At 44.3% G+C, this 221674-nt stretch overlaps 11 protein-coding genes across 15 annotated transcripts; 3 read left to right on the top strand and 8 right to left on the bottom strand.

The window, feature by feature from the left end:
* Positions 1-6828: 6828 nt before the first annotated feature.
* Positions 6829-13394, bottom strand: asb1 (ankyrin repeat and SOCS box containing 1). Its single transcript, XM_076747744.1, has 5 exons — positions 13117-13394; positions 11687-11825; positions 10331-10633; positions 9413-9795; positions 6829-8673 (listed from the first exon to the last, which is right to left on the bottom strand). The coding sequence occupies exons 1-5, from the start codon at positions 13211-13213 to the stop codon at positions 8543-8545; spliced, it is 1053 nt and encodes a 350-aa protein (XP_076603859.1). The 5' UTR covers positions 13214-13394; the 3' UTR covers positions 6829-8542.
* Positions 13395-15406: 2012 nt separating this feature from the next.
* On the bottom strand, positions 15407-32259 carry traf3ip1 (TNF receptor-associated factor 3 interacting protein 1). 2 transcript variants are annotated; one of them, XM_076747460.1, is made up of 16 exons: positions 32008-32259; positions 30453-30521; positions 28943-29104; positions 28284-28412; positions 27663-28109; positions 27508-27582; positions 26999-27022; positions 26500-26575; positions 26045-26065; positions 25097-25184; positions 24280-24372; positions 23955-24090; positions 23834-23870; positions 23608-23684; positions 18031-18248; positions 15407-17692 (listed from the first exon to the last, which is right to left on the bottom strand). In XM_076747460.1, exons 1-16 carry the CDS (start codon positions 32128-32130, stop codon positions 17527-17529), a joined length of 1941 nt encoding a protein of 646 aa, XP_076603575.1. In that variant the 5' UTR covers positions 32131-32259; the 3' UTR covers positions 15407-17526. The 2 variants fall into 2 exon arrangements, with proteins under 2 accessions (XP_076603575.1, XP_076603576.1); XM_076747461.1 differs by lacking the exon at positions 26999-27022 and having other exon boundaries at positions 32008-32256.
* Positions 32260-42515: 10256 nt separating this feature from the next.
* adarb1b (adenosine deaminase RNA specific B1b) lies at positions 42516-143892 on the bottom strand. Of its 4 annotated transcripts, none has more exons than XM_076747333.1 (12): positions 143679-143892; positions 108297-108372; positions 81779-81814; positions 61562-61636; positions 57489-58414; positions 55152-55266; positions 54107-54275; positions 53784-53935; positions 52998-53166; positions 49125-49306; positions 46695-46873; positions 42516-45848 (listed from the first exon to the last, which is right to left on the bottom strand). In XM_076747333.1, exons 4-12 carry the CDS (start codon positions 61587-61589, stop codon positions 45672-45674), a joined length of 2097 nt encoding a protein of 698 aa, XP_076603448.1. In that variant the 5' UTR covers positions 61590-61636; positions 81779-81814; positions 108297-108372; positions 143679-143892; the 3' UTR covers positions 42516-45671. The 4 variants fall into 4 exon arrangements, with proteins under 4 accessions (XP_076603448.1, XP_076603450.1, XP_076603449.1 ...); XM_076747335.1 differs by having other exon boundaries at positions 57489-58460; positions 143679-143865; XM_076747334.1 differs by lacking the exon at positions 143679-143892 and adding an exon at positions 109538-110124.
* A 967-nt stretch (positions 143893-144859) lies between these two features.
* On the bottom strand, positions 144860-145786 carry LOC143330724 (olfactory receptor 52D1-like). The gene has a single exon (XM_076747462.1). It carries the CDS (start codon positions 145784-145786, stop codon positions 144860-144862), a length of 927 nt encoding a protein of 308 aa, XP_076603577.1.
* A 1293-nt stretch (positions 145787-147079) lies between these two features.
* Positions 147080-148006, bottom strand: LOC143330690 (olfactory receptor 2A7-like). Its single transcript, XM_076747417.1, has one exon. It carries the CDS (start codon positions 148004-148006, stop codon positions 147080-147082), a length of 927 nt encoding a protein of 308 aa, XP_076603532.1.
* A 3155-nt stretch (positions 148007-151161) lies between these two features.
* Positions 151162-152091, bottom strand: LOC143330618 (olfactory receptor 52D1-like). The gene has a single exon (XM_076747315.1). The coding sequence runs from the start codon at positions 152089-152091 to the stop codon at positions 151162-151164; it is 930 nt and encodes a 309-aa protein (XP_076603430.1).
* Positions 152092-154730: 2639 nt separating this feature from the next.
* Positions 154731-155663, bottom strand: LOC143330792 (olfactory receptor 1D2-like). The gene has a single exon (XM_076747552.1). It carries the CDS (start codon positions 155661-155663, stop codon positions 154731-154733), a length of 933 nt encoding a protein of 310 aa, XP_076603667.1.
* A 1687-nt stretch (positions 155664-157350) lies between these two features.
* On the bottom strand, positions 157351-158319 carry LOC143330791 (olfactory receptor 51I2-like). The gene has a single exon (XM_076747551.1). It carries the CDS (start codon positions 158317-158319, stop codon positions 157351-157353), a length of 969 nt encoding a protein of 322 aa, XP_076603666.1.
* A 3720-nt stretch (positions 158320-162039) lies between these two features.
* LOC143330819 (putative methyltransferase DDB_G0268948) lies at positions 162040-164047 on the top strand. The gene is made up of 6 exons (XM_076747579.1): positions 162040-162150; positions 162315-162475; positions 162561-162777; positions 163439-163539; positions 163654-163791; positions 163928-164047. Exons 1-6 carry the CDS (start codon positions 162040-162042, stop codon positions 164016-164018), a joined length of 819 nt encoding a protein of 272 aa, XP_076603694.1. The 3' UTR covers positions 164019-164047.
* Positions 164048-165103: 1056 nt separating this feature from the next.
* LOC143330022 (putative methyltransferase DDB_G0268948) lies at positions 165104-168752 on the top strand. Its single transcript, XM_076746164.1, has 6 exons — positions 165104-165396; positions 165516-165676; positions 166860-167076; positions 167658-167761; positions 167855-167992; positions 168123-168752. The coding sequence occupies exons 1-6, from the start codon at positions 165286-165288 to the stop codon at positions 168217-168219; spliced, it is 828 nt and encodes a 275-aa protein (XP_076602279.1). The 5' UTR covers positions 165104-165285; the 3' UTR covers positions 168220-168752.
* A 4755-nt stretch (positions 168753-173507) lies between these two features.
* Positions 173508-206340, top strand: ube2f (ubiquitin-conjugating enzyme E2F (putative)). Its single transcript, XM_076747690.1, has 10 exons — positions 173508-173725; positions 176526-176712; positions 181604-181633; positions 182447-182512; positions 189248-189315; positions 192834-192904; positions 193251-193308; positions 197747-197779; positions 198968-199030; positions 206082-206340. The coding sequence occupies exons 2-10, from the start codon at positions 176598-176600 to the stop codon at positions 206130-206132; spliced, it is 555 nt and encodes a 184-aa protein (XP_076603805.1). The 5' UTR covers positions 173508-173725; positions 176526-176597; the 3' UTR covers positions 206133-206340.
* Positions 206341-221674: the final 15334 nt, after the last annotated feature.

Raw genomic sequence — 221674 nt, 5'->3', positions numbered from 1 at the left:
AGAATCTTGAGCTACTGAATGGAGTTATGTGTGTGAGTTTGACTGTATATTACTCTTCATTGTTTCTGATATCACAGTAGACACACACACACACACACACACACACACACACACACACACACACGCTGCATTACAGAAGCAGCTCTTCCACTCGCTTGTCAAAAGTAACATATCCTTTTAAAATCAAGTGACAGATTATTCTACCTAAAAACGGTGGCCTGATCTGTCTACTTTTCAAGAGACAGTCATCTGATTCAGGGAAGTTCACAAAAACAGTGCTGTGTTCACTGCAGACAAGTGAAAATGTCTGACACCGTATGAAGAATGTTTCACTTATCTAAGTGAAACCAGATTTTACGTTTCAGCGACAGAGTGAAGGACTCATTTTCTGAAGTTGAGAAGAGCTCAGCTTTACTGTTGCCAAAACCATTTCCCTAAATGTCTTTTTTAATCCCTCCGTCTCGAGCAGATCTGGGAAGCTGCTTATCAGTGGAGGAAATGGTCGATTTGATGTGGTGTCCCACTGTGGCCTCGCAGCTGAACCTGTGTGGAGGGACAAACATGCACAGCAGCGCGTTGGCAGGCTTCTATTTAAGCATCAGTGCGTCATTCAGTATTCTTACTTATTTGAAATGATTCTTTCTCATTCAGTTTCATTCAAAGCTTTCACACTTTCATTCAGTGCTCTCCAGCATTCACTGATCCCAAATCAAATTTATCAGCTCATTTTTTTTTTTACTTGTTATTCACTCAGCGGTTGCACCGTGGTCAGTTCCTAAATTAGACAGTGAATCAGGAAGAATTAAACTGCAAGTCGAGGGTTGTGATCTAAAGCGTTACTGGTTGCTTTTCCTCAAACTATGATAGTCATTTTAGAAAACAATCATCACATTATGATAAATGCTTATTATCCAGAGTAATTCTGGTGATGTTCTTTGTGGTATCTGTCTTCCTTCCTCAGTGTAGTCAGGAGTACATCATGGTGAGGGACTGTGGGTAAAGAAGCACTCGTGACAGCAACACAATAAAACGTACTTGTACTTACATTATTATTACTCAAAATTCAGAGAATGAGAGCCCAAAGTGACGCCTTTACAGTGTTTGTTTTGTCCAACCAGCAGTCCAAACCTCAAAATTATTAAACATATATTAAAATTATTAAAACAATTAAACGGAAAAGCAGCAAATCTCCATATTTGTGAAGCTGGAACCATATCTTTTCAGATATGCTCCTAATGATGTTGGTAGTTTAACTTATAACAAAACATCATATTTCATAAGCACATCATGTATTTTTATTTGCAAAAATCTTCCTTTGTAAAGTAACTAAAGCTGTCAGAATGAAATCACACAGAATACGCACCAACCAGAATGACGGAGGTGACAGAAATGAAGAAGTTTGTGGGGAAACGTGGCTGAGTTGTGGCAGCGCAGATGGATGATCCAGGCTGACGACATTCCTCTGTTTACTCTCATACCCTTTTTCCATTTACAGCGTCGCAGTACGATTCATCGCGTGATCTCGCCACAAATTAATATTGCACAGACTTGATTACACCCAGTGTGACATGCAGTAAACTCCCACGACTGTTTTTCATGAAGGTCCTCAAAGAGAGACTGAAAGTGTCTGCCATTGTTCCCATTTGTATGAGATCATCTTGAGATCACCTTGAGATGACAAAGGGCCAAAAAAAAAAAAAACATACTGTAGTTCTTGGACAGAGTTGAAGGAGGCAGCCGGATGCAGCCATGAACAACCTTTTTGCCCTTACACCTGTGTTAAAACATTACCCTTAAATATGTGTCAGTTGTGGAAATTTAATCCAACACAAACATATTTAGTGTGAATGTGAAGCCTCCAAGGTCTTTGCGCAGTTGGTAATCCTGCTATGTGTCCAGCAGGGTTTAAGCAAACACAGGACTCTGATAGTAAATTAGAAATAATTACTTGTTGTCTTCGGTATTGTCATATAGATATTTCTGTTCTTTAAAAACTACCCCACCCCCACCGATGCACAGCAGAGAAAGTGCGTCACTGCCATCTCCCCGACACCAAGTGATCTCTGAATCTGACGTCTCGTCTCTTGGGGGAAGCAGGCCCCCGTTTTCCATGCCCGCAGGTTCCAGCTCTGGTGTGGGATTCCCAAGGCCTCAGGAAAGCACAGTTTACAACATTCCCACAGTGGTGGCCACCGAATGACTCTCTTCCTCTTCTCCCCTCTTCTGTTCAACTGGGTTTCTTTTTTGCCCATGTTGTTGTCAGGCGGCGGTTTGGGAAGCTGCCCAATGGTTCCTGATTCGTTTTTTTGAGGGGGACAAGAAGGAGGAAGAAGAGGAGGGGGCCCACAGGCCTCCAACCCTACCGTCCACGACAGCTCTACAGCTTTGTTCCCCATCCAAGACACCCCCTCCCACTCGTAACCGCGAGATCTTCTCAGTGGCGGAAAATCCTTCCCATGAGCAGTCCAGCTCTACGGAAGTAATTAAACATGGGTAGTTTGCTGTAATGGACATTGTCATGCTGCCATTTGCTAATCCCTGGGCTCACAAACTCAGATACACAGCATAATGTCAGGACTGATTATAAAAAGACTGTTCCTAAACTTTCTGTTTTGACATGTGCAACAATCAGTCAGTTTCTCTTTTCACTTGAACATAGAAAACAGCATTTAGATCGCTAGCAGGTTCATCACGTCACTGTTTTTCAGTGCTGGAGACGCAGACAGTCTTGCGTTTAGATCTTCAGACAAAAGAGTGAAGACTGACATGAAAACTTATTAATGCTAACACTGAACACGCAGCTTATTTTACACAGTCTGCAGCCGTGCTAGCAGTTCTACAAGACTGTACTGTGTTTAGAGCTAGTATCAGCATGCTAGCATGCTCACAATGACAGTGCTAACAGGCCAATGCTAGGCCACATTTTTCCTCAAGCTTCATGAAGCCTCAATACCTAAAGTAAAGTACTCGAACAGAGCAGCAAGAACACAATCAGACAATCAATCAACTCATTTCCCAACATCACTGCGAATGAATACGGCTAATATTAGCTTAATGCGATATGTCATTTTTCTGTACAAGACACCCCTGAAACTTTACACCAGCTACAACTTGTCCTCTCAGATTCCACGGCGTCATTGTTCTTGAACGTCAGACCGTCGGAGAAAAGCAAGACATGCAATAGTCAAACAAACAAATGAGAGGGAACTAATTAAGTTTGCTGTAAGAGCCAAGTTACAGACTGTGACAGTAATTACAGAAGCAATCGCTTTACATCCTTCCTGCTCTTGCCACATTTCACAACTACCGGGGCTCCTTTGGAAAACAGTCAAATTAAGACTCATTTAGCCCCTCTGAGGTTTCTAATTAAAACACGCTTTTATACGTTAAGATTCTTTCAATATTTCCAACCATATACTCCTTAATTATATCAATAAAGCTGAAGGAATTCCCTGTGTGTGTTGTGCTAAACACTGACTGAGTAGTTTATAGAGCAAGACGGCCTTAATAGAGGAAAAGTGCTTCCGGACTTGCAGTTGTAATCCACATGTGCTGTGTTACGGTATGACCCAAACATGAAAAATGATCAATACTTTCAGACCCAGGCCCTGATGGGAGCTGAAACGGACGGAAAAAGGCCGTTTTTCTTGGCCCATTGAACGACAAACTCATTTTCATGTCATCGCCGTGAGTCACGTTAAAACTGCATTACGTTCTGATAGATTTCGCTGCTCTGGCTGTGTGTTGAAGCTTAAAATCAATGGCTCTGGACCGCACTGGGTCAGAATACCTGTGTGCATGTGTGCGTGTGTGTGTGTGGCAGCAGTAAACACACAGTGATGTGGTCATTGGAGGAAACTAAGAGTTCCGGAGCGCCTGAGGAATGAGATCATTCGAATTAAAGCGCGTGGCAATTACCAACAACAGGCGACTCGCCAGTGCAAGTGCAGGAGAGCAGGCCTCCTGATAAAGAGGCAGATACAGAGTGATTGTGGTGGAGCTACTTAACAACTTACAGGTGAGTTTTGATCCAGCCAAACAGATCTCACTCTCTCTCCGTCACACAAACAGGGTCTGTATTTGTTAAGCAAACACCACTAACGTATTCATGTGCACACACACGCCAACAGCATTTTATATGAAAACACCAGATCCATGGAAACAAGCTTTAATCCATGTCTAAAAGCTGCGGTCGCCTCATGAAGCGAGCTGCGCTGCTTTTAACATCTCCTTGCATGCTGGTCCCCAGTTGAAGCGGAACACTGCGGTGATATTAGCAGAGGCTGCTGAGATTTTGATTGCAGTTTGCGGCGCAAATAAACTCAGGAATGAACAACATCATTCAGCTTTTCCAGGCTCGCAGTGATTTTCTGAAGGAATAAACCGTTTACCATCTCTGTTTCTCTTTTGTTGCAACAGCATGACCAAAGAAAATCGCTTTAGTGTTTAAATACTGTTAATGCTGATCATGATTTGAAGTTTTTTATGGACTAAGCAGTCACCAATAAAATATAATTTCCTGATGTTAAGCATTTAGCCTTCAAAAGAAGAGTGAGTGTAATGTGTGTTCATTTGTTCTTCAAGGGTCGGTTTGAAATTTCACTTTGGAGTAAATCTCTTGTCTAATGAATCCATCCATGCTGAACCGAGCGGGGTGCCTTCTTAAATAAACTGTAACATAAAATAAGTTTGACTTGAAAGAGAAGCCTCTCGCAATGGAAACTCCCCACAGGAAGATAGCGGTTTACCAAACTGTCCAATCTCTGCTTCACTCTGCACTGGTGCAAAGGGGCTCATTCTGCATCTGTGTGTGTGTGTGTGTGTGTGTGTGTGTGTGTGTGTGAGTTCTGTTAATGAAAGACTTGAGTTCTGAAAGGATGAGGCTCTTGAGGACACATGCTGAGGTCCACAGCTGAATCCTCTGCAGCAGACTCAGAAGAGGCTCACAGAGGATAGATGGAGAGGGAGAAAAGGAGAGGAGGTAAAGGAGGGAATGAGAGACAAAGGCAGAGATGGGAGAGAAAGAGGACAGAGAGACACTGGGCGACGTCGAGACGTCCGCCATGCTTGAAAGGAAGACAGTGCCATCTAGAGACCTCATGTGACAGTGGTGCATTTTTGTGCACAAGCATGCATATAAGCTTATCACTTCCAAGCACAGGTTAAAGAAGTATTCAAATCCTTTACTGAAGTAAAAGTACTGTGAAAATACTACACTGAAAGTACAAGGCATGTTAAAGCTCCTGTGTGTATTATCAGCAAAATTTCTTTTAAAAAGTCAAAGTCTTCATTTTGCAGTAAAGGAGTGTCTGTCAGTGTTTTACTATTAAATCTGGTGTTTTTGGATAAATATCACTGCTGCATTAATGTGCATTCTGCATTTTACTGCTGTGGATGTTTGAGATTTGAATTACTTTATATACTGCTGGTTCCAGCAATGCATCATACTCTACAAGATCATCTGTTTGTTTCCTGTGAGAACCGAGCATCTCTAAAAAATCAGCTTTTCATGAGCTCAGAGAAACAGGCTGTTTTGAGCTCTGTGAAGATACATTTTCCAGCTCAGCCAAGAGGCTTTTTAAGAGTTTATTAAGCTTAATAAGAAGGAGAATTTCACTTCATCCTTCAGTTTATCAGAAAAATTCAAATTCAGAGTCGCCAAATGTGAAGATACGTGGTTTTCACTGGCCAGAAAGAGTTTGAAAAACCGTTATCTGAAAAGTAACTAAAGCTGTCAGACAAATGTCGTGGAGTAAAAAGAACAACATTAGCCTCTGAGATGTGGAGCGGAAGTATGAAGTTGCATAAAATGGAAATGCTCAAATACAAGTACTTTGAATTTGTACTGAAGTACAGCACTTGAGTAAATGTATTCAGTTACATTTTGCATCGTTAGCATTTAATTGTCACAAATTTTTAAAAATAAATTAATGATCAAGCCTCATTCGTTTATCAGAGAATTTATCTGTCCAATGGGAGCCTGGACGCTGTTTCAGAGGCATGTTCGCAGGAAATCTTTAATTGCACTAAAGGCTTTTCCAGAGACCAGCCCAGCCCGTCGTCTCCAGTCTTGACCGGGGCTTTTTGGATCGAGAGCCCTCTTCTCCCCTGGCCCTTGTGCTCCCTGTCGCTTCCACATGGAGTTCCCAGGCTCTGCATTTTCCATGGGGCCAGTTGGGTTTTCACCAAATTGTGGTTTTCTCAAACATCATGACATTTTGAGTCATTTATCAGCTTCACAACAACAACAACAACAACAACAACAACGTCTCTGTGCAGCACTCTATCACCATACCTCTGGAGGACATCACGAATCCCAAGACGAGAGGGAGAATTAGACAACAACAAGGCTGCAGGCGTCCACGTATGAAAAGAAAGAGACTGGAGATCAATCAGGTGAGTGATCGGTTTAGTGTGCAGCACATTACGGCTGCTGGGTTAAAAAGATAATGTATTGTATATGAAGGGAATTTCCCCTAAGAGCTGATGAACTAATAGTGTGCTGAAGCTGTTCTGGATCAAAAGCCCACACCATTTGCGGGCTGTGCAGCTCTGATATTGACAGAAGGGTGATTTCCTTTCATTAGATTTAACCAAACCTAAACTCCAGAGATTCTGTCCATGGCATTGGCTCAGATAATTTGGACCAGAACAGATGTTGGAAGGGGTTGTGAGGAAAGCAGAAGGAATAATTCTCTCAAGGTCACTGAAGGAGATGGCTAACAGAACAGGAAGCATGGAAAATGATCTTACTTTTGAAGCTTTCTGGTGGCGTGGAAGCCCTCCTGTGTAGGATTAGATGATGAAAAACATACAGGAGAGAATATAGAATTATTGTACATTTACTGTATGCAAATTAAGACGGGACACACAAACCAAAACGCACTGGTTTTTCATGTTGATGTGCACGGTAGACAATAAGTGAAATGACTCACACAGAAGGCTGTTGTTTGGGTAATTACTATTCATCATAAATACATTTCATTCACAGACAGAGTACTCTTAAATATACTTAAACAGAGCATTTTCTACAAAGTCTTACTTTACTTTATGCACTTCAGTAATTAGGCCCAACCTTTAAACGATTCTCCTGCTTCCAGTGTTTCAGTTGAGATCCAGGCAGGGGCGTGTCCAGAAGGGGGGGGGGGGGTCTGGGGTGGCACTGGCCACCCCAAGTGCCATTCTGTTATCCTAAAGTATGATTGGCTATCAGCCCAGTCAGAGGCGGGACCTGAATGTGCATTGTTTTCTTTTGTAACCTATTTTTGGAGGTACAATTTCTTTTTGAGGACTAAAACAATAAAGTATGGAAGCTTTACGTTATTTTTGCGTGGTGCCACTCCACTGTGTTGTGATTGGTAGGGACTATTTATCTTCTATAGTGTTTTAAATGCACTTATTATGAGTCACTTTGGATAAAAGTGTCAGCTAAATGAATGCAATGCAAGAAAAATTTTAAAATGAACCACAGGAATGTAAGAAACCATAAGATCTTGTCACGTTAGGGATTAAAGTAGATATGAGAAATGCTGAATTAAAGCTATTCCAGCCTGTATGTGTGTGTGTGTGTGTGCACGTACATGTACACGTACTTCATGCCTTCCCTGAATAAGTCCATGTCCCCCTTAGACCACTGCAGTCAAAAAGTCTGGACACGCCACTGGATCCAGGACCATAAATTGCTCATTTTAAACTTCAGTTTTCCTCCTTAACAACTTGAATTTTATCATTCGTACTTTAGGTGTGAACAATCTTTGAGGCCATTTTCCAAAACTCCAAAACGTTAAGGCATACGGTTAAAAAAGGATTTACGGCTAAAAAAGAAATGTAAACACAGAACGACAGCGTTAGCAGTTTGCTAACCCACGGTCCAGCCCTTACATCGTCAGCCAAATGAAAGAGCTTAACACGTCAAAAGAAGCAGAATTAGAATACAAACACAATCGAGGGCACTTTTTTATCCTTCACTTCACACTAATGATCACTTACAATGAAGCGATGGACAGTAGACACTCAGGTCTGGGTCGCTGCACTCTGCACTCACTCCAGCTGAGAGTTGGTAAAAGGCCTAAAGTTTACATCAAACAGATAAATGAGCAATTCAGGGAGCCAGATCTGGCACCTCTGCCTCTGAGCAGGACATCGAACGCATGGCATGACTAAATCATTGCTTCAAACTTAATTCTCTCTGTGGTTGTTCAGCTGAAAAGTGCTACTGAAGCAGGACCAGAACATCCCGGCCATTTTGGGAAGACAAACATTAAGGATGCACACTAAGTTTCCACATGTCAGGACATATTAAGGCTTCTCTGATAAGTTAAGAAGCATTTCATTACATTATAACAGTAATAGGAAGATAGGAGTATTCTGTAACTTATAACTTCTTCAAAATCTTAAAATTATAATTAATTGTTTATTATTAGAAAATAATAAGCAATTAGCAAACTGGGTTGACAAACTGCTCCATCCTGGGGACTGGCTTTGGGACTGACTGAGGTTCGGGTTGGACGAGCTCTGCAGAAGTACAGAAGGTGGATGGTTGTCAGTTTTGGTGAAGCAGGAAGTTCTTGATGGGTTGTGGTAGCGGTAACGAGGGTATATGGTTTAGACGATGTTTGCCCATCACTCTGCGGATCCTGATGCGACACAGGTGTGTCAGCCTGCGAGGGCATCCTGAGAGGAGACAAAGCACCACAGATTCAGGCAAAGCATGAAAACAGGGTGCACGCTGTCTTCACTTAGAGACGACTTTTACAGAGGAGAACAGAGGACTGATGGTGCAACGACAACCACCTGAAGCTCAGTATCAGCAGAAACAATGAGCTTGTGGTGGACTACAATGCCGCAAATATGGATGTTGCTGCGGAGAAGCTACAAACTGTAACATGAACGCTGCGCACACATCTTCAACCCGGCAGCACAGAAGATCTGTAGATCAGCACAGTTTCATCTGATCCAAAGTAAAATATGCTCACAATCTGCCCTTCTGTTCTTGCAGAACATTGTGATGTCACGGTGAAGCTGACCTTTGACCTTTTGGCTACAAAGTGTCTTCACTACATCATTTTATCCTGTGAGACATTTGTGTGACATTTTGTCAGAGTTAGCACATGAATGAGTTATGCCAAAAAAGCTGTTTTGTGTGGTCACAGTGACCTTTGACCTTTGATAACAAAATTCTAAGTAGTTCACCCTTGAGTGCAAGTGAGCTTTCGAATTCCTGAGAGATCGTGTTCAAGAGAACGGAGCAGGCGCACAAGAGGAAAACAAAATGTCTCCGGCCACAGCTGTCACTGCTGCAGAGGCAGAAAATGTGCATATGAAGAGTAAATCTGTATAAAACCCTTAAACAACAGTCTGTTAGCAGTGTATCTGTCCTCACTCATGCCTGCATATTCACAGATTTACTCACTCCTCGCCTCCAGGAAGGTCTTCAGCGCCTCCGGATCCACCTTCCTCCGATTAGGAGCCTCCAGCTCCGACTCGTCCCAGGGCACGAGGGCCGGGTTGGCCCCGTGGTCCAGCAGCAGGTGGATGAAGGCCACCTCACACCCGTGCCGCAGCACAGCATCCAGCAGGCAGGAGGCCAGGCCGCGGGTCAGGGCCTCTTGGCAGACGGGCCCCGTGTAGTTGAAATCGGGCTGAGCGCCGGCCTGGAGCAGCAGCCGGAAACAGTGGAGGTGGTGGTAGGCGGCGCTGATGTAGAGGGGACACACCACCAGAGTGTTGAGGGTGCGAGCGCTTAGGAGGAGCCGGGGGCCCAGCTGGTGGTCCATATCTACATCAGCATTGAACCTGGACAGAGGGGACCATGGAGACAGTTAAAACACATACTGCACACTGGCCAACTGCAGAGAAAAGTGTGTGTCTGCATCAAACATCTGAGGGTAAAACTGCGGATTCTCAGTCTGCTCTCGTCAAATATTCATGTGTCTGTGTGACTGCTGTCGCACGTGGGCTGCTGCTGTTGACCTGCGGGACCCTGTGATTGAATGTCTGATGTGTTTTTGTGCATTCTGGAAGAGATGAAAGAAGCCGTTTTTATAAGTCAGGTAATAACCCAACTGCTGCTTGAAGCGCTGGCACACATTGCATCGCAAAGCTAGCAGCAGATCAAAATGCAGACCCTTAGACAATCTGCTGCATCAGCACAAAATAAATCCAATACTGTAAAAAAAAAAAAAAAAAAAAAAGTGATGTATATCAGATAAAAATGAGGCTGAAAGATGGACTGCTTCACCTGTCTCAGGAAGACCTGCCATCAGTTTTCAGTGGTGGGAGAGGAGGAAGGAGAAAAGCCAGGTCTTAGACTGATCCCGTCTGAGCTCACCTGATCAGCTCCTGCAGTATGTCCAGCCTTCCCACCCGAGCGGCGTGGTACAGCGGGGTGCTGCGGTGGTGCCGACTTCCGTTGGGATCGGCTCCGGCCTCAAGGAGGATCCGGACACATTCCAGGTGACCGTTGACCACAGCTACGTAGAGGGCCGTTTGACCTTTCACATCCACTAGGTCCACCTCGGCTCCCTGGCCAATCAGATAGGCCACGCAGGCGGCGTGTCCTGCTGTGGCGGCGATGCGCAGAGGGGTGCAGGGCAGACAGCCACAACACCACACGGACTTCTCATTGATCCGCCTGGAACCCGAAGAGAGGAAAGTGGTTATTACAGCAGCTGTGTCCCAGACACTAGTCACATCCAACATATTGGATTTGCACTTATTCTATTGCAGTTTTATTTGTGTTGCACAATCAGTACAAAAACAGTTCAAAGTGATTTACATAAATACAAAATAGACAGCAAGAAAGTGAAGCAGAAACACAAACATCCATGCACACTGTACAAATATAAAAACAATAAAGTTAAACCATTTTTTACATTTTTACTGCTGTGCTGTAATCACAAATTAAACCTGCTAAAATGCACTGCTTTCAACACTGCTGCCCCAGCCAAGTCAGGATACGCAGAGCAGGGGGAACCCAGTGACGTAAAAAGCATTTTATAGAAATAACAGCATGATGTAAACCATGCAGGACGGAGACGAACTGGCCCAAGTCTGTAATAAAGGACTGGGTTTGAAGACTGGGACCAAGTATGAGCGCTGCATGCAACCACTGTGGCATCGCCGGCCGCTCCACGATGCTCCGGCACGGCTCGGCTTCATCACCTGTGTGGACGGTATGACACTGACTGTGTCGTGCAGCTCGAAGTGCTTTACAGCAAAGAAATTACATGAAAAAAAGACAAGATGAAAACAGGGATAGAGACTGAATGCACAACATGTTTCTCAGCCTGCCACTCAGGAAACCCACACCGCACGCAAACCACAAACCACTCAGCGCCACACATGAACGTTCTGGACAAAAGCTGGCAGTTCTGCAGCAGGATGGAGGACACGGTGACCACTGCACCGAAGACTAACTCTGAAGGTCTACAACAACACCATAAATGGTGCAAAAGATTATTTTTGTGTCAGAAGTTCAGGCATGCTGCTGCTGATGTCATGGTGGATGAAAATCCCTTCCGTCTGTCTGACACACTGCACGGCCTCTTCAAGCAGGACATAGAGCAGAGAAGCTGAAACATAATCCTTCCGTGATCTACCTGCTGCCTCTCTCGCTGTCTTGCCTGTCCACCTACAATTCGATCAGATCAAATCTTATTGTTTTAATGACATTACTCCTTCCCACCGTTTGAAGCTGTCCTCCTGCAGCAGGTTCCTCAGGGTGTCCAGGTCTCCCACGTAGGCTGCGTTGTGGAGCCGCATGTCGTCCTGCTCCAGAGGTTTGTCGCAGAACTGCTCCTGGAGCCATTCCTTGAGGTTACGGCCTGGTGAGGACACACAGGTGATAAACTGCCAAACTGCAGCTTGTTATGTAATGAATCATAAAAAAAGAAGAAGCCCGCCTTCAGCACACATCTCCAAGCATTTATTTGAGACTCTTGCGTCGGAGAACGGCTTCCTCGCTGCTTATCATTTTGGTACATGACCGTGCGTCCCTGATAAATGTGGGAGTCTGTAGTCTGTAGAGTCTGTAATTCTGTCGTTTCTGAGGGGCTCCTGAATGTCTCGTGGACAGCTGGCGGCCCCTGGGCTCCGAGCGGGAGCCACAGACACTAACAAGAACACCATAGAACCAGATCAAGACCTCTCTTAACACACGCCTTTTCCTGCAGGGCTGTACTGTCCTCAGAACTTCACTTCAGAGGGAACTATTGTTCTTTTTACTTCCCTGCAGCTGTTTAACAGCTTCAGTTGTTTTACAAATTAAGACTTTTGCATACCAAACATGCACAGAGCTCATAAAATACGCTGCTTCAACTGCAACTGTTCTGACGACCATTTCATTCCGTTTTCATTAAAAACGGTTCAAAGCTCCAGCTTGTCGGATGTGAAGATCTGCTGTTTTTGCTCCTCTCTTTGCCTGACAAACCAAACCATTAGTAGAGAAAATAGGCAGCAGATTAATCCATAATGAAATTAATCATCAGTTCTAAATGAGCTCCACCTCGACCGACTACAACAGTAAAATCCTGCCTTTATAACTGCATGAGTAATAGTAATTTAATGACATAATCGTAGAACAGTCACAGGGACATTTTTCTACACTGAGTACTTTCAATACTACATACAAGTACATTTGCCTGATCACACTTACAGACAGACGTTTCTTGTATTTTATCATACAGTGGGATATTTGCACTGTTCCTTAAACAAAAGGCCAGAGTACTTCCTGCACAGCTGGTTTAATTGCTTTTCATTCTGCAGGTGTTCCTATTATTGTGTCCACCACTTGTGGTATTCGTGCATATGAGCTGTCATGACCAGCCTCGTGTCCAAATGCATCCCTCTCATTTGTGGGCCGTGACAGCAGAATGCAGATGCAGTGTTGGCAGGACCGTACCCGTTTCATACCTCTGTACTTCCAGACGGGCTGGAGATGTGTACTGAATCCACAGGCCACACCTTAATACCCTGGAGTCACTCTCAACAACCGCACGCCCCTGTCATTACTGTCACGCTCGCGGATGCCTGTTATTGAACGCGCTGTGCTCTCACACACACTGTCCACGGAGGAGACCTGCTCCCCTGACAGGACGGATCAATCACCACGGTTACCTGCAGCGGTGGCACCGGGCAGATCAGACACAGTGATGAGCGGGGGGAAATTCATACTGGGCGGCTCGTCCACATCAGCCTCTGGACCGTCGGCCATGCTCCTCAAGTGTCACACCGTCAACCTGAAACTAGGGCTTCGGCTCTTCGAGACCGATTCTGGTTTCCTCGAACACGGGAAACCCAGAGATGTCGGATCAGACAGCAGACATGAAAATAAACAAACGTGACCGTGTCGGTGACGCTGGGCTCACTGCGCTACTTCCTGACTGTGCTCAGCTGGACCGTTTAAAGGGGACGCGACGCTTTAAGAGCCTGGAGCTGCTCAGATGGCAGTTTCCTCTGGATGCAAACTGGTTTTACCAGCCTGTAAAAGGCAGAAAAGTTCATCAGAATATTCAAAGAAAAGGAAAAACATGGATAAGGATAACAATATATGTTTATTAATAGAAATACTTTCCTATAAAATATTTAAAAATGCATCAAACTAGGGCAAAAAGTAGGATTTTATAAATATTGATGTAGGAAAATGAAGATGACAGATTAACTTTTCCTGTATATATTTCCAGTAAGCATGAAGGTCCACATGTCCACTCTTGGGAAATACTCAGAAATACTATTTACTTAGTTTACACATTTATTTAACTGGTCTGAAACACGTCATATTTAAATATAGTGAGTCTAAAAATTGCCTAAACAGCCGATAAACTGCTCAATGTGTGTTAATTTTTAAACACCAGAATATCTTTTATAATTCTGAAGCATATTATGATGTGTTTTTACATGCATTGCTGAATGGAGCCCACCTCCTGGAGGGAAAGGACTGGAACAAAAGGACTTATGATCCAAGAAAAGGTCTTTGGCTTTTATAAGTCACACTGTATATCCATGTTTCTGTGGACAGAAGGATTAGAAATTGTGCTCTGCTGCTGGCTGCATGTAGCCAGTCTGGGTAATTGTAAAATGCATACCTACAGCAAAACATCTCTGGGTGGGTAAGGCACACCAGAGAGGCATGCAGCCGTGGCTCTGCGCTGCCTGATGACAGATGAACCTTCGACACCGAGGCCCTGGTGGTGCTCTAAAAATAAATGGACAGGTCAACAGTACCATGTGTCCCCATAAGTGGACAGGTTGCTTGCAGACTACCAGCTCTGCAAAGACAAGCAAAGCTAAAGAGAATTCTGAAATCCAGTGCAACACTATAAGCATTTAATAGCACTTCGATTAGAGCAGAATATAACCAAAGCCAGATTGGAGGTTGTTTGACTGCTCCAGACCCCGGCCATGTGTTTTATGCACATGAAGTGTAGCTAATGCTCAAATTAGAGTTAAAAAGGAAATTGGGCCTTTCAGTTGGGCCTAACTTCAGGATTAGTGGGTGCCTGCAGGCAACAAGAGTGAAAGGTTTACTCATTAGCAGCATGATCCATTGTGAAATTCAAAGGGCAAAAATCAATGGAGGCTTTTTTTTTTTTTTTGTCAGTGAAAAGGCAGCCATGACTTAAGTCACTTCGTCTGTGAGGAACCCCACAGTTAAAAGGGGCACACAGGTGGACAACGGAGCTGTCCTCTCCTTGGGCTGTGCTGGGTTTTAATCCACCTGTTGAGACAGGGGCCAGCGTCTCTGCTGAAAGCAGGTGTCCGTCCCTCCCGCAAGGGGCCTTCAGCTAAATCTCCGACCTGCATCACAGATGCTCCGTCCAAAGCTCGCTTAATAGCCGTTAAAGGGCTCCTTCCTGATAAGCTTTGTGCGTGTTGCAGCTGTTTCATGGCTTGCCAGAGAAAAGTTGTCGCTAATGTTACTCAAGGGTCTTAAAAAGAAAGTTTGAAACGTTTTACTCCCGTCATGTCGGACCAGGCGTCAAAAGAAACTAGTCTGGTTGAGTGACTGGCCGTGCCAGACGCCACAAGGACTTGATGGTCAAAATCACAAACCAGGCTCGTTTATCATCTCACTCATAATGTAGCTGGAGCAGTCAGAGCCCTCATTAGGCCTCCATTATAAGGCTAACTTGACTTTGAACCTTTAACTGCTCTCAGCGACAGTCACTACTCTGCTCTGACTCTCAAAAACAAGGAGACAAATATTTATTGCAATGTAACCATTTATTTCACTCCACTACAAAATTATAGAATTATTTGAACTATGATACAATCTCCACATATACATAATGTACAGTTTACAAAGAGACAGAGGATATGATACACATAGTTTACAGAGTGGTCCTTTCATGTAAGACACATGAACACGCAGGTTCATGCGTTTCCAGGAGTTTTTGCTTGAAAGTTATTATTTTTTTTAAATTGGACTTTAATAGGTTACAGCATGTTTGATGGTCTAAATATAACACTGGTGTGAAAATGGAGTGAAGTCAGGCTGAATGAGAGTACATCGTGACTGCTGAATCCTCAGAAACCATGGAAAGGATCAGTCAGATGAAAAGCATTCATAGATATTTCCCACTAAAGCAATGCAGTGTGCCTCTTTTCGAATGTGTTTGAGTGGTATTAATTTTTTCCTGTCAGTTACTCAGAAGCTATACAGTACATCTCTGCCCATTGGCTGTCTGCTCTACTAGATATACTGTTTCTAACTCTATTCACTTTTCACCGTTCAGAAAGGTAACTCATGCTCTTCACTCAGGTGTTGTACCACCTGTCCTATCGGTCTGCAGAGGTGATGGAAGCTGTGTTTCAAAGGTCTATGCAGAAGAGAGAGAGCAGCTACAGTGTGTTCATCGCATTCACATCTGGAAAAATAAGACTAGTTTAGATACAAATGGGAATAAGTCATTGATACATTCATCAATCCGACCAGGACGTCACAGTAAGTGTGTGTTTTTAATAATTTCCTGTAAACACTGGCAGTGTACAGTCTTAAATCTGTGCAGAGAGCTAACAGAGGTAGCAACCGCACTTGTAAAAGCAGTGTTACATTGGTACTATTAGGATGAGACAGGCCACTGTGCGAGGGACGGTGGAAAATAATTTCAGGAAAAGTGGGACAGTGCTTCCAGTCTCTACTATCCAATCATCAGCCTCGTATTGCTTCATGTTTCAGCTACATCTGTAAAGCACATTTCTTAAAAGTCTCAAAAAGGGCTAATAAAACATTGTCTTTCTACTTTTTTAATCTACAAAGACTCGAGAGTTCAAACAAAACGTTGCCATCTGACCAAACATTGTCTCCATCACAACAAAGAAACAGTTTGGCAAATCCTACAGAACGACGGGTGGAGGGAGCTCCGCGATGGCAGCCACCCTGCACGCCCACTGCAAGGACGAAGGACACACACGCACGTTTCCCTGAAAGTACATTCAATTGTGTGTGTGTGTTTCAGTCTATGTTATGTTTTATAAGAGATAGAAATAAGAAGTGTAACACTGCTTTGCTGTCTTTTCCAACCAACTTGAACCTTATGACTCTTATCAAAGTGCAGCAGTGCTTCAAAAACAGAACAGTGAAGTAACATGGAGATAAACTGTGTTTCCTTCTTTTCAAGATGGGATAAGCTTGTTGTGAGCACAGGAAAAGGGTGCTGAAAACAGTCTAAATATTATCATTATTTTTTTTATTATGTTTCTTGCCATCATTCTTTTAGGGAAGGTAGCTTGAAAGAGAAGGATTAGAAAAACAGAGAAGATCAGTATAACATGCAAAAGGTCCCAGAACAAACTCAAGTGACAATAAATCGATTAGGCCACTGGGACTCCTCACAGGAGTCACAGACTTCTTCATGCAAGCCCGAGAAGATGTGTTTGAACTTTCCTGCTGTTGTATAGCTCATCCAATAACACGACAGCAGATGTAATAATCGTTATGGAAAACAGCAAAAGAGCCAGATCACGAGTCTGCTCACGACTCCAATCAAAGTGCACCTCCTGTGCACAGTGTGTTCACTCAAAAACCAAAGAAAAAGGTTCAAATCACTCTCACTGTTTGGTCCGGTGAAGCTTCATGTGAATCACTGTTGGTTCTGGAATATGGAGGGCTTTTCATGAACCGGTCCAGCATTTAGTACAACTATCTATTCTAACTTCCAAGTCATGAGCTGTGAAGGGGCTCATTCCACGAAGGCACCGTTACAGAAGAAGGGTCAAAGTAAGCTTAGTGTGCAGAGCAGGAAGATATTTTTCATTTATTATTTATTGATCTGCTGGTCACAGCAGGTGTTAGAATAGTCAGACCTCCAAACCGTCACATGGAGCTTTTATTTACCAACATCTGACCGATGGTGTCTCGTGTCTTTGGCTCTGTCTCATTTTCTGACAGAAACCCTAAAAGTGCAGTGTTTGGTCCCGTCCCACATCACCTCCAAGGAAAATGGTCTTACCATCGTTCATCATTTGTCCCTTCGATCCTCAGTGCATTTTTAGGACAGTTTTTCACTCTGCGCCTTGTTTCTCATTTCAGGATCTGGAAGAGAAGCTGATTCCGGTCACCATCTTCTGGATCTTCTCCTCATTCTTCAGTATGTTGGACTTTACAGCACAGATCTTGTCCTGCTGGTCTCTGATCAGCTGTTCCAGCTCAGCTAGTTCTGCCTTCAGAGGCTCCACTGCCCTGTCTGTCGCTCTGCAGCACATACAAAAACACAGAGATGATTGCTTACATACAAACATATGAAAACAGGTGGAGATACTGTCCACAGTGACCAGAAATACAGATACAGAACACTTAGCTGTTGAGATAATTAATCTGTTCCAACGAAAAGAGAAAAAAGAAATCGTGTTGATAATCCTTTCTTTCATCATAGTAAGACCAATCAGAAGTAATGGTAGAAGTAACTCACTCAGTAAATGTAACAGAGAGACAGCACCCTTGCATGAGAGTCTGTATTTGAACTGGTGCGGTTAATAAAATATATTCAAGCACACATGAGTTAAAGCGTGCTGTGTATGTGCCAAGCCCACCTCTGCTCCTGCAGCAAGGCCTGTGCGTGCTCTTTGTTCTCCCGGCGCCAGGTGTTCAGTTCAGCCTGCATGGCGTCCATGTCCTCCTGAATGTAGTCCATGATCTTACCCAAAGGCAGGGTGCTGCGGCACACCATCTGGATGGACGAGCGCAGGCGCTCTATCTCGCGTGTCACCATTTCTCGCTCTTTCTTCTGCGCCGCTTCAGACACCACGTTCTGGAAGTGGAGGCGGTGAAAACCATGGGTGAGCTTTAGGGGATTCAACTTTTGGAGAGAATATGAGGATTAAATAAAATCTGAGGAGCGTACGTGTTGATTCGTAAGGAGAGATGAATTGAATTTCATTGGCAGGTTCTTCTAGATCAAAGTCTTAACGGGCACAAAAAGAAACTAAGATGTTTTCATTTGCACGACTTTAACTAAACACGTATCAGACAGCTGTACGAACACACACAAAAATCACTTGTGTGTCCCTAGACCAAAACATAATAAACCCTCTTTAGGAATTCTACCTTTGCCAGTAAAGTCTCAAATGCCCAGAACCAGAGCAAGGCTGCATTTAGTGGTTTAGGATTTCAAGGCTAAAAATGTTAGGCAGGAATTCTACCAACCTAGCTGTATATATAAAGATCAAACGTGCGGCTGAATTGTGTTGGCCAAAGCATGGGCACTGGTTGATGAAGGCCTCCAGTGTATGGTGGAGGAGGAGGGGTTCACTATACCCCAATTACACTCAGTCCCCCGTTGGCGAGAGGGAGGGGAAGGTATCAGGGAAGGACCTCCTTTGGCAGGGAGCAAACCCAAGGATGTTTGCTCAGCTGGGCTTCGCAAGGCCTCTGAGTGTGTGAGTGTGTGTGTGTGTGTGTGTGAGTGTGAGATGCGAAAGCACTCAGTACGGCAACCCCAAAGCCACACACACACACACAACATCAAGCAGAGGTTCAGGCAGAGCAGTGGACGCACTCACAGCCCCCGCCTGCACTCTTGTTCTTAAAGTCTTGTTTATTTTAGTAACAGGCTGTGGCAGTGGGGTTATTTTACTACAGTATTGAGTAACAACTACTACACTTATGCCTCCTTTCAAGTTCAACTCTTGGCCCAATTTCTGCTATTTGGCTCCACAGATGGGAGCACCTGCCCTCGTGAGGCAGCAGAAAGCTAATTTGCGACAGTGTGCAAACTAAATGACAGCTTCCTCTCCAAAACACACAGTCTGTCATGGAGCGCGCTCGGCGGGCCGGCCACATATGCTTGGCGTAGCTGGAATGTATAGCATTTGCCTTATCGAGACATCTCTTCAAACAAACCAAAGAGCCTGGTAATTGCAATTTGAAAAGGCAGCTTGACTAGACAAGACCACACTGCAGAAATGACATCAAGCCTCATTGTTTGCCATCAATTCTTTTCAGGAAGCGAGTACAAATTTCTGACAACCTCGCTCTTTGTCAGCCGTCTGTGGTGCTTCAGGAGTGTGAGGGTTGAAACGCCTTGGCCCAGCGGTCCCCTAACAAGGTGGGTGGCTTTCCACTGGGTGCTGTGAACCCTGCAGCTAGACAAACACTCTACGGCTCATTCGGCCTGCCTGACTGCGGTTTGGTCTGCACGGCCCAGACAGGACCCATGGCTTCATTCTATTTGCCGTCCCCTTGCCGCCTCGGCCGCCCCCCCCCTTCTCTGTTGGAAAATAAAAAACCTGGCGTGAAAACATGACCCCCGGTTCGTGTGCACTCTGTCCGGGTGGATATAAATCACAGCTTTATGGAGGTCTCTGTCGGGGTCTGCGAGACCTGTGTGCTCCTAGTTTTCCTTTTTCTCACCCAGATCACAGAACAATATTTAGACGCGGTGACCACAGAGGAGCAGGAGGTGAGAGACGGGGGGGGGGGGCAGGTTTTCCCATTATCTCAGACAGTGATGAAAGCCCCAGGCCATGGGGAGGACGCAGCCTCTGGCTGCTGGTGGAAAGGGCAGGTGGACTAATAAGAGGTAGACTGAGAGGTCTCTATCTCGTCAAAGAAAATAAATACTTCACTCTTGTTTTCATCAGAACTTCTGCTGTTGTTGGACAGCAGCACTCTTTTCCAGTTGAAATCTTTCATTTTAACTTCAAACCTTCTGCTTGGTTCTGCTTCAAAGAAAGAGAGAAGAGAGTGAACTTCTCATGGATGCATTGTAAGATATATAACAACATGAAATTCACCCAGTCATCACACGCCTAATCAGCTTAATTAGGAACCGCTTGCAAAAATGTAATTTATGGCCCGCTTATAGGGGTTTTCTGAGGCAAGAGCAAAACATTCTTCAAAGTATCCTCTGACAAGAAAAATGGTGTGCATGCATAGAACCTGTCAGCAGCGGATCAACCTCTAGGGTATCATTAGCAGGGAAAACATTAAATTAGACGCTAGTTTGACTTGTTGATGGCGAGAGATCAGCTTCCCTCATGAGGAGAGAAGCTCCATTCATTTATTCATTCATTACTGTTCATTAATTAGCTTCACTTTGGTCAGAGCAGGAGGATGAGAGAGCACAAACCTCTCATTAGAACCGCCTTGCCCGCGATCCAGTTGGAGTTATAGTGGTTGCAGTAGGTTTGTGGCACAGCAAGCTCAAATGTCAGTTGCTAATCACTCTTTTTGAACTCGAGTGAACTGCTCTTTCATCATCACTAACACAAATATGAAAAAAAAGGATTCGCCAAAGGGGCGTATAGATCATTGAAGACCACACAGAGCTACTTTGGAGCTTCTGGGAACAATTCTACTGGCTACTGGTGGCTGTTTGAAGACACTGATGCACATCCTGATGACTTTTATAAAGTGTTCCTGTTGATGATGTGAGGGGTGAGTCAGGGACTGAGGCATAGGATGAGAACCGGCTCTGGACGTTGTTTATGAGCTTCCTCGCCATTTTTCATAGAAGGCCAGTCAAAAGTCTAGCTAGATCATAAAAATAGCTTGGATTCAGTGAGGTGAAGAGAAAAGCTCACAGTCAAGGAGGTTACAGGATGTTGTTGCAAGGTCACTGGGGAGACAACTGAGATCACCTCCCTGCTACAGGCTGAACTGAGAGGAAACTTCCAAAGGAACCACTGGAAATGCTTCACTAACTGAAAATGGAAACTGGATTTTAATAAGGTGGTTCGTCACTCAAATGTTCTCCTTTAGACGAGAAGCAGCTCTGAAGAGTCTGAAGACATGATTTCTGATCGTGCTCAGGCTCTCAGGTGGGTACTCACCATAAACCTGACCAAATTCCAATATGACCTCTGCAAAAGTAATATGACTGATGGAATGCCACAGGGCCATTTCCTTATGTTTCCACAAAAAACGCTGGATGTTTATGAAGACACAGAGGTCTGCAGAGAGGAGTATTTATTTTCTTGACAATTCTGCAGAGAGTATTCTGGCCCTTCTCCTCCATGACTCTCACTCAACAGCCATCCATTTGTATGCCACAGGGTTTATTTATACATTACAAACCTTCATCAAGGCTAATTTGATGGGGGTAAAGAAAAGGGAGAAAGAGTACACAAAAAATCTTATGAAAACGCAGCTGCTGCAAGGGGCAGATTCTGTCTAAATAAAAAGAGAAGTATCTTGGAATAATATACAATACCGCCGAGGGGTCATGAGGAAGGTCATCCCCATAAATATACAGCAAATTCTTCAGTCACACACACTGTGGTGGGACATGGCAAAATACAATCATCTGACTGTTTAAGAATTCCCTTTATTTACATCAGCACCGCAATGAAGCAGCTCTGCGCTGGCATTAACAATAGCAAAATTAATTCAGAAATGACAAAGAACATAAATTACTACGGGGATAAGAACATATAGGCTGGACTTTCATAAAATATACAGAACGGTCCAAAGGCCAGTGTTTTCGAACGCGCCGTGATGTTGGATTTTAAATCAGGGTGCCTGGTGACTCATTCGGACACAGTGTTTTGATAAACTTTGGTGTTTAAGAAAATGAATTGCGACAGCTGAAATTTCAAACCCGTCATACCGCATAGAATGAGGAAGCTCAATATTTACATTTTTGACCCTGCGTGTTTTACCGTGATTACAAGGAAAAAAGAAAAAAAAAAAGACTCCATTAAGCTGACCTCTCCACCCTTTCATGTCTGGAAGGAAGTCATTATAGTTCTTTATACAGCTGACGAGGCAAGGCCAATAATGATGGAGGGGTGGACTGAACAGCTCCTATGTGCAGACATACCTGCTCTAAGCTGCCTGTGCAGACCAGGATATTCTGAAATGAAGGTTTGAAAACTGAGGAGGCTGCATTAGGAAAATTAGGATAAACTCTACGAGGCTTTGCTCACGTTACACAAAGAGCTCTGCTGTTTTGGATGTCGTGCCCGTGTATGTGTGTTCGGTTTAACTTCTTTGTTTAAAATTCTTTCCACAACATGTGCTGAGGTGGATAGAGATATGCAAGAAATACATTTAACACACAAAAGTAAAGCTGGTTAAACGCCGGGCCTACAAACAAACTCCTGGTTCAGGTGCGAGTTACGAGGGATGATATCTGAGGCTGCAGCTAGGAGGGGATGGATCGGGGGCCTTTCTGCATGAGTGACAGTCCAAAACAGAGCATCCATCAGAGTCAGGGTGGTCAGCTAGGAAGGGATGCCGGGAAGAGTATGCTTCAGTGAAGAGGACCACCCAAAGCAGACAGCGTACGCCACCTCACGCCATGGAGTACAGACCAAACTGTAAGCTTCACACTGATTCACACTCCAAATAATGACGAAAGACCTCTCTCTCTCCGGCTGATAAATAGGCTGACAGAGAGGAATGCCTGAGCACCAGCAGCAATGTGTCACCTTGAAAAAGATGGTTGATCACGTCTAATATGAAATCCAACTCAAACAGAAGACGAGGGGAAACGAGGAACTTCTAAAGAAAGCCTGATCCCTGTGTGCGCTGGAGTGTTAATGGAGGACGTTTAGAGACAAAATACAGCAGAACTGAAAACCTCAATGACTGAAAAACTGAATGCACATCGTCCATTTTCTGGAATCAGCTCCACAATAAGTGAAATAAGTCCACAAGCAGTGTGAACAGTCAAAACTAAGCGCTCTAAAAGTTCTAGTTACCAAGATGGCAGATACCCTCAAACTATACACAGAACAGAGAGGTCTGTAATCACAAAATATAAGCATACCTAAGATACTGAGCAGCCCCAGAAAGCAAGCTCATTTTGCTCCAGACATCTTGATATGTGTATCAAGTCTGTGTGGTCTGTTAAAGGCCATACTTGCTTGTCTGGCTATTAGCCCCTCAGCTTCACTGAAGGGGAACATTTTTGTGGTTTCAAGGCGGTGCAATTACACCTCTCTGCTCCATTTGTTTATATCTTTCTTTTGATAATAACCAGTGTTGCACTGGGCATTTCACTGTGGTTAAAACACTTGGGAGCACACTTTCTAAAAAGAACGGCTGATACAACTGAAGGCGAGGTTTAACTCAATCTCTGAGTCACTGAGAGAGATGAGCTGCAGAGAACTAGGCTGACACTGCCCTCTAGTGGTGACTACTGATGCTACTACAACTGTACATACCTGTTCTTTAGATTTGGGGGAGGATGGAGACAATTCATAGTCTTTCTTGGTCTCAAGGATCTTTTTCACGAGGCCACCTACAGCAAGAGAAACAACGAGAGAAGAGAGAGATGTGATTCCTCAAACCACCTGGTGGCATAATTCAGCAAGAAGAGAATCAAGAGAAAATGTGGCATTGCCGCTTCTCCAAGAACAACTAAAAAGCAAAACAAATATGACCGTGTACCATGTTTGTCTTCACTGTCCAGTTCTCGTGCACGCTCCTGCAATACAAAAAACAGGAGATAACTTAGCAAGGTTTATGTTTTCCAGTGGCATTTGAACGACTCGCTGTTCAAGTCACTTACCACCTCCATCTCAGCAGCATCTGAAGGCGGAGGAGCCGCCTCCTCCACGACAAACTGCTCGTCTTCGTCCTCCTCATCCTCAGACAGCCTCTTCCCATCCATGATGACTGGTGCTGAAGGCTTGGCACTGGACAGCCTGAGAGACGGGCAGAGAGCGTGACTCATTTCTACCTGAGATTTGGTTTAATGATCCGGAGAAGTGATCCATCTCTCCCGCTGGCAGCCATGACACTTGGGTTCAGAATAAGAATGCAGCCACAAATAAAAGGAGGCCTTGTTTTAACCAGTATGAATTAGACTTTGTGAATATGTGTGGTGAAGTCACCTCTCAGCTGGGGTCACATCGGCGTAACTTTCCTGTCTCTTGACTCGAGGGGGTGCTGGGCGAGCGCTGCTGGGCCGTGGTATTAGCCTGTTGCTGTAGATGAAAGGATTATACACAAATTATTTCAAGTACTTTCTACTCTGTTTCGCAAGCAATGTTGTTCTCGACTACTTTGACAAGCCAAATTCTCTGTTAACAGCTCTGCGATTTGCTGAATGTCCACTTTGTGACAGCCTCACTGAGTCATTCAGATTTTTGGATGATAACTGTTGCTCGGAACAATAAACATTCACAACATTAATGACAGTAAAACTGCTATAACACAGCTGCCCAGCCAATCGATTGTAACTGATTAGTCAGATAAAGACCAGAACATTCATAATTACCCAAATTAAAGGCAATTATTCAACTGTGCAACCTAGTGGAACTGATCCTGGATCAGGCCCAGGAACAAGCCAGTTTCAAAAGCAAAACTATCATAAATTTTAAATAAATAGCAATACAATATGAGGCAATAACACTCGTACTACACTCTAAAAACTGAATAAACATATTAACATTCTCAACCAAAACATCATTAGCCTCATAAATATATTACTGATTAAGTTGCGATTGTACAATAGAACATTATATTTTGTTCAGGTGCTGATGATACTGTGTCGAGCCTGGTGTACGGACAGACTGACAGATTAATGTGAGAGCAGCTTATGCAGTGTAAATTTTTGTAAGTGAAGAGTAATGTTTGATTTAGTAGCCTGTGCAGTGCCTCAGCAACACTTTACAAAATGAGTAAAGGTTTGGTGCTGACTGTACAGACCTGGAGGCCATGTCGGATGGCACTGAGGAGCCTGCAGCGTCTCCGCTTTCCTCGGGGGCAGACCTCTGGGCTAGCTGAGCATCTCCGTCTGTGAAAGGACAACAGTGACTTGTCGTTAGCTCAGTATATGGCAAGTATTACAGCTGTGCTTTGCATGGTGGATGCTGACACTTAAGCACACATCTTTATAACAAATACACTCCAATGTCCTTTTCTCTGGGTTTAAACACGACCACTCTGGCAAAGCTATTGGTACTTAATGGAGATCTGGGATTAACGTGAAGGCTGGCTTCTGGACCCCTAAGTGGATTTTATCCTTCTGGATTTACCCTTTCTGGGATTTCTATAAGCCATTTTAACTTTCTGTTTATTTCTGCTCTGTTAATTACTTTTTCCCACCTATGTGTGTTCTTGTTTTGTCTCTCCTGACATTTCTTGGTTTTCCTTTTTTATCTGTCTGTGCTAAGGGTTTCTTGAGGAGGTTTTCCTCCTCTGCTGCTATTGTAGGCCTATAAAGCTCATTGAGACATCACATCTGATACTGAACTTCATAAACAAACCTGACTGACTTGCTCAGATACGTTAACAAAGAATAACACTGAGTATGTCACTGAATGAGTGATTGCACCAACTCTGAGACTCGATGTGCAGCCTGAACACAAAGGAGCACTCTGGCATTTGGGGGAGACATTTCTCTGAGTCAGGCTAGAAGATCATTCATTTCATGCCCTCTACTTTCAGTACTGAAATATGGGTTATTTTGCTTATTTACAAGAGTGACTGATATGAGTGCTCTCCTTCTCCATTACTGAAAGTACCAAACTTACTTATCAAAATCCAGTGCACTACCTCTCCTGTCATGTTGACCCCATTTCCACATTAGAAACATTTATACTCTTTTTTTTTTGCATGCAGAGGCACAAGAGAGATGAGATAGAGAACAATTACCTCCATCACTGTCAGATTCATCTGTTGAGAGCAGAAGAAGACAAGGCATCATTAGTTTCCTTTTTATAAAACTAGGAGTATGATCATAGAGCAGTGTGACATGTAAAGTATGGAGAATGAAAAACAGATGGACCAACAGGCCGTGTATCTTCGTAATATTTTTAGGAAAATCCCTTTTGGAAAACTTTTTCTCAATGTCAGTTCTATGAAGTTTGTATTGCTTCTGCCAACAGAGATCCTGATGAGTCACTCCTACCTCCCACTGAAGGAAACCAGTCAGTGATTTTATAAGGTAATGGAGTGTAAAAGAAAAGCAGTGAACTGTAAAATCAATCTGGACATCCCAAAAACCCCTTCTGTCAATGATTAAAGTGAAGCTATTTAATACATCTGTATTAACTATGTACCTCATTGGTATACAGCAGGTGATTAAAATGGGAAAGGGGGGACATTACCTTGACCTCCAATTTTGGGTCTCCGCCTCTGCCCTTTGGCAGATGAAGGCCGAGGTATTCTAGCTGGACTATCAGACTGTGGAAGAGGAAAGACAAGCAGGAAAAAGATTAAAAAACTTTAGGACAGTAAGCGCTGAAAAGCAGCTCTCATGCACTAACCACCCATCATTTTCTTTGGTAAAGCTGAGGTACGCTGAGGTGTGGTACAGTGCTTTTCAGCACCAATAAATCTTGAAACTTACCACACCAAACTCACCACGCTTGAGAAGTCCAGTTATGCTTAACTGAACATCTCAAAGTCTCGCTACACACTGTCAAACTAACATTTCAACGTTGAAATGACTATCCCACATCTGAACAAGAAAGTCAGTCGACTGAATTGTTGAGTTATGGAGCTCAAACATATATCCTCTGTCATAAATAAGTCTCAGCATATTGGCTAGACTTTTAGGTTTAGCATTGCAAAAGTGACATCTGCAGAAACAGAGTAAGTTCTTACCTGGTTCTCAACTGCCTCTGCAGGCTGCACAGGCAAAGAACACAGTATTATGCTATATACTTGTTAGCCACATTTATCAATCATACATAGAAGAAACATGACCTGTCTGTTATACACTACAGCCCAAATAAGCACTAAACCAAGCAGCCTGCCACTCAAAGGCCATTGCGAAAGTCACTACATCTAACACTCCAATGTCTGTAATTCACAGGTCTAATTTTCTGCTAATTGTCTCTGCAGGGTTAAATACCTCTTCAGGTGGTTTAGGTTCCTTCCAAGAATAAGAGGCACAACATTAGAAAATAAATTTGAATTGAATTGAAAAAGGTGCAGAAAATGTCAAGTTTAATTGAACATGTAAAATCAGTGACCAACTCTATGTTTCTTGACTTGGCTGACTTGGCGTACAGGAAACTCTGCCACACCATAATTGCAGATGAGAAAATCAAATGGGCCTGACCACAGACACCATATTATGTGCAACTCTTCTGCCAAATGACAGAACTTACCGCTGGCACAGGTTTGGCTGTTTTGCTGGGCTCTTCAGGGCTGAGCTTGTGCTGTGGTTCCTCTGATACTCTGGCCTAAGCACAAGCATACACACAGAATGTAAACAAAGGCATTGTTGCTAACATTTAAGATGTGTGTGGGTTAAGTATCATACCTTGCTATTGCCACTCTCTCCACTTTTGTTCCTCTCTTCCCCGTCTTTGTGTCTCTCTTTCTCCCTCTCTCTGTCTCGGTCTCTTCGTTTGTCTCTTTCCCGATCTCTGTGAGAATCCCTGTCTCTCGCCTTTTCTCGGTCCTTGTCCCTCTCCTTGTCTTTTTCTCTGTCTCGATCCCGCTCTCTGTCCTTCTCCTTCTCCTTGTCCCTGTCTCTGTCTCTGTCCTTGGCTCGTCCTTTGTCTTTATCCTTGTCGCGCTCGCGGCTCTTGTCTTTGTCACGGTCTTTGGCGTGGGGGTCCTGTTCACTGCGGTGGTGCTTGTCAGAGCGCTCCCTGTCACGGTGGTGCTCTTTCTCCACATCTCTTCGTCGGCTGTCCTGCTCTTTGGGCTGGTGTGGGTCCTTCTGGTCCCGGCTGCCGCTGCGCTCTGTAATCTTTTTCTTCTCCTGGAACAGTTCAAACCAACACATAGGGTGAGGATTTCATGCCAACCGCAGTTATATACTGGGAAACTTGTCATTTGATCAGCTCATTGATTTTTCAAACAAAGCCTGCAAATGCTAAATGCTAACACGCTAAGAGCAGTGTGTAACAAATTCAATAATTTAAGTGACCTATACCTCTCTATCCAGATGACGTTCACGTCCCTCCCTATTCTCCTTGTCCTGGGACCTGGAGGTGCTGGCCTTCGTCTTTATGTCTACCTTTTCTCCTGCTAGAACTCGCTTCACTGCATCGTCACTGGACAGCTGCGGAAGAGTGCAATTTAGTGCATTCAACTAAATACGGAAAGCATTTTCTGCACTGAAATGGTAACAGTTAGAAAGGGTCCACTCTGTAGAAAGGACAAATAAAAGGGTTCAGTGAGAGTGCAGCACAACATAACACTGTTGTGTTGCACAAGATCGAAGAACACATTTAAATTGCCAAGAATCATCTTTATGACATGGTAGCAAGATGCTGTTTAAAGAACAACTACAACCCAGGCACCAGCTCATATGTTTACACTCCATCTCCAGGGTGCAATTAAAATATTTCAAAGGTTTCCCGGAGGCAGCTGGACAATTTTCCCAGGAGCATAATATTTTGACAGGAAAAATAACACACTGAATCCTATTTTATGTAGTGCCATCACTTTGCTTCTCCAGTATAGCATAGACAACATGATCAATGAGTGATACGGAGATACTGCAGAACTGGAGGGTGAATGTTTTCATTCACCTTTCGGCTTTTCAGAGTGTGTGCGTGTGTGTGTCTGTAATCTCCCAAGAACACAGACCTTGTTGAGGCAGCACTTGGCCAAGGCCTGCAGCAGCTCATTGGTTTTCTCAGGCTCATGGCCGGCAACAATGCGTGGTGGTTTTGCCGCCAGGGGCTCGCCACTGACCAGCATCACGACATCTATTGCTTTCTGTAGGAAGACTATCTTAGAGTCCTTATCCTAGAAAGAAGAAAGATGCTGTGTTGAGCAGGTGAGTTCACGGGAGAGAAAAGATAGGATGTGGTTTTGAAAGCAACAGAACTCCACCTGGAGTAATTTTCCAACAGTTTAGAATGATTAAACCCTTGAGATATGCATTTCCTTGCAGAGTCCAACACAAGTTACTCCTAACATGCTGCAATTCTACATAGTGTGCATAGTCATGCAGAGCTGTTGAGTAGCATATTCTGTCCAACTTAGTCCAATCTGTCCTGACACCCAATTTCTGACTATAATTGACCCAACAATTGCAACTTGTGTCCATTCTTTAACTCTGTTTCCTCTCCTTTGTTGACCAGGCTACCTAGACTAAAACATTTGGTTTTATCTTGCGATGTGTAAATCTTAAAAATAATTTTCTGCACATTACAAATGTGACTAACCTATTTCTCTGGTGTGAAGGAGGTGGCTTTCTGAACACAAAACCTAGCAAATCAAGGGCAAATCCCGAATCTTGGAGGGCCAATGAGTAACACATTGCCTTTTAAGGCAGCCGGAAAGGGGAAATGGAAAACATGGATTTATAACAAGAAAAACAAATATCCACCCCTCCTTTGATTTTTTTTTCTTGAATTCTTGTATGCATGTAAATAAAACAGTCTCTATGGCAGACAAATGACCCAGCTAAGCAGTGCTTCTAGTCTTATCAGCCTGCTGCATCTGAGAGGTCTGCCAACTGTGTAACATAAGGACTTGTAGCTTGTGCAACCACCTGGCCCTTCTGTGTAACAACTGATAATAGGCTGGCCTCAGCAGTGACGAATTTCACATCTGTTGATTCTGCTATAGCATCAAAGCATTAATATCAATGTGTTTAAGAAAGCAAAGCATTTGATATACAACCATTACAGAAATTACAGTAACTTGTACGGCACTGGGGTTTGAACATTGACATTTATCAAAGCCTAGCATATTCCTATTGAGTATTGATTTGGGGTCAGCTGTCAAACAGCAGACTTGAGTTCTGACACCTTGGCAGGCCCTCTTACTCATGTCCTGCCAGATCCTCTCACTCAGTGTGTCACACCAGCAGCGTGTAGGGTTACCCCCACACACAGACAACCTCAGACCGTCCCATGTAACGCACAGCTGACCTCATACAAAAGACAGGCTGCTGCTCAGGACATAAATACATATTCTGCACACAAACAAGCACATTAACAGAGACAAATGACTGAATATGAGATGGACACTATTAACCAAGGGATAGTGACATTAGTTTTGTATAGCAGGAGGCCAGAGGTTACTAAAAAAAAAAAAAACAATAGCTATGCAGTTTAACCTGGTGGGCAGAGTGTGGTCAACTTACCTTAACATTATCTGACTTCAGTTCATTTTCTCCATACAAGCCTTTCATGAAACCTGTGGTCCTTATGACCTGAAAGTGGTGAGAAATAAAAGGTTTCACACTCAGTTGCAAGATAATTTACAATATTAAGTGTTTCAAAGACCTACACATGATACATGCTGCAGACCACTATTAGGCAGCTATACCACAGCATCAGCTTTAAAGTGGCTATCTGTGGTGAAAAAGCAGTTGTTTGATAGACAAACCCTGCAGTCAAACACATAGAAATGAGTCGCACATGCTGTCACACTTGCCTTAATGCAAGATACATGAATCCAGTGAAATATTAGACTACTCAACAGGCGGAGAGTGGAAATAAGATTTCACATCCATTTAAAAAGGTGAAACAGATTTTACTGTGCACAGCACCACTTATCAAGGGGTTTTTGTGTGTGTCACAAGTTAGTTAGGAAAAATAAATAAAATGCAGTTGAGAAAAAGCCCATTCATAATTGATTAAGGCTAACCTTGAGGCTTCCTACCGTGCACATGACTATACAATCAGCATCAGATAGTTTTAAAAAAGGGAATATATGTTTTGTATACTCTATCTATACTGTCCATCTGTAAATAACAACTTTCTTCATACCATCTAATTCATCCAGTCCCCTCTATGATGTGCACCCAGTAGATGAAAACAAATGCTTTGTGATCAGTAGTTAGTGGCTGACCCCAGTTTGTACTTGACCGTCTTTTCACCTGAGAGTAAACGCTGCTGTCTCTTGTTAAACTGATCCCAGGTGCTAAGGAAACAGACACTTTCCTGTGGGGTTCACCAATAAGCTCCTCAGCCCCTGCCAAAAGCACCTAGAAAGGCTTCGAGTACCTCCACTGGTTTTGCAAGCAACTTTGAACTACACAAACAGAATCCAAAAATGGTAGCAATGTTTTACAAATACACAGCGATTAACTATAGCACGGCGTTACCCTTAGTGTTAGAAAACAGACAAGCTACATTAAGCTGCTCAGCAGCCGTGATCTCAACGTGACTGATTCGAAGAAGCGGACAAATTTAACCGACTTGGAAGTCACAATCGTTAATAGTGGATAAATTGGTTTGTTGATCCCTATGTGGCTCAAGTCGTGCCTAGCAACTAGACGACGCTGTAGACTTTGCTACCTAGCGGTTAGCTAACCCAGCAGCTCTATTAACTTCATGGACCGCCAAACTTTGAATTGCTAGTTAACGTTAGCAGCTGTTTCTGTGGCTGATGATTCACCTTAAGGGTTTTACTGCTTGACCGACCTTATTCGTACCACGACAAACACTTTGATGGCTTGAGAAACAGCTCAAACGTTACTGCGAAGTTCGTGTTAGCTAACTTACTTGGTTAGCTTACTTCATGCTAACGTTGGTGTGTTAGCCAGCTAACTGGCGCGTTTGTCTGAGCTTTAAAACGACATATGTCCACTTGTCGTTAGACTTTTCACAAATATGTCCAAAAGAAATTCATGGTAGCAATTTAACAAACACCAGCTTGCTAACGTTATCGTAGCGTTCGTGTAACAATCTCACCTCACTGAAGATATCGTGTAGGTACCGAAACGGCGGCTTGCTTAGCAGTTTATCCGTGAGAGGCGGTTTCTTTATCACTTTACCCAGCGTGTCCTGGGTCTTTTTCACCACTGTGCCATTCATGGCAGCAGGCGACAGTAAAGCGAAGAAGTTTAAACGCAGAAGAGACAGGAAAAACTAATGCGGAGTGAGGAAAACTTGGCGGCTCTGTCGCCTGGTTGCTATGTCAATATTCTGCAATCCCACAGTGCCTCATTAAGGAAGACTGCGCATGCGCGGAGGGTTTACGGTTGCTAAGCACTGCTTGCGCCCATAGCAACAGCTAACAATCTGCAGCAATGCTGTCGATAGATAGATAGATAGATAGATAGATAGATAGATAGATAGATAGATAGATAGATAGATAGACACTCCATCTGCTTCAGCAGACTGAAATATGTGAATTATACAATTACAATATTAATTTCATAGTCCAGATGCCTCCCACAGTTAAAAGCTTGTTACTGAAAATGCTGTGTATGATTAGGGATTTGAATTGGGGATTTCAATTGATTGTTCTAATCCTCCTTTATAATTACAGTAATCAGGTTCCAGTTTTTGTTGGAATAATACAAAGACTCCAAAACAGACATAATCAATATGTTCAGAATTACAGCTCACAAAATGGATAAACATGGCAGCAGCTGGAGCTTTTAATAACAGTGCAGATTTCAGATGACATTTAGGAGTTCTTTAAACTGCTGCATTCACATTACCACTGTATAAACAGCTGTTTGACTGTGCAGATATCTGTAAAATGTGCTGTTAGCGAACCCCCTTGATTGGCCACGGTGGGTCAAAAATCTATCTCATTCTGATCCAATCACCAACTGTCACTGCAGTCCTCTCAAAGGACAGGAAGTGATGCTGCGCTGGGTCTTGTTTGCTTTGTCCTTTGGTATCTGTGCCAGGAGAACAGGAGAGAAAGAAAGCAAAGCCTCAGTCCTTGTTGAGAGGTGCACAGCTCCAGTTTCCATCTCAAGAATGGGAGCTTGAGTTTGTGTCACAAGACGCACAAATAAAGTCGTGTATTTGAATTTTGCATGTCACTGAAATGATTTATGATGACAGAAACACAAAACAGTGTGCCATATTCATCACTGTTCTGTCCCACAGGATGGGGGGAATAGCATTAGTTGGGTGAAGAGGGGCCGTCAAAGATGGTCTAAAGGTAAGACTTAACACCTTGATAACAGTCTCGAATATTTGATGAGTTAGGACATGAGAACAAAATGTAAATGAAAAAGTGCAGTTAGTGCCCTTTAATTCATTGATATACAGTAGCTGCATCCTCACAGATGGTGTGCATATGAATTAATGTCGCCTGATTACACAGAAAGTAAGAGACAGCTCCTCAAAGTACCGCTTCCTAATCATGGATACCTCTGAAGGTTCTGTGCGAGATTTATAATTTGAATAGAAAAACATATCGTTCATATTGTTTTGTACAACTGTGAATGCCATATGAATATTTTTATTCAGTCTGGGAGTCTGCGAAACTTCCATCGTGATGTGTCCATGAGGATGATTGGGTGACTTACTGGTTCATGTTGGGGTTGAATACTGTATAATGCAGAATTCCATCTGTTATATTACTAATGGAGTAAAGCACCATTACTGTCCCATAAAAGCAAAAAAATAGCCTTTTATTTGTCATTATTCTTTTAAAATCTGACACGGGGACCTCGGTTTCTCAGGGATTATGATGTGCAAGACTGCATTCACACCCATCATTGTGCTTATTGTGTTGAGGGATGTGTTGAGCTGTTTCTCTGAGGCTTTGCTCTCACAGTCAGAAGCCTCTGATGGTCATCCATCATCGAGACAACTGCCAGTTCAGTCAAGGTAACGCAGTAACTCTGGTTTATTACTGCTGAAAAACACTGGATGTTAAAATACGGGCTCGCACATCCTGCGCTGTCCTTGTAAGCCAGAGTCGGGCCTGGTTTCAGGGGGAGCACAATGGTTCCTTAATACCTGCCAAGCAGGCAATGAAGAAAGGTTAGAATTATATTCATTAATCACACAGCTGGTTTCCTGGAAGGGAGCTGAATGGAGGTTTCTACTGGCGTTTCTTAACACACAAACAACAAAGACCACCTGCAGGGCAAAATCTGGCTCTTACTTTTGATTTTTGTCAGGTTTGAGGAAACGGCTGAATATTTTACAGGCTGCCTGAACGTTCCAGTACTTCATCTGATTGTTCATCATCATTACTCTGTTCACAACTCAATTATACAATTTTTAGGACAATTTAAATAAGATGGCCTTCATACTTTTATAGCTTGTTACGCTGCGTTATCACTGGCAAGCAAGTCCGACCTAAAGAACATCTCTAACTTGCCTGATACCCTGTGTGTCATGAACACTCCATAGTGAGGTGGCTGTACTGGGTGGAGTTCCTGCAGCGCACCTTCTTTTGACCCCTGATGGCCCCCATGTTCCCAGGATCCTCTTTGTCATTAATATTACATTATTCATCCCAGTATAGTAATAATCAATGTTTGGTCTAATAGGGTAGTCAATAGAAAAGATTTCTTCCCTCATATTCCTTTGAGATTCAATTAAATGACAAAACTTACTGACTATCCTCAGTTAAGAGTTTCTTAACTAACTTTGAAACACACTCAGAGTCTCACAGCAGTTTTTTAAGAGGAGGAATAACAGATGGCGCCGATGAGAAGGAGGAGAGGAACAAAGGCTAACTGACTCAGAGCTTCAGTATCCTTAATGATGGTGTGGGAAGTGTTGGGAAACTTGGACTGAAGATTCAGATTTTTCACTCAGTCCTAAATAAACAGTGATTCTGACTGAAAGCTGTCATCTGTTCGCTCTCACATGTCTTCACTTTCCCTCTTTGAGTGTCACTTTCACTGCTTGCTTTCCTTCTTTGTCGTTTGTTCTAAAAGTTGCTTTTCATGACTGCAGTTCACTTAATGAACGGTGGTAACGGCGCACCGGCAGCAGCGTTATCTAATTACTGCAAACAGATAAAGCTGCTTGTAGTCCTCAGCTGTCTGCGTGGGGCATGTCTGCAGGTCCATCCATGGCTGCGAGCACAGGAAAGTACAGCAGGCGCCACCACGCCCACGAGCCCGGTGACATACGACCAGACTGACCATCCACTGTCTAAGTTTGGGGGAGGAAGGAAGGAAGGAAGGGAGAGGAGAGTGCTGAAGACAGACTGAGGCCCCATCGTTTCTTTAACCCTCATCTTCCTCCCTCAATGTTTTGACAGATGAGACAATCTGCTGCTGTGAGACGCTCTGACGGATGTAACAGCGGGCTTCATGTGGATGTTAACGAGGAACCTCTGCAGGTTTCAGGCGTCAGCAGGAGGACAGTCGAGGTGTAGCTACTTTTAGAAATACTGCATCATCAGCCTCCAATGTGGAGACTGAAGTTTTAGTCCAGAAACAGACGGCAGGGTGATTTTAAGGTAATGATAAGCATTGATTAGTAAAATAGTGACAAATCACCTGAAAACAAGACAGTGAACTGTAGAACTTGTAGCTCTTTAAATAAACTTACATTAAAATCTATTTTCTGATTTAAAGACATGAAATGCAGACATTATATTTAATTTGTCATCCTTCACCTACAGCACATTAAAATACTCTTGTTTGTTATAGTATCATGCTAAGAGCTTTTAACACTTTGACAGATTGGGAAATAAACTTAACTATTCCTTTGAACAGACATTTTCAGAGTTGTTGAGGATTTAAAGGCTGTTGTTCTTCTTCTTTCTGTGGTCAGTTGTCTTCTTTATTGACGTTAGATTTCACTAAAAATGGCTGTTGTTTCCGTGTGATAAAAACAGAAATACATACAGTCTAGGTGGATATTGACCAGAAAAAGGAATGAGGTCTCACAGACAGGGGCACCTTCTAACCACTAGGTGGCAGTATACTGTAGATGTTATGGAGGTTTTCTGACTCTTTCCTCTGAAATCATATTTGTACTAATTATCATTTGTGCTCGGTGGTATATATTTAGGTTTGATTATGTGGATTATATGAAGTTTTTTTATATTTAGAGCAGGTATTACTGCACATCACACAGTAATCCTACTTGCATTGTACAGACAGTTCTTCATCATTTCAGTGGATGTTCTGCTGTGTGTTTGTCAGACATGTGTAACTTCTCTCCCTGAAGCTTGACAGCCATCACGCTGTTGCACATGTAGTCATTCCTTGATCTATTGCCCCCTACGAAGACGCATTCGCTCTCAGGCTGCGTCTCTGCTCCTTCTTTTAAATGGTCCACCATGACATCTGCAGAAATATCATTTCTAAACAACTCGACAGAATGGGACCGTGCTGCGTCGCCACAAATAGTCCAGCCATGATGCAGTTTTCTGCTGTCATAACTAGGATTAATGAGCTGTTTTTAATTGTTGTGGCTCCACCGCGGTGAGCATTCTTGTGCCTTCACCTTTAGAGGGAACAGTAAGCTGACTGGTACAGACACGTATCAGCAGGGGTGACGGTTCTGCAAACTTGCAACGTGTCAACAGCATACATTCAAATCCTTATTATAACTAATGAGATGCATCCCGAAAACCCAGTTTTTTCTTTGAATTCAGAGAAAACAGGAAACAGAGACTCTAAATGGGTCAGTAAGTTTCATTCCTCAATATTATTTTTCCTTAACATCAACTGAAGGAACTGATCACTGAGAAATGATTGAATTATTCACACTGCCGTTGTACTTTTTTTTTTCTGTTCACAGTCAGCACAGACATCTGAAGCAATTGTGTGCCTGCTTTTCTCTCATGGTTTTCAGATTTCTGTCTTTCAGATGGACCCAAGATGATTTTTCGGAAACTCCTGAGATTTTCAAACTATCTCCCCGCACTGCTTTCCTCGAGAACTAGGTTTTCGCAGGCTGACGCTCCTCAGTTCACAATAAATGTGGTTTCTACTCAGACTTTCCTTCATCCCAGACCTGACAATTCACTATCTGACTCATTGCATTGATGTTTCAGTGGCTCCAAAATCCTTTCCAACACTTCATGCCTCCAAACACCTGTCATATTATTTTAAGAATTAAACAATATGACAGTTCCAATATGAATAAAAGAAAACACCAATTACTGGATGTCAATGTAAATAAAACTGAAAGACCCCTATTTACAGATAATGCTGCTGTACATGTTTGGCATACATGCACATGTTTGTGTATTCCATACGGACATCACGCTCAAACTATGGACAAATGCAAGCCTGAAGGTTTCATTTTCATTTTCTCCTGATTTCATTTCTGGCCTTGAAGAAATGCCTCAGGGAGACTCTGTGTGGGACATCAGCGTCACAGTTTAAGATGTTTCTTTAGAGACACACACTCTCTGAAGGACAGTGTGACAGACAGATGTACTGTCTACAAGGTCTGCGACTTTAGGCTGCATTCATCATCATCAGCGATAAGGAGATGGCGCTCGCTGACGAACTGTGTTGTCATCTTGATCATAAATTCAATGTCTTATTTCGCTATAGTGACAATAAAAATCCATAAACTCCTAAATGGAAAGAGGTGAAAAGGGAGAGTTGAGGAGAAGATCAATACCTCTCCTGAGTCTGTCCACTAAATGTGAAGCTACAGCCAGGAGACGGCTACCTTAGCTTAGCATATACACTGAAAGCAGGGGGACATAGATAGCTGATATCTGTCTAAATTGAACAAAATCCTCCTACCAGCACCTCTACAGCTCATTAATTAACACCTTATTCCTTCAGTTTGTTTGTCTGTTTGGTTTGTTTGACACATGACTGCTCATGTCTCAAATTCAAGTTTAGCTTGATTGATGGTGTCCGTGAAGACAGCGACGCTCTGGCTAATGCTAAGCTAATTTAGTTTGACAGCTTTCCCAGGTCACTGCTTCAGGTCAGAGGTCATACCTGCAATGGGAGATATTATCCTGCTGAAAGTTTGACAGGTTGGGGTCCCATATCAGTTATTTCCCAAAAAGCTCAAAGAAAAGGGAAGTAGCATAATGCTAACGAAGTCATGCGAATAATTAACGCTCGCCATGGTGGGGCTAGAGTTAAGAACTAAATTAATAAAAATTGTCCTTTGACTACTTTCCAAAAGGAAGGAAGGATTATAAAAACAAAGCAGGAACACGTGATTTTACAGAAATACTGTTACTGAACATGCTGCCAAACACACACACACACACACACACACACACACACACACATACACACTTTAAGTTCTTCAGCCTGACTTTGGCGGTGGGGCCGCCTGTGACAAGGACACTGGGCTATTAGCCCTCGTTTGCACACTGCTTGGACAATTTAGCTATTCAAATAGATGCCGCTTACTGGAAAACAGCTCCTTAATGAAGAGCTGGCCGGGTAATGTGCCATAAATATATTCTTTTATTCATCCCACACACTCATAAATACACCCTGCCCGTACACATAGAGCCATTATGCACACCTACGCATGTGCACTCTTAAACACAAACATAACGCATAGTTACACACACACACACACACAAGGGCAGGCTGATATTATAATGTGCTCTGGAGGAAACTGGGAGCAATTTTCGCCACGTAAATCAAAAAGGTCAAAATGCAAATGTCAGCTTTTCCGTCCTCCTTCCTTTTTAATTATTCTGTCAGGTTCAAAGAGTCTTCATCAGAAAGGAGCCGCTCTGACAAAGGAAGGCCTGAGCTCACAGATAAGCTCAATCTGCGTCTCCTCTTGACACTTTCTTCTCCATACTTAGCCTATCTGCGCTCCTCTCTCTCTCACACACACACACACACACACACACACACACACACACACACACACACAGCCACACTTAGCGTTACCTCAAAGTAAATTAGAACGTATCAGTGGACCACGGTGCCAAAGAGATGGTTTAGCAGTTATATCTGCTGACTGCGGATGTCGAGTGGATTAATTTACATCGTGGGGTGGCTCCTTGTTAGAAGATTTTGAAAACTCAGGTGATACAAGATTAAAGTCCAGTAATACGGGTTCAGATCATGTATGGAGCGAGCACTCATAGATCTGCCCTCAAGTGTTCTGCACTGATAACTACAGGAGGACAGATCTTCAACTGCAACCTGGCTGCGAAATTGACTTTTTCTAGTTTTGGAAGTACAAAGAAATTTTAATCTGATGCTTCCAGATGAAGGCCTTTCTGAAACATCAACACTTTAAAGGCTAACGGTTACCTTGGATTTCCTTTTTCTTTCTTTCAAAATATTTTTCATTCGCGTGTCGTCAGCACAATCGAATTAGAAAACCATGGCACAAACATGTTCTTAAACACTCAACAAAACAACAATACAAAGGAGAGAAGAAGATTTTCTCCTCTTTCAAGACGCATCTTAAGGACAGAAAAACAGAATCTTCAAAACCTCCTCAGAGAAAAACTTAATTAAAAGAGGACAAAAAAAAAATCTGCCACCATCAATTCAATCATTTATTTTTGCAACCAAACTGTGTTTAAACTCCACTGAGGCTGTAATTGCCAGCTTATCTTTAATAAATAAAACTTTTCTTCTTCCTGTGATTATGAAATGTTCCAAAATGTCGATGTATTAAAGTGTAACGGCCCGTGTGTGCTGACGGAAAAACATATTTTCAACAGCCTGAAAAATTCTGTTTCATGTTGGCGGGATTGTCGGGGCGTCGGGCTGGAGGCTGCAGCCGTCTGTCCCTCTGCAGCTCATTATGTCCTCTCACTTTGTGGCAGGCAGGCAGCATCCATCTGTGTTCACACTACGTTATTCTGCATGCAATTTACATGCAGACTCCCATTTCACCGAGTGTTTCTGATTCTGTTTTCACTGGAAAACTTCCGGAGACGAGTTTATAATTGCAGAACTGTTGCAGTGAAACATGCCAGACCACAACTTTCTACTAAGTTACCCATCGCTGACTTTTTTTTGTAAGCGGAGCACATGTTTATCATGTTGTTTATCAGAATTTCTCTCTTTATACAGATGTGTCTTCTTTCTAGTTCAGCAAGTCGTGTAAGTTTTATCACGACACACACCTCAGTGGAAACACTGATTTTAGTTTTCTGTTTTTTAAACTCCTCTGCTTTGAGACTCTCCTCACTTGTCTCTTCGCCTTGGACTCAGTGACAATGGCTTTGATGCTATCAGTGTATAAAACACACACACACACACACACACACACACACACACACACACACACACAAGGTCACAGAGGTATTCTTGCCAGTGAATAACAGGAGGCTGGAGCCGGCCGAGGCAGAGAGCGGTCTTGCTGTGTGATTCGCCACATACATCAACTCTGTTGAGCAGAAAATTGAAATGGAAATGTGGGCCTTGAAAGAGTGTGGCTCCCATTTACCTCTGGACCAGAGCTAATGATTTGTCATTTCTCTCAGGGGCACAAGCTGCTGCCCTCGCTCTCACACTCACACTGCGCCAGAGGGCTCGCCATCCTCGCCATCCTCGACTGGACTGGACTGGACTGGACTGGACTCCATGCTTTTACTGTATATAGTTTCTGTCAAGCTCAAACGGCAGTTTTGTTTAAAGTGAGGCTCAAATCTAGTGCTGAATTATAGAAATCTGTCAGAAGGCTTCTAGTAAAACACTTTAAAAATTTATTGAAATATGCTCATTAAAACGTGTTTCAGCCTGACAGATCATCAACAAAACTGCACAGTCAAGTGCCTTCATCAAGTGCTTCAGACCAGGGTCTGCGTTCGTTCATCATTTGGGGGAGTCTGAGTCAAGGAAGCTGTTGCACACATTGATTTAAATATTTTCCTGTGGTTTTCACAAGTTTGATAAACTTGCTGTCAGACTCCACTCAGCTGACATTAAGCACAAAATCATAAGTGATAAAACATCCGACGCTGATGCTTCACCCGAGGCGTGTCGGCTGAGCGTGCCTGCTGGCCATTGTAACCGTGATCTGCTGTAACACGTAACACTTGTATCCTGATAGCTGTGCTGATATTAATGTTTATGTAAACAGCAGCGCGGCTGCTAACATCCAGCAGATGGCTTCTGAATTATTGAGGAAGGCAGAGTTCCTAACATGTTTTAGTCGGAGCTGCGTTCGCCTTTTATTACCGTTTGAATCTGCTTTTTCAGCCGCTTTCATCATGTCAATGGAGTTATGAGCACAGGGGCGTAGTGTTTAAAAGCAAAGCTTGATGTGTGATTTATTATTGATCTGATGGCAGTATCTGCTGGGATGCTGCACACACGCACACACACACACACACACACACACACACACACACACACACACGCTCGCACTGCACCCTATTGACTGGTTGCCCTCTATGATTTTTACTTTCCCTGTTCAGACTTCTTTCCTCAGATGTTAATTTATTCACTGAGGATTTCTTGAAGGTTGGTGTTCAGTGTGCTGCACGGTGAGAGCAGGCTGGTAAAATGACGAGAAGTCAACGTTATTCAGTAGAAAGAACAAATTTTGATGTCTCTCGGATTAACATTTAAAGATCTTAGTATTAAAAAAAAAAAAAAATCATTGGCCAAATATTTCATTTTTCACATCAAGTGTGAAACAGCCAGAAATGAAACAGGAGTATTGGAAAAGTATTCATCACATATATTTCAAACAATGATCGTTGGATAATTAATCTAGAAACAAATGTTTTACTCAGAAGATGCGAGATCCTGAAGTTCTTGTCAAAGCTTTTTGTTGATGCTATGTTACATTTCTTAACTTCCCCGACGTGTCAGTTCCATTTTATGCTACTTTATACTTCTACTACCCCACATTTCAGAGGGAAATATTCTTCTTTCACCCCGTTTTGACAGCTTTAGCTAACAGCAGTTTTCAGAATAAGATTTTACATACAAAACTCTGGATAAAATATAAAATACAACACATTATTAAGGATTAGAAAGGCAGTCTAGCTGGGCTTCTTGTCTTTTAAGACACTTCTCCACTCTGAAATTCTGGTTTTACTTAATAATCATTTAAGGTCCAAAGAAGCAAAAGGCTGCTTATCCACTGATGCATCAACATTAAGACTCTAATAAAGTATTAATAGTGATGTGTCACGCTGAAAGAGGCAGAATAAGCACTTTTCCTTTTATACTTCAAGTACATTTTCACTGATACTGCTTCTGTACGTGTAGGGTTTGAGTGTTTTTTCATTGTTGTGTTTGTACTTTGGACGCGTGACGCCGCTCACATCACCGTCCTCACAGCAACGGCTAGTTCAGCAGAGCAGTGTGACTGGAGAGAAAGGCATTTATTCTGTGTGATGCTTCTCATAAATGATTCATCTTACAATAAAATCTCTCTTGGTAATGCGGCCTGAGAGCATGATCAGACGATGATGCAATTAATTTCATCCTTTAAGCATTTAAAGCATCGTATATGAACCATTAAGTGTGCAAATTTCTATTTTTTTTTTCCATTCCTTGTAAGGACACAGAGACAGACACACTCACAACACGGTAAGAAAGAATGCCAACCATGTGCAAAAGTAAACTAAGAACTCTTTTATTCTTTTTTGTTCATTTTATATATCTATCTTTAGCTGTTTTTTTTTTTTTCTACTCGAGTCCTTTAAAAGTTTGTCATCATGCTAGGTGCAGCTTCAGTGTTTGGTAGTACATGCAAGGTCGTGGGTTCTGTTGGTGGCGGTTTTTCACACATCGGACAACTGGAGAGAGGGAGAACGGGAAAGCGCTGGCTCTGGAACCCCGAGTGGACCGACACTGACCACCCTGGGGTCGCCCCCGGCCAAAAGAACCAAAACAACGAAAAAGACCCTGCAGGTGCAGCTGCAGAGGGTGGGGGCACCGACCATCATCGAGGATTCACAAAGGGTTAAGCAGAAGCAGTTCAGTTCTTGCTGTGATAGTTGCCATCCAATCCGGGGACGGTTTTATATCATGACATCATCATTTGACATCTTTAGTGCAGTCAAAAGAAAAATAAAAGTCTAGAAGCAGGCAGTCTCTTTAGGGGGAAATATACAAAAAAAAAAAAAGAAAAGAAAAAAATCCTCAGACAGCTTTGGAGAGAGAGAAGAAGAAGACAGGAGAACAAAGAGCGGAGGAGCAGCGGGGGAGGGAAACCATTCAGACTCCTGTGTGTGATGGAGCAACATTAAAGGAGACATCAGGAGTATTGCTTGTGACTTTGGTCTGGGTCTATTCGTCTGCGGGTGGGGGCACTGGATCGCCACAGTTACTTATTTTTTTAGAACCAAATTTCAAGGTTTCTACCTTTAAGTCAACTCTGGCAGATTCCCTTTTCCTGCTTTTCTAATACTGACTCATAAAACAACCGACTAGAAGTAAAAAAGGTACATATATGACATCGCCCGTGCCAGCTGGTGGATGCCACTCGGAGCTGAGGCACCTTACAGTGCATATTCTTTTAGACGTTGGTGGCTACAATGGGGATGAATCATGTTAACCCCGGCAGTGTTAGTGCCATGCTTTATGGTGCCCGGTGAGTCACAGAGAACCACTGATACTTAGGAACATTAACATCGTCACAATCCCAGGAAGAGGGAGAGAGTTCAGTTTTTAGGATGGGATGAAATGATTGTACGTGGAACAGATTTAGTCATTTTTGTCGTTCCTTATATACACAGAACTACGATACTGCAGCGATAATGATTGCAGGTCACAATATACAAGTGGCCACCGACAGCTACAGGTGCACTAAAGAAGCCTGACAATTCAATTTCCCCCACACTGAATGGAATACATAGTTTTTTGTACAAATCAAAGGTACATTATTCAGTGGGTTTAGAAAAAAAAAAAAAACAGTAAAGGGTCGATTTTAAAAAAAGTGAGGATTTAAAAAGAAATCTCTGTAAGGAAAAAAGGAGGGCAGAAACACACATGGACATCATCATCTTTGGTGAAGATTCCACAGAGTATGCTAAAAGACGTCTGAGCACACACACAGCTCTCGCTCGCTCACACACACACACACACACTCAAACACACACACTTCCTACAGCTGGGAGGAGGAACTCGCTGCAGTTACTTGGAAACACATCCTCATTTACAGATTTTAAAACACGAGGACATTCATGCACGCGGGGTGCAAAAGATGGCAGGTCAGTTCACGGAGGTCGTCTACGCGGCTAACGTGTTTCTGTAGATGCAGAAGAGAGGACGACGGAAGTGACATCACACTGCGATGCGTTTGGGTGCGACCCACCGGTAGAGTTTGTCAGACATGAGCACAGAACATGACGGCATGTTGCTTCACGGTTCCTCAAACGGAGTCATGTGGAGGGATTACAGCTCGTTTGCACTTCAACTATGACTGCAGGCCGGCGTAATGTGACATGCAGTGAATGTAAATCACTGCACGTGGCACCGCAGCGCATCGACCACGTCTTCTATTAATAGTTCATCCATCATGGAGCCCTGCCACAAAGTTACAAGATCTGAGAGGTCTGTTGATGCCAACTCTGCTTTCACTGCAGGATTATCCCCCAATTCTCAAATGCCCAGTCTCACGAAAAACAACAACAACAACAACAACAACAAAAAGGTCCCTGTCCCTCCCCTTAAAACAAACAAACAATCACAAGAAATCTACAAAATAGAGACAAAGATTGAAAGCTGCCTGTGGAGGAAGATGCTGGCATTCATTCAAAATCATTCACTGACGGAAGCTCTCCACCACGTGTTCTGCTCTGTAGGCCTCCCACTTCAGTTCCCATGCAAAGCCATGGCTTAGATCAAGGAAAAATACAACGTGCAGCACCTCCCAAAGCTTGTCCCAAGACCCAGGCGAGGGGAGGAGTCGGGGGGTGTGACCGCGCCCCCCCCGCCCCCCATGGTTTAAATATGGAATGAGTGACAGAAAATAACTTACAGAACAGATGAATGAATGAATGTACAGGACATAAAGATCTACACAGCTGCGACTCCTGGCCTGATATTCTCTGCGCTCAGTGAATCAAACAGGACCACGACATTTAGTAACATTTTCATCTTTAATACAGGGGCTATGAACATGTAGTCTCATCTAAGGAACGGACCAAAGAACACACATTAAATGTTATAGAACTATCTTCTGTTCAGCACTAGATTTACATCCTGGAGATTTATGCAGTTTTAAATTAAAGTTCATCATAGTCATTCATTTTTTTTTTTTAGGTCCATACACATTGGTTTTAGTTATCAAAGATCCTGTGTTTCTAGGCTACATTTCACCCTACACTGGCTACACTCACTGACGGAGAAAACAGGCAGAGCTGTGTGATTTCACCTTCCACGTCTACGGCGTGAAAACATGACCTCTACGGGAAACATAAACAACTGAGCGGCGTAAAAACCGTGGATTCCAGTTTAAAAACAGAACAGACGAGCAGATGGAAAAACCCCATCCACTAAAATCAGAATAAAAGGACAAAAATCAACATGATGAGAGAAGACATGGTCTGGCTGAGGTCCTCTGAGGAATGAGAATGATGAGCGACGGATGGTTTGTGAAACTATGCACGTTTAATTTCCACGAGTACAAAGTGCACGTGCGTGCCGACACATGGGACGGAGGTAAGTGTCTCTGTGGGCTGGTTGTTTATAGGGGGCTCTCTTGCTTTCAGGCCTGGGTCAGGGGGGAAAGAGTGGGGGGTTTAGGAATCCCTTGGTCCCTTGACTCCCTCAGGAGCTGAGGGTGAACTGGTCTTGCTCGATGGGCTTTTTGACCCAGGCCCCGAGGCCGGCCTTGTGGAAGGCCTTGATGAGCGCCTGCTTGGCAGAGTGGTACTCTGTGGCTGCCTGCTTGGCTTCATGGTAGGAGCTGGGCTTGAGCATCTTGATCCACAAAATGGACGACAGCTGAAAGGGAGACAGAAAAACCCAAAAGGTGAATGAGCCATCATGTCCAGATAATAAAACCAGAAGGGCGCTCTGGAAGAGGACACCTCCGGAAACTGTCCGCTCCTTCGTGACATGCAAATCTGCAAGTGCAACCATCATGTAAATCTGGATTTATTTCCAAAAGTGACACAAGTGATGTTACAGATGTACCGCCTCTCCCATGAAAACACTGTCCGGAGTCTCACTGGTCCCCGTGGCTGTGTTTTGTCATTGTATATCTTTACTACCATCCACTGGATTTTAAGGTGTTTGACATTTATTCCGACAGGGCCAAATGTTCAAAAAATAATTTGAGTGTCTGCCTCGTGATTCGGATTCACTCCAGAATTTAACGGGTTCTTCCTTGGCCAAGCTGCACCCTTCCACCAAGTTTCATGAAAATCAAGCCAGGAGTGTTTCCAAAATCCTGCTGACAAACAGACAAACAAACCAAACTGGCGGAGGAAGAAATAAGAAAGCCAGCGTATAAATTCAACCAGCACGATTCTACTGGCTCTAATTTTAGGGTTTGTTTTCCCAGACGTGAGCGTCTGACCCGCAGTGCCAGTAATGAATGTTAACGACCATCATGCTGCTGCTGGGATTCAATGTCGAGTTTGACCTAAGTGATGCCAAACAGTAACTCCAACTCTGCTCCCCGTCCAGCTCTTCAAGGAGGCAACATTTTAAACTGAGCTGTTCTCCAGACGTATGACTGACTCAAACCAGTAAAATGGGAGGAAAACAACAGAAAGCAGCCCACAACGGTGAATAGAGTCAAGCATCAAACCACTTAATGGATACGCAGGTTTATGGTTTACTCACCTTGGAGTGGAGGCGCACCCAGCGGCTGTAGAGGGCGTTCTTGCAGAGGCGTGAAGGCCGACCCATGTCGTCCTTGCCTGTGGTTGCATTGATCACCTCCAGGGCCTGGTCACCCACCGTCCAGTTCACGCTGAAGCTGGGCGCCTTGCCTGGCTGCCTGGCCTCTGCGTTACTTATACCTGGAATCAAAACCAGCGCGGGTCAGAGACTCAGCAGGCCAAACATCATCGCTGTCCAGAGAAAACCAAGCGTCTCCTCATTCAGTGATTTTACATTTTTCAGGTGTTCCTTTGTGGAAGTACTGAATTAAACATTTTTAGAGCCCTTTGCCAACATTAAGACCCTCAAAACATAAAAAATGGCTTCGAGCCTCCAAGTGGAACAGTGTCAGTAATAAGATAATTATTTTCTTTCTCCTTCTTCCAAAGATTCTGTGGGAGACCCACAGGAACGTATCAAAGGTATCCAAAGCTGGCAGCCCATTCCTTCAAATGACAGCTGCTCCCACCGCTCGAACATCTTGAAATAGCAAGTTTCTTCTTTGCTGTTTTTTTTTTTTTTTTGTTGTTGTCCGACTGAGTGGAGACAAAATACCGTCCACTCAGGGGGACTCGGAGGTCTCAGCCAGCTCTCTCCCAGCACGCTACAGAGCATTGATCTCCACTGTATCTGAAGTATAAATGGCTGATATATGGATGCCATAAATCCTGGTGTCTCGCTCTGTGTGTGTGTGTGTGTGTGTGTGTGTGTGTGTGTGTGTGTGTGTGTGTGTGTGTGTGTGTGTGTATTAAGCTCCTTGGTTCCATTTGGCAGCACTTATGGCAGAAGATGATTTAAAGGGGATGAAATCCTCAGTGCTCTAACGCCACAGTGCTTCACCGCTAAAAACTCTCTAAAGCGGAAAAGGTTAATAACCCCCTACAATTATCTCCTTTACCCGCCATTTAGAGAGCAACCAGAGAGGAGGAGCAGGGGGAGCAGGGGGAGCTGCGAACAGCTCCAGGACATGTGATGTGATGTCTGTTCTCAAAGGAGTGACCACGGCGTCACTTCGCCCGTTTGGATCCGAGCGCTGAAGTAGTGTGAGGAATGGATTAAACGGTTTGTGCTCTAAATTAAGCTGCAAATGTTAGCATGTCCAGCTAATTAGCTTACTGACCACAGCAGTAACTGATACTTTCTTTGTAGTGTTACAGGTTATGTTAAAAAAGCGCCTTTTATAACTGGAACATCCACTGTGCAGCATTTCCTCACAGCGTGGAGGCCGATCCTGGAGGCTATCGGGGGGCACTAAGGGGGCATGACTTGAAGTGCAAACAGACTTTTCAACCTCCCAGTGTTTCCAAGTGGTATTACTGTTGGTGTCGCTCCTGAGAGCCCAAAAACTACCAAAAACAGAGGACACAGCGCACTTGCTTCCAGATTTCTGTTCAGAAACGATCAATATCACGATCATGAAGCACGTTCACTGAAGAGGTAACGTGAAGTTATCATAATTTTATATGGAGTAATGAAATAGTTTGAGTATTACTTTGTGTAAACTACAGCAGAGGCTGGTGTCGGGGTGGAGGAGGAGCAGAAGAAAACATTAGGAGGAAAAGCCTGAGTTCATTCATTCATTTAATCCATGATGGAGAAATGGAAGCAGAGAGAAACGGAGCCAGCCAGACTGGATCGCCTCCATTTCCCAGGAGATCGCACCTGGTGGCAGACAGCGAGGCTTATGGGGAACCAATCTGAACGCTGATGGTGTCGTTATTCTGTAGCCCTTCTGTTATCCAATCAACACTTAATAATAATTATACAGTAAAGAGGAAGAGGAAGAAGAGTGGGATAGAAATGAAAGGTCAGGAAGTGAGTGTCCATGACAGACGTTTAAATGATGAAGAGGAGCCGCATGTGTTTTATATGAAGACGTTTGGTAAACGCAGCATTCTGCTTGCAGGGAAACTGTTCATGCTCAAATTATTCGTCCTCCAAAGGACCAGGAGACAAAGACTGAATGCCGCGTCTAAAAAAGGAAAGTCAAAAAAAAAAAAGAAAAGAAATGTGGGTCTGGGTCTGCACGGCCTTTTGAAAAGGTCAAGCCAATGCTGAAAATTTACAAAAAATGATAAAGCTATTCAAATTCCACAGGAACTAGGTAAATGTCAGCTCAGATCAAACAGAGGAGAAAAGCAATAACTGTCTTCCTGCCGCGGACTGACCGGCGAGGTGGATGAATGTGTTTACTGTTTAAGATTACCGTCTGTCTGTTTGATATCCACACGGCAAGACAAACAAGACGGCCCCCTCGAGACGTGAAAATGTGAGCACGATCGCTGTATTCCTTCAGCCTGAGCTCTTATTAACTTAAAATTGCAGTGTCTTTCAGCACTTCTGTGTCTCCTCTTATTTCCCCAAACACTCCACATCAAAGCAGGCACTGACCGCTGAGCAGGGGCCTGTTGAGGGTGAACTGCTGGGGCAGGTCCTCGATGTCTGCGATGCGCTGGTACATGGCCCTGGAGAGGTGGTCGGCGTGGTAAAGGCTGCCGAGGATGATGCTGGAGAAGTAGATTGGCTCTGTGAAGTAGCTCATCAAAGAGCCCTGGATGCCCACCACGTTCCACCTGCAGAGGGAACGCACACACACACATCAGAGAGCGTGGAGGCGGAGCTCATTTGGCGGCAAAGTGTCATTTAAAACAGATATTTGTGGTAATTATAAATAATATTAAGCTCAAATCAAATCAGACCAAACCAAAAACTTTATTCACTTTTATAAATATCAGAAAACATCAATAAATTTCCCAAAAAGTTGGGACATAGTGTAAAATTTGTTTGCGACGTGTGACTCCACATGAACCATTAAAGCGCCACGATAAGCAAACGAAGCTCGGGAGCAGCTGATTACAACCACAGCAGACACCACCTTTCCTTCCCATATTTTCTCCTGTCAGCTCCTCATCGTGCTAATCACGAAAATATGACTTTCAAGGGAAGATGTGGTGAAATGATTGCAATCAGCCTAAAAAGTGCTCGCTGGATGGGCTTCAAACCAAACACCAGCGTTCACTAGAGACCGAATATATGAAGAAATATGATAATGTGGTACGAGCGTAAGTGAACATCCGACAGCATGAGGGAAATATATTCATCCATAACCAGCCAGTGCACAAATCTAGCACACACGAAAACCCACAATCCTACACTTGTGTACACTCTCGGGCATCCAATTTCATTTTCTACAAACTCGTGTGTGTTTCTATGCTGTGTCATTAGCCGTCGCTCCCCAGTCCCTTTCCCATTGACATGCTCTGTGAGGCATCTTCAGACAGAGAGAGGGGGAGAGACAGTGAGGGCTGAGAAAATGGGAGAGGAAAAGGAGGAAGATGAGAGAGACCGGGGAGGAAAACCAGAGTGAAGATGACGGGGGGATATTTCTTGTTGCCAACAAATTCCATGAAAAAAATAAAGCCCCAAACCACCTATGAGTTTTTCAGCGTCTCAAGCCGAAGCCCATCCGTTCCTGAGACGCAAATCTTTAAAAACAGGTCACGACTCCACGGCGTTGTTCGTTAAAACAGCCGAAATTGGACAACGACAGAGCTCCTGATACATGGATGACAATTTACACTTTGATACTTTATACTACTGCCATATGTGTACTGTACATACATTCTACTCCAATGGCTCCACCTGCTTACTCACATGGTTACTTACTATTTACAACCTGTTCACATCTCAGTGTATATATGTTCATCTGTTCATAAGCTGTTTGTCCGTGTATCAGTGTGTTCATGTGCACACGTGTCCACAGCCTCTTCTCATTATGTATATACATTCACCACAGTACTGCACAACCTGCTTACTTTACTGTGTATGCATCTAACTGTCATTCACCTTAAGACCACAGGTGTCAGCTGTTGACCACAGCATCATAGTTCATTTTGTAATTAGATTATATCCCTTTATTTTAGCAGCTGCACTATTTCAAGTCTTAGATTCTACTTTAGATTTTGTGATGTTTCTTCATACATTGGAGTGCTGAAGGAAGCCCGACATCGAAGAATTTCAATGCCAATGAAATGCTTCATTGAAACTGTAGAAACTTGGCTGTGTGAGGCTTCGTCTCCACTGGAAACATTAGCTGTTAGTAGATCGACTCATCGCTGGTTTTGGTCTTTTTATTGGATTTGTTGGTAGCAAGAAATATATTGATTATCACGAACTCTGTCCCCTAAAAAACTTCTCAAAAACAAGAAGCTGACTGTGATGATTCTCATTCTTCCTTTGACTTCAGGCAGTCTGTTTGAGAGTGTGTGAAATTACCAACACGGACCCAGAACAATGAGGAATATGCAAGCATGAGACCCCAGGCTATTACAGGGGACCATTGTTTCCATATGCAATATTCTCTGTGTGTATATGTGTGTGAGGGAGTGCGTGATGTTGTGTGTGAAACTGAGGTGGGTGGGGGTGGGGGGGCGCAAATGAAATCTCCGAACTCATGGCTGCGAGCAGTAAAGCACACATTCAGCACAGTCAAACAGCCTTATAATATTCTGTGCCGTGCAGGGTTACACAAACACATCCGAAAACACTCGAAAAGGACACACACGGCGTGTCAGAGGAACCGCGAAGACGCAAGCACACGATCCCCGTCATGTTTTCAGACGCATTCAATTTCATTCCCGTCAAACATCTCTGTGTTTCTTTGTGTTATCTTAGTCAATAACATGCTCTGCGTGCGCACACACACTCTCACACACACACACACACACACACACACACACACACACACACACACACAGGGGAACAGGGTCAGAAGAAGTCAGAAGGTCCGCTGTAATCAGCTGTTAAAGAAATAACAACATGAGGCAGCAGGACAAACAGAACTAAGCCATAATCGCTAGCTTTGCCTGTTTGCTAATGAGCTCATTCAATAGCCGGGCGCAGCAGACTCTCAGGCAGAGGACGGCCTGTTCTCCCTGAAGCCGTGGGGCTGGGCGTGTAATCAAAGCCAAAATGAGAGGAGAGGAAACAACGCGTGCGCAGGGAACATTACGGGCATGGTCAACGCGCGCCAGTCAGTTGCTGTATTAAATAGCAGCCCTGCGGCTAACAATCACTCACAAGAGGACAGAAGCAGGTGGGCAGCACATTTCTCACCTGGCTAATAGCTGTATCATGAGAGGGCAGAGTGAGAAGCCTTTCCAAGTCTTTTCTTCACAGCGGAAGAGACATAGTCATAACACAAATCCCTTATCTCAACTGTAAAGGGTTAATGTTCTGACGCTCTGCATCAACTCTGTGTCAACTTTAAAATATCTCCTGTTTTTCCTTGTTATCTAGTAAAGCTTGGGCAGAAATAACCCACATGACTAAGTGTACGCTCTCCAGCCTATTTTGCCCTCTACTGACTTGGATCGCTCCACTTTGGACAACCACACAAATTCTGAATCACTAGTGGCGGCAGTGACACGCCGAAGAGGCAACAAGACTTCTCACACGGCGCAAACAGCATTCGCCACACACTCGACATCTCGCTCATCAAACACACACTCGGCATTCAATCACTCTGTGCGATCAGGCAAGGTATTACGATCCTGGACGCGGGAGGAGGAAGAGGAGGAGGAGGAGGAGGCGGAGGAGAAAAAAAAAGCTGCTCATGAGAAGAGTTATGGAGAAGTTTTATCGTTCATCACAGGGGAGGCACAGTGTTGCCTTGAACATGGACAGAGACTAAGGATGCGATGATCCGCCAGTAAAAATGCCCCAGGGACAGAGGATCCATCAATTTAGATTGTCCCTGACACTCCCCGAAGAAAATGATGGACTTGAAATGACAAATCGAGGATATAATGCAATTCATCGCAGTATGAATAAATAAAATGCATAAAAAGAGCATCATGAAACAAGGCTAAATGTGCTTTCTGTATAAAATTACCACAAGAGTACGAAGCATGTTTAGTTGCTGTATATGAAGCAAACACACTTTTGGATGGATTAAACAAAACAAGATGCAAAATGTGTGAATTAACGAGTTTTGGAGGTGCTGGTGGGTGGATGTGCTTTCGCACAGCGCCAGGCTAGCTGTTTCCCCCTCTTTCCAGTCTTTATGCTAAGCTAAGCTAACGGGCTGCTGGCTTCATATTCAGCACACACAGACAAAAAAGTAGCATCAATCCTGTCATCTGACTCTCGACAAGAAAGTTAACAAACATATTTCACAAAAGGTATGTAGTTACATATAGACATACAGTTATAATGAATATGAAGTATAATATAAACCACAAACTGTCTGCGGTAACAAATTACCTTGCGATCTTGTCACTGCAGGACATGGTGAGTAACCTCTCCCCCTGCAGGACCCCGTCCCAGGTCTGGATGGTGTTGCTGGACCTGACAGGGATGGTGCCCTCGCCCGACTCAATTTTTGTCCGTAACTGTCCCCGTGCTTTCCGGTTGGGATGTCGGTCTCCTTGGTCTGAGCGAGACAGGAAAGAGCATAAAAGCATAAAAGTGAAGCAGGAATCACAAACTAATCCGACTGGTCTGTAAAACAATGTCACGTACAATCGGAACATGAGGAAACAGAGAAAGAAAAGGAAGCGAAAATGGCTTCCACAAAAGCATGACCTATTATTTATTATTATGTTATCAATGTTTTCTGCTGTTCCACCAGCAGGCGCCATCTATTCAGTGACTAATTGAATGTGGCTGCTTTCTATTCAGTCTGCCATGTGCAACGGAAAACACTTTGACAAGAGTAAGAGGGAGGTTAATCAGACAGACAGTGTGTGTAGGCCGGGTGGGAGAAAGACTGATAGAGACAGACAGCGAATGACAAAAAGCTCTAATTACTACAGTCTTGTTTAAATGTGTCTCTAATGCGTATTTGGACACCGGAGTAAAAATTCTAATTAAATGAAACCGAGCATGAGCGGGAGGAAAACCTACAAATTCAATTAAATAAAAAACACTGTTGCTGAAACTGAATCGTGAACTAAGATGAGGCCGCATTGAAAACGCGTCGGCTGAGCTGAGGAGGCCGGGCGCGAGGCGGCGAGGCCGGGCGCGAGGCGGCGAGGCGACGCTCGGTACCTTCCACTCCGGCCTCGTGCGGAGAGAAGATCCTGGCGTCTCCGCAGGGCGAGGTGCTGATGTAGAGGTGGAACTGCACGTTGTCCTTTAACCTGTAGCCTCCCTTCTCGCACTGCACAAATATCGACTTCTGGTGGTCCTCCTTGTTGTTGCTGCGATGACAGACAAATGGCAGATTTAACGCGGGGCTAACAGGCGGCACATTTTTCATTATAGCTCACTTAGCTGGACTTAAAATGAGTGGAATTAGATCCAGTAAAGGGCGACATATATGTGCGTCATTAGGTTGTCGATACAAGCACACACGTGCGCCGTCCACTGACCTGAGGAAGAACTCCAGCTGAGTGTAGAGGTACCTGATGAGCGAGCGTCGGGCGATTATCTCAGCGTGGCAGTCGTTGAGAGCGAGGCCGCGGTCGCTCATGTACTCACCGTTGATGCATTTGGTTCCCGTGGAGACGCAAATGACCTGTGCTTCCTTCACATCTGTCCCTGTGGAGGGCAGAGGGAACAAAGACATGTACATGTGCTCACGTCTCACCGCGGTCCTCGTCTGACCCTGCAGAGTCATATAACCTGGTAGGTTGCTGCAGCCTGTTCACTGTGCAGAGGAGAAGGCTGTTTTCACATCCATCTGCTGCAGGGGGAAAAGCTTCTCTGAGCTAATCTGAAATCCCAGTTTAACACGAGCACCTACAAGCATGATTTTGTCATATCACATCACTAAACTGAGCTCAGAAGCCAGATGTGGTCCAGTATGCTACTTACACGAGGGCCATGTGCAAACTTGAAGCCTCCAGAACGCAACATTTGAGGATTTATTTTTCAGTGAAAGCAGGAGACATCGCATGTCCAACAGTTTCATTTTTGAAAAATATTTGACTATTCAAAGCTTGTGGATTATTCAGCAGGCAAAAAGTGGATGATGTTATTTAAAGAGCAGACAAAAATGATTCTTCAAAGGGGAGTCTGGAGGAGATCTTCAACTACAGCATGAATCACAATTCATAAAAACACGTAAAATCTTAATTTAGTGTGTCAAGCAAAGAGTGAGGTATAAAATAGCAAAGGATGGAAATGCTCAAGAGTAAAATACCTAAAATTTGCACCTAAATACAGCATTTGAGTAAATGTTTTTAGTTAAATTCCCTGACTGATGAACAGAAAACAAAACTGTGTGTGTTGTTTGACTCATAAATGTTGAACATGCTGCAAAATAGGCCATTAATCTATGAGGAAACATCAACTCAACACTGAATCTTGTCAACTTTGCTCCACGAGTCTTGCAGCCTGAATTTTCCTGCGAATAACACTTGAAAATTGCTTGTCAGTGCGTCTGCTGCGAGCATAAAAGCAACCCGACTCTACCTGTTGTCATGACCACCCCTGCTAGGACTTTCCGTCGTGCATGGGGGGAGGTGAAGTTGTCTGTCAACTCACTGAACTTATCCACCACCAGGCGAGAGACGGCGTCAGCCAGAACCTGGAAACACACACACACACGCACACACACACACGCACACACACACACACACACACGCACACACATGCACGCAAGCACACAAACACAAGCTTGTGTCAGATATGTCAGCTTACAAAGCACGTCTGATGTTATCCTCCCCTAGAGCACCATGTACCTGTCACAGTGCTCGCATTCAGCTCCAAACAAGAGTCAGAGCGTTGAAACGGCAACAAGTGAAAGTAGGTTGACCCCCTGAGGTACACCTAACCGTCTTTCAAGCGTCGCTGTTTGAGTTTGGCATGACAGTTATAATTTACCGTCTCCCCTCTGACGGCGAATCACACGGAGCAAAAGCCGAACGAGTAAACCCGAGCAACAGACGCGAACAAAGGTTTGTCGACGCTCCACGAGGTTTAAAGCTGCAGCCTAAACTCTGGGGGGAAACCTCGAGTGAACTTCACACATCTTTTGTTCTTGGACAGCCATCTCCTCTCGCAGGCTCTTTATCCACCGCTAATGTGATGGAAAATGACGACGACCAAGAGGAGAGACGACGGCTGGATGACCACAAATTAAAGAGATTAGTCCTATATTACTTCCCTGCTACTCCGGAGTCACCCACTCGAAGCCACATCATTTGAATTTCGAATGTCAAGGTCGTCTATGGTGCAGAAATGACTGTTAATCTCCAGGAGAACAATGAAGTGGAAGATCTGATCGCTCGGACAAAAAGCACATACATCCAAAAAATGTTTCCACTGAGGAATGACTTAAAAGAAGACTTGCTTTCCTTGTTTAAACACGTTTTCGATGGTTTGAGCGTCAACAAAACCAGCTCAAACTACAAAATGGCAAAACTAAAGTTAACATGTTTTGCGCAACAGCAGTGGACTCCAACCATTTTCCCCCATTAGTTCCATGCCAGATGGAAACAGGCTGCAGAAATTAAATACCAAGACAGAGAATTGATAGAGCAATTAGTGGGGGCGCTATCATTAAAATGGGGTTCTTGTCGAATAAATCAGTTGACAAGAGGAGAGAGTGGGTACAGGAACAGAAAAGGCTTTGGGGAGGGGACTGTTGACAGTGTGTTGTGCTGATTAGCTTTGCAGGCGGCGTTATCTCTCGTCGCACACTGGCATGGCTCCGACAGTCACCTCTGCAGTGGCATCAAAAGCAACCACCTGCCCTTAGTCCCTGCACACCTGATGTGAGTGAGGTTTTGATGATAACCTGTGAGAACAGCACAGTTTGACAGGGGGAGCAGCTTGGAGTGGCAACCCAAAGGTCAAATCCAGGGGACGTCCGTACTAGACTATTAAAGACTACTAATTTACCAAATTATACTATGATATAATCTGAACATATTGGAATAAGTTCATTAGACAGAGGAGCGTATTTCATCCGAACACTTCTATCTAGAGAGATGTAAGATATGCATCAGGCACTGGCATCTTCATTATCTGCCATGACAGTGATTATCTGGATCCAGTGTTAGTGTTACAGCTCCACGCACTTCAAAAACCCCCTCCCAGTCTCAATCTTTGTGATTTTAAGTTCTGTCATGTTTGACTCTCCCCCTTAAATTCTAATTACAAGTCTACTGATGACTGAGAAGGTCAGTTAAATGAGCCACTGACAGCTTTAATGAAGGCAGAAATGACAAAATGACGTGTCTGATATGCCACTGCAGCCTTTTGAAAGGAAGGTAAAAAAGGTAGAGATAAAAAAAAAAGTGCTGTTACTGAACAAAATAAAAGTAAATCCTTCAACTTTGTTGCTTCCAGTGGTTAATGTTATGGTGTCTAGAATTTCCTAAAACCTGAAAGGTCATTCTATCTAAAATTCATTAACCCATATTCAAAAAAGTGAAGCAGGGTCGTGCACATTTTTAATTATAAGGGTACTCTGATGAGCTCAGTCTTTTTCAACTACTGCCAACAGATCTGTATTATGACTTTCACAGGCATGATGCATTCCATAAAACTTGATAGATGTTGTAACTCAAGAGCAAGAGAAAAGATTTATTTGGCTTATTAAATTAAAAATGATGAGGCCATTCAAAATAATTCACAGTTTCGTGGTCTGACGTTGAGTCAACCTGACAATTCCTGACAGAAAGCACGTGGGCGATGCAACTCGTGGTGGACATCTTGGCCAAATAAATTAGATGGGTGAGTTTCTGTTCTGGTCTGGTCAGATTCTCTGAGTATGACAATGGATGAAGAAAATAAATGTCTTACCTGGGGTAGGTGAAGCTGCAATCCCTCTCTTGGTATGGGTTGCCGGGATGGTGTCTGGTCTAGCTGCATGTTGAAGAGAGCTGAGAGGGCGGCCTGCGCTGCCCGAGCTTTAGCCAACTTCTTGTTGCGCCCTGAGCCTTCAAACGTCTGTGCATCCACCGTTACTGACATCACAAAATTCTTGGCATGACTCTCCCCGCTCTCTGAGACAAAGTCATATTTGAGGCCTGGCCTGAGCTCATTGAGGATCATGACTGGGTTTTTGCCACTGGAGGGCGAGCTGAATGCTGATGGAGGGGGCAATGGGGCCTGGGCAAGGTTGCTGCCAGGTGGTGTGGGCAGTGGGTACTCCCCTAGTGAGTTTAAGGAGCTGCTACCATTAGAGCCTAGATAGAAGGATTCTTCAGGTGCGGCTGGTGTCTCAAAGCCATTGAAGAGCATATCTGGGAAGTCAGCTTGGTCAGATGTAAAGTCTGTGTTGACGGTCAATGTTCGACCCATGGCCAGGTGTGCCTCAGAGGCATTGGGGAACTGGACGAAGGAACGCAGCGCTTTCTCAGCTGCGTTTAGTTTAGCCTTCTTCTTAGTCGGGCCCATGCCCTCAAACATCTGTCCATTGACCTCCACAGTCATGACAAAAACTGGCGCGTGGACCGGTCCCGTTTGAGACAGCAGTTTGTACTGAAGACCCGGTTTGATTTCGTTCAACTGCATCAGGGCATTCTTTGGCAGGACTGGCCCTGGTGTTTTCTTGCGCTTCTTGGCGCGGAACTTCGAGTGTGTGTGTCCATTGTTTCCCTCTTCTAGGGGACGCTTTCGACTGCCCAGGCCGCTTCCATTGGGGAGCTGTTCAGCCACTCCCACCCCGTCTTTGCAGGACACGTTGTCCAGGTTTCGGTTTTCCTTAACATCGGTGCTGCTCGAACCTGCGGTGCCCAGAAAGAGTAACTTACAACGCCTTCGTTGCAGGATCTTGTAAATGCAAAATTTATAGATTCCTTTATCACTCTTTGGAACTGAACCAATGATTTGTGTTCCTTTAAGAAAGCAAGAGAAGCAGACTTTTCATTTGATTGAACATACTCATCTAGAGTCTATTGGTATTAATAAAAATAGTAGAATAGCATCAGTACATCCACTGTCCGTAAAGATACGCCGAGTTCTTTTAGATGTACCTTTGTTAACATTCAAAACAGGAATTTTTTGGACTATATTTTTGCTAAATGGTATTTAACTTTGAAATTAACCTCTCAATGTACCTTCATAATAAAGCTATAGTTCTGGTGGCTTGTTATTCTTATGTTCAGAGTAAAGTGGGAGAAATATATTTTCAAGTAAAACAACAACTGTACGTTTTTCCGTTGCACAGTGTTATGGATCTCAAACATCAATGCACACAAATATGAGCTCACATATCAACACTCAACATAGACGCTTGCACGCACACAGAGCTGTTTCGCATCCACTCTATCAATTTCTAATCGCCTGAGTGCCTTCAAAGAAATTAGGTACATTTTAAGTGTTCAGTTTCAAACTGCAGGCTCTGAAATATACTGTACTGGGGAACACATATCACTGAATCCAGTTAGCAAAGTGGATGGAATATTGGCAAAAATTTTCATTTATAACATCCTTCAGCAAAGGCTTGATAGGTTACTCCTTGCGGTACTCAGGAGAAAGAGAGGCCGCAGTGTGCATGAGTGGGATTGTAGGTTGGGTTGAGGGAGTGCAGGGAGGAGTGCAGGGGGAGGAGCTGAGGACCAGGCAAACAGGAGAATACATCAAAGAGGCAGAAGGAGAAGACTCCACCTACTGCAGGATCCTAAAGGCTTGACTGGTGACACGGTGGGAGGTTAAAATGCTGTTTACCCGTTTTTTTTTGTTTTGTTTTTTTTTTACATGAGATTTTGAAAAGAATGACTGTCGTATTTGAAATGAGGAAAATCTGAATTCAGAATCTGTTTCTAATGAGGTGCCATTCATAAGACCCTGCGCCTCTGAGATCCCCCCCATGGAGCTTGTCAGAGAACACAGTGTTTCAGGTTGCAAAATGTACTGACATGCCGTCACCATCTGCATACTACAACTGACACGTCTAAAGGCAAGAAAAAAAGACACTTATTCCTAAGATCAAGAACACAAACTGCACATCCTTCTATTTATGAGCATATCTGCACTGAAAACATGCCATATCTTTTGGTGTATGCGTGCATTCTGCAAACTGCTGTTAGAGTTTTGCAAATGAACAAGGGAAAGGAGGGACAGCGTAAATGTGCACATTAGTAGCCAAGAAGAGCTTTTACCTATTAAAATGGTGTTGGTTAAACAACCTTTAACCACAACAGACACTGCAGCATTCGGCTGTGGTGGATAATGAGGACTTGGACTCTCATTCTGACTGAATTATCTACAAAATACACAGCACATAGCACTGCAGCTTCTTAGGTTTTGTGGTAATGGATAAAATGCATAGAACAATCTACTGGAAATGTGGGGATTGCCAGTGAATTTAATGCTTAATATCCTTAAATATACACATTTAGGTAGCAATCAGAGCCTCTCCTAAAACAGCTATACTGGTGGAGTATCCACTGAAAACTCATGCATGCTGCACAGACAAGTAAAGAGAATATCACGGCATACAGGAGAAAAAAAAACAAAAAACAAAAACTGGAGCTCTCTTTCTCCGTTTCAAAACGTCATTGTCAAAAATCATTCAACACATTTAAACTTCCTCTAAAGGGTTAAAATTGACACCATTCATTTTATGGTATAATAACTTTTTGCAGGATGATGGATATCCAGCAGCACTCCAGAGCCGAAGACCAGATCAGAGGACGAAAGCCGTAAAGCAGCAGCCATGACACCATGCACTGAAATATGGCACATGCATGCAGTTGTGGTCATTATCAAGCCGGCGTCTGTGTAATCAGCACCCATTAGTTATGCAAAGACAAAAGATCCGGTATGCTTGGATCTTTCAGAGCTTGGATCCCCTGTGAGGGCTGCATGAACCAAATAACTCAGACAAAAAAAAAAAAAAAAAAGTCTTTTATCTCGACTTCATTTTAAGTGCAACTTGTTTGTTGGACTTTTGATTCGGGATGATTCAAGGGATTAAAGAATTTCAAGAACTGCTAAGGTTGTCACATAAAAGTTAAAAATGATTTCATGTTTTCCTCTGGTGTTCCCCTGGTATTAAAGAAACGGGCTTGCGCGAGCTTGGACTCTGTTTTATCTTCAAATACATCTTCTGAGGCTTCGGAGGCTTTGAAAGACAACAAAGACTATTTTGCAACTGTGCTCATTTGACTTAACACAGAACAACATGCTTCTCCTCAGAGCAAAAACACTGAGTACGACACCCCGACGAGACGAGTTCATGTGTGTCGCAGGTTAGAGCGCCGCCACGATGACAGCTCTCTTTGAATGTGAGCTCAGAATTGTTAAGGTGTGAGGAAACACATTCAATCATGTCTTTCCGTGCCGTCTGAGGCTCACTTACTGAGTTCAAACCAAAATGTCTAATTAAAGTTCAATAAGCTGGAGTGGAGAGGATTTTCTAAAGAGAGAAATGGAGGTAGAGGGAATCTGTAATATGACCTGAAGCCTCTCAGATGTAATGATTAGTTCTTCCCTAAAAAGTTTCTGCAAAATCTGAGGCGTGTATTTGTGTGTATGCACTGCTCTGCGTCGTGGTTCAAGTGAGGACGAAAGCTCCCGTCATGCTCACGGAGGGGCAACTGAATGAGAATAAAACTGGCAACACAACAGATACCAACAGTGTTTTCTGGGTTTTCATACAGATTTTTTTTTTTTTTAGGTTGATCACGTTTTGCACGTTACATCATTTTATAAAATGTAGGTTAAGGATGCTGATACTTGCATAATATAAGTGAGTAAAATGTGTTCACACTGATTACACATCAGAGGACAGGAGGACATATGGGGGGGGGCATGCAGGCAGAACGGAGGGAAACAAAAATACAGGCAGACATTTATAAGTAAAGACCAGCTATTTCTCAGACTGGAAGACAGGCTGGAAAAACGGAGAAAAACCAGAGTCGACTCACTCATATTCTCCTCCTCATCCACATCCATGGTGACGGGTTTGTTCTGACCTGAGAGCGGCCTCGCCCCCACTGCACCTGGAGATCAGAAGACAAGAGGGAGGCCTGCGTAAGCGTGGACGGTCATACGCGTGCAGGGAAACAGACTTTAAGACCAAGAGTGGCTACAAGTGATGAAAAATTTCTTGATGCTCCAGGCAGCAAGTGCACACAGAGGAAAATGCACATATTGTACTGCCCATGATGTCGGAATATAAATATTCAGAGACTGAGAGATATCAAGGTGAGAGGGGAGGCCAGCGCTGACAGGCCTTAATAGCAGGAGCAGTCTATTGTGACTTTTATATCCCTCCGATTAGACCTCATTTCCCCCTGCCTGCTGAGAGATATACAGCTAGTGACATGGCCAAGTTACTCCACTGCACACACACGACTTATCCCAAGGTGGAAAGTGCGATTAAAGCTCCATTAAGCAATATTTTTCACACTAACACAGAATCAAATGATTTCATGCAATCTGAGATGCTCTCTGATGCTGCCAATTACGCTGACAGAGAACAACCAACTCTGAGGCGATACGCTTTTCTTCTCCTTTCTGCGACCGGCTCTGTTTTAACATTTCATACGGTGGAATCCAAAGCAGCAAATGAGCGGCTCGTTAAGGAAGCCAAACATGCAGTAAGACTTTCCCAGCCATCCTGGAACTTTTGGACAGTGTTTGATAGGATTAGCCAACAATGAATGTCAGCTTCATCTACGTGAAACGCCAAGGGGTCAAAACCAAAGACAAGCCCGATTCCAAAAAGCTGGGACACTGTGTGAAACACACATGAACCAGAATGTTAAATCATTACTGCTCATCCTTCTACACTCAGTTGAAAACAGTCCAAAGACCATATGTCTGATGTTTTACCTTGGGTTGGGAGAGGAGCAACAAGGAAAGAGAAAGTTGTGAAATGATCCAAAAACACCAGTTTGGAACATCCCACATGTTCCACAGCTAATTAATAACAAGTTTGGGCAGTTGGACAAAACTATTGCCTGTCTGTGATTGGCTGAGGCATCACCGAATGACGGAGGGCTGCGGGGGCTGCACACACACCTGCATGGATACATTAGCCATCACTGTTTGTTGGCCAGTTGGAAAATTTGACATATCATATCAATTCCTGGCCACAGAGATGAGGAGGGGGCTACAGTGAGGTCTGTCTCCACAACCCCCAGCTGCTTCCAAACTTGTAGTCTTCAGCCTCAATGGAGATTTTGTGGAGCTCCCTCTGGAGCCACAAAACACTTTACACAACCTTTAGTGCTCCCTACGACCTGTAAACACATTTTATGCATTAATTTGGTTTAATTTGGTTTAATTTGGTTCCCCGTGAGTCTCTTTCATTCACAGCGCAATAGTTGACGACACTACAACAAAATCAAAGCACGACATTCAACAAATTGTTCAAACCACATGATTTGCATCAACCGTAAGTTTTACTTTTGATAATCATCTCAGCCTACAGGTCATCGATTTAACAATCTCCAAAAATATCCTTTCATAGAGGGGGGAAAGTCGTACCACTGGCTCATACTAAGCTGCTAATTAGAGAGCTAAAAGTTCGAAGAAAGCTGTAACTGCGTGACTTCCCCCATCAGTCTCCCCACCAACCACTTGAAAAGTCATAGCGCGACAAAAAAAATAGTGCTGAGAGCAGAGCAGATGAGCGCAGCCTTGATGAAACAGACTAACAGAGTAAGTTCGATGAGAGAACGGCAGAGTTAAAGAGGGAGAGAGGGGAGCGACAGAGAGAGGAGGAGAGAGATGGCATCATGATATAGAACAGATTGTGCTGATTGTACTCTCTCTCCACCCGTCTTCCATCAGTGCCCCCATTCCTCAGCCAGACACTTTCTTAAGCTAAACTAAATGGGCTAATTAATCTGGGCTAATGGTGGGTGACAGCAAATATGCTAGCACAATTATCACCCTATTAAAGATTCATATTCCAACCCATAATTGAAAATGAAAAGGTGGGGTGAAGGGAGGAAGGTGGGAGTAGGTCCACCAGAGTGGAAGATGAGAGTCATTTTTCTCAGGAGCCCCCGGCCCCCCAGACTCAAAACCAGATCTATACGCACGACCAGTCGCACCACTAACAGGCTGTTGCTCCTGCAGTGCACGATGCTGCACGAGTTCATGTTTCCAGGACGACTGAGCTGAACCTGAAGAGTTTCAACATCTTAATTTACTGTTTTACTTAATAAAAGAAATGAATTCAGTATTTCTACGTGTAAAGCTAAATATTAAACGAGGCCGAGGTTTTACTCTCATCCGTCTTCTTCCTCCAACACACACTGCTGCGTAGTCTAAACAGCATGCAACGCAAATGTGCCTGTCAGCTCTGATTTTCACATGAGACCGCCTCGGCCATAAATCTGTGACTATTCCTGAAATCAGGTGCAATCACTGGGGAGAGCCGCACAAAGAATTCATAAAATGAGTGTGTGTTTGTGTGTGTGTGTGTGTGTGTTTTGAGGATGAATCTGGAGGTGCGCAGTCCTTCAGGGCTTCAGAAGAAGCTTCACTCTGCGGGGGTCAAAACAAAGCTTGTTTCTGATCCCGATTAAAATGACACCATTTGGTACAAACATGATCATCTCATGATCCACATTTAGCAATAATGGGATATATATGATGTTTACACCACAAGCCAAGAAAAGAGATCTTCAATGTTCTCTAAAGGTGCTTCAGCATTCTTCTTTTCAGGTCGGCCATTTTTGAACACTCAAGCCTGCAAAACTAATTTGGACATTTGCACGCCTGGAGATTTACAAGACACCGGTGAAAGCAAAGCCGGCTCCTTGATAGATTGTGGTATTGACCGTTTTTGAGCGCAAACAACCGAAAGAGCGGATTTAAAGTGAGTCACAAGCACCGACAGTGAGGGCCGCCGACTATCTCCCTCCATATGCATAAATGATACTGCGTCATCAAGTTGTGAGACGGCTTGGTTCCAGGTAATTCTGAGTGGACGCTAAGGGAGGCAGGGAAAAGAGAAAGATGAGAAAGAAGATGAAAAACCTCAAATTCAATCTGGCACGGTGAGAGGGACTGAGGGGAAATAAGGTGGTTTTGATTTGTCTCTCATCCCTCGCTTGCGCTGTGACAGAGCGATAGAGCTACGCCACCGTGGAGGGAGCACCAGCAGCGGCCAACTGATGGGAGGAGGTGGGGTGGAGCGAGGGGAAGAAAGGTAAAGGTGAGGGAAGAATAGAGGTTGAGGGAGATAGAAAATGCAATCCTATTCCAAGTAAAAGAGAATCATTATCTTCTCTAAAACAGAAGGCAATGGACAGATCTGCCCTTGGCAGGCTGCGGACGTCTCTAACAAACTGCCTATGAAGGCCAGCGGAGGAAGTCAGATTTTCCATCAAAAACATTTCAGAAAAAAACAAACTCTGAGGCCAGAGGCATAAATAATTAAAGAAATAATCTTGCTTGCATGAACAGATAACCTTTAATAGTTGAAAACATTTGAAAACGTTGACATCTACATTAGCAGCTTCTGTAGCTCTGCAGCCGGACGGTTACAAGCTCTACGGAAAAAACTTAGAATGTGACCTGTCATGCAAACAGAGCACAAAGCAAAAATTCACTGGAGTACAGAGCTGGAAGGATCATCGGTGCAGAGACGTAAAACGTGTTAGCGTTCGGGGCAGCATCGTCCTCTGATCTGCACGAGGCGCTGCATGTGACGTTTGCCCAAATTCACACAGCTGTTCAACCTGTCTCCGGCAAATGGTTCAAGTAATCAACAGGATGAATATCTTAAGAAACTTATGTGCAGAGCTACAGCCTCTAACCTCTTCTAGTTGCATGCTCTCTGCTGAGGCTGTGGTGCTCTTCAGCGTTTGGACGGGGCTGTCATTAGTCTCTGTAGTACCTTATCTACCTGACCTTTCACTGCAGGCGGTAAGGGACGGCTCTTAAAATGCTTCGGACACGGATCTGCTTCGATTGGGAGGGTAGCCTTTACAAAGTTCTTACCTGAACCCTGAACAACACTGAGTACCTCTTTTCAGTCTCCTGTGCTGCGTGAGAGTCCAGGTTTTTCTCTAAATTCAGCCTTTTTATTTGGGGGTTTTATTTGTGAAGCCAGTTTCATCCACATCACCTCCTGCTACTGTCACTGGCAGCTTCGCATTCTGGCTTTCATAAGACTGAATAGCTTTTTTTTTTTTACTTTGTAGTCTATAATGTGTTTTTCTGAGCAACTTGTTGTGTGGTGCAGGTTCCTCAGTATGAACGATCTTGGTTTATCTGTCTCAGTGGTAACAGACTGATTATCCTCTGGGACTGTGCTGTGCAGTATAACCCTCCTGATCTCATGCTGTGCACTGTGAACATCCCTCTGGCTCATGTCCACAGCACTGTTTATGCCTGTAGCCAGTAGCTTTTCCCCCTTTTGTTTCTGTTTATTCTTTGACCAGCCTGTCGACACACTGTGGTAGGATGCTGTAATTTTTCCCCCTTGCATCTCTAACGTGCCTTATCCCCTTTCTGCTGCACCATAGCTTTCATGTTTTATTCTTTGTCCACACCTTCTGCTTGTCCCTCCAATTTGCTCAGTTCCAATCTCATTTCCAAGAAGTGCCATCTCATTGTGTTTTGTATTTATGTAAATATTGAGAATTCAGCACATAATGCATCTGCCTTTACGTGGGCATCGACTGTTTATACGTTGACTTCCTGTGTACACCAGAACAACGGCGCTGGCACCACTGCAGTGCAAAAAGTTACAGAAGTCCACGTATTTCATTTAGAGGAGGCAACACCAACAAAAGGGACAGAAGTGGTGTAGTAGAAGTGTCATTTGTATCAGTGATAACATGGCAATTGGACCCCTGATGGAATGATGGCGTCTAATTGGTTCCTCGACAAGATGATAGCCTCTGATTGGTCAAACGGTAAACTCAAATTTCTGGTGTCATGACACGTAAAAGGTTTGCTCTTGGGTGTGATTATACAGACACTGGGGAGGGCACTCGGGCTTTGAAAACACTTATCTCCTTCACTTTTACTTTGGTCTTTCACCTTTCACTCAAGCTACGTGCTGTAATTGAAAACAAACATGTTTTTAAGAAAGCCTGCAAATGCACTGCATGCACTGACATTTAATGGTACCATCTGACAGTAAAATGCAATTTAACTCAGCTGTAATGAAAATCAACCATTAGCATCTTACTTTTTCTATGAAATTACTCAAGTGCAATTCATTCAGCACTATTTGCCTTCCATATTTTTTGTTTTTAGTCTGCAGTGTCAGAAAAGAGCATCAGTGACACCACCTAATGCTTGGGCCCAGTAAGGCAAACTACTACTGTCATACAGACTACATTAACAGCATATTAAAAGACAGAAAAACTCCTCCTTCAAACTTCCAGAAGCCTGACGTGCCGCTGTGTTGAAAGGACCAAGACAGGCTCTAAAAACAGCTCCACTTAGCTGCTGTCAAAAACAGACGGAGAGAGAAAAAGCACAGCATGCATCGGTGCACAGATACAGTCATGGACATACTTATCTCTGCGATCTAAATGTTCCTCTTCGTGCTGCTGAGGGGAACCCAAACATGATCTCCCTCGTTCCCAGGAAAGGCAGAGTGAGTCTCAGCTGTGATGATTTTCTTGTTTCTGTCGTGATTTATTTTGTTCTGTAAATCAGCTTTTTTACCATTTGAGTAAAACGATTGTGTTTTATCACATGCTCACATTACGATTACAGTGGCTTTTATTGTTTTAATATGTGCTAAAAGTCTGGATTTCAATGAAACCATTTTTACTTTTCGTTCTATATGTCTGAATAAGTATTGCCTGGATGCACAGCAACACAGCTGTAGTGTAGATATAATACCCTGCACAATATTGCAATAAAAATGTCCTAAATGTGCTAATTTTTCTTAAATCTTTAACATATTTTTTGTATATCTGACATCCAGCTTGACCTAAGATTATGCAACGCTAAAACTAAAGAAACAAATCAAAGTCACTCTGGGGTAAAACAAATCTTTTGGCCTTCTCAGATTCAGTGTCTGGCCTTACTTCCCTTTAAAGTTCTGGGTTCAACAAACTTTGTAATAATCCACCCAAAGCTGCAGGTTTGTCAACTATCTTAGCAAAGTCAAACAAACTAAAAAGCACAGAATTAGTGAACAGCCAACCTTTGTTGAAAGCCATGTTGAAAACTCATAATGTCAGAATAATAGAGTTGTACAGAGCGGCACTGCGAATGAGTAAATAATTCATATATTTACTGCTAATTTGCAATTCCTGAACCGCAGAGGGTTTTGAACAGAGCCAGTAACATTAGTCATTCCTAGTTCATGTCTGATGGCTGATTCTTCTTTGAGGATTTATGTTATTTATTTCCATTTAATCATATACAGTAAAGAGGCAAACAGGAAACGTGTGGATGGAGAGATTGGCGGACGATGCCAAATTTGAACCACAAATATCATAGTTTTGTGGTACCTGTCGTGGTCTCTGATGTTTCGGATACCGGCTGACAATGTTTGCCAATGGTAACTTCATCTAAACCTGTTTACCTCCATCAAGAAAGATTTTACATCCCCCTCCTGCAGATACCCATAAATGGAGGCTGAAAACGAACGGAAACACAGTAATAATAATAATAATAATACATGTCTAAATAGGAGCAGTAATTCGACTACATTATGGTGTGTAATAAATAATTTATTTAACATTTATGTCCTTATAAATGCTAAATAGGGGGAGTTGAAGTTAAGTGTTACACCATTTGTGACAAATTAATTACAGCTGTTGAAATGTGTATGGAAGCCTAATAGAGCTGAAACGACTAAATATACTAAACCTCCCGATTCCTGTTTGCATGTGCACAGTTTATGTTAGAATTATTAGAATAAAAGTTAGAAAAAAGCTGTGCAAAACTGATCAAGCTGGCTACTGTATCGGTAATATTGCCAAGGTGAAAACACTTGAGGACGGAAAGCGTCAGTCGTTATCACATCCACGGCATCACGTCCATCTGCAGCAGACGACTTGCTTGCTTAACTGAGCGCTCGGTCCGACAGGCTCTCCTGGGTGGTATCGTGGCTCACAGTGTGCCAGGACTGCCAGGACTTGCTGGGTAATGGACCAGTGCAGAGGCTCAGCTGGGAGTTAAGAGGGAAAAATGGGCACTGCCCTCGCACACACTATGACTTGAGCCCCTACGGCACAGTTAATTCAGAGGGGCGCTGCTTGGATTTAGCTGTGGTGTGTGTGGTTTATCTTAAATAAGCATCCTACAATGATATTTTTCTCTTTAGAAATATTAGAAAATAGTGGAAAAAAGCCGTTCAACCCAAGCTAATGTTTGTCTGATCAACAAATCAAAACCCAAAGTTAGTTCATTTTCTGTCATACGTGATATTAAAAACAGCAAATCTTCACATATGAGAAGCAGGAATCAGAGGATGTTTTGCTTGAAATATGACTTAAAATGATCATGATATGATATAGCCTCTGATTAATCATCATTAAATCAACTGATTGATGGTTTGAACTCTAATTGAGAATCACAGAATGGACATTAAACATGAAGGCAGGGGAGTTTAAGCTTGTTTTAAGCTTGGCTGAACGCCTCCAATGCAAAAGTAATGGACTCATATTTCACCAAAACAAGAAAATTAGTCAAAACTGAGAAAACAGAACTGCAGGGATGGAGAAGTGTGGAAAGAGGAGAGAATCGGTCTTTGACTGTGTTCCAGACTTTAATATCTGACAGCCGGTCGTTTATCATCATGGACCGCTGATGGTGAGGGAAGGGGAAGGTGGAGAAAGCAGAGGCAGAGAGTATCAATATGAATTTTTTATTTGATGGGTTTTATGGGAGATTGCATTTCAGAAGGCTGGCAGAGTCAAGGTTCATGGAGGAGCGAGAGGAGAGAGGGAGTGAGGGGCCGAGTCATAAAGGCCAGGCGGGAAGCAACGGCGTCCCCGCACATCCAGGACACACACTAACACACGAACACCACCGCTTTCAGCACGCTGCACACCAGCCCCGCCTACTGCGTGTGCATGAGAAGAGCCCAAAAACAAAGCGCCTCCGTTTTTGCTTATTGTGGCTTTAAGTCCACACACACACACACACACACACACACACACACACACACACACACACACACCTTTTCCCTGTCACACGTATTTTTCTCTCTCACACAAATACAGTACAGACTCGTCCTCGCTTTCTTTTTTTTCCCCTCCCTCCAACAGCTTCACACACACACACACACACACACACACACACACACACACACACACACACACACACACACACACACACACACTCGAACTTCTTTGGCTGGCTTCAGGTGTGGTCATAAATCATCAGAGTGAGTGGCTATGATTCCCCCAGCACCAGCAGAGCTGCGGGGGGGCGGGCGGGGGGGGGGGGGGGGTGCAGGGCTGGTGGGCCAGAACAGAGGCTGCGGCTAAATGGGCGCCCTCTCCTCCCGTGTCCATCGAGGCCAGAGCGAGCGACTGCTCAGCCTCTGGGTGCGACGCCTCGCAGGCCGCCAACGCCAGCGACACAAACGCACATACGTGTGTGAATAATCACTTTTAGATGGACTCACGCACACACATGAACACATAAAGAGGGAGCCAGACAAAGAAATAAACCAAAACCTGACGCAAAACACTTTTCTGATGCCGAAAAGGGTGAAATATAAATTGGTTCATCCCATTTTTCCCCCTTGATCTGATCTATAGGGTCAGTTCAGTTAATTTTAGCTACTCTCTCCCCTCTGCTGCTGTTTGATGTAGTTTTATTGCAATTTATTTCCATTTTAGCAGTTGTGTAGCATCTGTGCTGGCAGCATTTCAGCTTGTAGTCTCTTGACCACGATAATTACCTTCACCCTGCGAGTGTCTTTCTAAGAAGGCAGACAACATCAGAGGTTTGACTGAAAACCACAAAAAAAAAGATCCATTCACTTCCTGTTTTGACCTGACAGTCAGTGTTGGCGTTCTCACAGCACGGCCACGATCGATGCAGCCTAACCTGAACGAAGCAGCCAATCAAACCTAACCATGTCGTTTTTGTGCCTTAACAAAAACCATAAACCACAGCACTGCTGCGCCATAAAATCGATCATTTCTTTTTAACGGTGATTTGTAACCGCAGACGGTGATGATGTCATCCCGCCAACAGCGGCAGAAGACACTTCAGTGTGCCGTTCTTAAAGGGTGGACGAACGATGACCGTTATGGTTTTCACAGTTTGTATATGGAGTCCACAGGGTGATCAGCAGCATTTATGGACTTTCCTACACTTAATACATAAAAATAAATAGAGTATAAATTAGAATAATAATAAAAAAAGAAAACACACCACGCATGTACACACTCACATAAACAAACACACCTCCTCACTGAACTCCCTCCTTCGATAGACACTCACACGCCTCCCACCGACCACATGGACATCCACCAACGGAGCCCCTCATTATTCTATCAACCCCCACTTTATTCTACTCTATTTAAAATGAGAAACGCAGCATGAGGACAGACATAGCTCGAGGTGGAAAATGAGGTAGGACCAACAGCTTCCACCTCCAAGGAAACCAGCGGTAAACACCGACTTGTCATGGCTTTATATGGTCCGTAAGCTGTGCGCTCGCGAATGGTGTGGAGTTTGACACATAGTAAAGCGAATACCAGAAAGATTAGATAACTGTGTTTGTGCCTGGCCAAAGACTATCACAGGAAAATATTTGAAAGCTAGTTGAGTTAATGTGCTATTTCTCTGAAACCGACCCAAACTGTACGGTCTTCAAGCCCGAGTGCAGAGAGTACTGTACAACGTTTGTGACTTGGACCCGGACCTGGACCTGGACCCGGACACGTACAGCCCTCGCTCTGATTTACGGTAGCATATCTGACATAACTGGTTTATTTATCAGAGGATAAGCTTACACTTACTAAACTTACTACTTAGATTTTCTGGTCGGGGTGTTCGGCTAGTATGTGTGGAGTACAAAGGCGTTTGGGAGCTGCAAGGAGTCTGAAAGATGACCAAACGATTTCACACAGTCGCATCAGTGCTCATCCATGCTAGCAGCTCGAGGCTACATTAGCTGCTATTAGCATAACACACCTGGATTTCCAAACTGAGCTGTTGGAGGTTGTGTTGTGTTACAGGTAATGTGAGATTCAGGTTTGACGAAGAAGACGCTCTCTGTGCTGCGAAGATTTCCTTTTCTCTTAAACTAAACATTGTGACTTTGAGAAGCAATGGGAAATCAGTGGAGTGCTTCACATGTGGCTAACGTACACGCTACACCTATGAAATACAAAGTCTTAAATCAACATATTTCTTTGTAAAAAAGAAATCATCCTGGCAAGCACCACCGCTGACTGTCAGCTGGATCCGACACTTTCTGCTGATTGTTCAGGACAAATCAAAGACAAAATAATCAGGTAACATAAAAATGATGTCAGGCAGGAAACAAAACGGTGATTCAGTCTGATTATCAGGCTAATTTAATGAAAACAGACAAAGCCAAAGTGCTCTAAAACTGTTGTTAGCACAGTAATTACAGCAGTAATTTCAAAGCTGGCAATGATGGAAAAAAATGCTGCTTCATAAATCAAAACTAATGTCTAACAGTCACATAAGACACATATCAGGAAGCTTTATCAGAGCTCAACAGAACGTTTATTAAAGATTAGTACAGATTGAAGCTGCTAATGACCAGCAGCAGTGTTAGCTCTGGGCTTGAAGACGCAGCAGGGTTTAACATAAACTCAGTCACCAGGTTAATTAGTTTATTTAGGAAAATCAACTGACACCACAGCTTTGTGAAGAGATGCTGCAGCTTCTCTCATTCAGAGATAACAAATAACCAATCACAGCTGGGTGTTCAGCAGAATTATAAACAAACCCTAACAAACACAGTGGTTAATTAATGCTACCACTTCCCTTTGCCAGAGGAAAAACAACTCGCTCGCCAGGAGGAAAAGTTGGAAAAGAAGGAAAACAGGAGAGCCGGCGGTGGAGTTAAGAGAGGAGAAACAGATCGAACGGGACTGAGAGTCCAAAATGAGGAATCGAAGATGAGGGGGAGGAGGAGATGAAAGGAAAAAAAGAGGGGGCAAGGAAAGGGAAAGAAACTGGACAGAGACAAATGGCAGTGGGAAATGGCTGGTGCAGGAGAGCCCGCCTATGAGACAGCCCTCTCAGCAGCCCTAACACTGACTGATAGGCCCACCAGGCTGCGCCACCACTGCACTCTGTCCCATCCCTCCGTGATTCTTCCCTTATTCTAAAGAGAAAACACCATTTCAACACACACTGGGCCTCCCTAACTCACCAGAACGTGGTGTTAGAAGAACGCTGCAGGCCTGTTCCTCATTCAATGTGAATAGCTTCATTTTATCAGCTACGCCTGTATCTGAGAAGGAGCTGCTGGAGTACAGCAGTTTAAAGAATTAAAGAGTGACTTGGCTGCGTGATGTCATCTGCTGACCCCGGTGTGATACAGAACCGTGTCACTGGCAAATCACCAAGCAGCAAATAGGCTTTCAGCTTTCCCTCCCGCCTCTCGTGCCGTGATGTTTTGTGGCTTTAACAAAACGAGAGGCACGGGCAATAAACGTCGCCGCGTCCTTCTCCAGTCGCTCCTCCGCCTCGTCCCTCCACTCTGCTGACTCCACTCGCTGTTGTGATTTGCTCTGACAAAGTTCAGGACGTACTTTTATCCAACCCGGAAGCTGCGAGAGATTTGTTCTGCCCTTTATAAAACACCCAAAGCGCTAAAAAGAACATTTTGACCCCTTCCCCTGAGTCCTAAAAGTATGCACTTGATAATCCTGTGTGCGCCAGGACGGCGAGGACAATTTCAGATGTTAACTATGATCTGCAGTCATGCACAACAGCAACGAGTGCAGGAATCATCCTGTAAAAGACAAACAAGGAAAAGATGAAACCTGCAGGTCCAGCAATGAGACTTATGGTCCAGAAGGAAGGAGTGGAATAAAGACAGAGAGGGATACAAGGAGGAATACGGGGACCACTGTTAATGTCCGTGTACGCGGTTAGGTACGTGAGCGCTACTGTCACCCTCCCACAATCCCATTACTCTCCCCAATAAAGCTTTGGCAGTCCAGTGATTACCTCAAGAAAGTGAGCGAGAGGAAGAATCTTAATAGAAATGGAATCAGGGTTTTTCTTTTTTTCTTTTGCGAAGTCAGAGCCTTCCTCGTCTCTCGCTCCCTCCCTGCTGCTTCCTCAGGTGATGTCTCCAGGCACTGACCAGGTAATGCAGCGTAATGGAGTACACGTGTGGGCGCCGGCGGCCTAATGGAGAGGGGTCGTGGCAGAGAGGGGAGTGCCTGTCGTGCTGCCTGATTGAAACTGATGGGCCAAGGTAAGGAGGCCACAGAGCACGGCCACCCGACACGGCCCTCCCCGTCTCATCAAACAGACACACACGTGAACACGCACACACACACGCTTACCTCGGAGTCCATTATTCAATTTGGCCCTTCTAATGACCAGCGAATTAGGCTGCCAGAAGCGATTTGCCTTCTGAGCCCTGCTGCTGGATGTACATGCCTTCCTCCGCTCTGCATATTAAGAGGCAGCCATTCGAACGCTGACATCCAATAAGCCTCCTCCAATCAGTGAATTCAGCTGGACGAGCTTGAGTGAGGAGGCCATCTGAGACCATGAGCGCTTGATAAAAACAGGGTACGTGATTGTGAAGTACGGTCTCCCCTTTAGAACCATCAGTCCACATGCTTCCCCCTTCATTTTATCCAAACCCTAAATTTCACCTGGTGGGTAACGTCTGCGTTCTATTGGCCAACACATCAGACGGAGCTGATCGCTTCCAGACAATGCGCGCAATTCCCCCGGAAAATCATGTCCGTTTCACATAAAATTACGTATATGGTGACAGGAGATTTGGGCCGTGTCGCTCACCATAAAGACAAACGGCATTTCAAAAACAACACACAGAACAGAAAACACTTGTTCTTGGCTAAAACTAATGGCCACCACCGTTTGTGGTTAGTGCTGAAGCACGTCCAGCCACCTACTTAAACACGGGCCTAGCGCCTCAGATCAGTTTCCACAGGGCTAACCTCAGCGCCTGGTTGTAACGACACAGTATGCTCTGATTCAAGGCCAATTTGATTTCATCCCAACTCGGATTTAAATATTTTACTCTTTTACATAATATAAAACCGAAAATAAATCAATTATATCCTCAGTTTTTTCCATTCAAGTCCTGCTCGGTGGGTGTTGTTTGCCTCAGTTCTGCCATGTACACATACTGTGTTCAACGCTGCATCATATCTGACAGCAACAAAGCTTCACTGCATCCACATTAAACTGTATGCAGCACTGGATAATACACAAATGATGACAAGAGTAAAACACTGGTCTTACTCATGATGAAGACATATCGCCGTGCATGTAGTACTATTTTTAGGATGGCTGTTGACTCTATAGAAGTGTTAGGGAAGATAAATATTCCAAAATGTCTGTGCTCAGCGTGTTTTTGCACTTCCTCCTTTCTGTAGACTTCCTGCTGATTCAAAGCTGCTGACGCCGGCTTCTTTTTGCATTCCAAGAAAGAGACTGAAAAAAGGATGACCAAAAATCTGATCTTCCTCACTAACCAACGATCGTACAGACGGGCTCAGGTGTCTCTCGCTCTGTGCATTGGAAACAGTGTCCCTTCACACACTCCTTAGGTCCAGGTATCAGCTTTAACACTAATAAAACTCCTCTACTTTTGCTTTCTTCCATCTTTTCAAGGTTGTTGGGTGGCTGCCTCTCCTCTTTTCACTGGGAGCTGTAAAATCTATTTGACAGCTCTGATTTATGACACAGCATAGGCACCGGGCGCCTGTGGGGAAAAGCGAGTATGTTTGAGTGTGTTTGGAAGTGTGTGAATGTCTGAGTGTGGGTGTGTGAGCGTGCCCGGCTCACAGAGGACCACCGCTGCTGTGCTCAATGCTCAGGAGCCCAGCAGAGCGCACAGGTAGGAAGCCCTGAAAGCTCACATGTGCACACTGATATCCAGACACACCAGCGACATGCATCAACAGACGGAGCCTTAAGAGCTTTGTTCACCTGGAAGTCCAAACAGCCTAAAAGTTTGGACGCTGTGTAACACGTTTCAAAGGGATAAACAGTGTTGTCTCCATTACAGCTGTCACGTCGTGGAGAACCAGATAAAAGCTAATGCTGCTAATGTCTTACAGGAGCTGCAGAGAAGCTTTGGGTGTGCGTGCTCGGTGCCTTTTTTAGATGCAGCTGTTTACTTAGATTTGAAAGTGTTTTTGTCAGTTCTTCCCCTCTGCCATCCTCTGTCCATCCACCCCCCCTCCCCACACAGTCCCCTCCTCTGTCCTCCTGTTCTCCTCGCCTGGGTGCCCACAGCGCTCACGGCTAACACCGTTTGTCACATTCAAGGCCAGGTTAGATGCACTGGGATCCCGCTCCGCGATGAGAGGGACGCTCGCGCAGGCTCGAACCCGCCCGTGTGCGTATGAACGGGGGCAGACGTCTGAAAATAAACGTCGTGCAAAGACATGAACGCGTCCACGCAGGTTTGTGCGCCAGTGACACTGTCATGGAGGAGCTGAATTTCACACCTCGTGCCTTTGCTATTGTCAGGGAGAGAGGTACCGCTGATGGACAGCAGGGAGAGGACAGGAAGCTCCACCGGATGAAAAAGGTTGTGACAGCCGACAGAGGGAGGGAGAAAGTGTTCATACACCCCAAGAAGATGAATGTCAGAGGACGGGGGAGGAAGGATGAGCAGTCCCAGGCAGAGCAGAAGAACAGCGACGGCTGAGCTACATCGCAAACACGCCATATGAAGTGTGATGGAGCTCCTTCTGTGTTAAGACTCTAAAGTTTGAAGTGAATCTTTCCTCTGTCATCGCCGGCAAAGGTTTCCACGTGACACGTTTGGCTGAAAAAAAAAAAAAAAAATCATTTCCCTCTCCTGTTTCATCACCTCCAAAGAAATTCCTCTCCTCCGCTGACATGAAAGCAGCGGAATAACCAGCTGCAACAGCCAAACATTTCAACCTCCATATCCATTTGAATCTACACTGACTATGAATCTATACTAATGAGGTTTATCTGTGTGGTGATAAAGGGAGCCGACACAAATCCCTGCACACGTCTCCAGGGCCATGAAATGTCTCTCCGCCGGCTAAACACACCTCTGCGTTTTGTGCCTTCTCGCTACAATGGTTTTTTTCCCCTCTGTCAGTCTGTTACGGTCATTAGCAGCATGCTAATCAAGGCTAATTACACTGAGACAGGCAGACACAACTCATTTCTTATCAAGACAGAGTGCCGCTCTGTTTGTGGTGCCTGGAAATGTTGCACCACTAAATAAGGCCCCGCTCATCAGCAACAGCTTTTTTGTTAGGTAAATGAATGCGGCCGTGTTTTCTGTTTGATTGCCATTGCTACTGTTGTCAACTCTTAATCGGCCTGTCTGAGCTTTGTGCTGTAAATCTATTTTCTCTGACTACAAGCAGCAGCTCATGTTATTCTGCAGGGAAGGAAAACAGCAAAAATCAATTAAGAAACTGTATTAAATCAGAGAATATTCCACATGGAAATGATCATTTCTCAGTGGTGTGAATGTAAGTGAAATGAAGGGGGAAGAGGAGGGTTTGGAGGAGAAGAGGACAGAAGATGAGAAGTGAACGGGAGGATGTAGGAGGAGGGAAAAAAGACAAAAAACCACACACAAAGTCTTGTTTTAGGCGACGTCTCCTCCAGGGCGATGGATTGTAAGCGTCAGGCGGTGCAGATCCCCCCCCTCTCTGCCCCCCCGTTCAAGTTACAAAAGCTCATTTTGGAGATTTTGCTGGCATGGCAGAAAAGGCCTCTGTTTCCCATTTTCCATATTTCATATACGGCCCATTGGAAAGCGTCGTCTGCGAGTGTCATGGCTTGGCACATTTATGAGAGATGCACTGGAGAACTCATCACTTGGAAGATGTGCTTAAGTTCAGCATTTTGAAAGTCACTGTGTGCCGGATGGTAATTCTCTCTGAAGTTATGATCATCGATAAATACAAGTCCTACAGCATCGACAGTACACAGACCTTTTTGATGAGTTACAACAAAAATCATAGTAACACTTTTAATTTACACTGAACTACAGACATAAAAGCAAAGAGAGTGAACATTAGGACGAGGACGACACACATCACAGATGTCACTGATAACATGGACCATGTTCTGTTCAGGTGAGCCGTGACAGCGAGCCAGCATGCACGACACCGGGCCCCTGACACGGAAACAGCTGAATGGAATTCAGCCGTCATTCGTTTTATCATTTACGCCTGAGATTTTCTTACTGCGACGAGTCCAAATGTCTTCTGTGAAATACGTCTGTTTTTTGGGAAAATCAGTTCATTAAAATGAGGATTCAAAAATCAACTTACAGCCTGAAAAACATGTGTTCATTATACTACACTTAAGTACAATTTTGAGGTACCTGTACTGCTGCAAGGGTATTTCAATGTTATGCAACTTTGTGCATCTACTCCTTTACAGTAATAGAGGAATACTATGGTTTACCACATTTTTGACAGCTTTAGTTAGATTTTAAATTAAAAACATGTGATCAGTTTATAGGATACGATTCAAGTCCCAAACAGCATAAAACGCATTTCCTCACAGCTTCACCTCCACCGGCTACAACAGACACCGATCAGCCATTTCACAGAACGAGTACCCACTTCTGAAGTATTTTTTGCTGTTAATCCTCAGAGAGTTTTACTGAAGTAAGACTGTGAATGTGTACTTTATTTTCAAACTGTACTGAAGTAAAAATACCCAATACTTCCTCCACCATTGTGTAATATCACATGTCCGTCACAGGGAAAACTCCATCCCCTCATTTGAATCTGGACTTTACTGACAGTTAAAAAGATGACTGGACACGCTGACAGTAACATTATGAAGCTGAACAATAAACCGCCGACCAGGTTCAAGAAAGCACAAACCTGGAGGACACGAGCTGAACATTTGGAGGACATAAACAATGAGAAACTGGACTGTTGAGGTGGGCGATCGGGGGACGGCTGAACGTGAAACACTCCGAAACTCTTAGACACAAACATGTTGATCCGATTTACGCGTCGCATTCAGTTCAGCTGCACTAAAGTCAAAATATCCAAATCATGACTGTAAGTTTGACAGAAACGTTCGCCTGACACCACGATCCAAACGTCCTCTGAGCGTTCAGATGTGTCATTCAGCAGCAGACACGTTTCGCTCTCCAACTGCAGCTGAAGTAAAACTACATTTGATCAAACTGGACTTCGTCGAAGGCGTTAAACTAGTCCTTTAGCAGCACAAACACACCTGCGTTGTGCTCAGGGCCGCGGTGTGGATGAGCGGCCGACGCTCCACACACGGCTCACCCTGCTCGAGCCCTGCATCGACGTGCTGAAGAGTCCTTGAGGAGGACTCTGAACCACACTTCATGGTCTCTCCAGTCCAGCGGCGCTGCTCACCCTGAAATCTTCCCAGCCAGTGTCGCATGATTCTACCGATGCTTGTCTTAAGTAAGCAGTTGACCTCATCCTCACAGCTAGCGTTAGCTGCTAGCCCAGTGGGCGCTACAGCTAAAGTGCTCAGCAACTTATCAGGAGGCCTCCAGCGTGGGGCTTTAAAGCTGACTGAGAGCAAGCAGATCAACATTGGGCCAAAGTCCTGCTTAGTCAACGCTTCTCTCAGCGTGGTGAAAAAGTGCCACTTTCATTGCCATGGTGATAAGGGAGAGTGAAAAGGCCGGAAACCGACCTGTGTAATGCTGATGGACGTAGTCAGTCTCCGAGTGAGCGGGGCTCGAGCGCAGGTCGGGGGGTAGAAATGCAGCATCAGCAGCGGTGGATTTACTTGGATGAATGGACTCGGCTCGACGAGGAGGGGTGGGGGGTTTGGAGGGCAGTGGGTGTCAAAGCAAGTGGCTGAGACATGGCTAATACTGCCAGTGAGCTGTGGCCACCTAAGTAATTACTACCTTTGCAGTTAGGCTAATCCCCAGAGCAGAGCAGCAAACTCAGGAGAGAAAAGCTTAGAGCCCGTGTGGGGCCCCCGTCAGCCGACTTCAATTACACAGAGACACGGACCTGTCTCACTCAGACAGAGAGGGAGAGGACGAGGAGGGAGACGGCAAAGGAGACATCGCCTCATTTATGGGAGTCTTTACTCTGAGCCTTAAAAAAAAAAAAAAAACCTAAACGTCCTCAGAGGAGGGCAAAGCAGGACACGAGAACACACGAAAATGTGTTTAATCAAAACAGACTGAATAATTTAACTCTATTTCAAGAACTTTTGCTTCTTTCTGCACTTCCTTTAAGCATTAATGGAGAACAGAAACAGGACGACTCGTCTCACTAACCTGCTGGCTAAGGCAACTGTAACGTCTGCGCTGGGATTTCGGCTGAGGACCTTTTGTGTCTCCTCACGTTTTCCTCTCAGTTTAGGCTGAAATGCTGAAAAAATCCTCTTCAAAACAAAACAATAATGTTCTCTGAAACGGGTCTTTATTGTTATTTCGATTCACGAGAAAAACAAAATACTGAGTTCTTATTTAGTGATTGGATCTTTGCTAACAAACAGTTTAAAAATGAGAGAAATTTCCTTTCTTAGAACAAACACATAATATCAATATAAGAAATTTAAAGAGAGGAGATTTCTATGACAAACCATGAACATTTATGGAAAATTAATCAATAAAAAAAGAAAAAAACATCAAATTTAAACTGTATGCTGAGTTTTTGGTCGGCGGACATGCGCTTCAAGCACGACGTCCTCGGTCACAGCTGTGCGATAAAATGTTCAAATCATTTGGACGAGGCACCTTTTTGCAGGAGGTGCATGAAGAGGAGTTCATTTCTAACGTGTTGCACAGGTTTACTAAGCACAGAAACACTCACTGCAAAGGACTGAACGCGTCCTCAGTGTCTGAATAAAGACACGAGAGCAGACTCCTCAGCCGTCTGCTGAAACTACAACAACTTCAACTTAACAGACGGGTCATTACAGCTCGGTTCAGCTCCGCCAAACATGACGGAGGGTTCAAGAAGCCGGCTCAGCATCCCCGCATGTGTGTATGAAGTGCCTGCGTGGAGGTTACCTTTGCGTTCGGAGCGTTTCTTGCGCCTCCTCTTGAACCTGCGTCGGATCAGGCAGTAGTAGGAGCCCAGATTGGGTGCGCCGTTGGTCAGAAGGGCCATGGCTTGGCTTCAAAGCCAACTAAACAGCTCTCTAACAACACCAGACGAGCCTGGACCAAATGAAACTTCAGCTGCTGGGATCTCACGTGGTCCACCTGCCCTTCACCTCCAGCAGCCAGCGCTCTCACACCTCTCCGGTGTGCGCTGCGAAGCTAATGACATTCACAACTCCACACACCTGCAGCCTTTCTTTGTTTCCACTTTAGTCCTTCCCACGTATCCGAACTCTCTTCCCCTCCCTCCCTTTCCTCCTCCTCTCGCCGTTTCTCTCCTCTGTTGACTCCATCTCTGCCCTATCAGTAGTCAGAGAGGAGAGGCGATGGAGACGAGTGTGGAAAAGAAGGAGGGGACTAGCGGAGGAGAGAGACCCCTGTTTTCCTGTCCTTGTTGTCAATTAACACAGGGAGCAAACTGTCTAACTGTAATCTCCTCTCACAGCAACAGACGCCTCCAACGAGCAAAAAACACTCGAAACCCCACCACTGAAACACACGTGTGCTCCGAATATGACTGCAAAACGCTCACACACACGACACTCGAAGCTGCTATTGTGAAAAATCAACAACGCTTCAGCGTTTCAGCAGCAGCGTTTCCATATGCTGTGCTTGTATTCACCTCCTACCTGGAGACTCACCAGGAGCGTGAGGAGGCGAGGCGACCCAGAAAGAAACACTCTGCCCTCCTCTAGTGGCAATCTGCTGTAATTACATGTGTGAGGACGCCAAACATCATCCAAGCACCAGATTTAACACCACAGAGGACTCCTACTGCTTAAAATGATGTTATGGCTGATTGATGATCGCGTATAGCATTAAAAAAAAAGTCAGGTCAAAAGGTCAAAGACAGGAAAACAGAGGAAAAAGAAAAGTGAGCAAAACAACAGAAGTGGAAAAATAGGAGAAAAACAAAACTCACCTTTGGCTCTGCTGGGATGTCTGCAATCGGAAAAACCTGCCGGAGGGAAAGAAAAGATGTTCCAAGTAAGTAAACAGCAGCTGATCCGTCTGACTGCAGAGTTACTGACAGAGAGCAACGTTACCGACAGTAACAGCGACGTAAGCATGTGCTGCGACCAGGTTAGTGACAGACAGTAAAGGTACACCAACTAGATCCATGCTCCATTAGTGGTGGTGATTTAGCCAGGTTTCCACATCAGCTGGTGTGTCCATGTCACACACTGGCCGGACTGTTTCTGGCCAATCACGGTCATTGTTTGAAGTAATGGAATTCAGGCTTTTCCACTCAGTGAGACTGAGTCTATTAATTTAGCTGGAAACGGGCTATTTTTTTCTAATTAAGTCAAAACCTGTTTCCGTGTGAGCGTGACAGTCAGCGAGCACAAGGCTCTTCTTTAGAAGCTTCTCGTGGTGCTTTGTGAGGCCAGTTGCTGCGCAGAACATTGATCTGAAGCAGACCGACTTTCCAAAGAATAAATAAACATATTAGTGAAATGTATTCCCTGGAAAAGAAACAGCTTGGCTTTATTTCAGCACTCTGGATTTAATAACTCGTCCAAAGAGGTTGGGATGCTCTGTAAAACATGAAGAAATCAGAACTTATCAGTGGCTAATCTTTTTTTTTTTTTGACTTATACTCAGCACAAAGACAATAGATTTAATGTTTGACCTCATCAGCTTCATTCATTTTTGTAAATATCTGCTTATTCTGAATTTGATGCAGACATTTCACAGACTGAGGAAGATGTGGAACGCTCCACAAACACCTGTTTGGAACATTCCACAGGTAAACAGGCTCATTGGTAACAGGTGAGAGCATCATGATTGGATGATTGTCCCTAATTTTTTAGTTTAGTTTCATGACTGCTGCTATAATCAACACACCGACTTCAGATGCACCGATGACCTTGAACACATGAATAACTGAGGAAAAAGCTGAATCACACTGTGCCACATGTGGCAGTCTGCATGAGGGTAACACTCAATCTCTTTGTTTAGCTGTGCAACAAAGGTGTTTTACATTTATTAAACTTTACTATTATTATTATGATTTCCATATTGAAATTCAGATTCTGACTCTGTCACATGAATCCTCCAAGATACAACAGGTTGCATGTGAAAATGTACTTGAAGTCCACACAATGTCAACTAAAAATAACAATAAATCTACAGGCCAGTGTGAAAAAAACCCCTTAAAGCTCCACAGCAGCTGGGGACACAGATGATGGTAAAGGAATAAGAGGAGGAGGAGGAGAAAAACAGAGCCATAAAGGCTTGAGAGGAGTGAAAGAAACAGGAGGGGAGGATTCAGAGGAGAAACCTTGAGTGAGAACACCAGATAAAGAATAAGGCGACGCAGGGCCGAGACGAGGAAATGAAGAGCGGGAGGTGAAGCTGGATGAGGTGAGGAGCAGACAAAGAACCGAAGAGCTGCCCTGAAAGCAGGAGCTCGAACCTGAGGGGTCGTTTCAGATCAGCGAGCCTGTCTTCACTGCTGCCCGACTCCTCCACGGCTCTCTGCCAATTAAGAACATGAAGCTAAACTGAGCCGAGAGAGAGAGAGAAGGGCCGAAAGATGTTCCAACAAAACTGAGAGAAAAATAAACTGCAGCTTGTTGGGGCAAGAAAAGAACCAAAGGACCAGCCAGGAAGAGTCACGGAGCAGAGGAGCCGGCCCAACATGGGAGATGATGAACTTAAATATACTCCAGACGCAAACTCATTCATGCTTCTGCGTACAAGCCAACGACAACTCCGGCTGGCCAAGTCTCACCACAACTGCCTTGGCCGGCTGACTGTTTTTTGTTTTGCTTTGTTTCCTGAGAGGGAGACCGCTCAGTCCACTTCCCGTCGTCCTCTGATTTACAGAGACTGTTCAAGACATGGGAGAGCGGACTCGGCCCACGGCCCCACGGAGGCACATGCTGTTCTGCAGGCAGGGATTTCACCTCCCGCTCTCTCTCTTGGCATTTTCATCACATACTGAGTGGACGCGAGGAACGAGGGCTGCGGTTATCCGGCCTGAATTTAAAGGCCTTCCAGACTCCAAATAACAACTCAGCTCCTGGTGGCCTTTGCAGCGGTTTGACAGAGAAACACAACCATTGACAAAAACAAGCTCTCAGACAGTTTCGCAGGCCAGCGATCCAGGCGACTGTGGCGAGCCCATCTGTTGGTTCATACGGTAGATGTACTCACAGTCAACTAAAAAGCACAAAGCTCTAAAAATAGACTCAGTGGGAGCTGTATTTTCATTTTTTCAAGCCTTTCAAAAGCCTCTCATCCGAATTTACAAGCCCATTCCAGGGACGTGGACTTTTACGAGCTAAATCGTGCTTCACTAGTCGGGGCTTTGAGAGAATTCACTTATGATCGCCTACCGCATAAATATTGATAAGTACACATAAATATAGCGTAGTAATGCAGTACAGCTGAACACCAGCGAGGGGAGACACTTCAAAAAGGGGTGAGGTGTCAAATACGGCAGCATCATTAAAGCGATGTGTTCTCGCTTTCACAACGAGCAAACAAGAGCCTTCAGCTACACCAAAGTACGCTCATTAGTATTTATAAGCATCCCTCATTAAAAGGAGTGAGCACAGACTGAAAGCCATCCATCTAACAAGCTGCTTCGAAGCAAAAATAAACTGACAAGCTCGACATCTGGAGAAGAATGTACAAACACACGAACCTCGGATCGCTCCCTCGGATGAAATTTTGAGAAAAGGCCTCAAAAAACAGAAATTTGCCGGAGCGACTCAGCCTCATGTCACAGCAGTGATCTCTGGCCACCGCGCAGAGCCGAGCGCAAACCTAAAGAAGCCTGAATACCTGAACGTGAAGGCAGATGAAGAATGTCCAGGCAGGAGTGGAGTTTCATTGCCTTGTGAGGAAGTCACGTTCCTAAAGCAACACTCACTGAATCTCATCTTGTGCACAGAGTTTGGCAAGAGAGAGAGAGAGAGAGAGAGAGAGAGAGAGAGAGAGAGAGAGAGAGAGAGAGAGGGAGATTGTGTGTGAGAGATTAGCAGAGACAGAAGGGGAGAGCCTCTGAGAGCTTTTGGGAGTTGAGTCTGAGAGCAGTATGTGTGTGGTGGTCACATTAGCGTCTAATAGCCGCTGACCTCCTCTCAGGTCTGTGAAGACCGGAGCGGGGCGCAGAGCGTGGACGCAGAGAGACGCAGGGGCTTCGCTTAACTTGACGCAGCGGAGGAGCGAAAAGCCACTTGAGAGCGGGCCGGACAGAAATGAAGCCAGAGAGGTTGATTATGAAAGAAAAGGGATTATGAAAGAGAGACAGACATCCAGTCAACTGCGCATGATAAGAGCAGTGCGTGACTGTAACCCTCGACTCCCGCTCTTTAGCCAAAAACTAGGCCGATAGCTCGGTAACCAGTAGCCACACACACACACACACACACACACACACACACACACAAACAGGCTAGCTGGGGTCATAATAGCCATTAAACGCCACCCCTCCCTCTGACCTAGCTTTCTCTCACACATGCATAAACACACAGGGACACAATTTTAATTAATCCATCATTTAATTACATGTGAGATTGTTCTGTGATTTATTGTGTGTGTGTGTGTGTGTGTGTGTGTGTGTGTGTGTGTGTGTGTGCGTGTGTGAAAACGGGAGGTAGAGAGAAGCAGGATCACTCTGTGCTCTGCTCTGCTCTCCCCATGCAACCCTGTGCAAGTCTGCCAGTGTTTATGTTGTACCAACACACGTCCAGCAGAGGGCAGCACTGCTACAAGATAATTAAACATTACACAGTGTGTTCACAGAGGATGGGGAGTGTTTTTCATTTGCTCGCATATTTCAATCCAATTTTCAAGTATACTGCAGTAAGTGCTCACATGTGTTATCCTGCTCCATCCTCGAACCTGGAGTGAGTTCAAACCTGTGAACGGTGGAGAAACGTTCGTGTCCGCTGGAGTAAAGCTCTCCGTAGAGCTGGACGCACGGTCCAGGCTCCCGTGAGCGGATTTGTGAACGTGTAAAAATAATGACAAATTTGAGTTAAATGGGCACGAGCCAGAACAGGAGGTGGTGAAAACCAGAACACATCACATCAAGTACCCTCATCACATACCGTACGCAGTAAGATGAAAGCTAAAGGGTTTTAGAGCGGCTGCCAGAGCTCGAGAAATCTCACACTGTACAGGCAGATTTCACTTTGGAAAGGAGAAGCCAGAGAACGACCCACACGCTCAATGCAATGAAGTGAGTGAGTGACCGAGGAGATGTTTTATAACAGGTTATCAGGAAGGAAACTACGGTGGTTTTCGAAGGTATTTGGCTGGATTTCGAGCGTGAATCTGCGGTTTCCCTGCAGTACTTTTCCGTGTTCAGAGAGAAGAGATCCTGTGATGCTGAACCGACAAATCCTGAGAAGTCCGTGTTCGACTCCATATTTCACTGCTGACAGCACTGAGGTGGTGGCTAATGCATTGTTTAATCCATACAGCCGTGTTTCCATTGAAGTATTTTTCTGTGAATTCTGAAGTATTGCATGAGAAAAGGTTGATGGAAAGTGCAAAACTTGAGGCGGTTTTTGCCTTTTTTGAAAATAATGAACGTGCTTAATGGGAGATGGAAACTTTCACGAAGTTCTGACATAGAGAACATTTAACTCACACGACTGGTCAGCTGTTTCTGCTCCAGTGAAGAAGAAGAAGAAGAAGAAGAAGAAGGAGGAGGAGCTCATCACTCCACATCGATCTGATGTAAGCGTCCACACGCTAATGCACGACACAAACAGAAATGTATTATTTCCATCACGTTTTCTACCTTTTTTCCGCCGTTAGAGGTTCGACTGACGCTCTTTAAGTAACATCATCGCGTTGCAGGCTCTTCTTCTGCGATGGTATGATGGTTTTCCAACTGGAAAACTGGCGCCACCTACTGTTTATCTCGACGAACCAGCTCTAAGAATCGCACAGCGGTAATGGATGACTTTCTAAAAAATGTGGTAACAATTTAGCTGCACACCCAGCTGATGATAAATGTGGAGGTTAGGCATTACAGACAGCTGTGCTCACTCCCGGACGCAGATGCTGCCGGCTCGGCTGAAACACACTCCTGGGTGTGGGAAGCCGGTGAGGGATTGTGTCCTTGACAACGCAATAATGGTTGTTATGCGGACCCTGCAGGGGACAGTGAACCTTAATGTTTGTTGCGCCCTCCTGATGAAGCTTCCCACTGGCAGGTGAAGAAGCAGCTGGTGGCTCCATGTGTATCAGAGCAGCCACATGACCTCCAGACCAGTTAGCAATGACAGAAACCGCATCGCATGTGATACAGACTGTCCAAATCAGGGAAGAAAACAGGGGAAAATTCCAAAGAATAAATAAACTTGCGAGGTTCTTCTGCCAAAATGTGAGCACATACTATCCACAGACCATTTGCCAGACAGCACCAAGCTGCAGCGTCTTGTGTGTGGGGGTCAGTGAAGAACATAAATATTGCGAGGATGCGAACAGCATTGTCATCGAGAGCGAGACGGGTTGCCTTCACACTGACTGAACACACAGACTTATGTGAGCGAATACCCACAAAGCCAAACACACACATACACACACGCATCCAAGAACTATCTATAAACAAACCAGACTGCCAAAATAATCTTGTGACTTTTAGCAGCTTCCAAAAATCTGATCATCCACTTATTTTAGGAGCTCCATTGCTTATTTTACATCACTTATCAGCTGCCATGTTTTCCTGTTAGCCTCTCTAAACAGAAGCCTGCTTCTGTTCTAAATAAGACGGCCTGTAAATAGGAATGACTTAATTCTTCCTATGGGAGTTCCCTTCAGTTCCCAAGCCTACCATCAGCTCCCACTGCTGGGTGTGGTCCCCTCCTTAACCAGCCTCCAGCTCTCCGCCTGGGACAGATCTGCTCCACTGCTTGTGGCTTTGGGTTTTTGGCTGGGGCTTGACCAGCAGCAGTGTGTGTGTGTGTGCGTGCGTGCGTGACGTCATCATGAGGAGAACAATGGACGGCTCTGTGTTAGACCCTCTGGCAAGATATACACCTGAAGGGCAAAGCCAACAAGCGGTCATAAAGTAAGGGCGGGATAAGGGCAGCAGACTTCACGGCACGCGGTCTGAGTTCACACAGCAGGTCTTTATGATTGTTTATGAAGTGGTACACTCACTACTTCACTGGGTTTAACTTATACTGTATTTCATACTGGAAGAAACCACCGAGGACGTCATTAGACGCATGTCCAGAGCACCAGTAACAAACGGCGTCACATCCCGTCTGCTCCCCCGAGTACCCATCAAGGCGAGCCGTTTTGATTTTGCGTGAATTCGGCTGCCACGTTGTTCCTCGTGTCAACTCAGGCTCAAGTCCAAGCTGGGTTTTGGTGCTCCAGTTGCAGGTAGACTGAACGTGACGCGTACCTGGGCCAGAGCGTGGCATCACTTATTACCTGACATGTGATTCAGAGCGCCTGAAAACGAGCAGTGTTTTCCTTCAGGCGTGCTCCAGGATGTTTTAATGGAAACTTGACGTGATGATAAACGCAGCATCCCTGCATACTGTGTGTTAGCTGCTCCTAATCTACAACACAATTTCTAATCTGCTTCCCGTCACGCTGAACCACGGCACATTCATCCTCACCTTTAATAGTCCTCGCTCTCTTTATTATATACGTTACAACACAGATGTCAGCATTTTTTCTCGTGACGAATGAGCCTCTCCTCTCAGCCAATTTCTCTCTCGACCCGGCTGCGTGCCCTTGTTGATGGCACAACCTTCCTTTTCCTGTGTTACGGAGAAGAGGAGGAAGACTTCAGGTCACGGGGAAAGAAATGGATCTGGGCGCAGAAGGGAAAAGGACGGGAAAAAGGGGGTATTTAATTAACAGGGCGAGGACAGATGTCCTGAGGCAGACGGATAGGACGTAAAAATGTGTTTAAAGAAATATCAAAGAGGCTGCGAAACACAAACCCAGTAATCAGCTCACTTTTAATTTCAGTGCAACCATCAAATGGAGAAATACAAGCTGACGGAAGGCTGCCCTGAAACTGTTGGACTGACGGTAACACACACACACACTCACACACACACACTCAAAGGGTTTTTACTGCACTGCAATGCGGTGTGACATTGAGGATAACGACTGCACTCATGCACACACACATACACACGTGTGACTGCAGAAAAGCACCTTTGAATACACAAAGGAGCATCAAGGTGAGCGGGCATGGTCATCCACAGCATGAAAGGGAATTTCAGAGCCGACAGTTGAAATGGGGCGACTGCGGGGGGGGGGGGGGGGGGGTCACGACAGGTTAGGGACTGCAGTGGTCTTCGGCTGATGCTGCCCGTCAATTAGCAAAAGTACTCTGACCTAAAGGACAAGAGGGGTTGTTTGACATTAGCCCTAAACAGCGGATGCTAGGAGCATTTAACTTCGTGTTTTCCTCAATGATTTAAGAAAAACGCCAATTCAAGAGGTCAGATTTTTGTAAATTACAGCTAATACAGTCAATTTAATATGCAGCCATCAACTCATCACAATCTGTGTAGTTTAACTGATCTCATTCTGATCTTTCTGTTTGCTACCATTCATTGATTGGCTACGTAGCTTAGCTGTTTTCAATGGACACAATCAATGCTACCGACATTTGTTCCTCAGGTAGATCTAGTCGACTAAACCTGACAAGTGACCTCTCTCATTATTTCAGTCATACTCCTGCAGTGAACCTTTCTCAGCAGTAGGTCGACTGATTGAGGCCCAATTGTGAAAACAGCAGGTATGAAATGACGGTCGGCTGGTTCATCCTCTGTCGTGGTCCCGTCTGGTTCAGAGCCCAACACCCCACCAGAGTCCTGCTGAACCCACCAGCCCTTTTCCACTCCTGGGTGCACAATCCCACACACCCAACTACGCTGGCCTGGGACTGGGCACCGGCCAACCACTACCGTCTAACCCTGCATGCAGTATTTTCTGGACTTGATGCAATATGCAAGACTTAAAAGTCACTGAACAAACTGAAAATGTCCTATTACTGCTGTGTAGTACACCTTTTAACAGCAAAGAGCTACATCCTGATCAAAATGTGCTGCATCTGGAAAGTTTGAGGTCATCCCAAAAATAAAGCCATAAAAACTCTTACTTTCCTCCCTCACCTGCTCTGATGGGACTACACGAGCATCTCTGTGTGAAGGGTGCCCACGCAGGTGTACGTCAGAGAGTGCCTGTGCATCAAAGAGAGTGTGTGTGTGTGTGTGTTCCTCTCCTCTCTTGCTGTGTCTATCTGGGTCAACCATCTGGGGAGTTGCCAAGGCCTTGGTAAGTGGGCAGCTGGCCATCACAGCTGGCCGGCAAACACAAACACACACACACACACCCAAAGGAAGGCGTAGAGCCACCAGGTAACATCTGCATTGCCACCGCCCAAAGCGAGCGTCCAGCACCGCCACCTGAGCCCTCATTAGGTTCTCAGGGAGCCGAGGAGTGAGCGGGAGGACTTGTGCGTGTCTGTGTTAGCGCAGAACGCTTGAGAATTAGTCTGACTGCAATTACAGGGGAATGTGTGAACGCGTGTTTGTGTGTTTATGCATGTTTGCATAAATGGACGCGCTCCTCTGACTCTGGGCTCTCATTGGATAGGAATGCAGCGTTCAAGTTGATCAGCCACTCCCAAGATGGAGCCCGCAGAACCTCTCCGACCTCCTTTTCTTTCAGTAGTTCTGTCGCACAATGGCGGTTCAGGCTTTCCCACACCTCTTCAATTCACTGGTCGCAGATAGGATTACAACAGAGCTGCTGGAAAAGTAGGCCACGACATGTTTTGTTCACATATCTGAGAGAGTGCTGTACAGTGTGAGTGCATGAAACGACGCAACACCAAGTCAGAGTATCCAGTGACGTAGGCTCAAGCTTACACCTGGTAAAACGAGAGCCCGTATCAGGAAGGTGGGTTCATGGAGGACCAGCATATGCATACATGTCCACACATTTACACACAAAACACACGTTTTCCATTCAAATCCAAACCCAGTAAACGGTCTTCAGTCATTCTATTGGCTCTTTCGTGGGTTTCACCTTGTAAAACAACATGTCTTAGTGTGTCTGTAAAATCAATTAAAAGTGAAGGATTTCCAGGTAAGACTGGAAAAAGTGACTGAAGAAGGGCTGGATAACAGCAGACCTGCAGCACAAAGGGAAAATGTATTTTAACACTGACAACATAATCTTTTATTATAATCATGGCCTTCATCAGGTAATCCCAGACGAATTGCCTTGGACAGATGTAGCTTGGAAGAAGTGGGAGCTTAAGTCCAGTACAAGGACGTGGTTTTCACAGGTGCTGTAACTGACCTCTTCCTGGAAATATGGTGGTGTGATTTATGTCATGTGACGATAGAAAAATGAATGTTTCATATTACGTGCTACCAGTTATTTCACTGTGCTGCAAAGCTCACTCTTTACCACGATAAAAAAGCAAAGAAAATGCTAATTGGTCGGGTTTCCATAAATTGGTTTGGAGTGAATAAACTAGGCTGCACTAAGCGTTTCGTCAGAAGTTGGCAGTATAAGCTACGTTACAAGTGGCTTTAATAAACACAGTAGAAGAAGAAGAATGTCGAAAAGCAGAAATAACACGAGTCGCCTTCACAAACTGAGAGAAAAATGGAGAGAAGTCTGCAGGATTTAGTTTGTTAGGGGACATTATCATTGTACTTTCATGTTAGCTGGTATTGGCCATGTTCCATGCTGTCCAGAGATGAAGATTATGAAGATGAAGAGCGTTATGGGAACATCTGTCGAGATGAAAAAGGTAAAAACCACCTCAAACGAGCGTAAAAAAAGTTATTTTTTTTCCTAATTTTTCCATTTCCATCAAGCTTTTGAATGTGATTTTTCAAAATGCACATAAAGTCACCTTGATGGAAACACAGCCCCTGACTCAGGCCTATCGAACCGCCAAACTGCTCCAACGAGCCTGCCCAACACTTCTCCTCTGAGCACCGGACAGTTCCCTGGAGTTAACATGGAGCAGAGCGAGGAAACAAAACCAAAAATGTGAGAAATGCAAGCTGAAGGAGAAGCAATCCAGACTCTCACTCCTGAGAGAACGGTCCTGGGTGTCAATGCGCCAGGCCAGAAGACCACAGAGGGGGAGGCAGGGCAGGGGCAGATGTGCCTGTGGCGCTGCAGCCTCCCTCCCTCCCCCTGTCAGGCCTCCCTCCCCCCACTCCTTCATTTTCCACTCCTTGTTTCTTCCTCTCTGTCTTCTTCTATCTGCCTGACACATGCCAACTCAAACATGATTGTTTCCTTTTAGCGCTGTACGTTTAAGCCTTAAATTATTGACTGACTGACTTCGCTCCCTGCGACCGACAGCGGAGGACTACGGCTCCACCGGCCGTGAGTGTATGTAATGTATCAGGTGTGAGTGTGTGTAATTGTATCCTCAGTGAAGTCCAGACAAATGCAGGTTAGAGGACAGACGAGGCGGCCTGTAAAGAGGATGAATTATGCAGCTCCGTTAAAACACACACGCTGTAGGGAGTGAATCAGTGTCAACAGGACGGGATGGTGGGACGTGTTTCTGGGATCACCATGTGGCCACAGCTGCCTTAGGCCTGCCCTACTATGCACCAGTGAACAAAGCTGGTCTGCCTTGCTCACTGGATATTTGCTATTTGTGCACAACCCCGATTTCAGAAAAGCTGGGAAAGATGTGGAACGCTCCGAAAACACCTGTATGGAAGCTTCCACAGGTAAACAGGTTCACTGGTAACAGGTGAAAGCACCATGATTGGGTGTGAAAGGGGCGTCCTGGAAAGGCTCAAACTGGGATGGAGCGAGGTTCACCAGTTTGTGAACACATGAACGGATGAAGGATGTCACTACATGAGCTCAGGAACACTGTGAAATGGTTGTCAGTAAACACAGATTGTTTGTAAATAACTGCATTCTGCTTTTATTTACCTCTCACACAGCAGCCCGACTGACGAGGAATTGGGGTTGTACATGTCTGTATTTTAATTTATTTTTGTTGAAAACAGCAATTTCCATTATTCAAATTGGGGACGAGTTCTTGGACTCAAACTTGACACCACTTCAACATGTCAGACTCGGTCTCTCTTCATCGTACTCAGAGGATAATATTTTAAGAAATAAACAAGAGCGCTGCCAAAATGGCCCTCTTGCTCTCATTTTATATTCTCTGGTTGTTTAGTGGTTTGTTCTATGAGAGAGACTTTGAGCCAATACGCTGCAGAACTGCGTCTGACATCTCCTTTCACCAGGCAAAGGCCACGGTTACATAAGGGTTACTATTTTAGTTGGTAACGAACGTGCCTCTGATGGAAGGACCCAACAGACTTCTGCCGGTGCTGCATCCCTAACGGCCACTTTTAAAGTACACATTAAAAAAAACTGCTGAGACACAATATCCAAGTTTTATTATCCAACTGCTCTTATATTTATTGATTTCATCCCTCTTGATTTTGCCTGTGATGTGATTTCACCTGATTAACGGAGTTTTTATTGGTATTTTTGTTGTCTGTTTTATTGTTTTATCAGGCACGCCGCCTCACTCTGAAATGAATAACTGTAAGGCTTCTCCATCTGCTTTGGTGGAGAGCTGTTCAGCGGACCGCAGGACCAATGATTCAATGTGATACGAACACGCTGACTCAGGAGGGTTTCAATGTCATTTGTCCATTAGGTCATTCAAGGTAAAGCCGAGACAGAAACAGAGAGAAAGAGGGGGCAGACAAACACTGGAGACAATGAGCCACGCTGTTGACGATGGAGTGGAAATGGGACTATAGGAGCAAATGTAAATGTGAAACTGAGTGCTGAAAACTCATCAGTGAGCTCTTACTGCTGCGACCCTTCTGCCTCTGTTTACTATGGAAGAGCGGAGCTGGAAAGCAGCAGATCAGCAGGTACACTTTCATTATTAGACGACTTACAGACTCGACTGTTGGGTTCAATGACCAAACAAAGTGGCCACTTATGTAAGAGACAAAAAAAAAAAAAAAAAAAAAACACTCTCAAACATGGTCGCATAAAAACACTGAAACCTGATGGTTCCTAAAGCGGGGGGGGGGCTGGATTAAAGGTGCCCTGTGGGGCCACGTCCACATTCAGCAGTTACTCACCAAAACACATCGTCTCCTGGAGGGTGAACAAACACTGCCTTTGTTTCTCTATGAAACAGATTTTGTTAACATTTTAAACCATTCGTTGTTAACATCCACAGTATGTTTGCCGGCTTCCAGTCTCCTTCCCTGCCTCTGTTGGGGCATTACAGTGTTTCTTTGAGTTTTGCTGCCATACAAGAGTTTGTATGTATCGGGGTGGCCTTGCCCCCCCCCCGACGCCCACCCCTTGGTGGCGTCCCTGGGCGTATTTAATTATTAAACACGAATATCACACTAACCTCTGCGATGGCTGACGGCAGTGATGATGATGATGATGATGATGATGATGCTTTTGTTTATTTTTTATGCCCTGAACCCTCTCACCAAGTGCCTGAAGGAGTTTTCACACTCAGCAGCATATTCGGATGTCGTTTCGGGCTTGCAGAGCAGGAAATGCACAGTGTTTCCTCTTTCCAGTCGCCACAGCTTTAATTTCACTTCGAATGAGAGAAGCTGAGAAGCTGCTGGAGCCTGAGGTTCAGCTCTGAGAGGTGCTTGGAAACGTCCACCATGAAGGCCAAAGCACACAGACACCTGCGGTCATTGAGTTTCCACGTCAGGTTTTCCTTCATCTCTATGAATTATTCCAGACAAACTGACACTTTGGAATAACTGTACTTTCTGTGATGCTAACATCTCCACAGCAGGAACGAGGCTCTCCTTCTGAATGAGGTTTCAGCCTGTTAGCGATTAGCTCTCTGTCAGAATGTGGTCTGTGAAAGCTGCTTGTCGGGCATCCAAACTCCGCAGAGGAGCGTCAACTTTATCCCAGTACATTTGTCCCTGTCGTTCATCCAGTTTAGCAACAAAAAAACCTTTGTCCATTTCTCTTGGAGAGCACAACACACTACTTACGTGTCGTTAACCGGCGCCATGATGCATTGACGTGATATCAGCCTCTAAAAGTGTGTTGCGTTCAGGGAGCACTCCAAATCTACGATATAATGTTAATTTCCTTATTTGCTGAAGGAAAGTAATTACCTAAAGAGGGACATTAAAAATATTTTTATCTGCAAAATTCCAGTCCAGGTACCAAGTGAAACTGGACCTACAGTAACACTTACGTGTTGGCTGACCCACACTGAAACCCAACCCATCATCATCTTTAATGGAGCCTGCTCGACACAAACGTTTTGAAACTTGCAAATTGCGAACTAAAAGCCACATTAGAGCTGCGATGGAGAGGCTGGCCCTTCTTATCAGTGTGTCTGCTGATCCGCCCCATTTGCTCCAAATTCTTTTGCCAGGCATGGACGCTTCAGCACCCACAGGAAACAACACATTAGAAGTCCAGAGCAGAATGCAAACTGCTTCCTGAACAGCACCTAGCAAGTTTCTGGACTCGCCTACAGTCAAACCTTTGCCTCCTTCTTCTCTCGTCTGCTTGGGCTCACGGTGACGCGGCATCTCTTATCACATTACACGACTTCTGGTTACTGATACTTCAATAATTCAATTAGGTGTTTTTCAGTTGTTACTGTACATTTATCAGACGCGCCGTGTCCATCTTTCACAGCACGACAGCAGACTGACTCCAGCGGAAAATGTTGAAATTTTAGCTTGATTTGCATGCGAGCCAGATTCACTGGATTGACAGAATAATCACTTAGAGAAACTTCGTCCATCATCTCTGTTTAAGCACATCATCACTTCAATTATGAGTCTAATCAATTCAAACAGGCCGTCTCTTGGCTTTTGGTGCTCGTGTGTGTGTGAGTATAATATTGTGTGTGTGTGTGTGTGTGTGTGTGGTGTCGGGGTATTCCTGGCACAGAGCAGCAGCAGATGCGAGAGGTAATTTGGAGCCCAGAGAGACGCTCTCTGATGTGTTACAAGGCATTATGGGTAAATTTGCTGTCATTGAACTTGAGTGGACTTCAATGACACAATGTTCTGTTCTCTCCTGACACGGCCGGACAATTCTGTTTCAGCTAGCCTTGACCTTCTGGGTCACAGATTCACCTTTACTGAGGCAAAAGAGAAATCAAAATAAGTGCGTTTCGTGTGCACTCGTTCTTTAACTCGCACTCTGTTTCCCAAATTTGAATGAAAACTGACACAGAGGTTGCACTATCTGTACTTGCAGTGCGCTGTGAGGGGCCAGTCGCAGGCCGGCACTGGTGTGGTAAAATGCTCAAGGCCATGTTTATATAACTAGTTTCCTAACATGGGAGTGGGTCACACTCATGCTGCAATTATGACACAATAGAAAAAGGGACACGGAGGGAAAGAGAACCAGAAAACAAACAAAGTGCAGTTAAATGCTGGAATGTTGACCAGCTGAACAAGGTATGATGTGTATGAAATGTCCTCAGGCCAGGAGAGTGGGTATGATACACACACACACACACACACACACACACACACACACACACACACACACACACAAACAGCGCTTGTAATTACAACAGGGTGAGAGAGGGGTACGCAGCAGAGTTAAAATGAAATGACATAATGGGACAAACTAACATCCAAAAGGTGGGCAGTGCAGAAGCGAGCAGATGCAAACAGACCGTTGGCAGCAGCATTTTTGACATGAACAGACAATGAGGTCATGGGCTGCCAAGGCTGTTTTTTGTTGTTGTGGTGCTTGTTACCGCTCACCCAGGGCCTTTGACGGCACCCATCCGCAGCACAGCGTTTGCCTTAATGATAATGGCTTACTCAGGACGCCGATGCTTATTTTTAACCTCTCTCGATTCCTCTTTCGCCCAAAAAGGCACTGAGGTAATGATGTTCACTGCGTATAACACGGAGCAACGCACAGACAAAAACACACCAGCGCTGGCCTGCAGGGAGATGCAAAGAATGGGGGCAGGACAGAAGATGCAGTCATATGCACAGGGTTTGGGGGGGGGGGCAGAGGTGATTCCCTCCAAAGAAAAGAGGAGCACTGCAGTATGTCCACAAAAACCTTCCCGGCGAAGGTTTGAAAGGTCAAAGACAGAGGATGCACTCCAGCGTTGTGTACGTATTATGTTCATATTTACATCAACACTCAACCAATGGTGCATAATGTCATCTGACTGCTTCGAAGTGCACTAAAACATGCCAGCAAAAATGTCATTTCCCGCATGCAACATTCAAGAAGAGGCCATTTGTCATTCTATCACATCAATTTTTCATATATTGACTGAGCGGTCACAAATGGCTTGGCATTCAGCGACATCACGACATGCAGTAGAGTACAGTGCATACGTTTCACAGTGAGACATCAGAGTCTGTAATTACTACATAAAAAACAGCCACATGCTTCTCCAGCACAGAGAGGGTTAAGAAAACGCTCTTATTTAAGCTACTTAAGCTGTTTCCTCTCAAGGTCGATCTGCTCCTGACACTGAAATCTGGATAAAAGTGCTAATGTTTTCAAAGGGGCGTCTTGAGCCAGTCTGCAATATCACTATCCGGGCTGATGAAGGCATTTTTAATGAAGCCTGACTCATCCTGATCTTTGCTTATAGGAACCAAGTGGGCTGTGGGTAAAGATCCGCCCCACGGCCCCCTGTCCCCTGCACAATGTCCAAATGTGCAGCGCTGCAAGTGTGGAGTGACACGGACAAACCAGCTACAGGAGGAAGTTTCAATGAATGATAGCGGCGAGCGGCACGGCGAGCGGCACGGCGAGCGGCGCCGCTCTGAGGAACAGCACAGCCGTGCCGCCGTGTTTGCTTCCATTTCAGTGAAGCTTTGTGGATGCAGAAGGCTTCTGCTGCTGTTGTTTGAAATGCTGTCCAAACCTTCATGCAACACTTCCAGACTGACACTCCCAAGCAGAACAGCACAGCTGCCTGTGTTTTCTTTTCACTCAGCGCAAGTCAGCTGTATTACATCGTGTATAAACTAGAAATTGTCTCTAAAACCAACAAACAAACAGAAAAACCTCTTAACGCGAACTGGAAACAATCACACTTCTCCTGAAACCAGCAAGTTTATCAATATCTCTGCTTTCTTTTTGACAAACGGAGTAAACTTGACGTTGAGGGCTGAAAATAATCATGGCCGCACACCTTCTGTTCACCATGAAAACAAACCCAAATCTCACACATACATTTTCTTTGCTTACAGTATTTGCTTTCCTGTAAACAGAAGACCTGAGCAAGCAAAGCAGCCCACAACAAGCCATCTCCTGCCAACACGCACAAAGCTGATAATGAGTGACTCATCAGTGCTAATTTGCTGTGCTAATTTTATCGGCGAACTTCACAGGCCTGAAGAAACCTCGCACCGGCAGAACGGGCGAACAGCAGGAAGCTCAGCAGCGACGTGGTCACACTGTCAAAGAGATGCTGTGTTGTGTGTGCACTGACGTGTCGACCGCCAAGTGCGCAGTGGTTTTTTTTTTGTGATCACAACCCCACTGGAAGAATGCGACATGAGCATGGGAGGCTTTCATTCAGGTTAGCTTACTGTGGGAACAGCAATGACAGGAAACACACCACCATCAATAAAACACAGAAGAAGGTGACAAAAGGTGAAAGCTGGCGCTCACCTACTCCCTCCGCGGTCCATACTAATCATAAAATAATGAAATTTCCTCTTAGAAGCCTGACATATTGGTAACCGTCTTGTTGAAGCAGTATGGCTCTGGCTCCAGCGCCAGCCAACCAGCTGGAGCATTTGGAAATATGTGTGTGCATGTGCGCGGCAGTATGTCGATCTGGCACAGCTACGCCACTTATTTCTTATATAATGGAGATCATTTCAGAAAAATGTGACGGCAAACTCACGCCATGACGCAGTCATGTTGGAAGTGGCCACGGCTGCGGGGAGAGAGCAGCATCACTGCAGATCGCTGAATGGATCCAACCAAATGCACAAACAACCAACGGATCGTTAGGCCGGGCTGCAGACGGACCCCGACCTTTAAAAGCTTTCCTCAGCTGTGATACATCTGCGCTCCTCGTCCAGGCTTTCACTTTGATTGTTGCAGCCACAGATTGTTACTTTGCAAGCCTCAAGGTGAATTTTCACACTTCATCCGTCTGTGAAGCCTCAGGCTGTGATTCTTTGTTTTCAGTATCCATCCAGGTTTCTGTGATATGACGCGACCAAAGCACAGATTCAGAGTCATTAACTCTCAGCGAGGTGACGCAAACTCATTTCTGTGCTTCCATTCGATCTTCGATTGTTTGTTTTCTGTCTCCTCAAAAATGAAATGAAGTGTCACACTTCGCTTGCGTGTTTTGGCCATGATCACATCTGGCTCACTGCTCTATTTCGCCATCTCAATGATGAAGCCGTGCAGTGTGAAAGCATTACTGTGGAGAATCTGTTTTCAAACCCACAGCAGCAGCACTGCAGCAGGCAGTGTGTGTGTGTGTGTGTGTGTGTGTGTGTGTGTGTGTGTGTGTGTCAGGGAAACAGGGCGGACAGTGAATCATGTGGTTTGAGGCGCTGTATGTTTCAACATCACCTATGGAGAGCAATCTGCCGCGGTGTTAGGCCGGGCTTTTCCCTGCCAACCTAAATCTAAGGTGGCTGAATCTGAAAAAAACTGTTTTCATTTTCCTCATCTACCACATAAAACACTGAGCTGGACATTTGTGCAGCTGGACTTGACAGGAGACAGTTTTTCAAAGATAATCTAACATACTCTTCCTCTTTCAAAATAAAAGTCCAACTCATACACAATAAAATGCATCCTTTCCCACTTCGGTGCACTCCAGGTTTTGCAGCTACAGCACTTCTTGGACTGGTGCGACTATTAGCTTCTGGTGGCTAATGTCAGCTAATGTTAGCAAACTTCAGAGGATGTTTTGCTGTGTGTAAACACGTAAACATTATCTGAAGCAGGCAAACACATGCAGCAAAGCCCCCATCTCTGATACGTGATGAAACACAGGACTGGTTTAACCTCCACAGCCCTGAACCCGAGCTAGCTTTAGCTTCGATGTAATCTATTTCAGTCATCCGGCCCGCTCGCCGCTCGCCCGCTCCTCCGTTCTGCTTGGCTACTCTTGCTTACTGACTGAGAGGTTTGCTGCGTGGCGGTGGGAGGCGCTAAGGCTGCTCAAACCTGGAGTGCACACAAACAGCTCATGCATGCACAATGTCTGATATACAGTCCATCACTATTAATATTTGAAATCCTGCAGTTCAATCTCTTATCGCTCCCTTTCTCCCCTTCTTGTGCTTCTCTGAGAGCAGCTTCATACGATCCCTCCTGTTTGTATTGACTGCTCCCTCAGTGAGGCAGCGAGGAGCGCTCAGCGGTTCATTTACATGGAAAGTGGAAATCTCAGAATCTGTCATCATCAGTGATTGCAAACTGCTTTCCAAAGTCCAATTAGGCCAGAATTTATATTCCAGGGGTTTGTGGGTAGTAACAATGCCGCTCTGTACTCTAACTACATAACTAGGCTCTGGGTGTGAACCTGTAGTAAGTCATTTTCACTCCAGTCACGTGACCTCTTCAGGTTAAAGATGGATGAAAAGGTGCAAACAAGTCACTCGAGAGAATGAAACTGCTGCCGTTGGACAGCAAAGTCGCTCTGGAGCACGTGACGAATGACAGGCGGCACATCCTGATGACACCGTGCGTGAGAGCCGCATGTCCGTAGAAACACTTGTTCCCGTCAGGACCAACGTGTCGTCAACAACAAACGACAGCAAACATCTGGGAAAACAGTGACATTTGAAAGTGACGCTGCTGACAGAAGTTCATTCTCAGCTAAAGGAAAATACGAGCGTTGAAATCATTTTCCAGGACGACACAACACTTTCCAGGATGTTTGACTTTTTCTCTCATTTTCCACCATCAGTCAGATTTTTTCCAGGTTTTCCAGGACGCGTGGGAACCCTGACGTTCAAGTGTCACATGATTAATAACTTGTCTCTGCTTCTATTTCCAGCTGCTTGGACTGTTTCTATCGAACTACATTTCTGACTGTTTTTTCACCGTATGAACCCGAGCGGGCGCTCAGGTCAGCTGGCAGCTCTCTGCTAACTGTTCCCAGAGTCCAAAATAAACCCAGAGAAGCAGCACTTAGCTTCTATGCCTCATATATCTGAAGAAATCTTCCTTAAACGACTGCATTTAAAGCAGGGTTAAAAATATTCTTCTCTCCCTTTGGCTGAATCTCACCAGCACTCGACGTTACGCGCCTTGACCTTCCATCAATGTGTTTCTGTGTTTCTAATTTGACTGCAATTTAATTGAGCTATAACATGTAGAGTTATGCCAGCTGACTGTAATGCATGAGGACTGATTCAGAAGGTTTTCAGCCTGAGAAGTTAATAAGGCCGACGCTGAAGTTACTGCACACTGATGCGAGCTCAGGCCCAAATACACTCGTGTGAATCGTCTGAGTAAAGTTAATAAAAGAGCCAAATTTCAGAGTTTTTTGACAGCTTTCCAGCTCTTTCACTCTGGTGTGTGTGCGCCATTTTCTTCTGATGTTCAACGCTGATTCTCTGATGGTTTCAGTGATAATAAGTTGAGTGTTGTTATTTTCTAGGCCTGAGCCGCTAAAAACCATTCAGCCTCTGCTTTTCTATCGCTGTCGCCTACACACACACACACACACACACACACACACACACACACACACGAACGGGAGAGTTCACATGTACATCTACAATCACTTTTTCTTCATCACACACTTATAGTCTCCCTATATCCACAGAGCTAATTATAGCCTGCCCATTAATCAGCGACAGCTGTAATTATACTAATTGCAGTGTGTAATCTGATCAAGGTGAGGAAGATCAAATCACAGCCTTTCTGTCCTCCTCGGCTTTAAGGGGGCTCAGTAACGGTGGCGACAGCAGTGAGGTTGTAAAGAAAATTGATTTAGACCAAAATAATCTGATTTGACTTGGTATGGCGGCTGATTAAAGGGCCAAAGTACAAGCATGTGTGTAAATAAAGCTCTCTGTGCTGTCTGGAGGCGAAGCTGCTTCTGTTAATTCAACAATATTTCGATTGAATCGAAAACAGGCAACAAGGAATTTTTACCCCCAGCACCAAAGTGATGATGAAAAACTTTGATGCACGGAAGAATAAAACTCACTCATCCCAATTTGTCCACACACACACACACACACACACACACACACACACACACACACACAGAGCTGGTCATGAGTACATGAGTAAAGGCCCAAGAGGCTCCTCGTGTTACCTAACAATGATAATGCAAAGACCATTCATATCTTTATATAATATTACAGATCCTTTTACATAATGTTTTTTTTTTTTTTACTGTAGTTCTGTGTTTTCTGCCACACACACACACACACACACACACACTGACTGAATTATGTGTGTTTGACTGGGCTTCATGTGAATTTGTGTTTTGTGTGTTTTTCAAACCTGTTTTTATTTGCTTTCAGGACCAGAAGACTCCATGTTTTCTAAAGAAAAACACTGCATTTCAGGCATATTCAGTCAGATTGATTCTCATCTATTGTGCTTCTCTACTCAGAGACCCAAAAAATGACAATTAACAACATATTTCTACTACCAAAAGGGTTGACTGTAAGTTTGTGTTTTAAGTGATGTGCAAAGCTTCTCTTCTTTTCTACGTTTTGTGCGGGGCTTACATATGTGTTTAGATTCCAGGATACACTAAATGCAAGTGAATATCCTTCAATTTGTTTTAAACACATAAAACTAAAGTAGAATTACTGCCTCCCATCAGCGGTGATGACACTTCTCATATGGTCTGCGTTAGTTGAAAGGCTGTTTGCTATTATTCAGTGTCTGTATATGAATTTCCCTGTACTATTTTTAAAGGTGTGTGTGCAGCTCCGTTAGCATCTCTCTGTGTTCTGCGTGCACTTGCAAAGACAGACAACTAACGTGGACGTGTGAAGCATTTCGATGAACGTGTGCTGCTTCCATATGTGGCACTGTACCGCTTTATTCGTGCGCCTGTGAGTAATTATTGAGAGAATTGGGTGTCAGATGTGATCAGGGCTGATCTGAGGTGGACTCGTCTGCAGTCGTCTTGCCGCGCTGGTGTTAAATGGCAACAACACGTTCTGCTGCGAGTCAACATGTGAGCGTGTGTGTACGTGAGTGTGTGTGTTTGAGAAACATGATATCAGGCTAAAAGACTGAAGCTAAAGCTACGTCTCCTTGAGGTCAGCATCCTCACAGCCTGATGATGTATGTAAAAGGAAAAAAAAGGTTTAATTTTTGCTAAATGTAGTATTTGGCAAATAAAACACTGTGTGGTTTAATGAGTGTGGCTGGAGATGCTAACAGCCCTTAAAGTTCCACTGATCTCCGATATACATCCAGCATTCAGGGCTGGTTTTGATGCACTATGGGAATAATACAGTGGATGTTACAGGACTGAACTGGGCATTTTCTATCATAACCAGTAACCCCACAAAATAATCCACAGTAGTCAGCTACTGCTAAGTTCTTGGGTCTTCTAAGTACTATGTTAGCGTGACTACTGCAGCACGGCAGTTAGCCAGGGATGCTAATGGTTTGCTTACATTCAATAAACTGCTTGCAATTTAGCCGTAAGTTCTGCAAGCGCTTTACGTGCGGTTTTGGTTTTGGAGAGGTGATAAAAACGCCCTCCAAACTCTGTATTTAACAAGAAGCTTGGTTAGCACACCACGTCAGCGTGCGGAGACATCCACGGCTGAGCAGGCGTGCCGTGCCTCCTCACAGTTGTTCAGCTACGATCACACAGTCACTTGCTTCAGTATTCAAACTTTAAGGGATTCGGTTGAAAAAGGTTCTGCGTTTATGTTAAATATTAAATATGGAATATTGCTGACTTTACCTTGAAGCTGCTGGGCCACAGAAATCCAGTATCAGCTACATGTCAGGCACTACTGGGCGCTCTGCTCGTCACTTAATCAAAATACCACAAATGTATAATCCAACCACAGATTATGTACACAACCTGTCAGCACCAGACAATAACAGCTCGAGCAAAGCATTTATCCAGGTAATACACAGAAGCGATGCTGCAGCAAAGACACGTAAACAAAAGCCTGCCATTGAAGTAATATGAAGTTTAATCACTGTTCCAGATGCAGCAAGTCCCATCTGTAGTTTGTACAGTTTAAAACAGATGTCACCGAGACAGTAAGCAGACTGACTCTGCTGGGTCGAATCTACACTATCAGTGATAGCAGCCTCTGTCACGGCTTCGCCTCACTGACTACATTGTTTTCACATCTGTTCACCGCTTCCACTCACAGGTTCCAAAACAAATGGGGGCTTGGATACCAGATCCATCCGTCTCCTGCCCGGTCAAAGGCACGGATGGAAACCAGCGGACATGCGCCTATACTTTTCTACGACAGCTAGCGAGGGGAGCTGTGAGAGAAAGTGAGAAATAAATCAACAGAGTGTGAGAGACCGCAGGTACTCTCCAGATGGATTCTTCACATATAAATACATGCTAATCAGTGTGAAACAGTGCTGTGAGGCACTCTGACTACTGGACCATGCAGAACATATGGCGGTGAAGCATCTGAGGAGAGTGAAGACAAAACACGGGAACATAACTCTAAACATAACGCAGGACGGTGATGTTGAATTTCACATCAGACCGCGACCGCGCTCGAGAGAAAAGACTCAAAATCAGCAGCTTTCCAAAAGCAACATTACGGGGAAATGATTAATGAGGATGAGATTATGAGGAGAGGAGAGACGAAGCCAAATGAGGTCATTCGTGTCTCTTTTCTGTCAATAAAAGTCCATCGCTGCTTTGCTTTGAGCCTTGAATCTGTTGCTATCAGCTTCATCTGCTAACGCACGCCTCACCGCCGCTCTGACGGAGGGCACCAGCCGAAAATGTGAAAACATCCCATTTTCCTCTAACCTTGTTGGCACTGCTTGAACTCCTGGGGACATTTTCCAGAGTCCATCAATCTTATGAGCTAGCTGAACAATGGAGACCACACTCGCTTTCTGTTTGTAATTTGGGAACCTAAAAACACATGACCATCTGTTCCATCGAGCCAATGCCAGAAGGGTCAGAGCCCCTCTGGACTGGGGTGAGACAGAAGTTTGCAAACTGGAAGAGGGAGCGCTGTGAGGCGAACATACTGCGTGAGGTGAGAGGGACATGTGCATGCAGGTGTTCTGGAAATAATAATGGGAGGAAAAAAAACGTCCTGCTCCAATTTGCACCAAAAATCGGGCGCAGCGTCTCGACTTTGAAAGCCCCTCGTACGGGACATTAAGTGCAGGTCATCATTAATTGGCAAATATATAACAATTACGAAGCAGAGGGCGAAATCATTTGTCACTGAAAATTATTTCATTCCTTTAATCATTTCTGGGGGCTGGAGCTCAATAAAGGTTTCAGTAATGTGGAGAGCACTTTTAATGGTCCTTCACTAATGTGGGTCAGCCCAGCAGGTTTGCTATCAAAATTTTAACAGAATCTCTACATGACTGTCCAGAGGGTGAGTCGGGGTATTCAGTACATAAGCTGATGATTGCTCCGGTGCAGCGTCTTAAAAAACGCTTGGCTGAGGGGAGAGACTGACCTCAGCCTGAAATTTCAGCAAAGCTCCTGTTTGCTGCATAAAAGCTTCACGATACGTTCCTAACGTGCAGATACGAGCAGTAAAAAGAGAAAATCAGGATTCTGTGGCTTCATACCCGACCACGAGCCTTTCAGAAGCACAGCGTTTTCACTGTTGACTTGCTCTGAATTTGCTGATTTGCTCATTTCTCCTTGATGTTTGTGCTTCTACCGTGGGTAAGTAGGCTTCTTGTGTTGATATGTGATTGGGAGTCTGCATAGATATTTAATTTTTAAAAACTGTCCAGCTCCTCTCTGCCTCCCTGTGTCTCACTTCCTGCCCAGCTCCATCCGCTCTATGCAGCTTCCATCAAAAATAGACTAGCCGCGTATTTTCTGCAAAGGAGGGCGGAGAGCCGCTTCACACGATCCTGAATTATAAATCCCGGCTGTAGTACCGAAACACACCCTTCCGGCAGTTCCCACTTCATTTTATTGGCGCACTGCTTCGACGCACAAACAAACTGTAGAGCCCGTGACACTGAAGAAATATTGCTGGCCCAGTTCCTGCTGCTATGAAGGTTAAATCATGGAGGCAGACACCTTTGCAGCAACAAGTAGAGAAAAAATGACTAAAGAAGGTGTGTATAATTGCACAGAGCTCTCATCCTTCATCCCTCTGTGGGCGCCTGTTACTGCGTCATAGCTGCAAACATGATGCTTTACAGCGGATTTATGAAGTGTGGATATTTCTTAGAAACCTTGCAATCTGGTGTTCCCATAAAAGCCATAAAAACAAATTTAAAACACTATGAGAATCAGCAGCTCACTGAACTGTTTAAAAGGATGCACAAAGCCCATCGTACTCGACCACCCTGCAGCAGCACAGCACGCCGTGGCCGGATGGATACTGCCCATCTGCCAACACTGCGCTAAATATTCATTACAATAATGGAGGTGAGGTGGATGCAGGAGGGCAGGATGCCACAGGTTGTATTTCTAACCACACAGGCTACAGGAATGTTGCTGCCATAAACACGCTCAGAGAACAGGACACTGCCTGAAAATTCAGCATTACGACCGACAGAAATTAACAGCAGCTTTGGCCGCATGTGTGCATGCAGAGCGCCGTTCTGCAGTTTGACGATGTAAGCAAACAAATATGTGCTTACATGGCCAAATGCTAAATATGTGCTGTGTGTGTGTGTGTGTGTGTGTGTTTGGGGCTGATACAGAAGCTAATGCTGGTCACGCTGTCTGTGGTTTGAGTGTCTGCTTCCTACAGGAGTGGAAGATGTGGTAGCTAATACGATACAGAGACAGGCACAACATTGTTTTAGGCCTTTCTATAATTTTTCTCCACCTCTAAATGGGAGAAAAGAAAAAAAAAGTGATAACAAAGACGACATGGTGCGATCACCTGAGCGCCACTGAGCACAGGCCCCGTGCAGCAGCATGCAGTGATCAGCGTCCTCTGAAGACGGCCCTTCTTCTCTACCTGACAGCTCCTTCCCCTCAGCGCCCAGCAGGAAAATAGAGACTACTTAAGAGGAGTGCAAGGAGGGCGGTAAACGTCTCCTCTCGTCAGTAACACCACCAGCATCTGAGCTGTCCCTGGCTGTCTACAAACAACAACTGCTCCATGCCAGCAAGAAAGAGAGGAGAAAAACAGAGGAGGCGCCCGAGTGATGGAGCGCTGCACTTTCAGAAAGTTCAGGGACAAAATAAGAAAAGTCATGGTCAAAATTCAGAGATTTCCTCACTTTAAGCCTCCAGCTAGAGCTCCAAACACGAGGTCCTACACTTCCCATAATGCAACTCCGTGGGATCTTTCTTTAGATACAAAACTCACAGTTTGTAACAAAGGTTTTCAAGTCTCGACCTGATGACATCACTGAAGCATCATCCGAGTTATTGTTTTCAGACTTTCTCCTCTGGAGCCACAGAAAACATTATATAAGCATTTTCGCAGGCTGAGTAGTACTCCCAGTGATGAGTAAAGTGATCTTCATCTTGACTGAATGAGTCACCACAACATGAAGGGACAGAGGGACAGAGGTACACACTGTATTTCCTGTAGATAAATGTATTTAGATGGCCTGAAATAGATCATCCGTACACAGCAGAGCAGAGAGCTTCTGAGATTCAATCGAACGGGGGTAAGTGGAGGAGACAGGCAGAGAGAGGCGAACAGAGACCGAGGAAGAGCCGAGGATCCCCTGATATTTGAGCCATTCTAAAAATAGCCACACTGGAGCAGAGATACCAACTGCACCCCTCAAAGTCCTGGGAGAACAAAAGGAAGAACGAAAGAGAGCAAAAACCGAATGTATTCACGTCTGTGTAAAGGTGAACGCCGGCGCTGATGTGAGCTGGCGTCAGGTGCGTGTGTAAGTTACACCACTGTTTATGAACTCTGTCTCGCACGGAAGATGAACCCTCTTCATTTCTCAACGAGGTAACGTTAGTCCTCATTTGGCACATGGGTCACTGGAGTGACTCCAGGGTTGAAAGAGGCATGCAGTCAGCGCACTGCAGCTCAGACACAATGATGAATTTGTTTTGCATCATGGATATCAATGTCATGACAAGATTCTGTCAACAACCAGGAACAGACTGTCCCGCCGTCAGGTGTGCACAGCGCGTCTGCGAGAACTGGAAACTCTTCAGCGCACCGTCTCTGTTTGTCTTTGTTCTCTAACCTTCGCTCTCGTCCGATCGCACAGACGCATCAGCATGAGTCTGAAATGCTGCTCATGGAGGAATCCCGCTGTTGCGCCTGTAAGTCTCATTGTGTATGAGAGCCAGCGATATGCCAGAAATATCACAGATCTGGACTCACCGTTCCACTGAGTAGTCAAGGGGAAAGGAGTGCTTTTTTCCAATCCTGTGCAGTCCACAGAAGCCACACACCGTGCCTGCAGGAAAAAGAGGAGATCATTAATATCTGTGTGATGTGGCTCTGCACAGAAAGTCTTCTGGAGTAGCTCATACAGTGTAATGGACTCTGTTATGTAAATATGTAAAAAAATAGCTCAATATTAAAAAAAAAAAAACAGAGATATGAGGTTTTGGGACTTCTCATTAAATATTGAATGAATTAATGGGAGTCTGGTTTAGAGAGATCCTGCATAAAATCCTCTATAGGGACACCCCGCTTTTAACGACAGTGCTGAAAATAAGGTTTGACCCGTCGTCACGCAGCGGGTGTATTATTTCTTAAAAGGAGCTGACACGTGACTTTTTTGAGGAGATGCTGCACATTCGGCCCAAAGCAGAAATGGAAAGAAACAAGGCCAGGAATCTCTGCAGGCGGTCGGGCAAGACGTCACAGATCGCCACGACATAAGAAACCGCCGGTCAACACCCTCCTGACCCTGCCCCCAGCAACTTGACTCCAACCAGCACCAACCACAGCAAGACCACGACAAAGCAGCGCTTTACACAGAGTGGCAGTAAACAGCCAAGGCTTCCACAGGGGCGTCGGAAAAGGGAGCAGATGCTGCCCCATTGTCCAATCACATTAGTGACAGCGATTCCACTGTTACAGGCGAAAGGACAGACGGCTATCTGGAACACAAAACACGGAGGTGACACTGGCCAGGTTTAGCATTGGCTGAACCTGAGCTGCGGGCTTCCACATAAATTAAAATCAAGTGTCTGGTCTCACGCTGCCCAAACCAACAAACAGAGAGCAGAGCAAAAGTTCAGGCATCACAAGCGGTGCATCAGGAGCACATTTAACGCCGGCGCCGGGTAATACGCACAAGCAATGCGAGGTCATACAAACAAAATGTAAGTCTTCATGATCCTACTTAGACAAATCAAGTTCTGCAAGCTTAAACCCACAAACCTTAAACTCTACCGGAGCAGCTCCACACTGCCTGTCCCTGTGAAAAAAAGAGGGCGAGTGTTGCAGACCATATGGTTTCTGTTTGGGCATATGGGCGACTTGGCTGGAAAAAAAGACACTCCGTCTAACACATCCTCCAATGTCCTGTAGATAGTGTATACGTGTGTGTGCAGACATGAGTGTGTGTGTCCATCATCTGTATTCAAGACATCCGCCAAGGTGCTCCTCACCTCTCTGAGCTGCCACGAGGATTTCTTCCACAGGAGTCACCTTCCATAAAGTTAGCCTGCATTTGCATATTTTTCCATGCAACAGGTAGCTGTGCATGTCAGCGGGCATATATGACTTTCCATGTCAAACCAAGTTCAGACGCAGTGGCCAAATGCATATTAGCCTGACATATTGAAGCATACAGCGCACACGCCTCAGGTTATATAAAGCTAGCCCTAAATATCTAAATCCTGTAGGTCAGCACTGTTTCCATACCAACTGCATAACTCAACACATTCTTACAAATCATGAATTCAAACACCACCCCTGCATGGAGCTTCATCTTCTGCCTACTGAATGCAAGCCTAAAGTCAAATACACCATCCTACTGAAAGTACAACTTCTCTCGTCTGCTCTTCAGAGTCGCGCTGATGTGTATCTGAGCCGTATCTCCCAGCAGTCCCAGCGTTGACGCTATGAGGATAAATCTTCCTTTAACGTGATCAGCCTTGGACGGACGCTCGCAGTGAGCAAAGTGCGGCAATGCTGTGTAGACAAAAGAATGACAAGAAATCAGCAGTGAAACTGGAGCATCGGCGCGCTGCGTGAGCGAGGGCTCTGCTTGTTTATTGTTCACACAGCGTAAGATTTCTTACATAAGTCAGCTGTGAGCTGCCATGACTCACCTTGTGTTTTCTCCCTCTTGTGTCTTGTGACGAAGCAATGCAACAGAAGAGGTGGACAGGCTACGCTAGCACTTACGCAGCCTCGTCTCCGAAGGCACTGCTGCTAATTTAGCAGTAATGAACACATCAATTTGAGTTGAAAAACATTCAGCTGCAGCGATCTGCTGTGAGGACTCTGTCTTGCCACCTCCACTAACTTTGGAGAGCAGAGGGAAAAGCACTGAGGGCTAGTGGTGACAGCAGAGGTCCAAGGCTGCCTGCTCTGAAACTATGAGCCTGTCTGTGGTGAAACACAACCAAGTGCAATCTCATTATGACACTGCATCAAGACGCTCAGTTTTGCTGGAGTGGAGCGGAGTCACTTGTATCCCCGAGATGACCCTGGCTTGCCCCCAGCAGAAGCAGTGAATTTGCATTATGTGGCTCATGCTGTCGTTTTCACTGTGATGCTAAGTCTGTTAGAAAATCCTCAGCAGCTGCAAATCTTATTGAATACAGCTCCTGATTCAGTTGTTTTTGCACAGACTCTGCAATCTGAGCAACTGCCGCTGCAGTTCCACACGAGCAGCCAAACACGGTGGCAGATGTCAATCGTGATACATTAAAGACAACAACTGGTAGGCAATTCAATGTTAATGAAGCAGGAAGAAAACGCTGAGGCTGCTGATTCTTAAACGAGCTTCATGTCTCTTCTTCATTTGTGAAAACCTGAGAACAAAACCTTTTTCAAGTGCCAACCGCTGGTAATGGAGCCTGCCCTGAGCTAATCCAAACTTTCAACGCAGCGCAATTAACCCGGTTTCTGCAGCACGAGGAAAAGGTTCACTCGCATTTCTGACATTAAATTTCCCAGAGGCAGAAACCCAAAATGGTGTTCAATGATCTGTGTTTCTCTTTTTCGGTTAGTTAAGGAGAGATGCTGTTGTTGCCAGTAAGAAAACAAAACTGCAGCACTGGTTCATCAACGGGTTCATTATGCATCCTCAAATCATTAAGGCCGCACGGTTGAGCCTTTCACGTCTCTTTTTCTGTCATGTTGAGAAAACAGGACTGAGACCTTCTTATTTAATGTAGAGAAAAGTTTGCAGACCAGACTGATAAAAATGCACTGTTTCGCCGCTTTCTCCTGACTGTCACTCTGACAGTGCAAGTCAGTGAAGGAAGACTTGTGTTGTCCCTGAAGTATTCCCTCTATCTCATTCATATGTATCCAGAAACATCTGAAACTATGCTTTTTTCCCTTTTTACAAAGTTGCTGAGATTCAAAGAAACACGAACATGAGAAGCATTCGTCAGGCCTTGCAGAGAAACAGAGACGTTCTCCAAGGCTACACAGATCTCCACACATGTTCCAGAGCAAGAAACCTTCATCTGTCACCAGCTCACAAACTGAAAGACAAGCTCACATCCATGACAATAAATATGTTATGTGCTACTTCTAACTGATCCGCGTTGTAAAGCTGGATTTCCTCTGCTCACGGATCAGAAAGTGTCCTTTGTCAGAACAATGGGCCTCTTTTCTAATTGACGGTGTTATTGAGCAAGCGACTCGTGGGGTGCACAAGTAAACAAAAAGCTGCCTTCAATTACAATTAATGATGACTGACAGTGCAACTTTTAACTTCCTTTAATTTCCCATGACCTCTCTCAGTGACCTCCCAGACAATTATTCACCATTCGGATGCATTTGGAGTGATCCTCCTTTGAATGTGTGACATTTGTTTTATCTATTGCATTGCTTCGCTGTTCCAAATTGTTCTGCTTTCACATCTCTCTGACAGATGACGCTGACACCTTATTCTTCAGTCAATAAACCGCAAACTACACGGAGAAGCTGCGTCTAAATTAATGACCTTATCTTAAAATTCTGTTTGAAGAATGTGACGCATTCAGCAGGTGAAACTGGCAGGCCAGATGATGCCACGGCGGTAATAGATGACTGCAATAAACTTCAGCACGCGTCTGCATCATTACGCAGATGGCGTGACAGCTGATGGCTGTTTGAGCCTGTTGGCTGCCAAAAAGCCTTAACTTCTGAAAAGTGAAGTCAGGGATTAGGATGGAAGTCACACACTGTGAGAGTTTGTGAGGGAGAAGCCAATGACTCACTCGCACTTACTCAAAACGCCGCTGCAAAGGTATCTCTGGGGAATTATCATCTCGGCAATCCAACCGAGCTGCTCAGCGGCCAACAGCAGAAAGCTATGAAGTCACCGTGTGAGCGTGAGCTGCACAGGCAGCGCTGAGGATGAGCGTGCACGGTCAGCAAACTCAACCCGGTTCATAAAGTTTTTGAGAGAAATGAAGCAGGATAGACCCGTCGGTCCTTTGAATTAAGAGAATGTGATCAAAGGTGCCCTGTTAATGTCAAAATGTGACATGAACGCAACACTGATGCAACACCAGTTTGAAATTTGACGCGTCAAGCGAGATTCATAATGAAATACTTCAGGAACAACAAAGCACTGAGCCAAGCACTTGATTTTAACAAAAATGAAGCATCCTGAGGCGAAAGTAAACGAGGGATTAAAACCTCTTTTGCAGGTTCTTTAAAGACGTTTTGGGTGCGTTAGTAGCCGATGTAGTCGGCACTCAGTCCTATTTCTTTCTCCTTTCTGAGGAGAAACCACGTCCTTTCTCTTTTCCCATCTGCTTTTCTTGCTTGCTCACAAAAACTTTTGACTCTTTTGACACCTCTGTTGACAGCTTTGTGCATCTTGCCAGTGCACAAGACAGCAAAAGACACATTTCAGCCCAACTCCCACAAGGAGCTACAGCGGTTTCAGTTTCAGCTCATCCTTGACTACATGCCAAAAGAAGGCATTGACAACATTTAGAGCCAATAGTTAAAAGTATTGCTGAATAATTGTTGCAAATAAGATGAACCCTGGAGCACTATACAAATCACTGTATGGATTATAAGTGAAAACTACCAAAAACCTCCCTTTTCAAGGCTAATGTTAAAGAGTCACATGTTGAAATTAAGCCTGATTTAATTAAACTTTGGTTTGGCTTTTGAACTCAGAATCAATAGAAACCAGCCTTATCCAATTCAGTAGTAACAACAGAGGTTTGACCACCTTGGTCTGGTGTGACCATTAGCTTATGGCGGCTAACGTTAGCTAATGGTAAACTTTTCACGTTAGTTGTTGTGCAGTAATATTTATTGATGTTAGCTGCCTGCTGACTGTTACACGATGTTTACGCACCGACTATCATCCTGTAATTGCCACCTGTCGCCACAGCGTGCACTGTTCAGCAAAGATTACATGAGGTAGCTTTAAAATGAGTGGAAAAGTACAAGAAACCATAAAAAGATGCATTGTAGGTGGAAAACATGACACATCTGCTAAGTTTTTTTTATATAATTAAAAACAATAGGTACCCTGTCAACACATCACAACTAGCTATTCTAAACTCTGACCAAAGAAACAGCTACTGTTGTCACAGGACTATGAAAGTGCTGTCACAACAACAATAACGCCACAGCTGCTCTCTGAAGCACAACCGCCTATTACACCTCAAGATTAAAGAGCACCTCTTGACATCACTACAAAAGGCTAAATGTTGGTCGCCATGGGGAAACATATAGACTTCATAAATAATTGTCACCCAGTCAAGACAAATTATGTCTAAGAGCCACTTTGTGTAACTCAGTCTGACAAGAGCCACACATACCGTGCACGCAAACACACACCATCAGGCTGATCAGCCCTCCGGCTTCAGTGCGCGGTATAGATTATGAGTCACAACCACTCATTAGAAGGGGACTAAACAGAGCGGCTGCATTAAAAGAGGTCACCCACGGTTGACTGGCTCCATCACATACATTGTGATCCCAAGGTGTCACCGTGGGCAAAACAGTGTGTGTATGTGCGTGCGTGGATGTAACTATTAACTTTTAATGGCATGGACAAGACCCTTAAATAAATAAGTGGCTGAGATCTGCACTCCATCACTGTGTAACAATACAGCCGAGTTATTTTAAAGAACACCGCACATGAGCATAAAACATACGTAAATGTAAAAGTGGTCATTCTTTATTATTGCACCATTTGCAGAATAAGTTTGTTTTGGGTGCTGCTGCCAGTCCAGTCATGCCAATGTGATGGTGACATCAATGACTTTATCAGTATCAGAGTTTAATTTGGCTCTAGACTACAAGTTTGACCTGATGATGGCGTTTGGAATCACCAGAGTTTTGAGGATTCGTCCTCTGGGGCCACGAATGTCTGTTCAAAGTTTCATAGCAATCCATCCAACAGCTGGACGGATGAACTTTCCAATAATTGAGTGGATTGAATTTCAAGGCAATCCAGCTTTCACTCCCATCTCTCGAGCCATGCCGCTAAAATGACTAAACACAATACCGCTGTAATGAGCAGTGAGCTTGTACTCTCACTTCGAGACGTAAATATTGAAATTTGCTCAGCGAACAAGTGAACGAGTCTGATTAGCATTTTATACACTTGGCAAATACAACAGATGGGTTCAGTTAGCCAACATCCTCTGTGGCCTGGAGGGTTTAGCACTCGCTCTTCCTGCAACGGTACCACATGTAAACACAGGCAAATGAGGTCCTGACCTGAATCAAATGTAAAACAGACCAATCCGGTTCAAATCTGGGCTCAGTCTATTAGTGCGTCCAAGCAGACGTTAACTTCAACATTAACAAAACCAAAAATACTAAGAGAATAAGCTCATCCATCCACCTGTACGCATCGTCCGTGCATCAAACAACTTTGTTTGGAACGACTTGATGATTTACTTTAACCTTGTTTAGAGTCTGGCCGTTCATTCAGCACAACACAAACACGCCAAACGGCGAACAGCTGAAATCCCTTTAAACTGGCTTTTATTTGGACACATTTTATTCATAGTCATCATTTTTTCCAGATGACACAACCCTCCAGAGTGTATATTACTCATGCCATTATGACAACCAATCAAACTGTACTCATAATGTTGTGTGACAGCAGTGGACTGACTGCCTGGAGCCAGATATTTACTGAGGGGACTATGTGATGAACAGGTGAGCCAAACCTCAGAAAGAGTCAGAAAGATGTTATCCAGAGAGCGGCGGCAGGGTCACTTCTCAATTTGACAGGAAAGGATGGCACACGAGGACAGGTGTATCATCAGCGCTGAGGCTGCACAGTCATGTGCTGTAGATTGTGAGGAATAACCTTCCTGTAAGGCATTCAAGCGTCTCCTTGTCTTTCTTTACTTTCTCCTTTCTTTGTGTAGAACTGCACATGGTAAATGGACTGCATTTATACTGCACTTTCAGTCCATTTATGACCACTCAGAGCACTTTACAACACATCCTACATTCACAACTTCACAAGCAAGTTGGGGTTCGGTATCTTGCTAAAGGACGCTTCGACATGCAGGCCGGAGGGGCTGGGGTTCGAACCACTGACATGCTGATTGGTGGGCGACCCGCTCTACCTCCTGAACCACAGCCTTCAAGTGTCTATATTTGCACAAGTGTATGTACTTCCAAACATGTTTAAGAACTAGTGCATAAGAATATTTCAGTGCTGATACAGTATGAAGGGTTGACCGTGACCTCAGCAACCGCAACATTCACTTGAAAGAAGCAACAGCGGCTTTTAATATACTAACTCACAAACGCACAGTAGTTACTTTGATTGTCAATGGCTTTTCTAAATGCTCAATTTTGGGTGGCTGCCAAATGCCAAGAGCATCAGCTGGGATTGAAGCGTTGACTAAAGCTATAGGTCAGCACAAATGTCACCGAGAGGGCACAGAAGAGCACATCTTCTCCGACAATGGCAAGTCTGAAAATGTGTTTTCTAGTGACTGAACAAACTGAATGACTGAATCGTCGCGCTGCATAATAGGAGCTACTCCACAAGGCAGACGCAGACACAAATATGGACATTTTAAAGGTTGACGTAAACTGAATGGAAACCACATCATTGAAAATCTATAACCAGAGTAACACCACCCCAACCAAGACAAGCAGTGCTTTCCCACAAAAGACAGCGAAGCAGCTGAAGATGAGCGGCTCAGTCTGGCGTTTGACCAAACATAGCATCCTGCCTTTACTGGTTGAGGGTAAATCTGACCAATAGAGCGAGAGTCTACAGTCATGCTAGCACCTCACTGAGGCTGTAGTTAGGCACAGCGGTGATTTGAGCTAACTGCGGACGTCAGTGTGCTAATATGCTCACAATGACAACATGCTAATTTGAGTTGAGGCTTATGGGGATGTCATTAGCTGAGCAGGTATTTGGTCAGAAACCAAAGTATTGGACAAATCCATCCAATGGCTGTTGAGAAATATTTCAGTATGAACCAGAAAACCACGGAGCCATGCTAGCGACCGGTACCTTGAGAATAAAGAAAACATTTCAAGATGTTGTTAAAAACCGATCATGACACATCAAGTGATTGATCATTATGATTATGAAACATTGGTTCAGTCATTCCAGGCGCTGAGAGGTGATTTTTTTTGTCATCTGCATGCGAAACTGGGAGCTGTGTGACAGCGTGGAGCACGGTGCCAACTGAACATATGGAAACGAGTGTGGGAGAAGGAGCAGGAAGCTGTGTTGTGGCCTGGCTGTGGTGACGCATGTCTGGAAGACTGACTATTTTCAAACAGCTTCTATTTACAACCCGGCCCCACCCTTCACTTCCTTGCCAGCCACACTAGCCACCAGTTAGCGACACGGGCTCTCTTGACTAGGGACCCACACCCAGTCAACAACAGACCCTTTGTCATTATTAACAGCTTTACTGTGATTTCCCATCTGGCAGCTACAGAAATGTTACACCAAGATGTGTGAGGATACTGTAGAGAAAAAGCGAGAAGGTAAGATGTGCACGTTAGCCACCCATGAGGGATGCCACAGAGGAGACCGTGGCTAGTAATAAATAATGCACAAACATATTTACTAAAATAAAGCTGAATGTGCACTGTGGACGCAGGGGCTGAAGAGGAGGGTGGAAGAGTAGATACAACAACAGGAAGCACAAGGAACTACTACAAATGGGTGGAGCTGATCAGATCGATGGAGAGATCTCAGACTGGAGATATTTTGTGTGTGTGCGCTGGAGTCCACTCTCAGACCCTGCAGAATCCTCAGAGATAATTCCCTTAAAGCAAGTGTAATGCAGCGGGTTTTCCTGAGCCATCAGCTTTCTCCCCCCACCCCACCACCTCCTCTCCTCTCCTCTTTCTTCCTTTCTCATTCATTTGATGCGCTTCCTCCTAATCTTCCCTGGGCTGTCGACCTCACAGAGACAGAGGACACACTCAACCATTCAGCCGTAGCTGCTCATTCACGTAGCAGAGAAAGCTTTCCTTGTTCACTGTGCTTAAGTGTTTGCCTCTGTGTGTGTGTGTGTGTGTGTGTGTGTGTGTGTGCATTTTTAACAGTATAATTTGCTGCATGATATCAGAGTCACCAGCTGCTGAGGGAAGATTTTCTATATCTAATCCATTGTGGTAGCAAATTACAATTCTGTAACGGAGCGCGGTACTCAGCTACGGCACATTTTGCTACTCATGAATGGGAACGCAGTGATTCAGCAATGAGTTGTGATGATTCAATAGCTTTGAGGGAAATGTCACCAAATTTTTCAAAGCAAAATATGTTTTTCCAACCCCTCCAGGAGCAGGCCACAGGGCCTCTTACCTCGGATGCTTATGCGGCGCGCTCCACTTTCAATGCAGTATAAGATCAAATGGACGTATGAAGTCTCACAAAGTTCGACTGTTATGTTTTTGAAGTGCTTCGCTGCGATGCTGCATGCACGCTGACAAACAGACACCTCCTGCTTTCTCCAAGGTAGAGTTTATTTTTAGACTGCTTACCCCAAATTTTGCATCTTTTAGTGTCTGAACTCAGAAATCTGCTCGACGGAGCCCCTTCTGCCTGAGTCCTCAGCGTTTAGTCATTCCCTAGCAGCCACATTTTTGTTTGTTGTCATTGTTATGGTTGATGGACCATATGTGCACTCACTCTCATCCTCTGCCACGAAAAAGCAGAGTAAAATTGGTCTCAATGGTAACAATTTAAGTCATCTGGATCGAGATGCTCAAACTCTCAGTTTGTTGCGTTTTGCCGGGTTCATGTCTGTTTAAAAGGTGCATGGAAAATAGGAACGAAGGTGCATAAGCAGCTTAGGACGTGACACAACCAGACGTGTAATTCTGACTCTTGATGAATGATACAAACTTCTTACCTGTAATTACAACATCCTGCAAAGTTTAGTGAAAGAGTGAAACGCAATAAATGTAAGTAAAGCAGGCTCATAAGCAGTGATTAGAGTCTCAACACCAGCAGGGAAACTCCAGATTAGAAAGGTCAATCAGCAACACTGTGGTGCCCTTGAATCAAGCACTTCACACAGAGGAGCATCTGAAGGCAGAAGAAGTGGCTCTATATGACAGTAGAAGACGTATATGAAGGGAGTAGCTGAAAAAGAGCATGCACATGGTGTACGCATGTTTCAAACCTTCTCCTATTTTGGCCAAAGGCTTTCGTAAATCCCAACATGCAATGATAGAACGCATCATTCCTCCAAGTGCTTTCCACGTCCAGCCAGCCGTGTTGGAGAGATCACTTGTGACACGTGGACAAACAATGGAGAGCACCCTCGGGCCAACTGGTATAATTGTGAAAATGGCAGGACAGAGTGGTACAAATCAGCTCTGGTTCCCCACAGGTTTCATTAAAACATGATCAATAACATAACAAGTCAAAACAAATGAAAACAAAGGAACACAACGTGGCTCCATTTGTTCAAAAAATCATGACAGACTGTCATGGGGGAAAAAAATGCTGCGACGTGACTGTAATACAACCTCCTGGAAGACGGAAGATGAAAGTTTGAAACGCAGAAAGGGCAAGGAGAAGAGAGGCAAGTGAAACCGCAAGTGACTGAGCCCGGAGAGGAGAAACACATCAGTGCAGCGCCGAGCACGGCTTGTCATTTATGTCCAGAAACCATAATGAAGGCATGCTGCCCAGCTGCGGGGTCTGTGACACAGGGACGAGCCTTCAATCGCAATTACGATCCAACGATGTGAAGAGCCTTGAGTGTAAACACAAACATGATAATTAAATCAATTCATATCAATTAGTGAAACGCGCTGTTTACCCTCAGCCAGGAGCCAATCACGTATACAACTTTAATCTGTACCTCAAAGCAACATTTGTGCTCCGAGCGCCATGAAGGAGCGTGTTCAACATGGCCGTTAACACTATCAATACACTGTGGCTGTGTGGATTACGCTGCAGGGGAATTGTGAGCCAAGTCTATAGGCCATGTCTGAGTAAATGAGACCCTCAGAGGACAATTCAAAGCCAAGCTACACTCGGCTGCCTATTGTTTCTTGCTGAGCCATTACAAGCGGCACAGTTAAGAGGGTATTCCAACACAAAACACCAAACTGAGCTCTTGGATGTAAGCCTGCAACACAAACGCATGCAAAGTATGAGCACGAAAAGTTACTGTAAGATAATAACTGGATTGGTTCAAGGCCTCATGGACAATGCAGACATTTAGCCTTTGGTAGCTGTCGCAATACTGAGAGAGGCATTTGGGAAATTCCATGTGTTTTGGATCAGATCGTTAACCAAATAACAGCAAATCATCGGACATGTGGGAATTGTTGTTTTCTGAAGCAGCCATCATCCCAGACTCCTGCTTTCAAATGCCCTCGTGCGCTCTGTGCTCTGAATTTGTTTAAACCGGACGTGCTTGAACTTTCCTGAACTGACTGGAGTAAGAAAATTAAGCATAATCCTTCATTTTACACATCACATTGAGCCCACTGCAGCTGCCGTACACAGACTCCTTCCTCTGTCTGTATGATGCGTCCACAGTGTACTACGGGCATCACTTCGCGTGATTCAAATTACACGTCTCTCCACACTCAGGCCAGCGTGCGCCGCTCTTTACGTAATGGAAACAATAGTACAAAACACACAAGTTTATCTCTTTCTAGGTGCCCGAGGGTCACACTGAGGTTTTACTCAAGCACGCCGACACGTGCTGTGATGGTTCCTTCGCAAATACGAGGGAATGAAATCTTGCACAAATGGCCACTGGACCTGATTTCTAACTGCAGATTGACCACTGCAGTACGGGAAACTGCATCTGTGATTGAACATCTGGGAGAAGCAGGTGTGAAATTTGCCGCTCTGTTGAAGAAGCTTTATCGGGCACACGCAGAGGGACTGTGGGACACGGCGAGAGAGAGTCAGATTAGGCAACGCTGGCCTTTCATCCTGAATATTTTAGAAAAAACAAACCTACAACAATGACCGAAACAGAACACTGCAGCAAATGACCCGATGTGTGTGCAGGAGGACTGAAGCTCTGCGTTCAGCACGAAACATGACAAACATCCAGAAAATCAGCATTTCTTCTGTCATGATGTCACTGCTGCTCCTCCGCCGCCTTCCGCCCGTGTTTCTCCGACGTTTCAGCAGGTAAATTATGTAACAAAAGAAACATCTAAAATGATTCCTCAACTAATAATTTGAGCTCAGCGGTGGAAAACACGGCTCCTTTTGGGGACACACTTAATACAGTCCTGTATTAAGTCCTAATAAAGACTGCATACGAATGAAGTGAACTGCGGCTGTGCTTATTTACATCATCAGTCCTCCTCCTATAAATACCCCACTGAACTGAAAACATGGCAGCATAATATATTGCAGCTACGGCAGAGATTTGCAACTGCAGAATCCGCCGTCCTTGTGTTTTATTCAGAGACGAAGACGAGGCAAACGCAGATGTGAGGCGAACACACTGCGCGAGGTGAGACGGACAGGTGCAGGACGGCGCCTAAAAAACAACAGGAAGTTAGTTACTGTGGTTCGGCCTGTTGATTCGGACTGTTCATCATCACGGTGAGCAGCTGGTGCTGCATCACTTCAGCTCATGGAGGCAGTGAGGTATTTTAAGAGCGCTAAAACAATGGCGTCACGCTCTTCCTTGAAGTCATAACTCTGATCACACCCTCACACACATCGTTTTCAGAGTCGGTGTGACTTACACTTTCCGAGGATGTCGTTATGTTCAACGTCCAAACGTAAATCCCCTCAGACATCACAGTAAGAAAACACTCCCAGTCACTTCAGAACTTGCTTTACAGTCATCAAGTTTTTAAGTTTTTAAGAATCAGAGAAATTCAGAGATAGAAAGAGGAACTGCTGACAGCTCATTCGTCACACTTATAATGGTGAACGTTTGCTATAATGTAGGCTAAACAGCCCACGGCTAAGTAACCTCACAGACAGCTTTAGATGACTCCATGGTAACATTACACTTCTTGTTTATGTCCCCAAAGACCCCAAATTATGGGAACTGTAGCTTCGAAACGTAGAGCACGACTAACCCCCACCACGGAGAGTTCATCACACATAGAGGAAAAAAAAAAAGGCACAATGTTCTTTCTCTTTCGCCCTCACAGCAGCGGTAACTATCTGTGTTTCCTCTAAAGGTTGCCTCAAGGACACAAACTCACACCTCCCTCTCATGACCAGAGATGCTCGGCAACACCTCTCCGATTCATCGGCCGGCCAAAAAACAATCCATCAACGGGCCACAGCCGGCTCGCTGATGACAGAGGACATATAACTGTCACTAAGTAATCAATCAAAAGCTTTCGTCGTGCAGTTTATGATGGCTACACTGAAAGGGTCATGCTTAAGGGGGGGGGGGGGGGTGCATTCGTCCCGAAATGCAGACACACACGCAGAGCCCAGTTCATCGGCCGACTAACTGCAGTCCCATTTATCTCTGCCACAGAGCGATCAAACTTTGGCCTCATAAATCATAAGAGCTGTCATCACTGTCTGTGCTCGTGTTAGCTGCCCACGACTACAAACGGGCGGAAGGAAAATTAATATTATGAGAGCGATTGAGCTGTGGGCCCGAATCAGACCTCAGCCAGCGCCACGGAGATAAATATTTCATCCTCTGTGGTCTTTTCACCAATGCAGCGGAGCTCCACTCAGACATGTGTCAGAGGTCTGGAAAAACAATGCGAGCAACACGCCGAAGGCCTAAAGTCCACATGTGCTCTGACTTTATGGAGGGAAGGAAAATCCATCTTTATCGATCAGCAACTTCCAGCATTTGATAATGTTATGGCAGGAGCCTTTCATGATCTAATGAATCTGAGAGTTGGTCAGTGTGCCTCGTTCGTGACACATTCACAGGCACAGACACACTCACTCCTCCAGGCTCTCTGCGCCCAAAGTTTCCATGAAAAATTAGTAATTTAAAAAAACTACAGCAGGAGTTCATCCTCGTCATGTGCAGGAGCAGGGCGGCCAGCGCGACCTTTCCTCTGCAACATTTTCCAGCTTATCCCGCGGGATCGCTGCGACCTGCCTGATGTAATGCCTCCATCATAACGGGCTTTTTTCTACATCCTGATGTACAGTATACTTTGCACGAGTAATTAGTGTGCACACAGATTAAGGATAAAGATTGCTGCTCCTATACATACGTGATTCTTCGGCTGTTTCCTCCTGCGGATCACAGACTGCGGGGTGCATGCATCCAGAACAGAACGATCCTGATTCACACAAGGGTATAAACAAATCAGTGGACAGCACGACTCATGAATGAGACGTAGGTGCTCTTATGTCTCCTCCTTTTTCCTTTCCGCTGTTCAGTTTTAAGAAACAAATTTAAGAGAAAAACTATGAGGACACTCTTGGGTGAGGCTTGACGTTACTCTGGGCAGAACTTACTATGCTCATTTTCACGCATATGATTTAATGTTATGACTAAAACTGATGGTCAGATAAGTGTTCAATCAAAGCCAAGCAGACGAACAGACGCCCAGCTGTTGAAACGGCTCTTCAGATGACGGTGACAAAAAGTCCACGGTAACGATCGTCCAGTGTGGATGAAACGCTCCGCAGACATCGATGCATCTGTGGGGGTGTCCTCTGGAACTGCTGAAGCAGTGTCACATGGAGGAGGAAGGAACTGGATGAGTAAGGCCTGCCGGAGGCGCAGGTTAAGCTACAACGCTATGCCCTTGACATCTATATCAGGAGTCATCCTCCTTATAAGAAGGTCTCTCTAACCCCTCAGTTCAAACTGAGCAGTGACGACGGGGTCAAACGGACGACAAACGGCTGCAGTTCAGCTAAAACTTCAGCTGAACTGACTTTAAGACACGAGCGTCTGAATTACAGCACGTCACTCTCAAACAGACAGCACAGCCCTGAGGGCCGATGAGCGTACTTCCAATGAGTCAACACCAAATTTGATGAATGCCAAGGAATTCTCCCGTAAAGTCTAATTAAGTAGGTGGGGGAAGCGTGTGTTCGGGCTTGCCAAGCGGCATCAATGTTTCCCCTTTAAAAAAAAAAAAAATAAATCACATTAAAGAAATGGTAAAAGCATGCATGAACGGAAAACAAAAGTACACTTCAGGATTAACATTTCGTAGGGGATGAAGCAATAAATCAGTGAAAGCTGAAAAACTCACCGTTCAGCCAGCGGCAAAAACACAAGACGTGTTTCGTAATAGATAAGAAATTTCCCACCGTTAACGCAGCGTGCACACCTTCAGTGTTCAGTGTGAACCGCCTCTTATCCATCAGGTCATTTTCAAAACGCTTCCATCAAACCTCACAGAAGTGAACTTCAGTGAATGAACAATGGGAACTCAATAACAGGAAATGGAGCTATTCACACGTGAACTCAAACACGTCTATGAGGACGAGACTTTGATCAGCAGAAGACCAAAATGTAATTAGTACTTCTGACAAAGCAGTATTAGTATCAACAAGTAATTAATACTGGGCTCAGGGAGGAAAATCAAAAAGAGGGAAATTAAACACACGGCCTCCGTTAATCCCTCAAACAGCCCTGAATGGCTGCTCTGCTTCAGCTGGACGAAGGTGTTTGGAGCTCGCCACCTTCGTCAAGGCTTCTTCTCTAAAGGCCAACAGTTGAAAACAGCTCCAGTTAAAGAGTCTTTGTTTACTCTGCCCTGAACCGTCTCTCCTATACAGCCCAACAGCAGCCATTCAGCCTGCAGCAGGCACATATGAAACAACGCGCTGCAGCAGAAAGCCCAGCGGTGCCTGCGACAGTTAATCTTAAATTGGTAATTAATTAGCACTGAGATCTAAATAAATCTTCCCCCGGCACATGCTGCAACAGCACATCGTCGGGCAAAAGGCCCCTCTTGGAACAATCTGTCTTTGTTTTCCTGGGCTGGTTTTACCTGATCTGTTTCCACAGGGACGACGACGTCACAGCTGCAGGTGCTAGAAGACGCTGAAACGGCTTAGATGGTCGAAAAAATTGTGATTAATTAACAAACGGCTGTTCATTTAATCTGACGTTCGGACTGTGGAGCCCAGCTTTGGTGTTAACTTCATTAAATTATAAAGTTTAGAAACAGCCGATGAATATGTGGAGTAAGTAGGAAATAAATAAAAAACTCCATCACAAACTGCGGTGACGCCGTTTCTAAGAACATTAAACTCCAGGAGAACAGGGGCGGGAAATCAAAAGGGTTGGCCGCCATGAGATGCATATTTCATCCTTTATTCCTTGATAATAATAACCAGTGTGTTTTCTTGCCAGAACACCAAAACCATGTCTGCAGACTGCATGCTGGTCACGGCGCTCTCAGTCTGAACACCTCAGCTGGTTAACATGGATGCCGAGGGGAAGCCGACGGCGCTTTGTGGCACTTCCGCCGCCTCCGTGCATCCAGCACAAAACTTCCTCAAGCGTTCTAACTAGTCTAATCTAATCTAATCTAAGCAGGTGGCAGCGAAGCAGTGAAGGAGACACTGTGTACGAGGAGCCTCACTCTCAACATGAGCAGCAGATGAGCTGGATATCACCGACAGACTCCGTCCTCAGTCCAGCCAACTCCTCACATCCAAGCGTGCCGGGAGCGATGTGAGCAGGACGTCCTCTCAAAATGAACTGAACAACAGCTCCTCCATTATTATCAATTAATAATTGAGGTCCTGGTTCAAATCTTTGAGGTTAATGAGCTCAAAATATTGATTTGATATGCAGTAAAACTTTAATTCTCCTGTGGTTAACATGCCACGACCAGCTAAATTGCTTTTCTCGAGGAGTGCCACCACAAAAACTCGGCTCACTCGTGGCCAAACGGTGATGTTTCAGAGCTGTCTGTCATTTCGTGTACAAATTATCTTTGACAGAGTACAGTCAGCGGTTTGGAGACAGTCCATTAGCCTACAGACAAAAAAAGTTTCAGTGTAGCTGTTAGAGGATGAAGCAGCTACAGCTAATAAAACCTGAGAGAGTCATTAGCATCTTAGCTGCTTAAGGAATCCAGGTATTATCCTGACCGGGCAGCAGATCCGACGTCACAGCCCACCTCTGTCAGTAACAGACATTCAACCAAGCTCTCGTGAACGACACTTAATCCAAATCGCTGTTTGAAAACATCTCAAGTGCTTCTTTTGCCTCATGTGGTCTCTGAGCGCCGGAGCCAGCTCTGATTTACTTGTAGCCAGAGTCATAATTTGCAGTTCTTAAAGCCCTGAGAGACGCTGCTCAAGCAACATTTGATACTCCGCGTCCCCGGAAAATGTCATCCCCTTTTTTTCTGCACTTCAAAGGGCAAGTGGCCTTCAATCACTGAAAGGCTGCTGCTCACTCGTACAGCTGAATTAAACCAGCAGGTTTCAACGGCTCCGACAAACACCCCGAAAACACGTCTGACAGGACCCCGTAAATGAAGCACACGGTACATAAAACACGCTTGACGTTGTGAAACTTTGCTGATCTCGTCGCTGCAGCCAATGAACGAGCTTCTTTAACGAGCGTTGCGTTTTTTTTATGTGTTATCCTGTGATGTGCCGTTCTCCTCCAGCATGCAGATTATGTTTGCTGTCAGAAGACAAATGTTTACAGCGACCTCCAGGTTAGCTGACCCACAGAGGCAACTGGTTGAATGAGCCAGCGATAAAAAAGCCTTTACACAGAGTCACCCTGACTTCAGGCCTCCTGTGTTATGTGCTCAGAAGGGGCCTGTCTGCTAATTGGTCTGTGTTTTGCTGTATGCATACATGCTCCGTTCCACTTGAGGAAACGTCAGTGAAGTCACCCTTACGAGCTTGTTTTCAAGCAGCATACGCCGTCCGTTGTCTCGATCTGCAACCGTAGATGAGAAAATATTAAAGAAACTAAAGTCAAGGATATGTCGTCAAAGGAAAAAGAAGCATTATATCAAACAGAAATGTTGGTGGGGGGTCGTCTGTTATCATCCTTCCACAGCTACAATCTGGATCAAAGGCTTTTTCTAACCTTGAGAGGGGGATTTTTTTCTGCTGCCATCTCCTTATTATAGTTTCAGCATAAAGAAACTGTGCTGCATGTATGTAATAAGAGCGTCTCTGTACATGAAAAGCTCTGGGGGGGCCCTTCCAAACACACTGCTCCAACCTAAAAACATTTGGAAAGTCCTGCATTTATTACACCGAGCCGAGAAGAAGATGAGAGGCTTTGATCAAAACTCTACAACAAAGTCGTAAAAGGTTATAGCTGGTCTTTATTCTGCAGATGGCAGAATCCATTTCAGTCCGCAGCGCCGAAACCTTCCCCACATGTAACAGTGGCTCCATCATAACCCGTTCTTGTTTACGACATGAATGCTCCCATCAAGCAAGTTGCCTTTGGTAGCTCTTACTGTATCCATTTGTCTGGAGCCCTCCAGAATGCAATACATCTGACCTCAGAGCAGCTCCTTGTTTTGCAGCTCCTTTTCACGTACCCACATTAAACAGAACTGCACTCAAGCCATCTGTAAACCAGAGAGCCCGATTACGAAGGCATAACAGCCGCGGAGCTGGTGATCTGCAGAGCGAACGTGGGCATTTTACCTTCCACAGCCCTGAAAGGACGACACATGAAGCTTCAGTAAAAGCCAGAGGGTGTTTGATCTGTTATTAAGACGACATTTAGCTCACATGCAGGGAAAAAAGTTCATTCAAACATGCAGTTTTGAGCTCACCTGACAGCCTTTCTGTTAATGTAACATATGTATTGATGAAGCCAGGCTCAGCTGACTTATTCAGGTGATGAAGGTCGCCTTTATATGTGTTTGAAGAAATGATTGGATGCTGCCAAACTTCCAAAACTTGGTGTGTGGCCAATCTGTGCCTTTGTGTCTTAATTTCTGCCGCTAACTCAGGAGCTCTGATTCAAGTGTGGGCGACACATCATCGTCAGCCTGTCCGCTTCCACTGACTAAATCCATTTTTAGTGTCGCCATGCCACACCTTTGTCCTGCAGGAAAAACATTTCAAGTCTACGGGGGTTAAAAATAAGCCAGTGGCAGTTCTTTAATATGTGAATCCAGCCAGAAGCACACTTCACACTCAGAGCAGTCAGATCCATCCATCAGCTTCCTGTAAACCATCCTTCTGGCACACTGGCTTCACCCTTCACCTCGTACCCCGTGGAGGAGATTACACAATGCACAAAGTTTTAACTCTGAAGACACAGACGCTCTCTGGCATATGCATCAGCAGACCTGACAATATGATGGGGAGGACTCCGGATTCACAAGGTCACACCGGAGGACGCGGAGACGGATCGGGGAGCATCGCAGATCGAGCAGCGCAGGGGCAACAGGAATAGAGACTGACTGCAAAAGACGGGGGGACTAGTTGGAGAGGGGGAATGAATCAACAAAACCGTGCTGTCAGCATCCCCGGGGCCAGCAGGGAGCATTAAGTGAGTTGACGTGGGCCGCTGAGTCTCCTTCCTCCTCTCCTCCCTTCCATTTCTCCCTTTGTCTTTCTCTCTCATCCATATGGCAGATTCCACCTCTTCCCCTCCCCCCTGCCCTGCTACGCACTCTATTGAAATGGCCTCTCTCCCACACACAAACCCACGCTTGCTTGCACAAGCATCCCACATCCCCTGAGCCATGTCTTATTTACGGTTCGATTACGGCCGACCGCCCTCCAGGACGAGCGTCCTCCTCCGCCTCCTCTCTGCCTTGCGCCCAGATGTTGTTCAAATAATTAGGGGAAAACCTGTTTTGTCCACTGGGGTCATAACAACATCTGTGGCGAATGCACCAAGAAAGCTGCAGCAGCATCTTCACCGCACTGGTGTCGGAGGAGGAGGAGGAGGAGAGGAGAAGGAAGCCTGGCATGCATGTATCACCCGTGGCACACAAAGCTATTTAAGCAAAGCACACAGGGGCATTTTCAGAGGTTGACGCATACAAAAATGCACCTCAAACAGCACAAACACTGTCAACAGAAAAAAAATCCCAGTGCAATACATAAGTTAAGAGCAGAGAGCTCTGCAGCAAGTGCACACACACCTCCACAGAACAAGGTAATAAAGTGTGCGCCAGTGATTGAACAGAACCCCTGGGAGGCACAACGGCACTACTCCTGCTACAGAGGTGAGTAATAGGACTGCTACATCTCCCCTCCGAAAGCACGAGCGCTGCCTGCCTGCCTGCCTGCCCGCCCGCCCGCCCGCCCGCCCGCCCGCCTGCCTGCCTGCCCGCCCGCCCGCCTGCCTGCCTGCCTTCCTGCCTGCTGATGCATTCCAGCGGAGTCTGCAACGCTGTGCTCTGCAGCCTGTAGCAAACTGTGAGGATGCGAAGCTCCTCTGTGGGATACAAACACCTCCTTCATATGGGCTGGTGAACGCAGCAGTGAGACTTAATGTGACATGCTTTTAATGAAAAGTAAGAGGCCTCTTTACTGCACAGACTCTGAGCGTACCGCCGGGTTAGACATCACCGGGTGCTGAACATCCTTTTCAGACAACGGCTTGAACAAACCACACTGTGGCTGATGACCAGATAATGATCAGTGAGGAGTGTGATCGATGACATGAAGCTTGATTTAATAAAACTTCAGAAGGACGCCTTTCATCACTAAACCCATCTAAGACTCCATAACATGAGACCTCTGAGTGTGTCAAATTTCTCTAAAAACTGTCTGGAAATAGGTCAGACCTTACCTACACACTGGGTATACAACACATAATTATTAATGGAGTCATTAATCAATCGTTTTGGTCAACAGAATGAGTAAAAACCAACACTTAGTCACATCTGAGAAACTCAAACCAGTCAATTTCTGGCATTTCTTGCTTTTGAAAATGACTTCAGTGATTACTTCATTATCCACATTGTTGCCAGTAAACTGTATATTTATGGAAAAACAGACCAAACATGAAGTGCAGATGTCAGGGAATGTTTTTGTGTGTTAAAATACTTCCCGCTGATAAGGGAAAGAACCAAACCATCTCACTGTAAATAGAAATGTTTGGCATTTTTGCTTAAAAAAATGACTTAAGTGAGTGATCAGTTACCAAAACAGCTGCAGATACATGATCTGTAGATGGATTAATAGATCAACCAACCACTAACTGCACAGACAGTGGTGCCCTCACGCTAACCCCGCTGTGGTCGAACAGTTAAATTATGGAAAATCCAATGGCTGAAAAACGGGTTAAACATAAGAATAAAACGAGCCTTTGTCTGCGGAGGCGAGCAGACGGGGTCACATAGCTGTGGATGGAAGTGTACAGTGGCTGGTCGTCAAATCCAAACAAAAAGCTTTGTGTTCAGGAGGCGAAGGGAACAAGTCGCAACGAAAACCACTCAGCGCAGCGCAAAAACAACAAACACCACTGCCAAACAGCAAGTGGTACACATTCCTTAACTTGAGACTAAGTAGTCGTTTCTGAAGCGTCCCATTAGACGGGCAGATGTAATCATGCTGTATGTGAAGCCTGTGCAGTTTGACTCGGCCTCCCTCCTCAAGCAGCAGACGAATATTTGAGGAAAAAACTGACCCTGCTCACTTAAGTAATGTTGTTTATTTTACCGCTGCTGTCACTGTAAGTCTCTTCAGACAAGTGGATCAGCAAACTGCCAAAAATGTCATTTGAATGGCAGCGTGCAGAGGAGCAGCCATCTGCCCCGCGAATCCCAAACGAGCCAGCGTTACACAAAGTGTTGTTCCCACACTTCAGACGCCCCGTGCTGCGACGCTGCCATTTAAAGGCAAGACAACACTTCTTCTGTGTGTGTGTGTGTGTGTGTGGGGGGGGGGGGGGGGGGGGGGGGGGGGGTCAGTGTTTGGACCCCGTCTGCCTGACAGCTCTGTGTCTATTTAGGTCATCAGGTTGAGTTACGAAACGGATCAATCGTTTCACCGAACTGAAAGACAATCATCCATCCGTCTGCAGCGGACATTACAAAATATTATTTATGCCCTGCCAGACAAACCTCGAAGGCTTTCTGTGGTGCTGTTTCTGTCTGGCAAAGCAGAAATAACATGGGTAACTTTTAGAAAAGCTCACTTCAAAAAATGTGCGTCACAATATGTGAAAAACAAGTGTTGAAATGCCGTAAATCTTCGCTTAAAGCCAGAAAACCAGTCAACAACGTTAAGCTGCCGTCATTCAAATTCAACACTTTCTGCAGATGTTTCACATTAAAAGCTTACCAACAACACGAAGGCTGGAATATTTTTACGTGAAAAAGCAGCTTGTTGAGTTGCGTTCAGGGTCCCTGAGCGTCGATGGGGAAAAGCAAACAGTTACAGGGCCGGAACTGATCGGTGATTAAAAAGAAACTCTGTCAGAGGAGAGAAACAGAAAGCAGTGAAGACCACAGGTAGACATGGAGGAAGTACTGAGTCTGCATTAACGACTCTGATATAAACTCCAGCTAAATAAACCAACCTGAACTACAGAAGGTAGTTTGTCTTTACAGAGACACCTTCAGCTACGTCAACGCTGAAATCAAGTATCCAAATACTTATTGGAATCGGACCATCAGGATAAAAGCCGATATTTCTCACCATCAGTCTACAGTTCCACTTTGTGATGTCAATAAATTGACCAGTGACTCTATCAGGGTCTGAAGTAAGGACTCGCCAAAGGCAACCCGCAGGTAGGTTTTCTGTCTGCACGCTGAAAGATAATTATTCGTACTAAGATTGTCGCGTTGCAGCCCGAGTCTCAGGCCGGTGCCGTGTGCACTTTACGGCCACAACGAAGAGGTATGTGTTGCTTACAGTCTGCAGCCATATTTTCTCTGCTGCGTAAAACACTAAACGATGAACACGGAGGAACATGTTGGACTTTAAATGTTACCTGCTGAGGAATGAGTTTCAAGTCGACCTGTTGGTGGATTAAACGGGCTCATACCCAGCGGACCCTCGGCAGCTGAGTCAAAAACTTCATTCTGGACGCTTCACTCTCTGCTTCTTAGCCTGCGGGATAAGAGTTTCATTTAATATTCACTAATACTCCCCTGGAAACTCAGACTTTCACTTAAGAGAAACAAAAGCTTGGTGTAAGCGCACACAAAGGACACACTTGCAGACTTAATTACGCGCCGCATTTGGAGGTGTTGACGGAAACGTAAGCCTCTTAGAGAGAAAAAGCTGCTAATGGAAAGTTCAGCACAATGCAGCGCACATTTGAAAAGAGGAAGATTTAGGACAAGTGCTAAGACCTCACACCTGCCACCGTGACGGCAGAACGTCCCAATTTAGGTACATCTTTCATCACCGCTCGGTCTGAGAGTGGGAGCGCGCTGCCTGCAGAGAAAAATCCTCAACGCGGGGAACAACGAGGAAGACGAGCGTCTGGGAGCGTGTGCGCGTTCGTCCGTGGAGAGATGTCTCCGCGGCACACGAGCAGCTGAAAAACTGACAGCAGTAAAAACCCAAAGTGACACTACAGAAGCCTCCGAACAGAGAAACGAAACACAGATGATTCGCGTGTTTCACAAATAACAAACCGTATTTCATTTCTAACGACCGGCTCGGCTGAAGAAGCACCGGCGCGGGACGAGAAGAGGAGCCTCATCTGACTGCAAGTGCTGAACTTTGATGCGATCCTACTACTGACACGATTGTCAGATGAGCAGTCAGAGGCTGAGAGCCAGAGCCGAACTGACAACACAGCGAGCGCTCGCCCAAAACCACTCAGCAGCGAGGCCACACTGGGAGTCACACGCTGTAATTACAACTTTACCAAGACTCTTCTTCTATCACCAGTGGACGTGGATTCAGCAGTGATACGGCTATAAATATATTAGGAGGAGCATTTCAAATACTACGACGCGCTGTGTGTTTGTGGCTGCGGTTGTGAGTCTGAACAGAGGCTTACAGCACAGCAGCCCGGGAAAACAAAGCCTTTGCAGATTCCCTAATGCGTCCTGTGAGGACTCCTAAAAACGAAACCAGTAAATCAGCAAAGGATCAGCTGATTGCAAAGACAGTAAAACCAGCCATCAGCATCAGTTCTTATCAGGCTGATCATCTGGGAGCATCCGTACCCGCCGCTCGACTCTATTAATTAGACGAAAAGCAGTGACTGTGACCGTCAGTGACAGGAAGCAGCTCAGAAACTGTGTGCGGCCGAAGCTTCAAATACATTTCTGAAAGGAAAACAGACCGAATCCACGACGACTTCGCAGCTCTGTCGACCATCACGTGATCAACCCTGCATAAAATCACTGAAACGTCACTTCTCATTCCTCTGTTTCAAATGGATCTGCGGTATTGAGGAATGAAACTCAATATTCTGCTGTGGTCATTTTGCTCTTGCAGACCAAATGACCTGCAGCTTCAGGCACGTAGAGACAGAACACAGAACATTCCACTGCGGCCAACACGGCTTTTCCACCACTGAAGAAAAAAACAAAATGCTGTCATTATCTGGTGCCAATGCTCGCTGCACGCTGAAAGAGCACTCGAAGGACTTTAAAGTATGCTCAGAGCAGACTGATATCATAACCAGTCAAGCTGGATTTCTCCTGTATGACACGGCGTCCTTTCTGATTCTTCCAGGTCGTCTTCTTCTGCGTGATCTTATGCTGAACGAACGCGTGTTTTGACGACCGTCTGAAAACACGCGGCGCTGCGCCGCTCCTGCATCACGCCAGCGGTTTCTGTACAAGTGCTGACACAAACTGCCCAGGGGTAGAACAAACCCTGACCTGTTTTATAGAATCAAAGGGATCAAATTAAAATGTTCCCACTGAGCGAGCAGAGTACACAAATATGCCCCCACGGGCCAGCAGCACCTGTTACGCTCCGCTCCCGGAGACCGCCCCGTTTCTCTGAAGCATGTTTGGATCCACAGCATCTCTACGGGGTCCACAATCATCTGAGCAGAGAGAGAAACCACCTTCCTCATCCACAGATCAGCAGGGCAAGCAGGCTTCAAAACACCACTGAGGAGCAACACGTCTCAACAGGTGTGTCCACTGTGCAGGACTTCATCACGGCCTGGAGGCCAGTCATGGATGCTGTTTGAGTTTAGGCTAATGTGAACGTTAGCAGCTCCGTCATCAAGCTAAATGTCTCAAATGAGACTTTAAACCAAACGACTCTGTGCTTATTGGAGCTGGTAACACTCATATACAGGACAGGTGCTTCACTAGTGCTGTTCAGCCTTGAGGAAGTCCCCGTAGCCACAAAACACCACAAAGTCCTCGACTTATCGATATCAGCACTGAGCTCTTTAACACCACAGGTTCTGCTCAGTCCTGCAACTTCACAGTCAGAATTTCAAAGGCACCGGAGAGGCTGTTCTTCCACAAAGGGCATTTAGCCAGAAGGTGTTGTTGTTAATTGAGGAAGTCTATCTCAGACTGCCCAGGCTTGACCTGCTCACCCCGAGTCACTTCAGGACAGACAGAAACAATCCACACCCGAGCTTCATTAACCCTTTCAAACAGGACAATGAGGCAGGACGGCGCACTGAGAGGCACTCGCAGTTTTCTTAATCTTGCTCCTCCTTTTCCTTCTATATATAGCCATATCACCAAGGGCTCTGCGCAGAGCTCCATAGAATATGGAGGACGAGGAGGAAACAGAGAAAGATGATGAATATGAAAGGCAGAAGAAAGGGGAGGAGAGGTCTACTTGAGTCATTCATTCATCCAGCTGCAGACTCTCTTCACATTCAGAAGTTCACAGAACAATGTGCTGTTCACGGGCGGAGGATTCACCGTCTCAGTGTACCTTCTGTAACAGGCCAAGTCGCCGAGCAGAGCTTATAAAACAAGAAAAGAGTGTTTTCACCGTGACTCCATGTGGACTGCATTATTGATGGGCTTAGCCTAATCCGCTGTGAATACATGTACAGCCACACCACGACACAATCCATGTTTGCTGGGGTGATACGCACACGGCGAGCTGCCGTGACGTGAAGCTCTGAGTGGATATCTGCTCCTGTGCATATGTTCGCGAAGCCCGGGCTGGCCGAGGCGGCGCCGAACGACATGGCAGCCCACTATAGCCATACCCTCGGGCAACGTGGCTTCTTCTCCGGCGTGCTGGAGAGCTGCTGCGAGCTCATGTAAAGGCAGTGACAGGTACGCTTCTGTCCAAGTGCATCTGGGGGAGATGAAGGGGGAGGATGTCCTCCCACAGCTGGAGAGGGATGTACTGCATGCAGAGCTCTCCAACACTTTACTTTCAACTCGATCAGAGATGGATTCTGCAAAATGAAATAAAGGTGATCCAAAACAACACTGATATAACTGCGTGTGATGTACTTATTTTCCAAAGGACGGCTAATCGGACACAGGTTCCACTTACGTTGACCCTTATTTCTTAAATTTCACTTCCGTTTATCGATTTCCTCTGGTCTCCTTTAACACTTTAGTTATTTCTGAGTCGCTGTTTTCACATTAAGTTCAGCTCACTGTGCACAAAATGAAGAACAGGGGATGTAAAAACAGATATTAACTTTGGGAAAACAGTGCAACAATAATCTGAGATCTCTGTGGGACTCTCTGAGTTTCTGTGTCCCTAATGAGTTCAGCTAATAACCTTTAACCACTTCGTGCTCCGCGTTCAACGGCCCAGCTGTGGAAGGCTGCTCTCACTGCTTCATGACCAGACGTTGTCATGGATTTATTTCATTGTCCGTTGATTGATCTTACAATGAGAGCCGACGTCGACCATCATCCTCCGAATGGTGTCACGCGTAGGAGGGAATCAGGGTTTCCAGCGCCGCCTAAGTCCAAGCACGCTCAAGGAAATAACAACACGTCAACATGTCAATAACCAGCAGCAAAGCTCGCATTTACCAATATCAACCTTTATCATGACTAACAAAGCGCCAATTTGGTTCCCTACACCACTGCATTTAACCCCCGCCTCCTCCGGCGGAGCGGCGACGTGGCTGCAGAGTTGCGGTTGGAGCGGGAAGCCTGCAGTTATGAATGAGTGCAACCATTTAAATGTGCAGTACAGCTGAGAGCGGGCATGAATATTCAGCCAGACGTACCTCAACCAGCAGCTTACGCAACATAAACACACACTCTGACCCCAAAATACTCCATAATTCACATGATATTACTGCGTAACGTGGAACACTGAACACGCCGCGTTCAGCTGATTTAACTAGACCCTTTCATTCACGTCACCTACAAGCAGCGACGCCGCTCAGCGCTGCTTCAGGACGCCGTTCTCAAAAAGGGCAAATCAGCGACACATAAGCGGCACACACGTTATTTTCAGCCCAGCAGGAGCACCTCTAAAGTCAGAGCGGCTGAGGCTCTCTCTCACCGTGACATGTGGCTTTTCTTCCAACAGCATCAACCTACAACGCTGCTTTTTTTTTTTTTTTTTGCATTTAGTGAAATCATTTCATAAAAAGGCTCAAACACCGACGACACGCTGGCCTACCTGAAGCCTGCAGTCTGAGGAGCTTCCCTGCCGACGAGCGCTCCGGTCAGCTAAGCGTGGCCCTGGTGGCTTCGCGGAGGCCTGGTCCTGCCCTTTGTGGCGCTAGCACGCGAGTGACTGTTATGTCACATTCACGCTCTGACGCTAACCTCCTCTGGCGTGTGCATTAGCCCTTTCTTCTGTTTTCACAGAGAGCTCCTCTCCAGTGGGAGTGAAAAGAGCTCGCAAACTTCCCTGATCGATGACACACTCCTGTCCTTACATTCACGATGAAAGTTAAAGTTTCCCCCAAAGTAATGAGTGATACATTATGCATGCACGAGTCGGTCGCAATCTTAAAGTCTGCTGCGTGAATAATGGCCACGACCTGCGGCTCTCCAGCTCGCCACAATTTAGTGACGGGGGTGATGGGGCGGCATTGATGCGGGGGGGGTGCAGAATGTCTCAGTCAAGCAAGCCGGGGTCACGCTGCTTTATTTGAACAAGCCCCTGCCCCGCGCCGCCATCACTCCACCCTCCAAACCACCGCCTGTTGTCCCGTAGTGAAGCGTGTTCGTCACTCGTCCCGACAATCTGAGTCCTCTATCTTGGACTTTAGCAGAGAGTCAGCGTCCGTGTGGCAGATTGATGTAATCACACAGAGGTCTGATTCTCATGTGAGAGCACACAAGACTGCAAGGTGGAAATGTTACAGCATCTGCACATAAAAGGGCTTTTTTGGGGCTTTTTTTTTGGTCTTTTGTTGGTCTGAAATGCAAAGTGCACGCAGCACGGCGTGCCCCGCAGGTCACAGCCGGCTCAGAAGAAGAAATGAGTCGCACACTCTGTACTGACGAAGGGCACCGAAGATAGAAAACGAGTTTTGCTTTTGAGCAGATTCGGGCTAACTTCACCCTTTCCTCCAAACACACTCAACTTTCACTGACAGTGCTAATTAAAAAAAAAATATAGGTGCCAATTCTTTCATTATAAATCTTTTTGTAAAACTCTACTCGGATCTTCACCCCGACGCACAAACACCATCTCCTGGTGGTGTGTGCTGCGTCCCAGGTTGAAAAATACCTACTTACAAACACTAAATATGTACCAAATAAAGTGTTTCGGACTCACATTGAACAATTTCAAACGTCCTAAAAGCTAAAGCTAAAGCTAAAGGCTCCACAGCATGATGGGAGCATGAAGCCTCGGAGTCGGCTCTGTTCAAACCATCATTATATCTGTGCATCACACCATAAATAAATGTTTTACCCTTGACCCTTTGCTTTCCAGTGGTTCAGCAAAACAGTCATTCAAATCAATAAAGGCAACCAGGACAGTCGAATGGTAGCGTAGCGCCATGTTAATATGCTCTCTGTACACAGCTGAGTCTATGCAACACGCACAGACGGATGTTTGACATCACCCAGGTCGAGTCTCTCTGTGGGTGTCTTTGACACAGCTAGTTAGCAACAGCAGCCCTGAGCAAACATGTTCTACACAGTCTGCTGACTGAAACTGGCCACTCATGTAAAATTAAGCCAAAATTCAATTTCAGTTCTAACACGAACTGCGTGGGGAACGACGGCGTGGCAGGACGACTCTGGAAAGTGAAACAGCGAGGTCACCTGCAGCCTCGTTATTTGGAACGTGTGCCGTTCAAGGCACAGAGCCTCTCGATCCCCCACGCGTCCACACGCGTCACTGTCACTTCAGATTCACATGAAAGAACAATAACAAAGTGTGATCAAAGGAAAAGATTTAGTCATTTATTGATTTATTTATTTCCCGTCCGTCTTCCTCGCAGACACATCAGGGATCGTGGCTGCTGGACGCGCCAGGCGACGAGCACTTCCCAGTTTGACCACATCACGTACAGCCCACGAACATCAACATCTTCAGGCACTCATGAAGAATTTAACGCTAATTTAATCTACGTCATCAGGACTGTGGGTGTGACCCAACAAGCATCCATCTGCTGTTCATTAAACCTACATGTTTTACGCACTGTGCATCTCTCAGAGCTCCATCATGGTCACACTTACTACATTCGCTTCCATTATCACTTCCAGATTAGAGTTTTCGTCTCAAACTGGAGATTTGGTCGCAAACTTTTCTGGCACCGCCTGCTTCATCAGGCTCAGATGCGCAGCTGCAGCGACCAGCTTCACCACGAGCGTGACTCATCTGCGGCAGCCACAACAGAGCCGACACATCTTCTCCGGGACCGCTGCGAATATACCGTGGCGAGCACTATCATGCCTGTCACTGGCGCTAAAGGCGTTTTTAATCTCTAAACTGATGGCGGGTTATCAGCAACCCCTTCCCTTTCTGAATGAACTCAATGCAGCTCACGTCTATCCCCTAAAACTGAGTCTGACGACCAGAACTTTCCACATTTTTGGTTAAAAATTAAAAAAAAAAAGGAGAGACAGGAAGGAGCGGAGACTGCTGAGTGTCACACAGGACTGACTGGTTGACGCAATGCCATGAAATTCTAGCTGCTCTTTACTTAAAATCAATAACTAAGCGAGAGAGAGAGAAAAACACAGGATGCCTGGTGTGTTTCAGGACACAGGATGGATCGCAGCGAGCCCAAAGTGGCATGCAAGTGGCCACCGATGAGGAGGACAAGGGAAGTCAGAGAGAGCCTCTCTGTTGATGCATTAACAGGTTGTTTGCACATGACGTCACGTCACTCTTTTGTTGTTTTGCGTCGTTTACGGTTGCTCGGATCGATCAAACGGAGAAACCAGGAGGAGATTTTATTGAGTACCAAAAGTTGTTGCTCATAAGGGTGAAAAATACACGACATTGATTGAAAAACACCAGAAAAAACAGCTTGTTAACTGTCGGCGGTCGGGAGGCAGTTAATGGTAGAAATGGTGTAACATGAGAGTAAAAGCTACAAGCAGCACGACCAACACTTGTTAATGTGGGTTAACAGTTTCACATCAGGCAGGTGAACAGAAATATCGCACCCTGTCTTATTCTGTGACGCTCCACGTCTTTTAGTTTCACCGGACCTTCGCCTGTGGTTCACCCACAAACAACCGTGACATAACTTCAATTACATCTGAGCCGTTATATCTTCAAAATGTTGTGTTCAGCTGAAAAATCGCTCCTCTTCATAACATCCAGCATGTGTTGTGATTGTAATTTCATCTGAACTAGCCCAGTAAGACCTTTCCCTCGTCTCTTCCGCTGCAGTCTTCACTTCCTGCCCTCCGTCTGGGTTTAACATCACGTGACTGCAGACAACCTATTTCACACAGTTGAACTGTTCGAGCGTCCCTTCAAACAGCTCGTTTTCATCCACATCACTGTTTGCTGTTCTGTCTGTGACACCTTGTACGACCACCCTTCAGCTGAGGGACGTCAAATGAACTCGACTTGGCCCCGCCGACCTTGCTATAAGACCAGACTGACATTTGTTTTCGCAGCGCTAACACCGGCCTGCTGGGGAGAGCAAATATGCTCAGGAAGGCATCCGGACTGGAAGCAGCCACAGCAATTTCCTTCCATCCAACCTATACACACAAATATTTTGCTTGCAAACAATTGCTGGCCAGTCTAGCAGGTGCTCCTCTCGCCAAAGGGACAGTTTGCCCAAATCTGATGCTTGGCAGGTGTTCGTTTGCTCTGCAAACACGGGGAATGCCTGACAGTGTGACAGTCATTAAAACATCAGCTGCTGTAGACACTGAGAAGACAAACTGTCACACAAGAGACGCTCTTCCTCCGCTGGCTGATCAGCAGTTTTAGAGGTCGCGTGTCGGCCGCTGTGTGTTCAGTGAAGGTCAGAAGCTGCTGAGTGTCTCACAGTAACAACTGACTTCAAACGTGTGTCCTCATCAGTCAAATCCTGAGGAAACGCAATGTCATTTTATGCTGTCTTATCCCCATGATGCAGCAATGATGCATCCATCAGGGCTCAAACAGCAGCGTCCTCAGGGAGCCGGCGGATCGATGGCAGGAGCCGCCGCGTCCTCACGGGGCTGCGTGAAGGTGACTGCTACGGTTGGGGCCGCCTCTAGTTAAGCATCATAGGAGCATGACAGGAAAGGAGGAATTCCCTTCCTCAGACAGCCAGCAACAGTCTACGGACATGAGGAGCAGCTTCTCCTCTGCTGCTGCTGCTGCTGCTGCTGCATGAGTCGGCTAACACAGAGCCACGCAGCATCCCGGCTGCATGCAGCTTTCCTGAGATGGCACAATGCAGCAAGGCTGAGTGAACTTCCCTCAAACACACACACACACACACACACACACACACACACACACACACACACACACACACACACACACAGAGTCCGGCACGGTACCCTCAGCGCCTGGCCTAAGCTGTTTTCTCCTCTTTAAACTTGTCACCTCAGCAAGCGGAGCAGTACCGCAGCAGTTTTCTGGAGCACACAGGAAGGGCTGCTACAGGCCTCTCAGCTTGGTTTTGATCGGTGTTTGCTCAGGGTGCCCCCCAACACTGTTTTGTTTTAGCTGACTACTGCGACTGGGTTTCGCAAAACCTCAATTACTCCCTTTAACTCATCAAATCAGCAGAATTGCCTTCCCCACACAGTAGTAAATAGATTCAATCATTCTGCATAATTTCTTTTAAAGGAAAGCCAAGTGTTTGTCAGCAAAGCGCTTCTCCTGCTTTGCTTTTCTGCAACATAATGCGACTGTGCCGCGCTGTTTACATGGAAAATGTGAGTCTCTGCCACTTGTTTAGGCCAAATCTCACACCCACCACCATGAACTTGGACGGGAGGTCCCCTTTGGGAGTGGGGTGTCTTCAAAAGGAAACACCACTGGCACCGAAGCAAATGTTCATACCGTCACATTACACTCATTCATTATTTCAAACAGGCTTTCTTCAGGGCATTGGTGACACCAGAGGAACCACACACACACACACACACACACACACACACACACACACACACACACACACACACACACACACACTGTGCATTACCACACAGCACAGCACTTTTTTCCTGGCTCCTCTCCAGCTAATGTGACTCTAGTCCAGTTAGTTAATAAGTAAAATGCTGGTTAGCTACAATAATCAGCATGAGGAGAAGCTTTCAACCAAGCACGTCTCAGTCGTCCTCCAGGCTTTTCCAGGGACCCCCTCCTGTAAAGTTTACCCCCCCCACCCCGCAGTGCTGAAAATGAAGCACATCTCGCGGCACTTTGAGGAGTAAACACTGAAACTGTAGCATGTGGGAGCCTGTTTCAGCTGAGGCCAACATGCTATGTGTTAGTGTGTGTGACAGGGTACAGTCCTGTTTGAGTGTGTGTGTGTGTGTGTGTGTGTGTGTGTGTGTGTGTGTGTGTCCACCAGAGGCTCGCTGAGGTGGAGGAACACATTCTGAGGGCACTAAATTAGCAGTTACACTTAATTGCCATTTCGTCATTGCTCTTGACTTCAATAATACCTTTAATGCATTTTCCCTTTTTTTTAGGAAAAGTTTTCTAGTATCAAAATTCACGAATTCCTCTAAACTCATCGGCACTATGGAGCTACAGAATCCCAGCATAACACCAGGAGGACAGTTACGTTTGCCCCACCAGTTTATCAAGATTTGATATCTTCTGCTACGATGCACTGAACACATCTACTTCACTGCACATACTGTACATTTCTCTCTGGAAGAATTAAGTTCTACTCCACCTCATAAACTGGACTGACACTCCAAAACCTTCGGATGTTAAAGGTCCAGTGTGGAGGGTTTCAGTGGATCTATTGGCAGAGATTTAACATAACATTCAGCGAGTTTTCATTCATTTCATAATCACCTGAAAATATGACTGTTAAATTAAACGAGGCCTTGATTTCTACAGAGGGAGCAGGTGCTCTCACACAGAGTCCGCCATGTGTCTACAGGAGCCCAGATGGACAAACCAAACACCAACTCCAGAGAGGGCCTTGCATGTTTTCTGCAGCCATCACAGGACAGAGTGAGACAACCTCACCACCAGAAACCACTAAGTCCTAGCGTTTCCCACCGGACTGGATTCTGTCTGTGGTGGTCGATGACGGGGGGATCAGCTGATCCAGGAGCCGTCCTCTCTGTGGGGAAAAGCCAACAACAATCCTTCGCCTGGTGCTGGTTGGCGTTTTGATTCAGAGAGCGCGGAGCCGCTCACAGACGGGTCATTGTCAATGTGTTAGTGAGGGAGAGAGCGGGGCAGGGACGGGGCTGAGCCAATCAATGCACTGCGCTAAGCTCCACAATGGAATAAGATTTCCCCCATTTTAAATATTAACAAAAATAGAAAATCAATATGTGACGGTCAGTGTTGTTATTGTGGCGGGCTGCCACAAATAAATCGATGTATGGGAGACGCTGCGGGCTGAAGTTTAAATGAGGAGATGCAGAGACGTGCTCGAGTGTTTGGGGTAGTTTAGAAACAGTAAGAAATAAAAGTTTGTTCGACTCCAAACCTGCACATCACGGTCACAAGGGATCATTTATCAACCGGTATATTGTTATCAGATCACTGATATTGAGAAATGCCTCAGACCCTCAGTTCAGACTCCAGCTGTTTCAAAGCTTCTGCTCGGTCCCCATCTGTCCAAACACTGGCTCCTATTTGGAGTGAACAACGTAATGCTTTGTTGGGCTGACAGATTAAGGAAGTCATGCACTCCTACGGCGGCTGAATGACTGATGGATTAGTGCCCTCCTACGGCCGCTGGAGACATTTGCTGACAGATTATGGTTTCAAAGGAATTCACTTAAACTTTGCATCAAAAATGTGCCTTCAGAGCAAATTTGAAGCAGCACGGACTGATTACTACCTCAAAGATTCCTCCTTTTTTGGGGAGAAAGGAAAGCAGTACGGCAAAGGTTCATACTGTTGTTGTATGATAATTAAAACCCCCATGATTTCTACAAATCCATCCGGCTTCACTCAACACGCAGTGAGGAGCATGAGCAGCAGGACGAGGGGCACTTCAAGAAAACCTGGTGGTCGCCTGGAGTCGATGAGCCAAAGTGTCGGGGAAAAAGATCGATAACATATCTGAGAAAGATGCACAAGCAGAATTACATGGAAAAATAACTCCGGCCACTTTTCCCACATGCCATTGCCAGAGCACTGTCAGGTCCAGGTGCAATGTGGGGAAAGGTACGCACCTTTACAGCACGTGTCATCTCTGATTTTACTGTGGCTTTAAGTTACAGCAGGTGGGGGGACCAGATTGGCTGAGGCTGACTTTAAAATGATAATCAAACAGCTGTTTCACTCTCAGGCAGGATGCACAGGCTCGCACAGGACAGCAGCCTGAAAAGGAGCACTTGTTAATGCCCTGCGCTGTGCTGTGCTGCTCGGTCTGTTTCCTCTCCCACCAGGCTACTGAGAGCGTGTGTGCACAGACCCGAACACTGCAACAGACCTGCAAAGCACTTCAGTGTGCTGCAGCAGCTAGCATGGCGTTAACAGCACCGTATGTGTGAACTGTACGTGATGCGGTCTCCCGGGTGGACCTTCACAGGCACCGCTGACAGGGGAAAGCGGAGGTACGATGACAGCCATAAATCTCACTGTCTCCCTGCTGCACACACACACACACAGCGTCATTTCACAACGCTCGCAGAGCTAAAAGTGCACATTTCGGTTGAGCGGCGATGTCATTTTGCCCGGTGAGTGTCCGTGTCCGCGCCGCTCCGGAGGATTACCAGCCTAATATTACATAAACAAACCGGAACCCAAATCATATTAGCAACCCCGTTTGTTTCATCCTCCGCAGCCCCAAAATAACACGCTAACAGCCTACTCACGGCTCGTGTTGTGAGGGAAAGTCAGGGTTTCCGGATACGTTGAGGTCTTCTCCGCCGCTTCAATTCAAAACACGAATGTCTGCTGTCCTCCGCGTCGTCGCTGGCGTTGGAGAAAAACGGACCCAGGCTGAGCGGTAGTACGGTCGCATGTACTGCAGTGGACACAGTCTGCTGTCGGCCGCTTTCTTCTTCCCGAGATGTTGTCGCGGTCGCTAAAGGAAAAGGCGCATTACCGCCGCCGCGTGGTGTGGTGGAGTCAGTGCAGGTCGGATATTCTCCGGCCGTCGGCCTCGACCAGACCCCAGTTACCCTCAGTGAAATGAGGTTTTGTTGTTGTTGTTGTTGTTGTTGTTGTTGTTGTTGTTGTTTTAAATGACAGCTCCTACGTACTAGTATTTCTCAAGTACAGTACAACATATGAGTTTTTTCTCAGAAGAATATTGGCAACAGTACTTTTATAATCCGGCATTTATTTTTTTTTAATAATCCGTACATAATGTACATACACATAGTTGTTTTTCTATTCTGTATCCGGCACACTTTTATTTTATCTTGACCCTGATGTAATGGCTTAATTTCCCTGGTGTGTGATCAATAAAGTCTTATCTTACCTCACGTGTGGGACCAGTTTCAGTGACTGTAAGCATGTTTTCATTAAAAACTTTTTTTTCTTTTCATGCTACACTTAATACTCTTACTCCACCGCCTTTTTACTTGTTCACCATTTGTTGGACAGCTTTAGTTAATGTTCACTTTACAAGTTAAGACTTTTGTTGCCATCACATCCAGGAGAGCAGGAACAGATCAGGAATGTACAAATGTTCAACAGGATGAATTACTGCAGTTTATTGGCCATTATAAAAATCTAAATAATCAAAATTGTAAAATTGCAGAAGCACAGTACAAACACCCAAAATAGGAATTTAGTTTGGTGCTTTCAAAGTCCAGGAAACACAGCAAAAAACCTCCTCATAGAGGGGAACACACATTTTAATTTAATAAAAATGCAAGCTTTCACTTAAAATCATACATTTTCTGGCATCTCTATGTGCAAAAGATCAATTCTGCTTTGCATACAACTTCAAAATATTTTACATGATGCCAACATCAAGACTGTAGCTCTGAGGGGAGAGACGCAGTTTCCTTCTTTTGTGAGAGAATAAATAAAGTATATATACATATTATTTAAGTTTAACAACAACAAAAATAATTCTGTTCCGAATTTTGGACAATTTGAAACCATAAATGAGAGGATTCATAATGGGAGGTATGATGAGAAATTCCATTGTGAGAAAGTTTTGAGTAGTTTGGGGTAAATCATTTGAACCGTATCGAACACTCATCACATCAAAAAGTATCGTGACAGCAAAAATGAGTAAGGAGGTCAAATGTGGCACACACGTTTGCATGAACTTTGCCCTGTTTTCTACAGAATCCACACATGTTTTAATGACATACATGTAGGACCAAACTATAAACACGCCATGAAAGAAATAAATGGTTACTGTTAAGAGAGTAACTATGCTATTAACAGAAGTTTCATCTGGGAAACAAGCAAGTTTAACAATCATCCAGTTCACACAGAAAAGCCTGGCAATATATGGGCTGCACAACTTCAGTCTAGATGTCAGGAAGATATTTGTGGCTATAATGCAAAAAGGCGTCATCCAAGAGAAACACACTAACTTCATGAGCCTTTGCTTTGACATGATAGAGTGGTACTGCAGCGGCTGACATATAGCCACATATCTGTCATAGGCCATGACTGCTAGAATAGACAGATCACTGCAGACAAACGAGTACATGACCAGAGCCTGAATGAGGCATCCAGAATAAGAGATGACATGAGCAGGAGAAAGCAGATCCCACAGAAACTTGGGGTAGAAACCAGTTGTCCCATAAAGTCCATTCATGCAAAAAGTGCACAGTAGAATATACATTGGCTCGTGGAGGCCTTTATCCAAGATGATGATCGCAACAAGAGAAACATTTACCAGCAAAATCAAAGAGTAAAACATTAAAGTGAGAAAAAATAGAGCAACTCGAAGGTTCACTGTTTCATTTAAACCTGAGAGAAAAAACATTCTTATGAGGGAAACATTGTCCATGATGCTGAATCTTTCATGTACCCCCGTCCTCAACACCCTCTGTTCCCTCATCTCACTGTTATTAATATCTTGTCTGAACACAGGAGCACACAGGCTGGGAATTCAAAGCAGCCAATCACAGGTGAGGACGAGCTCTCAGCTTTCGTCACCTTGCTGCACCGGCCAAAATAAACAACAACAAAACCTGAAGGCGGCTGCAGCGTCTAACTACAGTACTACAGTGTACACAGGCTGCTGTCGGCCGCTGTGTTGTCGCGGTCGCTAAAGGAAAAGGCGCATTACCGCCGCCGCGTGGTGTGGTGGAGTCAGTGCAGGTCGGATATTCTCCGGCCGTCGGCCTCGACCAGACCCCAGTTACCCTCAGTGAAATGAGGTTTTGTTGTTGTTGTTGTTGTTGTTGTTTTAAATGACTGCTCCTACGTACTAGTATTTCTCAAGTGCAGTACAACATATGAGTTTTTTCTCATAAGAATATTGGCAATAGTACTTTTATAATCCGGCATTTATTTTTTTATAATCTGTACATAATGTACATACACATAGTTGTTTTTCTATTCTGTATCCGGCACACTTTTATTTTATCTTGACCCTTTTGTGCTACTGTTTTTGCTTTTTGTAATACTTGCTGGATGTAATGGCTTAATTTCCCTGGTGTGTGATCAATTAAGTCTTGTCTTATCTCATCTTATCTTACCTTATCTTATCTTATCTTATCTTATCTCACGTGTGGGACCAGTTTCAGTGACTGTAAGCATGTTTTCATTAAAAACTTTTTTTTTCTTTTCATGCTACACTTTATACTTTTACTCCACTGCCTTTTTACTTGTTCCCCATTTGTTGGACAACTTTAGTTACTGTTCACTTTACAAGTTAAGACTTTTGTTGCCATCACATCCAGGAGAGCAGGAACAGATCAGGAATGTACAAATGTTCAACAGGATGAATTACTGCAGTTTATTGGCCATTATAAAAATCTAAATAATGAATATATTTGTAAAATTGCAGAAGCACTGTACAAACACCCAAGATAGGAATTTAGTTTGGTGCTTTCAAAGTCCAGGAAACACAGCAAAAAACCTCCTCACAGAGGGGAACACACATTTTAATTTAATAAAAATGCAAGCTTTCACTTAAAATCATACATTTTCTGGCATCTCTATGTGCAAAAGATCAATTCTGCTTTGCATACAACTTCAAAATATTTTACATGATGCCAACATCAAGACTGTAGCTCTGAGGGGAGAGACGCAGTTTCCTTCTTTTGTGAGAGAATAAATAAAGTATATATACATATTATTTAAGTTTAACAACAACAAAAATAATTCTGTTCCGAATTTTGGACAATTTGAAACCATAAATGAGAGGATTCATAATGGGAGGTATGACGAGAAATTCCATTGTGAGAAAGTTTTGAGTAGTTTGGGGAAAATCATTTGAACCGTATCGAACACTCATCACATCAAAAAGTATCGTGACAACAAAAATGAGTAAGGAGGTCAAATGTGGCACACATGTTTGCATGAACTTTGCCCTGTTTTCTACAGAATCCACACATGTTTTAATGACATACATGTAGGACCAAACTATAAACACGCCATGAAATAAATAAATGGTTACTGTTAAGAGAGTAACTATGCTATTAAGAGTAGTTTCAGCTGGGAAACAAGCAAGTTTAACAATAGTCCAGTTCACACAGAAAAGCCTGGCAATATATGGGCTGCACAACTTCAGTCTAGATGTCAGGAAGATATTTGTGGCTGTAATGCAAAAAGGCGTCATCCAAGAGAAACACACTAACTTCATGAGCCTTTGCTTTGACATGATAGAGTGGTACTGCAGCGGCTGACATATAGCCACATATCTGTCATAGGCCATGACTGCTAGAATAGACAGATCACTGCAGGCAAACGAGTACATGACCAGAGCCTGAATGAGGCATCCAGAATAAGAGATGACATGAGCAGGAGAAAGCAGATCCCACAGAAACTTGGGGTAGAAACCAGTTGTCCCATAAAGTCCATTCATGCAAAAAGTGCACAGTAGAATATACATTGGCTCGTGGAGGCCTTTATCCAAGATGATGATCGCAACAAGAGAAACATTTACCAGCAAAATCAAAGAGTAAAACATTAAAGTGAGAAAAAATAGAGCAACTCGAAGGTTCACTGTTTCATTTAAACCTGAGAGAAAAAACATTCTTATGAGGGAAACATTGTCCATGATGCTGAATCTTTCATGTACCCCGTCCTCAACACCCTCTGTTCCCTCATCTCACTGTTATTAATATCTTGTCTGAACACAGGAGCACACAGGCTGGGAATTCAAAGCAGCCAATCACAGGTGAGGATGAGCTCTCAGCTTTCGTCACCTTGCTGCACCGGCCAAAATAAACAACAACAAAACCTGAAGGCGGCTGCAGCGTCCAACTTTCCACCAACATTTTTCCACCTTTTGTGTCGTGTAAAAAATACATAATTACATCATCACATCAAGAAATCCATCTCTTTGCTCTGGATGCACAGTGTTTGGATTTAAAATCAAGTGTATTAATGCAGCTTTCACAGTCATGGATGATTATTAAAGCTTAGATACTTCAGACTATTTATTCACTGTAAACTGGTTTTGTTACATTAAACTGCGGCTCGTTGCTTCATGTTTCTGTTTTCTGTAGAATTTTACACATATTTTAACAAGATATATGTAGGACCAAATTATAAAAACAACATGAAATAGGCAAATGAGGTAAATCTTGAGTGGAAGAAGTGAAAAAGCACTGCTTTCCCATCCCTGATTACCACCACTGATGTGCTCGTGAGCAAGGCCCTTAACATCACCCGCTCCAGTGGAGCTGATCAGTGTTCAGCAGATGACACTGTGGTTGCACCGGGCAGCTTCGAGGTGTCAGTGTGATGACGGCGTTCCTGCGAAAGAGAGGCTTCCCCTCAGTGAAACCTGCCTGAATACATAAAAGTTAAAAAGAAGAAGAAAGATCCAGTTTACCAGCAGGGGATGCTATTCATCTCTTAATGAGCACAAAGTCCTGTGGGGAGGTCAAGAGGGCATCTCCATTTCATTTGAGTCTCTGGCCAACAGTTTTCCGACTCACACTGACAAATCCAGGTCTGTTAGTCTTGGAGGGACTGACTCCTCATCATGTGCATTTAGACCATCAGCCACATGACTTAACTTTAAACCCAACCACTAAAGCACCTGAACATGGGTGTGCCTGTGTTGTGTGTGTGAGGGGGGTTACAGCTCTGACTGGTGTAAGACATCTCTGCCATGTAGATCTGGGTGTGATAACATATATTCACTGTAAATGTGTGATACGTCACTGTGTGCTCTCACAGGGGACAATAAAGGTTACTCTCTCGAAATATGGATTCTCAATTATTATCACAATCCACGTTTCCAGCCAACTATTTTTCAGTGTGCTTTTTTTGCACATGACATCACATCACTGTGTTGTTGTGGCGAAAACTGCAGATGGAGGGCAGGAAGTGATTTTCTCCATAGGAAGCACTGTGACACACTCACTCAAAACGCAGATGTTTGTGTCATTTATTGTTGTCCAAATTCATCAACATGAGAAACAATGAGGAACTTTTATTGAGTACCAAACATTGTTGTTCGTAGGCTGTAATTTCATCTCAACTAGCACAGACAAACATTCCTCCATTTAAGCTGTGTCCCAGTTCAGCGGCTGCGTCCTTCCGAGGACCCCCAGCCTACGCGGTCTCCGGAGGCAACAGCTTCGGAGGCTCCTCCGTCGGCCGCATCAACTATCGGTAAAGGGGACGGTCTAGCCTTCGGAGCATTTCCTGATTGCGTCACGACGTCATTACTTCTTCCCTCCGAACCTGGGAAAAACACACGTACGGGGTGCAGAGATGCGCCCGTACAGCTCCTATCGCTTGTAAGAGGCGCGAAATGTAGCCTATTATACAACTTACAAATTCACCTGATGTCAATATCTTCACAGTTACAATAAGATATTAGTTGACATCCGAGCTTGTAACATTTGTAAGTGAAGGCTTTTAATAAGGCTAACAGTTAACTGAGCTCCTAATATCAACAGGTCGCCATTGTTTGGAAAAAAAAAAAAAATCGGTGCGCAAAGCATCTTGGGATATGGGAGGCCGCGAAGGATAGTAGCGATGCGTCCTTCGAATACAGGGAAGAGGAGGACGCATTTGTCGGCTGCATTTGGAGGAGCCTTCGAATTTAGATGAATTGGGACAGCCTTCGCGCAGCGTTGTGACGTAATCGGCCTTCAAATTCACCGTCCGAAGGATGCAGAATAACATTATTTATAACTAAATATATAATAATAAATAATAATAAATAATAAATAACAACACTAGTTCATTGCAGTTTTCACTTCCTGCTTCCATCATCTTTAACGTCACGTGACTGGAAAGAACCTATTGTAGCTAGCGAGCTAATTATTGTTAGCTTCATTAGCTGGTTTAAAGCTGATGATTTGCTGCTTGGATCTGGATGTTTGTGACATACGTTACGTGTTTTTCCATTCACCCTCTGTACTCTTTAAATCTGGCTCTGCCCTGAGCTACGTGCACATAGCGTTAGCATAGAAATCCAAAGCTGAACAGTTGTTTTTCAGTTATAACTGGACGGTACCTGATGTGCACTAGCTTCTGTGCTACTGTGACCTTCACTGTGATAACAGGAGGAGTGAAAGACTCACCCTGTGGACAAGAACAGATGATCAGCTTAAATTTTCATCATTTGCTTTGTTAGTTCAGCAGTTAATCCTGTCAAGATGGAGGTTCCTGCTGTTTTTCTTTGTGTTTTTGGTTTCACATGTTTATCTGGGCCTGAGTTCGACAGGTTCAGTTTTCATTTGTCATTTTAAAGGGAAGATGCTCTCGGAAGGCTTTGGAAACCTTCGCCTCGGTCACCCAGTTTTTCTTTCTGTCTTTGTGTTTAATCATTTGTGCAGCAAATATTAAATCAAAAGCAGTACAACCGATATGCTACAAAAAGGATGGTGATATACTTTTCACATTTATTTTATTCCTGAACATAAGAAGGCACTGATATGAACACGCACAGTGCACCACACTGTGAATTATTATTCTATATTATATGCACACAAATATTCAACAATATCATTCTCTGTACAAGTGATCAGATCACTGGCTTGAATGAGGACATGCAAAAGAATGAAAAAGACACATGATTCAGCACCCTAAATATTGAAGAAAAATATGATTCAGGAACATAAAAGCACATTTCAATATAATAATAATAAAATAACCAAATTAAGATCACATTAAAAGGAAGTGGATTAGAAATAGTTTCCTTAATATACATTGTACTTAATAAATATCATTCCTCAATAAGACAAAAAGTTATTTAGCTTTAAAAGTTAGAACACCCAGAATTCTGTTCCGAATTTTGGTCAGTTTGAAACCATAAATGAGAGGATTCGTAATGGGAGGTATGACGAGAAATTCCATTGCCACAAAGTTTTGAACAGTTTGAGGTAAACCTTTTAAACCAAATCGCATATTCATCACATCAAAAACTATGGTCACAAGAAAAATGAGTAAGCAGGTTAAATGTGGCACACACGTTTGCATGAACTTCATCCTGTTTTCTATAGAATCCACACATGTTTTAACGACATACATGTAGGACCAAATTATAAAAAAACTATGAAAGACGTAAATGATTATTGTTAAGTACGCAACTACTCCATTAACAGTAGTTTCAGCTGGGAAACAAGCAAGTTTAACAATAATCCAGTTCACACAGAAAAGCCTGGCAATATATGGGCTGCACAACTTCAGTCTAGATGTCAGGAAGATATTTGTGGCTATAATGCAAAAAGGCGTCATCCAAGAGAAACACACCAACTTCATGAGCCTCTGCTTTGACATGATAGAGTGGTACTGCAGCGGCTGACATATAGCCACATATCTGTCATAGGCCATGACTGCTAGAATAGACAGATCACTGCAGGCAAACGAGTACATGACCAGAGCCTGAATGAGGCATCCAGAATAAGAGATGACATGAGCAGGAGAAAGCAGATCCCACAGAAACTTGGGGTAGAAACCAGTTGTCCCATAAAGTCCATTCATGCAAAAAGTGCACAGTAGAATATACATTGGCTCGTGGAGGCCTTTATCCAAGATGATGATCGCAACAAGAGAAATATTTACCAGCAAAATCAAAGAGTAAAACAGTAAAGTGAGAAAAAAGAGAGCAACTCGAAGGTTCGCTGTTTCATTTAAACCTGAGAGAAAAAACATTGTTACTACAGACACATTATCCATTGTGGTGCAAAAACCTTGTATTTTTTTCCCTGTGTTAGTGCGCCCCATCCTACAGTCTCTGTTCCCTCATCTCACTGTTATTAATATCTTGTCTGAACACAGCAGCACACGAGCTGGGAATTCAAAGCAGCCAATCAACTGTGTGGAAGAGCTTCAAGCATCAGCTCGCTGCAACATGTAAACACAAAATAAACAAATCAATACCTCAAGGTACTTATCCACGCTAGAGTTCTGCACAGGCCTGCAAACAAGACCAGAACCCAGGTGGAACCCCCACCTTTCATAGGAGCTGTTGTAAGGCAAGGCAAGGCAAATTTATTTGTATAGCACAATTCATACACCAGGCAATTCAAAGTGCTTTACAGAAGCATAAAAATACATTAAAATCATACATTTCAAAGAAAGAAAGAAAGAAAGAAATTAGAAGAGAATAGAAAAATGAAAATAAAATACAATTAAAGGAACATTAAAAACAGAAGCCAGTAAAAGCAATAATTTAGCATTTAAGACAATAATTTAGCATTTAAAATGATTACTTTAAGTAAAAGCTGTAGCAAATAATAATGTTTTCAACCCTGATTTAAATGAGCTGACAGTTGGTGCAGACCTCAGGTGTGCAGGGAGAGTGTTCCACAGGTGAGGAGCATAATAACTGAAAGCTGCTTCACTTTGTTTGGTTCTCATTCTGGGAACACACCGTAGACCTGTCCCTGATGACCTGAGAGGTCTGGATACTTCATATGGAGTTAATAAATCTACAATATATTTCGGTCCTAGACCATTTAATGCTTTGTAGGCCAACAGTAAGATTTTAAAGTCTATTCTTTGACTCACAGGAAGCCACTGCAGTGATCTGAGGACTGGTGTGATATGGTCCATTTTTCTGGTGTTTGTAAGGACTCGTGCAGCAGCATTTTGAATCAGCTGTAGTTGCCTAATTGATTTTTTGTTTAGGCCAGTAAAGACTCCATTGCAATAGTCCAACCCACTGAAAATAAATGCATGAACCAGTTTTTCCATGTCTTCTTTGGACAGACATCCCTTAATTCTGGTTATATTTTTCAGGTGGTAGTAGGCTGATTTGGTAATGAACTTTAACTGGCTGTTAAAATTCAGGTCAGAATCAATAATTACACCAAGATTTCTGGCTTTACCTGTTGTTGTCAGTGACGTGGAATTAAGGTGAGCACTGATCACTGAGCACTGATTGTAGGAGACAATAGAAAAATTCCATCAATAATTCTGGTGCTTTGTAACCAGAGGCGTCTTAGTCCAGTTGGTTGCTTGCAATTTAGGACAGATTTGGTGAAAAAAAAAAAAAAAAAAGGAGCTGAAGTTAGTTGACACTGTAGGAGATGAGCAAAGGTCCACTGTGGGAGAAGAGTCCGGCTCACCTGTGTTCAGGTAAGTCTCAGGACCTCTCTTGGTAGTTAGCAACCAACGGCACTCAGTATGCAGTGTGTTAAGGCCTGTTAGTAGCTGGTTAAGCCACAATGATCATAAGTAGTTAATTTTCCTAGACGTGACAAGAAATAATTGTCATCATACCAATAAAAAAAATAATAAATAATAATAATAATGCCTTCAGTTCAAAGTGAGGCTCAAAAATGGTGTCTGTGACTGCTTTCAGTTTCAGCCAGATGATCCTACCTTAACCTGGGGAGCGCTCTTTACTTCTCAGTCTGCAGGCGTGCTGCAGGAGGGGGATCAGGTCTCGTAATCAGTCTGTAGCTCACCCACCCACTCAGTCTGCCTTCATGGCATTTGCAGTCAGATATTATATTTAAATTTCTAGTAAAAGTCCTCACATTGACCTGCAAAGATCAAAGCCCTTCTCTGCAAGCTGTGCTCTCACTGATCGTCATTGACTGGTCTGCCTTCACACCAAGGTGGATAAATCTGAAAACACAGTGTTTTGAGGTCATTTTTAAAAGTTCTCTGTCTATGAAGAAACTCAAATATAACAGAAAAATTGCTTCTGCTTCTTCTTTGGGTCAACAAACAACACGGCTGTGCATTACAGCCTTTACCTGGTGACAGAAGACTGGGAATCGTGTTCATCTGTAACAGGTGAGGATGGAGCGAGGTTCACCACTTTGTGAGCACATGATTGGATAAAGGAGATTACTGCAAGGACTCAGGAAAACTTTTTAGACCAGTTTGTTTTCAATTGATTGCTTTCTGTTTTTATATCATATCCACTAAGAGTTTGTGTTTAACTGCTTCTTTGTGATTTGGATTTTGAAAATAATTGCAGGAAGCGTTTTAGTTTTAATGCACTTTATTGGATTGTAAACAGTTGTCAGCAGTGTAAGGTGCATGCGTGCTACAGTCGAGTAAGTGACAATTCACAATCAGTAATCAGTTACAAGCTAAACATCAGGTGGAGGGCGCGCTCGACGCAGAGCGAACACAGGGTGAGAGAACAAACAGCTGTTTCTGCAGGTCAGTATGTGACATGTAGATACGACACGTTCAATGTCAAAATGAGGAGTCCCTGTGATATCCTGCATGAACAGTCTCCTTCATCAGCTGGTCCAAATAACAATAATAAATAAATATTCCTTCCATCACATTTCCATTTGTAAATATAAACAACGCACTGACTTATTTCCCCGTGTTTATGTCTGGGCTCGCCTCTAATGTGAAAACTCATGTTTAACGCAAATTACCTTCAAGATTTTGTTTCGGACTTTGGTGAGCTTGAATCCGTATATAAGTGGATTCACAATCGGGGGAATAAGCAGAAAATCTATTGCCATGAAATTATATAAGTCTGGAGATAAACCAAGTGGCCCAAATCTCATGTACAATAAATCTAAAAGCACAGTTATTGTAAAAGTGATTAGAGAAATCAAGTGTGGTAAACATGTCTGCATGAACTTCACCCGGTCCTCTTTGGACGATATGCACGTTCTGATCAGGTATATGTACGACCAGATGATAAATACAAAGTGTCCGAAATAAAACAATATATTAAAATATCCAACTGCAGAGTTTGCTTTAGGTGGTGAGCAAGCAAGAGTGACGATCATCCAGTTAACACAGTAGACCCTGTTAATGTGTGAGCCACATAGCCTCACACCTAATAGAGTTGCTGTGTTCATAAACATGCAATAAAGAGGTAAAATCCAGGAGAAAAGCACAAAGATGGAGACTCTCCGTTTAGTCATGAATGAATGATAAACAAGAGGTCGACATATAGCCACATACCTGTCGTACGCCATCAGAGCTAAGATTGAAAAATCACTGCAGGTGGATGAGTGAATCACAAAACCCTGCAGCATGCATCCGGCATAAGAAATGACATGAGACGACAGAAGATCCAGAAGGAATTTGGGGTAAAAACCGACAGTTCCATACAGGGCACTGATGCATAGGTTACACAAGAAGATATACATGGGCTCGTGTAGGGTTTTATCCATAACGATGATCAAAATAAGGAAAGAATTTCCAAGAAGAATAAGTAAGTACCACAGTAACGTTAGCAAGAAGAGGACAATCCTTTGCTCCAAAGTAAAATTCAAGCCTGAGAGAGTAAACAGTGTGACACCTGAAACATTTTCCATCATCTGTAAACTTTCTGTCTGAAAACATGAGGATAGCCACTTACAATTACACACGACACCAGCTCCCAGAGCAACACCTGAGACCGGTACATCCTCTGCCCTGTGCCTGCTCCGCTCGTCCCCGCCATCAGTCCTTTTCTGAGAGCGGCAGCAGAGCCTTGGGATTCGAACGGACCAATCGGTGGCGTGTTGAAGCTGATGGGACCGCAGAATCAACCAACGCGCCAGCCTGGACTTTCAGCTGGAAACAACTAGAACCACTGATGAAACTGTGGTTTCATTTGTTCATTTGTGGAATTCCTGATTTTACAGACACTGAACGTATTCGTAATTTTGTTTTTTTCTTAGTAAAATATCTGATCTTGCAATAATATCCACTTATACTGCAGCATAATTAAGCCTTTTTTATCTGTATGCTAACTCTTTGTTGAGGTTAGACTGTGGTCTGGTTTAGTACACAAAAAATCTGCAGTGACCTGAAACACGACCTGCTTTTTAACACTCAGTGGAAATCTGAATATTTCCTAACCTGAACTAAAGAGTTTCTGAACCCCAGACTGTGGTTTTGCTGCAGCTGTTGCATAAATGTTGCACTTGACTGAGAAAACGTTGCCTCTACAATAATCCAGCCAGCCAAAGACTCGAGTGATGGCCGAACTGGTCATCAGCTCACAGAACCCCAATTCTTCAGTTTCAATCAGGAGAGACTTCATTAAGAGTTAACAAATATTTTATTGAAACGTGCCCAATAAAGACAAAACATCTGAAGCGATCAGACCTCATTGTGACATCATCATATTTCAAAGGGGCTGTGAAGCCGTGAGTATTATAGGATACCCCCTCGATGGAGTGGAGACGCTGATGATGGTCAGGGGATGAAGAGAATGGCTGAAGACCCGCAGACCCAAACACATTTGGAAACCAAGTCTTAAAAGTTTTGCTGACAGAAATAACATATAGAAAAAAAAACCTGGTCGTTTTCGGGTACATTGCTAATAACTGTGATCAAAAAGATTAGAATGAAGATCATTTGTGTGGCATACAGCACAATTATAAATAAATAAGTGATTAATACTATCATTAAAAATACATGGCTCTGAATATTTAATGTCATTTATATTTTATTTACGCCGGCTCACTTTGTACCAATCCCTTTAAATTATTACTTGTATGCACAGTGTACCGATGCAAAACTTATAGAAGGAAAAAGATGGAGACCCAAAATGTTCAGTGTTGAATATCTAAATAATCATGAAATATGTCTGAAATATGCAATATAATCAGTAACTTGTGAGATTATCCAAAACATTTTTAAAACTCTTGAAGCTCTTATTTTGAAATGGTATTTCATCCTGTCTCTTTTCACAGTTGCAGGGTTTATTTCAGGTCGTTTGTATGTAATTACACCACTTGTTATTTCACAGTGTCTATTATCCACATTTCACATCTCCCCAGTTACTCCTCTGTTTCATAAACACCACAAATATTCAAGCATTTTATTTGTTATTAGGAACAGAAAAATTCATATCAATGTTAAAATAAATTCCAAGAAGTGACTTTAAATTACAGATTAAAACAAAGTCATGGTTTGCACAGGCGTTAACTTCACTGTGACACACATCGCGGCTGCAGCTCGGTGTGCTGAAAAGAGCTTTTGAAGCAACGCTGAGAGAACTGTTGATAAGACCGCTCACTTGTTGAAACAGCCCTTCTTTCTGAGGCTCGGTGTGGTAAGTTTAGAGGACGTTAACATTCTTACGATGAATTTTCTAATTTCTGGTAACTTCAGGCCATACACGAGAGGATTCACAATGGGAGGAACCACAACAAACTCAAGTGACAGAATCACGGCTACAAACGGATTCAGATTTTCAAGATCGATTCTGCTGAGAGCGACGTCACAGAACACAGTGATGGAATAGTTGAGAAACGTGATGATGTGTGGCAGACAGCTTTGTATGACTTTGCCCTTGAACTCTGCCGAGCGTTTCCTACAGACGAGGAAGATTCGTGTGTACGTATACAGCACAAAAGCAAGGGGCAGAAAGACTGTGGTCGTGGACACAATCATGCCAACAATATTGTTAATCACAGTACTGACACATGACAGCTTTACCACAGGCCAGTTTGCACAGAATACCTTTGGTATCTCATTGCCACATAATGGAAGTCTGGAAGACAGATAAACACAAGATGCGACAGAAAAGGCTGGATAGATACATGCTAAGCTGACCAACTTACAGACCAACGTGGAGGTGACTTTGCTGTGGTAATGTAAAGGCTGACATACGGCAACATACCGATCATATGCCATGATGCCCAAAAGGGTGAGCTCATAGGATGCGTAGGTGTAAATGACATAGATCTGAGCGAAACAAGCTGACCGTAAGATCAAATGAGTGTCAGAAAGAAGGTCTCTCAGAAATCTGAAGAAGAAGCCAGTGGAGCCGTACAGAGAGTTGACAGAAAGACACAGAATGAAAATGTACATGGGCTTGTGTAAAGCCTTCTCTCGTGCTATTACCACGATTATGACAAGATTAGCCGAGATGATAAAAGCATACAACAGGAAACACAAGACCGCTGCAGGGTAGACGTAGTTTCCAATGTTCACAAACATGGTTAGGTTAAAATACAGGGGATGAGTACCATTTTCCATTTATCACAGTCAGTATCACAGGTCGTTTGATGCAGCTGTCAAATAAAGAAAATTTGACAGGATCCCGTCAGCAGTTACGACTCACCTGCAACTCCATATTACCTGTTCAGTCATGCTTTGGTTTCGACATTAACTGAGGAGGAGAGAGATTTGCAAAGTCATGAATGATGCAAAAGGATTACGAGTAAGTAAGAAACACACCTAAGTCATCAGCAATCAACAGCATCTGCTGTTACTGTGTAAATCCAGAGGCTTTCACCAGTCCTCAGCGTGGCTCAGTGTGTGTGGTCTCACCCTGGCAGGTAAAGGAGAAGGAGAAGCTGAGAGCCTCTTACATGGTCGCACACAGTTATATCACCGCAGTCATCACTCCATGGGGGATTCGAGGGTCGAAACTGCATCATTAACCCAAGTTTTTTCTCTTTGCCATGACATGCTTTGATGTGAGGAGCCAAAAATGTTTGCTTCTCCTCATTTAAGTTACTCAGAAAGTAAATAACACTTGAGCGTACGTACATTTCCAACAAACTGTTTGGCAGAATCAGTTAAAATCTCTAAATCAGGCCAAAGGTGATATCACATACTGACTGCAGGTGAGATTAAAATGAAGTCTGGTCAATAGTCCAAACCACAATTCTGAGTTTTGTCACAAACACATTGAAAAGCTAGTTGAAGGGCAGAATCCTGGATTAAAACGATTCACAGCAACAGAAAAAAAAAAAACCTCCAGAGGCTTCTGGAAGGAATCTCACCTCAATACAAGCAAATGCAAAAGTCATATAATCCACAAAAAGAAGCAAAAAGCAGCTGTAAGATCAAAAAACAAACGAAAAGCAGGCGACATAAAACAGCAAAAACATAAAATAAATGAGATAACGTAATGAGAGCATGTGGAAAAGTCGATGTTTCAGTTCCAAATACTGCTCAGTGGTGGTTTCTGGGTGCTATCAGTGTACGTCTGATCAAGGCAGTGTTTGCTCCAGATATCCTTTGCGCCCATGACGGTTCTTTACTGTAGCGCCACCATGAGGTTGACATTTGCTGTCTTGGGTGAAATTTCTCAACAGCTATGTAGATGAAATATGGCACACACATTCACGTCCCCCTCAGGATGAAGAATCTCTTCGGTCAAACATTGTCATTTGTCTGTTTCTTTGTTTTCTTACTCTTTTATTTCACTTTGGAGAATGGGGTCTTAACCAAGTGTCCTTATGGGACGAGCTGGAAGTGAGAACATGCTCAGCTAGGGGAGACTTTGATACACATGTAAATGAGATGAACTTGATTCATTATGTGAAGTCAGAGGGTCAGAATGAATGAGATGGAGTGAAGGAGGTAAGAGGACACTGAACCAGAGCGGCCTGCACACATGACCCCGGCTCAGTCTCACTGTTGAGCTATGTGTTGTTTATGGCGACTCGCTGAAACGACTGATGCTGCTGCTCTTCTTGGGAGGACGGACGAGCTCTAAGTCGCCGCACTCGATAACGGCTGAAACACTCAGAGAGGGCTGAGCTGTGTGGTGCAAACAGCAGGCTGGCGTATGTATGATTGACTCAAAATAAAATGCAGTGCTCATGTTCATCACGATGAAGGAACGTGTCATGTAAATCCAACACTAACTCGATGTAGTTCTGGGCAACAATAAAACTGCGGCGCAGAGGAAAAGAGTCTCTATATGAGGCCTTGGTAATCCAGACAGCACGTGTTAGCAGCATCAGTTCATTCATGTTCATGGGATTTGTTGACAGTAAGAAAAATGTAGACTATTGCCAGAAGTCAGTAGAGTGTAACCAGACTCACAGAGGGATTAGTGAGTAAGTGAATGTGTTGAGGAAACAAATGTACGACGCGCTGTCTGACACTGACAGGCTTCAGCACTTGTAAATGTGCACTGGTTTGTTCATCTAATAACACAAACATGCTCATGGGCATGAACAAATATTCAGAAAACAAACAAAATCTGATCAATGGAGCCTGAAGTTTCAAACATAAATGATGATCGATTATCATGTAATCGTTTAAACCGGTGGACCTCGTAACAAGGTGTGGGTGCAACCTCATGGAAGTGTCTGACAGTAACCTCTGTACACTCCTGTGTATCAATCAGTTACTCAGAGGGATCAGAGGAAAAACACATGTGATGCAATCTTTTGCTTATCTTAAAGACACACACACACACACACACACACACACACACACACACACACACAGGACATGCCATGAGTGATGTAAGGACACTGTAATGACTTTTATTAGTCCCTCAGCCCCCTTTAATGCCCACCATGCCATGACATCCCCAGTGTTTCCTCATCAGGTGTTTGAACACAGGCTGGGGAATAGAGTCGCTGTATGCAAGAGGAAGGAAAAGAAATATCAAAAGACACTGGATGTGATAAAAATGGGCTCAGCTCAAAGCTTGATGATGCAGAGTTTGATGATGTCAAGACTAATGAGATCCCATGGGATGGCATGGAGGACGCTATACTTTTCAAAGGTCATTAATGTAGAACAGCTATGTTGGAAATGGTCAACAGGTCATTATCTCCGCTGTCCCTCGAGAGCAATTAGACACACGTTGCTACCGTGGAGAGCCGTCCGCGGTAACCACAACCAAAACGAAGAAGTTTTTCAGTTTGGTAAATGGTCAAGAACAACAAACTTGAACAAAGACACAAGTGGAACCAACGCTAGGTTCAGCCAGTGCTTTGGAAAGGTTTAGGAGAGAGCAACAAGAGATTCTGTGTGACTGCAGCTATGACGCCTGACTTAAACTGCTCTGAATTACGGTGGCCTTGAGAGGTCAACACACTGTGGAAAACACGTGCAAATCAACCAAACGCAATCAAATTAAGACAATTTTCACACGTGTGTCAGCTTACATTCCATTTTCATCAGCGCGTCTTGCAGCATTTCTGAATCCTCTTTGCACTTAATGATGTTTTTTCTAAATTCTGCACATATATTGTAAAATTGTCCAAGAAGTTTTGTCATTTGCATGTGTTTTTCAAAGATGCAGTATGTTGAGCTCTCAGGGCCACCGTACCAAACACCAGTTTAGATTCAAATGCACGAACTTAAATAAGCAAAGAAGCTGCGTCACGTAATGCAATGAAAACATGAAAGCAAGCGTCTGCTTTGTCATGATTTGAAGTGTTTGTGTAACTTGTGCTAAAAAGAGAAGGAAAGCTGTTTTGTGCATCTACTATCGTGTGCTGAGACACCAGCAGAAGTGTAGCTTTGCATTGTAATGTCACAATTAAGTCATCGTTGTGTCAACCCATAACACCATATCCAATCATGTGTTCACAAAGTGGTGAACCAACCTGTTTACTAACCTGTTTACCTGTGAAAACAGCTTCCCCAGTCTCCCTCAAGGTTGTAAATGTTTGTTCTCCCATGTTTGAGACTGCTTACTGATTTACTCTGTAACCAACTGTTTACCTCCAGTAGGTGAAGAGTCATGCATTCAGTCAGCGAGAGTGCAGAGCGTGTGCGTCCAGGCAGAAAACAGCTTTAACGAAGGAACAGCAGGAGGAGGAGATGCAACATATGAGGACATATTAAAAGGTAAACAAGGCTGAAAGTGAATCTAAATGACGGTAAACAACGCAGGAGACCGGAAGAGGACAAAGACAAACACAGCGGACTGTTCTGGAGTCGAGGTCGGTGAACGCAAATTTAGCAGCAGAACAGACAGAGAAGAGTAAGAAAACCACCATGACATACCGGCTGTTCGAGGCCAAGGATCATGCCTCCATCTACCAAAAGTATCGCTTCACGCCTCCTGATGAGCTCAAGAACATTATTCTTCAGTACCTAGATAAAAAGGTATGCCATGGCCAAGTCTGCTTCGAATGTACAGCAGTCTGCTATCACAGCACATACAGAGCCTTTGGAGGGCATTGTGCTTATTTGATCAACAAAACGAGGGTTTATGAAGCAAAAATTCAACGTCTTCACAACAAGCACTGCATATCTGTGAATATCCTCAGAAGGGGAAACCACATGTGCTGGCCGTGGATCTGGGATGTGGGACAGGTCAGAATTCCCGGCTACTGGCGCCGCACTTCCAGGAAGTGGTGGGCATCGACATCAGTGAGCATCAACTGGAGGAGGCCAGAGCTGTGCCGGGGTACCCTAACATCACGTACAGGTAGGAGCGTGTCAGCAGCTCTGTGTGTGTGGCTCTAATTACTCTACTTTTAGTTAGAAGTGTGTCCTGTCTGTTGTACCTGCAGGACGGGGACGGCAGAGGAGCTTCCTTTTCCAGATGGCTCTGTCGACTTGCTGACTGCAGCGTCAGCAGCCCACTGGTTCAATCAGTCGAGGTTTCTCGCCGAGGCCAATCGGGTTTTAAAACCTCGAGGTTGCATGGCTCTGCTGAGCTTCAGTGACTCTAAGACCAGACATCACTACCAGGACTGTGGAGAAAGACTCAATCACATCTACAGAGAGGCGGGTGTAGACTTAGACCTCGACTTTCATCAACATACATGTTCATTTGCATGCTTGTAAGGCACATTAGGCTAGCTGTTTCCCTCTGCCTCCACTCTTTATGCTAAGCTAAGCTAACCACCCCCATCTCCAGCTCTGCACATAGTGTTAGTATTCTATATTAACAACTTCCAATGTGCTCCCATAAGTCCATTCTCATCTGTGTGAGGCAACGAATGAATAACAATAATGATAATAGCATCATTCAGACTGCAGTTACTGCTGCTGCTTATGTTACACTGTGAATTTATCAACAGCACTCTGAACTCAATACAGCTCTCTGCTTCACCTCTTTGACTTCCGTTCAGCATCAAAAATAACAAAGCAAGCAAATGAAACATCAGCTGTGCTCCACCGATGCTTGTCCTGAACACAGTTGGCTCAGTGGTCTGAATGTGTCCAGGTTTTCCTCCGTGTCCTCAGCACGGTGGACACACTCGTTGTCCCTCCCTGCAGTGCTTACGCTCCGTCCATCGTCCACACATGCCACATTTTCATTCATTAATTGGTTCGTTTTTTATGTTATTTATATCATCTATACAGTGAGACACAAATCACACGAAATTCAAACTCAGCGCCTAAATGGAGTTGAAGTTAAACATTAATATGCTTTCACTTTCAGGTTCATCAGGTGCTGCTGCCATATGCTAGCAGTCCAGTAGCTGAATCTGAGGGTAAACTGGAAGCGCTCTACTCAGCAATACCTTTTCCAGACAAACAGAGGTAATTAACACACAAGCTGTACCCGACCAAACCTTAACACACCTGTGTGATGGCTAAATACAGCATGATTTTCTGCTGACGACACAAAACCTTTGCACAAACTACCCCCGACAGGGTTGAGGGCATTCAGGACAAGTCGTCGATCTCTGTGAGGAACCTGGTGGGTTTCATCGAGTCCTTGTCCATGTTCCAAGCTTACAAGAAGAAAGATCCTCAGACTGCTAAAGACCTGCTGCTCAACACTCAGCAGAGGTCACCTACACACACACATTTCTCTTATTTTAATGCTCTATTTATTTTTCATTCATCCTTTCTGTGACTCTTAACTGTCTGAATGTTTTTCTGCTCCGTGCTGAGCTGAATAATCAATCACTGCACTGCTTCACAGGTTCCTGGAGGAGATGGGAGTCACGTCTCCTGACACTGAAATGGAGCAGGAACTGGAATATTACTGTATCCTGGCATCAAAACCTCTGTAATCAACATTGTGCCATCGGGTGCGGGACTCTCTGCGGGAGCATCTCATTCATGCTTTTCTCAGCAGAACTCTTGTTTTCCCTGTGATTCTCTGTTGCTGTTTGCTGTTTGTCATCAGGAAGATGTCACTCTACTCGTGACTTCATATTTAAGCTTCACTCTATTATGCTGCTCTTAATGTAGGTTTCATTTTGCAGTAAAACTATCCCTCAAAACGTTTCCCAATGGAACAGCTGATTCCTTGTGACCTTGCATGCACACTGTGAGCTTACATAACAAGAAAAAAATAAACTCTTTGAAATGTAACATGCCTATCACTGTGTTTTTTAACAGAAGGGGTGCCTAGATGCTGTCCTGGTGTATTATCCGGTGTATTACCACGAGACATCCTCACATATTCTTTCTCATATGAGTGAAAGTTAAGGTTTTATCACAACAGTAAAACTCTGGCACAGAGTATTCGATCAGGAGACATTTGTTTCCTGTTTATGGTCACATTCCACCTTCGTTCAGCCAGATTGCCTAATGATGAGTCACAGTCAGAGTCATAACTTTGCGCCGTCTTACTATTCATACAGTTGAGCAGCGAAGCTGCTGTTGATATGTGTTTGTGTTTATTGTCCTTAACACCAGGAAACAGACTGAACTCAGCTCTGCTGACCTCCACATCAGGCTGTCGCTGACGGTAAGTAACAAACAACCCTCGGTTAAAGAGTAGCATGAGATTATACAACACAAGAAATCAGCCAGTGTATTCAGACAGAGGAGAGCTGCACTCACGATACACACACACATACCTCACCCACATCACCTCCAGGGGTTCTGATTGGTTCTGACAGAAACACATACCATCACATGACCCATAAGCTGACCTTTACAAAGCTTTGAGCGAGACCTTGATTTCCATTTAACACAGTTATCATGGATTCATTAAAAACAAGGCACTGTTGTACCGACAGATGGCACATCATATAAAGAAAACAGTTTTGGGGCTGTCCCTTTAAAGTCCCTCATTTTCAAACATATCGCGTATCAGTGGAAGTAGTGGGACCTCCCAATTCCCAGGAACCCCATTGTGTCCCTCTTTTGTGTGTGTGTGTGTGTGTGTGTGTGTGTGTGTGTGTGAGACTGCTGGCTGAGAGGAATGTACTACCTTCTCTACGTGGACGTTAGGTCCTCATATCCAGCACAAAAAACTCCACAGACTGCCTCAATCTCTCTTTTCAAGCGTATCACCTGATCACCTGTTCAGAGAGGCATCCACCAGCTATGGCTTACCGTCTGTTTGAAGGCAAGAAGCATGTTTCTTGCTACTGGAAGTACAGGATCTCTCCATCAGATTATCTAATACAACAGATCCTTGACTTCTTGGAAAAACAGGTGAGTAAAGATGGAAAAATGGGGGTAACCTAATCAGTTATTGCAGGGTGTCATCGTCAGTGATCGAGGCAGAACTAACTCTGAAGGAATGTCACAGAAGGTGTTCGATATTTTGTCAGAAAGGTCGTCCCTTTGAGCTGGCAGTGGACGTGGGCTGCGGCTCAGGCCAGGGCACAGTGCTGCTGGCCAAACACTTCGCCTCTGTTGTGGGGACAGATGTCAGTCCTGCCCAGGTGGAAATGGCTTTGCAGCATGCTAAGGAGCCGAACATTACGTACAGGTAGGCAACCAATTAGTCCTCCTTTTTAACTGGAGTCTGTTTACAGGAGACTCAGAAGGTGAAAGACATGAATGCATCCTGAAAGCTCCTTGTGTTTCCTGTTAAATGATTTTTCTTGTGCCTTAATTCAAAGTCTCTGCTTAAAGACAGTAAGATCAATCACACCTGATAAAATGCACAGTGAGGTCTTTTTTCCTTTTTCATTTTTCAAAACACCATCACAATTAACATCACACCATTTGTTCAGCGCTGACAGTCTGATAAGCTACTTTACTGAATCTTGGCCAAAGCAGGAACAATGTGACCGTTGTCTGGTGAAAGTCGGTCATGCAGTCAGGCCCATGCAGCAGAACAAATGCACCGTGAACACAGGCCAGTGAAAGCCTCATAAAATGTTTGGCATGTCTCACAGGGTTGGTTAGGCCCCCTAAACATGATGAAACCTACATCAGTTAGTAATTCCAATGGTACTTAGCATGCTCTTATTAATATTAATGCTGACATTCTGTTTTGGGGGATTATACTGCTGCAACGCATGAATCATTATGAGGATGTGAATCATTCCTGCAGAGCATAATATTAATAGAAGCAGCACGTGGCAGGCAAATTTCCAATTAGTGAACTGTGACCTGGAAGATATACCAAAAAAATAAGGAAATCAGAGTGCGGTTAAACCAGAGCAGACCAGTGTGCACTTCTTAAATTAATGTAAATTGGATCCGTTCTTTTTAAATGACAAGCTGCAGGTAGATGCAGCTCCTGCATATGAAACCAATGTGTTCAATATTCAGTCAATAAAAAAGTAATTCTGAAAAAAGTACCTGTGTGAATAAATTGTGTAAAATATAGAAATGAAGCTGTAATTTGTTAAATAACTTAAAAAAAAAGTTATTAGAAGTCAACTCATTATGATAAAATGTAATTTCATCATTCTAATTATCATAATAAACATTTTATAGTCGTTCATTTTTATTCCAAAGTAAAGCACTAGACTGAAGTTTTATTCAGCACATTTAATTAGTGGACCAAGAATTAAAGAGATGGTGCCTGAAAACTTCCCAAACTGTACTGGATACTGTCAGCAGTTGTGTTCTGGATCAAAATCATGCACATTGTAAGTTCGTGTTTGGGCTGCTGCTGGTCCTCACTGGGCAGATGTTTGATTTGGCCGTTCCATCTTCAGACAGTGCGCGGCCGAGGAGCTGCCATTCGCTGACAGCTCGGTGGACTTGATGACGGCCATGTCTGCCTTCCACTGGTTTGACCGGCCACGCTTCCTGCAGGAGGCCCACAGAATCCTGAAGCCCCGTGGCTGCATGGCTCTGCTCAACTACACCATTGACATGGAGCTCAGCCACCCTGACTGCTGCTCACACACACTCAACCAAGTCTGCAAAGAGGTGCTTTCATGAATATCCACCTCATTATGAGTGTGCACAGACGCACCCTCAGCCACATGTGCAGGGACAGATATCAGCCTGTGAGAGCAGTTCTATATAATAAGTCAGTGAACAGTGATCAGCAAAGAGAGAAAAAAGTGGAACAGACAAAGAAAATGCTGCTTTTTTTAAAAAAAAAACAAAAAAACTCTTCATTCTTTAACGTTGCAAACGGTGAAATCCCATCAGATAAAGATTTAATAGAAGACGAACTCAAAGGGGGAACCTTTCTTCAGCTCTGGTGGTGTAGATGTCATCATCAGACACATCCTCACGCCACACACTGGTGGACCAGAACAGACAACAAACAACAGCACCATCTAGTGGACATTATTAGGTAAAGCAGCACAGTTAGCTCCATTGTACAGCACACGGTTAGGTTGCATGTGTTCTGGATGGATTGTAAAAAACCACGCAGCTGGGCATTTAAACATTGTTACTGTCAAAAGGCTGAAAGTAAAACCTACCTGGTTGGTACTTTCTGTCATGCCTTTAATGCCATGATGAAAATCTCACTACTTCCTCTCTGTTGGTTTTATCAGTTTTATGCAGCCTTGCAACCTTACCGCAGCCCCCACCTCGGACCCAGCTCCATTGAGCTGTACCGGGAGGCCTATGAATCCATCCCTTACCCTGACAAGGAGTGGTGAGTGAACATGTGAACCGTCCGCCATTTTTTAATACGGGTCTTTTTTATACACGAGGTACATACTGACTGTTTGTTTTCAATGTATTACAGGCAAGAGTGTGTGTGGGTGAAAATGCCCATGCCTCTGTCCAGCTACATGGGGTTGGTGGAGTCTTTCTCGAGCTATCAGGCTCTGTTGAGAGACGACCCTCAGAAAGCCGCCATGCTCTCCCAAGACACCTGTCAAAGGTAAACGCTCAATGGCAGCATGCATGCAGTACAGCATACACACATATGTACCACACACACACACCTGACGGTGGACAGCATCTCACTAACTGGACTGAACGATGAGACACTCCTGTGTTTCTGTCCCCAGGCTGATGAGCGTAATGAGGGTGACCTCTGCAGAAACAGAGGTGATGGTGGCTGTGAAGTATTTCTACCTGCTGGCCTGCAAACCACAGGAAGCCTGACCCCTGCCGGCACTCACAGTCTCAACAAAGTCATGAGTGCTGGCTGAGGACACAGAAACTTGTGCTGCCATCCAGATGTTTTATTTACTGTTCTGTGTGAATGTTTTCTCTGTGACAACACAGCACAAGTTAGTGTGTTAGATGTTTGTTACTTATGTATGAGAAGTCTCTTTTTGACCTACAAATACCACTTATTTAAAAGTAATAATTAGAGTTAGATGAGAAGATTGTGCTGAGTATGAAGCTGGAGCCAGCGGCCAGTTAGCTTAGCTTAGCACAAAGACTGGAAACAGGGGGAAACAGCTAGCCTGCTGTGAACTGTCTCTTTTTACACTTCAGATTTTGCATGCAGATTCTGACTCTGTACAGATTTATGTTTGCATCATATTTGTGATTTTGTTAATGTACAGAAAATCTTTGTCTGAATCTTACATGAAATCCAGGAGCTACTTATATAATAAATGATCTGTTATGTGTAATCAGTCATTTTCAAGCAAATTACTCACTCACTGTGAACAAAGTGTACAACTGTAGTATTTTCGAAGAGGTTGTTTTGCAAAGTACCACTAGAGGGAGACATTTGATCAAACCTGATTATTGGCACCTTCTTCCTCTGACTATATTACATTGCCTGGAACTTTTATATCATATTTGCTGACACGCACAGCAAAATGTTATCAACAAAATAATATTAAGAAAAAAGTGTTGCTGAGATGAAGCCAGTTTCTTTCTTCTTCCTGATCACTCTGAGAGTCAAAATGTTTTCCTGTATCGATTTGTCTTATTTCCCACCTGCTTTAAAGAGTGAACCATGTTCAGTTACTGTGCTGTGCAGGCTGAGGTTGGGATAAGCAGCAGGGTCCGCTGTCTGTCGCTCCCTATCACGGACCACAACCACTAATCCCACTCTGTGTGTGCTGGAAGAACAAATGTGCTCTCTCTAAAATGGTATATCTGTATTTAGAAGAATGCCCCCCCTGTCAGATTTAGTACCACCTGTGAAGCTGGCCCTAAACTGCGTGCCTGAGATGACTCCACAGCTTCTCATAGCTATTGTCTTTTCATATGAAGCTACAGGCCACAGTGGATTTATTTGTTTGCACTGGTAGTTTTGTCACAGTCGACACAAAGGCTCCAGAGTTATATTCAATGAAATCGTCTCCTGTTTTTCTGAGAGCTCCTCGGCAGAAATGAGTCAGCCTCACAGACTTTGTTATTAGTCGTGTTTGTGAGGCTCTGTTTTTACATCTGTGTGGAAATGCTCTCAGCCACCTTCTGCTGTGACAGAATCCTGACTTTTCATTCCTTTTCTCCTTGTTCTCAGAAACAGAAACATCCAAGATGCCCTTACTTGTAAGGTCCGGCCTCTTTCTTGGCTTCTGAATCCCATCCACCCTGCAGACATTTGTTACAAACACATTTTACTGTTGACAGTGCAAAAATGTTAAACCTTTTGTCCTATTGTACGACTGGTAGCCTGACTCGAGGCCATAACCCGACTCTGACTGGTGCAGGTGTTGTGCATGTTTGTGTTGCACCTTGTAGCACAAAGGCACAAAGCTGTCAGTTTGAATCTTTCTTAAGCTGTTTCCAGATTTGATCCTGCAGCTATAAAGCCGTCATACATACAATACACTTGTTCTGTAATGGGCACAGTTATTAGACAGTGTCACTGAATGTGTGGTTTTAAGGACCATAATGTTCATTGCTATCTGCATGATTCTTCTTTTGACCTGCATGCAGTGCAGTGCGCAAACCCAACCTGAAGTCTGCCACAAAGAATCATCCAACAGAACTACTTTTCAGCACTCATATTTGAATGTACAAATATGTGTCAGCTCATTTACATCGTCATTTGTATGACTCTCTTTGTGTTCAGATGCTGCAGAGCGAGTTGGACGGACTTCAAACCAAACGAGCTGTCCTGTCAAACATGTCTGCTGTGTCTGTTGTGCAGATGTTTCCTTCTGCTCTGTGTAGCAGCGATCACTGGATCTGAAACTAAAAAGCTCCTCTTCCAAAAAAGAAATTCAAATTAAAACATTCAGTTAAAGAATATAGCAGGAGTGCATTATGCTCATGTTGTACAATTGTTGCATCAACAAGATGAATATTGTATTCGTGTTCAATCAAATATTTCTACTTAAGCAAGAAGTAAAATTCCTCTAATGATTCAATACTCTACATGAGTCACCTGGTGACAGAAGTGTTTGACAGCTATGAGCTTGTGACTCTTACTACTCATAGCACATCAGATTTCCACTTCCCTGAAGACAGTACGACAAAGTAGCCACCAACCTCAGTTCTGTGTCAGTGCCGATTTGCTGTTAAAGCTCATCCTCTCGCTATCAAGTTACACACACTCTGTGCGTATGTTTCAAAGTATCAGCCAGGACATTTACACTTAATGTAATGGGACCCTGAGGGAAAAACAGATGTGAGGAGCCACTGATCTCGCTGCAGTCCTGGAATGTGTTAGCAGTGGTTGTGCTTTTCTGACAAGACAAATAGTGCTTGGTTCACCAGAAATAAACTAAATAACTTCCCCCTCACAACTGCTGCAGTTCATTTACTCTGGTTTAACTCAGATCTTAGTATCCAAGTTATTTGCATGAGTCAGTTTAAAAAACCATCATTTTGGATCATGTGTGCCGCTTGCAGAAAGGTTTCTCTAATTTTTTTCAAATGGAGCGCACAGGGTACTTCTCGCTTTTCTAAACAACTAATGTTTATTCCGACAGTGCAGCACAAGTTAAGCCAACATGCATTTTAAGAGGGGATTCGTATTATTATGACATGTGCATTAGTCATGTCGTTCCAGAGAAGTTTTTTCCTTAAACTGAGTAGACACCGCACTCACATCGGGGTCATGTGGTCCGGCGGGGAGAGCGAAGCCCCAGGTGTAACACTTTGGTTTTACATGATCACCATTAGAGCTACTGGGGCTACTGTCACCGCTGCTGAAGCCACAGTCACAGTCTGATCTCAGCTGACAGCCAGATGTCACTTTGATACACATACAGAGTAACAGGTGGTATAACACTGATTATTTAAGTGAAAGATTGAGAGGACAATTCAATTATTTGTGGAAATTGTTCAAGTTAGAATAAAAAATTCTCAGTTGAGCCGAATGTCTGAATCCTTTAGTCCGGGCTTGAAGGTTTACTGCGCAGGAATTGTCACTCTTTGTAAAAAAAAGCAGTTTTCAGCGCTGTGTCCACCATTTTTGTAGCTTCCCCTTGGATGCTTGCTGCTTACGGTCTGGTACCTGGTCTCTACCTTTTTATAAAGTCCAGACCTCACCTGCGTGTTGGCTGGGGGTTACACAGCCCCTGCACAACAGTTATCTCAGTCGTGGAGGTGAAGACTGATTGAGGACACGGGTCCATTGCCCTCAAAATAACCCAAACCCTGGATTGTAGACAACATAGCAACAGGAGATAAATCCTAATATTATTGCATCTGGCATGCTGACAGGGGATGTTTTTTTTTTTTACTTTAGGTGAACATCATGTCACTGTTGGGCTGCAGGCATCAGTTGACAGAGGCTAATTTAACATTTCATATTTCAAGAGCTGTCTGCAAAGATAAACAGAAGTCTGAAATTCCTTAAGGTGCGTTCTCCGTCACTTAATTACCCCCTCAGGATAGAGAAGCATGACAAACTTTTATTATCCCCCTCTTTATGCTGCTGTTGAGCTTGAAGACCGAGAAGTGACAGAAATACTTCATTTCAAAGTGAGTGCCTTCATCTTCAATACTGGATTTTCTCTTTTCTGGGTCATTTGAGGAGAAGGTTGAAAGTTTTGTTTGTTGGTCTCGCCAAGATGTTCAGAAAAATTTCCTCCCAGTCCAGAATTCTTGATCCCATGTGGTTTTCTGGCTTTCTGTTCTTCTTCTCCTCCTTCTATGAAGGCACCACCGCTCCTCCCTTAATGTTGATTATTATATTTTCATTGTTTGAGTGTTAATCTACTTCATGTTTTCAATATCTAGCTGATCGAACTGTATTTAAAGAGTTTATTCAGCTGTTCTCTTTTATTTTGTTGTGACTACAGAACAGTAATATCACTCCTATAAAAACATGCACATGCTTTGTCCTCAATCGACATCCACTGAATAACAAAAGCAATGTGTTAGGCATACCGTGTGAAGAGAACATAACATTGTCACAGGGTCAAATCCTTTGGTGTATGAGCATCGCAGAAAGCCTGATGGCCAACACCTGTCTAAACAGATGCAGATGAAATACATTAGAATCATCCGCTCCAAGATTAATAGACTTTTTTTAAAAAAAACTTTCATCTAACCAGGCAGGTCAGTCAAGAGCATGTTCTTGTTCACAGTGACGGCCCCAGCGCTCCTGGGTCCATAACAACTGGCTGAGTGAATCACAGCTTGGTCCAAAGACTTTAGGCTGATCTGGGTTTGCTCCGAGAAACGAATGAGCTGTTCTGTCAAACAGCGGGCTTCAGTTTTCCTTTTTGCAAATGGTGCTCTTTTCACGGCACATGTAGGCTGTGTGTGTGTGTGTGTGTGTGTGTGTGTGTGTGTGTGTGTGTGTGTGTGTGTGTGGGCGGGTGGGTGTATTTGTGAGTGTGTGTGGGCAGCACAGGCACACAGGAAGTTTCATTATATGGAGGCTTCTTCCTGAGCGTTATATCAGAGCTATTGCATATATTTGATTTTTTTTTTTCTTCAACTTTTAAAATGGCATTGATTTTCAACCCACTGTCACTGTGAATCTTGGGAGGTGTTAGTAACCCGTTTATTTTGTAGATTTGAGGGTAGTTAGCCAAGCAAAAAATGAATGAATGAATGAATGAATAAATGAGTAACAATAGCGTAGTATGAAAAATTGCTACTCAGATTGAGCCTATCACTTGTGAAAAATGGGGCAGAATAGCTCAGTAACAAGGACAATTACAGCACAAATACAGCTCTTCGTTCTACGGATACTTTCTCTCGTCTCTTTGAAGCTCATTTTGAACACTGGTTTTCAAAATGGTGATTGGAGGAGTGGAAGAATCCTTTCTGGGCTAACGTGCTAATGTGAAGTGCAGGTTTTTCTATGGGTTAAATTGGACAGTGTCATAATTGGAGATAAATAACATAAATAATTATATAAATGTATGCTACAACACGAATGTAAACTTATTCAATCAGTACCAGCAAGTTTAGCCACGTTGTTAATTTTCTAAACCGAGCCTACTAAAACAGACTCGTCTGCTGCTCAGCGGAACTAATTATTTGCCGTTATGTCTGCACGGACAACAATAACCACCGGCACATACTGCGCTTCCGTTGCCCATGACACCGGAACGAAGTTCTGACAGCTGATTTCTCCAATCAGTTCATATCCACTCCTAGCCCCCTAATAATAATTTTTGGAGTTATTTACAGTCGGACGTGCCTCCTATAATCTCCGGCTGGAGTCGCAGACAACGCCGTGAACAGAGAGCAGCTGATTATGGTGTAGCACGGAGCGCTAGCTCTGAGACAGCAGGTAAAAAACAACGCTCAGATAACACACAAGCTAACACTGGTTAGCACAGACACTTTGTTAACAACTTAAACGTGTCTTCACCGATTAAAATCAGCGACATGTCTCCGTGCACTCAAACACAGGTGCGCGGAATAAGCCTGAGCTGAGGCTGGTTTTAAACCCCGAGACTGTGTCTAGTTAGCTGTGATTAGCAGTGATAGCGGCTCGTTATTACGGTAAGTTAACGAGCTAAAAGTACAGCGACGAGGCGGTAACTTCACTCCTGAAAGTCTGGGTCACTTGCTGACAGTAGCAGAAGAGGTCTTATCTTGTGGAATACGCACTTGCTGGTGTTTGAGTGTCCTAGGCTAGTCAGCTGGACTCACTTAGTCTGTGAGTTACAGAGAGCATTTTAAAGTAAAAGACAGGCTATAACGTTACGTTTTTTACTGGACAGGTGAACTCATGAGCTTCATATGCTACCAGTTTGATTTTTAATATAGTTACAGCAAATAAGCTTGGTGTGCTGTAAGAAGATTTGAGCCTGTGTGAAGACTCTGGGCACAACAAGAACAAACTGCCTTTTCATCGGTGTGTGCGCCTCTATCCGCTCGTTGTGTCAGTCTGTGTGTGTGTGTCCTGCTGTATGGCCCTGTTCCTCCCCCTGCAGCGACTTGACTAACATCCAGGTAGTCTGTGTCACCGTGCCACGCCGGGGTGCAGTGACTGACAGCTGGGGCAGGTGGGTGTCGAGTCAGACTCTGTGACACACATTTTATGGGCTCAGTGATACCTGATACCCTCACCCTCTGCGACTGCTGCTCCCCAAACGAGTTCAGCCGGTGCTCGGACTGGACAGGCAGAGTGAGCTGCTCCCTGAGCGCGGATAAACGACCTCTGCACCACCTGTGAAAATGCACAGCAGTCAAATGGTAATACTGAGCTTCAGTAGAAAACCTAGAGGAAACGAAACGTTTATTAAACAGCAGAATAGATTAGTGGGATCATCAAGACTGAATTTTATTACATTAAGTGAGTGATGCAGCTTGTCAGGGTGGACGCTGCTGCACCATGTAGGTGCTAGGTGCTACGCTAGGTGACTGTAAATGTCTTTGGACGTTTGAAATTCCCTGAAAGTTGTTATAACAGTTATTTATTTTTGATGTCAGCACACTGTGTTCTGTTGTCTTTTGATGTCAAGTCAGGTTTCTCATCATGAGCTGTAATAAATGTATTGGTCACAATTTATGAATAAGATACTGCAAATACATCATTTTGTTTGCAGGCTGTCTTTTCTTGATTGAAAGACTTTAGTCCTTCAATCCAGATATTGTTGTCTGATAAGTGCATATACAATCAATGCCAAATAATCCGCAATTAAAAGGCACAAGAAACACTCACAGGAAACGAGTAAACAACCATTCATACAATTTGCTGTTGCTCAGCATTGATAGTAAGCAGAAGACGTGTTTACGAAGACTGCTTTTATCTGAGTTTAACAGTGTCATAGATAATGGCTTCCTGCTGCAGCACCATTAATAGGAGAGTTGGCAGAAGCTGAAGTTCTCGTTTCCTTTCCTGTTACTTCGCTGTAACAGTGAGTCGCTGAATATTATTTAGCGATGACAAAATGCTTCTCCTACTGTATTATAAGAGGATTTATGGTGCTTGTCTCCGTAGGCTGCCCTCTGTCTGGTCCTCTTGCTTTTTTGAGATAATTGAATTAAAGTGTCAAACATAATGTGTTTTGTTTTTTTTTTAAATCTTTTTTTCCCCCGAACCTCTGAGTTTCTTGTGGCATGCAATGTGAATAACCACTGATGAAGACCACAGTAGTTAATGTACAGTTTTGGTGTCTTTCAACAGTACTAACATACAGTACAGTACAGTATTCTCCCTGATCAAACTCTCATTTCTCTGAAAACAAGCTGGAGTTGATCACGAATGTTAAGCACAAATCATCAAACTTCAGCTCCTTTAGCTTTTACTGCTCAGCGTTCATCTGTTGCAGAGGATGGGCTCGCTGTAAAGGACAGTTACACCAGAGGAGGTTGTGCTATTAATCACCTCAGTTTACTGCAATTAATCTCACATAACAAGACTGCAACTCAACACTTACACTATTAGACAACTTGTAGCCCCACATGTCTTTCCACAACAGGGAGTCTAATTACAATTGGCTTCCCTTAATCAATGTCAAGCACTTCTTCTTGCACCATAATTAAATGTTGTCATAGTCAGTTCATTGCTGTGGTAAATACAGGAAGCAGTAGACTTGAACCTCATCATTTTTTGGTGCCTCACCTATTAAACACCTGCCTTTTCTGTCCTTATTGTCTTTTACTATTTCTAAGCAGACCTGAGCTTTGCTCTTATATGTCATTTACCTTTAAAGAGACTTCCCTGTAGTTTTTTCCATCCATCCTTCCATTATTTATAGTATATCTGCTTAATGTGTGCAGCGTCGGGGGGTAGCTGGAGTGTGTTCCAGCCCACTGGGCTTGAGGCAGAGTACAGCCTGGACAGGCTGCCACTCTGTCACAGGGCTCAGATGTCGCTGTAGGCAAGACAGCCATTCATATTCACAACTGTGAGCAGTTCAGAGTTAGTTCACACTGTGTGCATGTCTTCGGACTGTGAGGGGAAACTGGAGTGAATTTTAAATGATTGTGATGAAAATGTTTAAATATTTAACATGGGCATGAATATAAAAGTCATAGAAAATACATTTTATAATATGGCAAGATCAAATGACATTTAAAACATGCATGAATGCAATGAGAATAACTAATTTATTGTGTATGGTCTGTGTGATTGGCAGGCATTTGAGCAGCAGTGCAGTGCAGCACAGCGCAGCGTGGGGCAGAGCCAGGCAGATCACAGCGGCGTAGCCATGCTTACATTGGCCAGTAAGCTGAAGAGGGACGATGGAGGGAAGACGGGCCGTGCCTCCGGAGCCTCCGACTCCACCCACAGGGTCTCCATCAGGGACCGCCTCCTTACCAAAGGTACCTGTGCCGTGGTCCACTTCGTCCATCGCATGTTTGTACAGAAGCAAAACAAACAAGGCAGCTAAATATTTTAGGACGGTCGCTGTAGGCCAAGACCGCAGTTTCCTGAGTATGTTTTCATTTTATTTTGGTTCATTCATCATATCTTACTTCAATACAAAAACATACAATAGTTCATGCTCCTCTTCCTCCATAGATTTTCAGGCTTCTCCCTGAAAATCTATTTCTTTTTCTCTATTTCTACCTTTCTCCCTGGTTTTTATTTATAGGTACCCCTCATTGCCTTGAGAGGCAGCTTCCACACACCCGCCTCCTCTCTCCTCCTTTAAAATTCAAAGGGTTGTCCTTGTCCTTCTCAGTTTTTGTCATTCTGTTTACACTTCACGCCTCTCTTTGCTTTAGTTCATACACTTACTTAAAGGTATCACTTTACTGTGTTACTGATGTATTACAGAACATTACATACAGATCCATCGCTTCATTCTGTCAAATAACTGGTAGACATATATACAGAAAGTGCTGGATTTCTACACTCAGGATGGAGGTCCATTTATGGAGATCCTCAAGGACGCAGCCAGGGTTTTCCCCTGAGGAGAAAGCCAAAACAAAAATCCCCAAACTGCACTGATATAAAGAAAATCTGAAATCATTTGTTGTGCTCGATGCTCTTACCCTGTTCACCATTGAGAAATCACACTCACAGTTAACGCTTGAAACGGGGATGACTTGTGCAGGGCAGGGGTAGATGTTGGCCCACTCACCAAAATTCGCTTGCCAGCAGGCTGATAATCTCCTCCTGGTTCTTGTTCTTGAAACAATAATTGGTTTAGCTTGGCTTTAGTGTGTTGTTTGTGTGTGCGTTGGTTGATTGTAGTCACATTCAGCCTAATTCTTTCACCTTGAACGCCCCACTAAGGACATGATTCTTGAACAAGAACCACTCCTGCGGAACCTCATGTTGAGGGCAAAATTTCCTGGAAAGACTCAGCAGAGGAGAGATGTTGATTGTGTCATCTTGTCGAGCAGCTGATTGTGATCCCAAGACACTTAACGCTCTGAGGATGTCCAAATCATGGAAAGTCCTGTCTGTGTGTGCTTCCAGGCCCGATTTGTTAGGGTGGATGACCTACAATGAACAGAAAAGCCAAGCAAACACCTACTCCCACCTCTACTACAGTCATTAAGGCCAGGCCAGAGTAGAACAAATAATAATAATAATCCAAATAATACATTTTGTTGGAAGAAGAAGGGGAAAATTCATTAGTTTTAAACATTGAGTTCTTGCTGGAATCTGGCCCACTGCTTCTCCCTTGGCGCTTCATGCCCTTTCCTATTCCTCTCCTCTTTGTGCTGTATGTTTAACACTCCAAATGTTTGGGAATCATCAAGGTCCCAATGGAGGGGGGCCAGGAACGATCCAGGCCGTGGAGTCTATCCAGCCTCTTTGATGCTCCTCAGTGTCTGAATTGTGCCAGGAAGCTAAATTTAAACAAGAATAGCTGCTGTTTAGTATTGCTCAGACATGCAATCAACCCTCATTTCAATGCACAAAATCAAGCTGATTTTAATATGCAGGTGTGCTCAGAGTCCCTTTGCCCCTGGACGCCTTCTCACCTCTGCCCCCTCTGCCAGGGGTCCAAGGACTGTGCCCGGGTTCCTCTGTAGGGTCTCGATGGGCTTGTGCTGAGAGAGCCAGTGCGTGTCAACAGCATGTTTGAATTAAAGACACAATGATCAGACATGAACATACAGAAGATAACAACTGTAGTATCAGATGACTGTTCCTCTGTTAGACGTGAACAGTCAGAAAAATAACTACAAATGGTATCAAGTTACCTTTCTTTCATGTCGCTGTTACCCAGGGTGGTGGATGCTGCCTGGAGTGGTGCTGCAGTTTGATTTGCACTGTGTCTGGAAGAAAATGAGTTTCTTGAAGATAATCCTTGAAATGCACTTTGATGATTCCTTGCAGGCAAGTGCCAATCTGTCGGCAGCACGAGCCACAGCCACAGTCTCTGGGAAGCTGCCTGTGAGTTGCTTCCCAGCCCCATTCACACTCCCTAAATTTAAATAATACTATTTAGTGACAAACATTGGATAGAACAAAGTAATCTCACATGGGCGTTAAATAATTTCCCATCATACCAGCTGCTCCATCAGTCCCAAGTCCTTAGAGTTCCTCTGCTGGGAGGCCCTTCTTCTTGACAGCTGTCACAACAGTGGCTGCTTTGCCATCGGCAGTAGGGACCAGGTCCAGGAATTGATTGAATACATGTCCCTCTTTGTCCAGGTATCTGCATCGGCTAGTATTTAGTATTCACTGTTCGTTTACAGGACTCTGTATTAATGGGATTAAAAAGAGAGGTTTATGGCTCCTTGATGACTTCTGCTGAGACCTCAAGCATGTCGTCAATGATACTGTGAGACCTAGAATTATTCCTCGGCTCAGTCTTGACATTTGGAAACGGAGACGAAGGACTGTGTAATTTGTTAGCTTTTTTTATCCATTTATGTAAAGATTGAATTTAATCTTAAATAACGGCTAGGTGACCTTAGCCTTTAATTTCCTGAAGTAATCTCACCCTAGACTCTCAGCCAGGCTTTGAGTCGTGTGTGAGTGGTGGGCCAGTTCGTTTTTTATGAGCCAGTAAAGGCACATGAACCCACCCATGATTGCCTCATGCTCCAAGATAAGTCCGGGCTCAGAGGAGTCCATCACTGAGAAGCCTGTAAACAACAAAATGATTAGAAAATGATGTGAACATACTCAGGTTATATTATTATATACCTGCTGTTGAAATTGGAACCTACCAGATTCAAGTGGTTCCAGGCATCTGATGCTTTCCTGGTGGTGCTGTGCAGTCATGTGTCGTTCCAAGTAATATTTCCTGTGTATAGCCGCTCCAACCACAACAGAAGCCCTCTTTGTGCAGCCTTTCTGAGGTGCAGGCTTGTGGTGCCCGCACAGTCGAATAACATCCCTAAAAAGTAGAGCAATCATTGTGAAAATGTGCTAAATATCCTCACGTGTGCACCTGATTATTTGCTCTTTTTTGTGATGATCTTTAAATTATATACACGGAACATGAAGAAGATCACATAATAATAATGAGGAGGAAAGGAAAGGAGAAAGAAAATCAAAAGAAGAGAGATGAAAATATTATTTGTGATTATTTATTCATGATAACGCAAATTCTGCAGATATTATTTGCTGTTTGTGGTCCAGCCGGCTCTTAAATTGAGCCCCTCTGGATCAAATCCAGTGCCTCTGTGCTTGCTGCCTGCTGATGTCCTGTCACAGAAGAGAAACGAGGTCCCTTTTCCTGAGAAATGTGCTTTCTCTCACCTCACCTGTCTCACCTCTCACCTGTGCTCTAGCTGGCTCTCTCACAGCAGCATGTCGGCGGCTGCCCTCCTCCTCCTCTCCTGCAGCTCTCTCTTCATTAGCAGCCTGACCCTCCAGGTGCTTCAGCTGTCACAGCAGCGCTGGTCAAAGGTCAAAGATGAACAAGTTAACTTGATTTGCAAGTGGAAGTGAATTCATTATCCTGCTTCTGTGTGGCGCGTATGGAGTTGTGCGTAAGAGGCGGGTTGACTTCTGCCTCAGAGAGCCTCAGAGTCAGAGCGTTCATGGAGACGAGGAGCTGTTCAGACAGGCACAGTGTGTTTGTGAGAGCAGGGCAAAGACGGGTTGAACACAACAATAAGATTTTACTCATTTTAAATAGTAATAAGAAAAATAGAAATTCAGTATGTGGCGTTCAATGCTGATGTGGTGGTGGGCCGGGGAAACACTGCAGGCGGGAAAATAATGCAAGGTCAGTTATGGTCTGACGCTAAATGAGCTGTCGTGGGACCGGCACCTCCTGATGCTCAAACTGAGGATGATGGGCTTCTTCTAACACGCTGATGTTTGAGTGAAACCTCTCGCTGAAGCACAAAGGAACCTGCTCCTCCCTGGTCAGATCTTGTTATTGCCCGTCTTTCCTGCTGTTGCCAGGAAAGCATGATTGTTCTTGTTTTTGGTGTGTTTCGTGAGGCGAATCGTACTGATCGCTGCTTCAGTGGCCATGTAAAATAGATCCACAGTAATGCAGTGTTTGTCAAATAAAATGGGGCAGAGAGTATACAGACAAACAGTACGGCAGCTGATATCACTGTGAGGACTCCTTGATGTTACGTAGCTGAGAACCATTGACATGAATTGTGGATGATCCTTGGGCAGAACTTTTTAAAATATGCATGGGGACCTGACATTTAGCGCAGGTGGGCTACGGAGAGGAGCACATGTTCTGACAAAAGCCAGTTTGCAGGTCTCTTTGGAAAAAACAGTAGCTCCCTGCAAGTCCTTGATGAAGAGCCGACCCTCTGCTCTGACCTCCGCCTGTGCCTCATTATTACTCTGCGTATCTCAAAGAAAATGTTTGTAGAGGCGACGGTGGAAAGTGCTTAGCATGACACACCAGAACAAAGTAGACCGTGCAGACGTCACCCAGAGGCAGCGGCACCTGAACAGCCCTCGACTCTTTACCCCTCTTCCCGCTGGTTCTCTCCTTCCTCTCTTTTCCCCTCCTTCTGTTTGTTACCCACCGATGGAGTCATTCTGTTTTTTTTTCTCTCTGCTGCATTGTGTCGTATGCAGAGGGCAATTTATTTTACAACCTGCATGCTGGAGATTATGCTTTTATACACAGAAACTGTGTTGACTGAGCAGGTAGCTTGTTTAGAAAGTATGAGTGTGTCAGTGTCTCGTGTGTGTGTGCGCGCCTGTGTGTGTGTGTGTGTGTGTGTGTGTGTGTGTGTGCGTGTGTGCGTGTGTGTGTTTCTCTTTGTCTTTAGCCTCTTCTCTGCTCCTGCATTCATTATTCTTTTTTTCCTCTCTCAACAGAAGTTGCAGAACTTGAAGCCAATCTCCCTAGTGAGTATACTTTACACTTCCATACACACTGAACTCATTTAATTAGTTGAGTCATTCTCTCTGAGTTCGTTAGACTTTGCATCCCCCCCCCCCCCGTGGTTGCATTAGTGTTTGTTAAGCCCACATCTTCCTCCAGTCGATACATCTGAAAGTGCAGCAGCTGAGTAACTGACTTTATCTACCAAGTCCTACACTGTCCTTCTGCTTCTTTTTCTCATTTAAAGGAACAAAAACAGGCTTTTATTTGCAGTGTTTTTTTTTCTCTTTGTGCTACAACATGGAGGAATGTTGCTTACGAAGATAAATTAACTTTCAGACGTGATAAAATGATCATCAGTTATTCACAGCGCTGTGCTTAACATGCAGCCCACAGTGTGTTTTCTGCTGCTGTTGAACTGGTGCTTTAATTCAGTGTTTCTTTATCGTGAACATGTCTTAGAAGCCTCATGCAGCCACATCCATCCAGTCTAATTTTACACATAACTAAAAACCTTATTCAGTGAAAAGAGCTGATGGGATTAAAATATACACTGTTAAAAAAAAAAAGCTCTCTCAAGTGAGTGATCTTGGGCGCAGTACATGCCCTTGAACACCAGGGGGGAATGTGGTGCCACAGGGAGTCCCAAGGCATAGATCCTGTGAAAGCTGTGAAGTACAGCAGAAAGCAGTGGGAAGCATGCAATAAAAAACAATATGTGGTTGATTTTAAAGCCTTTATTTGCACAAAGGTAATAAAAAGTAACGGTAGATGTTCAGACAGCTGCTTCAGACTTTCACCTTTGACTCGACTAACTAGTAACTCTTCTCCTTCAGGTACATGCAAAGCCAGTTTCCCAGATGAGGACAAGCTGCATCATTTTCAGCTGGCAGTTTCTCCTGGTAAGAGAAAAAAACCCCCAAACATCTGCCTGTTCCCTCGGTGTTCTGACATAAGTGACTGCTTTGATCATTCAATAACTGTTTAGATCACGTGATGCAGAAAAATTCGTCACAGCTAATGTCATTTCGGCTTCCACCTTTGCAGCACTGACACTGTGTACACTTACTGCAGCAGCAGTTTGTTTTTTTTGCTTATTCGATGTACTTTAACTTTGTTTAAGAACCAGTCAGCCTGGTTCACTTTTCTGGTCAAACATAAAATATTCAGTTAGGATTGTCATTTTATTAACCCCTTACCATTGCCCTTAAATCCTTAAATTCCACCTTAAAACTGCTTTGATGAGACGCCCAACATTTTGTGAGAGTGGGGAACTTCGGAGGGACCCTGAAACAGGATATTGAAACAAAGCTTTACTGCTGCATGTAGATTTTACAGAGATATGAACATTAGACATCGCTGGAAAATAGCCTCTCGGTTCATTATCCTTGCGTCATGCCATCATTTCCAAGTATCGCTGCTCCCCAAAAGATGATTTGAGTCATCGGTCGAGAAGACCCTGAGCTGGCTGTGAGTCAGCTCTGAAGATCCTGAGGGCCCAGTCCTCATGACAGATATGAAAAGTGGAATACATATTGTCGGCCTAATGTGACGCTCACAGCTCCCTGAATACAGAGTGCATAGCAAATGCATAATTTTCTTTAAAGAGCTTTAGCCTCCAGTTAGGACATGCAGCCGTATCCCTGGCTGTCTCAGTTTGTGCCGTCTTACCTCCAGACAATATGCAGGGTTTGTGTGTGCAGGCTGTGGGGGAGGAGTGCGTCGTGCATGATGGAGTTGGAGCAAATGCAAATGTTAGCGATTTGTTTGAAAGTCTGTGTGCGTCTTCAAGCGCTCCCTTTAAAAGGGCTTCCAGTCTTCTCTGTATTTCGACATTACCTCCGCACAGTCATTATTCCCCAAGTCCAATCTGCTTTCTCAGCACTCTTCCAGGCTAAGTGGGCTACCTGTCGAATGTTGTGCAAACCGAACACGCCGGTGTGGGATTACCCAAGTCTCTGGAGGCTCTCCTCTCACTTCCTGCGCTCTGTTTGTCACGCACACCTCAAGCACAATGTCACCTTCGCGTTTCTCTCGTTTGTAGAATGTGGAAATTTGTTGTCATCTCTGTTGTAAAGATAAGTGACAAGGAGAGCATCAGGCAGAGGCTGAGAGAAAGTGAAGGTGTAGTTCTCCTTTTGTATGTGCCTGAGTGTAGAGAGGGGCTAAGAAAGAGGTGGTGAATGAGGATAGTGAGACACAGACGGAGTATTTTCACATTTTATGTGGAGGTAAAAACAACTGCGGCAGATCGAAGTTTAACCAGGAAGTTTGTCTGTAAACTCTGATTAATCCTACAGTTTGGCTAATTTTACTCCTCGTCTGTGATTTCTCCTCCAAATAAGTTTCACTAAACTGTTGGCTTGAAGAGCTGCAGTGGTGGGCCAACATTTACTGGCATACGCAGCTGAAACGACCCTCAAATATGCTGCAGTGGATGAAGAAGCTCGAGCCACTGTCTCCTGTTTGTTTCAGACCTGATCATCTTAGTCTGAGCGTCTCTGGAATAACCAGCAGAAAGTATTTGGTAGTTGCAACTTACTGCTACTTGTTCTTTGTTCACAGTTCATTATCTGAATTACAATTTCCTGTGTTTTAAAACGCAGTTTATTTTGGTTAAGGTGGCATTTAAAGCTGGATTTGGGAGGTGACTCTTATCTTGCCTGGTGCATGGATGGAAGTCGCTGCATCAATTTTTGTCAACTAAGATGTTATGACGGCTTTATGTTTCCGTAAGTGGTGAATTTATTTAAAGCTTTCAAGCTGCTCTGGGCCGTGTGTGTGTGTGTGTGTGTGTGTGTGTGTGTGTGTGTGTGTGTGTGTGTGTGTGTGTGTGTGTGTGTGTATATGTATGCGTGCGTGCGTCTGTGATTCATCCGTCTCCCTGCCACCCGAGTCGGCATTCGAACTCCAGCTTAGCTTTCACAAAGGCCTTTGTAAGCAAAGTCTGCACAGAAAAGCAAAGATCAGCAATTAGAGACGCTGTTTGGTGTCATGTTCTTGAAGAGGAGTTGGTAAAGAGAGTTCTCAGAGAAAGCCTCGCTCAATTATTCAAAACCTCTGTCTCTCCTCACACACGCACACACACACACACACACACACGCACACGCACACACACACACACACTTTGTTTCCATCACTTCAGAGCACGTTACACTTTCTCACATTCATTTCCTGCAGACTCCCTAACCCAAAGCTTAGCCTAAACCTAACCTTACCCTGATCTTAACCCAAACCCTAAAACTGAAGGATTCCTGGTGTGGGGACGTGTGTTTTGTCCCTAAAAGAAATGCGAATCCCCACAGTATGACTGTGCAAACAGGTTATGTCCCCAAACAGATGAAATACACACACTTCACTCTGCTTGTTCTTTTTTCTTTTTTTATTTATTTCTTCCTGTCTTTAATCTGTCTTCATCTTTTGGCTCTCTTCCTCTCGCCTGCTCTCTCTGTCTCTGTCTAAAGTCAGTCCTGATGCAGTACATTATCAGAATCCAGTGTCAGAGCCAGCGTGCTAATGACCATATCAACAAACGTGAGGCAAAAAGCTGCCGTAGAAGTCTGAGCCTCTGCAGAGCATAAAGACAAAGAGAAACGGTGGACATCTTTTGGTCTGTCATCGCCCTCCTCTTTTTTCAGGAAAACATAAAAGCAAGGAAAAAATGCCTCATCAAGGTGTGGTTGTGTGTCTCCGTGTAAGATCTGAGATACTGCTCAGCAGGCCTCTCATTTTTCTATTGTCCCTATGCTGTGCTGTCAAGTTCCCTTTGAGAATTGCATTAGTTGGACATTATACACACAGGAGCTTTAATCTGTGCTGCAGGGAAGGTAATTGTAGTCAAGGGGGAAAATAAAAACTGCCAAGGGAAGTTGCCGCAGGATGCAGGTTTTTCAATATCTCTTCTGTCCGAGCGAGTGGACGGTGAAGTCTCCTCCACTTGTCATGAGGGGAAATAGATTAAAGATAGCTCAAAGATTACATCAGGGCTGCTTTCCCTTTTGTGTTTTCTCCGTTTGTTAAATCTTAAATGTTCTCATGGGAATGAGATGCTATAGCAAGGTTTACTGTAGATGAGCATTACTGAGGGGCCAGCCACAAAACACACTGTTTTACATGCATCCAACAAAATACACGAGCCCAGAAATTACGATTTTCAGGAAGTGAGAAGCTTAATGGCTTTTTAACTGAAACTGTCGTTCCATCCTGAGTTTGTGTTCAGTGGTTTCACTTCATCCTGTGCTCCTTTAACAGTTTATACACACAGATTTTAATTTATTATGGATCAACAGCAATAGAAAAAATCTAAAACACCCACTCCAAGACACAAAGATACGTTCAAGTCACACATCTTCCACAACAGCAGAAGTGTGCTTTTGCTTGTGCTTTATCAGAAGCATGTGGTGTAATATTCATATTGCATTATTTTTTATATTTTCTGTACCAGCCTGGTTTTGTCAATTTCTTGCTTTTGTCTGAGAGACTAACTCTGATCACCTCCCTCAAAAGCAAAGAAACAAAATGAAACCTAATTAAAGAACACACGAATATGCAGTTTGTGTCCGGTCGTGTGTCCAGATCTCACTGAAGCAATGGCTGAGAGCGAAATATGTCTTTTTATTATAAACCATATATTACATCAGTCTGACACTCGTTTTCATACATAAAAAACAGGAAACACCGGCGACATCAGTCGTCTTTTTCAAGCCCGGCTCAGTTGGAATGTCTTTAGTTACTCTATTTAGTTTAGCTTCCTTTTCCCATGCAGCAGCTCTGCGCTGTGACCCCGTAGCCCCAGACCCCTGTGTCTCTGAGGAATGGGGACAGCAGCAACACTCTGGGGTGAACATGTTCTCACATGTCATTGTTTGGATTGTTAGAAGTATAACAGGGAAAGAAAACTGATGTACACAGTGCATTGTTTTTGTGTGTCAGACGTGTACTTATTCTGCTTGATTTGCATACGGATAATTCATCTATTGTTGTGCACGTTGCTGCAGAAACATGGAAACTTTCAGTGTTTGAGCAAAACTCTGCAAGAGTGGCCTAATTTTAGGGACAGCAGGAGGTCAGAGTGTGATGAAAAAAGTGTGTTTACGGCAAAAATGAGACTTGAGTGAGTTGTTTTTTAATCCCTTACTGGCGAAATAATGACATGTTTTCACTGAGAGTTTCTAAATGTATTTTTGTGGAGCGTTTGAATTTTGGCTTGGCCCACGTAGTGCGCTGGATGGGTTAAAGAGCTTCCTGGTGCTTCTCCTGAATTTATTACACAGATAAACAGGGTGAACATTGGATTAAGCTAACAACAACAGCGAGAGGTGCTTTGGGTAAACAACTGCATGGTTTCGTGTTGGTAGACAGCCAAGAGGAGGCTACGTGGTCATCAGGAGTTCACCTCTGCACAGTCGTGGGTGTGCATGTGTAACTCCATGCTCATGTCACAGTGCAGCTGTACAGTGTTTCATGCTGTAGCACCCCTGCTGCCTGTCAGTAGAATTTCTATTGCAGCGTTCCCTGACTTGGGAAAAAGCAGGAAAACCAACACATGCAGGAAAATATATGATGCATGTGGGAATTTTTTTTTCTGTTGTGCTCGTGTCCTCCTGTGAATTTTAGTCGTTCCCGATGAACAACATAGAAATGTTGCAGCGATGCATGACAGCTGTTCACCTCCCACAGACATCCAGAGGTTAATAACCATCTTCTGCCGCACTTTTTTGGATGAATCTGTGGATTTTCTTCCATTAAAAAGCTAACAAACTAGCATCTTTTTGTCATTTGATGATCGTGACTGCCTAACAGTCTACCCCCAGAAGTGTGTGTGTGTGTGTGTGTGTGTGTGTGTGTGTGTCTGTGTGTGTGTCTGTGTGTGTCTGTGTGTGTCTGTGTGTGTGTGTGTGTGTGTGTCTGTGTGTGCGTGTCCAGTATCTTGTGACAGTTAAGACTGATTGTTCCAGTGTACTGAAGACACTCATGAATTATTCATGACCTCTGACTGCAGTAGTTAGTCAGTAGATGCTCTGTGTCTCTCCCTCTTTCAGTTTGTTACTTCTTCTCCTTGTCTTATTCTCTCTTGTCCTTTTTGTCTTCTTCTCTCTTGTCCCTTTCTGTATCCATCCATCCTACTTTTCTATCCTGCTCAGGCTGCGTCTCTCCACTTCGCACAGCCTTCCTGTCCCCCTCTCTCCTCTCATTTATAATACAGGGGAGACTGTGCCGGCTAACTAAATTGCACCTCCGTCTTTGTTGCAGTGAGTGGAATCGGGTGAGGTTTAGATAGCTCCTTTCATGAAGGCCTTATCTCAAATTGCTCAGCGTTTGGAGTACACAGAGAGGCGGGGAGAGTGGGGGTGAGAGGGCTGCTCGTCTTTATGCCAGTTTTGAATGCATATATAAAAACACTTTTACCTCTGAAACACAGATTTTAAGTTTTATTGGTACTGTGTCAGAGCAGTGTGGGAATAACTGTGTACTACATTGTATTGAAAGGTCTAAATAACACTTTAGCCTCCCCGTGTGTGTAGAAGAGATGGTTCAAAATATACCCCAGAAGTGTATTTTAGCATGTGGTCCATGTTTGACCGCAGAGCAACATATTTTTAGGCAAAATGTGCAAAGCCAAGCCAATGGAGCATGAGCACATGTTCACACGCTGGCATAGTCACATCATTACATGCTTACTACCGAGCGCTTTCCTTTCCTCTCAATCTCTCTCTCACTTCTGGAGTTCCCTCAGAAGTTTGTCAGAGTACTGGTCCAGCGGAGTGAGCGCTAACACAGCGTGAGCTCCATGTGGAGTTATTCCTCTCTGCCCGGATCTGCCTCTCCCCTCCACCTTCCCCTCCTCTGATCCCTGAAAGTGCCAGAAGATCACAGCAGAAATGTAAATGTTGTTCATCTAATGAATGAACGCGTCTAACCTGAACACGCCTTTAAGTGGCTTTAAGCCAGTTTGACCTACAGATTGTGGTCATACTCAAAGGTTACACGTTAGGTCTTCACTCCCCTGAGATCAGCTCCTCGATTGAGGTTCGGTCCTTCCTGTTGGTCCTCTCATTAACTCCCCCGTCGCAGATTCATCGATCTTGGCTGAGCAGGTCAATCTACGCTGGGGTTGTTACGTTGAGCTCAGACACATCCTCCTGCTTCATTTCAGTGAGACCCCTGCATTGGCAAAGCGGGGTCCTGACAAAAAAAAATGAAGGGTCTTCAGGCAAAAAAGTTTCACCTGACTCAGGTTTTGCTTGCAATGCAACATAATCTGTTAGTGTTCTGCATTGGGCAGATTAATTATGTGCCAGTTCTGGATGGATGACTCTTTAACTTCAGTTGTATGCTGATCTTTCAGTTGTACAGATGGATTATTCGTATTTAAACTGGACTACATGTGTTGTTTTTCATCTCCTCAAGGCACTTTTGGTAAAACACCAACATAGCTCCTTTATTTTTAAATGCAACATGGCCTTAATCTCCTTAAGTCTTATACCTGAGCAGAAGTGTATGATGATGATGATGATGATGATGATGATGAAAGAACCTCTTTCCACAGGAAGTTGTACGTTGATGTTCGTCTTGGAACTCATATTGCTGTGTATACGTTATTGAAAACATTGTCTTTGTTCCTCTTTCTGTTCCAGATGAGGGTTACTACCAAAGTGGAAGGTTTCAGTTTGAAATAGACGTCCCAGAAGCCTATAACATGGTGGTGAGTGGTCCATTTGTCTCATCGTTTGGTCTGAAAAGTCCTTTTGTGCGTGTCTCTGTGTGTGTATCAGCGTTAATCGTTACCTTCCCGTTTTGACCCGTTAACATAACGACCCACTGCTGCTGGATTATGGTCTGCTCTTCTCTGCCCTGGCCTTCTGTGAGTGAAGCAGTCTGTAGAAACAATGTAGTGGTGCTCTCATATTACCAACTGCTGTTTTTGAGGTCTGTGCTTGAACCTCGCAATAGATTTTTTTTTTCCTTTATGTAAAAGGTCTGCAGAATACTGCAGAGTACACACACACACACACACACACACACACACACACACACACAGAGTCTCCTCTGCATGCAGCCATCTGTGACAGCTTTATGATGCCTGCCATACAATGATAAATAGTACAAATTCAACCATTAAACATTAATTGATTCATAGAGTTGGTCCTAGCGCTATTCAAGAAGATGATTGTCCCTGTGACAGATATTGAGGGAGAGCATGTGAGCAGACAGACTCGTTGATTTGTTCTTCATACATGCAGCCTTTAAATTCAGACTCTAGTCTAAATGTGTTTCTGTCCATCTACTTAACCAAAAAATGTTTTAGTTCTGCAGTCAGACAGCAGCGCTCAGAGCTAATTCAATAACAGCAATCAGCAAAAACTCAGAGATCCCCCTAAAAAGCATTAGATCAATTTGGAGCAGGCCTTAATTGATGATAGATGAACTGAACAGGCCTTTTGGGCTGTAATTAATACCTGGGGAGAGAGTGGAAGTGTGTGCTGAACACAGCTGATGTTACTGAAAGCGTGTGTGTGTTTAAAATGACTTTAGCTTCTGTAGAGAATAAGAGCCTTTAAATATAAACTGTGTGAGAAACACTGTGAAGAGCTGTGCAGCTGGAAAGCCTCTTTCATGGGAAGCTCTGAATGCCTCTAAAGAGCTGCTGTCCACATGTCCCACTCACTGTGTTTGTTCCAGCTGAAGTAAAACGCAAAATTATTGCCATCTCCAAACAGTATCAGCCGTTAGCAGAGCTGAATGATGTCTTCTGATGGCATAACAGTCGTATCTTTGCTAAATTAATTTGAGCCGATTTGAACATACATGCATGTTTAACCACCTTTCTGTAGGGCTTCAAACTCTTGATTTGTTGAATCAGGCAGTGACTGATCTCAAATAGTCCTTATTTGTCCTTATCTCCTGCAATGCGAACGACAGCCAGGCGAGAGCTTATCGTGCCTGGTTTGCTTCTCACACAGATCGTTTATTAGTCTGCTGCACTGCTGCACCTGATACACGACCGCGGTGCCGATCCGTCAGCCCGCTCAGGTGTCAGTGCTGTGTTCAAGGACCATAATATTCCTGATTATGTTTTCTTTAGTGTATCATCAGCTGAAAATTCAAATTGTTGTGAGTGAGCTCTTTATGGAGGCAGAGGGTCCTCTTCCACAGAGTCTGCCTCAGTCAACCTAAGCTGCGTTTTGTTAATACACTTCACTGCCAGTCATGGATCGTCCCTAACAAACTCATAAACTGAGGGAGCACGGTGGGAGAAAGTTTAGACTTTGACTCCTGATGATTTGGTCTGAGTAAGAGGGAGATCACATTATGCCAGTGTGTGTGTGTGTGAGCTGGAGGAGGTCGAAGTTACCAGGTGTGAGATCCACTGAGGGCCATGGCCGTCTTTTGAAAGGAGTTAAATGTGTAAAGAAGTTAGTTGGCTGAAGTGAAAAGGCATAAAACCAGGGTGATGTACTCATGCTTTTTACTCTGTGTGAGTGTGTCACTGCAGAATTCAAGGTCAAGTGTGGAAATTGAACTCAGTGAAAATGGTACGTTGCAGTAAACAGGCATTGGTGTGTGATTGCAGTGAACGCAGCCCTTTTCTTCCATGCTTTTCCGAGCTCTCTCATTATGACTTCCCGGCTCTCTGCTTTTTTCCACCACTTCCACAGCGTCTGTGTAACTGCTGTAGCAGAATTGCAAGCGAATGACATGATTATAGTCATTTTACAACAGCCTATGTGGCTTTTACTTGTCAAGAACAATGACAGCCAGCTCTCTCTTCTCTGTCAGCCATCCACATTCAGCATACAGTCACTGTTATGAAATTAAGGGGGGGGGGGCGGTCAGGGCTAAGTGCCTTCAAAAAGTCCATTTTATTCTAAATGTATGGACATTTTGAAACGTGTAAGTCGCCTTTGAGTTGTCAAACTCAGTGAAGAAGTGAAGAAGCCCCGAACACACCCAATATCATCCAACAGGATCCAAAGTCTGAACTGGGATCAGCTCAGCCGCCCACAAATTGAATCACCCAACCAGGATAATTACTCTAAAACATATTATAATCTAAATTTGACCATATGATATTCATGCGTTTCTTTACGTTCCTCAAATGTCAAAGTTATGTTTCCATGCAAAGAACAGTTTGAAGGTGAGTCCCAGGAATCAGTGGGTGCTAACAAAATACCAGCAAACCGTGTACACAACAAACAGAAGAGGACATTTTTTGGCATATTGTTTCCTGCATGAGGCTCTTTGTCTAAACAGACGAGTGAGACGTACAGAAGACGCTGAGACGTCCTTGATGACAAACAGTGAATAGACCTTGGCTCAGTGTTGAAGGCTGGTCTTCTCGACCGCTCGTGGCTGAAGAATCTCACAAAAACAGACAAAATGGGAAAATACACCAAACTTTTCAGCCACGTCACCTCGGAGGAAAACGCTTCGGCCTTTTCAAATCATTTTTCATGGTCTTGCTGCTTTTTCTTGGCCATTTCTCTGTTTGTGTGTCATTACTGAACAGAAATATGTTTGAATGAAGTGCTTCGAATCGCCTTCGCAAATAACAGGATACGGATGAACTAGTTTGGAAAGCATTTTATTATGTGCAAAGAGAAGAAAAGTTCACCTCAGAGAGTCATTGAGGCTCTTACGCTCGTCTCTGTGAATCTTTGTGCTTCTTTGAAAAGGCCCGTTTTAACCTTCAAAGAAAATTGGTCCGTAACTGGTTTTATGTTGAAACAGCTCACAAAACAAAAGCATTCAAGTGATAATTATAATGTCTTATCGTAGACAAGAGCACTGCATAATACAATACTTTCTATTTACACCTTCTTTGTACTCCTTCATGTTTATATTCTCTGACTAGGAAATACTGGTTATTAAAAGTTTTCTTTAAATGGAACTAAATCATGGAATAAATAAAGATGTCTCTCTCTCCCTCTCTCTCTCTCTCTCTCTCTCTCTCTCTCTCTCTCTCTCTCTCTCTCTCTCCCTCTCCCTCTCCCTCTTCCTCTCTCTCTCTCTCTCTCTCTCCCTCTCCCTCTCCCTCTTCCTCTCTCTCTCTCTCTCTCCCTCTCTCTCTCTCCCTCTCTCTCTCTCTCTCTCTCTCTCTCTCTCCCTCTCCCTCTCCCTCTCCCTCTCTCTCTCTCTCTCTCTCTCTCCCTCTCTCTCTCTCTCTCTCTCTCTCGTTCTCTCTCTCTCCCGTCGTGCTAATCTCTCCATGCTAATCTGCAGCCTCCTAAAGTGAGATGTCTGACCAGAATATGGCATCCTAACATCACAGAGAATGGAGAGATCTGCTTGAGGTGAGGTGCCTCCTTCATGACTTCTTTGTATTTTAGCTCATGCTACTCTGTTGTTCTCCCTGCTTAGAAAATGGTGGAAATGGCAAATAAAACATAGTATTGCCTTCGTTAGACGTCCATTCTCACAGCCATTACCTGAAATTTAACGGGCGAACCTTTAAGTGATGCAGCCATGTTCATTCGTTAGAGGATTTAGCAGCAGGTGTCTTGGAGCTGACACCTCTGACACTGCTGGAGGAGCATCCCACTGGTTTACAGTCCAGTACTCAGAAAGACTGTGCCACAAAGCGTCTTTAATAACTTGTATTGTAAATGACTGTATATTCCTTTCCTTCTTTTAATGCAGCTTATTGCGGGAACACTCTATTGATGGCACAGGCTGGGCTCCCACCAGAACATTAAAGGTAAATAAATCGCTTTCATTTAACAGAATGTGCCTTTTGGGAAATGTTGCTCACTTTCAGATGAGGTTACAGGGATTTTTTTTACCAGGCATTTTTTTCTAGAAGAGGACAAGTAAGTGGAGGATGTGAGTTTGGAGGAACAGAGAAAGTGTCTAATATTCATGCCAGCATGTGGGACGTTCAGGACAAATCAAGGGCGCATGGATTCACATGGTTTGTACGTCTAGTTTTTTTATTTTGGGAGTGGCCCAGTGGAGATTTTGTATTATTTGTGTCACCACATGCTTCATATGTTTTTCTTGGTCCATACACAGTCGGTCAAGTTACTCTTGAAGGAATTCAGGTTTGTCACCAGTGTGTTGGTCAAATAGTCAAAGAGAAAATCCCACAGAGTCTGTGAATGAACCCACGTCTCTGAAGGGTCCTAAAGCGCCTTCACATCCGAGAGAAACACGAGTCCAAATTAGACCCTGGTAACAGTGTTCACATTGTGCCTGAATCCTGAAGGAATTGATAGCTGTTGGATAGATGGATACAGTCAAACCCTGGTCCTCCACACGGTGGGTGATTCAGAACACAAAGGCCTGAGTGACACGGAGCCGTTTCTATATTCAACCACTTTTGACAAAACGGAGGGGGAGTGGTGTGTGTGTGTGTGTGTGTGTGTGTGTGTGTGTGTGTGTGTGTGTGTGTGTGTGTGTGTGTGTGTGTGTGTGTTGGGGGGTGCAAGAAATACTGCTGAGGACTGTTCTGCGGAGCCATGTGAAGGTAGACTTCACAATGAAAGGCTTTTCAGCTGCACATACAGGAGTGCTTTGACTTCTTCTGCTTTGGGGGGGGGGGGGGTCTTCCTTTTTCATTCTGTTGTTTCTTGTACAGAATGAAAAACATATTCTACATAATTGAAAATTGTCAGGCTACATATGGTTTGTCTTATCGCATGACAGGCCTCCATGTCACTGAACAGATGATGTTAACCTCTGCATGAAGTCCATGAAGTCTTGCTGGTAATTTAAAGACTCATAATGAAAACTGTGCTTGCTTGCTGGATTAAGGCCTTTGTAAAAACAGGCAAATGTCACCATGTTATGGCATTTTTTGTCTGCCTCGGCTAAATTATATCCAGTTCAGCGTTGTCTGTCCGCAGCAGCGCAGTCGATCAATCTGTGAAAGCACTCGATCAGAAAAGCATGCTGGAGTCAGACTCGCGGCAGAGAGGCCCATTCCATAATGGATGATGGTGAGATTGCTTCACCCCCTGCTGAACGGGCTAAGATTAGCTCTGACACAAGGCAGTCACACAACAAGAGGCTGTGATTCGGTAGGAGTTTAAGAAAAATACAAAATGAACAATGCAGAATGGAAAACTTGATATGCTGTGAGTGTTTGTGTGGTTGGCCGTTCGTCCCCGGAAAATGGTTTGAGCGTGCGAGCAAACACTGACGAAAGTGTGGTTGTAAGACAATGGAGGAAATGGATGCCACAACGGCAGCGCATACAGAATGCAGTGAAGAAAGGCCCTCTAATGACTTGAAAACCACACATCCAAGCATCGATTTCCACTAAGAAACTTCCAAAGATGTTTCCACTATATTCTGCCAAGACTAATGGGAAAATGCAAGAGGCAGAGTGATAAATCATGTTCATCTTCATTGTATTCACATTGCATCCTGTTGTTTTTGTTCTGCACTGCAGTCTGTGTGTAATCTGCTTCTTTTCTTTCCTGCCGTTCGTACACCTTATGCAGCCCATGTGAGGGTGGGCTGTGAATGCCATCTCATCAGCCGTTCAGCGTCTAGAACCGAGCCGTGATTGCAATCAGATTTTGTGGTGAGATCTGGAGCGAGGGCAGAGGTGCTGTTCATAGACAGACATGCACAACCTTGTTTTTCATTTACCTCCTGATGGCTTTCATGGTCGACTGTGCTGCATGCGTACACAGTCTGAAGTGCTCCTTTTCCTTTCATCACATACTTTTCTGGTATTTGCTGTCTCTTATTATGATCCACCAGTGACGCTTCTGCAGAACAGCAGCCACCTGAATACAGCGGGATCCGTCAATAAGCCAGAATACTCTCACATCGTGTAAATGTCGCAGCGTAAAATGTACTCCGCTCTCTGTTATGTATTCCTGTTGTTTTGAATGCTTTTCTTCCTCGGCTTTGATTCTAAGCTGCAAGAAAAGCAGCTTTGCATGCAGCACGAGGGCTTATCTTCTGTTTGTGTTGTAGCAATAATAATAGTGAGCACAGTCTGGCAATGTAACTTCCATATAATTGGTTTGAATGCATTCGGGCAGTCTTTCACTGTACAGATACACCAAGTAAAGCTACTGTATCTGCTCACTGTGAGAGCAGAGATACATGTCAGCAACGAGCATTGTGAGGTTTAGAAATTTGGGGCTGAGTCTGCAGATTCAGTGCCTTTAAAAACTATTATCCACTTCTGAGTTATCAACCTTCGCAGTTGATTTGAAATCCATTCAAATTAGGAAGCGTCTCAGTGTGATCCCTCAGATTGGTTTTAAATTATTGCTACTGACAGTTGGCAGCTGTAACAGTAGAAAATTTATGGGAATATTTGAACCCCTGCTGCCACACAGCAGTTCTGCACCTTGAGTAGATTGTTGTGGCATGAAGTCTGAAGGGAGACACCCTCATCTAACTGTGAGTTAATTCAGTCTTGTCATATATTAATATGCTGAGACATTAATTCAGACTAATCTAATCTAATAACACAAATTGATCCAACACGCAACTAAAATACGAGAATTTTTCTGATAAAATGTGTACTTTTTTGCAGCTTATAATGGCTATCAGTCTGGAAATCTGATTGGTGGTGGCTGTGAAAGAAAGCCATGCTTAGAGTGATCAGGCCTGGGCTGACTTTCTACCTCTGCAGGAGACGTATAGCAGGCTTTTCTCCTGACCGTCCATTTCAGTCCCCGGCCCGTGTGTGACAGCCGGACGATGTTTGTTTGTGTTCCCGGTTCGAGCTGAAACGCAGCCTGTCATCGTTTACCGAAATGCAGGTGTGAGCGTGGTCATCTGTGTGAGAGTGGTTGTGCTTTGGTTCATGTGTGTCAGCCAGTGTCACTGTGAGTGCACAAAAATATGTGAGGAAAAGTGCAAAAGCTGTGAGTCAGAAAGGATTGTGTTAGTTTACGAGTGGGTGCTGACGTCCCTCTTCACTGGTCACCACTCCTTTCCACTTCAGCCCACACACACTGTGTCACATAGAATACATTTGCAATAATGGCTGATATGGAAAATGCAGCACAATGTACATTTGCAAAGCTTTTAGCACCAAAATACGCCCGTGTCAAACTCACTGCTTTGTGTCTTTGAGTTTTGCTAAACCGCTGTTATATACAAATAAAACAGGCTGTTAAGCTGACAGGATTGTACAGTCAAACCTGAAATGAGCTCCAACAGACAAAGTTGTGGGTTTGCAACAAAGGTCCTCATCTGGACTCACATCGAGGACGTTGCAGTTCTGTGGTATGTGCCTTAACCATTAAGGTGTCGTCAGTCAGCAAACAGCCATGACCCGAGGTTGGCAGAAAGGAGAAGGTGATGTGATTATCCTCGGTGGATGGCAGCAGCCTGCGGTGCGCCGGCTGGTAGGATCGGAGCCGCAGAAGCTCATTCAAAACACAGAAAATGTCCCTTGCTGGGCAGCAACCTCTCTCGGTCTTAAAGCACCTTCAGAGTGCCGGGCGCCCCTGCAGAGAGGTGAATGACACGAGCGCTGTGACCAAAATCCATACAGCGTCCTGATCCTCAGCAGGAGTTTAGTTTGTGGTGTTCACACTGAAGCAGTGGTGAAGGATGCTCAAACCAGACGGCATGCAAACAAAATACGGTCAACTGTTTGGGTTTACGCACAATTTCTCCCACAATGCCGTGCACAGAGGACACTGAGGAGCTGCTCACAAATGGAAAAATGTTAAGATAGATTACAGGTGATGGTGAAATATTATCAGAAGAGTGTAGAAACGAAGGCTCTGATAGCTGGCTAGCTCTAATAACAGCTGCTAATAGAAAACAGTGAATTATTCTTTGTGGTTTGTTCAGTTTGGAATTCTTTTCAAGATTGTTTTCATTTGCCTTTTCACACCGTCAGTGAAACAGACTGTTTGCTAGGTGTTTATCTAAATATTCAAGGTTCAGAGCTTCATTTCATTATGCAAATGAATTAATGCGCGTGTGGAAAGAGCCAAAGATAATTGAAAGGAAGCCCTGAAAGCATTAAGTCAATGAGTGGAGCAGCTAACAGCTGTTTGCAGCAGCTCCCTGCGAAATAAAGCGTTCTCTTTTCAGATGGTCTTTTGTGAAGTCTGTCAGTGTTACATTCTGTGTGGATGTTGATTGTAGATTTAAACTGTGATACAGTCTGACTGTTGGATCATTAATGCTTTTCCTTTGGTTTTTTCTAGGACGTGGTCTGGGGACTGAACTCCTTGTTTACTGTAAGTTTGATTTAAGTTATAATGCATTTTGATTTGTCGTTTTAGTGACCTGACACATGATAAATGATAAAAAAAAGAAAGTTAAACTTACGGTTTACAGCTATGAACAGAGATCTCCCTCCTTCAACAGAAACGATTGACCTGAATCGCAGGTCTGAACTGAGGAGTGCAAATCTGAGTCCAAGCTCAGATCAGATTAACCAGGGCCATTGTTTATCTCTCTTTGCAGCTGTAGTGTAACCATCACTTTTGACTTCAGGGGAATAATCTGTGTCATTGTGAAGAACACTCACAGATGATGATGGGGAAATGAAAACAGGAAAATTCGATTACACGTTATGTTTGTGGAAATGCATCCCCAGCTGGCCCCATGCGCCCGGTCCTGCAAGCACTAACTACAAGTCAGACAGTAACTCACTGCGAATTCTTCAGAAAGCAGAGTAAATTGATAGTTAATCAGATTGTGGGTTATGTGTGGGGAAAAATGATGACTTGTTGAATTGTTTAGAAGAATGTTTGAATGTAAGGAGGCTCAATGCGAACATGCTTTTAAATATGAAATGAAAGCATTTTTTGAATAGATTATATAAGCATTTTGGATGCCAAAGCAAGCAGGAAGTAAGCAGCTGAAAGTAAGCAGATTATTTAGTTTAGTCCAAAACTTTGCTAATTGCAAGCTTGCATAAATCCATCATCGACTACATTTTAATAGTATCCACGCTCCCCCCGAGGTCAGCACTGGGACTATGGTGATAATGGTGATGGTAATCTGTGTTGATGTGCGGTCGTGCCCTAAATCTTACCTCTTAATCAGGAAACCTCTCAGGCCATCCTCCTTTTTTATCTCTCCAATAACACGCCGCCTCTCGCCTCGCATGTTGTGCCTGGCATCTCTAAGGCCACAGCGTAATTAGGCTGGCTTGTTTGTCGCAGTTGCAGAATCCAGGGTGACATTGCAGACAGCAAATAGTGCTGATGTGGGCAATATCCCCCTCAGCTGGGACGCAAGATTATTGGGAAACAAAAGCTGACCCACAGATAGAAGTATTGAACCCTGGAAAGTTCTCTGAAAGGAACCAAACATCGGAGATCTTCTGGCTGAATCAGTCACTTGTGTTTCTTGACTAATTTCTGCACGTTGTTGCTTCTCTCTCCTCATGTTCTTCCCTCTCTTTGCCTCTGCCCCAGGACCTGTTGAACTTTGACGACCCATTGAACATCGATGCAGCAGAACATCATTTGAGAGACAAGGTGAGGCTGCTTTGACCATCGGTGACTCATTCAGGGCGATCCGAACGTGATCTTCCATCCTGTTTTATCATCACACATAGACACAGTGCAAACAGTGACATTGACGTGCAGAGATGACTGACCTGTGAGGCCTCCTCATAGTGTCTCCTTAATCACGTTCATACTCTGACTTCTGTTGCCTGCATAGAAAATGTATTGCTGCCGCGCTATCTACATTTTCTTGTGCAGCTAACAGTGACGTCCTGTGTGCACTGCTTGCTTTTGTGGGTGGAATTATGTGATATACAGTTGAGAGTGCTTTAATCTGTTCGAGTGGGCTGAAGACAAAGAGCAAACTGCAGTCTTACCGAGCAGAGAGCGGCTGTGACGTTATATTCAAGAGCTGCATGCGTGGTGCAGGTGTACGTGGTGTTTAAAAAAAGGACTTCTTCACATAAGATTATTTCACTCTCTGCATCTGTAAGTCACACCAGCACCCTGAACCGGAACTCTGAATTCCCACAAAGGTCACGGCGTGTTTGCGTAGACGCTGAACTGGCGTGGGAGCTGTTGAATGCCAGCCTTCCTCTTAGCAAAACAAACATTCAAGATGTTTCTAAAACACAGGCACACCGGCTAACTGGTTTAAATTTATTTCCTCTGTCTCTGCTCGTTTGCCCTCTCTTCTTCATCTCTGTCTCGGACATCAGCTCTCTTGCATTTGCTTCTCTATCAGCACATCAGGCAGTGTCAGAACGTGCAGAGAAACTGATATTCTCAGGGTCGTGCAGACCGTAATTGCTTTTCTGAATTGCCAACTGAACCACTGTGACTCTGCAGGGGGCCTGATGACCAGGGAAATAGTTGTTAGTTGAGCCTGAGTTGAAGCAAGCTGAAAGCATTTCAAAGTGCAATTTTTGACCTTTGGCACTTTGCACATACCCTCTCCCATGATGCTTTGCAGTGTACCCAGCAGTGCATGATAATGGTTGCCATGTGACCCCATTAGATGTGAAAAAGTGCGTCTCTGTGTGTGTTTTTGTGAGAGGGAGAGGGAAGTGTGAGTATGCATGAAATGATTGCTGGTTTGTGGCCGGGGCCAGTCAGTCGTCTCAGGTGTAGGAGGAAGAGTCGTCGTTTTAGGTGTCACACACCCAGATTCAGTCATTAGTGAGCCAAAGCCAAAAGGAACAGCATGCATTGGATAAATTACTGTAAGGGATTCAGCTTTGAGTACACATACACACTCACACACACAGGTGCTCATATACACAATGCATTAAAGGACTTTACACATGCATTACGATTACTCCTGCATGCACGCCTCACAGACTCGCCATCGCCCCACTGGAAAGGTAGGAACATACCGCTGCGTGACATTCAGTTAGTAAGAACTGCACGTCCAGCATCAGTCCCGTTTTACTGCGTACTACTGTCAGTAGTTACGGAAGATCTAATCAATACTTCGAAATTCAGTGATTTTCTAAATGAAAGGAGGGCATGTAAATAAATTCTCTAGAAGTTTTGGTGCTGCTTCACTGCACTGCTGTGCTTCTCTGGAGTCACAACAACCGAAAAACACCAAGTCATCCAACGATGACCCCCTCCCACCGAGTCACAGCCGGCTGTAATCAACTTCAGCAGTGAGTGGGTGGAGCCGTGGGAGTGTGCGCGCGTGTGTGCCTGTGTGTGTCAGCGCACACGTGTGCTTGTGTGTGTTTGTGTGTGTCGAGGCTCGTGAAGTGGAGCTCCTCCTGTGGCTGCTCTCTGAATACATTTGCTGCTTAAAGTGGCTGAAAGGAAGCATCCTCACGGGCAATTTACTATGTGTGTGTGCGCGTGTGCGTGCATGCAGGGCTTTGACTTGGGCTGCTTTCAGGGACACATTTCAGACTCTAGACCAGTTAATTGAGGATGGCTGGTGCAAAAGTTGTGTCTCCAGTCAGAAAACAAATGATTCTGGGATCAGTGGTTAAAGTTCAGTTCGAATAACTCTTCAGGAAATGAATCGAAGTCTAATTTCCTGAAAAGTGACCTCAGTGTGTCTGTGTGCAGTTAGTTGGTGGATTCTGTATTTCAGGGTTGGGGTATATTTTGGGACAATTAGCAAAAGAAAATGCAAATGAATGCATGTTTCCGTCCACTACTTTTATCCAGTTATTATGAGCTGGTTCACAGAGATAAGCAGTAGGTGGACACACACTGGAGCTAAGGATGATAGTAGGATGAAATATCTTAACCAGCTTGACAGAGTCTGCATCGCCATCATCAGCTGTGTTTACGTGTGCGTCAATATTTGCATGATATTGAATTCTGAAGTCCTAAAACTCCTTTCCTTCCTTTTACGATTGATAGTAACCCTGACGCTCCTCTTCTGAGGAGTGCTAGCTGACATTGCAGACTGTCAGGCTGAAGTGAGAGTTCATCCTCTGACTGATGTCCAGGGATTGTTTCAAAGCACCATCTTTGTCTGTGCGACTCCCTCAGTACTTTTTAGTTTGAAGTTTTGTGAAGACTGCTGACGAATACTGAGCTTTGAAATCTCTCACACACTGTGACAGCTGGAAATCCTCTGAGAGACTTTTTAACCATAAATGCTAATTAGGCTTCTCCATAGCATTAAAGAAAAAAGTGTATGAAAAATATTGCTCGTAATTGATAATGACAAATCGTGTTTTAGTAAGATGAATGTGGCCTGGGTTTCAGCAGAGCAGGAAGGATATGCTTCCAGCATTTGATCTGGATGTTCTGTGTTTCCCTTAAATCTAAACATTTACTGTGTCCCACTTCCGCACCAAGCAGCTTCTGAACCGCAGCGGAAAATGAAGACAGCGTTGGAAAAATACTGGATATCGGAAAAGTATTAAACTTTTAGACATTCGTCTTTCAGTTTGTTTTAATCACAATAGAAAGTTGTGTTTAAAGAATGAATTGTTGCTCTGTACGTGGTTAAAATACATATTCAAGACGTTGTTAAGAAATGCAGGCATGAGGGGAGCAGATTTTAAACATGTCTGAAGTCCTGTGCAACCTCACCACTTATCATAATGGGTTAAAAAAAATGTTAGAATACCATTTAATTGTTGATTAATGATATTCACAGACAGGTTTAAATAAAGGCGTATCTGGAACATACAGCCACAGATTTTGTGGTATCCCATGAGTGAGTGACCGAGTTGGCCTTTGGAGGGTTTGTGACCCGTTAAGCTCCAGTGTTCGTGCATCCCATCATCCTTCTGCGCTTAATAAGTTCTCTACATCTACATCGATTGCCCCTCATCAGCATGGGAGACCACCTGTCTCTCTTAAATGCTCTCTTTCTCGCTTCGTCAGGTGTCTCGAGTGGCTTAGCCTCTTCAATCAATAGTCAGTCAAAGACACACTCACACTCACACACACCATTTACCGCATGATGATCCTGCTTCTGTCCCTGTTATTAGCTTTCTGTCCTGAGCAGTGATTACTGCGGCCCTGTAGGGTCTCATTAGTGTGGCGAGGTTTCGGTCAGAGAAGTTGTTCGGCTCGGTGGCGAGTGACGGACAAGTGTCGTTTATGATGGAGCCCAGCGACAGACTGATGGCAGCAGAGAGACAGGTGCACTCTGTGGTAACAGAAGCTCAGATGGAGAAAAGCCATAACTCAGATTACACAGACCCCATATTGATCGGAGAGTTGAAAATACGGTTATGTAATGCGTTGTTAGAAATCAGTCATTTAAAAAAATCTGCCAGAGTCTGATAAAGCAGCTGACAGTGCGCAGTGTGGGAATGCTGTGTTTCAATAATAACAAAATACATTTAAAGCAAAATATCATCAAGGTTTTTGCAGTCAAACTGAATGTGGAGGTTTCAGATCGGCGCTCGTTAAGGAGAGCACAGAAGCTAATTGAAGGGGAACCTTACTTTTTGTGGCACAGACACATTGTTCTCCTATAAAACAGGTTTTCACTCACCGTGTCTGTCTGTCGCCTAATACTCCTGCCAACTGAATATGGAAGTGCCAAAATGTGCTCACCAATTCTTGATGAGGTGGAGGACAATTCAAACAAACTGACAGACTGAGACGATGCCCATGTTTATGCAAATTCGGACAGAAAGCAATGCAAATTAGCGAGGAGAGTGAGGCAAATCTTGTCACAACCACCTCCTGCCATTCGTTCCCCGACCCACTGCTTCATATTTAAATCTGAGACAGAGCTGAAGTGGAAACCTTGTTCTGATCTGACACGGCTTTGACTTTTTTCCTAAACTTGCTCAGAAAATCTCTCACAGCGTGTGAACTGACCCAGCACTGTCCCCCACACCTCTGCATCCCCTGTCATCGCTCTTCTCCATTTCATTTCCTTCTTTCCCTGTTCACACTCTCCGCTTCATCTCTCTGTTCGCAGTCTGTTTACCTAATACATCCAGAGGCTTTCCGTTGTTTAGTTTCAACTTTTAGCAGATTTTAAAGTAGCTGTTTGTACCCACAGGCTTTAATTTGCATCCCCTTCCCACTGATGGGGGTACGTATTTTGAGTACCTGCACCGATTGCTGGAGGACAGGAGAGTTAATTACCTTCCACGAGTAAACAGAGCCAAAAAAAGTGAGCTACAGCCTAACGAAGTTGTGAACGACTGCAGAGTTTACTTAGAGTCTCCAAACTAATGAACACCAAAGTAATTTGCAGATTCAGCCAGTTTTCTGCTGTAGGAGAGAAAAGGAGGACAAAGTGAGAAAAAGCACAAGGTCAATTTATGTACATTTATTTTGGGTAATGTTTTTCAAAGGCGTCTTCTTCTTGTCTTTCACCCGTGGAGACTTGTATTTAAATCCGTGCTGGACATCTTAATTGGGCCTCGTTTGAATTAAATTTTGTGCCTGCTCGCTCCACCCTCCCAGTCCATGTGAGGTGGTGTAACTGGGGCAGGCTGGAGCTTCACTCCCTCTCTGGCGTTTGTGAACCCTGCAAACCTTCTGATCCCTCATCTTCTCCACTGAATAGCATCATGTGACTCACTATGTGTACACGTGTGTGTTTAGGTTTTTGTTTATCATGATTTCTCCACAAATATTTACTGAAGCTTGCAAGAGGCAGCTGGGTAGACAAACGATGCCAGAAAGACGGGCAGGTGGATGAGCCGCGACAGACGGAGCGTTATCCCTTATTTACAAGTGGTGTCCATTTACACAGCACAACCTGACACAGACAGACGGACGAAATGTGGAATATCAGTGAGGGAAATCATTTTTCTGCACAATTACTTATTACTTCATCTTTTTCTTTAGCAATCAAAGTCAACATTATACCAGCTTTGCACCAGCATGTCAACACTGCTGTGGTGAGCATGTTAGCATGTTGCTGCTAGCATGAGGGTAGACTCCTAGTCTTTTTTATTGTTATCACTGGTTCAACAGAAATGTGTCATTTTGGTGCAGTGCGTTTCTTTTCGGCCTCTGTATGAAGTCTGTCTGGCGGTGTTTGAATCTTACCTTGCTACCTTGCACATTGCTCACAGCTTGGATTATACGCCTCGCCTCTGACCTCAACAAGATTATTGAATTATTTGAGCCACTGACCTTTCAAACTGCGTCATATCAGATTATTAGAAGCCTAAACCTGAAGGGAGCATCTCTGAGCTTTCAGAGGTGACATTAGTCGGATTTAAAGCGGCACTCGGGACATGGCAGAGCCAGTGTGCCAAAGCTTTACTGCGGCGGCTCAGGTTCGATTCCCACCCGGGGTCCTTTGCGGCACGTCATCTCCACTCCTCCTCTCTTCAGTTATGCTATGCAGTAAAGGCAAGAAGAAATAAAATTAAAGTAATTCTGAAGAAGTTACAGCATCTCTTCGTTTGCTGCTGAGCAAACCTAAAGAAACCAGACCCACGGAGTCTGTGCACCCAGAAGCCACCACTCCGCTCTCAGCTGGCAGCTGCACTCGTGGCACTAAAATAGGGCCAAGAGGAGAGATTCCTCAGCAGCAAGAGGAGCGATCCATCATCCCTCTGGGGACAGATACTCAGACTGCTGTCATCACCGCTGAAGTTTTTGTCGCTGGCAGCTTGTCAGCATTCCTGTCTGTCATCTGTGTTTCCACACACACACACACACACACACACACACACACACACAGACATCATGCCTCTTCTCCCCGTCTCTCCATCCCTCTTCTCTTCTCTGACTCGTGTTTTTTCTCACGTTCTCCGTCTCTCGCGCGTTCACAGAAGCCCCAGCGATGCGTAACTAACCGACCACTGGAGCTGTGGCGTAAATCAGTGCGCTGATGTCCGCGTGGGACACTTGTATGTGGAGTTTCGTGTTGCATGACTGCATTTGATGGCTCAGACCCCTCGCTGATGGACGGGTGATGGGGTAGAGGTGATTGAGGAGAGGTGGCAAAGCTACCCCTGAGCTGCGGTATTGTGCTACCAATTATAACTTGTATGATTTACAGTGTATCTGCTACAGTGCAGCTTTGCTAAGCCATGCACTTTCTGCTATAGATAGAATAAAGGGAGTTCTGTCAGAGGGGAAAACCGCTGCAGATCAAATTAACAGCAGCCTCTGCCTGATGTATTAAACAATAGCTTGACTGATATTTGAAGAGGACACGAGCAGCCCAAGTGGTTGAAGAGAAAGACACAGAGGGCTTGAAATGATGGACAGAAGGAGAGCAGAGGTCACACAGAGCTCCAGGTAATCAGGAGGGACGGGTCAAGGAGGCGACAGAGGGGAGGTTTCAGGATGGTGGGTGGGGGGGGGGCAGAGGCCAAGCGCACCCTGGAGGGGAATGACGAAGAGGAGAGCACACATGACCAGAGGGGGTGAGAGGGAAGTTATGTGGTTTAGGATCCTCGAAATGATCAAATGTAATTGTGAAAGAGATCACTGAGAGCAGTAACCGGTGACCAGAAGACCAAAAATGAACTCTGCTGTATAAATCTGTTTAAACCTACTTGATGTGGTTTGTATTTATTGCCTTTTTCACGGTGGGTCGTATTACTTTGAACTCAACTGCTTGCCCTCTACAAATACTAACGCTCACACTCTCCCTCCACTGTCCCCTGTCTGTCCCCTGTCTCCCATCCAGGAGGATTTTCGGAATAAGGTTCAAGATTACATCAAGCACTACGCCAGATGATAGAAGCATCGGCTACCCACATCAGCCTGCACCAACCAACCAAACTGCTCTACCTTGCCTCTGCTTATCTTGGCCAACTGCCACCCACGTGTGTGAATCAACAGCTGACTCTGACTGGTACCACTCCCCTCCTCCTGACACCACGGCCCCGCTCATGCCCCGCTGTTCACGCGATTGCAATAAACTCCACGTCGCAGGAATGATATACGAAAAAAAAAAAGAAAAGAAACAAAATTATGCGTTTGAGGAAGGGCTTGCAAACAAAAGATAAATATGCTTTAATTATCCTAATCGATCGCGTGCTGCGATGACCACGGTGTCTGCTCATCGCGGCAAGATCACCGAGCAACGCCGCCTGGCTGAGCCCGTCGGAGACGAGCCGGTGACACGGCGAGGGATTAGACGGGCTGGTTCACCGGCGCAAAGGAAGCCGCATTCAGCTGTTCTGAAATTTGACGGATGAAGAGAAAGAATATCTGTTGCTATCAGTTCTCTGTTCCAGTGCCTGCCATGTTTGTGTCACTAAAGAGAAAATGCATGTGAGCTCACAAACGTATAGACACACACACGGTGTCGAATCCTGTCATCAAAAGGTGAACACACACACACACACACACACAGCCCCACTAGACAGCATGTGAATGACCACATCGTCCTGTTCTGTCGTCATTCTCCTTGCATGTACACACTCAAACACAGCACTCGCACACAGACCTTGTGTGTGTGTTGGGATTCAGTGGGATAAAGAAAGACTACTAAAACCACAGCCAAACGCATTGTACTGTGTTCAGCTTCACCTCGTCTCCGCGCCCCGGCTCTTCCTCTCCCCTCCGTCCCTTCTGTCCTCCCTCCATCTGTCTCTGTGTTTCATGCACACACACACACACACACACATCTGTGTGCACCTTTGGAGAGGGTGAGTTCATATTCTAAGTGCAGTCAGAAAGTAGTGGGACGGTGGCACGTTTTCGGTGTGTTCGCTCTGCACAGTTGATTCAGAATGAAGCAATGACGACACGTTTAATGGACAGCGTGCTCTGCAGTGGATGTCTCCGCAGTAACACGTTATCAAATGACTGAACACAGATAATGTAAAAGCGGTCGCTCGTAGTGATGAACCTGCAGAGAAAGATCGCTTGACTTTGCGGCTCCCCTCGGCTTCACCCATCATGAATGTTAGATCACATCCCGCGTCAAAATATATGCTTGAAAAAGTCTATTTCTTTGTGCTCGTATGTCAAAATTACTTGTTACTTAAATGTGCTTATGTAAGACTGAACCAACCAGTTTCAGTCGATAATATCATGACACCCACCCATCAATCTTTAACTTTTAGCAGCACAGAGCTACGATTAGTTAGCTAGCTACAAACAGCATGGTATGCCCCGTGTCTTATCGGGTATACGCCACCTCAAGTCTTGTTCCGGTTCCTCATACCATGGTTACAGGCCCGCTGGCTAGAATTGATCCACTTTGAGGGAAGTACTATCAGTGACACCTCCAGATTACGTTAAAATTCATCCTAACGTTATGTGCTGCCTGCACGTCCTGTTTCCCTCAGAGGTGTGTCACGATATGGAAGCTAGAGACTCTTGAAATGCGGATCTATCCAGACTTTAAGGCTGAAAATCAGCTCTTTAACCTCAGTCATTGCTTCATTTCAGTGTCGTTGTGCTGCAGAACAAAACAGAAGACATTTCACTGTCCCAACACTTTGTGGCTGCAGACTTCATCCCCCCTCGTTCTGGTTACTGGGGGAGATTTCCCAATCTGACGTGGAGTGTGTCTTTGTAGAGGGACACCACTCCACTCTCTCTTTCTCTTTGTGTGTGTGTGTGTGTGTGGACCATCGGTGTGGATGTGTTTGGAGAAGTCAGTGGCAGAGGTTCATAAAGGCGCTGAGATAGCACGCTAACCACCTAGTGAGTTAACATGCTAGCAAGCGAGCTTACTAGCCAGCTGGTGGTTTTCACTCAAGAGACTTTCATCAAGCACGTGTAGCACCTGATGTCTGTTCAATGTAGCAGGCTAGCCTGCAGTAGGCTAGTGTAGGTCCAGAAGCTACGTCTCATGACACTGTGAGTGCTGCCTTTGATGCACTGTGGACAGGTTTGGAGGACTATTATGATGCATGCTTGTGAGCAGATTAGCTTGCACGCTACAATGCTTGTTAACTCACTTCGTAGCTTGTTAGCTTTTTGCATAGGTGCTGCTGAGTTGACTAGAGTGAACAATGAGATGCACCGAGGTGATTATGAGCTAACCAGATAAACCTCAAAATGTTTTTATGAACTTCTGCCATTGTCACTTTTGGACTTAAAATGTGTGTGTTTGTTAGAGAAAGAGAGACTGTCAGTCAGTTAGCCAATGAGGGCGTGCCGTGGCCGTGTTTGTGTGTGTGTTGTGCTCAGCCCTGGCTAGCGTCGTGCCTCTGGTTTGAGTCGACTGTTCTCACTCCATTCAGCTTTGTGTTCACACGTCTGCATGAGGCAAAGTCTATGTGATCTGCCAGTGGTGCATTTTTACTAAGGATGTCAGAAATGTAGTTGTTGAAGATTGAAATTTTACGTCGGAGGTGTGCGTGCGCAGACTGAAATAATGTGCTTGGTGAGCGCGTGTGCGAGCGCATGTGTGTGAGCTGTTACAGTATGACGTGTTGAAATGATGTGACTTGTTAGCATGCTCCGGTTCCCTCTTTTCTTTTTGTTATTCTGGCCCAGGGTTCAACAGCTCAAATGATTATTGTTTTCCTCGTGGAAGTAAACAGAATAACAGACAACGCTGACTTCTGCCAAAACAAAGGACCTGAGAATATGACAAATACCAAGTCCATAGAAAGCAAACGTGAATGTGGGCTTTCCATAGCATTTCCCAGCACGGTTTTGGTCCACTCAGACTCAGACGGCTAATGTAACTGCCTATTAATTTAAAGCCATCCTGCGTAATGGCCATGACAGTTCATTGTCATGGTAGTAGCTGCCTCCAGGATACGACAGCCCAACACTCTGTGCTTAATCTTAGCCTTACTAGTACTCAGCTTCCTGTTGGACATCATGTCATATGTCCTTTAATTTGGCAGTTAGCAGTGCCCCCCCCCCCTCCCCTCCCCCCCCAGGATGTTATTGGGAAATGTCTCTGCTTGGGCTAACTCCATCTTTGGGCCAGAGGAGGAAGATTAACAACCTGTTCTTCTTCAAATCCTCAACCTTTTCTTTCTCAGATTGTATATCCATTTTTTAAGATATATTAAAAGAGAATATAAATAAAAATAAAGCGTCTGTTTCATCACACGTGTCTTTCACTAACAATTGCAAGATGAGCTTTCAGTATTTTAGGACTGCAAAAAAGCAAATTGCTCATTTTTCCTGACCCACGGTCCAAACCCTGAAGATGTCCCGCAGGAATCCAGAGGATGAAGGACATCAGGTGCATGCGGACATTATGGATTCGTTTATTGAATGCAGCAGCAGACTAAATCCATCTACGCCACTCACAAATCCACATTCTCTCTCTTTTAAACCCCCGAGGGGACCAGACGAATCTGTACAGACGATGTAAGCGCTGCATTTAATTCAAATCTAATTCTAGTTGTTTGTGTTATCATTGATTTGCTTTTATCCTCTTTTGTCAAACACGTTTTATGGTGCAGTGTAGTTTTACATTTACAGTTAAATAAGATGAAGTGGCAAATCGTCACAATAGAGAAAGCAGAAAGGTGATTTTAGACATCAGTTAAAAAATATTGAAATCATATTAAAGCACTACATTATTAGCAGCATGTCAGAATGCTTTGAATAAAGACTTTCAGTGGATTATTTATTTGGAATCATTAACGAATATACATTAACAAGACAAAGAGACTTAAACTACAAAATGAAAATGTCTTCCTTTCCAGGTTTAAAATGACACGTTTATAGAAGCTGAATATTCAGCTTTCAAATCTGGAATCAGGCCCTGGAACAGCTCCTGACATCCTCCTGAGCTTTTGGGCTACATCTTCTGGCCTCCATTTGTTGGCACAGATCCGCACTTCATGACATCTGAGCGAACTCACTCCGCTGCTGACGGCCATGAAACGAGACTAAAAGCTCCAGGAGGACTCTCGTCAGTGAATTTCTCCATCGTTATTTTCATTTCTCTAATTTTTCAGTGGTCGGCTGATTGTTTCTGTTAACACACTTCTGCAGATTTCACATTTGCTTGTGTTGATTATTTGCTATTTGTAGCTTTACAGTAACAGCCTATTGTTCTGCTCCTCACTGACCGAGCAAGGAGGTGCACTTAGCCAGGAGTGGGATACATGTGCATGCTCACACACTTCGCTGCATCTGACAACTGCAGCCATTCACACATTTGACTTGACTGAGGAAGACAGACTCACACACACACACACACACACACACACAGAGCGCATCATTACATCATTACACCTGATTTTGGAGGAAACACAAACATGTTGTACACTCGCCCTCCGGCTATATTCTAACATGAATGTGTGTGTGTGTTGTCACTGACAGCTGACAAGCATAGCCAGGTAATGAGATGACTGAATGCTCTCATATTTCTTCTTCACAGCACCCCCTGAGCCAAAACGCCTTCTCAATCAAATCCTCTCTAAGTAGCCTCGATTAGTTTAAAGTACATATTTCCTCTTCCATTAACAGCCTCGGGGAGGAGGTGAGAAAGTAATGAGGAGCAGCAGAAATGGTGTCCCTGCAGAGCTGCTGTTGACAGCACACCTGCCAGCCACGCTGAAGAGGAGATTAATGGCTTTAAATGGCGGGTCATTTGTCAAACAAATTGGCTGCAGCCAACACTGGGAGCTGACTTTGATTGGTAAAAGAGGATAATGTCAAGAATCAAACGTGTTGAATCCGTTTCTGTTGTATATGATACAGAGGAGGAGAAACTGAAAGTGTGTTTTTCTTTGGAGTTTTGAAGAAAGATATTATTTTCTTTCTCCTGTCTTTAAAATATCCATATTTTAATGTGAGAGAATCACTGAGTTTAATCAAATAAAGCAAGCCAGATTTTCTTGAGCTGCAGATCGAGGACTTAAACTGGTGTAATTTCCATCCGTCTCACCGTGACTGACAATCCTTAAGCTCATCTGGATGACTGGCCTACTCCCTTTTTTATCTTCTGACTCATCTCCTGAGTCATTTCCTCATATGATCTCAAGGGGAAATCAAAGGGAAGCAATTAATGTTGGAAAGTTTCTATCCATGGTATTTTTGTTATGGTTCATTAAGGCTGGAAGTTCACAGGGCCTTGAAATTCAATACAGGCCACTGAAAGGGTGGTAAACATCAAAGTACAAAGGCAGATCTTTTTTGGGTGGTTGCTCATCTATTTGCAGGAGTTATCTATCTGTAAACGCTTCATGTGGGAACAATCTGCACAAATAATCACATCCAGATACTTTCACTGAACCTTATTTTAAAATGACCGCAGCTCACATTCATTCCTAATTTCCTCCATGTGAACATCAAACCACATCCAGAGTATGTCTGTTTTAATGCAGTAATGCAAAAATTAGTAAAAAGGTTCTGTGACTTAACACTTACTGACATCACATAAAAGTCTCAGTTGCAACCACTAATCTTTGCTGACTGTGTGCTTGTGTGTAAACTACAAAGATTTATATGATAAGATTAATACAGGAGGCCTGTAACTCAGCATTTCTTTCATTTAATCGTACAGTTTGTCATTTGTCCTGTACTGTCTTCTTTATCTGTCAACAATTAATTTGGTTGAAAAGAAATTCTTTTAGCAATCAAAACCTGTTTCAGCCCCATTCAAGCGCACTTACTGTTAGGCGTTCTCCAAAAAAGGGGCAATTTACGTTCTATTTATCTCCATAAATATCGAAATTTATAGTCATCAATTCTACATTTTGGCCATCTAAATTCATAATTAATTTATTTATACCTATATTCTGGCTATACATATCTTCATATTCAGGCCATTACCATAGTTTTCACCTGTGCGTGTAATATCGCTATCGTCATTGAAAGCCGTCCCAAGAGGTACCGGACCTGTAAATGAGTCGCTGAGATGGCCCATTGGGGTTTTTCATTGGCTATTCGAAGCATCATTCATCTGCAAAATGGCTGTGATTGGCTTGATCTTCACAAATAAGAAGAGAAGGAGGTCCTTTGTTAAACTCAGGCTGTTATTGGCTTGTCTACTTGCTAGGCCGTGATTGGTCAAGTGAGTTATCATTTGAACCCCTTCAGAGGAACTGGAGCCAAGATGGCGCCCTCGTGTTTGCGGAAGTTACAACCGGGACGCCACAGAAGACAAGCGGAAGACGAGCGCCTGCTAATTTGAAAGGAGAAAACATCTTTCTGTGTATTATTATCATGTTTTGGACTAAATATTTTTACTGCTGTGGGTCTTCTGGACCTTTGTGGATGTTTCCAGACCGTTTTTTGGAGTCTTAAATGTGGTAAGTTGCTGCAATGTTGTGCCAACTTTAGAAACAGTTGTTTGTATGCTGTATTGTATTGCTTGGAAAATGAAGATACAGTGTGATTTTGATAACAACCATCTACATCTTCTGACAGAAGGGCATGTTCACTTTGTGTGGAGCCTTTCTTTTCTTCTTTCTCCGTGTTATGAGCCCTTTTCAGACACTGTCAGCCTCGTCTAAGATAGAGGAGACTAAATGTTCTTTATGGCTTCTATCAGGATCTTTAGGGAAAGAGAGGTGGCTCTGCTGCATAACAGTGCTGAGATGGAGATACTACTGTGAGCCTGTAGAGCATTATGCACATCTGACACATTATGCCCACGTTATGCACGCAAAATGGTGCATTATGTGCATTGACTTAGCTCATCATGGAGAGTTGCTTTCTTCACCATCTTGGATGCATCATTTTTTGTAACTGTATAGACTGGCAAGGCAATATAGTCTGGGTCTGTGTGTGCAAATATTTTGGTTTCAGTCTCAGTTTAAAAAGTTTTCGCTTGCTAGATGCCACAATACCTCTTATAATCAGTCTGATTATAAGAAAGAAAGAACAGCTGGGGTTTACAAGCGTATTTATTAGCAAATGTAAAGGTGTCACATCATTGACCTGTGCGTGTTTCTTCCATTTAAGAAACATAGTCAATCTCAGGTCTGTTGTATCACAAGCAGGCCTGGAGATGATCATCCATGCTTTTATTTCATCTTGGGTAGACAGCTGTGATTCTCCTCTCACCTCTCTCAACCCTCTACAAACGGTCCAGAATGCTGCTGCAAGGCTCCCGACCAGGTCCATCAGGGCAGCTCACCTCACACCCACCTCATCTTCCTCACACCGGCTTTCCAACGAGTTCAGACTTGATTCTAAAGTTCTGTTGTTGCCTCGAAAAGCAGCCAAAGACTCGTTCAAACTGGACTTTGTCGCCCCTTTTGCTGTCTCGTGTTTGTTATTTTGCCTTAACTGAGAGCATGTTTCTTCTCTCACAGATACCACAGTATCCAGTGAAGTGATGGCCTTGTGTCGCTCAGACAATGGAGACTGGAGAAGGAGTGAGACCGCTGCCGGATGAGCGCGGTGAGTTGGATGTTCTCTCTCTCACCATCTGGACTGAAGCGTGGAACCACCATGAGCACAAACATACATATGGAGAGAGGGAGTGCGTATTCGACAAGGTGCTGAATAAGCCTGATTGAAGCTAACATGTCGCTTGATGAAAATCTGTCTACGTCTATATTTGTGCCCATTCTTTGCCTTTAAAATGCATCAGAGCAGAATGGGCTCCATCATTTGTTATATTCTTACAAATCGCCTCAGAGGGCAGCAAGACTTCTGTCTGTTATGTGACGAAAGTGACGAGCTCTACCAACATTTTCAACTCTGAAATCAAACCTCACATCTTCCATAACCTCTCAAAAGTATGTAGAAGCTTTTCCTCAGTGGAGATAATATTGCAGACATTAAACATAGATAATGCCTGATAGAAAAAAAAACTATTATTTTTCTCTATGATGGAGTTTAAATGGTGGCGTAGGGGTAAATGATTCTTACTATATTAGAAATCAATTAATCCCAAAATCATTCAGATTTTAAAGCTGCTGCACTTTATTTCAGACAATTATGTCATTTTCCAGTCCAGTCTCTTCACAATATTAGTTGCAAGTGGACGCATGCACACGTGCACCATTTTTCGACCAGTCGAGGTGAGAAAGAGATGGGATGTGTTCGTTATTCCTCTGTGTGTGCACAGTGAATGGGCACATGTATACAGGCTCATACGTGTCCATGTATGTTCCACAGTACGCGTCTACCGCTAAGTGCCTCTCTGTTTCCTTTGTTCCTCTTAAAAAGCTGCCCACGTGCTCGTTCCAGCCGTGGGAGGCACTTCATTGTGCTGTGAGATTAGCTTGGCAGGCTGCAAACAGTAATACATTTAGTCATGCCAACGTTTACAGAAGCAGAGACAATGAGTACATCGCTGTAATTAAATAAAGCTCCATCTCCACTCTTATTGCTTTGTTTAATTGGAACAAAGTTAATGTCAGATGAACATACTGCTTAATTGTGGTTTTGGAGTCAGAGCCCTTGCGTGGTGGATGTTAGGCCGTGCATGAATCACACTACAAGTCACAAAACTAATTGAGTTCATGTTTAACAGTGTGACACATTTTTATACAAATGCAAATCAAGGTGCTTCACGTGGTGATAGAAGTTAAAATCATCAAAATGTTAAACGCGTTTGAACAAGTAGAAAAATGGACAGCAACAAGCTGCACGTCTGAATATTTTTCCAACATTCAAGCATATACTGTACTCCTGTGAGCATGTTATCTAACACAGTGTGCATGCCCACAACAACATTATACACACAGAAAAGAGCAAATGAGCACTGCACACATCCAGCAGCATTATGCACTGATGCAGCTCATCGTTCAGGAAAATACTGTCAGCTTACAACCAAATGAATTGAGATCAGAATCATCTTTGTTGGCAAAGCACGTGTGCACATACAAAGCATTTGACTCCAGTTTTCCATTGCTGTTGTTGCAGCTACAAACACAGGAGCAAACATACAACTGAGATCAAGGCCAGCAAACACTGAACAGACAGAGGCGCAGACTGGTCAGGACTGTAGTGTAGACTGTGTGAAAAGATGGATGAAAAGGGGGACATATGTGTATATAATAATCACACAATCATAAATAAAAGTCAGTCTACAAGTCAGGTATTCTGACAGTGCAGAGCACATGGAATGGCTGATTATGTACAGTTAATGCATGTATGAATGTGTGCGTGCAGGATTTACATTGACAATGACAGTGCATGATGAGACCAGTTAGAAACTGCATTTCAAACTGTGAAATAAATTGAATCTGCAAAAACATGAAGTGTTGTGGACGCAGATGGTTTTTTGGTGTGAGAGGATTAGTGACACTGTATAACCGGGTGTGTGTGTGTGGTTGTTCTGGTGTGCGGTGCTCTGTAGCGCCTACCAGAGGGGAGACTGTGAAACAGTTTGTGAGCAGGGTGGACAGGACAGGACATTTGGACAGTCCCAGCTGGGGTGGACCCACTATGTCCAGAACGCTTCATGCTGCAGGAGTTTCCAGTCTGGGCCTGGTGGTGGAGCTGATGCCGCACGACGTTTAGCGTGTCACACTACACGAGTCCAGACGCCCAACTGTCGTTCACGATCGGCCACAAAGCTGGCAATTCGACCGCCACAACAAATTCGTGGAAGTCTGACCCAGGCCTAACAGAGGGACAATTACATTTTGGACCTGTGTGTCATGTATAATGTCTCTGTCTCTCTCTGTCTCTGGAGACAGACACTGTGGGGCCTCTGAGTGCAGACCGTGAGACTGGCCTGATGAAACAACTTAATGTGACCAAGAAGATGAATTGCAGTTGCATGGCTCACAAATGCAAACAACACCACCGGTGCGCCATAGAATATGTGCTTGGTAATTAACCTTTTCACCATTTGTCATAACATGGACCATGCTGAGATGGAAATGAGGAGCGTGGAGCAAATCAAGTCACAGATTTGAAACCAGAGTTTAACAAGCACGAGCCAGAGATTCTTTTATTGAGCTACACGGAGCTCAGACGAGTAAATCTACTTTTTTGGGAAGTTCTTGTTAGTCTCATCTTCTAGGCTGCCTGCTGGCAGATCGAAATGTTAGTTGAGGTTCCGCTGGGAAATTGCGAACGAGACAGAAATACACCAGAGCCACTTGGGAACAGGAGGAAATGAATGCTGACACGCATACACAGCACCGAAAATAACATATATTAGCATGAACAGCAGACATCTGTCTATTACATTATGGAGCCTGTTGTTAACCTGTGGGGACATTCGGGGGAGGCAAGTGGGATCACTTTGTGACATCAGATGTGTCCTGTTCCTCCACCACTTCCGCCATTTCTTTTCATCTCCAGAATTCTCTTCATTTCCTACCTCACAGCTGGTGACAAGATGAACCATGGCTGCACGGAAACTTTCAAATTCAGTGCTTTTTCACATTAAGCCACAGTTTTATTTTTTTGTCATCATGCAGGAGCTTTTGTTTACTGCTGGGTCACAATGACACACATATTGTCATGACAGCAAGTAAAACCCAGATTCCAAAAATGTCGGTAAAATGTAGAACACTTCCCAAAACTTCATTTTACACAGTGTCCCAACGTTTTTGGAATCAAGGTTGAAGATGACAAAACTATGCAACGTAACAAAAGAGAGGGAGAATAATTGATAGTGCAGTACAATGAAAACTGAGACCACCATTGTTGAATGGAGTTTAAGGGGGGAGAAGAAAACATGGAAAAGACCATGCGCTCATCACACAGTCTGGCATGTCTCAGCATGATATGCGTCTACATGCAGTGAACTTACATGATTGTTGTTGTTGCACCATCTTAAGAGGGAGGGACAAACACATGAAGTGGGACCTTACAGATCTATGGATTATTCCTCAAAGGCACAATTAATCCGGACTAATAAAGAGAAGCGAAGCCCTCAGTGTGTGTTTTCAGTGTCGTGTCTGACACTCGGCTGGGCCCGAGAATCTGTCCTCAGGTCAGTTTCTCTAATCAGAAGAGAGCAGTGATAGACTAAATGCGTGCGGGTGGGTGTCCTCGCTCCTATCAGGTTCAAATCTCCCAAGCCACAGTAAACACTTTCACCAGGTCAGTGTCACGCTCTGAGCCAACTGATTGATTCTCAGGAGGGACACAGATTCCCTCGGCTGCAGAGGTGGGAGAGAAAAGCTTGGACTTGAATTTCACATAAGACAGAAACCAATTTATTCAAAGTGCCACCCCTGTCCTCCTGAGGAAGAGCGTTGTTTAAATGAACGATGTTAGCTAATGTAATCATATGATTTTTATATTCTCCTAATGTATAATCATGTTTAAGTAAGGATTTATGTAAAACAAACCAAAATGTGTCCTCCCGTCTACTGAACAGGCGAGAAAAGGTCCCTGAGGTCTGACATATTCATTTCCACATGCACACTTATGGGACTAAAATATACATATTACTATTCAACATTTAACGTTACAATCAAGTATCAAATACATCCAATGCTGAACTTCCAATAATACGTTGATTTCAGTTCATCTTGATAATTTGTCCTTGCCGTGCTTCATCTTACAGGCAGCAGGATGATTCTGCTGCAGGGTGCAGAATCATCCTGCTGCATGCCAGTGCGTCATTATATTTTAAATTGCCCTGTCCGTGGCAAAGGGTTTAACCATTTTATCAGTGCGTCTGTGATGGTTGGCTGCCTAATGCTTGGTGGCAGCCAACCATGGACACAGGAGAGCGAATGGGGTCATTAAGACATAATTGTTTAATATTATTATTGTCATTAAATCTTTATTTTACCAGGTTCTGTTGACTTAAAAAAATCTCTTTTTCAAGGACGCCTCGGCCAAGATAGGAACATCACAGTGTTTCAAGAAGCATGCACGCAAACATTAAGAACACACAAAACAAAACAGACAGTATCAAATAGCAGTGCAGTGTTTCAAAGCACATACATGTGAATATGAAAAGCACAAAAACAAAACATACAGTGTTAACTCAGCGAATCATGTGCCTGAGAAGACAGACAGAAGGAAGAGCATCTAGCTAAGGGAGAGATGCTCTAATTGTTTTAGTTTTCATCTTAGAAAGCTGTCTGCAGTTATCCAAGCAGTAAAGCAATACGGGGAATAATACAATGCTAAGCAGTAAAATTAAAGTATCAGTGTCACTGACCTAGATATGACAGGAGATAAGTTGTGTGTCTTTGTGTGGTAAAACAGGTCGACCCTGGAGATTGTGCATGCTTGGAAAAACGCTGAGACCTCATCTTTATGTCATATTTATCTCTGAATGAATATCTTACAGGTGGGAGTGGAGAACTAATTTCAGCTGAATAGGGTACATATTTTTATCCACCAGTTCTTCTGCAACACACATATTACTGATGGAAATGATCCTGTGAAAATACTTTGAAAAGGCATCTAATAACATGCAGGAATTAACAGCTTTGTCCTGATACGTCACCACTTACAAGAGCTTAGAAATGTGAATGCGGTGATGATGTTATTGTAAAAGAGCTGAAGTGTAATCAGAGCTGTGAGAACTGAGGATGATGGTTATGTGCTGTGTAAAATAAAGTGACTTATTTCAGCTCACTGTCTCTAAACTTTTCTCTAAGCTTTGCAGACAAAAATTTGGTACAAGTCAGTAATATCACTTACCTAACGTAGTTATTTTTAACTGCTAATCATTCTCTAAAATAACCATTTCATTTTAACATGTAACACATCTGAGCAGCAAAACAAGCAAAATGCTTTGAGGCAAATATTTTGGATTATTTACGTCTTTGAGCCTGATCTCTCTGACCTCATCCCACTCACTGTCCTTGGTTATCATATAATAATTAACAGTTTGGTGCATCATTGCTACTGTCACAATATCTGCTGCCTTCGCAGAAACGTGTGGCATCAGCATCTGAATCTCCTCAGGTTGCCTTTCTCCTTCATAAATAATTCACCAGAGAGAGTCAAATCTTTGATAAGATGAGTTAGCGTAGGTGGAAAAGGTTACGACTGACCGCAAGTGCTCTTAAATACATTACAATATTGGTCATTTGTACTGATGAAGAGATGCAAACGTCACAAAATGTCAGCTAAACTGCAAGCAAAGCTGTGAGGTGACATGTAGCCTGCAGTACAACTATGAATTAGTTTTGATTCGTTATTGATGACAAAAGAATCTTTGATTTATGTCACTGGTTAGTGTCCATGAATTGACTGATAACCTCAATGGCAAGTCCCCGAAACAGGAGCACCTGACAGGCAGGCTTTCAAATGGGTGGACAGACTGTTCAGATGATGGTGACACAGGTTGTAAAATGACTCAGAACTACAGTTTCATGGGAGCTTTAAGCAGACTGTAAAATCTGGTAATAATAGAAATGTAATTGAAGAGAATAACACATATAGGTTGATCTAGCCCCGCCCCAGAACACATGGACACAAATGAAGGCCTTGCTTTGCCATGGCACTTCAAAACTGCTAGCTATAGTTAGCTGGTTTGCTTGCAACCAAATTAGCAGCTAGCTTAGTGAAACAACATGTTAAGTATGTTGTCGACTGGTCAGGGACAATCAGTGGACATCACACAGAAACATAAATAAAGCTGCCTTGCTTTGCCACAGCACTTCAAAACTGATAGCTAGTTAGCTTGCAAACAGATCAGCAGCTAGCTTAGTGAAACAATGCGGATGTTAAGTATGTTGCAGGCTAGTTAGGCACAGTTTGTGAACATCATGATAGAGAGAAAGATTCTTTAATTGTAGCTCAAAACTGCTGAACTTTCAAGCAAGTTTGCATTTTAACTCTGGACTTGGTTCGGACAATCTGGTCAACGACGTTAGCCAACACCACCAGTGTCTCCATTAAACTATACTAGGTGCTTAGCAATCATCATATTAGCAGCTTTATGTTTCAGTTTTGTGTTACAGTCGCAGTACCTTGAAACCCACTCTGTCAACTCTTTTTCAGAGTTAACACCAGTGGAAAGATGCTGCTACATGGACAGAAATTTGGCTGAAAATGTGTTTTGCAGCATCAACCCACTTAGTGGGAAATTATGGTCCAGATGGCAGTTAATAAGGGCTTTTAATTCTTTAACCTTGGCAACAATGAATAGACGGATGGTTGAATGAAAAGCTTAGAAAATGCCAAATTGGAAAGGGTGACAAATCAATTACAAGTGGAGCCTTGTACGGGAAGTGTGTTGCTTGTAAAGCGCAAAGTTTTATTATACTCTCCTGATGTTTAAGGCCACTCATGCAGGTGTTTTCAGTCATTCTGGCTGATACGAGCTTTGCGTGTTGAAGGTGGGTGACCCTGGTGGGAATTACATCCATGTGCTAATAAGAATGATGAATGTTAATTTATCCTGCCCCAAAATAAAGCCAACAGGAGATGTCAATCAAGCAGATTCTGTGCTCGCCCAGTTAGTTGGGAAACTTTCTGGGCTTTGACTCAAATTAAACTTGTATGAATAACAAGTGACTTATCTTATATCTACTTACCAATGGTTACGAGTACAGAGGAAGAAGGTGCACATGGCCTTTTCTTTATATTGTTACTTAAGGTTACCAGGATTAACATGTCAACAATGTGTGCACAAACACAGTCTTGACAGCAAATGACTGTCTCTGGAGGGATGAGGGAGCACTCATTAAATTTCCATGTGGCTGCGTGGAGTTACTTTCTTTAACTTACATGTACGAATCAACTGTTAATGAGAGTCCTCCTCTGCCTTGCAAGGCCGGTACTTTGACAGAGCTGCAGACTCAAATCAGTCTTGTGTTGTGACTTGGGACTTAACTGCTATGAGACTGCCAAAAAAACTTGTGACAAGAAAGCAAAAACATTCAGTCTGAAGTGGTGAAATCCCGGAACAATAAAAAATTAATAGGGCAGCGTACGGCAGGTGCGGTATGTTTTGGACATGTCTCAAATTGCTTGAAAGTCAAATGACTTGAGTCATGACTTGAACTTGTCTTGAAGTGACTTGACACTTGGCTTGGGTACGTCTTGAATGACTCGACAGTTGACCTGGACTTTTCTCAAATGGCTTGAGACTTGCACTTGTCTCAAATTACCTGAGACTTTACCGGCACTTGTCTCAAATGACTTAACAGTTGGATTAGACATCGTCTGTAACGACTTGATTCCTGACTCAGACTTGTCTCAGATGACATGACCCTTAACTTGGACATGTCTCGAATAGCTTGACACTTGGGCTTGTCTAGACTGACTTGAGACTTGGCTCGAATGACTTGAGACTTGTCTTGCACTTGTCTCAAATGATTTGATGCTTGACTTGGAGTTGTCTCTAATGATTTAAAACTTGTACTTGTCCCATTGTCACGTTAGTTCTTTCATCTAATAAGAAGCAATAAGAACAAGCTGTGTGCTCTAAATAAAACTCTAAACACCTTCATTTACTCTGAAAAGAGCAACATGATGAGACTTCATTGCTACATACACCGATAATTCCTC

The sequence above is a fragment of the Chaetodon auriga genome, chromosome 13 (assembly GCF_051107435.1).
Source record: "Chaetodon auriga isolate fChaAug3 chromosome 13, fChaAug3.hap1, whole genome shotgun sequence".
NCBI classification, from domain to species: Eukaryota; Metazoa; Chordata; class Actinopteri; order Chaetodontiformes; family Chaetodontidae; genus Chaetodon; species Chaetodon auriga.
The sequence above is the reverse complement of the archived record's forward strand: the minus strand, read 5'-3'. Positions and strand labels throughout refer to the sequence as shown.

Excerpts from the sequence above, each read along its gene's own strand:
- asb1 (XM_076747744.1), bottom strand. The coding sequence starts at position 13,213 with ATGGCCGACGGTCCAGAGGCTGATGTGGACGAGCCGCCCAGTATGAAT. Across the intron at positions 10,634-11,686 it reads CAGGAGGACAGCTTCAAACG|GCGGATCAATGAGAAGTCCG; the intron begins GTGGGAAGGAGT and ends TTCGGGTTCCAG. Across the intron at positions 8,674-9,412 it reads GACCTTCCTGGAGGCGAGGA|GATGCCCTCGCAGGCTGACA; the intron begins GTGAGTAAATCT and ends GTCTCCTCTCAG.
- ube2f (XM_076747690.1), top strand. The coding sequence starts at position 176,598 with ATGCTTACATTGGCCAGTAAGCTGAAGAGGGACGATGGAGGGAAGACG. Across the intron at positions 181,634-182,446 it reads ACTTGAAGCCAATCTCCCTA|GTACATGCAAAGCCAGTTTC; the intron begins GTGAGTATACTT and ends CTTCTCCTTCAG. Across the intron at positions 182,513-189,247 it reads TCAGCTGGCAGTTTCTCCTG|ATGAGGGTTACTACCAAAGT; the intron begins GTAAGAGAAAAA and ends TTTCTGTTCCAG.
- LOC143330690 (XM_076747417.1), bottom strand. The coding sequence starts at position 148,006 with ATGGACAATGTTTCCCTCATAAGAATGTTTTTTCTCTCAGGTTTAAAT.
- LOC143330618 (XM_076747315.1), bottom strand. The coding sequence starts at position 152,091 with ATGGATAATGTGTCTGTAGTAACAATGTTTTTTCTCTCAGGTTTAAAT.
- LOC143330022 (XM_076746164.1), top strand. The coding sequence starts at position 165,286 with ATGGCTTACCGTCTGTTTGAAGGCAAGAAGCATGTTTCTTGCTACTGG. Across the intron at positions 165,397-165,515 it reads TTGACTTCTTGGAAAAACAG|AAAGGTCGTCCCTTTGAGCT; the intron begins GTGAGTAAAGAT and ends ATATTTTGTCAG. Across the intron at positions 167,762-167,854 it reads CCTTACCCTGACAAGGAGTG|GCAAGAGTGTGTGTGGGTGA; the intron begins GTGAGTGAACAT and ends AATGTATTACAG.
- LOC143330724 (XM_076747462.1), bottom strand. The coding sequence starts at position 145,786 with ATGGACAATGTTTCCCTCATAAGAATGTTTTTTCTCTCAGGTTTAAAT.
- adarb1b (XM_076747332.1), bottom strand. The coding sequence starts at position 80,863 with ATGGCCCTTCTGACCAACGGCGCACCCAATCTGGGCTCCTACTACTGC. Across the intron at positions 61,637-80,763 it reads GAAACGCTCCGAACGCAAAG|GTGCAGTGGGGGCGAGGCCG; the intron begins GTAACCTCCACG and ends TCTGATCTCCAG. Across the intron at positions 58,415-61,561 it reads GGATGAGGAGGAGAATATGA|GTTCGAGCAGCACCGATGTT; the intron begins GTGAGTCGACTC and ends TGGGCACCGCAG.
- LOC143330791 (XM_076747551.1), bottom strand. The coding sequence starts at position 158,319 with ATGGAAAATGGTACTCATCCCCTGTATTTTAACCTAACCATGTTTGTG.
- LOC143330792 (XM_076747552.1), bottom strand. The coding sequence starts at position 155,663 with ATGATGGAAAATGTTTCAGGTGTCACACTGTTTACTCTCTCAGGCTTG.
- LOC143330819 (XM_076747579.1), top strand. The coding sequence starts at position 162,040 with ATGACATACCGGCTGTTCGAGGCCAAGGATCATGCCTCCATCTACCAA. Across the intron at positions 162,778-163,438 it reads TCAATCACATCTACAGAGAG|GTTCATCAGGTGCTGCTGCC; the intron begins GCGGGTGTAGAC and ends TTTCACTTTCAG. Across the intron at positions 163,792-163,927 it reads CTGCTCAACACTCAGCAGAG|GTTCCTGGAGGAGATGGGAG; the intron begins GTCACCTACACA and ends ACTGCTTCACAG.
- traf3ip1 (XM_076747460.1), bottom strand. The coding sequence starts at position 32,130 with ATGAATGGCACAGTGGTGAAAAAGACCCAGGACACGCTGGGTAAAGTG. Across the intron at positions 24,091-24,279 it reads GATGTGACCCCAGCTGAGAG|GCTGTCCAGTGCCAAGCCTT; the intron begins GTGACTTCACCA and ends CCCGTCTCTCAG. Across the intron at positions 18,249-23,607 it reads CCCCCAAATCTAAAGAACAG|AACGTGGTGTCTGAAGCGGC; the intron begins GTATGTACAGTT and ends CTCCACTTCCAG.